At 36.9% G+C, this 288,358-nt stretch overlaps 2 protein-coding genes, 6 long non-coding RNA genes and 2 pseudogenes across 26 annotated transcripts in view; 3 read left to right on the top strand and 7 right to left on the bottom strand.

The window, feature by feature from the left end:
* LOC111098840 overlaps nt 1-3,451 on the top strand; it is a 4,021-nt gene extending 570 nt beyond the window's left edge. The window contains exons 2-4 of one of the 3 annotated variants that reach the window (XR_005369783.1): nt 292-474; nt 932-1,124; nt 1,933-3,451. This is a non-coding gene — a long non-coding RNA (uncharacterized LOC111098840). Of the gene's footprint in view, nt 1-291; nt 487-931; nt 1,125-1,932 lie in introns of all 3 variants that reach the window. The other 2 variants (XR_005369784.1, XR_005369782.1) reach the window with 2 other exon arrangements.
* FOXP2 (forkhead box P2) overlaps nt 1-52,972 on the bottom strand; it is a 555,335-nt gene extending 502,363 nt beyond the window's left edge. For 5 of the 10 annotated variants that reach the window (XM_038557405.1, XM_038557402.1, XM_038557409.1 and 2 more), the window contains exon 1: nt 52,837-52,964. The gene's annotated coding sequence lies outside the window, so the exon portion shown is untranslated. Of the gene's footprint in view, nt 1-51,576; nt 51,689-52,836 lie in introns of those variants that run through there. The other 5 variants (XM_038557404.1, XM_038557424.1, XM_038557425.1 and 2 more) reach the window with 5 other exon arrangements.
* Nucleotides 52,973-59,223: 6,251 nt separating this feature from the next.
* Nucleotides 59,224-62,150, bottom strand: LOC106559679. Its single transcript, XR_005369240.1, has 2 exons — nt 61,957-62,150; nt 59,224-59,865 (listed from the first exon to the last, which is right to left on the bottom strand). It is a non-coding gene; the product is annotated as an uncharacterized LOC106559679 (long non-coding RNA).
* Nucleotides 62,151-72,222: 10,072 nt separating this feature from the next.
* Nucleotides 72,223-133,174, bottom strand: LOC111098839. 3 transcript variants are annotated; one of them, XR_005369237.1, is made up of 9 exons: nt 133,050-133,174; nt 111,875-112,128; nt 100,214-100,335; nt 94,132-94,253; nt 82,745-82,833; nt 78,961-79,092; nt 76,613-76,786; nt 74,555-74,636; nt 72,223-72,458 (listed from the first exon to the last, which is right to left on the bottom strand). It is a non-coding gene; the product is annotated as an uncharacterized LOC111098839 (long non-coding RNA). The 3 variants fall into 3 exon arrangements; XR_005369239.1 differs by having other exon boundaries at nt 94,132-94,250; XR_005369238.1 differs by lacking the exon at nt 74,555-74,636.
* LOC119874533 lies at nt 119,125-119,354 on the bottom strand (annotated as a pseudogene).
* Nucleotides 133,175-140,696: 7,522 nt separating the features above from the next.
* On the bottom strand, nt 140,697-143,348 carry LOC119874497 (annotated as a pseudogene).
* Nucleotides 143,349-147,143: 3,795 nt separating this feature from the next.
* PPP1R3A (protein phosphatase 1 regulatory subunit 3A) lies at nt 147,144-194,110 on the top strand. Of its 4 annotated transcripts, none has more exons than XM_038557399.1 (6): nt 147,144-148,002; nt 179,440-179,498; nt 179,609-179,733; nt 181,655-183,809; nt 185,885-185,907; nt 192,547-194,110. In XM_038557399.1, the coding sequence occupies exons 1-6, from the start codon at nt 147,215-147,217 to the stop codon at nt 192,691-192,693; spliced, it is 3,297 nt and encodes a 1,098-aa protein (XP_038413327.1). In that variant the 5' UTR covers nt 147,144-147,214; the 3' UTR covers nt 192,694-194,110. The 4 variants fall into 4 exon arrangements, with proteins under 4 accessions (XP_038413327.1, XP_038413329.1, XP_038413328.1 ...); XM_038557400.1 differs by having other exon boundaries at nt 147,145-148,002; nt 181,655-183,915; nt 192,547-192,684; XM_038557401.1 differs by lacking the exon at nt 185,885-185,907 and having other exon boundaries at nt 181,655-183,915.
* Nucleotides 165,813-209,332, bottom strand: LOC111098838. 2 transcript variants are annotated; one of them, XR_005369748.1, is made up of 5 exons: nt 208,959-209,332; nt 206,539-206,691; nt 178,346-178,489; nt 168,441-168,548; nt 165,813-166,057 (listed from the first exon to the last, which is right to left on the bottom strand). It is a non-coding gene; the product is annotated as an uncharacterized LOC111098838 (long non-coding RNA). The 2 variants fall into 2 exon arrangements; XR_005369747.1 differs by having other exon boundaries at nt 206,539-206,686.
* Nucleotides 198,469-203,600, top strand: LOC100683151. Its single transcript, XR_005369749.1, has 3 exons — nt 198,469-198,893; nt 200,923-201,124; nt 202,821-203,600. It is a non-coding gene; the product is annotated as an uncharacterized LOC100683151 (long non-coding RNA).
* A 12,117-nt stretch (nt 209,333-221,449) lies between the features above and the next one.
* Nucleotides 221,450-256,064, bottom strand: LOC111098836. Of its 2 annotated transcripts, none has more exons than XR_005369746.1 (7): nt 253,256-256,064; nt 250,699-250,894; nt 239,164-239,294; nt 236,241-236,346; nt 230,823-230,944; nt 223,964-224,120; nt 221,450-221,506 (listed from the first exon to the last, which is right to left on the bottom strand). It is a non-coding gene; the product is annotated as an uncharacterized LOC111098836 (long non-coding RNA). The 2 variants fall into 2 exon arrangements; XR_005369745.1 differs by having other exon boundaries at nt 253,270-256,064.
* Between the last annotated feature and the right edge of the window lie 32,294 nt (nt 256,065-288,358).

Genomic DNA, 288,358 nt, shown 5'->3' with positions numbered 1-288,358 from the left:
TTTTTACGAGTAAGGGTAAAATCTCAAAGGAAACTAAATCTCAAGAGAATCTAATCATAGTGCTTTATAATATGACTCTGATAAATCATGTCTTTTAGAGTAATAATAGAAAGCATATTTTTAAATGACGGAAAGATTCTCCATTAGTTTGGGGATATTGTGGGACAAAGTTTGATTTCTCTATCCAAGTTGGAAGTGGGCTTTTAAAAACAGTATTTTAATTTTTCTTTCTGAATGTTTTGTCCCTGAAGATACCTCACAGTTATATTTAATTTTATCTTTCATTAACAGCAGTACTTGCCTAATATTTCATCCTACACATGATTCACTACTCAACACGGAGGAAGGAAAAGAAAGATATGCCATTTATTGAGACCCAACCATACACCAGAAAATAAAACGCCTTGAGTTAACATGGATATAACAGATGCCAACCAATTCCTTCTGAAAAGACTTTATCAGTCAACATAAATGGTCCAATGTCATGTAAAATTTTAAGTTCTCATTTTTCTAAACTTTCCTACCTGAAATGAGCCTTCCAGAAACTATTCTAAAGGTTTTTAGATACTTGAAATTTCATCCACACTCTGATTTGAAATTCATAACTTACACATTTTTACGTTCTATTTTTTTATCATTTTTTTATTTTTTTAAGTTGTAATATTCTTTGGAGTTGATTGTAACAGTAAGAGAAATGGTGTTTCTGTACAAATAATACTGTTTCTGAAATACGTGTGCTTCCTAACACTAAAACTACCCACTAAAAATAGAAAAAGAATCATTTTTTTAATGATTTTACAAAATGCATGTAAATGTCCTAAGTCATTAGCTAGAAAAATTTCAGTTTGCTGTATACTCTTGGGAATTAACGCCTTTCTTGAGAGGTTCTAGTAGGAACTCCTTATAAGGCTGTATTTCTCTGTTATTACAGTGTTCTACTTTTCACAGCCCTCCATAGTTAATGACGGCAAATCACTTAATGACATTGGTTGAAATGCTTCTTTCCCACTCGTGCTGTTTCTTGAGAGTTTGCAGAAAGCTCCCTTACAAACTTCTGTGAGCCTTGTGCTTCTCTCAGTGCCTTACTACCCTTGCCAGGGAAGGAAGAGTGAATCATCTATTTGGTAAATATGGGCCTCTCTTTTAGTTCCCATTTAATTCAGGGCCTAGGTGGAAAGAAGGGCCATATACGAGATACGCCCCGTGCAGCATAATTAAATTGTCCAATGGGAGTTCTGCACAGCAAGATTCAAATCAGTCTAAGAAAGTGTCATGTTATCTGTCTTCTACATAACCCAGGGTTCAGCATAACTATTTTTCTAAAAATCTTACACAACTTTGTGTGGAAACTATATACACTTGGGGAAGACACACCGTTGCATGTCACAGAACAAAGTGCTGAAGCACTGACGTGTCACAAACATGTTAGAGCTGTGCCAAGATGCTGATCCCTTCTGCCCTCAGGGTGGCTAAAAGAGCCTGGGGCAATCAGGGCCCTCAGGCCAATCACCACCAGTCACAGGTTAACCCAAGGTGCTCTCCGAATACCATCACTTTCTATGTGTGTCAGAGCATGAATAAAGTTGGGAGGCATTACCACAGAAGTAGTAGCTGAATGAAAAAGTTTAACTGCAACAGCTTAGTCACTTGCCATGGCATGTACACATCTCTGGTCAGGATGTAATGGACTGTGGGTATAACATGATAGACTACTGTGGATTAAATTATAGAATTTTAATACAATTCACAAACAAATACCCTCACACAATTTTTCTGTGTCCCCAAATAAATAAGTCTCACTAGGCCCTTACACTACTTACTATCTAGAAATCAAGAAACTGGGTGGTGGGGCACCCTAAAGATTCAAGCCATGGGCAAAACATTCACTTATATTGACAGAACTTTTTCTTTTTTTTTTTTTTTTCTGAACAGGTATTTGTCTCTGCCTATTAGCATCATCTCTACTTGGGTTGCAATTATGTAAACATAAAATGATTTTAATAAAAATAATAAAATTGAGCTTGTTGTCAGCGAGGCTCTAGAAAGCTAAGAACTGCTGGGAACTAACTTCACATTATTTCAATGTGGAAGAAAAGCACAACAGAAGTCTGCAAGATTACATGTTTGCAGCTTATCATACATAAACTTGTCATACAATCTTGATTTAGTGTTCTTAGGGCTCAGTTACTTTATCTGTTACTCGAGGATTAGAAAGCCAACAAAATCCAAATGCTGTTATATAAAAAGATGGATTTTGAAAAAGAGAGAGAAACCCTTTTAAATACCATAATACAACAGCGATGTTAAACAAGGCTCTTTTGCTGTACTGACAAAGAGTATTTGGTCACCAAAAAACTAGTGAACTGGGGACTCCAGGCAAAAGTAGAATAACTTTAGTATACCTGACATATAAACGGATAAGAAGTATCAAGAAGATACCATGAAATAATCACATGCCACGATCCAAGGAAATAAAATTTCTAGTTTTATCTAACATATATACATATAGGAAGTACTGTCATATTTTATATCCTACATACCTTGGCAGAAGTCAAACCTGGTGACAGAGGGGAATCGCTCCCTGCAACTTCCCCCTAAAACAAGCATTCTCAGCTCAGTAAAGCCTAATAGTTGAGAGAATCCAGAGCCTGGGTATCCATGCTTAATCTTGGACAAATTATTTAACCTTTCAATTTTTCAGTTCTAACATGAGAATAAAAATACCAAAGAGTTGCTTTAAAAAAAAAAATTAAGACATTCTAAAGCATGCCTATGCCTGGCCTACAGTAAGCTCTAAACAGTGTCAGATATTTTTATTATTCAACCCACCCCAACTCCCCATCATACCCAATTTAGCTGTGCTAAGCCTGCAGATGCTAGCATTAACTTTTTAAAACATTAACGAAAGTCCACATTTTGTTTATATTTCCTTAGTTTTTACCAAATGTCCTTTTCCTCTTCTGGGATCCTATCTAGGATACCACAGTACATTTTGTCATACTGTTTCCTTAGAATTGCTCCCCTTGACTGTAACAGATTCTCAGATTTTGTCTTTGATAACCTTGACAGTTTTGAGGAATACTGGTCAGGCATTTTGTACAATGTCCCTCAACTGGTATCTCTCTGGTGTTTTTCTCAATATTAGACTGAGGTTATGAATTTTGGGAGGGGAAGGCCATATAGATAAGTTGCCATTTTCATAACACCATATCAAGTATATGTACTATGATGTGGCCATGATATAACACTGCTGATGCTGACTTCGATGAGCTAGCCAAGGATGGGTTTATCAGGTTTCTCTAAATGCAAATTTACTCTTTTCCCCCTTTCCACACTGTACTCTTTGGGAGAAAGTCACCACCCATAGCCCGCAATTAAGGAGTGAGGAGTTATGGGATCTCTGGGTGGCTCAGTGGTTTAGCACCTGCCTTCAGCCCGGGACATGATCCTGGAGTCCCAGGATCAAATCCCACATAGGGCTCCCTGCATGGAGCCTGCTTCTCCCTCTGCTTCTCTCTCTCTCTCTCATCCTGTGTATGTGTGTGTGTGTGTGTGTGTCTCTCATGAATAAATAAATAAAATATTTGTTTTAAAAAAAAGGAGTGAGGAGTTATGCTTCACCTCCTTGAGGGTAAAATATCTACACACATTATTTGGAATTCTTCTATACAGGAAATGTCTATTCTCCCATTTACTTAATTCAATCGTTTATTTATATAAGTATGGTATAGACTCATGGTTATTTTATATGTCGTATTTTTATTTGAATATATTTGTATTTTCTGGCATTATAAGAACTCCAGGTTTATCCTGTATATTTCCTGCTGCAATCCAAGAGTAAGTCCCACTTCTCCAAGGATCCTTGGTTCTTTTATTAAAGAATGGTATTCTTAAAATATGGGTGCTAAGTATGCATTGCATGTCATTTTTAGGTCTGCTCAAGTAACAAAGAAAGGAAATATGTGTGTGTGTGTACTAACCAGTGTATATACATATAATTATAAATATTTCTATATGTAGCCATCTGTATCTACACTAAGTGCAAGTTTTTATTGAGATAAATTTTATGCTGATGTCTCCGACTCTAATCCATTACCATAGGTCATTCTAGCCTCCTTCCATTGCTTGTCTGTGAACTTTAAAATTTTGATCACCACCTTGTCCCATTAAAATATTTCATAAATAAGACATTTTTTTCACTAAACCTTCTTGAACTTCTCCACATTCAAGGGATGGCACAACAAATCTATGGGGGCTGCCAACATTTTGTAGGCGAAATAACACAGATTTTGCAGATAATCAATTTTTTTCAAAATCAGAGACAGATTTAAACCATCGCAGATTTCTCTTTGATCTAATATATAACACACTTGAGTCACTGAACTTACAGCTTTATATATTTTAAATTGTAAAGCTATTCTCATTTATATTTACCAACAAGCTATATATTACTAGATCATTAAATTTCTCTTATGTATTTTTCATCCAAGTGAGTATTTATTTCTCCTTCTTGAGACTTTACTTTTAGAAAACCAAAGTGTGAAAGAAGCCGAGCAAGAAGTGAATATGTATTCTAAAGCCTATACCGTTCATGATAACAAAGAAAAAAATCCATACCACACCTTGCATAGCCAACAGCAATGAAAAATAGGACCTTTGATTTGTTATTATGGTTCCACTCAGGTTTTCTTTGCCTTTTTTTTCTTTTTAATGTTGCCTTTACCTACAAAATAGGCTTTAGTCCTAACTTGAAAAAAGGGCACTGAAGATCAGAAGCACAAGATTAATATGCTTTCATCAGGAGTTAAACTTCTAGCTGGCCATCAAATTAGCAGCAAGAACCAAATAACAAGGATTCTAGTGAAAATCAGTAAAATATACACTGCTAGAGGGATTAGAAATTTGCGTAACTTTTCTGGAAAGAAATTTGTCAATGTTCTCCATGTTTTACTCCATAATTCTACCTCTAGAAATATACACTAATGAAATATTCCCAAATTGGGCAGAAATACATGCACAAACCCTGTTAGTAGCAGATTTATATATAATGGTGAAGAACCAAAAGCAGCCTAAGATTATGGAGAGAATCAGGTAGCTGGGGTGTATATTTATACATGCTATGTTATATTTGGTGTAATGACTATCTGATAGTCACTAAATATACTTAGAGATAACACAATCACAGAAAATATTTATATGTTAAGTTTTTTTAAAAAGGTATGGCATAGGAGATAAGTCTACAATCTTGGGGTAAGAAATTAGGGGAAACCTCTCACTAAGAGACATCTATTACACTGGTCAAAATTAGTAAAGACAAGTTATTCAGTCTCTGTTGAGTCATCAAAAGAGATGGAACAACACAGAAACTTACTCAAGAAAATCTATGAAAATTCAGTAAGAACAGTGGGAGTGTGTGGCTTTCCGGCCAGGCACTACACCCATCCTACACAGCTCTGTATTTCTATGAGATGGCAGCCAAGGAACAGTGCCCATCTCCCCCTTCTGTGTGGATTTAGACATCGGGGAATGTTGGTGATCTCATTTTCCACAGTTCTGTGTTACAGAAAGCCTACGCCAATCATGTGGTAGCAGCTGGCTGGCAGTGCCTGTTCACCCAACCCCAACTCCCTCTAGGTAGGGAAGATTTGGGAGGGGCAGTAGTAGAGTGCAGTTCCCCATCCCTACAGCTCTGTACTGTAGGAGAGCAGCTTCTTGGGGGCTCTGCAGCTGCCTGGCAGTTCACAAACAGTAGGGGGAAAAAAATCCTCATTTCTAAGGAACTAGAGATTCTTGTCTTAGGAGTGAAAAGAGAGATATGGCAAGAAAAGGGGTTGGACAGAGAGGCAAGAATAAAATAAAGAATTTTACAATTTCATACTAAATATATTTTGCTCCTTAAACGTTAGAAGCCACAGGAAAAGTCTAGTGGGGGAGAATGGTACTATTAGATTTACGTATGGAATGGTTATTCTGGAAATAGAGCAAAAATTGGTGGGTAGAGGTGAGGATAGAAGGTAAGAAATCTGATGGGAGGCCACCGGATTAATGAACTAGAGAAAAGGCATCAGATATAGGGAAGAGTAGATGTAAAAGATCTATATCGTGTGATCGTGTAATTTATTCTCCCAGAGGTTCCCTGTAGACAGAGAAGGGGGCATTCTTAGTTACTCTGGGACCAAGCATAAAGTGCGAGTGTTCTAGCATATGTGAAGTACTCACCCTGCCAGACCTTACATAAGAGAAGTCCTTGGACTGTTTCCTTTCTAGAGCTCTCTTTTGGTCTTACCCAGTCTCATTGTTTCCAATAACATCTATATGCTAACGCACACATGTTTACCTACAGCCCACATCTGCTGCAAACTCCAGGATCTGATAGCCAACTGTCTACTTAATATCTATATTCAAAAAAAAATATCTATATTCAGATGTCACATAGGGATCTCAAATATGGCCAAAATTGAATTTTTGATGTTCCTTCCCAAAAACCTGTTCCCTCTATGGTCTTCCCCACATCAGAAAAGGGAAACACCTTCCTGTCAGTTTTCAAAAGGTCGAAAACCCTGAGACAACCATAACTCTTCACTTTGTCCCAAACACCACATTCAATCTGTGAGGGAATCTAGTTAGCCCTTCAAAACCTATCCAGAATTTGGTCTCTTGTTCCCACCACGCCATGACTATTACTACTCTTTGTCAAGACACTACCGCCTCTTATTCGGATTCTCGCAGTAAATTCCTACCTGGTTTCCTCCTCGTTCCTTTCCCCGCTTTCATTCCTACCTTCCTGTGAGCTATTTTCAACACAGCAGACAGAATGGTTACGTTGAGGTAAATCATACTGTTACTCTTCTGTTCAATGGCCTAGCCTTGACTGGAAGGTATTCTTCAGTCCCAAAGAGTCCTACTCTTTGCCCTTGCTTGCTCCGTACCAGCTGCACTGGCCTGCTCACCATTTCTGAAACTTGACAAGGATACTTCAGCTTTGAGACAGTTGCCGTTGCTGATCCCTTCGCCTTCAGAAAACAACAGAGCTCTTGACTTCACCTATTTCAGATCTTTCACAGATGTCACCTTGTCAATAAAGTCTTGCTGGCTCCTATTTTAAATTGCAATCCCCACTTTCCATTTCTCTCTCTCTCTTTTACAAACACACACACACACACACACACACACACTTTTTTTTTTCTCTGTGGCACCTACCATCATTTCACATTATTTTTTACTAATTCATTTTATTGTTGGCTTCCTTTCACAAAAGGAGGGAATTTTGTGTATTTTGTTTTCTGCTATATTCTCAGTGCCTAGAGTACATGAAAAGAAAGAAGTTGAGTGAATGACTGAATGAAAGTAGACAGGGTATTTGTAAGCTTCACTTATGCAACTAAGTGGATGATGATGCCAAGACGAAGAAGAGAAAGAAGAAAAAAAAAAATCAAGATTATGTGTTTAAAATAAGATAAAACCATGTATTATTTTACAGAAATGTCAACTTTATTAATGCTAATACATTTTAATAGGTAATTTTAAGGAAAGCAAGGATAATTTTTGGTCATGGCAAGTTATGATTTAATATTAGTTTAATAAAACTGTTGGAAATTAAAGTTTCTTTTTCTTTTTAAATTTCTTTTTAATTATTTTTTTAAATTTCTTTTTCTGAGAACAAAGGTGATGAAGCCTAATATCTATATAGTCATACTTGCCAAGAAAACTGTCAAGCTTTATTTGTTAAAGTAATGAGTTTACTTTTCCATATATAAATAATATAACATATTTAACATGCCTTTTCCACTTAATCCCATCCTGCAGATTCTAGACAACACTGCCAGCTAATCACGGACACAGTTACAGAAGAAGACAAGTACAATGTCCCTCAATGAATGATACCTTCCCTCTCTTATGCAACTGACATAGTTCTGGAGAATTTTTACAATTCCAGTCCTCTTTCTAAGTATATGTATATACACACTTTTACCCTAGAATCTCAAAGTAGACACGTTTTTAATGTGCCTCTATTTAAGGGTAAAGAGGGGGAAAGTCCTCAGATCCCCAATCAGCTTGGCAATTCTGGTTTGAAACTACAAAATTACGCTTTCTCTTTTTGCATATTTTTGGTAGGAGATTCTGGTGATATAGTTACAATATTTTAGGGAAGGAGTTAAGAAAAATCACTAATGCTGTCCCAGTAACCTTTTCCAAAGAGGTCACTTGGATGTTGTTTGCAGAGCATGCGTGTGTGTCTGTGTATACGTGTGTGTCTGTGTGAGTGAGTGATTATATATGACTCTGCACACACACACACGTAGGAGCTTTTTTTTTGGGGGGGGAGGGTATTCATTAAGAAGTTAAAAGGAATTTCCATTTTTAGATGGTCAAACAAAATCAAGATCTTCCCAATTTTAGTCAGCATAATACTTGGTCTTAATAAAGTGTAATTTGTAGAGTACTGAGACAAATGGACTCTTCTATACTGATGGGGATAATTAGAGTATAAGAGCCTCACAGACTAGAAATTCTAATGCAGCCTTTTATCAAAAGCAGTCACTCTACCTCAGCCTGACAGTTAACAACATATGATCTGGTAAACAAATACTTTCACACAGAACAAAAGTGCCATTAAAGGCCAAAACTGTCAACACAAATTCCATTCTTACAAGAGAAAAAATACGTAAACTGTTGATCACCTCTGGTTGTCTTAACTAGCATGGAGGTTGTCATGGAAACATTTCTGCGAAGTTCACAGTGATGAAATACAAACACTTCCAGTTTAATTGCTATTAGGTTTAGCATACCAGAGTTTATTTATACTCAGTGTGCATTATGATAAAATGTAGTATAAATAAAGCTTATAATGATCTAGCATAACAATGCCAACATTTCCTTTTAAAAAATTAAATGAAAATGAAATTCAATGGCAGTTTAAATTTTTTCCCAGAAAAAAATAAACTCCTAATTTTCTCAAATACCTACTCTGATTTATTATTTTTCTACAGTATATGATTTATTAAAATATTTTTGTATTTTTACTTCTACCGCATGTGATTTATAAAAATACCTACTTCACACACTAAAAATCAACACATAAAATATGTTCACATATAAATCCCAGAATGGCAGAAATTTAAATATTTTAAGCTAATTTTTCCTACTAATGCAATTTTTCCTATCAATGCATTATTAGCATTTAACTAAGAATTTCATTTAATTTTGTGGTGGTAAAAATACTAAGAATGGCTTTCCCCTGAAACTTTGTTTTTCTTAATTCTGCTTTTTAAAAAATCTATGAAAATGCTGGGGGCAAAAAAATCACATTATAGACATGTATACAAAATCACATGTTCACAGAATCCAATTATATACATACCTAATTGTACAGAATTTTTAAGAGCTAATCTTTCTGATGTATTCTAGAGAGAAATTTTCTAAAAGTTTGAACAAAATTTTTCTCAAGAAAAGCACCTAGGTTTACTTTTGCTACATTTTAGTGACCTCCAAAGAATATAATTAAATCTAAAAACTATTTTTTTATGTTTTTACTAAATGCCTAATATTTTCCCAGAAGTAAGATAATTACTAGGAAGAATACAAGAGAAGAATAAGTTCCTGCCTTGGCAAAAATTAAATTCTAGTCAATGACAGAAAAGTAAAAGTATAGAAAGCAATTCTAGGAGAACACAAAGCAAAATACCCAGTAGGATTAAGTTAGGAGGGTTAGCCTCTTCTGTAGTGCTAATCGGTAGCAAAAGAGGATGGGACTGGCATCAATAGGATTCCAAGTTTTCATACATGTCAGATGACAGGACTTGTGGTTAGACATTGTCAAATTAAAGGATTCTTACTTGAAATACTCTAAAAACACATATGAGTAGAAAAGTTCAATTTTCTAAAAGCCTTTTTTTTTTTAGTCTGAGGTTACCTTACCAGTCAAAATATGGTCTGCAACATGGCCCTGGCTCAAAGTTGTCCAGTAGCTAACATACTGAGTACCTGCAGTATCACTTCAATACCCAATAGGCAGTATGTGTGATCATGGTAAAATGCACAAACAAGTTGATACCACATGCGTCTTCAGGTCTCAACAAACTGCAAGCAACACATACGAAATACTTAATACTATCCTGGTTCACTACCAATAAAATATGGAGCTTGCAGTTCAAACCTTTGAATTTTATTCTGGAGTTTTCCACTAATTATCTGTGCAAACCCTGACAAGTCACTTCTCTAAGGCTAACCTGTGTTATTCCTAAGGAACTTCTTACTCCGTAATTCTAACACATTATGTGCTCAGCTTCCTCCCCACCTTCCTGAATGGAAAGGACAAATGAGAGTGGAAGATGTGATATCTCCAACATAACCAAGTCAAGAGGAAAAGGTTCTGGCAGCCAGACATCCAAAGGATTTCAGACAACAGAAGCAGAAAGTGGTTGTTTATGCCCTAATAAGAAACAGAGAAGATGAAAACTGACCTACGTCAAAGTTGCTCTGAAGAAGGAAGCCATTTCAGAAGACTAGAGTCTCTAAAATAGTATGATTCTATATTTGGTTATTTAAGAATTCTGGATTTCCCCAGAGGACTTTTAACTGGGTTTTCATCATCAGAAAGCATTTATTGAATGCTTAATTTAATTGTATGAATTGCTACACCAAAAAGACTTATTACATAGTCATGGTCCTTGGATCTCTGGGGCTTTTAAAATCTGGGTCAAACAACACTAAAAGGGACATGTTCAAGAACATACAGATAGGAGACTAAATATATTTAACCAAAAGGTTTTTTAAATTCAATTTTTGGAATATTTCCATCCCAGACTACTAATTTGAAGAGAGAAAAAAAACCTTTCTGAACTAAATAGAAAATAATTTTTTTAAAAAATAAAATTTTACAAATAAATTCAATAATGAGGCACCTGGGTGGCACAGTGGGTTAAAAGAATCAGACTCTTGGCTTCAGCTCAAGTCATGATCTCAGGGTTGTAAGATCCAGTCCGTGTTGGGCCTGTGATCAGCAAGGAGTCTGCTTGAGATTCTCCCTCTCTCTCTCTGTCCCTCCTGCCCATCCTCTAAAATAAATCCTTAAGAAAATAATTTAATAATAGGATATCAACACTGAAAACATAAGAAAGGCCAAGTCTAAGAATCTGCCTCATAAACAAAAAGTGAATCACTGCAGGGGAAAAAATGAGCTTTACAAGGGTCTATTTAACAGGCGTTTGCATTCAGATTAGAGGTGGTGACCTGAAGCTGAATTCCCTGCTCTTCATGATGATATTTCTATCATTTCAGGGTAATACTAGATAATGGCCGACCACAGATGATTATGTTAACTGAAGACAATTATGTTATACATTGATGAAGAATTGGAGAAAATCTCTTAGATTTACCTGCATGTTAAAATCAAGGCCTTTTACTGCCTCTGATGGTAAAATAGTAATGCTTGTTAGAATATCCTTAAACTGTAAAAAATATTTTACAGTTTTATTTTATTTTGTTATTCTATTATTATTTATTTATCTATTTTATTTTATTTTATTTTATTTTTATTATTTTATTTTTTATAATTTATTTTATTTTATTATTTTATTTTATTATTTATTTATTTTATGCGAGAAAAACAAGCATAAGATAATTTACCACATGCAGTTCTCTGATCATCATCTAAACTAACTTAATCATTAATCCAGTGGCCCATCCCTAATATTCCAATATAAGGAGATAACTAGGCCATGCACCTATCAATTCTCATTGCCAAAAACAGCCACAAATACTATATCATTACTGTTTTGGTATCCATCAGATATTTAACAAAAATATGTTCAATCTATTTCTATATTTCTTTTACTTTTATTTTCTAGTACTGACTATAAATATATGCAGCTACTGTAATACATCAAATAAGGAATACTCCAGAAAGGAGTAAGAGAAAGGGAAAGTAGAAGAAACCATCTTAAATTCTTTTTAAATCCCAATAAAGTTATAATCACAAATAGTCAATTGACAAAACATCAATAAACACAACTTCCACTCATTTCTATGCAGTTGAGGAAAGCAAGGAATATTTCCAATAATATTCATAAACTCAAAAAAACACCTGTCCTTTTGGCAATCATTTCTTTCTAGTTTTTCAATTCAATGCCTTCTTTGTCTCTTTATAGTCTTTGGATATTAAAGAAAAAAGGAACAGATCTAACATCATTTGCAATTGTTCACTGACAAAATTAACTGTTGATGAGTTTCATACTTCTGAATTCTATCTCTTTTATTTATCATTATAAGCTAGGCCTATCCCACCCACAAGAAATTTTAGGTATTGTAGCAGACAGACTGTAAGGCCCTCAATGATCTCCACCTCCTGCTATTTATGATCTCATAAATTCCTTTCCTCTTACATGTGGGAAAGACCTGTGACTTGTTTTTAACTAAGTGGTCATGGTAAAAGTGATAGGATACCACTAACATGATTATGTTACATAAAACTGTAACTCCCATCATGCTAGCATACACTGAATCTTCTCCCTTGATGACTTTGATAATGAAGGTTTTCATGTGGAGATACCTACACAATAAACTGTGAGCAGCACCCACTCGACAGCCAACAAGGAACTGAGACGCTCAGTCCAACCACCCACAAAAAATTGGATCCTCCAAAAACCACATCAGATTGGGACTTGATCCTCAACCAGCTGAACCTTCAGATGAGACTACAGCCCTGATTGACACCATGACTGCAGTCTGTGAGTGACCATAAAGCAGACTAAGCCATGCTCAGGTTCCTGACCTAAAGAAACTGTGAGATAATAAATGTACTGCCTTAAACCATAAATTTGTGGTAATTTATTACACAACCAATACATACCACATACAGCATTAACAAAAAAGCAAAGAGATTTGGGGAGGTTATTTAGTGATTTTGGTTTAGGTTATTTTGATTTAAACATTTAAGGACAACATGAATAGGAATATATGATCTCCACACAGCTCCTTACTCATCCAGGCCAATCCAAGAGAAGTCAATTATTATCTGAAAACTATATAGCCACCATAGTGCTAGGCTTAGGAGTTTTCACTGCATAATTATATATGTTCCTTCATAACCAGGTTATTCTAAAAATCTGTCAATTACCTAATTGTACAGGTTACTACACTATTTAATAACTACCAATAATTTTAGTTGCTTACTAACATATAAGTCAGAATGATATTCTAGTCACATCAATTAAGAGTTATTTTATAAATAAACCTTTCTATATTTTCACATTTCATGGAAATGAAAGTATTTTAGAAGAGCACATACTAATGTTATTGTGATTATGCATTCACACACACATATACACAGATCTACACACACTACATGTATTACATTACACTGACCATATTTTTTATATATATATGTATATACATATAAATTTATAATGAGAATGTATGCTATTATATGTTTGAATATTTACATAAGTAAACCTATTAGGTATCTGTACATCATTTAAAATTCAGGTCAAATGTCATCTCCTTCATAATTTTTTTCTGAAACTCAGAATAGAACATTCCCACAGGCTGCTGTTTATCTATTTAATTCATCTTATCTTATGTTATACTTAGCTATTTACACTTGTATCTCCCCTACTATATTTTAAGTTTCTTGAGAGCAGTACTATGTCCTCTTCATCTTTAAATCCCCCAAAGACAGCATGCACTAAGTTTTTAAAGGAATTCATATGAAATCCAAATAAACTGTTCTTTGTTTTTATGTTTTGTTGTTTTTTTTTTTTTTTTTTTTTTAAGTAATGTGGGGCTTGAACTCACAACTCCGAGATCAAGAGCTGGATACTTAACTGATTAAGCTACCTAGGCAATCCAGCAACTGTTATTTCTTCACATTAATCTCACTAAAGAAAGGTAATATCCTTCTCTTGTTTTGTATGCACAACTACCACAGTACATTTTTTTTTAAGATTTTATTTATTTATTCATGAGAGACACAGAGAGAGAGAGAGAGAGACAGAGAGAGACAGAGATAGGCAGAGGGAAAAGCAGGCTCCATGCAGGAAGTCTGACATGGGACTCAATCCCAGGTCTCCAGGATCACGCCCCTGGGCTGAAAGCAGCACTAAACCACTGGGCCACCCGGGCTTCCTCACAGTATATATTAATTTGTGTTTTGTGAAATATGGATAACACTGATGGGCACATGCCAAAGATGGCATCTTATCAATGTGGAACCAAAAGAAGGAATCCCTCTCCTGGATAAACTGCTGTAAAATTGAGAAGTGGTTGGGTTTTGTGTAGAGGAAGAGGCTTGTGGAAAGGAAAGGTAGGAGTCTTGATTCATTGTACACCACCAGGGATCCAAGCTATGCTGAGACTTTGTAGTCTACAGCAACATCAGATAACCCAGAGAAGATTTCTGAAGAATTAAGCTTCTCAGGGGATTTTCAAGATCTCTGAATTCTCTACAGGCATCAGTTATTATTCTTTCTCCTGGAAACTTCTAGGCCTGGAAGTCCAGGCTCTTTTGCTGCTACTATGGACTCACATTTTAGATTAATGTAATACACATGCATTATAATCCAAATCCAGAAGAGAAGATTCACACTATACCAAAAGCACACAGTTATTTAAGAAGACAGAATAATATTGTCTAACTGTTAGCTTGCATTCATTCTGTATGTTGACGGAAAAACTATGCATTTCTCACTTGTTAAAATATTGAATTAGTTAAAAGATCTTTGACTACACCAATGGGCTATATAATAAAATGCAAATATGACAGTTATTCCTTCAGTCATCTACTCATTAAAACTTTTACTTAGTGTTAGATATGAGGCCATTTGATAAATGGTTTAAAAAATTAAATGCTGAGTTGTGCATGTTTGGTGACAGAAATCCACCAAACTAGCTGAAGGTGGACCTCTGATTAAATCCAGTAATGGTTATGAGCACAGAATTTAGGTATTAGACCTGGGTTTGAGTTCTGATTTCACTGTTTATTAGTTGTGCCCCATTGGGAAAGTTATTTTAATGTTTATATCCTTGTTTCTTCATCCATAAAATATATGCCTCATAGGGTTGTGATAAGGATTATGCTAATCATGATTTCCTGACCATAATCAACATAACAAGATAACAAAGATGATGACGATGATGATGATGATGATGATGATGGAGGAGGAGGAGGAGGAGATGATGACAGAGATAAAGAAGAAAGAGAAAAGGAAGAGGAGGAAGAGGAGGAAGAAGAGAATGTATCTTATTCTGAAGCTGCTTTTAACAACCACACCCTTAGCTCACTGCCTCTTTATGTACCACCTGGCCTTGGACAAAACCAAAAACCATAATGCCTGAACACGAAGACTTCAAAATCTACTGAGAAAAGTCTATAATGGTAAACTGTGCCATGTTATAATATAGATTAAAATCAGTGTCCTTTGGGAGCCTAGAAAAGACAACTGACCAGTGCAACCAAATAACCAATAAATCTCCAGATATTATAAGAAACCCCAGGAACCCTGAGCATCCAACCCTAAAAAAGAATCTGGATTTTAAAATTAAATTATAGGATGATTTTAATGAAATTACGATTAGAGTAAAAGTCAACTGCTTTTAACATGCTAGTTATTACATTGTCATTTCTCCAAATTGGCATGGATAGCATTTAGCATGACAATGGCCCTAGGTTTATTAAAGAACACAAGTTTGTAGCTAGTAAGGAAGAATAGACTATGTTCTTGGTATTCTCTTCTTCATAAACCTAGTTACTCTCTAGGGCCAAACGATCTCTAAATAACTACCAAAATCCCAGTGGTGTGTTTCAGCAAAATTAAAAAATAAAAAACACTCGGGATCCCCGGGTGGCGCAGCGGTTTGGCGCCTGCCTTTGGCCCAGGGCGCGATCTTGGAGACCCAGGATCGAATCCCACGTCGGGCTCTCAGTGCATGGAGCCTGCTTCTCCCTCTGCCTATGTCTCTGCTTCTCTCTCTCTCTCTGTGTGACTATCATAAATAAATAAAAATAAAAAAAAAAAAAAATAAATAAAAAAAAAATAAAAAACACTCTCCTAAAATTTCCATGGAATCACAAAAGACCTCAAAAAGACAAGGAAATCCCCAGAAAGAAGAACAAAGCAGAAGGTATCACACTTCCTGTTTTCAAGCTATATTAAAGCTAGAATTATCGAAACAGTATGGAATTGGCATAAAAACATACACACATAGACCAGTGGAACAGAATCAAGAGTCCAGAAATAAACCCAAGTGTATGCAGTCAACTGATACTTGACAAAGGACTAAAAAATACTCAACAGAGACAAGACAGAAGATATTTTCAATAAATGGTGCTAGGATAACTGAATATTCATATATTAAAAAATGAAACTGTATCTATATCTTTTACCACTCACAAAAGTTAACTCATCACAAGGATATTTTTTGCTTTTTTCCCTTTCTTTTCCTTTCATCATATTTATCTGAGAAAACAGAACCTACAGTGGTAATCACTGCATAATACCTGTGTATCAGACAATCATGCTATGTGCCTAGACTTCTAGAGTAATGTATATCAATTATTTCTCAATAAAACTGGGATTTTTAAAAAGTATCTACTTTGTGGTTAGGAGGTATGTTTACATTACACAGATTTTACAAATACATACACACACAAGACTGGATAAAAATGAAAGAGAAGCCCATAGAAGTAAAATCAGGTCAAAAATATTTTGATATGTCAGCTGCTAAGCATGTATGCTTATTTTGTGAATTCTCCCATAATTCCATGCAGAAGACTAATTTCATCTTCTTAAGAAGCTTTTCAATGCATGTATATTTCCCAGAAGCATGGATTCTGCTATAGATTAACATAATGTCAAAAATCTATTTAATAAGAAAATGCTTCCTATGGTAAAAAACTCAAATGCTTACAATGCTTTTAAAAACGTTCTACAAACATTTGTGTAATAAGGATAAACACAAGACCTTTACCAAACTTTTATGTTCTATATTGAATATCTTGTTTGTACACAAAGCTGAAAGAAGTAGCAAAGTTATCTAACATTTATAACGCATAAATATGTAACATGTAATAGTCACAGAGAACCAGACTATGTTCAAAAAGCTACTGACACATTAAAAAGCACAGTGCTATAAACCAATCTATTATGTATGATAAAAGATCTTCTTCTCATTAAAATATATTTTATTAAATAAATGATAAACATAATAATTGGCTTTTCCATATTCATACTTCCATTATATTTTTTAAAAAATTCAACATTTTGGTTACTGTGTAATATATGTAGTTGATGACACAAAAGGTGTCAAAACTTCAGAAATATCTGTTTATTATAAAAATTTTAGTGAGTTGTTAATTTCTTTATTGTAAATTGTACTTTACCTCAATTCAATACTAATTATCAGATGCAAAATAAAGCAGAATAAGATATAAATAAGCTTGTAAAAAATTCAAGAAACTTACAACATTAATGTTATAATGTTGTTACTTATGCTTACAGGAAAAATCATGAATAAACGAGTCATTTCTGTAACAAATTTATAACTGATGACTACCATACCAGTTCTTAAAAATTATGTGTATTCAAATGTTACCTATACTATGCCATGTTAAAAAGTCTTAGATCTGCTAAGCTTTCATGCTGATCCATCAGCTTAGAAAATGTTTGTAAAATTTTTTAAAATGCAGTGTAAACATTTCAGCCCTGAACCTTCTTTCTATGCCTTTGAACCTTCTCTTTCATGTGCAATACCTGACGGCCCACGGAGAATAGCTGCTGAAAGCCCCAAAGATGGGTAAAACAGAATTTCTGACTCAGGAAATAAAGATCAGCTGAACAGGATTCCCAGATGGCAATCCAGATCAATGGAAAAGCAAGACCAGAAATTTACAGTATCTATCCTACACAGTATAGCATGAAGGTTGTATTTCATTGCTAGTAACAAAACTCCCAGGGGCCAAGAAAAAAAGGAGATACAAAGATTATAAATCCAGTAATGAGAAACTACACTTTATTTTGACATTTTTCTCTAAGTGGAATTAGAAACTCCACTACCTTTATTTGGAATCACTGATATGGTCAATCATTTCTGCAACTAAACAACTGCATTCCACTAAAACAATTAGAGCAATCATGAGAGGTGGATTAATGTTTATGGAAAATTCCTTGCAAATTTCCAGCACCTATCATCAGGTTAGATGGAAATGGCTTCTGTGTTTTATGCCTAGAAAAATAATGATTTAGTTAAATTTCAAATTTTGTGAAGAAAAACTCAGAAAAGACCTATTAATAACAAAAATCAATATTTTATAAGCAAATTTTAAAACTTAAAACATTTCATTACAATGCTGCCAAGTCTGAGGGACTCAGTAATCCATGCCAAACAGGAATTACCTCTACCAATACCCCCATTTTTGGTGGCACTCAAGTTGATATTTTAGTATTTCCTAACTCATAAGGCTACCCTTTTCCATTTTGGGCATGTTTTTATTCTCAGCACGTGTACATCCAAATAACTTGTATCTACGTGGTCTTATTCTGACTAGTGAGGCTATATAAAATAAATTCCCATTCTACACAACTATTCTTTAAAACACTGTGCACTATTCAATCCTTCCTATCTCTTGAATTCTGCACTAAACAACCCAGCAGTTCCTTGTCCTAATTCTCTTATGTCATCGTTCCCCAATCCTTTGAAACCATGGTTATCTCCAGATAAACTTTAGTTTCAGTTAAATGTGACACTGTAAACTGAATATGGTACTACAGATATGAGTTATCCATTTCACAGCACCCTCCACATGCTAATCTAGACACCATGGGTTTTTTAGTTTGCATTGGATTTTTATAGTCAAGATCCATATATTCACTGCCTATTAGATGCCTTCACTTGGATTTCCTACAAACTCCTCAAAGTCAAAATGTCCAAAATTAAATTGATCCTCTTTCTCCTTCACTTCTCTACTTCATCACACTCCAAATATGCTTCCCCTCCTAATTTCCTGTATCAGTGCCTATACTAAAAATAGCCACAAACCTGCCAGCATCCTATATTCCTCCTTCATACTCATGTCTGTCATCCAAGTGACCATCACACCCCATCACACTGACCATGCAATTTAACAATCGGGCTCTATGCCAAACTGCTAAAGTCTAAATTCTTGCTCTCCCCTAACAAGCTGTGTGGCCTTGGACAAGTAACCTAGCCTTTCCATTACTTAGTTTCCTCATCTGTAAAATGAAAATGAAATGAAAATAATACAGACATACCTCAGAGCTACTGCAGGTTTGGTTCCAGACCACTTCAATAAAGTGAATTATCACAATAAATAAGTTAAATAGTTTTCACAGTGCATAAAAGTGTTATATTTATAGTATATTGTAGTGTACTAAGTGTTATATTTATAGTATTAAAGTGTTATATTTATAGTATTTTGTAGTGTACTAAGTGTGCAATAATAGCTTTAGAACCAAAAAAAGAAAAACCCAATGTACATAACTTAACTTAAAAATGCTTTATTGTTAAAAAATGCTAACCATCATCTGAGCTTTCAGGTCATCATCATCTTTTTGCTGGTAGAGGGTCTTGACTGGATGTTGATGGTTGTTTGACTGCTTGACTGATCAGGGTGGTGTTACTAAAGGTTGGGGTGGCTGTGGCAATTTTTTTTTTTAAGAGCAAGAGAGAGAGAGAGTGGGGAAGGGCCAAGGAAGAAGGGGAAAGAGAATCCTATTGCAGCTCTAGGAGCAGCACAGAGTACAATGCAGGGCTCGATCTCACCACTCTGAGATCATGACCTGAGCCCAAATCAAGAGTCGGATGTTAAACCTCCTGAACACCCAGGTGTGTCAATTTTTAAAAATAAGACAACAGTGAACTTTGCAACATAGACTCCTTTATGAACAGTTTCTCTGTAGGATGTGATGCTGTTTGATAGCCTTTTACCTACAGAGCTTCTTTCAAAATTGGGGTCAATCCTCTCAAATCCTACCACTACTTTATCAACTAAGTTTGTGTGATATTCTAAATCCCTTGTTACTTCAACAGTCTTTACAGCATCTTCCCCATGAGCAGATCCCTTCTGAGAAACCACTTTCTTTGCTCATCTAAGGAGCAACTCCTCATCCTTTAAAGTGTTATCATGAGACTGTAGCAATTCAGTCACAACTTCTGGTTCCACTTCTCATCCTAGCTCTCTTGACATTTCCACAACTTCTGCAGTTACTTCATTCCCTATCTCGAACCCCACAAAGTCTTCCAGGAGGGTTGGAGTCAACTTCTTCCAAATACCTTTTAATGTTGATATTTTGACCTCTTCCCAGAATCATGAATGTTCTCAGTGGCATCTAGAATGGTGAATCCTTTCCAAAGATCCTCAATTTACTTTGCTTGGATCCATAAGAGGAATCACTGTCTGGCAGCTACAGCCTTATGAAATATACTTATTAGAGAACAAGACTTGAAAGTAAAAGTTACTCCTTGATCCTTGGGCATAACAATGGATGTTATATGAGGAGGCATGGAAACATTAATCTCATACTATGTTTCCATCAGAGCTCTTGGGTGACCAGGTGCACTGTCAGTGAGTAAAAATATTTTGAAGATTTTTAAAAATTTATTCATGAGAGACAGAGAGAGAGAGAGAGGCAGAGACATAGGCAGAGGGAGAAGCAGGCATCCACAGGGAGCCTGATGTAGGACTAAATCCCAGGACCCTGGGATCACGACCTGAGCCAAAGGCAGATGCTCAACCACTGAGCCACCCAGGTGCCCCTTTTTAAAAATATTTTGAAAAGAATTTTTTTTTCTGAGTGGTAGGTATCAACAGTAGGCTTAAGACATTCATTAAACCTTGCTGTAGACAGGTGTGCTGTCATCTAGCCTTTGTTGTTCCATTTATAGACACAGGCTGGGTAGATTTAGCATCATTATTGAGGGCTTTAGGATTTTTCAGAATGGTGAATATGTATTGGCTTCAACTTAAAGTTTCCAGGTGCTTTAGCCTCTAACAAGAGTCAGCCTGTCCTTTGAAACTTTGAAGCAAGGAATTGACTTCTCCTCTCTAGCTATGGAAGTCCTAGCTGTCACCTTCTTCCAATATAAGGCTATTTTGGCTATACTGAAACTCTATTTTTTAGGGTAGCCCCCCTCATTACCTTAATTAGATCTTTTGGATAACTTGTTGCAACTTCTATCTTAGCACTTGCTGCTCCACCTTGCACGTATATGTTAGGAAGATGACTTCTTAAAACTCATGAACCAAACTGCTAACATCCAACTTTTTTTTTGCACCTTCCTCACCTCTGTCAGTCTTCATAGAATTGAAAAGTTAGGGACTTGCTTTGGCTTAGGCTTAGGCTTAAGGAATGTCATGGCTAGTTTGATCTTCAGGTATGGTTTGTGGCACACCCAAAACAATTACAATAGTAACATTAAAGATGATTGATCACAGATCAGGTCATCATAACAAATAATAATGAAAAAGTCTGTAATATTGCAAGAATTGCCAAAACGTGACACAGAGACACTAAGTGAGCAAATGTTATTGGAAAAATGGCACCGATAGACTTGCTTGATGTAGGACTGCCACAAACTTTCTATTTGTTTTTGTTTTTTTAAAGCAGTGTATGCAAAGTGCAAAAAACCCCACAAAGTATGCCTGTATTTTCCTCATATGGGTGCTATAAGCACTAAATTGATTTCTATTTGTTTATTGTTTAGAAGAGTGATCAGCAATAACCTACAGTGAGTGCATAATAAATGTTAGCTGTTGTGATAACCATTATTGTCACCTCCTGAGAATCTCTCAGCTCTGCTTATCATTCTCACCACTACTTACTCAGTTTAGGTCCTTTAGTTTAGTTTCGTCTACATTACTGTCACAGCTTCATAACGGTTGTCTCTGTTTCTCTTCTCACCAAATTCTTAATCTCATACCTTTGATCATGCCATCCCCTAGTTCTTTTTTTCCTAAAGGTTTATTTATTTCAGAGAGCGAGATCTCCACATGAGTAGGGGGAGGGGTAGAGGGAGAAGGAGGGAATCCTGGAGTAGACTCCTTGCTGAAGACAGAGTCCACCAAGGGGCTTCTTCATCCCAGGATCCTGAGATCATGACCTCAGTTGAGACCAAGAGTCCGATGTTTAACCAGGTGAGCCAACCAGGCACCCCACCTCTCCTAGTTCTAAATGCCTCTGTGGTTTACTACCATCCTCAGGCCAAGTGCAAATTATTGATCATAGTTTACAAAACCCTAGATGATCAGGTAAATTTCTCTGACCACATTGATCACCTCTGTTCTTCCAGCATGTGATGTTTGAGTCATATTGATGAACTTGAACTAGCTCAAAAACAGAGGCTCCCATTCTACTTTCTAAGTGAATTACTGAAGTTGGCCAAAACTGCCTGAGATTCTGCTGCCCACCCACCTACTCATCCCATTTATGTTTGCTTACCTTCCAGTTGAAAAAGACTAAATGATACGAGACGCCATTATACAGGAATATTTTCATGGGTTTCCTACACGTCCACTTTAGCAAGAATCCTTTCAGATCCATTCTTTTCAAAGGGTGGTTGGAAGATCAGTAGTATCAGCATCACCTGGGAGCTTGTTAGAAAAGTTAATTATCAGGCCCTGCAGCGATGTATTGAATCAGAATTTCTGGGGGTGGGCCCAGGAAACTGTTTTGGAACAAGCTCTTTTAGGGATTCTTATCCATGCCAATATTTAAGAAGCTCTGATGAAAATGATGCATGACTGAGTCTTCACTCTTACATGCAAGAACCAAAAATACTATTGATACAAATATGAATTACAAAATACATTAAGTAAAGGATACAATACTGAAAAAATTATGATGAACTTAAATCAATCCTTTATAATTCATAAGCAAAATAGCAGCATTTAATGATGACCAAGTTAAGACGTCCTAGCCTATATGCAGATAAGAAAACATTCTGTAAGAAAATATTGGTAATTCCAGACACCTGTTTTTAGAGCATGAGCAGTTGGAGCTACAACTTACCAAGTATTCCGTAACACTCTGACTTCTGATAGAATATTAGAATCCTTAGTAGACTCCCAGAGTGAGCTGGATTTTGTTATTGAAAGCTATATTCTAGTAAACCTTAATAACTTACTTAATAAGTTTTACTTATTATTTTACTTTATTTATTATTTTTACTTATTTTTATTTTACTTTACTTATTATTATTAATAAGGTTTACTACTTACTACTTACTAGTAAGTAAGTTATTAAGGTTATTAGTAAGTAGTCCTTAATTGTTCGCAGAAGTAAAAACCCATGCATTTTTTTTTCACTTCTAAGAAAGAAAAACAGAATGTATATTCGGGGATTAACTTAATTCTAAAACAGAGTCACCCTGTCCAACCACTTTGAGAATTGCTGCTCTAAAGAGCAGAGCAATCTTCACTGCTAACCTTTGTACATGAGTCAAACTGCCTACAACAATCCAGAGTTCCCCTCTGGGAAACCTCTCCTCTCCCCATTCCCCCATTCTGAGATAGCTGTCCCTTCACTGTCTTTCTCGACCACCCTGTGCAAACCTCGATAACTGTACTTATGGTGTAGTGAAATAATATGTTAACTTCTGTGTGTCAAGATCTTTTCAAAGCCTGATTCTGACTAAGAAAGGAGTAGTCAAAGGAATTCTAGGTTGATATATAACCAGTCATTTACTATATCTGTCTATTCTTAGCTTTATCACATCCTTTTTCTATCCTCAGTCATTTTGAAAACCATTAATTTTTCCCATTTTGAAAATCATGCTTTAATGATGACAAATTTCACAGAGAATAAGAAATTATGCATAAGGACAGTATGAGTGGCATAAATTCTCTATTAATTCATTCATAATCTGGAATGAGAGCACAGTTTCTATTAAGACTTCACATTCTTTTTTGCCATTCTCATTCATAAATGTTACAAAACATTCAACCACTGTGAAGTCAAGAAATCGTCAGTGGAAATATGGCAACAGACTCCAGTAGGAAGACAACTATACTGGGAATCAAAAGATCCAGGTTTTAATCTCAGCTTGACTAGTAAATACTGGTTAAAATATCTTAAATTATCAAGGCCTCAGATTCCCTAATCCTAAAATGGAGGTAAAGGATGCTTAAGATCCCTCTTAATGGGAATAATGAAAGTCCCATGGGTGGGACTAAGATCTAAATAAAGTAATGCATATACTGTACATTGTCAACAACATTCATACAGCATTCATAATCATAATTCTATGATAATAAACAAGGTACTACATGGGATCTGCTCCAAAGTAGAATCTACACTTGTTAAACCAAAGTTAAAATTTTTCCTTAAGACTATAAAATTATTTTCACCTGCCAGGTTTAGAGAAGCATTATTTGGATGCAGGCTTTTGCTGTATCTGCTGTGGTCTACTCTAAGTGCATATAATGTAAAAGCAAAATTGGGGGGGGGTCCCAACTTCCACAGGTATTCCTCAAAGGATCATCTTAGACTGGGAGTCTAGACTCAGAGAATGTGGAGAATGAAAGGGTGAGCCCCCTTGGAGAATTGGAGACAGAAGGCCCAAAGCTTTAAGAGAAGAGGACTCTGTGAAACAACCCTTTTCCAAACTTGCTCACATCATTGCCAATCGCTCCTTCCGAATTAATACTTAATCATAATTACCTTATGCATTTTAAAATTTTAATCTCATATACTTCACTATTATTTTTGCTCACTTTATACTATATTTCCTTATATCACTGTTTAGCTTCAATTGTTTAGGTGTCACATACTTATTCTTGGAATTTTTAACTCTTACCCTTATTTTTGGAAATGGAGTACTCATCTTTTCCCTACTGTTCCCATTTAAAGCTATCATTTTAGATGTCTTTATCGCTATCATTTTGAGTGTCTTAAATGTTTTCAATTTTTTTAGTTCAACTTCTAATTTTAATAATATTCTAGATCTTCCTTACCTTCTTTTCCTTTGGTCACTTTTATTATGTTTTGTAACTTGTCTTTATTATGGCCAGTAAAAAGCAAGTCCAGAAAAGGGCTAAAAGTAAAGAAAGTCATCATCAGCCAAAAAGATGGCAGTTTTCCTCCTTACAAAGGGAAAGCCACTCTGGTTCCGGATAGATTCTTTAGTTCAGTCCTGGATGGCTCTCCAAAGGAACTTACACACCCAGGGGACAGAGCTAACCCACAGACCAGTTCTCTCCCCCAAAGCTGTAAGGCTCTCTCTGCAAATGCCATCTGGATCTGCTCCAATGGTGCCATTTGTTAACTTTTCAAACTATCCACCGTGTGTATTTTAAAATCTGTAACTCTTGGGCATCCCTGGGTGGCTCAGTGGTTCAGCGCCTGCCTTTGGTCCAGGGTGTGATCCTGGAGTCCCGGGATCGAGTCCCGCGTCAGGCCCCGGGCATGGAGCCTGCTTCTCCCTCTGCCTCTCTCTCTCTCTCTCATGAATAAATAAATAAAATCTTAAAAAAAATAAAATCCGTAACTCCAAAATATGTAACCAATAGAGTTTGGGTCATTCTCCTAAGAGAAATGAGGAGGTATTATAACCAAAGGGATGATAGGAAAATACATATTTTATAAACATCATTCTGGCCACTATGCTAGAGAATCTGCTAGCAAAGTGTCCATGGACACAAAAGTGTCCATGAAGAACTAATTCAGCCATTCGACAAATATGTATTATGTAACTACCAAGTGCCTGCACTCTGATAAGCACCGATATAGTGGGAGGAAAAAAGATAAAGTAGGAAAAGCCACATACCAGAAATATGTATAGTTAATACATACTTTAGGAGACTTTTGCATTAGGACAAGCAAGAGCTGAAAGTGTCTTAGATTCTGACAGTGGTACTGGAGATAGGGAAAAAGTAGACTGACTCAGGTAATATTCCAAAAGAAAACTGAAGTATTTGATGATTCAAAATAAAATAACTGTGTAAGTCATGTTACTTTATGTTTCATACAAGATTTATAAATTTTCATTTGTTTAGAGAACTCAGTTCACTTTACTTTAGTTCTTTTTCCATGAGTTCAGTCTTTCTATTTGGTTACTGTTTCCAATCTCTAATTCTCTAATACAAGTTAAAAGTTCAGAATTCCATAACTCTAATATTTTCAGGCAAACAGACTCAGGTCCACCAACCATCACTACTGGGTTCATTCTGGGAGCTGAACATCAATAAGTATAAAGGCACTGTGGAGCTAGAAATAACACAACCTTCTGGAAATAAAGCATTATCTTACATTCCAACCAGGAAAAGAAAAGAAGAAAGAATATTTAGGAAGAGATGCACGGCTAGAAGCATTCACCTATAGTGCAAAGGGGAAGTTAGGGATTAATACCATAAATCTGTAGCTGTTTCAAAGGATTTAACTGAAATGGAAATAAAGTCTAATAGGTAACTGTACAACAATGAAATAGGAAGAGTACTATGTATCTTAGTCCCTCTCATAATCAAGCTCACAGGGTTGTGCTTTGATAATATATCTTTGGGCTTTATAGAAACAGACACAAGAGACCCTTCAGAAAGTCTGTTGTTGGAATGTTGGCGAGGATACAACTCTCTCTATTACTCATTACTCCCATGTAAGGCCTGACATGAGAAATCTCTTAGAATTTAGTCCATGGAATGGCATTCCCTTTACTGAAGAATGCTATTCTTCCTTCTTTTTTCAAAATGGATATTCTGTAACTAACTACATTCCACTTTAACTACCAGGAATCTCAAGGCAAAATAGGAGCTTAACTACACAGGTCTCTATGCCTGGTTTTGGTAGTCATCTTTCATTTTTTGACCTTCTGTACTGCATCATGTGTCTAGATAAGCTCCTGTAACCTTTAACAACTGCTCCATAACAAACAGCCCCCAACTTAGTGGCTTAAAACAACTATTTATTATTTTTCATAATTCAACGAGATAGCTGCGTCGTTCTTCTACTAATCTGGCATGGGTTCAGTCATGCAGCCGCATTCACCTGGTAGGTCAGCCAGGGGCAGAACTCACTTGAGCCTGCTGGGCCTTGAACAGGCCATATCTCCCCATGTGGTCTTTCATCTTCACTGGAGACTAGAGCAGGCTTCTTCACATATGACAGCAGCATTCCAAGAAGGCAAGCTCCAAGGTGCAAGCAGTTATCAACTCTCTACTTGCATCACATTTGCTTATGTCCCACTGGCCAAAGTCACATACACACAAACCAGAGCTACTGTGGAAGGATGCAAATAGTGGAAGGGGTGATTCATTGCAGGCAATTAATGTAACAATCTACGATAGCAGCTCCCTAATGGGGCTATTTCTTCTTCTAATCCTAATACTGGAAGCATGTGATTTTTAACAAAGTTTCCTTCCTATCTGCTCCATATCTTATATTTTAAGAGCTAAAATATCCTTTATGGGTGTTCTAAGCTCATACTAGTCCAACATATCAGTGAATGAATGCTTATGTAGGATTCAAAAGTATTTTAAAATTTAAAATGCACCATATGCCACAGCAAATGCTCACTCCTAAATTCCTCAAGTTCTCATGGAAGAAATAAAAATTCCCTTAAATTTAAGTGCAAAAGCCTTTAAAAACATTAGTGCCAATTAGTCCCCTCCCCCATGAGAAAATGCATCATTCCACTGTTGATGTCCCATACTCAAGTTATTGAGGTAGAGGTACTTTGTACCTCTAATTAATATTAAATGTATTATCACTCAAGGATCCAAAATGTGTAGAATCTTAAAGTTAGAAAAAGAACCATTATCTTCTGATTTCTACACAAAGTATACTCCAAAGAGCAAGACAAGAAGATGCTGAGAAAAAAATCTTAATCTAAAAAAATAATATAAACAATCAAAAAAATCAACAAAAAAGGGCAAAAATTAAAGAAATTCATTTAACTTGTTTCATCTTACAAGTTGTTACTATTTTTAAGATGTCCTATGATAAGGTAACTTAAAGACGAATTGAACAGGAAAAAAACTTCTAAAGACATGACTATACCTCTTATGATTAGTTTTGATATGAACTTTTTATACCATTGGCTTTTTTAAAAACACCAATTCAATTTCAACTCAAGACTGTAAGTTTTTGTGAAATGCAATGTGTTTTGGAAAAAGGTGTGCATGTGTGACCTGAGGGGTGGCTGAACAGGTAAGGTTGGTCTCTTTGCACTGACAAGATTTGCACTATGACTAGGGACAGCATGCATAACTATAAAAAAAAGTCAAAACAGCCCTTCTGGCTGCAATTATGATGCCAAACAAGATGTTGTTCTGTGAATAGGTGGCAAAATGCTTCAGAGATTTTTCCACCAGGGGAGACAAAATGTGGAACTTTACTTATGCACAGAAGACTTTTTTTTTTTTTTTTTTTGTTAAATTAGGCCAACAGCAGAGTTATTTTTAGATTACTTACTTCACTTTCTCTTCTTAATGGGCTGGTATACAAAATAGGACAGAAAATGCACCATATGTCACAGCAAATGCTCAAATCCTAAATTCTTAAAGCTCTCATGGAAATAAAAGAGATCTCTATCTTAAACTATGAAATTTTCATTCAGATGAAATTAAGCCTAAAACTATTCTTATGGATATTTAACAGTTAACAAATAAATTATATACACCTTGTTTAAAAAAACAGTATTTTGGAGAATTTTTCTTTTAATCAGTTTTAGTAAAAATAAACAAAATTGTAAGGGAAGAGCTAAAGTGTGAATAAATGTGTTGACTTACATTTATGATTAAAGGTTAACATTTAACATACAGCATTTTCAAATTCTATAGTGACTAACATAGCTCTTGATTTCCTAAAGTTACAAAATTTAGATGACTCATCTACTTGCTCTTTCATAAAATCAATATAAAGTCTGTTCAGTTTCAATTTTGTAGAAAGACAAACTTTCAAAACTTTCTCCTTGTATTTCAACACTATGCACTCTCATTTTATGATTGCAATCATGCTCCACGAAACTTATATTGTTATTTGCATTTACAGTATCACAAATTATGATGATGAGCTAGAATGCATGACATTAAAGGTATCTATGCACATAATATGTGATACTGTAATGAGAAATATAATTGATTAAAAAAGAAATTCTCCCCCATTTTTATCAATGACATATATAATTTAAACTATACTGAGAAATATTGGACTTACTTTAAAATAGATTAATAAAGTCAACAAATATCATCACTCAGCAAAACATTTACCATATTCTTTGAAATGTCCTGATTTTATTGAGCAAACAAAACTGAAGGACAATAAAAGATCTGGCCCCTCTGTGGTGTTTAAACCACTGGTCAGCTTTCAATTAGGATGAGGAATACAGAGTGCTTATTCCCTTAAAAACAATCAAGTAAAACCTCTGAAGTTTTGGTACTCTCTTATAGTTTTATTACATTACAAATTGTGAGTGTTTCATATGTTAAATGTGCAGGTCTATTTGTTTTCCTGACAAACAGGGCAGACAAATATTACTAGATATAGTTCATCACTGTTTATAACCTAATTTTAAGATTCAGTGTAGCAACTGAGACATCTTTAAATTAATAGATATTTTGATATATAGAAATTAATTTCTAAATAAACACTGATCTGCTCACAAATCTGTAACTTTTCAACAAAAACAATTTTAAAATATAACCTCAATAAATAAATTTATGATGCAAAACTAGGAAACTAAAGAATACTATGATCATTTAATGTTGCTAAATTAATAGCATTAATGAAATTCTGTGTATAAAGACTACTTTAACCATACATTTTAATTCCTATGTTTAAAAATATATTTGAATAATCTTCATTTTGATACAATCCTCCATGCCTTAATTCTAAAATATAAACTAGAAGAATAATCTGGTCTAATTATGGGAAGAAGAATGTAAGGCTGAATACAAAAACTAGTTCTTAAAACTTGAAAGAAATCATATCTTGCCAATAATAGTATTAACAAAAGCAAAAAACTGAAGCACGGAAATCATAAATGGCTGCTTTTAGAGGAAAGCAGACTCTACATGGAAAACAGACAAGTCGACCTGCATGCAGAACTTCACCACATTTTGTGCTAGACACTGGTCTTGGTCCTGAAATAAAATTTCATACCTAAGTTATAGTTAAGTAATACTTTATAAAGTCAGGTCCATTAAGTCTAAAGAGACCAACCCTAGAGTAACAAAAAAGAAACAAGGTCCCCAAAATAAATATTATAATGCTAAACTTTTATTGAACATTCAACCTGGTTTATACTTTTTTTTTCTGGATCAAAATAATAAGTGTGGTAAGTACATGGAAAAAACTTTAGCAAAATATCCTGACATTTTTATCAGGTGATGTGACTGTGTCTAAGTAGGTTTATTTTTATCTTTCTCTATTTGGTCAATTGACATTTAAATTACTTAACACTAATTTTGTCATATATTTACTTCAGAATTTTACTGATGATGACCTCAAAGTAAGTACAATGGACTCCCAAACTTCTATATTTGATGAATAAGTATTTCTAGGGCTGGATGAGATATTAAAAAATACCATTCAAAATCCATTCTTTGGTTTAAACTGATCCATTATTCCCACTCGAAATGAAGCCCCTCCCATGACACAATATTGTTTAAGAATAATTACTAGACACACATGCACACACAGTAACCACTTTTTGAGCATGTGCTTTCTATTAGAGGATCACTAACACATGCTCCCAACATGAACGAGCTAAAGAATATGTACCACTTGCCAAACCTTTCTTCCACTGAGCACATATCGCCTCAGTAAATAATTATTTCCAGACAAATGGGAAAGGGGATTGTGCTCTTTGACTAAATTATCCAATGTATTTCCCTGGTACTGAAGGAGAGGGAAGACACAGGAGTATGAAGGATCTTTGAAACACTCTTTCTCATGCTTCCTTAGTGCCTAAAACCTATAAAGTCCAATATTTCCAAACTGATTCCCTCAGTGTGCACATGTAAAATGAGAGTTGATAGAACATAGGGGCTAGTGTATTAGAGGGCCACAGCAGTACTCTATGAAGAGCTCAGATCATAGTATACACAATGGTCTGGGCCACTAGAAGCAAAGGAGAGGGATTCTGATTCCATTAAAAACTGGTAAGTAACTAGCTTTATCATAAAAGTAGAAAATTACTTCATGTCAGAACCAGGAAAATTGGCTTCTTCCTAGATTGAAAACATAGCCAAGCTTAGAGTAAAATTCCCAGCTTAGTGGTAGGGCCAGGAAGAGGTCCCATGAACAAAAGGGCAGCAACCCTGCAAAAAAAAAATTACCTAATATGCCAAATTTAATAATATGGAAATAATTCCAACCAAAGCCATTAGAGGAATGCAAGAAAAAAATACTAACAGTCAAAATAATACTTAGAAAGGAGAAATCTTTTAAATCATTATATAAGACTACTTACAAAACATATTTCTCCAAAAAATGAGACTCCATCATAATGATGAATCTATTAATATAAGCACATCATGCTTAAAGCCAATGAATAAGGTCTAAGGCTTTGATACATATAAAAAAGAAAACATTATAAAACTGAGACAATATTAAAGTGGACATCTACTTTTGCCACATCTAATGGCTTCAGAGAACTTCATGAATAAACAATTGTAACTTCACTTGCAAATACCACAAACAAAATTCAAAATTAATTCGTAAGTTTCAGGTTTCAAGCTTCTAAGAATATACTGATTCAGGCTGAGATAGTATTTGACTTCTGAGCACATCCACAAAGGCAGATTTTCCTCCAAAGAATATTCCTATATCAGCTGTTTCTAACTCCACTGCATGACCAAAGGGGGTACGAAAATGAAGAACATGATATATTTGCTTCTGGTAAACTCCATCTTTTCCTTTCTTCCAGTGCCTCAGAATTCACAGGCCCCAGTATGACAGATGTTTCTGGAGCAGAATGGGTTCCCCCAATCCTAAACGCTGGGACTGTTTTTTAAGATGAAAAACACGCAAACTATGGCTGACAACAAGATACTCCTGCAGAAAAAAAACAGTGGGGAGAGGAGCTAGGAAAAAAGTCATAAGATCGAGGGTCATCTTTTTTTTTTTTTTTAAGATTTTATTTATTCGTTCATGAGAGACACAGAGAGAGGCAGAGACACAGGCAGAGGGAGAAGCAGGCTCTGTCCAGGGAGCCTGATGCGGGACTGGATCCTGGGACCCCAGGGTCACGACCTGAGCCAAGACCTGAGCCAAAGGCTCAACCACTGAGCCACCCAGGTGCCCCTCCACAGTCATCAGTGAAGGGAGGGCATCTACTGTCTGTCAGTAACTATGTGGGGATCTTTACAAATATTATTTTTAACTCATACAAGTAACACCGTTAGATAGAATTTTCACCCATATTTTACAGATGAGAAATTTAAGTTCAGAGATCAAATAATTTGCCCAAGATCACACAGCCAGCATGTGGCTGAGCCTAGGATTTGCTCTCCATCTGCCTAATGCCAAGCCCTCCTCTTGCCATGGTGTCAAACCCACATCTCAGTTGACAAATATTCCTGCTGGGCCTCCACTGTGCGCACCCATGCTACAAAGAACCACAAAAGGAATAGAAGACATTGCTTTTGCCCTCCATGCAGTTAACATCTAACAGGCATTCTGAAGATTCAGATGCCCAATCTATGAGAAGTAGTGTGGAATACACAGAGGAAAGAGCACCTGTCTAGGGAAAGGAACAGGACTCACTCTGGGCTTCACCATTTAGTGGCTATATAACCTTGAATAAATAAGAATTGCTAGTGTTTTCTCATCTGCAGGGATCTTGTAATATAATATCTGCCTTAATTATCTTACAGAATTAGTTTAATGATCCAATTAGATAATATAAGAACCTTATTAGCTATAAAATGTTTTACAAATATTAAATGCTAATACTGCTATTCAAGTGTCCATAGTCGGGTCATTACAGAACTTTGGATAGATATCTAGATTCAGCAATAAAAAGATTAGCAGACCCACTTTGTTTCCCCATGTTTTTGTTTTGCTTTGTTCTTGCTTGTTAAGAGAGTTCATGCTCTAAAAGTGAGAGGATTAACCAACTGGTGTTTGCTCTCAATCCCTGCCCTGCCCAGGCAGTCCAGCTAGCTGTATTCTGAAGATGGCATCTATGACCACACCACTTTCCCTTGCTACAACTGCATGCCACACATGCTTACTGCTAGGCAAAAGGTAAGGTAGTCCTGTTTCCCTTTCCTTCTCCCTTTATCTCCTTTTCTATCATCTTCATCAGCCATCTTACACATCAAGAACACCACACTCAAGAGTCTAGCCCACCCTCAAACCCAAAGCTGTGCCTCAAATTACAAACTCTTGCTCTCTGTCAACTGTATGAGAAGACCCATTTCCTGAGGGAAACTGGGAAGTACTAGGTTCAGAAACCAGGTGATTAAGACATTCTCTGAGGAGGTAGAGAATTTGCAAAACAAACAAACAAAAAAAACAGCCTTTAGCTGGCTGGGAAGTTTCACGAACTAGTTAGGCTGTACCAACCACAAGCATTTAAAATAAATAAGCTAATTAATTCTCTATATTCAATACAGTATTAGAACACAATTTCCTATCAACTTTCCCATTGCAAATTAATCAATATTTAGAACATTTCTCTTTCTGCGGTAAGAATTATTCCCAAACCAAACAGCCAACTGACAAACTTTGGAAGGCTGATTACACTTCAAATACTTTTGATTAAAAAAGACTTACTGAGATACTTTAGAAAATCTTCATTTTATTTTCTGTAATTTTAAATCAACCACTATGATAATGCATAACTTGAGCTCAGTAAAGAGAAAAAACAAAAACTTTAACTGAAATGTCACAGAAACAACTTACACACAACTTGACAAACCAGTATCTCAGGCTTTAAACACACACAAAACCACCTCTGTCTATATTTTTCTCTCTCTCTTTCACCTTTCCCCATCACTTGTCTCTTATTTTGAAGGAAGCTAATAATATTCTCTCCTTTCTACAATTTGTTTTCTATATGCGATACTGAAGTTTTTTAGATTAATAACAAACTCAAAATGCTCACTGGGTCAATAAAAATACTGGAAGTAAAAATTTGTTAGGTTTTTTGAGATTATTAATTTATTCTCATAGGAGTTAAGTTATATATTTTATATTCTAAATCAACTGGATTTCTGATGACCAGTGAAATTTGGGTTTTATTTCAATTCCTTATTTTCCCTAAAAAATGCTTTAGAAATGCCATGTAATATTTTACTCTGGTGTTTCGAAAAGTGTGGTGTTCATATCACCTTATTAAATTTCATGTTTTCTGGGACGTGTGAGTGCCTCAGGGGTTGAGCATCTGCCTTTGGATCAGGATGTGATCCCAGGTCCTGGGATCAAGTCCCACATCAGGTTCCCTGTAAGGAGCTTGCTTCTCCCTCTGCCTGTGTCTCGGCTTCTCTCTCTATGTCTCTCATGAATACATAAAATCTTTTTTTTTAAAGATTATTTATTTATTTATTCATGAGAGACAGAGAGAGAGAGAGAGAGGCAGAGACACAGGCAGAGGGAGAAGCAGGTTCCATGCAGGGAGCCTGACGTGGTACTTGATCCCGGGTCTCCAGGATCACACCCTGGGCTGAAGGTGGCACTAAACCGCTGCGCCACCAGGGCTGCCCTAAAAAAAAAATTCATATTTTCTAAAACTGCAAACTCCTGGCCCGTCTCCAGAGCTACTAATGAATTAGAGCAATCCAGGTTAGGCCTGGAAATAAGCATTTTAATAGTTTTCCCCAAATAATTCTTATAACCAGCAAATTATCACAGATGAATTTTTCACCTATTTCTACTTAATATTTTCCCTCAACAGCATCATCTGTAACATTTTATAAACTATGTTAAAACATTAGATCTCTTTAAATAAATGTTTCTATCTTCTAGCAGTAAAGATAATTTCTTCAACTAATAATATATCTAGCTTGGTTTGTCGTGATTTTCATAGATATTTTCCAAAGGAGAATTCAACTGCCACATCAAAAAACTCTAAATTTACTTTGACTTCTACTACGACATATTGAAATTAAAATTAAGAACTAGTTAAAATGACTAAAAGTTCTTGTTGAAAATGCGATTAAAAGCAACAAATAACAGTAAGGCTCTTTATCTACAGAAATATGGGCTACAAATAGACATATTAATAGGTTTCAATTAAGTCTTTCTTCAATTTATATCACCTATGTCATCAAACAATAGCTTTTTTTTTTTTTTACCTCTAGTTGTATTTCCTCCTTCGTTATTAACATTTTCAAAAAAATAAAAAGAGCACTTGGCTCCCTGAGGAAGACCAGAGCAGTTCATTAGTGATGCATATCTCAGCAGCCCCCATACCTGACTGCATTAGGTCTTTTTGCACTTTCTGTTTTTTAGGTCACACAAATACTGTAAGTAATGTAATGAAACCACAGGCTTGTCTGTATTTTCTCATACAGCCAAACCCTGACTCATAAATATTTCATTTATTGTTGTCTTAACTCTAACAGAGATTGGCCTGTATTTTTCTTGCTTTATTTGAAACCTCTCTCTTCTGAAAGTGATTTTGATGATGACTTTGGTAAAGTAACACATACTACGATGTAAGGACTCTTGCTCAATACAATGGTAGCCACCTAGGCCAATGAACCAAAAATGTTTAATACTCAGATATATAAAATTCTTATAGTTCTAAACTAAAATATTTCACAAGAAAATTCAATATTATATGACAAGAGGTATGTTTTCTGAGGTTTAAAATGACAAGAAAAGAGTTCACCTAAGTACCCTGATGTCAAAAAAAAAAAGGAAAATTCAAGATGAGTTCACAGGGAAAAGTTAAGAGGAATGGGTATTGTAAGTTAGGTGGGCATCAAAAAAATCACAAATTGCTTATTCAAAACATTGAACAGTGGAAGCAAAAAAGGATTAAAAGTCCAAGGGGAAAAAAAAAACAAATGCTATTGTTCAAAATACAAATCTTTCATATGATAAGGTAACAAATGCTACCTCAAAACAGGCCTCCTGTCAAAAAGGGAGAGATATATTATGAAGAGGAAAAAAAAAAGAGTCTAGCTAGCTGAGTATTGTGGATTTGCCCACAGCAAGAAGAACGAACATCAAGGAAAAGAACTATTCCTCATTCTTAGTCTTTTCATCCATCTTCCCATCTCCTCCAGCTGAGACTATATAATCTACAAAGTTTACATTAAAAATAAGAACAGAAACATTCCCCAAGACAGACTTGGCAAGATTGGCTTCAGTTAACTTAAAAAATATAAATAAAGAAATACCAGAACACATAAACAGAAAAACCTAGCTACAGGGTCACCGTAAGTAAATACAGTAGGAAATCCTCTTGACGCAAAGGCGCCTGAGCAAACCTAGTTAAACAGCCATCGACTGCTGGAGAGCACTGATGTGACCAGTTTTCAAACTTCCCATCCCAGCCAGACACGTCCCTCATCTAATCGTACCGTGGGCCTCTGGTCTACCCATATCCTCACTCGCCAGCATGCATAAAAAGCTCTGAGTTGTGTCAAAGCTTTGACTCCTACTTAAAGTTGCCTCTGCTAGTTGTGATGCTTCATGACTCTTCCACCTGTCTGGGGACCTTCCTGACATCTTTGTTTTGCCGTGACCTCTGGAAAACTCACGTGAAAGACATTTTTGGTTCATTACCTAGACCTCTGATGACTTACCTGATCATTGCACTTTATTCTCCAGATTTATACTGTGATATTCGCAATGACAAAAGTTGTCAATTACTGGCAGGCAGATAATTTCTTCTCTCTGAAGGCTTAAGGAGCAATGAGGAGAATTACTACTTTGGCCTTAATAGCAGTAAAAAGGGCAGAACTCTCATGAAAGAATTTGTCACAGATTTCTTAGAAGTCCGTGCCATTTTTAAGCTCATAATTCCAAGCCAGTGAACAAATGTGGATTTTAGTAACAGAAGTAAAAAAGGTATGTCTATATTTATACGAATATTTGTATGTGTGTGTGTATGTGTGTGTGCTTGTGGCAAAATATATTCTGCGGGTTAAAAGCAGCTGACTGACTGATTTGGGATCATCTGTAAAGGAAGGATGGTTCTTATAGTTTTCAGTGGTTGAATAAAAATAAAAAAATAATATTTTGTGAATATGAAAATTATATGAAACACAAACTTTAGTGTCCATAAACACAGCTACCTTCATTCATTTAGGTCTTGTCCATAGCTGCTTCTAAGCTACGATGGCAGAGCTGAATAGCTGTGGTGGAGACCTATGGCCCACTGAACCGATATTTACTATCTAGCCCTTTACAGAAAACATGTGCCAACCCCTAATATATGATGGCTTGGCATGAAACTCCAAAATAAAAAATGGCCTGGGATAAATATCTATGAAATTATGAATAACTGAAAGCGAAATTATGATCCCGTGGCTAGCCTGAGAAGGCACTAAAAAGAAAAAAATTAGAAAGTAGCTTAAAAAAAAATCACAGAGTTACACGGGGATTATTTGACCTCAAAAGTAATATCACACGGCAAGGAATAGTATAGAAACATGACTCAAGGCTTTAATAAATACTTAAAATGGGATGAAACAATCTCCTCCTCCCCCCACAAAAATCTAAGAACACTTCAAGATCTCATTTAGGTGTGGGCAAAAATATTAAAGAAGACACGAGCCTACTGTTTGGTGACAATGGTATAACAGATAACTGAGATGAATCTTAGGTGGTTTTTACATTCTCCACCAAAAAAGAAAGTGTTGAAACTGAAATGGAAAATCAAATATAATTAATAAGAAAAATCAAAGCTCAGGAATTAATAACAGAACAATGAAACACTTTAAGTGCAAGTATGCATGACCAATGGATTACAGTCTCAGGGTATTAAAAGTAAATGTTATAACAGAAAGATAGCTGATAACCTGGAAGCGTTACAAACAACAGGAGGGCAGACATGATACATAAGAGGGGTAGATGCAGTTTTATTTTTTTAAGGTAAAGGATTCTAGAAAATGAAGATCAGTGATCTTGACATTATTCCTCAACAACATTCTAGAACAGGTTACTAAACAGATGGTTTGTGAGCACTTAAATTAAAAAAAAAAAAAAAAAAAAAAAACCTGCCATGGATTTGTTAAAAATAAGCCATGCCAAACCTTGTTTCCTTTTCTGACATGCTACTAGATGAGCGAATCAAAGAAATGCAATAGCTGTATAATAGCTGGACCAAGAAAAGTAGAGAGAAAAGTCTCTCATGGCCAACTTGGGGTATGGCCACATACTATTTGTGTAACTTTGGGGAAATTTCTTAACATCTGGGATGAGAGGCAAATTTCATGGGTCTCTCGTGTGTCTGCATGTTTTGTGAGCAAAGGCACTGGCAGCTTTTTCTCTAGACTGTCTTTCCACAAATGTTTGTACAGCAAATAGCCTTTGAAGACAGAAATAGTATCTCCCTATGGAACAAAGGGAAAGTTTACTTACAGCCCGCTATAAAAGATCTGGGTTCCTAAACTTGGCATTCCTTATCAGTGATACAACTCACTGAGTGTGCAGCAGGACTCTGAGCCACTCTATAGGACTCCTGTGGGTCTGGGGGACAGGGAGCAGGAAACCAAAAAGAAACAAGAAGCTCACACTTCTTGCTGCACCGGGGGCAATAAAGTCCAATGTCTCTGACCCCAGTCTTGTGTCTTCCACAAGCAACCACAAAGCAGTGGGGGCTACTACTTTGTTAGCTTGCAAGCAGGGTGAAATTTCAGACCCTTTGCAACTCAGCTTGCCATTTGCAAGTGGGGAAATAACAGTACCTCCTTATAAAGGTATTATGAAGGTTAAATGAATTAATGCACCAGATTGCTTAGAAAATTCCTATTTAAACCACCTACTCAATGAATGCAACTACCCATTATTAACTTCAAATGTTTACAGGTAGGTAAACAACTACATCCAAAGGATTAACGACAGGTGAAGAATCTACATTCACTAACTTCAGTAAAGCTCCGTTCTTAACTCTATTCTGCTCAATATATTTATAAATAACTGAATAGAGAGATAGAAATGTATTAATCAAATTATGGGTGACACAGTCGCTAACAGAGAATAGGATCAGGATTTTGTTTAGATCTTGACATGCTGAGTAAACTGTGAAAGAAGAATTTAAGAGACATACAAATTCCATTTTTAAAATAAACTATTCAAATTGTATATTCATAGCAACTCATATAAATTACAATTTGAGGGATCCCTGGGTGGCGCAGCGGTTTGGCGCCTGCCTTTGACCCAGGGCGCGATCCTGGAGACCCGGGATCGAATCCCACGTCAGGCTCCCGGTGCATGGAGCCTGCTTCTCCCTCTGCCTGTCTCTGCCTCTCTCTCTCTCTCTCTCTCTCTCTCTGTGTGTGTGTGTGTGACTATCATAAATAAAAAAAATAAAATAAAAAATAAAATAAATAAATTACAATTTGAGTAAAAATGTAACATGACTAAAAAATGAATTGCTATTAGGTTAGAGGGAAAAAAATGGAGATAAATTTTCAAGGTGTTCTGTGTGGATGAGGCCTCACTCTTGGTGTGGTATTTAGCCCTGGGTACATTTTATTTTTTTTAATTTTTTTTAAAGAAAGTTTATTTATTTATTTTTAATTTTACTTATTTATTCATGAGAGACATACACACAGGAAGAGAGAGAGAGAGAGAGAGAGAGAGAGGCAGAGACACAGGCAGAGGGAGAAGCCGGCTCCATGCAGGGAGCCCGACATGGGACTCAATCCCGGGTCTCCAGGATCAGGCCCTGGGCTGAAGGCAGGCGCTGAACTGCTGAGCCACCCGGGCTGCCCTCTAGGTACATTTTAAAGGGGAACTCTGGCACACAGAAGCAATCCAGAGGAGAGTTATCAAAACTGTGAAGAGTGAAATAAATCCATATAGTATATAAAGGAAAAAAAACCTCTGACTTCTTTAGCTTGAAAAGGAAAGATTTATTGGAAGTGAAAACTTTCAGACATCTACAAAGTTATCAATGTGAAATTCTCTTTGTAAACTCAAAGGGTAGAGCTAGAATAAGGCAGAACTTCCTCACAATTAAATTTTTTTCAAATGTTGGATGTTAAGATAACAAATTTTTCATTCATGCAAGTTTTTGAAAGCCACTAGCTAGGGTTATGGCCATGGTGATTACCTCCTTCACATTCGGATGTCTTTCGACTGCTCAATTCTTCTGTATTAAAAAGCCAACCCACTGGAAGTTTCTCCGGGCTTCTTGTCTGTTGTCACTCCTATCACTCTAACCAGGAGTACCTGGTTTCTGTTCCCTTTCAGTCCAGCCACCCGTTCAAACTGACAATTTGTTCTTAGCAGCTCACCTGACTCTGATTTACCTCTTTGATTATTGCCTTTCCATACACTGCAGCCCACAGGCAATCTGACAGAGGCTCCGGGATAAGAAACCCTAGCCCCATCTCCCGTGTGGCTTGGATGGGAGAATGGAAAATTAATTTCATGATCTCAAAGGCTCTTTTCATTTCTCAGGTTCTTCTCTTCTTCTTACCTCTTTTCCCATTTACAGAGATTGGTGAAAGGTAAGTGAGGAATAAACAAGTAAATGAATGCATAAATGAAAAATATTATTAAACAATTGATGATAAGCTTCTTTCTTCTTTAAGAACTGGCTACCTGAATGAGTCGTATATGCTCCAAACAAACAGATGACAAGGAGGAAAGAGACATGAACAGTAAATGAGCAGGAATGAGGGAAGAGAACTATGGTAAAGACCCCAAATTAATTTTTAGAAATGATTAACCAGTAAAGCCTCTTGTGTATAATTCATGCCAATTTATAAGGTGAAATAAAATTTGAGGCTATATGAAAATATATTTGAATGGAAAAATGAGAGAATTCCAAACTTCTAAGAAATTATGACAGGAACAAGCAACTGCATTATTGCAGAGAAAAAAAAATGATACGCCACAACAATATAAATGAATCTCAAAAGCATTATGCTCAGTGAAAGCAGCCTAAAACTCCGAAGGCTACGCACTGTATGATTCTATTTAAGAGAGACTTGATCGTGGTATATGTATACCATGGAATATTATTCAGCCATAGGAAGGGAAAATACCCTGCCGTTTACAGATGGATCTTGAGTGCATCATGCTAAGTGAGATAAGTCAGACAAAATCAATTACTGTATGATATCACTATGTGGAATCTAAAAAAGTCACACATAGAAAACAGCAAGTAAAATAGTGGTTACCAGGAGTAGGGGTTAGCAATTAAGACTGACTTAATTTAAGGGTGCAAACTTGAAACTTGCTTGTATATAAGTCAAAAAGGTCTAATATATAACGAATATAGACAATATGGTACCACAATTATGTAACATAATAAATATTGCTTCAATGGCAAACATGTTATCGTATATAAAAGTATCAAAGTAACACACTAAATGCCATAAATTTATAAAGCATAAAAACCTGCCTCCCCCAAAAAGAGAGAGAGAGAGAGACTTGAAAGGACAAAACTATAGGGCAAGAAAATAGATCAGCAGTTATCAGGGTCTGGAGGATTAGAGGAGGAGGTGACTAAAAACAACATGTAAACATTTTGTACCATGATGGGACTATTCTATATCTTAACTGTGGTGGTGATTACACAATTATATGTGCTTGTCAAGATTTACAGGACTTTACACTAAAAACGGGTGAATTTTAGCACATATAAATTATCTTTAATAAAAAAATGGAATGAAATTAAAGAGCTTAAAACAACTTTATAAAGAGGAACAATTAAAATATGGTTTGTGACATTAAATAGACACAATAAAAGAGGAAATTACCAGAATCATTCCTATAATATAAAAACCACTATATTACTTTTTTAAAAGATTTGTTTGAGACAGGGAGAGAGAGGGAGAGAGAGAGCACTTGCGAACAGTAGGGAGGGGCAGAGGGAGAGGGAAAGAATCCCAAGCAGACTCCCCGTGGGGCACAGAGCTGGCTGTGGTGCTCAATGTCACGACCCTGAGATCATGGCCTGAGCCGAAATCAAGAGTTAGAAGCTCAACCAACTGAACCACCTAGGTATCCCCCAACACATTGTTTTAAAACAAAATGTCAAACGTATAGCCAAATTACATTTTTAAAAAGAATCAAATATATTTTTACTATCTCGTGACTAGTTAACATGTAAAAATGAAACTATTCATTCCTATTCCACATCTTAAATATCTTCTCGTAAGAAACATAATCCTAGAAATAAGAAATGAACGTTAAATATTTTTCTTAGTTATGTCCCTCTGCCTATGTCTCTGCCTCTCTCTCTCTCTGTGACTGTCATAAATAAATTAAAAATTAAAAAAAATTTTTTTAAATATTTTTCTTAGTTATGTATTCATAGCTTGTTACCGTATATTCTCTTTCATTGTGCATCTGCACTTAAAATCTGATCTTACACAGTCAGAAAAATCTCAAGATGAAAACAAAACTTATAACAATGTTCCTTTAATACAGCAATATGACTCGGCATGTACTCAGTCATATTTTAGAAGCTGGCATTGTTAGAGCCCAGCGGAAATGATATATTTTCAGGATATAATTAAATGGATATCAAAGAGAACAAATTTGTAAAGTCAAAGACCAATTAGATGTAACAAATCACATTGCCTTTCTTCTGTTTGTGGAAGAGTATGAGTAATAGCCATGTAGGGTGAGGGACAGTTTGACATTTATGAAAATTACAAAAGAGCAAAGAATCAGAAGGATAACTTAAAAGTATACTTTTCTGGAAGTAAATATTATAAATTGATCGGAATTATGGATTCGACGTTATTTCATCTGGGACAACACGAAGTTAGGATGGCCAATGGATTCTATTCTTAGTTACGGGAATATACATACATCCTCTCTAACATATGACAAGGTAAGATGCATTGGAATGTGCATGTTTGCAAGCTTACAGCACTGCTAAAAACACCCACAACTCCCAATCTCTTACCTTCTGAGAAGAACTCTTGGCTGCTGATCTCCTTGTCTGTCTGCATAAAGACAAACCTTGATTGCCACAAGAAAAGCAGCCAGAGGAAAGAAAAAGACCAGACTTTTCATGATGGGACGGCACACTTCACAGGGTGTGTACACTTGGTATGACTGTATGTGCTGCACATCTGGGGGATGGGGCAGCAAAGCAGTGAAGGAATGATCTAGATGAGGCTCTAAAAAACTTTTTAGCAGTACCCAGGAGAAGAAGAAAGACGCCTCAAGAGATTTGGGGCAAAACTTCCTATGTGGCACACTGTATAAAACCGTGTCACTCCCTTTAAGCCAAACTACAGCAAAGATATGTAGTATTCCTATAGCTGGGAGTTGTTTTTCCTTTAATGCAGCACAATGCATAGGCTGGACCATGTGGCAGCCCAACATTTTATGTGGGTTCTAAAAATGTATGTCTGCGTGTGTGAAGTCCATCAAAAAAGGGGAGCTCTAATTTTAAAAGACAAAGTTTATCAAACAGCTTATCCAACTCCACATTTTATTTCTGGATTGGTGACACCTCGAGCTAAATATATGAATGAGCACAGGACCAAAGCAAAATTGGGAAGAAATTAATATTTTGGAAAGTTGATGATACGTACTTCAGGGGAGAGAATGCCAGGTGGTTATTCATTCTTCTTAACCCAAACGTGATCAACCCCAAACGTGCACTCTATCTTCTCTGCTTGCTTCAGTGTGCTGGTTAAACAAGGGGAGGCTCTATTCCTGACAGAGGAGAGGAGTGGTGTGAAAATACCCAGCAGGCTAAGATAATAGGAGAAAAATACTTTTGAATTTTAACTGAGTCCCCCTGAGCTGCATAAGCAGAGTTCTTTGTGGTAATTTTTGTTAGTTTTAATTGTTTCTGTTTTACGACAGTAAAACAAAAACAGTTTGTTTTCATTTTATGAACTATCTTTTTCTTCCATTCATTCATTTATGTGTGTGTTTATGGTGGTAATGAGAGGACACGTTCATAGCTTCCAATTTGGTTCTGGTATCTCAAAAAAGAGTTCAACTGAAAATAACATAAAACTAATCCAGGCTCTTTTTTAATTTTGGAGGAAATAACCTACTCAACATCACACAATAGTTACAGACAGACCGAGTACCAGAATGAAAGTCCCCTGACACTTAACACAGAACTCTGCATAATAAACCAAACTGGCTATTCTATTAGCTATAATAATAATTATACTTTCCAGAAGGATCCATCTTCATTCACATTCAAACACGAATTATTATTACCAAAGAAGTGCTTTAATACAAAATTTCCGACTCAGAACAAGGGAAGGAGAATACATTGGGATAGCCAGGTGGCCATATGGAGGGCACTGGGTGTCTAAGGAGTCAAGGAAGAGTAGCAGAAGATGTAAGTTAGTAATTTTTTAAAAAGGTAAAAGTGGGGTAATTATGTAATAAAAGCCCACTTTGCCTTGTTTCACAGTTTTCCAAGGGCTACACATTCACTGATGGTATGAGAATATCAGAGTGATTTTGAAAGATTTCATAATTCAGTCCAGAAGAGGGAAGAGGGAAAAAGAGAAATGAGAAGGGAGGCAAAGAAAAGATCCCTCCTCCCTTATTATCAATAGAAAAGATTACAGACTCCTTTCTTTATTCTCAAGGTATTTAAAATAAAATTACTGAGCAAGTTAGTGCATATTTCAAATATGGACATAATATGTGAGAGGGAGATCTACAGAGCATTAGGTTTATAAGAAAATAATCAATGGGGATTGAAGAGTGTACTTGTCGTCATGAGCACCAGGTGATGCATGGAAGTGTTGAATCACTATATCATACATCTGAAACTACTATTACACTGTTAGCTAAATGTAAATTAAATAAAAACTTAAAAAGAAAATAATCTATCTGCCTGATGTCTTATGGAGAGTTGTATCACTTAGTCATACCCTAGTTATAGGTATCCGAAAGCAATTTGAGCAAGCTCAAGAATGAGATTTTAAATTTGGAGAGATGGACCTTCCATCAAATGCCAAATCCTCCATCTGCTCTGTTTAAGGATAGATACTGAAAGAATGAGACACAAGGAAAGTTGTAAACTTATGGGGTATGTGCTAACACAAAGAAGGAAAGCCATCTAACTCTAAAGATTTTCAGAAGAGACTTTGGCTTAACCAATTCCCCCCCACCCATCTTCCCCAAAGACAATCCCAGAAATAATTGGTACGCCGATGTGGCATTCATAGTGTAGCCTTTAGAAATACCTGTGGACTCTACTTACGCTATTCAGATTAAGATATAATTATGAAATATATGATTGTTATTTTGACTGTAGTAAGCATTAATACATTGAAGCCCTCAACTACTGAGCATTTGTTCTTGTCCAGAACCATAAACATCCATTCACACCTTTCCAAAGTTAAGTGCAATACCGTGTCTCAGATCGGAATAAAAAAGAGATACAAAATATTGAACTTGAAGTATATCCACCTGAGAGCAGAGCCATATCTTGGTCAAAACAGGAGTGAACAGTTTTCCTAAATGTGAGATGGTATAAAGTGTCAGATGAAAAAGTAAGGTGAAAATAATGTCACCCCAAAAGTGAGGCAATGATATAGACAGAAATAATTTGTTGGACCTCCAACAACTCAACTCATTCATTCTCTCATTTAGTTTTAGAGCTTCTACCTAATACAAGGCACTATTCTAAGCACTGGGGTAGAACAATGAACAGAACCAAATCCCTGGCTCCATGGAATATACGTTCTCATCAGGACAACAGGTGATAAATAAATAAACAACTTTTTCAAATGTCAGTTGATGATGGGGCTGTGGGGGTGGGGTGGATTGTTACAAAGCAAGATGTGGGAGATTTTTTGTTTGTTTTTTTGTTTTTTTAAATACAGGACAGTGAGAGAAGTCTTCTCTAATAAGGACATGTTTGAGCAGAGGCATGAAAACCGTGAAGATACCCGAGGGTAGAGCATTTCAGATGGAGAACACAGAGGAGAAACTCTGAGCTGGGAATCCGCTTCTCTTGTTTTGAGAAATATCAAGGAAGCCAGCGTGGCCAGAGTTGACTGAAGAAGAGGAAAAGGTTAGGAAAGAACGTCGTATAGGTAACAGGGGTCAAATAACATGGACTTATGTAAGGTCTTTGTCTTTTATTCTCAGAGACATAGAAGCTGTTGGAAGGTTTATAGAGAAGAGTGACATAATCACTTATTTTTAAAAGATCGCTCTGCTGTGTCGAGAACAAACTGTGGAGCCCAGAGAGAGAAGAGGGGGGATAAATAGCTGCTGGAACAGCTCAAGGAGGAGATGATGGTCCATCTGATCAGACTGGTAGCAGTGGTGGTATTAACTAGATGTATAAAGCAAGATTCCGTGGGGGAGGGCGGGGGAAGGGGACACTTTGCTAAACTAAGGCAGACCAAGAGAGGGGAAAAAATTTGAAGACAAAAAAGAAAGTAAAGAGTGAGCTAGAGGCATACAGATATAGATCACCAAATCCTGGAACATAACTTTGGGTGAAGTAATGGTGAGGAATAGTTCTTAAGGATGTTGGGGAGCTTTTTTTTTAAATGAGATGATTTTATGACAGTCTACATATGCTAAGATGTTAAGCTATTTGGATTAGTGTACTATAAGTTTCTCCTCGCTATCTGCCAGTGAGAAATTTTATAAATGCTTTCTCTGAAATATGTCTACCACTGATTTTTTTCCTACCCCCTAAAATACACTTTAAGAAAGTTTGTTATTTTCCTAAATCGAGAAAAAGTTGCAAAATGATGGCTGTAGTTGTGTACACGTACCAAAATGATACAAAACTAAAATAATACAAAACACTTGCACAGAAGATGCCATTATAAAAGTTGAAAAGAAAGAAATGAATATCGCAAAAACTTTACACTATTTCTAGTAGCATGCCTTATTTGAGGAATTCAAAGTTAATTTCCTTAACTTCCTTAAAAAAAAAAAAAACGTGTAACACTCTCATGGTATGAATCTTTTAGGCTTATGGTAGATCTTTAAAAAGAAACACTAGAAACTTAAATAAATTTTAAATCAACATTATCTTCCACAGAGTATATTTTAAGCCTTCCAAGATAGAAATCAAGAGAAATTAAAGAACATTAATAAACTAAAAATGCTGAGAGCTTTTAAACCCCCGAGGATTCATCTGCTTCACAGCAATGTGCTTTTACTACATTTAAGTTTTATTTGCTTTTGCTAATAAAAATAATTTGCCATAGAGAAAGGAAAGAAGATGTATTTATCAATATAATGGGAAGGTATGTTCTAGAGATTCTTGGTCGATTGTAGGAAGAGGGGAGTATACAACTGAATGAGAAACTGAATTAAATTGGTAGAGTATAGGTCCAAGAACACGTGTCTTTTTTTTTTTAAGATTTTATTTATTTATTTGAGAGCGAGAGAGAGAGAGAGAGAGAGAGAGAGAGAGAGCGCGTGTGAGCACAAGCAGAGGGGAAGGGAGAGGAGGAGCAGAGGGAGAAGCAGATTCCCCTCTGAGCAGGGAGCCGGATGCGGGACTCGACCCCCCGGGGACCTGGGGATCATGACCTGAGCCAAAGGCAGACCCCAAGGACACATATTTCAAATATCAAGGAATTTAAAAGGTTGAACGTGGGCCTGCATAGATATTTTTATGGAGAAAATGCATTTTAAATAAAATTTTAGATAAAATTATATCAGTTGAGGTAATTTAGAATTTCAGTTGTTCATAGAAAGCAAGTTGGACAGGTAATGAAATACAAGAAAAATAAAGTTCGTAATTACAAAATGAAAAAATATTAGGATCCAAAGCTGCAAAACACTAAAATATAATGTAGCTCTGAAAATGAAATGGGGGTGGTAGCAGTATACTTCATTTTTGAGCCCTGATACTCTTAATTTGACTGCTTGGCAAAAAACCCATGTAGTTAAACACAAATTCCCAGGCACTTCAATTATAAATTGAGATTATGCTAAGAATTAGAACAATACTTAATAATACGTAATAACAGCAAATTACTACAGCACCTATATAGAGAAAAATGGTTTTAATATATCCGAAAATAAGTCACCACATACATACAGGTTTATTTTTTCACATTAACATTAATAGTGTTGGAACATAATGAATCTAAAATTTCTTTAGGGACCTCTCTTCAGCATCTCAAAGTTCTAACATTAACCTTTTAATTAGTCTTTACATTTCACCAAAGTTTCTCTCTTTTTGCTTCTTTTGTCTGGAAAATTGGGGGCGGGGTATGGATAAAAACACTGAGCAGAGCAAAAGAGTATGCACAAAAATATATCAGAGGTAACGACAAGGCAAAAGTAATTCGCAAATAGAAGTAAGCATACATTTATTTTAACTGGTAAGAATACACACAAGGAAAGAACATTCTACTATATGAGAATTTAGATAATTCAGTAACAATGAATCTTCATATGACCAATGCTGAGCTTAAGAAAAAAAAAAAAAAAGGAATGGTATTTTTAAACAACCCCCCAAATTATGCTTAGGTAGAGTGCTGAAAGAAATATTAATGGGGTCCACTTGCAGGTTCTGATAAACAAATGACGAAGCTAAAGTTCTGGAACAAATGCATAAAAAAGCAATGAAAAGGACTTAAGCCCCATGAAGGGGAAACAACAACATCAATAACAACAACACAACCACAACAACAACTCTAGGAACCTAAAGTATTTTACTTGATAAAGACTATGGAAGTGATATGACTGGAGGCCAAGTATATTAAGAGATACACAGTTGGATCTAAGAAAATATTTATGTCATCCGAAGAAGAACCGAACTAAAGCAAACTATGGCATATAACATTTGATTTAGGCATTCGATTCTCTGGGGATCCTAAGCCTTGGAATACGTTTAAGGAAAGTTGCAAGTACCTGGATCACTTTCTCAGACCCTTAAGAAAATGCAACAGTCAGTCTGGGCTGATTTAAGACACAGGTTTTCTTTATTCAAAGGGTGGTATGAATCTGGGCACTGGTAGGAACATTTGGGATCCATTCATCTATCACTAAAGGTACTTACTACCGTCTATCACAAAGTTAAAGAAAAAAAAAAAAAGAAAAGAAAATAGTCTGAGTGTGCCAAGAATTAGTATTCAGTAATTGTAACGAAATTGTTATTATTTCTGAATTCAACTGGCAATTTGCAATTTTGTCTAGCAACAATCATGTCAAGAGAACTTCTCAGTGACACTGTCTTCTTACAAGTCAATGGCTTCTTTCTGATTTAATTTAGAGAGGCAGAGAATACGTGACCACTTCCTCCATTCTGCTTTCTATCAGTATTATAACTGAGAGCTGATGTACCCTGAGACGATCAACACAGAAATAGACAAGGGTGATGAGGCACAGCCAGCTATAAATCCTTAAAAATACCACAAATAATATGCCCTTTATGTAATTGAGTTCCGTATGCCTCACATTTTCTCTTGAAATAAAAATGTCTGGTAAATTTGTCTGGCTATGTTCATTACACTGTTATATGCCCTATGAGTCTCAGTCAAACCATGAAGTTATTTTCACATATTTAAATATACTTTTCATAAAGTATAATTCTAATAGCTAGTTGGTCTGTGTTTTTAAATTCTTGCAGGTACGAAGGAATAGAACTTCTCATTACAGGCTATCTGTAAATTTGATGTTCACCTTTTTCCCCTATTTTTATGGTGTGGCATATACAACAATCCCCCCCCCCCCCCCCCCCGCCGCCACTTAGGTTTCTAGAATATTACAGGGATTTATTTTATTTGTAAAAGCACAACCACCGTATGATCATCAGTGCAAAGAAATAAAACTTCGGTGACAGCTTACTTAGACACAACCATTAATAAATCTATTCATGTCATAATGTAATTAAAGGTCTCCTTCCACCCAGACTATGAATTCTGTGAAAACAATATTCAATTCTAAAATTTCCATCACTCTGAATCCCAAAATATAAGTTGGGAAATTCTGAAAAACTGTTAAAAACAGTTCATAATTGCTATTTGTAGGTAATTCCCTTTGAGTTTTCTAGTATCCATTGTAGTGCGATGGTAACATACTAATAATCTATGCATAAAAAGAAAGCATGTATTGCACTGCTTAAACTGAATGATATCTTGAAAAAAAACTGAATGATAAAAAGTATCGTCTTGGAAATTCTTTTACTTAAGAGTGAACTTTATGATGATTCTTTAAAATTGAGAGTCCTCTCTCCCTTACCTACAGGGATGTACCATCAAGTTTCCAGTCTCCTCTTTAAAAGTTAGTAGCTTAATCACAATCAAATATTTCTTTCACTTGGTCTGGGGTAGCAATGAAATAGTGGGGTTCTGAAGCAAGTACTGAATTAAACGATCACTGAACATGGGTCTAGTTAAGTAATAAAAATTGAAGGAAGGAAGGGAGGGAGGAGAGAGAGGGAAGGGAAGGAGGGGAAGGAAGGGAAGGGAGGGATGGAGGGTGGAAGGAAGGAAGGAAAGAGACAGGACTTTAAAAAAAAAAAACCTTCAAAACTGAAATGAAATTTCACGACCCTCATGGTCACCGTGTATATAACTTTACACCCGCTTTATTAACGGCAGATACAGATAAATCAACGTTGTATATTAATTGCTCAACGCTGCTAAACAAACGCTACATTTTAGAATCCCAGCACCCTGAGCTCATACGTGTCCATAACTCACAGCGACAGAAAAGACAAACAGGCCCCTTGACAACTTGGGCCGTTCCCCGAGGTCCGCCACGCAGCGAGCCCCAGGGGCGAGCAAGCCTCTGCGAGCTCATCTTCGCCTGCGAGTTGACCTCCAGCACGACTCGCGGGTAAACCCGCCCCTCCCGTCTCCACCGCCGCTCGGCCAGACCGTCTGAGTTAGGAGAGCGCGCAAAGATGTGCCTTCCAGGCAAACTTTTGTTTCCTAAAAAGTTAATCTCTCCAAATACTTCCAGTTGGAAAACGTCCACTTCAGCTACTTGACACCAAGGGCGTCACTTTCTCCCCTCGGCTTACCTGCTCCTACTCAATCATCCTTCCAGGTCGGCTGTGGGCAGCTCGGGGAGGCGGCTCTGTGAGCGCTCCCGAATCCGCGAGCACCAGGTGGGGACGCATCCTACGCGCTCCCACGGGTCTCTCACTCCCTCTCCCTCCGGGGCCGTCCTCAGCAGCGCTCACCCGGGCCGCGGCCGGGACGCCTGCCCACCTGGGCGCAAACCGTCCTCGAGGAATGATCCTCCAGATCAAGGGGCTGAGTGGATTTCCACATGTGGCTGGAGCGAGTGGGGGCGGGGGGGGGGCTGCAGCGCTGCAGGGAGCAGCTGTCCGGCGAGTGCTCTAAGTCTGTTGGTTAAACACGCGGAATCAACAAGCACACAGATGGGTCCAGGTCCTTGGGGATCCCGGAGTCCGAGGAGCCCCCTAAGCAGTCGTCCCTACCGCCTGCAAAACTCGCACCGGTTGCGCCCTCGGAAGCCCCAGACTCGCACGCGTCTCTCCCCTCCCGTCCCTCCTCCTCGGTGTCTCCCCCACCCCGCGCCAGGTGCCCCGAGGCAGACTTACCCCAGGGGTCGCAGAGTCGGGAGAGGAGGGCAACTTTGGCTGCCCCCGCTCCGCACAGGCCCCAAGCCCTCGGCCAGCCGGGCTCCGAGGCGGCGCCCGCGCGCGGGTCGGGGTGTCTGGGCGCGTCCCGGCCTGCGGGGCGGGGAGAGGCGCGCGGGAGCCGCGCGGGAGGAGCGCGCGCCCGGCCACCCGGGGGGTCCCGCCGAGCCGCCGCCGCACCGGAGCCGCGGGGAGCGCGCAGGGCCGTCGGGACCCCAGCAGCCCCGTCTCCCGCCCGCAGGTACGGGCCCCCCGCGGGGCCCTCCCCCGCTCCGCCAGGTGCCCGCGCCCCTCCCACCCCCCCTCCCTCCCTCCCTCCAGGCCCGGGAGGCGCGAGTTCACCCCAAACCCACCCACAGAGTGAGGACACCTTCCCCCAGAGCCCAGGGCAAGTGAGACCCGGGCCAGCCCCGGGGGCGGCGGGGGCGACGCGCCGTGATCCCGGAGCATCCCCGGGGGCCGGGACTTTCCTCGCTCGAGAGACAGGAGTGTCCCCGGAACGCGTCTCGTTCCCAGAGAAGTACTTCTCCGAGGACCGCTCCGGCGCCCAACTTAGAGACGCAGGGGCGGGCGGCATGCACTTGCCCAACCGAGTAAATAAAGGTCAGCAGTTGGATCAATAAAGTGTGTGCTTCCAAGCGCCAGATGTTTTTACTGTTGCTTCCCTTCCCGGGCGGGGGGGGGGGGGATGGGAGAGGGAGGGAAGCGGTGGGGGGGGGGGGAGGGAGGGAGGGAGGCAAAGGAAGAGACAACAAACAATAAAAATAAAAGGAGTCAACAAACACACATCTGGTGTTTCGACACACCATTTCCTCCAGCCGCGGTCTCTCCGGACGAGGCGATATTTTGCATATTCAAAACTAAAAATCACCCGGGAGCCAACGGCAGTCTCCCCCTCGGTCGACTCTCCCTTCCTTCCCCCCCCCCTGCGCCCCCTCCCCGCCCCGCTCCCAATCACAATGCAAAAAAGAAAAAGAACAACAAGTGGTGATGCTGGGTCCGGAAGGCGACCCCGACGCGGAGCCGAAATCTGACACATGTCACGCCCGCCCCGCCGCGCCGAGCGCTGCTGCTGGGGCCAAACTTTGCCGCCGCCGCCGCCGCCGCGGGAGGAGCGCGCCCGCCGCGGAGTTAAAGTCGCCGCCCGGCCCGGCGCGGAGGTGGCCGGGACGGGGCGGGGTGCGGGGGCGCCGCGCGCCACAGTGAGGCCAAGAAACTTACCGCGACCTGGGACGCCTGGCCAGCGTCCCGGGAGGTGGCACCCGCCGCGCCGAGGCAGGAGCCCCCAAACCACACACACCCACGAGCGAGTCCCGGCAGCTGCTGCCGCGAGTGTGTGTGTGTGTGTGTGTGTGTGTGTGTGTGTGTGCGCGTGCAGGGGGGCGGTGGTGCGCGCCCCGGGGGAGGAGGGGGGGGCCCGGAGGAAGCCGCAGCCGGCGGACGCGGCCGCCGCATAAATACCCGGGCCGGGCGCTCGCGGGGCTGGAGCCGGGGCGCAGCGGCCGCCGCGGAGCTGCACGCGCCGGCGTGTCTCGCGCTTTCTCGGAGGCTCGCGCTGTCTCGCGCTGCCGCTCCCCCACCCCGCCCCCCCCACCCGGATCTGTGTGCGGGTCCGTATGTGTGTCTATGTGTGTGAGTGTGTGCGCCGGCGGGTGCGCGCTCCGGGCCGCGCGCGCGCGTGTTGTTGGCGCTGCGCACTGTACACACGCGGCGCGCGGGGCCGCCTCTCCCGCGAGGGGCGGGGGGAGGGGGCGCCGCCGAGGACTCCCGAAGTGCGGCTGGGCCACTTGTTTGTTTGGTTTCACTTTGCCTCGTTGGTGCCGGTGGTCGTCGTCGCTCCCCCAAAGTGCTTTTGGAAGCGGCCGGCCTGAATGCTGGCGCCCCCCCTCCCCTCCCTCGCTCCCCCCGGTGCCCCCAACTTCTCGACGCGAGGCGGGGCGGGGATGTCGCCGGGCTCCGCGGCGGAGCCTCCTGGCTGACGTCAGGTCCACCTGCTATGTAAACAAGTCGCCCGAGAACTTGTTTGTTCGGCGCCGGGCTCCCGCCACCCCCACCGTCCTCCCCACCTCCAGCTCCGCCTCCTCCCGCTCGGCCCAGACGGCGCGGCGAGGGAGGGGGTGGGGAGGGAGGAGAGAACAAAACCGTATGCTGTATTGGCAGCGCCGAGTTGTGTCTGCTGCTTCTTGGCAGTCCCCAAAGTACGTCCCTCTCAGCAGACGGAGCTGCTGGCAAATGAAACAGGGGATTCCACGTGAAGTGCAGAAAGCCTCGAAGGGATGCAAAGCCCTCGGTGGCAGGGAGTGAAAGTGCACGGCGGCCAGAGAGGGAGGCCCGCGCGGGCGTCCAGGCGCGCGTTGGCCTTTGCTCTCCCCGGGCTGCAGGGAGGCCGGGGCTCCGTCCGCCTCTCCTCATTGTTGTCGGGGCTCCTGCCTCCCTGGGGCCCGGGGGGCCCGGGGCTTGCGCGCCGCCGCTCGGCCCGGGTCACCGGCCGGGGCGGGGCTTGGGAGGACGGGGCCCGCCGAGCCGGGACTTGCAGGGCGCGAGGCTTTGCAGACGGGCCCCGCGAGCGCCCGAGGGTGGCAGCGGGGCCCGGAAGGAGGGCGGAGAAGGCCCTGCCCGCGTCCGCTCCGCGCGCGCTTCAAAGCCACCGGCGGCGCCGCCGAGGGATGCGCGGGCGCGGCCTCCGGGTCCCCAGCGCCTGCGGGTGGAGCGTGACCCCGCCAGCGGGCCCGCGCGGGACCCCGGGGGCGACGGAGGGACAGGCCGAGGGGGGACCGCCGCCCCCCGGGGAGCTGCCGCTCGCCTGCCGGGCGCCCAGCGAGGCGTTCCGTTCCGGAGGGCGCGGAAACTTTCTCCCCAACGGCCGCCGCCGAGAGGCCGTGGCGAACGGAGCGCGGCCGCCCGGACCGTCTCCGGCGGCGGGGGGCGGGGAGGGCGGCGGGGACCCGGGGACGGGCGAGCCGCGCCGACTTGTCCGCTGAGGGTCCCTTGGCTCCGAGAGCCGCGCGCCCTTTCGGTAAAGGGCAGCGGCGAGCTCACGCGCACGCTGGCACCAGCCCTTCCTCCAGCGCCCGCAGGCCTCCCGGGGAGGAGGCGGCCGGGCCCCCGCGTCCCTAAACGCAGCGTCCGCTCCTCTGGGGGAACCGAGGGAGTCTCTGAGGCCCCGGGGCCCCGGGGGACCAGGAGCCAGGGGGCGAGCTGGGCTCTGAACTGCGGGGCTCTCCCGTGGGCCTCCAGACCCCAGGTGGCCCCGCAGGGCCCTGTCGGTGACCTGCGTTCTCACTCTTTTTTCAAAAAAAAAAAAAAAAAAAAAATTGTCTTTTCCGAAAAGCAGGCTGCAGAGTGGACAAGTAACCCAGGTTTTTTTTTTTTTTTCCACCCTCCACCCCCGTCCCCCAAGATGGGAGCAGTCCCGAAAAAAAAAAGGAAAAAAAATCACAAACGCGAGACCCGAAGGGCCCTGCCTCGCCCTCCCGACACGTTGGGGATCATTTCAGGTGAAGTGACTTGCGTGTGGGCTTCGCGGACGAGGCCAAGGAAAAAGCGGACTCTCCGAATTAGCCCGCGACTGGTTTGGGACGAGAAAAGGGCGAACGGCGTCGCAGTCCCGGGAGGCCCGGGGCCGAGCCTTCCCGCCGGGTGTGCCCCCCGGGGGGCAGGCAGGTCCCGGAGCCCCGCTGCGCCCCGTCCTCCCGCGCGCCCGGGCCCAGCCCGTCGGCTCTGCGCTGTGTGTCCCCCGGGGTCCCTGGGACCCGAGCGCGCCGAGGCCCATCCCGGAGGCGGCGGGGCCGCTCGGAGGGGGGACAAGTTCAAGTCCCCAACGCGGGGCAGGAGGGTCAGGCTCTCCGGCCGCGGAGAGGCGCGGGTTTGGTTAGCCTCTCACTTTTCTGTACCCAGAGCCACGTTTTGGGGTGAGATTCGCAGCCTCTGACGTTTGTGTCTCGTGAGTACAAGTAGCCGGGAGCCAAGAGGTGCAGAAGCAGATGTCTGTCTGTCTGTCTGTCTGTCTGTCGGAGCGCCTCTTCCCACCTGGGCCGCGCGCCCTCGCCGGGCGTCCGGGCCGAGCGCGGCTGAGCCCGCGGCCCCCCCTGCTCCCCCGGGGTGGGGTGGGGGGGACCCCGCCTAACTTCGCCCCATTATCTCGTCTCCTGCTGCCATTTCCCGGGCCACCAACCCTCCTTCCCGCAGGGAAGACGCCCCGCGCCTTGAGAAAGCAGGTCCCGCCGGAGCCGCTGCCCCCCGCGGAGCCCGAGCCTGCAGCCAATGGGCTGGGCCCGGGTTCGAGAGGTGAAAGTTCAGGCCCGGGGCTCGCCGCTCCGGCCCGGGCGCGTCGCCTCCCCCCACCCCCGGCCCCCCCAGCCTCCCCCCCGCCCCCCGGCCCCCGCCCCAGGCCGCGCTGCAGACGCGGCCCGGCTACCAGGGGCTGCCACGGTGGCGCGTAGTTTGTTGATGGGTGGTCATAAAATATATTTATTTGCAGTTCCTTTACCTCGCCCGGCACCCCCGCCCCGCGCGGCCCCGAACACTGCGGGCTTTGTTCGCCGCCGCCGGAGCCCGAGCCCGAGCCCGAGCCCGAGCCCGAGCCCGAGCCGGCCGGGGGCTCCGCGCCCCGCGCGCACACACTCCAAAAAGTTGAAGCGTAATAATAGGAAAACCGGGTTTCCGCGGCCGAGGGAAACGCCGAGAGGGCGAGCAGCGAACGAATAGTTTTCTGTTGCACGAGCCACCGGGCGGCCCGCGGGGTCGTGGCCGCCCTGCAACGAAACCCAGGCTGCCCGAGCGGGGGGAGGCCGGGCCGCGACCCCGGGGCGCCGCGCAGGGTCGCAGCCGCAGCTCCCGCCTCCCGCGCAGCGCAGGCGGCGCCCCCGCCCCCCCCCAGGGCGGCTCCAGGGGCAGGTGGGACGGGGTCCTCCCCCCCCACCCCGGGCCGCGCACGACGCTCCCCCGCTGCACCTCGAAGTTCTCTCCCGAACGCGGAATCAATCGGTTTCAAGTTTATTTCCCGGGGAAACCGCAAATCAACAAATTCCGAGCCACTGCCCCCCTCGCGGTGCGGGCGAAAGATAAATTCGTTTGCGGGGGGTCTCCGCGGGCGCCTCGCGCGTGGAACACGCCTCCCACGTGGGAGCAGGCGAGGCCGGGGCCGCGGGGAGCCGCGTGCGCCCGTGGCACGTGCGGGAGGTGCCGGCTCCACGCGTCGCCCCGGTGGGCCGCTTAGGTTTGTGCTTCTTTGCTGCAAAAATACAATTATTCGCACACGGGCGGGGGTGGGGGGGGCTGTTTTCTCCAAAACTTTCAGTTAAACAATTGCATTTTTCCCCCCCCGCTTTACAGCCTTTGCACTGGTGTCATTGTGACCAAATTCCCCAATCAGGCTGATGGGAGACCAGCGCTGGGAGAAAGGGGTGGGGGCACGTTTGATTAAATTAAATTTTCCCCGTTAGCGATACCATCTCCAAAGTTGTACCACTCGCTTCAAATAGCTGGAAACAAAAGTCGCCTTTAAACGCAAGGTAGAATTTTTTTTTTTTTTTTCCTTTCACGCAACTGGAACGGGCAAGTATCCGATTCCTATTTCTGCCCGGTTCTCCACAGTTTTCTGAAGATGAGCAAATAAACAGACTCCTTTTAGGCATTCTCCTATCACCACTCTCCTCCCAGGCACATTTTAGGAAAAAGAGAAAATTCTAGTTTCACGGAAGTCAAATCAAGGGTAATCTGTGTTACAAAGTCAAATTGAATGGAGAGGTTGCAAAATTGGTGGAGTTACACCACCATCTGTCGTTAAGCTTCGGGACTACAAAATTTGGGACCTGTAATAAATCTTAATGAGCTTTCCCAACTTTCTTAAAAAAAAAAAAAAAAATCACGGGCTATGCTCTTCGTATTTTTGTAACATATACACTAAATTAACTTGAATCCTAGAGCAACATAGATGCGTTCGTGTATTCATGCTTCTACCGAGATTCTCTAGTCCTCTCATCTTCAGAAGAAGAAAAAATAAATACCCCACATCTGCCGGCCTCCAGAATAAAGGCTTTTCAAATCGGCTGTGGACTGCAGGTTTCCATCACCCCTTCCCATTCCCTTGCTTCTAGGAGGCTGCTGGTAGAAAAGATGGGGCCTCCAATACAGGCCCCTGCCCCCCATGTCCTGGAGCCAATAATAGACTTAATTCTCTCTTGAATTTAACCTAGTTCTTTGTTAGGATAGCTACTCTTGAAACGTAGAAAAACAGCCTGTCTCTGCTAAGAGGTTGGCTGTGAGCATCTTTGAAAATTGTGGAAAGACAGCGTCAGGTTCCAGTTCTGGTTAATATTGTTGCAAAGACAAAGATCAATTGCTCTGGGATAAAATCTTGCCAGGGAAGGCTTTATCCAAATGAATTTAGAAAAGGGACAACTACTGGAGAAAGAATTCTAATGCTGACCCCAAAGCCTCTATCAAGCAAGGAGGACTCTATCTTCTTCATGCGACACTGTGGTGGTACAGTTTATGTATATTAGACCTATTTTTTTAGGGATCTTAAAATATCTATCTATGTATAAGGTGGCATCCCTCTCCATGTTAGAGACTTGATTACCAAATTTCTATTTTCCAGAAAATAATTAATTAAAAAAATTTAAAGAATGTAACAGCTTGCTTATGTTGATAAGGCATTCCCTGGAAATAACCATACTAAAGTGAATCATACTAAACTATATCTGATCAACTTTGAGCCACACAAATAACAATTTCATATGGCTCAAATTAATAGGACCTGGAGTTTTTTGAGACGTGACGTATCTCTGTAAGGGTAAGTGTAGCCAAATTGTCAAATCCCTGATGTTTACTTCCCTACATATTGATTTAAATATGTTGAGTTGCTTGATGCGAGAACCTTTTGCTTGATGATGTTTCTACTATTAAATTAGTCTCAGGTTTGTATGTCTCTGAGTTACAGTGAAATTTGAGACTGGAAGGGAACTTCAAAATACTCTCGTCCAGTCCCTTCATTTTAAAAATCATAAAGCAAAGATTCAGAGATGACTGCAAGATTATGCGGCTCATTAGTAAAACTGATAATTATTATTGAACTATTTCATACGTCTAGACATACAATCATCCTCCTTCTTTGTACTCCACAAAAGGCATTTTTGTCACACACCTCCATCTCTTTACATTTTCTTCACATCCATCGAAACTGATACGGCTCAGTGATGGCAATACCTTTGGATGTCGGTACAGTATTAAAGATGGTTAACTGTCATGTCATGTCCACTGTAATACACAGGAGGGGAAAAAAAAAGTCTGATGACTTGTTTCTCTTGAAAGTCAATTAAAGTCTGCAAGATTTCTTCAATAGTGTAAAGAGGTTCATCACTGTTGATTGCAAGTGTTCATTATAGAAAAACTGATGGCAAGAGGTGCTAACACAAACCACGGTTTATGATGTTTTTCAGGGTTAATGATCTTCAGGGACTCCTAGGGGGCGAAACCCATAATCTCAGTAGCAGCTTGTCTTCACTACACTCAAGAAATAAAGGCTAACACGAGGCTGTGAGACAAAATATAACATTGATTTTTTTTAAAGCTATGAACAAAAATGAACTATATCAAGATCCTGCATCAGTGTAGATTTTTATTTTGATTTAATAACCATATGGCTCCAGTAGCCATAGTAGTTTACCCAAAGAACGTATTGAAGTGGTTAATTGTAACAAATCATATAAAAGTTCAGACATCTTCCCTCTTCCCCTTCCCTTCTGCTTCTCTTTTCTTCTCATTCTCCTTCTGTTTCTTTCTCCTCCCTTTGCCATCATCTACATCACCATCCTCACAATGAGAACTTCCAAAATTCCCCACAGATATTTATCTCCTAAGCTCCGGATGTGTTTAATCAATTGCTTATTGATGGCACAGTATGAATTGTGAAAGGGTACCAATTTGCCCTCTCTTTCCTTGGCCAGCTACTCCTCATGCACCTGGTTAACAGTTAATAGCTCCTCCATCCAACCGGTTACTGAAGCCAAGAAAACCCAAGTCACACGTGCTACCTCCTCCTGTGTCCTCACAATCTACGCATTAGGTTTCATTCATTGTCACCTCTTTCATAGCCCATGGTCCTCTTCCATCCGTTCCCATGGTGTTGCCTTACTTCAAGCCTTCACCACTTCTCACTTGGTCATTCTTGATAACTTCTTCATCGCCTTCCCTACTTTCAGTTTCTCTTCTTTTCAGTTCGGTTCCTCACTGCTTTCTAGAACACATCTGAAACACATCACTTAGAATTAGGCCAAGCTTCCCTGTAGCCGGTGGAGTTGAATCTTAAGTTCTATGGTCCTATATAGCAAATATGTCTAGCAAATATGAGATATTTAATCATCTTCCTTGGAATGAATGAATGAATGTCATGCCCCAGACAAATGCATTTTAGATGTTAAATATATTCTCTCGGAACATTGTCAGATATATTTTTAGCTGTGTATCATTTTCAGCAGATCTTTTCGTCTATTTTGTACCCAATCATCTGGCTAAAATAGTTATAACTGAAGATTTTCATTATTTTTTCATACGAAAGAACTGAGCAGATAGATATAAAAGTATATTCAGTCTGGCATTCCAATTCCCAACTGCATTATGTAATGACTCAACAAATATTTATATACTAAGCACTGTGGTAGGTATTCCAAGAATTAAAGATGTGTATGATTCGGTCCCTGCCCAGAACGTACACTCTAGTGAGAACTAAAAGATATATAAGTGGATTACTTCAATAAAACATGAATTTCATGCAGCATAAGATAGAAGTATATCCGGGATATGATGAGACCAGAGAAAATATTTCTTAAGGCTAACAGTTCTTGTTTATTTTTTTGTTTGTGACTATAGCTTAAAAAAAAGAATCTAAGAATACATCTTTTATTTTTTTTTAAGTTTCCATTTAAATTCCAGTTAGTTAACATACAGTGTAATATCAGTTTCAGGTATGCGATATACTGATGCAACACTCCCATCTGTCACCCTGTGCTCATCACAGCAAGTGTACACTCCTCAATCCCCTCAATCCCCTTTCACCAGTCCCCCCACCACCAACCTCCCCTCTGGTAACCATCAGTTTGTTCTCTATAGTTAGGAGTCTGTATCTTGGTTTACCTCTCTCTCTCTTTATACATCTTTTAATCCAAAAATCAAAATTTACCAAATAGAAGCCTCAGAAAACTTACAATCTTTGGGTAAAAGCATGAAGTTGTGGGGGGGAAAAAAAAGTTCGATCATGGGTTTAAGGACTGTGAGGAAGTATGAGGCAGTTCCCCGAATTATCTCATGTTACTCTTACATAGGAACACGCTTTTATAAAAAAATTACTTCTAATTTGTCCTGATTTCACCACAGGAAAATAACTTCATAATAGACAGGAACTGAAAAAAAAAAAAAAAGTAAGAGAACATAAATGTTCTCAGTTTAGGGAGAGAGTCACATGTCTTCCTCTCAGCAGCCCCTCTGACTCTCAGACGAGGAAAGCAGTTACCCTGGCCCATAGGGTCCCCTAGGGACAGTCATAGGATATTGCATTCTCCAATCTTTTTTTCCCATGCCAATCACCTTTTTTTCCCCTACCCCATTAAGGCATACTGGTTCTGTGCTATTTCTCCCTTGTATACACTATTCCCAATTCAGTAAATATAGCATTAGGCCATACTTTCTCAGTTACATTACCTCCACTCTAAATTCCTTCCTTTTTTCCCTTTTCTGATTCTTTTTCATTTAACTCCGGAAAAGGTTCCTCACTAATTCTGTTTCTCTTTCTCCCACTCTTCCCAGAAAACACACACACACACACACACACACACGCACACACACACACACAATCATGGTTGCTATGTTTCAGAGCAGAGCTAGTAATGTAAAAAGTCAAGAAATGGGGAAACTAACATGAAAATAGAAAAAAAAATTAAAAACTAGTCCTATTAGCTTCTAAAACCTCCAAGTCCCCAGATAAAGGAGCAGTAAAATACTCTTAAGCCCCTCTGTGAGTTAAATTGATACGATCCAATTGGAAAGCAATTTGGCAACTTGTGTTACAGCTTTTTAAATTAGTCCCTAAGCTAGATTGCAATCCAAAAGAAATTATCTGAAATGCAGATGGAAAAGCTTCATGCAAAAGCTGTAGCTGTTTATCATAGAATTATTTACAATAGTGCATATTTAGAAATGATTATAGTCAACAATATATAATATAGTCTAACCACTAAAATATTATCATGGGATGTTTTAATAACATGTAAAATGCTTTTGTTATATGGTGGAACAATAGTATATAAAAAACGTATAAAAAAAAAAGACCAGAAAGAAACGTACCACTGCGATACCCCTCAAACAGGCCCACAATCATCTCTACCTCTTGATGGTGACACACTTATGTAGTCCCCTTCCACATGGTTCCAGGGGCCATCTATATGGCACAGGTGATAGTATATCACTTCTGAGCTTGGGTTATAAAAGACTGTGTGACTTCTGTCTAGGGTTTTGGATCTGTCTCTTAGATCACTTGCTCGGGCAAGCTGCCATGTTGTGAGCAGCTCTGTGGAGAGGCCAACATGGTGAGGAAGTGCTGTCTCCGGGCAACAGCCAGGGAAGAACTGAGGCCTGCCAACAACCATGTGAGTGAACTTGGAAGCAAATCCTTTTTTCCCAATTGAGTCTCCTTATGATGACTGCACCCTGGTCATCAGCTTGATTCCAACATCATGAGAGAATCTGAGAATCACTCAGGCAAACCACTTCTTGATTTCTGACCTTCAGAAACTATGAACTAAAATATGTTTGGCAATTCAAAGCCTTTAAGTTTTGGGGGGGGGGGTAATTTGTTACACAGTGATAGATAACTGTACAAACATGATGAGAAAGGTTATATGTAAGTAGTGAAATTCCAGGTGATTTATTTTTTCCTTTCTGCTTTCATATTTTCAAATCCTCTGCAATAAAAACATGTTATAACTGGAAAAAATTAAATAATTTTAAATAACTGTTTCACATTTTATATTTGAAAAGACAGTGCCCTAGAGTGCTTTATGGAATTGCCACAAATTTAGTACCCCCGATCAATATCCTCTAATAAAACTGGATTTATCTCAAGTATAACTTAAAGATAAAATCACATTTCAACTTTACTTTTTAAAATTTACCCAGTAGAGTCACATTCTACATTTTGTTAATACAAATAAATATCACATAAAAATATGTACATTTCATGAACTAGCAGGGTATCTGAACACCATTTACAACATTGTTTCTGAAAAAAGACATTCCAGGATTAGACAAAGCTTTTACAACATAATGTATTTTAACCTGGCATCTTCCTATATATGCCAATCAAAAAATCATATAGGTAAAAGACCTTTTCTGTTTTGATGATATATAACAGGAAAACTGTTAAAGTATTTTTCAGTCTTGCTCCAGGTAAATGAATAAAAACAAACTATGAACTGATAAAGTAAAACTAGATTCTCACTTTATATTTAATCATAAGAAACAACCATTGTCTCTAGAGGTTTTCCTAATTAGGTTATAGCACAGTTACAGTAGTTGAGTAGAGGAGGTCAAATCAAGTTCTAAATTAGTTTAGCAAAAATTAGCAAGTCAATAAGTGTGTTTTTATTGAATTACAATAAACATGCTAAAACAAATGGATTTCCTAATCTGTTAATAATAATGCCTTCTGTCTTCATATTATAAAAACCCAAAATAACACTTTTTATGCTCAGCTGATTTCTTAAAAAAAAATTAAGTCATGGAAATCCATACAAAGCCATTTCTGGATCCTGATAGTATTTTATGTACAATCAATTTTTATAGTATCTAGATTGCCTTGTGAATTTAAAGTTGATAAAATAAAATAGGTATTTAAAATAGTTTTCATGACATAGGAATATATACTCAGTGTGTTAATTATTTAGTTTTTTGGGTTATATTCTCAAGTAACTTGAACACCAAGTGCATTGTTGAGTTTACTTCAAGAAACTGTTATATAGAATATTATCACTGGGTTCATGATCATAAATAAATATGGTTCCTCTCATAGGAATATATCGTATGTACTAGACAGATAAATTTCTGCTAAAGTAAGATTTCATTTCCCTATCCAAAGATTCTCACATTTTCTGACTTATTTTTTGAAGTTAAAAAATCTTTTCATTACTTCTATGATCCTTTGTCCATCGTGTTGTTGATTCATCTTCTATAACAATCCTCTTTTCCACCTCCTCACTAAATTCTGTGAATCAGGATCAAAGACAAAGATGTCTGAACTGGTGAAAGAAATGTATGATATTTTAACCAATTGAAGAAAACTCATTGATACCTTCCATGGTTTTTTCAAATAACTAGGTCATTAAGGATCATAAATCATAAAGTATCTTTGCTAGAAAAAAAATTGAGTATCTGTTAAGCAAAAATCCATGTTCATTAGTCCATAATCCTATATGCAATCAAGTTCAGGTAATTTATTTTTAGATAAGAGATACAAAAACTCTATGTTGGGACATAATAATATTGGAGAAAGGACACTCTAAAATAAACCATTGAAGGCAATTTGACCTCTAAAATATGGTATTAAGATGAGCTCTACCTCGCAGATTTTAGCAGGGAAATGTGGTGAACAAATGTAAAACTTTCAAAGGAGAGGAAGTTCATACAGCTGTTTGACTGTGGGAATTAGATAACCTGCCGTCATAAAATATAGACCCTTTTACTTCCTGAATTCAATTCAGTTCAATTCCAGCAAATATTTATTGAGTCCACATTGTTTGTCTGTCAATATTTAATATCTTAGAATCATAATCTTTGGGTTAGATGGGGGCTTCGGGGTCATCTAATCCAAGATTCTTCCTAAAGAATTTGGGTATGGATTTTTGTAAGAAGTGGTGTTTCTTGGAGTCTTTTCATTAAAAGTAGTCAGGAAATAGAGTCGAGAGGTGACAGGCTGCCCAACCTGTTTCCAAAAATTCTTGCATGTCAGAGTAAATGTCCTCAGTGCTTTTCTTGACTGCATATTGAGCAGTTTACATCCTGAAATTTGTAGCCAACACTGAAGCTAGCTATACTTATTTCTTGGAATATTGCCCTTCCTGCTCCCCCTGCCCTTCAGGCAAAAGTAGACTTCCACCTGTCAGCTTCCTCAACACTGACTTCTTCCTAAAAGTTTATAATAGAGCTAACTCTTGGTCCCTCCAGAAGAATCTTGGGTCAAACTTCCCTTAGGGGACCTTGCTCTTGCGTTGCCTCCTCATTATTGGCCTTGGATAGAGGATAACGTAGACCTTATGGTTATCTTGCTTAGCAACCATCCTTTATGCTGATTCTCCTGAGAACTCTAGTTCTGCTATAATCAGGTTCAGCATGGATTTGATGCCTCAGAAAAATTTTTCTAATGTCAAGAGCTAACTCAGCTGGAAGAGAAAACAAGTGCCATGCACACTTACTAGAACAAGCTTACTGGTCCCGTTCTCTTCCCCAGCGAAACCTCAGGAAGTGCTTCCTTGAGAATATCCTGGGCTGCAGGGGTGTTTCCTTACTTTGCTCATTCTGTGAGCAGTGCCTGTTTCTAGGGCACTCGTGGCAAGAGCAGATCTTGAGGTGAATAAATAAGACAATCAGGTACATTTGTTTCTCCACACATACCTTAGCCATGAAGCATAAAATGAGGTCTAAGAGGCTTGTAAGAAGAAAGCTGTGTGTGGAGATTTGGTGGAACAGGCTCAGTTAAAAGCATTTCAGGTGAATCCCGTCTTTACCATTCATAGGCATTGAACAGAATAGGTGTCACTATAATTTTGCCAACTAGGGACCTACATTTCTAAAATACAAACTGGAAAAAGCATGTAAGAAGAGACATAGTTGAACATATTCATTGTTTTTTTGATAATGATGATATAAACAAAAATAGTTTTACCATGAAAAATAGTTCACCTCAATTAGAGAGATTTGAGATTACCATATAATCACTACTAAAAGTGTACTGAAAAAAGTACTCATTAGTTGACTTGATGCTGCAATTTTTCAAACCACATAAGGAAAGTATGTTATTAATACATTTTAATTTTTCTTGTGTGTAGTATGACATTTTCTACAGTAAAAATAAATCTATTTTCAGTTTTTGATTACTGATTCTGGTTTTGGTAGTTTTCTAATTTTCAAAAAAAGGTAATAAACTTATAGGTGTTTAATTTATTAATAGGTAAATGATAACATGGTTAATTTGGGTAATACTTATTTAAAGTAACTTGGTTACTTATGAGATAAGTCCTTTTTAGGCTAGGTTTTGATGGTTTCATTTATTTACAAAGTAAATTGGAAAAGCATCCAGAAAAGGAAAGGTTATTACTTGGACAAAAGCACATGTATATACTAAACTGATAGCCTCGTATACTAAAAATCAGTTTGTAAATTGGACTTTATCAAAACTTTAAAAAAACTTTTGCTCTGTGAAAGAACCCGTTTAAGAAGGTTGAAGAGACAAGCTATGGACTAGGAAAAAATATTAGCAAGCCACATATGTGAAAAAAGGATTTGTGTCAGAACATATAAAGGACTCTCAAAACTCAAGAATAAAAAAAAAAAAGAGAGAGAACAGTTCAATTAGAAAATAGGCAAAAGACATGAGACATTAAAGACATTATTTGCCAAATGGCAAATAAGCGCATGAAAAGATGTTTAACATTTCTAGTTATCTCACACCTATTAGAGCGGATAAAATTAAAAATAAATAAATAAAGGAAATGTCAAGTGCTAGCAAGGATGTGGAGAGGAATGCCTGGGTGGCTCAGGGGTTTCGAGACTGCCTTTGGCCCAGGGATCTTCCTGGAGTCCCGGGATTGAGTCCTGCATCAGGCTCCCTGCATGGAGCCTGCTTCTCCCTCTGCCTGTGTCTCTGCCTCTCTCTTTCTCTCTCTCTCTCTCTGTGTCTTTCATGAATAAATAAATAAAATCTTTTTTAAAAAAAAGGGATGTGGAGAAACTGGCACTTTCATACATCGTTGGTGGGATTGTAAAATGGTACAGCCACTCTGGAAAAGAGTATGGCAGTTTCTTAAAAAAATGAAATATACACTAATACAACCAGCAATTGCATTCATTACTGTGCATTTATCCCAGAAATGAAATGAAAATTTAGGTCCACCAAAAACCTATACAAGAATTTTCATAGAAGTTTCATTTTTAATGTTCTAAAACTTGAAACAACCAAAATATCCATCAATGACTTGGTGATTAAAAACTGTTGTACATCTGTAACATGGATCGCATGAAACAAAAAGGAATGAGCAACTGATACATACAACAACTTGCTTGGATCAAGGGCATTTGGCTGAGTGCAAAAAACCAATCTCAAAGGTCGCCTGCTGTAGGACTCCACTTATATAACATTCTCAAAATAACCAAACTGTGGAGATAAGGAACAGATTAATGGATTCCAGGGGTTAAGACCCTGGAGTTGGTATGACTCCAGGGTTAGGGAGTTAGTATGACTACAAAGGAAAGATCATCACTGTGATGGAACCATTCTATGTCTTGTGTGGTGGATACACAAATACATGCATAACAACATGTCATAGAACTGTATACACACATTGTAACACAAACCAGTGTCAGCTTCCTGGTTTCAGTGTTAAAATATAGTTCTATAAGGTGTAACCATTGTGGGGGACTGGATGAAGAGTACATAGAACCTTTCTGTATTACTTTTTAATGTTCCTGTAGCAATATAATTCTTTTAAAATTAAAAGTTTAAAAAATGTGTATAACTGACACAGAAAGCCAAGGATTACAGGAGGAGATAATGGATTGTAATAAAGCCAGCAGAGAGAGCTGCTGGCACAGACTGCAACAATCTATTTAGGTCCCTGGATGGTATTCAAGAAAAAAAAAAAAAAAAAAAACACTTCTCTTTCCTTATTAAGGAAGTTATGCTTATTTCTTGATGTCTAAGCAAATTACAGATAAATTTTTCTTGTTCTAGAACTTCATGTGAATTGACTTATATGTCTTTTAGGTCTGGCTTCTTTCACTAGGATAATGATTTTATGTGCATCCACATTATATGTATCAATAGTTCATTCCTTTTTATTGCCAAGTGGTATTCTACTGAACAGATGTACTACAATGTCTTATTCACTTACCAATGACTATTTGGGTTGCTTCCAATTTTTGGAGGTTAGGGCTCTCCGAATTTTTCATTCTTCAAACAGTTGTGCTTATGTTACACTGTATAAAAAGCAAAACAAGGGCAGCCCGGGTGGCTCAGCGGTTTAGCGCCTGCCTTCAGCCCAGGGCGTGATCCTGGGGTCCCGGGATCGAGTCCCACGTTGGGCTCCCTGCATGGAGCTGCTTCTCCCTATGTCTCTCTCTCTCTTTCCTCTCTCTGTGTCTCTCATGAATAAATAAAATCTTAAAAACAAAAACGAAACGAAAGACCACCAGCAGCAACAACTGTAATAACAAAACTCAAAGCAAAAAGAGAACCCTTGTGTCATTCAGGAATTTGTTTGCTTTTAAGCAATAGCTTATTTGAACAACAGTGGTTTAAACCGTAAGGGCATTATTATGCCTTAAGAAATCTGAAGATGCATACTTCAGGGTTGGTCCAGGGATTTAAACATGTTATCAAGTGACCCAGATAAGTTTGTTTTTGTTTTTTTTCTATCAACATGGGTGTGTTAATTCTTCACTTTACATTTGCAACCTGACGCTTACAAAAAAACTCCAGGCCTTACATTCAAAGCAAGAAAAGGGGGGACAGGCCAGTTTCAGAATGTCCTCTCTCGTGCCTTTTTATAAGAAAGAAAGCTTTGCCAAAGCTCCCCAGCAGACATCCCCTCATGTCTCATTGCTCTGAACTATGCCACCATGAGCTCAAGAACAGCTGAGAAAGAGGCAAAATTTTAATGATTGGCTTCCCTGAAACAATCACATTTCATCACTTGGGGCTGAGTCCATTGCCAAGTGAGACAAATTAGGGTTCTGTTAGAAAATAGATTAGAAGGAATGGCTGATAGATATGGAACGAATACTGTTGGCCACAATACCTTCCCTTGAGCTTATTAATTTACATTTCTTTATCATTTGAGGTCTCTTTTGACTTCTATCTTCTCAGGTAGTTTTAAAGCAATGCACTTTTTCCAGTGGCACTGTGACAAGTATATGCCATGTTACCAGAACATGATGAATTTTTACTCATTTGTTTGGTTTTAAAACAGACTGTAGATGAAAAAAATGTCTACATTTGGGGCAAAATATAATTCTCTAAATATTTTTCCCTCTAATTGTGATGTCTTGTCCATATTGAAGAGATGCTCTAGAAATAGAAAGATTCCATCTCAACTTCACTCTATCCCAGGAAGAAATGTTCCCAGTCCTCTGTTCAACTTTTCCATACTTTTTAGACCAACCATTCTTGATATAACTCAAAATCTTATATTTAATGTATACCAGCTGTATAAGAGTAACCTTGAATTTAAGATATGATAGACTAAAAAGAAAAGCTTTTATCACAACTTCCTATGTACATTTTCATCAACTCATATGGTGCACATCTGGGCCTTTGATAGCTATGTGTTAAAAAAAACTGATAGACTCAAAATTAATTTTAAAATCCTGTGTTTTTCTCAATTCCAGTCATTTCAAAAGATAAATATTATTAACATAACCATAAAGCTACCTATGAAAGTAATTTGAAGATAGTGATAAAGGCACATTCTTAGAATCTAAATGTTCTATATTAAAAAAACATAATAACCTTATTGAAAAAGAAGACAGAAGGAAACTAACAATTATTGAACACTTAAGATATTCCAAGCAGTAAGCTTGGTGCTTTGTACACTGCCTTTGATTTAGTCCTTCCCAAATATCTGTGAACTAGATCTTATTTGCCATTTCCAAATGAGAAAACCAAGGCTCACAGAAGTTAAGTAATTTGTCTTAGGTCATGTTAAAAAAATAAATTCAGTCGTATGGATTTATCATCCAGGTTTTAAAAACTAATAAAGGATGGGCAACCAACCAACTAATCAAAAATCTCAGACAAGCCAAATCAATGCAAACATTGATAATATCAGAGAACTCTTTATTTATGTTGGACAAATGAAAAATAGAATTTAAGAAACCCAAGAAAACATAAAATCTGAATGTGAAAAATTCTCCCACTTCATCATCACTGCCATCGGTAGCAAGCAGTTTTTAGTGACCTAATCTCTACCAATGTTCATTTTTATTCCACTGAAGCACATGCCAGATGGATGTAGAAAGGGCTAATTGAAGAAGATTTGTTCAATAATCAGGCAATTAAAATGGGCAGGAAAAATACAGAGTACCAGAAAAGCAATGTGAAAAATTCACTAGACTTTGAATCCAGTGAAAATGTAAAACGTATCTAAAACAAAAATGTCATACAATTTGGGCAGAGGAAGCACTTGAAGAAGAATCATCAAAGGATTTAACCCCAGTGAATTTTATGAGACACTGTCAGGCAAAAAGGAACTGTGATAAAAGAAGAGACAATAAGAGTGAGAAAAAGGGTGAGGGGGAGTGAGAGTATATGTTGGAAAAAAAAAAAGAAGAAAGGGACTGGGCTGTGTGTATAATAATGGAAAAATGAAGCTTTTTCCTTACAGATGGTGATCAGCGGCCAGAGCCTTGAACACAAAGAAAGGAAGGGATGATGCAATTATAACAGAAAGTTATTGGATGGATGAGAAAGCCTCACTGTGGTCAGAGTAACAGGAGGGCAAAGTCACCTTGGCAGAGGCCTTTACCCCAGTGCACAGCCAAGGAGCAGGTCTCTGCTTTGCAAATTGAACAGCAAGTAACTCTGGACAGAAATCGGGGTGTGTCTGTGTGTGTCTGTGCGTGTGTCTGTGTGCGTTGGGGTGGGGGATAAGGGTATCTTAAGGCGTAAGAGAAATAGGACACATTTTCTTGAAAACTGAATTTTATCATCTGGTAAATAACTGAAATATTATTGCTAATCATCTCATGCTTTAGAATGTAAAATTCAATTCTTTTAAGGTGAATTATTTTTCCCAGCTTCACTGATAGATGATTGACATATAACATTGTATTAGTTTAAGGTGTATAGCAAATCAATTTGATACACTTATATGTTGCAATGATCACCACTGAGGGTTAGTTAAGATTTCTATCATCTCACATAATTATTTTATTATTTGTGGTGAGAACACTTAAAATTTACTCTCTTAGCAACTTTCAAATATGTAATAGAATATTATTAACTATAGCTTCCATGCTGTATGTTATGTCCCCATGACTTATAACTGGAATTTTGTACCTCTTGACCCATTTTTTCCACTGCCTACCTCACCTCTGGCAACCACCAATCTGTATCTGTATCTATTATCATCCATTGACACTTAGGATGTTTCCATATCTTGGTTATTTGCAAATAATGCTGCAATGAATGTGAGAGTGCGTGTATCTTTTCAAGTTAGTGTTTTTGTTTCCTTTGGACAGATATGCAGAAGTAGAATTGCTGGGTCATATGGTAGTTCCATTTTTAACTTTTGGAGGAACCTCCATACTGTTTTCCATATGGTTGCACTGATTTACATTCCCACCAACAGCACACAAAGATTCCTTTTTCTCCACATCCTTACCAACACTTGTTATTCCTTACATTATGGACATTTTCACAATATTAATTCTTCTGATCCATGAACACAGGATAGCTTTCCAGTTATTTGTGTCTTCAATTTCTTTTACCAAAGTCTTATGGTTTTTCATGTACAGATTAAATTTATTCCTAAGTTTTTTGTTTTTTTTTTAATTCTGTGGTGAATGGAGTTGCATAGTCAAAGAAATTAGCACTCTCTCCTATGGTAACGGAACAGGTTTGAGATCTGGAAAACATCCATCCATCCATCTGGCAATTCGTTTGTTCATTCATTCATTGGACACATACTTTTATGACTGAAAACAAATATGATCTCACACATAAGATATTGACTTATATGTATTAAAACTCAAATAGGTTGGGTAAGAATCACTACTGTGTTCAAAATTCTCCTATAGCTCTGCCTAGATGCAGGGTGAAATCTAAAATCTTCTCCTTAGCATAAAAATCCATTGAATCTGCTGCTTCCACCTCTGGTCGGGGTTTGCCCTTTCTATGCCTTGTCCCTTCTTCCTACCTTCATGCTCAGGCTTTTCCTCTTCACTATTACTGTCCTACAGTTGCACGTGGTGTCTCCGTTGCCTAGATTGCACTCTCTCCTGGCCAACCTGGGGGCAGGTTTGATTATTCCTCCCCAGCGCCCACTGCACTTTGTTTACATTCCATTAAGCAAAATATCTCCATGTCTTTCTCTGAATAGTTTTCTCTTCACTAGATTCTAAGCCTCGTTAGAGCAGGGATCAATTCCTGTTGTTTCTCCAGTGGCCTCATAGATTGTATATCCTATATGGACTGAACCTAATAAATATGTATTGAATAAATGCATTCTAATGAATGAATGAGACCATTTAATACTATATTTCAATATAGACATGGGATAAAATTTATTAAATGAAGCCTATTGCAGAAAAAAACCACAATTCATTGAAAACTTTGTACTGAAAGAAGAGTCATATGTACTGAAAGAAGATTCAGGTTAAAAAAAAAAAGTTACGTAAGTATTAATGATATGCCACATTTTGGCCCAGAATGTTTTGAAGAACATTTAAAAAATTTGAAGCAGCAGAACTTTTTCCTTCAAATCAAATCCCACTGAGAAGTGTAAACAAATGAGATCAAAGAATGCAAGCTTCTTCAAATGCGTGTAGATGTGGCTGTTTTAGGGATCCAGAGAGCTCTCCTATCGGGAAAAGCAAATGAGAGATGCACTGTCAAAGGTACAGAATATGAAGATCTTACTTTTACATGAACTTTCCAGTTGATAGAGTGCTTTGATACGTGTTACTTGAGCCTCAAAACAACATTGCTGAGGTTGCCAGGCAGAGTAGACATTACCCCAATTAACTTAATCAAAGAAGGTAAAGGAACTCTCCCAAATCTTGCCAAGAATTGCCCTTGCTGGTTATATATTGTAGCTACTCATTTAAACCAGACCCAAGGACTCCACGTAGGATGTATCCATTTGAACACACACATACACACACGCACACACACAAATGTCATTATAACCCTGGGAAGCTCCCAGTGAAGTCCCTCAAGTTGCGTATCCTCTGGACTTCCAGTTCCCTTTATTCTTTGCCTTGTTGGCATGAAGTATGCTCAAACTACTGTGAGAGGGACTGCTGTCTTGTTGACTCTAGGGCAACAGCATTTTTATGCAGGTGGGTTTTTTGTTGTTGTTGTTTTTTGTTTTTGTTTTTTTGGTAAGTTCTATACAAGCTCAGGCCATATGCTAAAATCTAGTGTGGCCACGCCCCATGCCAAACAAGGACACTTCTGTCAGTTATGACATTGATTACTTCCTAGACACTGAAAGCAAAGGCCAGACCTTCGGGCAATACCAAATTCTTTACCCCACGGGCCACAACCAGCCTTTGGCCAAGGCTCTCTTACAACAAAACAATTACGTTTGTCTGAAGGTCCACATTTGATATAGCGTTTATGGCAGACACAGCAATATTATCATCATAAATATGCCTAACATTTGGAGGAGACAGTGTGGGGGTAGGGATAGATTTTAAGAAAAAAATGAATCTGGGCAGCCCGGGTGGCTCAGCAGTTTAGCGCCGCCTTCAGCCCAGGGCGTGATCCTGGAGACCCGGGATCGAATCCCATGTCAGGCTCCCTGCATGGAGCCTGCTTCTCCCTCTGCCTGTGTCTCTGCCTCTCTCTCTCTCTCTCTCTCTCTCTCTCATGAATAAATAATAATAAAAAAATGAATCCATCCTCTAAAGCTATTACATAAATCTTCATATTTTTGTCCTTTGATCTATCACTATTTGTATGTTTTGATAAATTTGTGAGGAACCGTTTAGGGTAGTTAAGTAACTGTTGGTTAGCTAAATGCAGTTCTCTCTCAGGCGAATCATTTCCCACCAGTATTACATCTCAAGGAGGCTTTAGCTGGTCTTCCAATACACTTGACAGTCAATCTAAGTATTATAATCCTACCAACAATGCCAGTGTCACAGTTATACACTGAAAAAAGGTGTCAAGAGGTATTAGCACATTACTAGATTACTACTTAGTCATTAGCAATTAGTCCAGTCCCTCATTGTACTGTATGACCCAAATGTCTCCCGGAGAGGTGCTGCTCGGGTTTGCAGGCTTCCATTCAACCTTCTAAGATTCCCAAAGCAGAAGTGGCTTCAGCCTTTCAGATACTTGGCATAATTAAATTAAGAGATGATATCAACTCTTGCTATGAGCCTTTTGATGAGGCAATGCAATATAGGATTTTCCTCACTGAATAATCCATTTGTTCATTCTTCTACCCTTATATTCTTCCTTCTGTACATGTATATCTAAGTGGGTTATTTTTTAAAGACTTTATTTATTTATTTATTTATTATGAGAGACGCAGAGAGGGGCAGAGACACAGGCAGAGGGAGAAGCAGGCTCCCTGAGGGGAGCCTGATGCGGGACTCGATCCCAGGCCCCTGGGATCACGCCCTGAGCTGAAGGCAGACCCTCAACCACTGAGCTACCCAGAAGTCCCTATAACTAAGTGTTTTCGCCTTTGGAAGGGATGTTAGGTGCAGCCACTGTGCCAGTCCAGATTGCAGTAGCAATACTAGCCTGGCAAGTACCTCTTGCTCAGCCCGCTTCTGTTCACATAGAGTGAGCACAGAACTAGTGGACTATGGTGACCACTGGATGATGTAGCCGCCTTGACTGTCAACCCAGGTTTGCCAGGTGGGATAAAGGCACAATATACCTCATCAGGCCTTAGGAATTCTGACAGAAGCTTTAAAAGGTAGAGTTCCAGTTTCTTACTTAGGGATCATCCTTCGTCCCAGCACCCACAGTGACAGCCCTGTTACTACTGCATCTCGTTGGAAAAGGGAAAGTTGAGGTGCTGTGGGGGGAAATGAGAAAAGTATAGTCATCCCAATACCCTCCCCCCAGGGGAAGGATTGTACGGTCACACTAGTATCCTCCCCCACCTCCCCTTCCTCAGATCCTTTGGAACAGCTGTGGAATCTATCTCCCGGGGATCCTCTTCCAGCCCTCCCTCATAGTGAGTGTGAGCACACACTTGGGAATGTGTGTAAGCCTGCCCTTCATGTCTTTAGTTCCACTTCGGTTTGGGAACCTGCCATTAAAGAGGTCAAGCAAATAACAAATATTTCAGTTATCCTTTCTAATCCTCTATCAAACCATTACTTGAAGGATGACATTTTTTTAAGCCTGTCGTTGGACATTTATGGGCTGTAAAGTGTGCTGCTTGGTCTGAAGAAATGTGACTCAGTCCAAAATGGTGCAGTATTTTCTGTTCCAGTCCCTCTATATATTAATCTGATGATTTGCATCTACCACCAGGTAGCCCAGTTCAGAATAGGTGTCTGTTCCTGTCAGGGTCCATTTGTAGCCTCCAGGGACTATTGGCATTAGTCTGACTGGACGCTTAAGTGCTGGGCTCTCCCTGGAGCATCTGTACCATCATCATTTGTGGTCTCTGTCTTGCTGTGAGACAGAACAATTCTTATTGGCATTTTGTGCCTCAGCAGGTATCTAGATTCAGTCCATCTATGCATTGCTGAACGTCCCCAAAGTCCATCATTTTATAAACCCAGGTAAGTACCTCAAGGGAGCACACTGGAATATCTGCTTCCTGGTTCCCATCACCTGCCTATCTCAGAAGGCATTCTTCTGTTGGGCACCTCCACGGCCTACCTAAATGCATCCCTTACATTCCCAGTGTCAGAAAGAGTCTCATCCCACCAGAGGAAGGAGCTGAAAATAGATCAGCAGTTTTTTGGGAGACTTGATGTGTCCTGTGTCACACTCTTAAAGGTCCCCTAAGCAACACTTATAATGCACCTGTGATGATAAATTTTACTCTCTATGGATTACATAAAAGTGTAGCAAGGTGGTTCTCAAACTTCATCAAAATCATGTGCACAGATTCTGATTTAGTAGGTCTGCCATGCAAACAGAATCTGCAAGTCTAAGTTCCCAGGGGATGCTGATGATGCTGGGCTGTAGACCACTCTCTGAGAACCATTATAGCACATGGTTTTAGAAATCATCTATATATGTCTCTTTCCCTGCTGGAAGGCAAGATTTTCAATTGCAGGAACAGTTTTATTCATCAAGATGCTCCCATGAACTAACAGAGCATTTAAGAAGAAATAAATATTTGTTGATTTAATGAATGGTAATGTTTCTTGCATTATGCTACTTATATTTATACTGCTTCTATTGGTAAAATCACATGCATATTTGAGGATGGCAATATGACTTTATTTTTCATACATGAAGTGTTGGTCTCTTATTATTAGTATAAATATTAATAATAGGACATTATTTTATTATACTTTAATAATTTCAACATGATACATTGCTAATAGTCTTTGCAAAAACGTTTTTGCTAAATCACTAGATATATGTGTGTGTGTGTATGTGTGTGCTTGTGCTGGGATTAGAATACTATTTTTCTTTTATTATACGTGAATTGACGATATAAAATTGTTACATGAAATATTTGGCAGCTGTATACCTTGCAGGCAAAATTAATGAAAAAGAAAAATTTATAGAATCTAGGCTAATTTGAAAGTGTGATGAAACATGTCCTCACAAATTAAAGTTTGGAGAATGGTAGGAAGTACAAAAATGCATTGATAGTCTTTCTGAAGATTTCCCCCCATTCTCTCTTCTGCTCATTAATTGTTAAATTAATATTCATTTGGATTCTGGTTGGCCTCTTTAATGCCAGGTTCCCAAACTCAAGTGGAACTAAAGGCAAACTACCTTAATTTTCCCTCTTTTACATCACTCTTAAAGTTTTTAGACTAGCACTACTAATTCTAAGAAATTAGCAAACCAACTTACCCTGGGCCATGATTCAGTCCAATCTCATTAGCTAAGTGAGGCCCAACCTCAGTGTTGCTCATCTTACTTTGAATATGTAATTAAGACGGCCAGTGAAGGCAAAACTGTGGTTGAAGGTAAAGCAGAACTTCCGTGTGCAATAATCAGAAACTCCGGCAACCAGGATTATTTAACCTTACAAAACAGAACTTAAGTAAATAAAATCAAAATTTAATTAAATAAAAAATTGAATAAAATCATGAAAGGTGTAGCAAAAGCTGATAAGTCTCTCTCCACCCCCCTTTTTTCAGGAGACTCCAGGACTCATGACCCTGAGCTCAAGACCTGAGCCCAAGACATGAGCTGAGATCAAGAATCCGATGCCTAGCTGACTGAGCCACACAGGAGTCCCGGATTAGTCTCTCGTTTGAACCAATTCAGCAACATATTGCAAATAGTCACTGGAGGATATTAATGGTCCATACATTTAAAACCAATAAAAAGATACATATGTATCAATATAGCACAAAATCAAACTATGAAATTCTTAACCACTGAACATTTAGTGTTCAAGTCTATGGTTAGATTTTTAAAATTATTTTAAAAATTATTTTTAGTTTGAAGTAAAAACTCACAACAGATTGAAAACTAAGATTTAAAGGGTATGTGTTAAGTTTTGTCTACTCCAAAGAACTAGTTACTAAACTGAAGATATTACGACTTTTTGATAATTTTACCTAAGGTGGAAAAACCCATCATTACTGATAGATAAAAACAATGTGAAATGTGAAATATCCTGGGTATGTCCTATTTGAGGACAGGTTTACCAAAAAAGTCAAAACAAAAACCCTTGATATTACAAAATATTTTTTTTCATTCTTGCTGGGTCTCCAATATTTAGACCTGATGTCACTAGGTAATTACAACATTGGAAAATGAAAACCATACCAGAATTGGGAAGGTGTTTTGCAATCTGGTCCTAGTCAAAACTGTGAAGTAGGTGCAGTTTTTCTTTGGGGCTAGCCCACTTCCCTTTGGTGTCTAATACAGTAGTCTCATTCTGTTTCAGGGTTTCCCACTTATGGAACAGGCTTCCAAATCCTACAGGGACCAGATCTCTAATAGGTGATGATTTTCTAATCCTGTGAAGTAAACTGTGCTGATGTGTGCAGTTCCTACCAATTGGATAGGGTGCTGGAGACTATGCCCTCCTAACTCAGCTAGTGAAAACTGCAGTCTCCGAGGATTGTAGGAGCCCTTGGGGGCGACTTTCCACACGGTGCAGTGATCTCGCCCAAGTACCTCTTCAGTAATGGTTCAGCAATGGGAAGTCTCCTACTTCACCAGGTGGAGCATTTTCAGATGTTAAACAGTTCTGTTTTATATTAAGCCAAAACCAAGAAGGATTAGGGTGTCAGAGGAAAGAACATTAACTTCGGAGAAGGTCCAAGGCCAAATTCCAGCATCACCATTCACTATCTGTATGAATCTGAGTGTGTGTGTGTGTGTGTGTGTGTGTGTGTAACTTCTTGGAACTCAATGCTCTGATAAAAAGGAATAAAAGAAAAAATATAGAAAGAATCATAACAATATTAAGTATTTGTAAAACAGCATACAGTTCTGGGTAAATAGTGAAAATTCAATACATATTAATTTTATCTTTTCTCTTATTATTCCTTGTCTAGTTCTTCCTATGTGAAACATGGATTTGTTCTGTTCCTTTTATTTTGTGACAACTTTCCAAATATCTAAACCTACGTGTCATGCTTCTCCTTGGATCTTGTGGTGCAGTCCAGAAAGTCCTTTGCTATTCTTTATATGGCATCTTCCTCCAACCCTTCACTATCTTATTTCTTTTGTGTAAGTGCATTCTATTTTATAAACATCTTTATAGAATTATGATGCCTATAATTTGGGATGATTCTGTTAAAAGATGAGTTAAGTAGAATAATTTTTGAATTATTAACTTGTTTTCTGTTCACGACATCATCTTATCTTCTCAGTCCCTTTGCTGAGCTTTGTAGCACCTTATCATTATCAGAAATATTTTCAGGCAGCCTGAGTGGCTCAGCAGTTTAGCACCTGCCTTCAGCCCAGGGCGTGATGATCCTGGAGTCCTGGGATCGAGTTCCATATCGGGCTCCCTGCATGGAGCCTGCTCCTCCCTCTGCCTGTGTCTCTGTCTCTGTCTCTCTCTCTCTCTCTGTCTCCCAAGAATACATAAATAAATTCTTTTTTTTTAAAAAGGAAATATTTTCTTCATTAGTTAGCTAATTAATTAATTCAACAAATACATGTGTGCTTATTATTTCTCTCTCCTATTTGAATGTAAGTCTCATGATGGCAGGGCTCTAGTCTGCCTTCCTTACCCTTATCCACCATTGAGAGAATTCTTCTCCAACTGCCAGCTCTGATCAACAAACACAAGAGAAATTTCCCACATCCTCGAATGCCAGAGGAAAGTATAGCTATGGCCACGTGTTGTTTTTGTGAAATGGAGACTGAAAAACAAAACAGAACAAAAACATGTAGAAAAGTACTTTCTAATTTAATGAGGTCACTGTTCAAGGTATTAAGGGGATGATTGAGTATATAACAGTCTATGAGAATTTAAAATATCAGTTAAAATATTTTTGGTATTTGTTATTTTAAAATCAGGCTTAAAAATTGCAAAATGACTTAAAAATGACTTCAGTGAAAATCTATTCTTCTGTTACACATAGAAATAAAACTTCCCGATCAAATATTAGTCGTACATTAAAACAATGTGTAGAATAAAAAAAAAAAACCCAAAGAAGTGGCTCTAAAGTATTGATTAAAGAAAATATATTCTTGGCAGGAATCATCTGACCATGATTTCCATGTTTGCGAATGAAATGGGTTAATGGGGAAAGGAAATAAAAGGTGAACTTTTAATTTAAAAAATTACATCAAAGTTTTATAGGCTAAGGACTAGTTTAGTCCAGGGGTAGCCAAGTCAAATTGTCTAAAGGTTTTTGGAGGAAATGGAGTTGAGAAACTCAGCCCATCCCAGGGCAAATGGGGAGGGCACACTCCATGTAGGTGGCATAGGCACTGCTTGGTGTCAGGGTACTGTGCCAAGGAATATAGGCTTGATGTTGCCCGGTCTTCTGACTTTTAAAGAGAGGCTATAAATCCATATTTTTACCTTAACCTCTTAATACTTAAACACTGGCAAAATATATCAAATGTAAAATAAATCACTGTATTCTCCCCAGTGTTCAAAATATGGAAACTACAACAACAATGAACTATAATTATGCATCAGATTGGCAGGAAAAAACACCTAAAATTGGTAAATTTTAGAGTTTGAGAGCACAGAGAAAACTATGCAGTGTCATCACATTGTTGCTGAAAGTGCAAAGAATAAAAGTTTTCAGAAGCTGAGTGGTAGGTGTCAACATTTAGAAAACAAGTTTATATGCATATATAGTATGTACATGTACATATACTATGTCTACACATATACACAGAATGATGTATGTATATACGTATTACACCATATGTAGCACGCATATGTATGTGTGTATAGTATACACTCTTAGACTAAGATTCTAGGAATTTATTTCAGAGAAAGACGCGATTGTATGTATAGCAGTCATAGTACTAGAAGGTCACTTTCAGATTTACAATAGCAAAAGAAAAGTGACATTTGTTGAGTAGTTAAGGAATTCAGTAAATGTGTTGCATCTACATTATGAAATGTCGGACAACAGCTGAAAAAAAATGTGGAAGATTTATGAGCAAAGTGTAATATAATTATTAAAAAACAATATTGGAAGAATGGGTATAGTATAGTTATGAATACATGAAAATGATATTTCTGTGTGTGCACTTCAATGTATGTTCAATATATAAAGGGGTTAAAATAGAAGAGTGGGCATAGTACAATTGAGTTGTCAAAAAATATTTCTATGTGTATGTGTGTTAGTTCTTAGCAACGGGACTGGAAGGGCATACAACAAAATCTTAACATATGTTGTCCTTCAGATGGGAACTCAGAATGGGGAAGTGAGAGGTGACTTTGATCTTTTATATCTCTTGCTTAAATATTTTTCAGTGGGGATATATTCATGAATTGTTACATAAATAAAAGGAATAGATAAGATAAAACGAAATGAAGCCAGTAAAATGGAGTTTTTATAGTGATGAAAAACAAAGCATTACCTGTTGGTTAAAAATAATAATTACTGACATGAAAGCTATGCTATTAAATACAGAGCTCTATATTGGAATGATTATTTTTAAAGGTTTGTTTGTGTATTAATTTGAGAGAGAGGGAGAGAGAGCACTGGGGGAGGGCAGAGGGAAACCTAAGTGGACTCTGACTCGATCTCAGTCTGAGATCACAACCCAAACGGAAACCGACTTGGATGCTTAACCGACTCCATGACCCAGGTGCCCCTATATTGAAATGATTTAAAATACAGGCTCCCTTCTCTGTCTGGGCTCAAATCTAAGAGTTAGCTGTGTGACTTTGCCCAAGACTTGTGTATATAACAAATCCCTACTATAGCATCTTACAAATAGTAATAGGTAATGGAGGTAAGTAAGATGCTTAGTGTAGTTTCTGGTACACTGAGTAAATTTTCTGAAAGTATTAGCCATTATTCTTCTTATTCTTGGAAATTAAAATTGTGAAACCAAATTAAGAGGATTTGCTCTAGCCATGTCTAGACACATTTTTAATGATATATTTTTAATCAAAATTCATGTTATTTTGGGATCCCTGGGTGGCGCAGCAGTTTAGCGCCTGCCTTTGGCCCAGGGCGCGATCCTGGAGACCTGGGATCAAATCCCACGTCGGGCTCCCGGTGCATGGAGCCTGCTTCTCCCTCTGCCTGTGTCTCTGCCTCTCTCTCTTTCTCTCTCTCTCTCTCTGTGTGACTATCATAAATAAATAAAAATTAAAAAAAAACTTAAAAAAATTCATGTTATTTTGTAGCAGGTCAACAATGGTGCCAGCTCTATGGCTATGTGAAAATTATATATTCAAGATGATCTGTTTGTGGAATTCCCCCTTTTCCTTATAGCAGCTGTCTTAGTATTAGGTAGTTCTCTACATTACAGGCAAAATCTAGGAGTGAAGTGTATAGCCTGTTTTGGAGACTACTGACTTTGCAGCAGAAGAAATTTCATCAGTTGCTTCCATGCATTTTTATAGACATGCAACCTATTACCTCTAATAATGCAGCTCTAGAGAGAGGTCACTGGCCATTGAAACCAATACTCACTATTGGTTTTCTTGTCAGCTTTATGAGGGAAACAGATGACACCCAAACTGAAGCCTAAGGGTCCATCACCTGGGTATCCTAACAAACATTAGGTGGAAGAACTCAAGGATGTATTTTGTGGGTACAACATTTCCATCACTCCTGGAAAAGCAACTGCTGAAAGACCATTTTGGCTGAACATAATCAGAAAACCAAATATGAACCTATTTTTGATTCAGGAAAGAAAACCACAAGTGATGACAGATACTGGAAAAAGAGATCGGCAAAGCAAGTGAAACAGAAGGGACTCCAGAGAAGATCTAGAGCTCTTTGGCTGTACGGTAACTTAAAAGACTTAACAACCAAAATTTATTAAAATAAACATTGCTTTTGTTTACACAAAAATTTATTTCTGTCTTAACGTTCTAATATTGTAAAAGTCATTCTCACTGGCAGTTAAAAATACCTGTTTACTATCGCCACTCCTGATTAAAGAAAACATCATTCAGTTAGAATTAAAGGAAATGTGTCTGCATTCACATGTCATTTTTCTTACTGTGGTTTCCCTGGCCATTATTTTGTTTTTTTGGCCATTATTTTGAAACTTATTTTTTTTATTGGTAAATGTAGAGCCTTTTAATTAACTAATTAATTAACTAAGTTTGGAAGTAGGAAAGCACGAGTCTTTCTCAGATATGCTAGATTCTGATCCGGGGAATATACCCAAATTGACCTGATTTTCTTTTTTCAGGATGTTGAAGAAATTGGAAATGCATGCCTCTGGAAGAGGCACAAATAGAACACCTGCTAAGCCCTTGTTTTCTTCTAATCAGTAGTTTCTGATGGAGAAAATTACATACACACACAATATGTAGGTATTATGTATTGAAAGTATTCAAGATAATGTATTTTCACTTACCCGTATTGAATTTAGTTCTCGTATTTTTTAGTTGCTTGAAGTACAGGCAAGTTTATTACCTTGAGATAGTTTTGTCTTTCTTTTAGATTCTACAAAAGCAAAAACTTATTTGGAACAATACTGATGATTCCATTAAAAACCTTGCCATTCAATAGTATTGTTTTATATTTGTTACGATTATCCACTTAATAACTATTTATATAACTGCTGCAGTGTCTTGCAGTCTCTGATATAGTATCTTGATCACACTCAACATTCAATAAACGTTTGCTGAATGATAATCACAAGGGACTGTGGTACATAAAAACTGTGGTTTTGTGCTATGATGTCACTTTCATTTTTCTTTTTTTTTTAATTTAAAATATTTTATTTTTATTTTTTTTTTTTTTTAAGATTTTATTTATTTATTCATGACAGTCACACAGAGAGAGAGAGAGGAAGAGACATAGGCAGAGGGAGAAGCAGGCTCCATGCAGGGAGCCCGACGTGGGACTCGATCCCAGGTCTCCAGGATCGCGCCCTGGGCCAAAGGCAGGCGCCAAACCGCTGCGCCACCCAGGGATCCCTAATTTAAAATATTTTATTTGTTTATTCATGAGACACACACAGAGAGAGAGGCAGACATAGGCAGAGAGAGAAGCAGGCTCCATGCAGGGAGCCCGATGTGGGACTCGATCCCGGGTCTCCAGGATCACACCCTGGGCCGAAGGCAGGTGCTCAACTGCTGAGCCACCCAGGGATCCCTAATTTTCATTTTTCATGCGATTTTTGTAACAGACACCTATTGCTAGACTATCACTTCCCTCAGTCGACAAAACTGAAACGACCCTGTGTTCTGCTAGTCCCTGTCTACCTTCCTACACAAATAAACACTATTTGTCAGGTCTGAATTAAGGACCCACATTTTCAAGGAAATTCGGGGTCGTGAAGAATGACATAGGTGCTCTGGCAAGAGAGGCTTCTCCCCACCCACACCTGTAAATCTCCCCTGTAATACACTTCTTTTCAAGCCGGAAAATGAGATTGAATGGAAGAGCCTGGGACCTCGAACTTGGAGTTCATCATCCCGCCTAGGACAACCTGGTACATTCCTTAAGCTGCCAGGATAGGGAATGAGGCCGTCGTCGTATGACTTACTTCCAAATCCTGGGCCTCGGGGAGCTTTATAAATGAAAATGAACCCCTAGGATGCCTGTTGGAAGCCAGAGCTATGCACAGAGCATCCGTATAATGTGCTCTGTGTGGCTGGCATTGCTAAACAGACAAGCTGTCATATTCTGTACTAGCTGAACATTCCAGCGCTTTTCCTCTGTCAGCCAAGGTAGAGGACATGGCAGTAGTCAAACCTTGAGGTGACAAAACCTACAGCAGTGTGGTGAGCCCTGTATTACAGAGGGAGTTCACAGGCGTGGGTGGGGAGAAGCGCCTCCTGCCCCAGCACCTGTGTCATACTCCAGAAGCATCCTTGGACCCAGAACAGCACTACTGAAATAAAGGCACACTCTGTAATGACAGGGACTGACTCTCCGTAGAACCAGATCCTACATACACGCACACACAACTCTCTAGAAAGGGCTGTCTTAAATATTCCTAAATAATTTTTTTTAAAAAAATGAGTATTTCTAACACCGCCATCATTTAGTGGAAAAAACCGAGTAACATATTTTGAAATCCAACAAATAATGTTACCATGAGTTTATTAAACAGGCTACGTGAATACATTTGGACTTGCTAAAAAGGAATAGTAGGAAGTTTTATTTATTTAGAAAAAATATCGTAGTCTTCCGTGCTTAATTCTAGAAAGGGAGCAAATAATTTGTTTTTGATATTTGTAAGTTATAGGCAAAGAAAGAAAGAATGATAGGCCTTAGATGGCCTGTGGATGGGTTTAATGATACAATCTATGAATTATGACTATTTGGTGCCACCTAGTGGCAGAGGGCTTTTAAAATCCGTTTAAGTTAACCTCAGCTTTTAGAACATTTGTAACGAAAAATAATTTATGGATGGCTGGATTGTCATCGATGGGATATAAAAATTAAGACAAAATTTATTTGGCAATCCTAGACATTAACTAAGATCGCCTCTTGCTCTCAACACTGGAGAGACTTTGGTTTGACTGATAAAAAGTGCTTTATGAGTAAAAGATATCTAGGGTTGACAGTGTTTAACTCTATTTTTATTTTTATTTTTTGTTGGGTAGGCTTGTTGGTTTCAAAAGTCAAGGATATATAGCTAGGATTTGCATAAAATTAGAGATGCTAGACCATCTCAGAATTAATTATCATTAATTGTGATATTACCAACGTAATTTTAAAAGATATAATCATGCCATTTGTTTTTTTTTTTCTTTTTCTTTTTCTTTTTTTATTTTTTTTTAATCATGCCATTTTGTGGGCAAAGTGGAACCTTATAGCATACAGAAGGCTTGAAAGTGCCAGATAAATTTTTTTTTTCAGATTTCAGGAATGATGGAGATTTCGATTTTAGTGGTCATATCAACATAGCCTCCTGACCAAGCCACTTTTTTATGGAGAATCTATTCTACTCACAGCATCCAGAAGGAGTAGATGCAGATTCTTGGGGTCTAGTTGATTGGACCCGAATGGACACTGGGAACAAATTGAAATATTCTGATTCTCCCTTGTGATCATTCATTCTGGGAACACAGGGGAGCTTAATCAAATGAACAAAGGTAAGGCTTTAATCATGACAAGCCAAAGATGAGGCCAATACAGTGGAACATTAAAGCCATTTTCAAGTTACAGAATCCACATAGAAACAGAATAAGCCAGTCTTTAGAGAAAGCAGAATAGTAGGGCTACATGCAGGGAAAATCGATCATGAGGGACCGTATATATTAGAAGAGAAAAGAGGGATCTTAATTTTTGAGTTCAGTTCCAGCCTTCCTGTGCCCAAGCTTCCACCCTTTAAAAAAATTGTTTTTGGTCCTTTCTTGTCTCTGATAATACCTTCAAATAACTTCCTTCTTACTTGACCTAGGAGTTTTTGATCCTTTCAAGCAAATGATCCCACACTATAAAGTTTGGTGAAATGTACTTCATCAGATTGGGAATGACGTCTTTCCTAAAACGTCCATGAATATCAGATGCCACCAGGAAATTATAGAATATTTGAGTGAAATTCTAATTCTACACTGAATTTATACATCTTTAACTGTGGTTTTGATAATATTTTAAGACGTGTACTGTCCTCCTGTATTTTCTTTTTCCTTCCTACCATTCACCAAGTGCCTACCTTGTTGCCTCGTAGGAGAGGTATGGGGTGAATGTACCACTGTTGCTAGCTTGGGTTTCCAGAAGCCCTAGACTGGGATGTGTTTGTAAGGGGGTGTGGGGTTAGGATTTTAAGAAACATGACGTGTGAAAGACTTTTCTAATCTAGAAAAATGTTACTACTGAAAGTGGAGAAGAAAGAGGCTTGTAGGTCATCCCCTGAAGACAGAAGGGGCAGGCAGTTCAGTCCTGCTTTTTTGAAAGCTGTACTGTGGGAGGGGATGGGTCAGGGTGATAGGACTCCAGGAAGAAAGAGCTGTATGGTAATAGTCTAGGCAGAGGTGGCCACATGCAGCCAAGAAAGTCTTCCTGCCTCCATTATACCTCAAAAGAACCAGCAAAGGGCTCTGGGATGTGCAGAGCCATGTGGCCGAGCCAAAAGCCCTGTGCTGATGACAAGGGCCAAATGGACCCCTTCCTGGCCGCCTTGCTCCTGTGTAAGAACCTAGGACTGTTCTCCCACGCTGGATTGGTTCCAGGAAGGGCTGAGGTAATATCTTCAAGATTTAAGCAGAATGGGGGCTAGGAGCTAGAAATGAAGTCGTTCTGCAAAACAATAATTCTTGGATTCTTCGGTGCATGAGCCGAGATTCCACAAAACAATTCTAAAATACAAAGTTACTCTCTTCCTATTTCACATTGACCAACATCTACTTTAATTTTGCAAACATGTTAGGGGGTATCTCCAAACACTAGCTGCTTTAACACCAACCAAGTGTTGATTAAACACATACCAATTCCCGGATTGCATCCTAGATGTGCCACTTTCCCAGAGTCGGGGCTCAGGGGGAAATTGTTTAAAGGAAGTGCCCCAGACTTTGTGGATTCTAACCAGCCTGGGAACCAACAGTCTTGCTGAGTGTCGCCTTTCACTCCATGGTTAAGACAGTCTTTACTATTGAAGCCTCTTTTGGTTAAGTACAGTTCATTTGGAGCACTTTTCATACAAGAGAAGAAAAATTATTTTCAACGAATTTACTTTAAAATCACTGTGTAAACCATGCATTCATAATCCCAGTTATTACAGGTAACGGTTATATGGCTACATGGACTTCTTGACATAAAATACTTTCTGAACTAGAGAAAAACCATTTGAGACATGAAGCAGAGCAGATGTAGATTTCTCCTCAATGGTGAGCTTTTCCTTCCAGCCCATCACTGACCTTGTTCCAACCTTGAGATTTGAATGCCAGGAAAGAGCATTGGGTGTTATTTGTGGTTCCAGCACCTCCTACCGCTTACCTTTGAGTGTTGTGGGTAAGAATTGGACGGCACGGATGATTTGAGGGCTACTACAGGATCAAGCATATCTTTGATACATTTTTTATTTCCCCAGAAGGGCACGTTAGGAAAAGAAAGATGGAGAAAGGAGATAAACTAGCAAAACTATTGGCTCATGGAATATAAACTAAAAGTAGAACATGAGAACTCTTTTTAGGGCCAAGGGACTGGAGTGGGTGGGTCCTAATATGAGTCACCACCCTGGCAGGGTGGGTGGTTGCTGTTGGCAGTGATCTCAGAGTGCCCCCCTCACAGCCCAGGCACAACCAAGACTGACTTAATACAGAACACGGGTAGCAGATGGGGACAGAGTTCAGTCTTTCGAAGTTTTGCTTATAATCACAGGGTCTGGGTCTTCTCACTCTGTATTTATAATATCTATAAGGTATCCCATGAAAGTCTACTGAATGAAACGGAATATAGGAGCCCCCAGGAGAGCTCATTTTATTGAGAATCCAGTCGTTACTTAGACACTTGAGATACAGAGATGAAAAATCTAGTTTCTGTCCTCAAAACGAACATCACTCAAAGCCTCCCATCTAACTTTATGTATATCGTGCCAGAGTGATTGGCAAGGTACAACGAAAGACCACTAAGCCAACTTGAGGGTTTTGGGAAAGTCTTTGGATAAGGCGGCAAAGAGAAGTGAGTGTTGGCATTGATCTGGAAGAGAATGGGAGATGCACCTACACAAGGCATCTATAGGACATGGGTCCTATAGGCACAGTGTGGAATTCTGACCCTGACTGGGTGAGGGACACTCAAGCCAGTGCAGGTGACAAACGAGGGCTCAAAGCACGGGTAATAAAAATGCGAAGATGGATCTAAGAAGAATTGAGAAGGCAAAACTTGTAGACTTTAGTTGGTTGGGTATTGGGGGGAGGGAGGTCTCTTAGGATGTCTCCTGATTCTGCCTTAGAGAGACAGGAAGTACCTAAGGCAAGAGGGAGATTTCAGGCAAAGACAAGGAGGCATCTTAGATAAATTTCGTGCAAGGTGTCTAAGGGACATTTATTTGCCTACAAGAGCAAGGAACTGGATACAGAGGTCTAAAGTTCTAAGTAGATGTCGGCCTCAGACACATATTTGGAGATTTTAAGCATAGGTAAAAAACATGAGAGAGGATGGATTTGTTCAAAGAAGTTTAGAATGAGGACAGCAGTGGCTAAAGGGGCAATGCCTCAGTTTACAGCAAAGTAGTTGCAGGCTGAGAGGTCCCACACTTGCCTGCAAGGGTAACTCATGATTCTCTTGGGCGCTGTTGGGTGACATGGTCTTGGTCTGTACTTGGTCATGGTCTGCCTGCTTCTCCTGAACTCACTGGCCCCCCACGCACCCTCAGGTTTCCTGTACTGGTCTAGACTTTCTAGACTCCTAGACTGAGTCTTGGCTTGTTTGGCTCCATGGCACTAATTCTCTACCTGTCCAAACACTGGCTTCAGTCTGTTGACTTTCTAGAAGTGGTTGGAATTCCCACCCAGGCTTCCCTGACAAACACAGGGAAGGACACATGGTGGAATGTATTGTTTTGTAAACCTTTTTTTTTTTTTTTAATTAGTAGGGTCAGTGATTCAAATGAGCTCTAATAGGTGAGACATGAATCAGGGCTGTTGTTATTAAAGCCAAGCGAATGTCCCAGAATGATGCTTTCTTAGGTGCCCCCTTATCCCTGCAGCAGCATCTTAAGCATCTCCTCAGAACTGTTAGAGGGTAAACAGAAAGCACTTTCTGAAAACAAGGGTTTAAACTCTGATTCTGTAGCTCAAAGGTTATTTGTCTTTGGACAGATTGCTCAGTTTTTCTGAGCCTTATTCCTGGGCTATAAAATATAATTATTACGTGGGCTTGTTAGCATCAGATGAGATAATGTGTCAGTGCACAACTCAAAAGGGCATGGGAGTCTCAATAAATGTTCATTTTTCCTCCTTTCACCATATCTAGGCCCCAGTTGGACAATTTATAGAATCAAAATAAAATCATGGAGTCTTATAGTGGGAAAGGGTGGAGAGTTTTCTAGGCTAACCTCCCCGGGGAGCTCTGGCCAAAATGTCCACATCAGGTGGCCAGTTAGTAACTGCCCGAGGATTACAGAGACTGGGAGCGTTGTGCTCATGCGTGATGGATTCTGTTTTACCAATGTAGCCTCAGACTGAGGCCAATATCTGACCCGTTATCCTGAATTTCATTTTTCAGAACAATACATGTAATGACAGTTACTCAAAATTTAAAGCCAGATCACCAAGTGCTGTGTACATTGTAATACCATTTTGGTTAAAAGTCATAGAAGTAGGGACACCCAGTTGGCTAAGCATCTGCCATTGGCTCAGGGTTCTGGGCTTCCTGCTCAGAGAGGAGCCTGCCCTCTTCCTCTCCCCCCGGCCAAGCCCCGGCTCGTGCTCTCTGTCTCTCAAGTAAGTACATATAATCTTTTTTAAAAAGTTGTATAAACATGCTCCCATATGTATGAATGCATGTAGACAGACATCTGTAGGATTTCTATAAAAATTTACTAGTGGTTGTGCATTATAGAAACACTTGATAAAAAAAACTCTATATTAAATGCTTTCCCCCCTTTAATTAGCATGTGCTTCAAAGTTATGATCTTCTTACCTTTTTTTCTTCTTTTTTTTAGTGTCGAGCCTCATACCTATTTAAGGACAGATAAGGGAGATGTTCTCTGTATTCCGCACCAGCGTGTGCACGCGCGCACAGACACGCACACCTGGAATCTGGGGGATGAAATGATTTTCTAGGAGTGACTTTCTGAGTTTTATTAGGAACAGTGGAACAGGAATTAGCCTCAGATTTTCTCTTTTTCTTTTTCTTTTTTTTTTCATTGTCTTTGTCGGTGTTTAGTCTAAATGTTCCAGTTCCTTAGCTCTATCACTTTTGACATAATGCTCAGACTTCTTATCATTCAGGTCATTTTGCTCCAAATGCATTCCTGACTGTTAATTTACTAATTAAATTGAGGTATATACAAATAAAATAATAAAATAAAATAAAATAAAATAGGTATATAGAAGTGTGTGTAATATTCAGGTATAATCTTAAAAACACGTAATGGAATGTATTACCTTCCTTGATTAGAACATTATGCATTTATTAAACCAAGATATAATACTCTTATTAAATTCTCATGCATTTCAGCTAATTAGTATTTTATATTCCCATTATGACTGTAATATATGTTCCCTGTGAGACATTTGATAAGTATAGAAAGAATAATTTTTAAAAATTACTCGTATATCCCTCATAGTTTGTCTACCCAAAAATAACTTCTCTGAATCTTTTGTGCCTTTTCCTACCAAAAAGGAAGCTGTTTGGGCAGGATTTTCATTTGTTTAGTTCGGTTCTCATTTTACGCCTAGATTAGTACCTGGAATATATTAGGAGGCATTTAATTAAAATTTGTGGAAGGAGCAGATAATATATGTATATACATTTATATTTTTGAGTACATAAGAGAATCAGTAAAATTTTGTACCTTCCCTTGTTTTAGTTCATATTAAGTTATTTAAAGCATTTGCATTTTTATGTTATAACAGATACTTTCTAACTACCATCATGATTCATAAGGCTCATGGAGTGAATATGCTGACTTTTTTTGGACATTGCAGTACTTTTCACATTTTGTTGCAATGACAAATAATGCTTCTGCAAACATCTCTTTGCACATATTTTCATATTTTTTGAGAAATATCTTGTGTATATTTTTTCAAAGTGAAATTATTGATCCAAAGATGTGAATAGTTCAAAATAAACACTCTTCTTCCCTCCCTTCTCTGTTACTCAGATTTTGAGTACATGTTGAATGTGTGGTCATTTTTTTTTGTCATTGAACTTCCAGCTTTTGTTTTGTTTTGTTTTGTTTTCACTTCGAACTCTACATATTCACCAATTCATGCATGTTAGGTGTGTTGTTCAGGCAGGTACGAATGCCTGGGACTCCCCAGCCTATGACTACCTGTCTTCTCACTGCCCAGCAGCAACCACTTCTTTCTCTCTGGTCAGAATTAAGAGGCAGTTCCATTTTGCTTCTACTACCTTCTGAGAGATGAAATTGTCAGCAAGACAAGTCAAGATTTTGTCTGATGCTCAGCTTTTTAGTGTAATGAGGTTTCTAGCAGATGTCTTTATAGTGGAAGTGCCCCCATTACTGTTACATCTTTTCTCTGTGACAGATTTTTAATCTGTGTTAGGAAAGCAGTGCCCATGTCTTTTGTTGAACTGGGCAGTCAGTCATGGGCTCTTCTACTGTGATCCTTTAGTTTCTCTTTCTTCAGATGGCTTTCGTCTTTCCCTGTCTGTAGATGTCAGTATAGAAGCCATCCTTGTTAAAAAGAAAGCATAAACATTTTCCATAAAAACAAGAACACAATGCATAGTTAGGCCTGTCTTAGAGGTTATATACACCAACTATGGAAAGCCTAGAAAATGATGAAAAGTTTAAAGAAGAAACCACCAAATAACCCATAATCCCACAATCTAAAGATGGTACTTGTTAATATTTTGCCATAATTCTTCTAGGTTTTTTTTTCTGTATATGAGTATGTGTGTGTTAGATGTTACTGGAATGGGACTGTATGTTTAACTCTTATTCTGAGATTATATTTGACATTATATTATAAGCACTTTTTTGACTTTAAAACGTTTTTGGGGAAAAAAAAGGTTAGTCCAATGATTATGTAAATTTCATCTTGGAAATAGGTTACAGCTAATTTAATCATGTTTCTGCATTTTTTCCCATTTGTTTCAATTTGTCGCTAATAAGGACAACTCACCCACAAACATCTCAGTAAGTAAATCTTCGTCTACACAACTGCGGTGGTTTCCCACCGACAGATCCCTCCATGTGGATTTGCCTGGAGAATGTGCCAGCACTGCTTTAGGCTGTGTCCGTGGGATCCTGTATTCCTGCACCCTTGCCCACACTCAGCTTTTGTTATCTTTGTTCATTTTATAGATGAGATTCAAGTCTTATAGGTTTAAATCTTATTAGACTATTAATGAGGATACACTCCTCTTTCAGGCCATTTTTTTTCTTCCTTCATTGGAGATTTGTTACCCCACGTAGCAACTCGCTGTGTCTTTCTGCTGTTCAAATCTTTTTTTGAACAATTTGATAGTTTTTAAGTTGACTTTTATTTTACCACATCAATTCATGCATAGTTTAAGAAGTCAAGTTGAATTATAAGGTTTATCGCCACCAACAGCAGTCCTCAGCTCACTCCTACGTGTCATCAACTCCACTTGATCACGGCATCCACATTCATGTCTTTTAGCTGTGTCACCTTCTACTATCTTCCATATTTCCAAATCACTGAGACAGCTATTTCAAGTATTTACAATTCAGATATTATTGACTTGTTATTATGAAGTTAGCTATCTTATACACTCCCCACCAACAGCTACTTCCTCCCCACCCCACCTTTCAAATATAGTTATAACACTATTTTTGGCTAGAATCAGTAATTGAGGTTTTCACTCATATGGCTATACACATGTTGCTTAGAGTTGATCACGTTTCTTACAAGTTCCAATTTCCCATTTTGTTTTTGTTTAATTTCACATCGTTCATCGTTAACTTATTCTCAAGTCATCTGGAACTATAAGACTCTTGTCAATATGATCAAACACACCAGATAATTTTTTTCTTCCTTCTCTCGATGGCGTCCTTTGGGAGACCTTCTGGTCTCTTGCTCCCACTGAAATATTCTCTCTAATCCTGCTGCATGTTTTCACCCAAAGCTCCTTTTGTCTCCCCCTTGCCTTGGATTCCATGTTTCTTTTTTTGGCTGACTCTCTTCAGCAAGAGGAAAGTGTATAGGATATGCAATTTTTGTGATCTTCCATATTGCTTAATTTACTCTTATATTTGAGAATAGTTTGTTTTTTAATACAATGTTTATCAGAAATAATATCCGCCCCGAATTTTTTTTTTTTTTTTTTTTTTTTTAGAAAGGCCCCATTGTGCTCTAACTTCCAGGGTTGCTACTGAGAAGTCTGACATGTTTCTATTTCTGTCTTTCATATTCCACCTGTATTTTCTCTCTACCGGTAAGTTCTTAAATCTTCATTTTACTCCCAGTGTTCTGTTATTTCATCTTTTATTTTTGGTAGGGTAAATCAGCCACCCCATCAGCTGTTCCTGGTGTTCTGTGTCTTTAATGTCTCCAGAAAGTAAACCTCCTGTGTTCGTCTGGGTGGGGAAAGAGCAGTCACTTTCCTTGGAGGGGTTGCTGCAAGGAGAAGGAGTGTTTTCTTCTGAATTTTATTCATTAATTTGTTGATTCATTCACTTATTTGTTCATTCATTTTTGCATTCAACAAACACTTATTAAATACTGAAAATGTGGCAAGCATGGCACCTGGCAATACAGGGAGACATGTTTTTTCCTCTCAAGAAGGGTCTACTCTGGTTCCTTTAACCTTTTACTAGCATTCTGATTATGCGTTTTCAGTACTTTTACTTAAGTATTACATCCTAATATATCTCTATGCTTTGATGCTCATTTTGATTTTACTCCAACCACTTGGTGTATCTTATTTTTTCCATAATCTGATTTAACAAACACTTCTTAGTAGCACACTGTGCACTTTCAGTGCTTGGGGTCAGGGATACATAGCAGAAGAAGGATGAAATCTCTGCCTATACATTGCTCTCTGGCTCGCTCTATTTGCCTCTCCATGCTTCAGAATCTGAGAAAACTCTGAAAGAGATTTCCTTTCCTCTAGGGCCACTGAAAGTGAGCCGAGAACAAATCTCTTCTTTTTCTAGATTCATAATGTTGGATGGGGTTTTGTTACCTCAGACCTCTCCAATTCCAGGACTCCATCTCAGGGGGTCCTTTATTCCTCCTCCTTCCCTGATCAGATCTATATGGAGTGTGCTCGTGGTGCTCAGAAGGTGGAATTAATGATGGGTGCTACTGAAATAAAAAACAAAAACAAAAATTTCCTTAGATGATGTTGATGAAACTTGAAAAGGCAAAAATTTGACAACTTAGCTCTCTATTCCCCCTTGAGATAATGAAAGTCAGGTTCAGTCATGACAATGGGCCGTGTCCCAGGGCAAAAAAGAGGGAAAAGCACATGGATCAATGAAACTCCATTTTTCTCTCTCAGTCACTCTCTCCTCTCCTCGGGCAGCAGAATTAAAAAACGCCTTGCCAATGACTTGGCCTGCTCTGACCTTTGCAACACTACCAAAATGTCCCTGATTCTTGCATTTTCATTCTTTCTTACATGGGCATAAATTTGGGGGATTCTTGAATTCTTCTACTTGTCTACCAAAATTTAGAATGTTTTCTCAGAGAATTCTTTTGTGTATGTGTGTCCAAGGAACATTTGAGTTAGGATGATCTCATATCACAATCTGTGATCATCTCTAAACCAAAGAATCAGGACGGAATATATTCATTTTCATCACAATTCATACAATAGACATTTAAAATAATTTATTTATATCTGCCAACATTTTTATTTCTTCTAGCTTATTTCTTTTTAATAGGGTTAACTGTTCAGGTAATTTATAATTTCATATTTCTCTGTAAATGAATTACATGATTTATTAAATCATACTTAACACCAACACTCATACTTTCAATATCATTTTCGACTTTAGTCTTTTAAAATCCCCTTTTCATCATGGATCTATGATGAGTTCTTTAGAAAATAACACAAAAATGCAAAAGAGGACACAAGTAAATACCACTTCACAGTTGTGAACACTGATACATATTTTGCATGCTATGCTCTTGCCAATTTTTGATGGGAAAAGTTCTATAGATTTTGTAAGTTTTTAAACAAAAGAAATGCTCTTTGAAATTTTGAACTTAAGACATGTTTTTAAAAAATGGACTTTATATGATAGTTAAAGAATTTTATGTAAGGTGAAATAGGAGGGATGAGACAACTTCAAAAATTCTTTACAAATTTAGATATGACTTCTGATTTTTACTTAATATTTTAAAAGTACCTAATTATACAGTATGATAGTAATGGTTCTGTATTCCATAAAATGTTAAATATCTAAAATGTTAGCAGATATGTGATGATAGTACAAACATAGGGAAATGACTTTTGTTTTGTTTTTGTATTACCTAAAACTTCAGCCAGATAATCTTATCAGCTGCATTAGGCAGTAGTGTTTGCCCAGAGATTCTCAAACATCAGTGCTTTCATTGCAACTTAACATGGTTATATGACTAAGTTTAGAATCTATTTTTAAACAGTAAACGTCTGTTATAGTCCTTCTGTATAGCTCCATACATTCTCCCCACACTTTCTTTGCTTAGAAAGTCCTAGATACTTAGCCACTGCTTCTTTGTTGGATTACTATTTATTCATTTACTCCAGTCATTTTAGAGAAGTAAATGTTCTCCAATGAATGAGACCTATTTATTTCACACTTCCTTCTATTATATGTTTAATAACAAATGTTACTTTAGTAACCAGAAACATTGATGAATGTGATCTTAAATGTGGCCAATATTGAGTCACTAATATTGTTTCCCATGTTTTCTGGAATCCATGATGCTAAAGATCATGATCTACTTCATTACCAATTCTTTCCTATGTGATTAAGCTACCACTTTCAATTGTTTTGCCTGTTTCTACAAGCCTTTCCAATGTCCAAAACCTTCATTTTTTTATTTAGAATTATTTAGAAATATAAGAAATATTTAAATAATCATACTCTACTGATCATTTTATGCCTTTGTCAACCTTTCTCAAACTGTTTCCTCAGATGGATGGTGACTTTTAAAATTCTGTTTGGTACCTGTATTCATGTGTTCCATTTGGTGTTTCATTGACACATTATAATTTTGAAAATGTTTTCTGGTTGATTATCTTTGGGAAATACCATTACATTTTAGTACCATAGTATGTATACTGGTTAGGATTCTGTGGTTGAAAGTTAGCAGAAAACAGCTTGATTCAGTTTAAGCAAAACAAAGCAATTTATTAAGTAGAGGTATGATTTTCTCAAAGACTCCAAGGATAGGAAGGGGCTAAAACTTGGAACTGGAATATTGTTAAGAACTTGGTTCTCTTGGCTTTGCTTTTCCCCTTTTTATGACTCTTTCCTTCTCCTTTTTCTAGCCTCGCCTCTTCTCCATCCTCCCGACCCCCACAACACCTTCTCCTCTTTCTTTTTCTCTGTTGGCTTCTTCTATTTCTTTATTCACAGGGAAGAATTTTGCCAAGCCGTATCTCCTGAGTATTTGAGTTCCAATTGCATTCATACACAGGACTGTTCCCTGGTTCTCAATTCTGGCTTCAAATTACCAGAAGTATCTGACTTGTCCAACTTGGATGAGGTGACACTTCTGATCCAATTATCGATAGCCAGGAAGGCCCAGGGTACAAATGTACAAATATGGCTGTCAAGGGCTCACTTTATAAAATGGTGATCAGGTCCAAGAAAAAGAATGGGGCATTTTGGGTTGAAAACCTGAAGGGTTATGGTAATATACTGCAATATAGCAATTTCTGAATTGCTATATTTTAATTTAAATTAAGTTAATTTTAATTTTTTCCACCATATCCAAATGTCACCATTATTTCTTTGAGTCTCCAGAAAACATTTAGGTTATGGTGATAGGTCAAGTTAAAATCAACCCTAATTTTCATTAGTTCGTAGGAAAGTTACTCACTTCTTAATTTAAAAGTAAATAGTTACCATGAGTTAATAATATATGTTAAGCATTTAGAATAATGCCTGGCACACGGTAAGCACCCTTTAAGTGTTTGCTTTTATTCTTATATCCTAATGTTTATTTATTCATTCTGTGTTTCTTATATGCCAGAAATTATACTAAAAGTTGGGGATATAATGTTGCATAAGACTCTGGGTTTTTTTTTTCTACCTTCAAGGAGTTCAGTTTAAAATATATCTAGAAATATGACAATTAAGCTTTTGCCCTAAGGGATTTAAGTAAAATACATCAGACTTTATAATTGGTGATAGATATGTTATTTGCAGTGTAAGATGTGACTAAACCTTGTAAATGAAGCAAGATTTACCTTTGATGCCTCTCACATCATCTTTCTGCATGCTGCTTTCTCTTCAGATCTTCCTGACTCTCAGTACTAATTATTTGTGACTCCAAAGTTGCACACACAGGACTTGTTTTCTGCCTACCCCTTTAGGAGCTGAACCTTTACAGAAAGCTTCTCTCTTTCCTGTAGATGTTGTCTCATTTTCTAATTGCCTGGATAAATCACTGACTAAAAATGGTTGGAAAAGGCATTTTGAATTTTAAAGCATTGGGGTTCATTGCCCACTCTTCTACATATTGGATCTGGTAGGATATGGGGGAGAAGAAGGTGGAAGAGTCTATTTGAGAAAAATGATGTCAGAGAATTGAGCCAGAAGCTCAAGTGGTGAACTTGAGAGAAGAAAAACAGATGTACGTCAAATCACGTGCTGGATCCAGGTGTCAAATTGATGAGCTTTACAGAGGAGAGCCCTGGAGCAGGAGTTAGATTTCCTAAACAAGTCGAGCCGAGGTGAACACTGGTTTAGGTGGGAGAGTATGATGAGCACAAGGAGGACTGAATATATGCCTGCTCAAGACTGAATCGAAAACCTCTCAATGATCTTCTGTGTCCTTTTAGAAGTTAAAGGCACTTTGCTAGACAAGTGGCTATGTTACCTGAATTTAGACACTTTCAAAAGGATAAGAAGAGGCCTACATTGCAAAACTTTGGTTAAGAGTGGATGTGATAGTTTACAAGTGGGCCTCCACTCTGGGAAGGGCAAACATTTGTTGACAAGGCAGCTAGAGTTCCTTGCTTCATGATACATTATGCGTTTTCTACCTTCTAATCCATGGTTATTCTCTCTGTGACCCTGTCTCCTGATCTAATTCTTCTCTACTTTGTTGTTCATAAATGCTTGTCTTCTGCGTGTTTCCCTAACTCGATACGCTTCCATTAGAAGCTTCTCGTGATTTACATACCTCCATGAAGTGATGATGCCTGTATACATACATCCCTCACTGACCCAGTTTGTTTCAGAGTCCTGCATCGGTGTGACGTGCACTTCAAATAGATATTCCACATGCACTTCAGATAGAAAATGTATAAAAGTGAATGTGTACGCGCCTTTCCGACCTTCCATATTAAGCTAAATCTCAGTCAACTAACCAAAAAAAAAAAAAAAAACAAAAAAAAAAAAACAGAAAAACAAAACAAAAACCAAAATTCTTCAAGTTATATAATTTTAATGAACACTAACACTGGCTATCCAAATCCAACATTAGCAATTTTGTATTTCTCCTTCTTCCTCACTACTTATGTATGATAAATATCCCACTCAAGAAATATCCCCTAGATATTTTCTCAGATCTGTATCTTATCTCCATTCCTGCTTCCCTGTTACAGTTTCCTTAGATAAGGCCCTAATAACTTATTACCTTAAATTTATGTAATGTTTAATATATATGAATATATAGCATCCATGTAAGTTACAAAATCTAATAATAAATCAACAACCACAAACCTATGCACAACGTAAGAATTATATCACTACCAACATTTTTGAAGTTATCTGTGTTTTTATCCCTAACCCCATCCATATACCTCTCTACCTTCATAGAGAGTATCTATTACCCTGAATTTTGTGCTGATCATTTCCAATTTTTAATAGTTTAAAAAATCACATATGCAGTCATAAATGATGTGTTGTTTACTTTTGCTTGTTTTGAACTTTAAAGCACTTTGCTCTATGTATCTAGTCTTCTACTACTTGGTTTTTCACTCAAAATTATCCTTTTATGACTTATTCATGTGTGTGGAGATCTGGTTCCTTCTTTTTCACTGCTATATAATATTTTATTATGGAATATGTGACAATGCGTTTATCATATTCCTAAGAACATTAGAATTGTTTCTAGATTTCTGCTATTACAAAAACCATTGCTATGAATCTTCTTATACATTTTATTTAAGGCTCACACCCAAAAATTTCTTCAGATTATATGGCTTAGGAGTGAAATGGCTTCATTTAAATGATAGTGCCTATTATTTTCCAAAATAGTTGTATCAACTTACCACTATATCTTTCCCAAACCTCATATTACTCAACATATTAATTTTGTAAGTCCAGTGCTCTAAATGCTATGTAATTTTAAAAATTTGCATATTACATATATTTTAATGATGTTGACTACCTTTTCATATGATGGGCTTTTACTGCTCCTTTTTATGAAATATCATTTTTTCAGTTGCTACTTATCCATTGGGTTGCTGGTCCTTTTTCTTATTATGTAGTTGTCTTTTTACTTTCTTTGTGATGTCTTTTGGTGACCAGTTATTTTTTATTTTAATGTGGTGAAGTTCAACAATAATTCTTATTAGGGAGGCATGTTTTATGTTTTTGTTAGGATATCCTTGACCACGTTAATTTTACAAAGACATTGTCCTATTTTTTATTTTAGAAATTGTAAAAATTTGGCTATCACATTTTTTTCAGGAATTACCTTTTCTTGGGGTGCCTAGGTGGCTCAGTTGTCTAAGTGGCTGCCTTCAGCTCAGGTCATGATCTTGGGGTCCTGCGATCGAGCCTCATGTTGGGCTCCCTGTTTGTCCTTCTCCCTTTGCCCCACCCCCTACTCTTGCTCTAGTTCTCTCTGTGTGTTAAATCAATAAAGTCTTAAAAAAAAAAAAGAATTACCTTTTCTTTATAAGGTGAAGTAGGGATAGTTTCATCATATAGATAACCATATGGATAACCCAACAGTGTTTTTAAAAGTAATACATATTTCCCTAGTGATCTGCAATGGCCCTCTCCCATATATTAAATCTCCTTATGTGTCTGAATCTATTTTTGGGCTTTTTCTTCTGTTTCATTAAGTTGTATATCCTGGTATCTTTTACTTACCATGTCTTAGTAATAAGCCCTAATATCTGGTATCTTCCTCTTCTTCTTAAAAAATGCCTTGGTTATTCTTGCGTTCTTTGATGTTCATTTTAGAATTGCCATGTCAAGTTCTACAAAATACCCTGGAATTGAAAATGAAATTGCATAGGTTATACAGGTCAATTGCAGTGGTGACAGGTACCATTAGGTTATCAATTCCTCCTATTCATTAACATGATAGAGCTTTCATTAAGCCTGCTTTATCCTGTTCCAATAAAGTTTTATAATTTTCTCCATACAAATCTTGCATATATTTTGAGCCTCTATAGGTTATTGTCTATCCTATTTTAATAGCTTCCTAAATAGTTTCCTATTTTAATTCCTTAAATCCATCCTTTCTACTGCCTTTTATGATATATTTATAAAATTTAAATCTGTTATATTTATAGGCACAGAAGAACGTGTGATGTTTCAAGTTAAGAACCATGTTACCAAAGGCTATCTACACAACAATCCCTTTTTGGGCAAATTGCATATTTTAATATATATTCATGCAGGAAAATGTCTAGAACGAGGAACACAAAATCAGAAATGTTAAGAGTAATGATTTCTGGGCATGGGGATTCAGGATGCTTGTTTATCTATTTGTTTAGTTAGTTTTAAGATTATTCATTTTTGATAGAGAGAATAGGAGCAGGGGGAGGAGCAGAGGGAGAAGCAGACTTCCCACTGAGCAGGGAGCCTGACCTGGGGTTTGATTCCGGGACTCCAAGATTATGACCTGAGCCAAAGGCAGACACTTAACTGACTGAACCATCCAGGTGCCCCTTCAGGGAGCTTGTTTAAAAATATTATTTTGTAAGAACACACTACAGGCTTAAGCACCACACACATACACACCGTATGTATAAATTACATGTAATAATACATCATGGTCTTCATCTTGCTTATTATTCCTCTTCACTAAGAAAGACCAAAACCTTCAATTAGGACAATGTCTATCCTGATCCTGTTCTGATTTTCTTCTGCTCCCCTGTCACTGTTGAGTGTCTCTCAGTGTGACATTTGCCTTGCTGGCTGCTGCTTCTTAGCTTCTGTCCCCAATTGCCTAAACCTCACACATTAATCATGGAGTCTTTTTTTATGTACCATATTCCACTTAACCAACTCCCTTTCTGCATTCAAAAATAAATGAAGTGTGCAAGAGTTCATATATACAGAATGGTGAAATACGTAACATAAAATTGCATGTGTACCCTCCATTAAGCTAAGAAATAAAACATTGCAAATACAGTTATAAATTCTGTGTGTATTCTTCTCTGATCACGCCCCCTCACTCACCCCCTAGATCTCCTTGTTACCAATATACTGAATATGATGCTGATTTGCACAGTTATTTATATCATAGCTAGATTGTACGGGTCCCCAAATGAAAATACAATATTTAGCTTCATTGATAACTGATATCATATGGTATCTAATTCTCTGCAATTTGCTTTTTTCCACCTCAACACTTTGCTTGTTAGATTATTTCCTGCTGGTACTTAAAGTAAGAGTGCACTTAGGATATAGCAAAATACTATTCACTTTTGCATAATATTTAACTATCTCACATTTAATCAGTTCTCCCCTCGATGGGCTTTTAAGTTGCTTCTAATTTTTTACTTTTATAAATAATAGTATTGAAACATTCTTGTACCTGTCTCCTTGTGTTCACTTAATAAGAGTTTCTTTAGAGTACAGGTCTAGGAATGGAATTTCTGGGTTGTAGGGTATGTGTACCTTAGACTTCACCCATTTTTGTCAAATTTCTCTCCAAAGTTTTATACCTAATTACATTCTCACTGATGGCATGGGATAGTTCCCATTGCTCCATGCCCTTTCTAGCTCTTCTTATCAGATTGTTTCCTTATCTGATGAATGTGAAATGGTGTTTCACTGAGGTTTAGTTCTGCATTTTCTTCAAACTGAGCTTCTTTTCAGATATTTATTGGCTATTTGGGTTTCTGCTTATGTCTATTTTCTTATTTTTGTACTATCAATACATATTACATTCTTTTTTTTAAAGATTTTATATTTATTCATTACAGACATACAGAGAGAGAGAGAGAGAGAGAGAGAGAGGCAGAGTCACAGGCAGAGGGAGAAGCAGGCTCCATGCAGGGAGCCCGACATGGGACTCAATCCCAGGTCTCCAGGATCACGCCCTGGGCTGAAGGTGGCGCTAAACCGCTGGGCCACTGGGGCTGCCCACATTCTTAGTAAAAATAACAGTGAAGGAAAAATGCAAGTAGAATCATGTTAACTTTCTCTACCATCCCCAGACTTCCTCCCTGCCACCCCCAAGTCCATGAGCCTGATCAAACCATCACACCTTCCCTGACCTGTGCTCTGCCTCCTTTCATTTGGTCCTCTGTTTATGCATTTCCCTCTGCTTGACTGAGCCTCCAAAAACTCTTTCAAAATGCCCCTTCTTGGTGTTTCTGTAGATCTGCTCTTTTAACGTATGAGGCACATTACATTAAAATGACTTATTTTCAGAATTATCCCATTCTTGGCTTTCCCACCTTCCTGCAGTGGACTTTAATCTCCAGGCATCAGGGGTCAAATGTAACCAGCTTTTGCATTCCCAGAGCTCATCACAGCGCTGGACATGCATTGAATTTACCTCTATGGAGAGGTGACTAGGATCCTAGGAAAAAAGCGTGCCAGCCGCACAGTTGCTCCTTCGTGACACAGCAAGGAATCTGTGAGCAGATGCCATTTAGTGACGCTACTGAAAAGGGTAATGCTGAGTAGTTATACTATTCATAGAACTAAGATTGGTCTAGGGCAGTGGTTCTCAGGCCCGGCTACACATTAAAATCACCTGGGAACTTTTAAAAATACTAACATCTGAGTTCTACCTCTGGAGATTCACATTTAATTGGTCACGGGTACACCCTTAGAATTGGGAGTTTGAAAAGATTCCCAGGTGATTCTAATGTGACCACAGTTTTCTGTTTTTTGTTTTTTGTTTTTTGTTTTTTTTTAAAACAGCTGTTGTTCTCAGGGCACATGATTAGAGTTGGCTACAAGGGCGGCTATTGGTAGCTGTCAAAAGCAAGGAAGGGCCACCGTGGCAGGCAAGGGAAAGGCCCAGAGGGGCTGCAGCTGGGACCACCATCCAGCGAGGCAGAGGAATTGGGCCAGAAATCCACGGCTACCAAAGGGACCTGCTGCCACCAGGTGGTCAGACCTCATTCACATGGCATCGTCTCTAGACTGGGGGGACCAAGGCATCAAGGTTTCTCCTCCTCTTTTCCATTCTAAGGAATAACACACAGCAATGAGGCAGATGAGAAAATCACATGCCTTCTCTGGTGGCAGTTTATCCTGAGACTCAGAGACGATCTGGAGGGTTATTTGAAACAATAAAAAAGAATTTATATCCTAAGTCAACCTTCAGCTGTCCAAAGAGAATGGATGAATTTGAGGAAAGTGAAGTACATTGAATGCAGGTTGAGTTGAATGTTTAACACATTCTTTTTTTTTATATATATATATAGTAGTCAAGATTTTTTTAAATAATAAATTTATTTTTTATTGGTGTTCAATTTGCCAACATACAGAAATGTTTAACACATTCTTCAATAAATGTCATCTAGTCATGAAATATTCTCTTCTCCGCCATCTCTAGATCTGTGTCCTTACCTAACAGATGGAGGGGGACAGGGGTGTGCTTTATTGTAAGGAAGGTGGCAGTCACTTTGTTGTTCTCATATATTGCTGAGTAATCACCCCAGAAATGGAAAGTCTTAATAACGGCAGTTTGTTATTCTCTCTCATGGTTCTGCGGGTTGATGAGCTCACCTGGGTGGTTCTCAATTGGACTCTCCTGGGGGGATACCTGGGCTTCAGGCAGCTGGAAGCGAGGGCTGGCATCTCTGAAAGGCCTACTGGGCTGGATATTCAGATGGCTCCCTCACCTGCTCGCTGCTGGCTGTCAGGAGGGAGCTCAGAGGGGGCTGCTGATAGAAATGCCAACCATGGCCTCTCCAGGGGACCTCGTCGTCTGACAGCATGGCGGCTGAGTTCTGAGAGGGAGAGTCCTAAGACTGCGTGGACAAGAGGTGGGGACCCGAAGCTGCCACTGCTGTTTGGACTTGCCTTTGGAGTTCTCAGAAGGTCACTTTTGCCTCATTCTATTGGTCAAAACAGTTACAGTGTCCCCTCAGCCTCAAGAGTAAAGAAATATCCCCCCACTGATGGCAGATTTGCAAGGTCATGTTGCAAGTGAGCAGAGAAACGCACAAGAGCTCTGTTTGTAAATGTTTATCTCAGTTAAAACTTTGATCAAATAAATGCCAAAGCATTATGGGAGTGTTCAATATGAAGGGCTGAACCCACTAAGTGATTAAGACAGTATGTGAATTGCAATGCGATGAGTTGCCTTCACCTTGTTGTGAAATCTGGAATAATAACTCTTAAGCTTAGGAATTAGATCTTGGGATCAATTTTTATAAGTGAATCTCAAACAGATATTTCATTTATTTAATTGACTAACTTAGAAATTAATTTCTTTGCAGTAACATTATTTAAAAAAGTTATACTTATTATTAGCCTTTAAATGTTCAGTATATTATCTGGCACATTATGATGGCTGCATTATCTTTTTATGTGGGAATTGGGAAATCTGAAATGTTTGGTGGGGAATTTACTGCAAATATACTATTTTTTTAAAAGATGAACTAGGAATTGTAAACTGATTTATCCTCATGTCTTTAGACTCAAAGTTAAGCTATGGGATGGCCTCAAATATATCTTTTTTTTTTTGGATGAATTATACACACACACATATATATATATTTTGGAGATATGTCTTCTTGGTATGTAAGAACAAATTTGTTGGATTTATTAGGCCAATAATTGCTCCAGTAGTCAACTGACTAGTGTTCTGGTATTTTATAATTGATGGGAAGCTACAAAATTCCCACATAACTTTATGTTGTGATAAGATTGCAAAATGAAATACGTAATTGTTCAATGGACATTCCTACTTGTCATATTTTTCTGTCAAAAGAAAAAAAATAATGTAACTAAACTATATACTCCTTTTCCCACACCCTCTCTATTTTGTTAATCCTGATGAGTTAAAGACATTTTTGTCAGTATGAGGGGATGGGAATAGTATTTTGGCTATGAATATGTCAAATTAATGTGGTTAAGAAATGGCTGTTTATGAGACAAGTGGTTATTCTCCAAGGTATTTGGAATAATGTGAGAATTGGGAGCAGATAGGTTAAGAAATCTTTTCATATATGGCAAAAGCAGAGAAGTTTAAAAATAAATTTATTTGTAAGGTCTAGGTGGGCACTGCAGGAAGTAGGAGGCCAACCATAAAAACAATGAAATAGGAAATACCTTGGCTTTCACACCCTGTTTTACTCAACTGATTTCCCATTTCTTTCTCTAGCAGAAATAAGCTTCAAACCTTAATGAAGAGCTCTCACTGTCATCCCATGCATTGAGTATTCCTATGTGGGGCACCTTTGGGAATATCTAGAAGCTAGATGCCATATAGATGTACATTCAAAGGTGTCATTACTCCTTCCTATTTTCAGAAAAGAGAAGCAAATATATTAGCATCAGGCAATATCTGAAGAGCTAATAAGAAAAAATAATCAACTTAAATAAAAGTTTGATAAGTTGGGTCAAATTAGTTAGAAAAATATTTATAGCTTTTAAATATCTCTAACTTTTTTTTTTTTTACATTTCTAACTTTTTGAGGAGAATATTAAAGTGAAATTTGTTCTTTAGGGTATTCAAATGGTTTGTAAATACATTTTAAAATTTAAATTATTATTGGTTTTAATAATAGCAGGATTGAGATATAGGTCATATACCATAAAGTTCACCTATTTAAAATTTACAATTAAATGCTTTTTTGAAGTATTCACAAAGTTGTGCAATCTTCATTACCATCAATTTTAAAACATTTTCACCATCCTTCCTCCCAAAACTCATACCCATTAGAAGTTACTCCCTTCCCCTGATCTCTTCTCCCAGCCAGAGGCCACCAGTGATCTACTTTCTGTCTTCATAGATTTGTCTATTATGGACATTTCCTATAACTAGTGTCATACCATACAGTCTTTTGAGACTGCTTTCTTTCCTCCTGCATACATACTATTTGCAAGGTTCACTGATGTTGAAGGATATGTCAGAACTTCATTCCTCTTTATTGTCAAATAAGATTCCATTATATAGATATAGCACATTGTATTTATCTATTCAAGTTAATGTACATTGTGGCTCTTCCTAGTTTTTGGCCATTATGAATAATGCTGCTATGAACATTCATGGACAAACTTTTTTAATGAACATATGTTTTCACTTCTCCTAGGTATGTTCCTAGGAGTGGAATTGCTGGGCCATATGATAATTACATCAAATCCTATGTTATTGCTGTTGTAGGTAGTTATATGGCAGAAAAAAAGTCTGAAGTTGGGAAACTGTAGAAGGCTAGTGGAAAGTGAGTACTGCTAGTGTCAGTGATGCCTGGAGAGGCACAAATTAGTTACACACAGTAATATATAGAATAAGAGAGAGAGAGAGAGAGCGCCCATGATATATGAAGGAAAATTCTGGAGCTCAAATTATTTCTGCTGGCTAAATCTTAATTTCATGCATCAGTAGGCAGATTCTTGGTTTTGTTTTGTTTAGTTTTTCTCCTTTGGGAGCATGAGAAAAGTATGAGGATTATATGTCCACACAAGTATAGGGTGCATATCAAAGCTCATTTGAAAAAGCAATTAAGTTTGTTCATTTATTCATTCATTCACTCATCTCTATATTCATGAACACTTATTATATGGGCAAATCATTTCTAGGTGATTGAGATACATCACTGAGCAAAACAGGCCAGTATGCCTGACCTCACGGAGCTTATTTACATACTCACAGGGAATGGAGCTATGTGTTATGTATGCATTCCCCCAAAATGGTCGGTTGGAAAAAACAATATAGTTTAGGCAAATTGGTGAAAAAAAAAAAAAAGACAAAAAACCCTTCTAATTAAGTACTCAGTTGTGTATTAAAATAAAATTAAAAGTACCCCATTCATCCGATGTTCCCCCACCATTCTACTCTGTTCCTCAGCAATGTTTGCTTCTTCACATTGTATATGCTTTTTAAAAGTATGAACCATTGATTCCTTGGTTCTAAGAGGTCACCGATGATAAAAATACACTATTCAAATATTAATTATTTTAGCAAAAATATATCAATAAAAGAGACATTACCAGAGTAAATGTCCACACTGATTATAAGACACATTTCAGGGGGGGAAATGCACTTATATTTTAATAAATATAACCTAAAGACGCTCACATTCCTCACCTTTATTGTACGTAGTGTAGGGAAAGCCCATTCCCTTGCTGGAGTCACTCCAAACTTTCTCTGTATTTTACTGTTGATCACCTCAAGCACTCTCAGTCTACCTGTTAGTAAAGATGTACTTTAAGCTTATTGGTCACTTCCTACGAGAAACTATGGCTTTCCAAACAGTCACTGTAGACTGCATCTAGGACCTACTGACTTCCTCTAGAAAGCTCTTTTTTTTAATCTCCTTGCTTTTCTCGGGCTCAGTGTCCCAATCTGCTATCTCTTTAAAGTCTACTGGGAAAATGACTACTTTGTAATGTCATTTAAGATCCTGCTTTGAAAAAATAAAAAGAAGATCCTCCTTTGATTCAAGTTCATTATATTGGGGCCTAGAAAGAGAAGTCCAAACTGTAGTTAGCTTTTAAAATATGAATTTTCCTAACTTCCATGTATGAAGTTTTCTATTTATTTTAAAAACCAGAAAATGGAATCATGTAACTTATTCTGCTGTATATTTTGTATAGCAAGATATTATGAGAAATTACCTTATTTATTTTATTTGGTTGTATAGCATTTTATTGTACAAATATCTAGAACACTAATTAATAGCTACTTAGGTTGTTTCCACTTTATTATAATATTGCTACAATGAATATCTTTTATACAAGCACATATGTAAATACGTGTGTGTGTGTGTGTGTGTGTGTGTGTGTGTGTCTTTGGATGCTAATGTGAGTGTATTGGTGTATTGGTGAGTGTATTGAATTAACCAATTCATTAATACACAAAATGAATTTATTTGTTGAATACATTCCTACAGGTGGATCTGTTTGGTCAATAAATACAGATATTCAAAATTTTGATATTTTTGGCTAAACTATTCCCCATTTAACTCTGATAGCAACTCCAAAGTCCTTGGGTAGAATTCATAGCTGACATTGCCTCTTGCTTTGAAATATTTGTCAGGGACACTGCATTAGGTGAAAAAGTATTTAAATGTCCTTTCTTGGAATAGTAGTATGTTGGTGAAAAAATCATGGACAATGGGGTAACTTTGGTTTAGTGATTTGGAACATCAAAAATAAAGGTATTCTATTGGAATTGTTTTCTACTTTAGTTTCTAAGACTAAAGAAATGTTACTGTCATGGAAAAGTATTTGATAAATATGGATAGCATCTAAGTGATTTGGGGCATGCTGGGTAACAATCATGAGCAAAGATTCAGAGGCCACATTTTAGCCCTATCCCACTTATGGAACCTATTCTTATTGTATTTGTTGTGATTGTATACTAACACAAAACTTATTGATTCCATCTTTTTCTATTTTCAGGTAACCCTCTAAACATGCAGATAATGGCAGAAAACCAGCTTGACACAGGTATCTATGCTTTTGCAGTGCAGCATACTCATCAAGCTGACTGCTGAATTATTTCATGATAAGATAATTTTCCTTCAAGTCTTAATACCATAGAGGTCACGTGGTCTGGTGAAATTCATGAGGGAACTGTCACTTTCAGGCTCCTAATATCAGTCACTCTTCGATCTATATTTGGTTTATGGATTCAAGAAAGTCTGATAGCAGTTATTAGCTGCTCTTGGAAAGTTCTCTTGAAAGAGAGATTTATTTCCTGATTAATGATGGAAATGATCCAGTATTAATTTCAGTTTTTGGTATCAACAATTTTATGTTAACATCATTCTTGCTACGTTCACCTTTCAAATTACTATGATCATTCTAATGATTAAAAAGCTATTATTTGATTTAGATTCACTCTGCAATTACCAGCTGCAGCATTTCTGACATTTCTTACTAAATTTGGGTACTTGAGGTTGTACCTCAACTAACAAAAAATTTTCCTAATAGAAGCTTTTTCTTTTTTTAATGTGCATTCAGGTAAATTAAAGCATAGAAAACTAGGGAATTAGTATTATTCATAAATGTTATTCTATTGGAATATTATTTTTGATAGGTGCAGTGGAGCTTGTTTTATTATTTTTTACCTTTGAAATTAGAATACCTTATTCAATCTTTTGTTTGAATTTATAGTTTTCTTGACATTTGTTTTACAATAGCAATTTGTCTTTTCCATTACTCTGTTTTCTGAGGTGCAGTCTTAGGCCATTTGACTTTTATTTTCCTTGTTATTCATTATGATTAACCAGCGTTAGATATTTTAATTACAGCATAAGAAAAATATTCTCAACTAGTGCCCAAAGAATGTAATAATCACCTTAAGAGTTCTTCCTTTTGGACATGTCCTGATAAAGTAAATCAATGAAAGCAGGAAATAATTTAAAAACTAGAAAGTACCATACAAGACTTCAAATTCCCTTTTGCTTAGTAAATTCTGTAAATGTAAATGACAATATTTGTGAAAACTCTTGAAGTATATTTTTACTTACTGCACTTCATGTTTATATTCTATTGCAAGTCCCTTCCCCCCCTTTTTTCGGTAATACCTTAAAATCTCCTCCAACAAAGTATCTCTTTTCTATTGGTCATTTTATAAGGGTGAAGTCAAATTAAAAATGTTTCTTTTGTTCTGGCAATCTGAGGACTGCAAATAATGCTTTTGAATATCCTCAGGTCATTTGCACTTTACCACGATTTTAATATTGCCCTTGTTTCTTTTGAATTTTCATACTCTGCTTTAATTTTATTAAATAGATCATCTACAGTGAATCTTCACTATGGGACCATCTGGACTAAATCTGATGGCTACTTTTCTTTACCTATTGGATTATCATTGAATTGAGAATTCGAAGGTAACTCAATCAAGTTCCTTTGAGGTCAGTCTGAGTGTTGTGGTTAGATGCCCTTAAAGAAGGAAGGAACTAGATAAAGAATTATAACATCATTGTGATTAGGAGTAGAAAGTATTTTTGGGGAAGTTTGTTCTCTAATAGTATTTCTGTCCAACAGCAAATGAGCATGCCATCAATGATTATCCTTGGTTTTACTCAATAAGATCAGTGACACTGGTTGTTAACCCCTGAAATGTTCTCTGAATATTACTGTGAGAAATCATTACTTGATAAAAACTGGTCTCCATGCTAGATCAAAAAAGCTTTACTTAAAACAAAACAAAACCTGTTATGTCAAAGAGAATTTTCCATCCACAAACAGTAAAGGAAAGGCCAAACTTACACTCTGTCTTATTTGAGTATACTCTTCATCCCCTTGTAGATTTGAAAAGAAAGTGAAAATAGCAATTTAGATCACACCATAGAGGACAATTTAGCAAAGAATGCTTATTTAGTAAAGATATTTTTAATATTCAGAACTCTCTTTAGAGTTGATTGATTTCTGGAGTCCAGATCCAGAGGACATTATCCATCCTCTTACATTACACTCAGTTTATTGACTCAAAAGAATGGAATTGGAAATGATTGCAAAAGGTTCATAAACTTTAATAGATGACAAGCTGGGTTAGCTACTTACTGTTAGAGGCAACCCTGAGAATCCGTTTCCAGCTTCTTAGCCAAGTGTTCTATTACAAATGCTGCTTTGACTCTTTCTAATCTTTTCCTCACAAAACCTCCCTGGTTTGTTTCACACAATCCCCTGAATCTCCCTTTGCTTTTGTTTTTTTTAGACATAATCATCTATCATTAGAAAGTACATTTAATGTTAAATTCCTCATGATGCTACTAAGTTCATTCTTTTTCCTTTTTAAAAAAACTTTACAAAAAAAAACCTTTACAAATACTGGCAACATAAACTCAAATATCTTCTCTTCTTCCTTTGATCTAAGTGATATTTTATGATCCCGAACTTGCTCTACGTTGCTTTTTCTTTTAGGGATCTTGAAATAACTATAGGAATGTTATTTAATAATTTTGAATATAAAATATTTCATTCTTTTCCTTTTCTTTGTAAAATATGTATAGTAGTGTTAATAAACAGCACCACATGTATGTTTATGGTAAAAAAAGACTGTTACATATAATATATTTTTATTTCATCTCTAGACTAAACTCTGGTTTATAGACTTTCTTCCAAATTTTGCTGTTCTCCATTGACAACAGTATGTCACAGATTTTTCTTTTAAATAAATGGCATTTCCTTCCACCAACATTTTCACTTAGTCCATACTCTGTGCTCCTTCAGAGAAGCACTCCACCTAGAAAACATTCCTTCTACTTTATAGGAATCCAGGTTTCTTGTCAATTGCTGCATTATGCTTTATAGAAAACATACAACCGTGGACTCCTCTGGTGACTCTAGCTTCTGCTCAGCCTTCTGTCGGAATCTATGTGCTCACCTTATACTGTGTTAACTGGTGCAGCTGGTAATGTTGCTTTATACACATACCTTTTCTTTAGGTTGATACGAGCACCTCATGTGGAGTCCATCTCTTTGACCAGATTGTAAACTTTAAGCTGAAGAGTCACATCGTTATATGAGTTGCTATACTTTTTCTCCATATCCACCCTTCTGCTCCTTGTTTCATTACTCAAAGACGTTTGGCTTCAGTTCACTGAAATGTAACTAGGATTTTCTCATTGTAGATCATTGCAGTTTGTCATTGCAGCAGAGAAGGCCAGTTCCACATGTGGGATAAATGGCTAAGACGAGAAAGAAACCATAAAGACGAACTGAGGAATTACACAAAATATCAATAGATAAGTATATAGAAACTCTATAATCGGTTTCCTTCATATTCAATAAGATACTATGGGTTATTATTTTTTAAGAAAATATGTTACAGAAGCAGTTTATCTTAGTTTTAAATGTATGGTGCTATTTCATTATACATATCCAGCATCACTAGGAGTATTACTGCTGAAATTAAAAAAAAAAAAAAAAAAAGGCAGTTTGCAGGGCTGGCTCATCTGAGCACAGAGAATTTCAACCACAGCACTTGGTCTCCCTCTTGGACGTTTTGTGCAGGGGAGGCTGCGAGAAGGTGCCTGGCCCTGTGTGCAGGTGCGGCTGGACCAAGTGCCCTCCTCTTTAACACGTTCAGTTTCATCAGCCTCTCACCAACCTCAAAAAAGTTGCCCGCTCATTAAAAGAAAAGTTACAGTTGTCACAAGGCAAGTTTTAAATATTTTATATTTTATTACATTTTACCACATTGATTTGCTCTTAAAGGCAGTAGTGAATATTCCTAGGTACTGTTAAGTCAGTTGTGGTCTATTAAACAGCTTGTGGGTACAATTGGCCCAGGTTTGAGATTCATTTTTACTGACATCACCAACTGAATGGCAAGATAATAATGAAGAAAGATTTTAAAATTTTACCTAACTTACCATCTAATGGCATAACCACCCTGTTTACTACATATTTATTTATAAATAATTTTTATGCATTTTATTAAACAATTAACAGCACATGTTCTATGTAGGAGGATCTATTTGCTTGTGTGTGCTTGGAAAGCATTAATATTTAAAATTTAGTATTAATGCTCCTAAGGCATGCATTAAATTGGACCCTTGTTAATTCCATAAATAACGGCATAGAAGATATTGAGGATAATTAAAAACTAAGTGTAGAATCAAGAAAATTATCTTTATATTTTTATTTTGTGTTATCTGACAAATAAAAAAGACAAGTAAAAATATTTATGAGGAATAAATCCTTATGGTTATTGATTCTTATTTAATTAGAAGGAAATCATTTTAGTTAAAACTATTTAAATGCATTGTACTCTACAGTAAGGTTTCCATCTATCTAGCTCATTTATAACAAATGTTCCAAAGAGCTGTATACTGTTTGTATCTTAAAAGATATATATCTATACGCAAGGAGAAAGAAAAGGAATACAATTAAGATAAGATATAAAAATTATAGTTGCCTATATGATTAAATTTCCTATTAATTATGGCACAAAAAGGTTAGTATGAGGTTGTATAGTTAATAAAACCTTCACAGCAAAAACTTAAGTAGTTTTTCTTAGTCTTCATAGCTCAGTGCTAATGATGATAACTTTGTTCCAGATAAAATATAGTTGTTTTTACATTTGAAATATGTATTTTAAAATATTGTAATCTAATGCACTATTAAAATAAGTTACTTTCCACATAGGATCCAGGAATTAGGAGTGTACTTGGTGAAATATATCCTAGCATATCTAGAGCAAGATTTCCCTAGAGAACCAAATAAATTTTCTGAAAAGATGTCACACTCCCATGTTGTCTCCACGTTCTTGATTTTCTCTGTTGTCTAAAAATCCTTATAGAGAAAGTCATCAATGTGGCTGAATAGATACTCCAGTACTTCCTCTTCCCATCTTCACCTCCTCCCACATTGATAAAGCAGACATGCAGGGAGATGTTGTGCCTCCCGTATCTCTGTCCCTGGTTCTGGTTCTGGTGGAAGGGAAAGTAGTCCTTAATGTATGTAAATAGAAGCTAAACTCCCTTTATTTGCAAATCATGTGAAAATGGCTTTTGAATGAAGGCCAAAATGAGATAGAGATGACTTTCTGACAGAACTTCTTCATTTGCACTGTTTGAAAAACATTGCTTTGCAAAAAATTCAGAAGTGACACCAATAAATGAGACTTCAGAAGCCACCTGAAACTCCTCTTTCTCATGAACACTGACTGCCTTTTGATCATTTAGAAGTACATCTTCAGTTATATGATACAAATTATCTGATTATACTGGTTTTTCTAACAGTATAAAATAAATTTCTCAGTCAATAGACTGAATCTAAAATATTGTAGAAGTCAATTTTGAATACTAGTGATCTGCTTGAGCAGTAGGTCATCCTCTCTTTATAACAGTGTTAGGTCAATGTACTAAATAGTTAGAACTGCTAATGTTAAAAAAAAAAAAAAACACTAACCAGAACTAAAAAATTATAATACAGTAAGAATGAAGATACACAGGTTTTTAATTTTTTTTAGGTTTTTAATTTTTTAAAAAAGATTTTATTCATGTATTTGAAAGACAGAGAGAGAGAGAGAACAAACAGGGGGAGGGTAGAGGGAGAAAGACTCCCTGCTGAGTGCAGAGCCCAATGTGGAGCCCAATGTGGGGCTCAACCCCAGGACCCCGAGATCATGACCTGCACCCAAATCACGTCTGATGTTTAACTGATTGAGCCACTCAGGGACCCCTGAAGATAAACAGTTTATAATGTTAGTCTTTCACATTTTTTTTTATCTTGGAAAGAACACTTCAGAATTCTCCACTGGGCTGCTTGTGTGGCTCAGTGGCTGAGGGTCTGCCTTTGGCTCAAGTCGTGATCCCAAAGTCCTGGGATCAAGTCTCGCATCGGGGTCCCCGCAGGGAGCCTGGTTCTCCCTCTGCCTATGTCTTGCCTCTCTCTGTGTGTCTCTCATGAATAAATAAATAAAATCTAAAAAAAAAAGAATCCTCCATTAAAATCTCATTATTAATTACAAAAGGATTGTAGATGGATAACATAGCAAAAGGATCATATCTTTCACAGACATGTAGAACAAATGAAAACCATGGTTTCCATTTCTGTATTCTTCACTACATAAACATGCAGAAAAATCCACATTTGTTTTACTTAGTTAAAAAAAAAAGTCACAAGAAAAAAAATTCTGTGAAAGTCTATAATAAGTGTTGATTAAACATAAAGGAATAATTGATGTTATTCCCATTTCTTGTAGGTACAACCAGCTTAGTGCCAAAGACATTATCTACAAAGTGACCGGCAGTATTGTGGTATGTATCAAAAATTTCTTGGAGAAATCGAGAAACAACTACTGCAAACCTTATATACTGAAGTGGTATTTGGTTTTGGAGTTCTAACATTTCAGGACACGAATGTGAGGAGCAGGAGAAAGAGAGACAGATGGACAGAGAGAGGGAGAGAAACAGAGTGAGAGACAGAGAGGGGGTGGGAGCTTGGAGAGAGAAAGAGAGAGAAAGAGAGAGATGAGAGGTCCAGGAGGTTAATTTCATTTTTCCTTTTTTTTTTTTTTTTTTTTACGATAGTCACACAGGGAGAGAGAGAGAGGCAGAGACACAGGCAGAGGGAGGAGCAGGCTCCATGCACCGGAAGCCCGATGTGGGATTCGATCCCGGGTCTCCAGGATCGCGCCCTGGGCCAAAGACAGGCGCTAAACCGCTGCGCCACCCAGGGATCCCTAATTTCATTTTTCAATCTTGAGGAATTAATGCCATCATTTCTCTCAACAGTGTCTATTTTGACCACAGTTAAACATGGAAGTGACTCATATGCTCTGTTTGCCCCCACAGTCTTATCACCACTCTATGCTGTGCCTTTCTTTTAAAAATCTCATATTTTCCTGGCTTTCTCTTTTATTCTATCCTAAAATTGCCCAGTTCTTCCTAAGCTCCACTCAACTTCTATTCCGGTTTCTCTCAGCGTGCTTTGAAACATTCAATAAGCCCCTAAAGACTCTTGGTTGTTTTTTCGCGTGTGTTTGTTTGTTTTTAGTCTTTTTTTTTTTTTTTTTTTTTTACATTTCACAGTATGGCTATTTCAGATCTCACATAAGAAGCAGTAAGAGAGAGTTTGTTGCTTTCCTCCTAATCCTTGATCCACATTTCTGCTTACAGTAATACTTCTGAGATGCAAAATTACTTTATCCCGACCAATATTGGGATAAATTCTAAACTTCTTAGGATGACTTTGGAGACTTTGAAATGACCTTGAAGTCATTCACTCAACCAGTACTTTTTAAGCACCTACTACGCCTAGTTGCTGTTCCTAGTACTTGAGAAACATCAGTGAACAAAACAGGGAAGGGTCCCTGCCCTCATGAAGATGACATTCTGGTGGTAGGAGAGAGATAATAAATGATAAATATAATATGTAAGTGACTTACCCAACATATTAGAAGAATATAGATGCTATAGGAAAAAAAGTAGATCAGAAATTCTGGGAGTGGCTGAGGCAGGTTACGTACCCATGGCATGGTCAAGGTCAGCCTTACGAGATTTGAGTGTGTGTCACCACCACATAAACTCTAACTTCCCACCATACTTTACTCTCTTCCTTTTCACAAGTAGCCCTTGTTCTTTCACTTGTTAGTACTTTGGTTTAACACAAAATATCCAATTTTTATGGGAGCCCTTTCTTTGCTCAGCCCATTTCTACTTCTGATTCCACATTCTGCTACAGCATCATTCCCTCCCCCAGTCTATCCCTGACGACCCCTCTACTCCCAGATAAGAGTTGATTATCCCTCTTCTTTATTCATCTTTATCACACACTTTTATATTTGTGATTGTTATTATTATCTGCTAGGTTATGCCGCAGCAACAAAATTCCCTAAGTTTTAGTGGTCTATTTCTCATGCATCACATGTTGGTTGCAGTAACTGTAGGAAAAACTGAGGCTCTGATTCATGAATTCCCTCTGTTCCAGGGGTAATCTACTTCTGGGCCATGTCTTTTTCATGGCAGAAAGGAAAAAGCATAGTCGAACCAGGCAATGCTTCTTCAAACTTTTTAGGGATGGCACATATCACGTATGCTCACATTCTCAAAGTCGATGGGGTGGAAAAGATTCCTAGAGAGAGTCTCTGCAGGTCATGTGACAATGGTTGGGTCCTAGGGTCCTTTTTATAGAAGCAGTAATTGTGAGCTATACTGTCTACCCCACTTGTGTATCTCACACAGTGGGGCTCTGTGTACCCTGTGTTCAAGTTCCGTGGCTTTTATCACCAATATATTTTCTAGCACACCAACGCAACTTGGCAAAATTTCTTGAGAAATGAAATCAGGAAAAAAAAAAAAAAAAAGAAAAAAAGGACAGGAGAGAACAGTTAGTGTCATTGTACCAGGCACCGCCACACTTTATTACTTTGTGTTATAGACTAGGCAAATGAGACTCCCAAGTAAAATAATTTGTGCATAGCAACAGTTCTGAAATGAGAAATACAGCCCGTGTGACTCTACAGCTGCTTCCTGCTTCACCACCCTGCGCTTGTAGACGTCTATAAGCTACAGCTCTTATACAGTGATTTCTTAATATGAACATAAAGAAAAGAGACAGATATGATAGTGCTATGAATGGTGATTCTATTTCTGCACCATATCTTGCAGTTTCACCTATTCTTATCATACCTCCCACCATTTTTCTATTTCAGGCATTTGTTACATCCCATTTAGAGTTCCATAATAACCTCTTAATTATTCTCCTCTCTCTAGGTTCCATTCTACACCCAAATACTGTTCCCAAAGCATATCTTGTATCATGTCACTCTTCTCTTTAAAACTGTTTCACGGTTTCTAATGATCTGTACTACAAACTTGAGTTTGTGCTCTTAATCTACACTGTCTCACTGTTCTTCTGCAAATCCCTCTGCTGAACTGGTGACATGTTTAATCTTCACTTTTACAAATATAAACTTTGCTTTCTCAGCTCACTCCACCTGGAATAACCCTCCTTTTGCCTTCATTTATAGAAATGTTTTTCAACTTGAAGGCAAATGCCGTTCATTCAATTAATATTGCTCAGGTCCTCACTGGAAAGAGATCTTTCCTTCCTGTATCCACGGTGCTTTGTAGCTGTAAGACAACTGGAGTTATTAAGAATGTTGAGAGTGGATGTTGATATGAAAACTATCTTCAGATATTTGAAGGATGGTCAACTGGAAGATGGATAAGCTTACTCTCTGAAGCTCTAAAGGGAAGAACACAGACACGCAGATACATGATGGGGAATAGGTTGTATCATCTTCAGTATCAGCCTCAAGAAAGAGTAAATTCTTTTTTTTTTTTTGAAACTAAATGTTACAATTTATTCCGTCTTCATGATTACAGACATTGCAGGGGAGGGAGGGTACACAAGGCAAATAAAACAGACTCTTGTCCCATTTAACCAGATGCAGCGTTTTGGCAGTTTTATGATAATATAGGTAGACCTAATTGACTTGGGCTGAAAGCTGGGAACAGCAAATCTCTGCAATTTAGGATCTTATTCCATTGTTACTCCAAAGATCTTAATTCCTAAACTATACTATGAGCTCTGAAATGGTGTGTGCTGCAACATTCTTCAAGCTTTCACACCTTACTCAGAAATCTGACACCTTTTAAGGCAAGGCACCCTTAAGGCTGTCTTCCTCTTGGCTAACCCAGTCCACCAGCAATCTTAAAAATTGTTATATAAAAATAAAACCGTACCCCAAGCATTGATTAAAACCGTTGTGCTGGAATCCCTTTTCAGAGCCTTAGCTCCCTGAGAGAAGAGAGATCCTAACCAGTTGCTTCCATGAATAATAATAACCCTAGTACAATCTACCTAATGCCCTTTGAAGCAAACTCAAAAGGCCAGGCAACCCTGATCATCCTGACAAGATTATCAGTATTTACACACAAAGGATATTTAAAGCTGATCCTAGACCAAGTATTGGAACCATAATCCCAAGAAATCATTCAGTTTTAGCAGGTGAGGTTCCCGCAAGGTGCCATAGCACAAGTGAGAAGTCGTCTCAAAGCAAAGAGTGATGGTTCATCATCTTTTACAAGTGAGAGGAAATCAAGGAGGAAAGAAAATTCCCTCCTAAACTCCTCATCAAATCGATGGCTATTTTCACAGCCTTAATTGATGAAATCCAGTGTCCTCAATTTCCTGATTGGAGGAGTCCATTTTCAAGGCGACTGTCAAGTTCAAGAAGAGCTTTCAGGCTTTTCTTTGCCATGGGCCATGAATTCCAGTCCTTCAATGGGAATCTCCTTTTCCTTTATTGCTTTCTGAATACACTGCTGATAGCATTTGAAGAGGTCAGGTGCAGGGGTTTCCAGAGCCATCCCCCTCAAGGAGCTTCTTGGCAAACCAGCTATTGAAGCACTGGTTGGTTGCGCTTCGTGTCAGTGCAGGCCTCCCCTACGCTATTCATGCCCTAATTCTTTTCTCAAAGGAAGCGTTGAAGCAAAATCTGGATGTTCCTTGATTGTGGATATTATAGGATTTATGACTCAAGCATCATCGTTTATCTTATATTAGTTTCTGCCCATGGCGTTTTTTTCTACCAGACTTGTTTGGTCTTATTTATATTTGTGCCTCTCGTCATATTTTTTTGGATTGGCTTTGTTATGCAAAAGGGGTATGGTTACACATACCACATGGTATAGCTATAAAAATATTTTTTTAAAAAAAGAAAAACTTTCGAGCAAAAAAAGGAGAGTGCCTATCATCCTCCAAATTTTCGCAATCCCAATAGAGGTAGGTTTTAGATTGGGCCTAGCTTGGCTGCATGGACCCAGCTAAAGGGGCCTTGGGGATAGAAGTGTTCAAGTGTAAATTCCCTGCTAGAGGAATTGGCCTCACTAGGAAAAGGAGGAGCCTCTGGATCTTAGCCTCCAATATCAACCTACTCACTGAACGAATTCCTTGCTAAGTTATCAAAAGGGAGGGACAGATGAACATAGGGGAAGGGAAGGAAAAATAAAATAAGATGAAAATAGAGAGGGGGGCAAGCCATAAGAGACTGACTATAGGGAACAAACTGAGGATTGTTGGGGGCGGGGGGGAACTGGGTGATGGGCATTAAGGAGGGCATGTAATGTAATGAGCACTGGGGGTTATATACAACTGATGAATCACTGAATTCTACCTCTGAAACTAATAATAGAGTATATGTTAATTAAATTGAATTTAAATAAACATTTTTTTTTAAAAGGGAGGGAATGAATCACCAAGACACTCAGTTCTATTTCTTCTTATGCTCATAATGCCTTTGGCATGAAGACAAGTACTCCCTAAAAGTGGTAATAAAAGAGAAAGAAGGTAAATGGATCTCTACCATATTCATATATTTATTTGGCACAAGAAGAGAGTAGAAAATGGAAAGAAATCTTTGAACTTTTGTATCCAGTTAGAAACTAATAATTCATGTGCCCGGTGGAAAGTGTGCCAATTCATCATCCATTGTAGGAAATGCAAACATATGCAAGTGCCTGCGTGGCTCATTCAGTTAAGCATCTGACTTTTGGTTTTGGCTCAGGTCATGATCTCAGGGTTGTAAGACCAGTCCCAGCACAGGGCTTAGCACTGGGCATGGAGTCTGCTTAAGATTCTCTCTCCCCCTCTCCCTCTGCTCCTCTCCTTCTCTCTCTCTCTCAAAACCAAACCAAAACCAAACCAAACCAAACCAAACCAACCAAACAAACAAACAAACAGAAAACAAAATGCAAACCAATGACTACCTCACCACTGGGAAAAAGGAAATGTGAAAGACTGGGAAGAAGGGCATGACCCACATATCTGGGATGACTGAGGACTGGGCAAGTCAGATGCCAAAAACCCAGCAGGAACAGAGGAATAGAAACAGAAAGCTAGGAGAGGGTTGGGGGCAAGAACAGGCTGGTCAGCACTGATCAAGGCTACATCAGGGATGGAGCCTGAACATATTTTGCCAACTGAAAGAAGTCATACACAAAAGGCCACAGATTGCGTGATTCCATACATGTGACATACCCACCATATGTAAATCCATTGAGGCAAAAAAGCAGACCAGTGGTTGCCAGGGGCTGGGGCGAAGAGAGAGTGGGCAGTAACTGCCTAAATGGGTATGGATATGTCAAACACCTTAAATGCGATGAATATGTCTTGGAACAAGATAGAGGGGACAGTTGTACAACATTGTGAATGTACTAAATAGCAATGGGTTGTACACTTTAAAAAATGGCTAATGGTTAACTTTATGTGACCCTTGTAAGATTTTACCTCGATTACAGAAAAGAACAGACTAGTTGAGACCACTCTGGGAGGAATGGAATTTTAATTGTTCTTTCTTTCTTTATTTTTTTTCCTTCACTTGTCCAAGATTACAGCTTCTTATTTCGGCCAAATTTAGGTCATATACCTTCCTTCTCATTGTATGGAGGCAATGTAAGAAAGTATCCTCCCCTGAGGCTTCCTAGTGGGAGGCAGGCCCAGGAATTTCATGGACCACCAAGATTACAGAAGAGGAGGAAGATGTAATTTTCCGAAAGTAATAGCGATGCTGTTAGGAAGGGGCAGCGGATATTGGGCATATACAATACCCTAAAAACTCTCTATTGGAAGCCAAAAAAAAAAAAAATCTGTAATCAAGCATAAAACAACCTCTGTAAGGAAAACTAGTAAGATGTCTTGAAGAATTAGAATCCTCAGATATATTTACTACTATTTTTAGAATTCAACCTTTTAAAATACATGTGGTTGCTTTGTATGTAAAACAAATGCTTTGGAATATACAAATAGTTAAAATAAAACTCTTTTCCCTTTGAGGGCATATTGTGCAGAATTCGGAGGATAAATAGAACTGGCATACAGGCCCTTTGAAGTCCACTGGAATGCAACACATATTTTGAAAACAGTATGGGAGAAGACACAGCACAACTAGTTCTCCGCTTTTCATTAATCAGAGTTCTTAGGATTCTTTGTGGGATTGCGTTTTTGTTAAAACTTGGGAATTTAGATGAATTTCCTTGAAGTGTTTGAAGAGGAATTCTTGAAACACAATAATAAATTGACACTTGATTTTTAGAACGCAAGGGACATAAGGAATGTACTTGCAGTTCATGGCTGGGTCTGTTCCTCTATCCAGTACGTACAGTGTGCAGTGTGATACTTGTTCTCTGGGGCAACTGAGAAGAGTTGCGCTGGAGGAAGCATTTAAACATTGTGCAAAATTGAACATGATCAGACCAACATGGTTGTCTGATGTATTAAGGAAAAAGCTTAGTCAAAATTCCTCTTTGTGATGGTTTTTATCGCAATGGGAATTTACCTGAAACACAGATGACCTGAATGGTACATTTTTTACCCTAATAAAATACCAGGCAAATATTCATTCAAACAGGGAAGGAATGAACTTCAATACAATTTCTGCTCTCTTTCTTTTTCTTTCTTTTTTTTCTTCTTTCTTTCTTTCTTTCTTTCTTTCTTTCTTTCTTTCTTTTTCTTTCTTTCTTTTCTTTCTTCTTTCTTTTACTGGCATACAGGTCAGAAAATGTATAGGCTTGGATATAATATAACAAAAGAGAAAGATCACTGGGTACGGATTCCAAAGACTTGGATTTAAATTCTGGGTACCACTCTCTTTGTGAGGCCGGGCAGGCCATTTGAATTCTCTTTAACTTAGTTTCCTGCCTTACAGTGATGTTGTGGAGGGTATCAAACAAATGTCATCTATGATATATTTTCTTCTTTTATTTGATGGAATCTTTCTCAAGAGACAGCTACATTTTCTCACAATACTGCTCATGGTTTTAATGCTATTTGAGATAAAACAAAGGACTACAGAAGCTGGTTAATGCCCCAAGTTACCAATTCTAAGAATAGTCTTATCTGTAAAAACCTGTCTTCCCATTGGCAAGTCACATATTTGTTTCCGTGGTGGGGGAGTAGGCAAATCAGACTGAGGATGCCTCTTCCTGCCGATCTTCAGCTCTCATATTCTCCTCACCATACACTTTAGTCACAGTGAGTTTATTTAACATTGGGTCTTAATTCTAGCCAAGCCATCCTCAGTTACCCAGTCTCTGATATGAAAATAAATAAAAACCAGGACAGAGAAGCAGCATGAAATCTGTAGGTCACAGAGTACAATAGTAGGACAGTGGATATGGAATTGGTTGATATTAAATACTAACAGATGGAAGGTGGTGAGCATTCACTTATTCTATGGGATGGTGAGAAATGGGGTGGGAAATAGCAGGTGTGTGTGCAGTGGAGGGAAGGAAAGAACGATGAAGGAGAACAGAGAGTCTGGCTGAAGGTGAGGAATGGGAGGACAAACAGTATCTGTATCTAAGCACAATTGGGTGTACTTAGATTCTATTTTAGATTATGTCAAATAACACTTTTCCCCATGTAGCTGTTGGGAACTGACATTTAATTAGTGAATGACAAGCGTGAAATAGCAAGGTGACATGGAACCACTTAAGAATAAAGCGATCATGATTTCTCTTGCAGTTTATACCTGCAAAAGTATTGTACTGTCCTTTATTAAACCTTCACAATATTACTGTGAGAAAGATAAATAACAAGAACTAGCTGTTCACTCTTCCTTGTGGACTAAACAAAAGGAATTTGGTTTAAATTGTAGTCAAGTAAAAACGTCTTGGCTAAAAAGCCCATATCTGTGCTAAAAAGGTATTTCTTAAATGAGCTACCCATTTTAGTCAATAGCTATGGAATTTACTAAGTTTCACTTTTATGACACTTGAAGCCAGGGTAATTACATTGGAAGACATACACATAGAAGGCAAAGTCAGCTTTCTACATGGGATCCTTAATACTCCTGTGCCCTCAAATTTTCTCCCAAAGGGCTGTCACATTTCCTGAAATTTTCACATTACTGGCTCTTTGAGAGGAGTCGCTGAGGACCTCTGCAATGGCAAAGAGTATATGCATTGCACCATACATTAATTTTAACCATTTACATTCACTTAGATAATTTTCTCAAAAATAATTCCCAATTCTCTGGAAAAACTCCAAGAAGATGGAAAATGGGACATAATTTTCAACAGACTAGGAAGGTGACTCAAGAATCATTTAAGACAATAGTTACTGGCAGCAATTCCCTGGTGGTGGCTTGTGAACATGCAGATCCCTTAGTGAAGGAGGCCAGCCATTGTGACAACACAAGCCCCATCTAAAAATTGATTATTCATTCAACAAACATTTATGGAACCCATATAATAATGCAACAGGCACTGTTCTTGGTACTGGGGCTAGAGAGTTAATAAACAGACAAAAATCCCTGTCCTCAAGGACCTTAAATTCTAATGGGAAACACAGACAATATACAGTGAGAAGTGAAAAGGATGTGTAGCGTGTTAAATGTTGATATGTGCTCAGGAGGAAGCTGGGGAATGAGCCATCAGATACCTGGGCAGAAGATCCTTCAAACAGAAGAAATAGCCAAAGGCACTGGACAAGCTCATGGGGATAAAAGGAAGGAAACATTCCAGAAGGAAAGATAAAACACTGACATTGCTTCCTCAATTGTTTTGTTTAATGTCAGTCTTGCCTCTTCGAATGAGCACGCAGACATCAGTCCCTGTGCCGTCTGTCTTCCCACTCACTTATCACCCAGCCCTTCCATGCTTTACTCAAAGTATCGTTCCCTACTGGCAATCTTCTAGAAATCTCGTTTCTTCTCAGCCCACATCTTCATCTCCCTCTATCACCATTGACTCTTCATTTCTCTATCTCGGGAGGTTGATTCCTCCATCAACTCTTGTGACTCTACTATTGTTTCTCCAGCATCCTTGGTTTCCAGATCCCTTACTCTTCCAGCAGAATCAGTCTCTACCTGCCAGCTTCGTGATTAGCCCTGTCACCTTCTCCTTAGATGAGGTCTTCATCTATCACCTGGTTTATGGTAAATAGTTTCCTAAATACCGACTCATACTTCCATTCTCTCTACAGCCGGTCCTAGCCCTCCTCCCCATGTACCCACGCTGGGCACTGGATGCATATGCTCGTATGTGTGTGGGGTGGAGGACCAGGTCAGGACCCCAGAACTGCTTCCTGTTGCCACATGGTGCTGCGCTCAGGCCTGGCCCTCCTCTGGCCAAGTAACGTTTCTTTCCAGCACAGTATCCTCCAAGCTGCTCCAGATCTTGGACTCAGTGACTTACAGGGAAGGAAATCTCATTTTCTTCTGGAAGTTTAGAACTCTGTTCTCAGCTTTGTCGGCATTTCCAGCATGCTGGCTGACCTCAGGAATGTCGAGTTAGGGTCAGTGCCAGAATCTGATACCTACCTGGGTACAAACCCCTCAGAGGAAAGTAGGTAAAACTTTTCTAAATATTTGAGGGTTTTAGAAAAAAAACTTTTCTAAATATTTGAGAGTTTTAGAAAAAAAAAAACCTCTAAAAGTTTTTTCTAAAACTCTCAAATATTTTTCTCTAGATAGTGGGTTTGTTTGCCTGCTTTACCAAGGGAGAATGCCCTTAGGGATTCCATGGTAATTTGTCTTCCCAGGCGAAGTCTAGGTAGGCGGACTTGTTCAAGGATGCAAAGGGCATTCTGTGGCAAAGCTCTCAGTTGAGAAAGTGAGAGAAGCATCCTCTCTTCTCCCACTCAAACATGCAAATTTCATGTCTCATAGTGTGTCCAGCCTCACAAGAATAAAAATAAGAATTGTCCTAAGTTCTTAAGGAGTTTACAATCTAGTTGAGAAGTCTAGGGTTAACTTACCATAAGGGGGAGGATATCTGGGATCCATGGTGGCTCAGCAGTTGAGCGCCTGCCTTTGGTCAGGGGCATGGTCCTGGAGTCCCGGGATCGAGTCCCACATCGGGCTTTCTGCATGGGGCCTCCTTCTCCTTCTGCTTGTGTCTCTACCTTTCTCTCTCTCTCTCTCATGAATAAATAAAGAAAATATTTTTTTTTTAAAAGGGGGAGGATATCTCTTTGGAGTCTTTAGCCAACACTCCCAGGTATTGCTGAGGTTATGGCTGTACAGCAACTAAAAGAAGATGACGTATTAAGTTTCAGAGTTATAAACTATGTGACAGTCCATTCAAGTGGAAACATTCAAATAAATAGTAAAGATAAGTGAGGCATGGGTGATTTCTTTGGATTTGAAATGCAGATTAGGGTGTTATCTCTACAGTGATGAGAGAAAAGTAGAAGGAATGTCCTGAAGGAAATTAGTTCTAGGTAAAGATTATACTGCATGAAGATTTGATGTGTAAAAATAGTAATAATAAAAATTAATACTAATAAAAAATAATAAAAATATTTACTCCCCTGAAGTTATTTAAACCTCTCAACAATCTCATGGGGTAGATGGTATTATAATCTTTATTTTACAAATGAAATTCACAGTACAAGTGTTACTCTTCCAACATCATGTAGTCGAGATCAAATTGGAACCTAGAAATTTGAACTTCAGAGATTATGCATTGAAGAAGAGGAAAAATTGGTTGCTTCTGCAATTTTGTATATTGTTGTATATTGTGAATTTGTTTTACGTATGTATCTGTGAATGTGAATATATACATATATACGTATATACGCATATATACTTGTTTAGTTCTGCTTCAGATCCTTTAACTAATCTTGTCCCTACTCGGGGGAAATTTTAGGATCCTAGGCTCACAGCACAGGGTCTCACGTTGTTGTCTATTCTTGATTCATTCAAGTGTTATACCTAATTTTAGGGACTGAGCTTTGGCCTTGTGATTCACTCCCAGGACCTTTTTATCCAGCTGTATTTCCACTTTGGTCACATGGATAGCATTCCCCTTCTGAATGCTATTCTGTCTTCCAAATGCTATTCTGCTATGAAATTAAATATTCAAGCTGTGTGAACTTGAATAGTTGAATCTTCCAAGTATTTGAATTCACATATGGCTCAGCTTGATTTACCTCTCTCCCACCTGAAAGCCGAAGTTCAAGACACTTTTCAGATGGTAATATCTACTGGCCCTGGTAATTGATTGCACCAGGGGTGAGGAAGTACTATCTACATTGCTACTATCATTTTCTCTCTAGCTAGATAGATGGGGTATTGGACATGAGCCTGCTGTACATTTCTGGCCTGAATCATTGAAAGAACGCTGATGCCTCCATATGGGATATGGAAGGAATTAATAATTGAAGATGAGGCCATGAAAATAATTAAGAATGAACCCAGTCTGATGGTTAGCTGGCTGCTGGTGCCATCGACTAAAATAGAAAATCTGGGAGAGAAAAATGTTTGAGGAAAGCGTAGTAAGTTATAAACATAACATAGATTTGGACACAGAAAGCTTAATATGCCTTTGAGATTGAAGGTAAATATACAACTTTTGAGTCTAGAAGAGCGTTAGCATTAGAAAGATACAGGAGTTATCCAAATACGATTTCACGTGTCTACAGTGGCAGAGCCACTGAATGGCTTGGGGAGAGAAAAGTGTTAATTCTTAACCATATTTTAAATTCTATCTTAAATAAAAAAAAAAAGATCATTTTTCATGTGAAAGGTCCATACTTTCTTACATTTATATGAAGGCCAAATAACGTTTTATAAAATATTGATATTTTATAAAATTGATATTTTATTAACTATTTTATAGTCCATAAAATACAGAGCAGTGTATTTGCTCTGGATAGTCAATAAAATAGAGAGCAGTGTATTTGCTTTGTAAATGTAGCTTCAACACAAGAGCCCTGGCTTAACTAGATTTCTGCCCTAAGCCCCCACATATGTAGAATTTTGAAGCCACCATTGTATGTCTAATGTATACATTTCTGGACTCTACCTTCATTAATATATTCAAGACTTTGCTGGATACAAATTCAGTACGTTTTAAGAGGAAAAATCTAAATTTTTTTTTTTTTTAGATTTTATTTATTTATTCCCGAGAGACACAGTGAGAGAGGCAAAGACATAGATAGGCAGGGGGAGAAGCAGGCTCCCTGTGGGAAGCCTGATGCGAGACTTGATCCCAACCTTGAGGTCATGACCTGAGCCAAAGGTGGACTCTCAACCACTGAGCCACCCAGGTGTCCTGAGGAAGTTCTACTTTTATTTACTGTTGGACTATGTATATGATAACTAATTTTGCCCTAAAATCACAGGGTCAATAGAACAGAAGGGAAGTAAAACATTATGTGTTTCTGAAACTCAATCTTATGTCCACCATTTGCAGTAATGTTAGAATTTATAAAATGTCAATTTAAAAATATCTACAGATGATAATTTTAATACTTTATTTACCAGTTAATCAAATACAATTTATGTATTTAGTCATGACATGCTTACTAAGTAAGGTAGTTTTACTATCTGCCTCATTTCCATTTATATCGCATTATTTTGTATTCAATAAGGTGACTTTCAAATAAAAATTAGACCAGGGGTTAAGAGAAAGGAGACTCTTTATGAGTGGAGAATGATTATATATTAAATTTTCAGAATAGTATTTTGTAAAATTCTCCTAAAATGCTATGAAATTAAGGAATAATTAGTATGTAACTTCTTTCTTAGAAACTTCAAAATATCTATTGAACATTCAATTAAGTCTCAGTGATCACTGAAAGCGTAATTTCAATAATAAGCATTGTGCCAAAATATCCTTTTCTACCTATAATCTTTCAACTAACTTTCCTGTACATATATTTGGTCATAATCTTCAGCAACTTTCTTCTTATGGAATGCTGCCAATGGGACCCTTTACACAGCCGGATAGGTGGGACACTAGTATAAGGATTAGTCCTGATTTTACTATGAAATGTTTGACTTCCATCATTTGGAAAATTATTTTTACACTACTTAGTGGTTATAACTCTTCTTCTAAGATGTATTTGCCCTTATACATCTTTTTTTCAATAATATGTTTGTGTGTTGCTTGCCTGAAGGGAGTTCATCTTTTCATTTTTGGTAACACCTGGTACAATTCTTAGCGTGTAACAGGAGCTTTATTTTAAGTGTGAACTAGTGGAAGAGGTTTTTTTTTCCATATTTATTGAGTATGATTCATGATTCTCAAGTTATCTTGTTGCCGTTGTTCTGTATTCTCTGGTGTTACAAAAACGTACCCACTTTAGAAAAGAACCACTGGCTATGCATTTTTAAACTGAGCCACCCCTAAGAATATTTTAACGAATATTCCTTTTTTCCTTTTAGATTCAGCTCAAATGTTATCTCTTCTGGGAAGCATAATTTTTAAGTCAGAATCAATCATTCACCTTTAGCTACTAGGCAAATGTGTAATGGGATCTATATGTTGAATATTATTAATGTGGCTTATCCTTTTTGCCTTTGTGAGTTCTAGTCCATTGAAGAGATCTTTCTGCTTCGATGTAGGTTAAGATTTCTTCCAAAAGGAATGAAAAGAAAAAGACAGAAGTAATAATTAGTATTCAAGAGTAGACGTACATCAAGGCACTAGCCTTGATTTCAGTGATTGAGAATTGGACTTTCCAAATTCCATTATGTCTATTGTTAGCACAGTCTTAGGGACCTAGTCCATAGATTTTTACATACATTTTCTAGATAGGAAGAGGACGCAGAAAAAAAGTCCCTTTCTAATCCTAAGGAAATGTAACAAGAAAAGAGAGAATGGGAGAATATGATGAACAGATATATCCCTTCTATGAGTAAAGATATCACTATGTCGAGCAAGACTGCCTGATTGAGACTCTGGGTAGAGGGCCTCTCATACTTTTTCTTGTACCATCCTGCCTGGGGCTCAGCCATAATAGAGTAATTTTGAAGGCATTGCCTGAAATTTTATTTTTCCAATTCACTCTTACCCTTTCCTGTGTATTATAGGCCCCCTGGGTAGCTAAGAATCTGATTGGCAACTTGCCAACACTTGGCAGTGTGATGTATTTCTATGAGTGGACCACCTAGGCTGGTACTGAATGGGATACTCAGTTTAGTGTTTATAGCAGCAATATGAGCAAAAGTGAGGCTGAACCTGCTAGGGGAGCAATCTGCACATTGGAGAAGTCAAAAGAATGATTCACCAGTTTCTTGCTCAGATTTCAGCATGGGGGGACCATAGAGTATCCAGAAACTAGGAAATTAAGGAGCACCACTAGGAGCTGGGGAAGTCAGGCAACCATACCAAAGGAATGCCCCACCCCTGCCACCCCTGCTCTATACACAGACATCATGTTGGAGAAGAACCTGGGAGGTGGTACAGAGAGTAAGAAATCTGAGAGACTAAAACGTTTCCCAGGCTTGCTGAATATTACCCAAACACATTATTTCAATTGCCATTTTGGCCTAAGTATTAAAATGGATTGGACAATTACTGAATGCTTCTCCCAATAAACCACAGATGGGGCCTCTTGAAAACCAGATCAGCTATAGACAAAAATAAAGAAACTGTATATTCTATAGGAATTAAATTTTGTGACCCATCTTCATATCTTTATTAAAGTAAAAATTTATTCCTCCCATATATTTGTGCACTATTAGTTCTTTTCAATTCTTTTATAGACAATGATATATGTACCTGTCTCTGAATTAGTCTGCTAGAACTGCCCTAAAAGGATACTATAGACTGGGTGGCTTAAATAATAGAAATTTATTTTTGCACAGTTATGGAGGCTGGAAGTCCAAGATCAAGGTGTCAGCAGGGTCGGTGTCTACCGAGACCCCTCTTTTTGGTTTTTAGATGGCTGTTTCTCACTGTATTTTCATAGGATCTTTTCTCTCTGCATGTGCATTCTGAGTGCCCTTTGCTCTTCTTATAAGGACACCAATATTACTGGATTAGGACCACTCTTGTGACCTCAACTAATCTTAATTGCCTCCTTAAAGACTCTATCTCCAAACACAGTCACATTGAGCATTAGGGCTTCAACATATAAATTTGTAGGGGGCATAATTCAGTCCCTGGTGTCTCTATCACGGTATCAGTTATCCGAAAACAGATACCTTGTCATTATATCCCTAATCCCTAGCAAGATGACTGACAAATAGTCAGTGCTTAATAAATGATGAGTAGTAGATGCAAAGGAAAGTGATACGTGCACAATGTAGTATAATGTGGTGAATAAAGGCAGACTTTTGAGACTTGTGTTCAAGTTCCAGCTATACCTCTTATCCAGACCCAGTTTCTAAATCTGTAAAATAGGCATAATAGTACCTCTCTTTGTTAATTATTAGAAGATTAAATGCATGTCTAGTAAATTATACGTGTTCCATAAATGTCAATTATGATTGTTGACATTTAACTGCTTCGTTTGATCAACCTGCTTGCACTTGCATATCAGCTAAAGCCAACACCTCCCCTGTCTGACTAGCAGGGTCAGAGCACCCCGGGTTACCATCAAGGGCTGCAGGCATGGCAGGAAAGTGAGCATGTCACAGAGACATCATCCCAGGCACTTGTTCTCTAGGGATTGTTTCTGTCTGCTTGGGGGTGATATTTTGGCCCTCGGGATGGGTAATATTCTTAGTGTTTTCAGGCAAACTTAGGCTGAATTAATTTTAGAACTGACCCACTTACATATTTTTAAACTTTAGACTACGGCAGCTGAACAGCTAAGTTGGACAATTTACAAACTGTATTATGGCTTATATGGGGCAGGCTACTCTCGAAATAGGACCAAGAGGCTCAAGAGTCCAAGTGAGTGGTTCTTGACAGATTCAAAATATCAATTGAATCCTTAACCCTTTGTCATCTGATGGAAGTCTAGCAGTTTAGAGGGAGGAGGAAGAAAACATGGTTGAGGAATCAAAAACAAAAAATGAAAAATCAAATCTAGACTATCATAGAATAGTTAAATAAATGGAAGTTTGGGCAATTTTCCATTACACTGAACTATAATTATTTGCCAAATTTTTATTTTATTTTAATACCTGGATTAATTTGGTAAACTTGCAGGCCTTTTGAATGCCCAGGAAATGGTATAAGATTTATTCTTAATGGGACAACATTTGTGGAATTCCTCCATGAATCTTAAAATAATCCTTTGAACTACAATTCTCTCCCCTAAACTCCTGATTAGAACTTTGTCTGTATTCCTCAGGTTACTTTTATCATTCAGCGCATTTGGTTTGTTTTACCTCTTCTTCCTCCCTCACCCGGCTGCCTTTCTTGAGATCAAAGGTGGTAACTGCCGTATCTCTATATCTCCTGCAGTGATGTCAGAGTCCTACACATAGTAGGTGCTGAATAAATATTAATGAAATCCAGCGTAACCAGCATGTATTCAGAGTTTACTCCCTGCTTCTTGCTCTCATTCAAGATTCTACTGTAACATTTTCCTACGGAGTTGAACTTGGACTTACAATTTTTTTTCAACACAGTGCTCCAGAGAGCTCCTATCTGCCAGATATGTTTGGTATGAGAACGAAACATCTTTGCTATTTTGGCTCTTCAGTTTCCAGCCAAGATTTTGCCTTGAATTGTAGTCATTCATCTAGGCCCTTATTAAGGATAAATGAAGTGAGGTGTTCTAAAATGAGGTCAAAGCTATCATTGGTGGTTAAAAAATAACTCCTATATTCTATGTGTACTGATAAGAGGTCAGGAACACTATTTTAACATGGGAAAAACAACCAGTTCCTATCAATAGTTGTGACTAAGAAGTGTGAAATAATTACTATCAAGTATTCTGAGTCACCTTAAGTCAAATCAATTGTTTTGATAGTGAAACGTAGGAATAGCCTTGTTTTTGATGGTTTTTATTCAGTTCAGTGTGATAGAATTCCAAGATATTGCCCTACCACTCCCACTGGAAAAATTAGTTTATTGACCACTGTTTTAAAGATAATGGTGTTTTCCTTTAGTCTTTATTTAGTTTAAATTATTTTAAAAGGGGGCACGTGGGTGGCACAGTGGGTTAAGCATACAACTCTTGGTTTGGGCGTAGGCCATGATTTCAGGGTCGTAACACTGAGCCCCATGTCAGGCTCCATGCTCAACCTGGAGTCTGCTTGAGATTCTCTCACTCCCTCTCTCTGTACCCCTCCCCCTCCATGCATATGTGCACTCTGTCTCAAATAAATCTTTATAAAAAGATAAAAATAATTTTGGAATCATTTGACACTATTATACGGTTTCTAAGAGTAGCTACAGACCTTTGCTTCAAAATAAATTATTTCACACTTTTAAAAATTTGGACAATATTTATCTTGTTAACTTACTTTTATGTGCGTGGAGATCTATTTCTCTTATTGCTTCCTGGGGGAAACAGTTGTGATCATGTGTGCATGGTGAGGGGAGTTAAGAACACTTGGCCACACTCAAGGACATACAGTGGAGGCAGCTCTTTGTGACTAGATTCTACATTCTCTTTTGATCAGAGTTAAGAAGACTACTCTTGTTAAAATTCTAGTCAGGAGAGTCTGTTTGGGGTTAAGTGGAGAAGGCTGCGTAAAAGATCAGCTACTTTCCGCATTCTGTGATGCCTTTATACATGTCGACCCTAATGCTACCATTGCTTTGATATAAGAAAGAAAGAAAGACAAAAGATTACCCGGTCAAGAAAGAATAATGAAATCAGAATAAATAAATGTTCATAATCAAATCTGAAAGTAGTAGTATATCTTCAAAGAGCTGCAACTTACATAGAAAGTTCTATCCTTTTTTCTTAGAAGATACATTACACAGTGGAACTATATTAACTACATATCTAATATCACAAAGAACTACTGTATTTAGAAGGAAACTTAAAGATATTAGAATTTCGTCTCAGCAACTAAAGAATAAATTAACTTCATACTAGGATTTATTTATTGGCAAATAGTTTCTTCCTGTCAAAATTCTATCAGGATCTGATTTTCTAAGCTTATTAAAAGTAATAGGTAAATCAATAATAATTTAGTGAACTTCTTTCCACTGCAACCTCCTTCACATAAAATGAATGAAAACATTCCATGTAACCACTTATTGAAAGAGAAAGTCATAATTTATTGACAGAATCAATGTCTCTTGTTTTGCCTGAGTCCTGCTTTTTTTAATCTAAAACAAGGAGATATTATCATGTGGAAATATTTTTATTTAAGTACCTGTATTTTAAAATTAATTGTAAGGCTTTCTATTCAACTAGAGGTAAGTCATAAAAGGGACACTTTATGGCTGCCAACATTTTGTTAATAGTGAATACTGTGGTCAAAAAACCTGAAGTCATACAAATGTTCCTCAGTGTTTATCAATAGTATTGAATTTATATCTGATTATGGGTTACATTTTGATAGCATGTTACTAGTAACAGATCTATATAGTTCTAATACCAAGAAAATGCTTCAAGGATGTGTTCGTAATTACGATGACTTACTATTTATTATCTATCTTGTGTGAGAAACATTTCCAAAATATTTATCAATATGGATTAAAACCATTACTCACTAATGATTGATGGAGAAAATTGCCTAAAACTTTACACTTAACAATGACAAAACAAAACTTGTGTAATTAAAAAATGGAAGCATAAATTCCATTCAAAATGGAAATTTCTAAAAAAAACTTATACAGACCCTTTTCCAAGTGCAGGCTGTTTTTGTTCCTAATGGAGAAATCATGGGATAATAATTCATTTCATTAAAGTATCAGTATCCCACGTCTTTAATCTCCCTTAGAAAAATAACTGAAAACTAAAATCGCAGCTTTTCCCAACTTTGTGTTTCTGTAACTGTTGAGAAGAAAAAGGAAAGTACTGCATTGCTTGTAAGCCTAATGAGACATTGGGAGTTTTAATGTGTACTAGTTGTAAAGTTCTATTTGATGATTATGCATGATATTTTTATAATTCTTTAGGTAGGTGAATGAAATGTATAAAAGACCGAAGGACACCAAACGACTTTTGCACATCAACATCCCACTCCCCTATGCCTGACACCCTGCTTTGCTTTAAGTCCCAATTCTATTTTCGGTTCTGTCTTTGTTCTTATGACATATTTCGAACTCCATATGAAGACCTTACAGGGAGTCCATGCGTGGAGCATGCCTGCCACATGCTGGGCAAATAGAACTCACTGTAATTATCTCTATTTTATAAGGGATGAAACTGAGATGCAGAAAGGTTAAGCCATTTGTGAGAAACCACATATAAGTAAGCATTCTTTGAGATGGAGATAGAAACCTTTAATCAAGAAGAGGTTAAAATGTCACGATTCCAAATCTGAAATAGATGGTCTGAAATGGCAGATTCTTAAGAGAGAATAATTAAAGGAGTTGATGCCTCATTGTCTTTAACGATATTCCTTGCTGTTCCATCAAACCATTGAATAGATAAGAGGTGAGCAATAAGTTTCAAGCTGATCTTTTGTATAGCCAGATAATTTAGACAAAAGCTTATAGGGATGGTGTGGAAAGTAAATTCACCTACCTGGCCTCCTAACTCTAACTTTCAGTAGAGGGTGAATGAGTGACACCAGGACACATGGAGCAGAGTAAAATTACTCTGTATATTCTGGTTTCTTTTCTGAAATTTGCAGTGTCAGGCCACAGACCATGTATGCTATGATAATTGTAATAATTTAGGCCTTGGAAACAGATTGCTATGCTACTCCTGAATTTTAGACTGGACAGATGAACTTTGTTCATATTCTATTTTCACCTCACCTATGCTCAGAAGATTTAACCTATAATTATATAAGATGGTTAATCCTAATTCTTTACTACGGTGGCCATAATTTTCAGTGTTTAAAGGGCAAAAGAAAATATCACCTTCCAAATAGGCTAACACATATCTTTTGACCCCTCTCTCCATGTCGGGAATGTTCTGGATAGGAAACCTTATGAGGCACTTCCCCACTCCAATTTAAATTCTGATGACTCTTGTGGGAAAATGAAATAGGCCATTCCTAAATTTAAAATTTTTGCAACCAGGGGGAAGTAGTGACAGTATGTATTTATCACATCTCCTCTAATGGTTCTAATTCCCTGATATCGGTTTTTAATGGATCATTTCCCTCACATCTTTATATTTTATGTGAAACTATACTTGAATATGATCTAATATTAGTCTACTTGTTCATGGATTCATAACTCTCTTTTCTTTTGTGCTCTACTGTTCTTTAAGGGTTTTTTTTTCAAGTGAGTCTGTATAACGCATGATACAAATTTATCCTATAGGGCTTCTTATATAAATGAATATTAGCAACTTCAATTATATGAGAACTTTTATGGTGACTGTTAATATATTAAAGCCTGTTTAGTTGTTCTTTTAAAGAGGTTATTCAGAAAGATACAAAACACTCTTTTTTAGACACCATATAGGTGGTGGAGAAATCACCTCCAAGTGAGAATAAGCAGAGGGATGATGATATATCACTGATGTGGGACTCCTTTGTCAATTGAGGAATCACCTTTGGACTTTCTCATTGCCATGGAGTAATAAAGATCCCAGTGTGATTGCTTGGATAAAGAGGATAGATACCAATTCCTTTTAGGGGACTTGACTGATCCTCTGAGTTAAATTCTACATACTATCCCAGTCTTAAGTATGGATGCAATAAAAAAAATTAGAAAAGAAGGGTTCAGCCACTTATGTTCAGGAGGAGTGGCACAGGGACACATTTTATGCACTTCTTTTAATTAGCAAACAAGATCTACTTAAAGAGTTTGAGGAGGAAGATCACTGAATTGTGAGCCAGCTGACTGTTAGCTTTGCCCATGCTGCTAGCGCTCTAATAAGAGGAGGGGGAAACATTGCCTTCTTCCTTGTAGAGGTTCTACAGACTTTCTACAATCCCTTCCAGCTTGTATATGCTCTAGTATGCAAACATCTTCTGGTAAGCCTGTGCTCTTATAGCTGTGGGAGACACAAAACCATATAAATTCTTTCCCAGCCCTTCAATAGCTAGCTCTCCTGTACTTCATCTGATGAAAATAGTATAGAAAGTTAAGCTGGAATGTTTGGCCAATCCTGCAATAGTATGCAAGTAATGGAAGGACTCAATACTGCTGTCTGATCTGAATTTGGTGAGGACTATGATACTCCATCTTCATGGTCTGTTTCTTTTCTTTTCTTTTTTTTTTAAGATTTATTTATTTATTCATGAGACACACACACACAGAGGGAGAGAGAGAAAGAGAGAGAGAGAGAGAGAGGCAGAGACACAGGCGAAGGAGAAAGAGGCTCCATGCAGGGAGCCTAACGTGGGACTCGATCCCCGGTCTCCAGGATCATGCCCTGGGCCAAAGGCGACGCTAAACTGCTGAGCCACCCGGGGATCATGGTCTGTTTCTTGGGCACACAGATTGCCTGTTAAGAGTGAAATGCCATTCACCACAGCAGTCTGGTGTGGTTCAGCCAGATGGATGTGTGATGTACACAAATTACCTAAATAATGTGTGGGAAGCTATCCAATAAAAGTTTTACAAGTAAAAGACACAGGCTGATAAACTTTTAAGAAAGTAAAAGGATGAACACTCCTCCTTATCTATAAAAATCTTTGTCTAATTCACAATGGAGAAGTTACACTTTCTGTGATAAATTGTGGTCCCCTTGAAGGCAAGGGCACCATCTTACCCACCCTGGCACAGGGTAAAGGTATTAATAAATATTTACTGAAGTGAACCTTATCCAATGGAAGTTTGGGGAGTCAATCGATAGTGCCTGTCCCAACACACACATTTACTCACATGATGAACAAACAGGCACAATTCAACACACAAGTTTAAGCACATTACAATAAACTTCATGGGGCATAAGAGTCAGAATTAGAAAATTAAAAAGAGACCTTGGGGATCATCTAATTGTTTTATGATATTGAGCTTTTATTTTAATGAGAGAACATGACTAGAAATCACATTCTCATTCTTTGGGAGCTAGGGATGTGAAAGAATTTATATTTAACCTTTCTGAGGGAATTACCAAATTAAAGTAAGTTTATATTCCAAAAATGTGGAAAGGATAGTATCAGATCCTTCCTATCCCTGCCTGCTTACCCTCTGGGCCTCTAGGAACATCTTGAGTGCTGTTGAGTGCTGCTGGGTTAGTTTGGTATGGTTTGGGGGGTATAGGTGAGTGTTTTTCAGATGGGTCGATGGGATTTGGGGGTGAGAGACAGAAATACCGGGAGTTGCCATTTTCAACAGAAAAAGACACAGCAGTTACAACTCCTCTTTCTCTTCTGTGGTTATTCAAATACAAAGTAAACACTGTAAGCTACTGTCTTGAAAAGGAAGTTATACAAGCAGAAAGAGAGCATTTATTATAAAAGCAATAAAACCTAAAGAACTTGTGCTTTGAAAAATGTGATACTTTACACAAGTTTAAAGTGATACATTACCGTATTTTTCATTTCAGTGTATGTTATTGTGAACCGAACAACAAACTGCTGTTTGCTAGGCACTGTGCTTGACCTTTAAAAAAGATATCATCTCATTTAATATTCATAATGTTACTGTTATTATTTGTGCTGCACATGTATATAAAGAAAATGAAGATCCTTTAGAAAAGTCAAATACTTACCCAAGGTCACATGACTGACAATGTATGAACCATATTTTAAGTAGAATTTTCTGGACTCAATTGCTCTTTTCATATGTGCTGCTTTCTCCCCAGTGGATGTTATTGAATTGAGCTTGTAGTAAAGTGGTGAGGAGATGAAGGGTACTAGCTTTGGGACTATTCCATCCTCTACTAACTAGATGTGATGAAAGAATTTGGTTCCATTTAAGTTAAGCTCAAAAATGAAAAAACTAATCAGTGGTGTGAGAAATCGCAATAATGGTTAGAGAAGTAACTATTGGGAATGGATATGAGATGGATTTCTGGCTGGGGCACTGGTAATCTTATTTTTTGGATTAGTTGGTGGTTAAATGACTAAGTTCACTTTTGGAAAAATTTAATGAGCTGTACACTAATGATTTGTGAACTTTTCTACATGGATGCAATACTTTAAAAGTTTTGCTTCAGTTGACATAATTCTTATGAAAATTTTGATTAGCACGGTACATTTTTATAAGAACATCCAATGCTGCTTCCAAAATAAAAATAAAACTAAAACACAAAGACTAATATAAATTCGATTGTAGCACAAAAGCCTCTGACTTTTTATTAATTTTTTTTTCAAAAGTAGAATATGCTACCTTATGAAGCAGTGAGTTTGCTATCACTAAATCTATCTAAGGTAAAGATAGCAACATTCCTATTAATAAATCTTAACAGGGAGTCATTACAGGGTGGAGGTGGACAGAATGATTTCCAGGGAACTTTCCTACTCTAGGAGATATAATTTTCACCTTACAATGAATAAACATAAGCTCCCAAATGTGTTCTAACAGATAATTTTCCAAACACTGTTCATCAGTGAGCAAATAATTTATACTTTCGAGCTGATTCCACCTGAAAGAACATATATTTCTCACTTCCTTATATATTAGATAACTCTTTGTTATATGATTTAAAAATATAGATGACTAAGCTACTAGGCTAAGCAAGAGATTATGCCTAGACTTCTTTTTCATTCTTAAGAAAAATCTAAAAAAAATCCAGAACAGTTGACTACATTACTGGTAAAAGATGATTTGCCATAAGAAAATTTTAAATGATGCTAAACATATTCATTCACTGTACCAGGAATGCCTTATGAAAAATTAAATTCTATTTATTTCTCACCTAAATAGTCAGATCAGATATGCATAATATAAGTATGTGTTCATATAACCATCATCATGTATATTTCATATTACATAGCAAAGGAATCTTTAGAATGGATACTGATTCAATTTGTGCTGAATTTGAGGTTCATGAAAGGGACGGAGTCTACTTTTAAGTCACAGGACTGTCTTCTCCTGATTGTCAAATCATTTGCAGATAGCAATCATTCTTAAAAATTTGGTTCAGAAACCTGAGAGGTAAATTTCGTACACTCAACACAATTAAATATAGCCATGCACAAATTTAACATATAATTTTAGAGAATTTTCGGGTCCTTTTCCACCCACTTACCCTGCAAGGTCAACATACGGCAGATTCCAAGCTCCCAGCCCAGTAAACTACTATGTACAGTTGAGACAACTGCAACTAAGTAATGCTGACAGTCTTGCTGGCTTTGTTATGATATTAAACACTATTAGTCACCATGCCCTGCAAGGCAAATTCAGCTTGAGATTCTTTAAGTTGTAACCGGGGCATTAAGTATTCATCTTCACCTAAAATTGTGCCAAGCATTGCATAAAGCAAATACATATCTCTGGAACTTTGGGAGAAATCCATAGTTAATGCTAGATTTTTGCCTATGCTAAGTAATCCAAATGGCAGAGGACCCAGAAAGGTCAATTAAAAATTTACTATTATTAGGTTATACCTGTCTTTGAGAAGCTTACTTTTTCCTTCTAGGGCTAATGCTGGATTCATGCACACCCCAAGGTAAGAATCTAATTGACCACTTAGATATCAGTGTTCTATATGAAGGATGAGAGGTTAGCCTTGATGCTTGCTTAACAACCTTCAAACTCTAGATTTCTTTAACCCTCTTTTTTTTTTTTTTTCAAGTTCACAAAAGAACTCTTTATTTGAGGCAAGAAGTCTGGATGAAAGGGTTACCGTTCCCGGCAGCCAAAATCCAGGTGATAGTGGCACTATTTCAACTTTGTAGATTCAACTTAGTCAGAAAAGGGTGCTGGGGTCCTACATTCCCCAGCTGGACAAGAAGAAGGCCAAAACTGGAAGAGGCTCTAACCTACTGAGACTGCTCTTGAGACCCAACAGCTCGTGGGCCGAGCCCTCATGGGCCGTCAGCAGGTCACCGACCCATCACCGAGGGGCAGAGGCCACACTAGGCTACATAGGAGAGGAGGGATGTGGGGCACCTGGGGGGACAGGCACCCACACAGCTTCAGAACTCCCCGGTGAAGGGATAGTCCTTGTGGGAGGCATAGACCCTCCAGTTCCCATTGTAGTTGAGTAAGGTGGTCATGTCCATGCTGCTCAGCTCGAAGTCAAAGACCTGAAAGTTCTCTGCAATGTGCTCGGGTGTCATGGACTTGGGAATCATGACCAAATTCCCCTGCATGGGGAACTGGATCAGAACCTGGGCTGTGGTTTTATTGTGCTTGGCTGCACAATGGCTGCACAATCAATGGCTTTTATTCTGGGGATCCTCTAACAGGGAAGGGTCCTCAGGCTTGGCCCAGGGCCTGTCGGGGGGCCGAGGGGACTGTAGGCGGTCACCAGGATGACTTTGGCCTGGCAGTACTGGATTAACTTCTCCTGGGGGAGGGTGGGTGGCACTCCATCTGGTTGACAGCAGGCTTATATTTTAAGCCAAGTTAGTTAAGATCTTCTCAATTTGGAGATGGTTGAGGTTGGGGACTCCAATGGCTTTCACCAGCCCTTCATCCACCTCCCCAGTGTCCACAAAACTGGTGTTACTGGGAATGACATTGCCTTCCCCATCCAGTGGGAAGTATTCCTTCCCGGCCTTGAAGCCCGTGGAGCAGTGAATGAGGTAGAGGTCCAGGGGGTTGAGCACCAGGTCACCCAGCATCTTCTGCAGGCCCCCTTCACCATGTCTTCTCATGGTGCGTGTGCTGCAACTCACTGAGGATGGAGAGGTCCTCACGCTTCACCCCCTGCCCCTTGAGCTTCTCCTGGACGGCCAAGCCCACTTCACGCTTGTTCTGCAACTTGTGAGTGCAGTCGATGTGGCAGTACCCAAGGTCCATCACGACCTTCACAGCCTCGGTCACTTTGCTGGGAGGGGACTTCCAGGTGGCCAGGCCCATGATGGGCACCTTGATACCATTGCCCAGCACGAGGTGGCTGGCCAGGACCGCTGAGCTCCGCAGACCTGTGCCCGGAGACCACCTAAATCTGTAATTATATGTTTTTATTTCAATCAAAGGAGTTTAAAGCACATTATTTAATCCATAGAAATTAAGCACTTGGTGCTTAAATATTATACTAGTTTTTCTATTGTGAATTAAGCTAAAGAATGAGGACGCTACCTTTGGTGACAAAGTCTTCTGCTGTAACATGATCAATTACCTACACTGAATCAATCATTCATCTCTCCATGAGATAAATGACACATACCTTTAAAAATTTATCTTCATCTGGCAAGGTTTCCACTTTCTTCTGATTTATCTGTGCATCCTCTATTGGTAGATGTGCACATTCGCAAAACATTTTTTTCAGTAATTGGCATCTGATGAGCCAATCTGTGTCTCAAATTATGTTTGAAGTACTGTCCTTTAACTAATAGTCCTTTAAAATACTAAGTATCAATATTAGTACTAAAAATATCATATAATTCATTTTTATAACTTAATAATTCCCAAATAAGAGTATAGCAGAATCTCGGAGGGAGAGAGAGGACAGTGTAAGATATTATATTTACCAAAGGCAGCAAAGGTTAAAAAAGGTTGAGCGAGTCTGTCATAAAGAAAAATTATCTGGACACTCTGGAGATCTTCCATCAAATGGAGAAAAGAAAGTTCACAAAAGTTAATTGATTTAAAAAAATAAACTGGATCTAGAACAAATGAATTTTAATGACTATTTTTTAAAAATGATTACTTTGTTCATTTCTAATTCTAAAGCTAAAAGTTGGTGAATGGGTGGGATAATATGGAGAACACTGGACTGAAAGCAAGAGAGGTCTGAGCTCAAGTCCCAGCTCAGTTACTAAATGATGGGGCCTTCATTGTTTCAGATTTCAGTTTTCTTTTTTTTTTTTTAATTTATTTTTTTATTGGTGTTCAATTTACTAACATACAGAATAACACCCAGTGCCCGTCACCCATTCACTCCCACCCCCCGCCCTCCTCCCCTTCTACCACCCCTAGTTCGTTTCCCAGAGTTAGCAGTCTTTACGTTCTGTCTCCCTTTCTGATATTTCCCACACATTTCTTCTCCCTTCCCTTATTTTCCCTTTCACTATTATTTATATTCCCCAAATGAATGAGAACATATAATGTTTGTCCTTCTCCGACTGACTTACTTCACTCAGCATAATACCCTCCAGTTCCATCCACGTTGAAGCAAATGGTGGGTATTTGTCATTTCTAATAGCTGAGTAATATTCCATTGTATACATAAACCAGATTTCAGTTTTCTTATGTGAAAGTGAAGGGACCAGCCTAAATGATCACTAAGTACCTTAAAGTTCTACTAGTCTATGACTTTACTAAATTTTTATATCATTTTTTTAAAGAAGTATTTTATAGACTCTGTACAAGAAAAACCCGGGGGTGCCTGCGTGGCTCAGTTGGTTAAGCGTCTGATTCTTGATTGTGGCTCAGGTCATGATCTCAGGGTCATGAGACGGAGCCCCACATCAGCTCAATGTGGAGCCTGCTTAAGATTTTCTCTCTCCCTCTCCCCGTGCCCCTCCCCGTCACTTGTGCATGTGCTCTCCCTCTCTTTCTCTCTCTCTCCTTAAAAAAAAGCACATAATAATTGAGGGATGATAACTATGATTCTTTCTAACTAGACATAAGTTCCTGACTCCCTGACCCTATAGCCAACAGACTCACAGATCATGCATCTTCACCAATCTTTACCAGAATCACTTGTGCAGTATCATTAATCTGGAATCTCTATTCAGTAGATCTGATGGTGCACCTGAGCCTGTGTAGTTAGAGCACCTCTCAGTGATTTTGATATGTGTCCTTGGTTGAAAAATCACTCTTCCAGGCTCTCTTTTGACAAAATGTTTCTTGGCTTTAGATTGCAAAGACTTATGCCAACAAGGGAAACAAATGTGAAGTTATAATTAAGCTCAAAAAAGTTTATTTCTTTCTTAGCCATCTGAAGATAAACTCAATATTTCTTTTTTTTTTTAAACACAATATTTCTGATTCATGACTTCCACTGGATTGGAGTTTATAAATGCTAGATATTTTAATTTTTTTCTGTGACAGTATCAGGTAATAGGAACTCAGTTGGCATCGAGATAGAATATGTGTTAAGCAAGAGGAACACATATGGATATTTTAAGCTATATGTTTAAAAATAATCTATAAGCACATAACAATATCCAAATAATGAACTTTTAACCTCTGGTATCTTTCTTTGCTCCTCGAAATTCACTTGCCATTTTTTTCACCCTTTTCCATCCTGCTGTCTGTGTTAGGAGACTGAATCGTAATGGCCCCTGTAGCCTCTGGCCAACATGTAGCCCTTCTAAGTCATCACAGGAAAGGAGAAGAATACAAATAAGTTCAGTGTATTTTTGTTCCTGGATCTCTCCTGGCAAAAGTCTTATTTGGTTGGCTGTGTCCCTTGATCAAAGATCACTGTAGGGAATTCATGGCACTCTTTGCTTTCAGGTTTGGATGATTGTCCTTTCCTCATCCCTTGGAGGATGATAACAAGGATGATGCAACTGGCCCCCAGCCTACTGCACTAGCCCTTGTGGCTTCTCTGCATTTATACTTTACAAACAGACCCTTGTGAATAAGCCCTTCTGGAAGGAATTATCTTATTTTGAGCTTGACATCAATCAATTTTCCAGTTTCTGGACTGATATAGCCCTTTATGTTAAAGGTACATTTGAGAATCTTTGATTAATACAAAGAAAGTAGAATATGTGAAAACTTGAGCATTGTTAAGAAAAAAGCCCTAGTTCTGTTTAAAAAAAAAAGTACGCCTAAGCAATTGAAGAAGAGTATTATGGTAAAAGTCCTGTTAACACTGAGGTAGTGGTGAATATGAGAAAATGGGGTGTTGATCTGATCTATGATACAGAAAAGAACAAGGTGATGTGAATTTTAACTGAATACAAACACCAAGTCACAAGGCTGAAACCAGTAGTGTTTCTTTACATGCTCCAGAGACACTTGATTTGTGATATTGCATTCATCTGGGGGCAGCTTATTAACAGAATAATATAGGTAAACTGGAAGGAGTTCATGAGGAGTAACCAAATGATAAAAAGCGCTGGAGGACCGACATGTGAGAAGAGATTAAAAAGATGAAATCACTGGGCTTTAGCTAAATGGTGACTAAGGGGGAACATTCAAGTGTCTACAATTATGTAAAGGTTATAAACTTCAAAAGAGAGGCAGCGATTACCACAAATCAAGGCAGCGCTCTGTGTAAGGAGACAAATTAGGAAGGGAAAAGCTCAGTTCAAATAACAGGACCATTTTCTAATGTAGAGCTATTTTGCGTCTTATAAAGTTAAGTGTTACATGCTAGAGTCTTTGAAAAAATTCAAATTACAAATTATTACTTTAATATATATTTGGACTCTCCATAGTTTATTATCTATTGATGCAGCTTAGAAATCAGCCGTTTGCAAGCATATTTAGAAATAAAAATAATGCCTCTTACTATAAGTTTTGTGCTAGACATTTAACATGCAGCTCATTTAATTGTTAACATTGCATTTTAACAATTAAAGAAAATGAGGGTAAAAAATTTTGAGCAAAATTCATAACATCAACTAGCTAGTAAGTGGCAAAGACAGAATGCAACCCCAGGGGGTCTTTATCTCTCTGCCTCCGCTTATAACACTGGAATAGTTAGATTACTTTGGTACATCGTTGTATCTATAAATTTTCATTCTTCTATTATTTACATAACTATATGGATTATTGACTAATCCTGTGAAGTATTTTGTTACTGATTTCCTTGAATACCTAGTGATTTATTTTAGGTACCTTGGAATATGGCTACACAAGGTTCATGGTCATTAATTTTGCAAGGGATAGCCATTTTCCATTCTTGAAAAATCCATAAGGTCGCCACTCATTCTTGCTACATGGATGAGGAAAATCCCAAATAATCTCATTTCCTTATTCTTGACACCACTCGTTTTTAATTTTAAAAAAGAATTTCCTGAGCCACTATTTTATGTGATTAAAATTGTCCAGTAAGTTATAATGTAATTACAAAGCTGTAATTTTAAAGAAAGGCTGTTAGGCAGTTCTCTTTTTCTTAAAAAGATCATCACCTCTCCATTTAACTTAATTAATTGAAGAATAGGAGTCTCCTTTCCCCTATGACCCTCAACTTCTATGATCAGAGATAACTGCTAACCATTTCTTCCGTGTCTCTCCAGGAATTTTCTATATACATATCTGTGCACACTTTCTTTTCTCACTTAGCTGTTTATCTTGGTTATCTTTCTGTATCAATATATAAAGTGTTACTATAGCCTTTTTAATGGCTATAAAGCATTTTATTGCATGGGTGTCCCATTATTTACCCAGTTTTCTGTGGATGGATATTTGGATAGTTTCTAGAGTATTTAAAATAATTCTGTTATGAACATATAGATATATTTATCGTTGTGTACTTATACTGATAGAATAAATTTTTGGCTAGAACATTTCAGGGTCAAAGCACATGTATGTTTACATGTTTTAATAGGAATTTATCTGATTGTCATCTCTACAGTGGGTTTTACATTAACACAAAAATATGGTGGCCTAAACAGGCTACTCACCCTTTAAAACTCACATCAAATTCCCAGGATATCATGGTATTAACTTCTGCTTTGTGGGCATAAAAATGGCAATTTGCCAAAGATGAACATTTTATTCTACATAAATATTTCACTCCTCAGCCAGACTTACCATTGCCCATTTATATTCTCAAGTCAATAACACATTACTTATGTATATTTTTCCATAGCTTAATTAAAAGAAACTTGCTAATGTTTCAAATAACGGATTTGACTAATTATTTGTTCTAGGCCTTGGCTCAGGCCATTTCTTCCACCTGGAAAATCCACCTCACTCCAGCCCTGCATGTCTATATCCTACCTACCCTTCATGGTTTATTTCAAGTGATACCTTCTTCATCTAAATCATGTTTTCTCAGGACTCCCAGCACCTCTATTTAACCCCTTAATAGCTCACATTTTACACTGTAAATCCCTGTTAAATAGTAGCTATCATTATTAGGCAAGAGATTTTTCTAGCTCTAGAAATGTTTTTTTTTCTCTCATGTCCACCCTTGTCTGCTTCAATGGATTGATTTACCTCAAACTACATGTCAGTACTGTGATACTACTTTCATTTTCTTTTAAAATAAGTGATCCATGTTTTTATTTTTAAGATCAACTGGTTAAAACATTTTTTTTTAATTCTGAAGTCTCAGATTTTTCAACATAGCAAAAAAAAAAAAGATTTAAAGTGTCTTTTTGGAACTCAGCTCATAAACACATGCAACTTTAAAAACTGAGAGTTAAATCTGAAACATACTGGTGAGAGTAACATGGATACTATATTAAAGGCCTTTGGAGGCAAGCTAGCATAGTTTACACGCCATTGAACCTATTTATAGAGCTGACTTCTTTCTGCAATGTCAACTGTAACATAATACTTATTTTAAGCTTCAGTATCTCAAATATCAGCCTCTACTAGTTGTACAGTCCTCCTTTATTTGATATCAGAGAGCCCAATGGAGCCTTCAGAAGAACCTAGTCAGATTAGCAAAGATAACTTTTTAGAAGTTCCCAATTTATCTGATTCTCTTTCTGAAGATGAAGAAGTTAAAGCTACTTTCAAACCTGGCTTCTCCCCTCAGCCTAGTAGACGAGGTTCTGATTCTTCTGAAGATCTATACCTGGAGACTTCATCTTCAGGTACAAGAAGAGTTTCATTTGCTGACACCTTTGGATTCAATCTTGTGTCTGTCAAAGAATTTGATTGCTGGGATTTACCAAGTTCTTCAACCAGTTTTGACTTAACGAAGGACATTTTTCACACAGAAGAATATATTTTATCTCCACTATTTGATTTGCCTTCTTCAAAAGAAGATCTTATGCAGCAACTTCAAGTACAGAAAGCAGTACTGGAGTCAACTGAGTATCCTCCTGGGTCTACAAGTATGAAGGGCATTATTCGAGTTTTGAATATTTCTTTTGAGAAGTTAGTATATGTGAGAATGTCCTTGGATGACTGGCAGACACATTATGACATTTTAGCAGAATATGTCCCAAATTCATGTGATGGTGAAACTGACCAGTTCTCCTTTAAAATTTTATTGGTTCCCCCTTATCAAAAAGATGGCAGTAAAGTTGAGTTTTGTATACGTTATGAAACTTCTGTTGGTACATTTTGGTCAAATAATAATGGCACAAATTATATATTGATTTGTCAAAAGAAAGAACAAGAGCCGGAACCTGTAAAACCACGGGAAGAAGTTCCTAATAGACAAATTAAAGGCTGTTTAAAGGTAAAATCAAGGTGAGGATATATCTTACATTCTTTACTCTTCATAATCCTAAAGTCTTTTTATGTCATTCTTTTTTTCATGTGTTGTAAGAAATAGCCATGCTGTTTAAAAATATGCTGCTCATTATATATAAGACAATGGTGCTAGGCTATAACAAGGTCAGTGCTATTCAAATAATAGCACCACGTTATCTCTCCACCAAATGCAAGGAAAAATATGGGTATAATGTAGTAGATGGAGGAGCAGGGGAGCACAATGTGCATACTGCTTGCCTAATGACTTACAAATTGTTAAGTTCAAGCCGTGGAATCTAGATTCTTAACATGTAAAATTTCATCTTGACATTTATAGTATATTTATTTTCAGTGGGCTTTAAATGACTTTGCTGTACTTCAAAACATTTCTGATGAACATAAAACTGTGCTTCAAAATGCTCTTAGTGCTCAGAAGTCGGTAGGCATTCCCCCAGACTTCTTAATGATTGAGTCATATAAAGGTGTCTGGAGTCCATGTTAAGGTAAATCATAAGAGCTAGGACTTTAATGACAAACTAAGAGAAAGACAAAAGTACATGAGTAATGTATAAATTATGCATAAAATGTTATAATTACAACCAAATGTAACATTATAGAACACAAAGTAGTATAAATTAGTGAAAGCAAATGGAGCAGAATTTTTAAAATGACCCAAATAGAAGTAAGTATATTCAGCTTTATAGATTAGAGATTTGGGATATGATTCCTCATTAGTAACCCTGCTCTCTTGTTAATATAAAAAAAATAAACTACATTCCGCTCTCTCTATTGTAAAGTTGGCTAATTTCCATAACACTAGGTTAGCAGATAAAACATCCAGGAGGAGATAAATCCCTTCTGCTCCTCAAAGTGTCTCAGTGGGAAAGTTCACATTATTCCACAAGTGGGATTGGGATTGCCCTCTGGGTGGTCCATCCTAACTATTAGTGGACCTAAAGATTCTAGCAACTGTACCAGAAGTGGTGTAATAGGATGAAGAGGGAACTGGATTAGGAATCAAGACACTGAGATTCTAAGTGGAATTTAATAAAAAATGTAAGGAATGACACTGGGAAAATGTTAGCCTCTTTATGTTTTAATGCTTAGATCTGTTATATGAAAGTAAATAGTAACTACTAAGTGCATTAGTCTAATGCATTAATGAACTAAATATAACATAGGTGGAAGCAATTCAGTCATACAAAACATTTCTATTTTCATTATCCTTTAAAGTCTTTTGAAAGATTGGCTCACTCGCCCTTGTGAATTTTGCCAACTTTCTTAGTTCAAATAAAACTTTCTCAGATTCTAACTGATGCTATTAAGGGAATAATATAACCATAATCTCTACATGTGCTAAAATAATAACTTAGACGGTTATGAAATTACTCAGCAACATGTTAGCTATATAGACAAGCTCAGTGCTATTTAACAAACTAATTTATATACACAAACATACACGTCAAATACTTTACAAAAGAGATCATCATCAGTGAATATCTATTATATGAGCTGCAACTTGCAACTTGCTCTGTTAGAGAAAGGCAAAATTCAGAAAAGTCACAGCCTTACTGTTAAAGACCTAACAGAAGAAGGAGTATTTAACTAGGAGGATTTGTCTGAAGTTAAAGATGCAGCTTTAAAATTACAAGCAATACATTCCGAACTATGGTAAAGTTAGGAGATTCCTTTGATAGGCCAAACCTGACTGGATACCAAGAACAAAAACAGGCAACTGATAGGCCTAATCTTCTACCCCACTCATGATATTATTGGAACTTCTCCTAGTCTAAGATATGTATAACTATATATATCCATACACACATTTGTATTCAGAATAGTAATCATTGGATTCATAGCGGACACCATTCAAGTTTTAATATTGCTTTGGGGAAAAACCTGAGAAGAACTAAACCACAAAATGGTCTAAAGGCCTGTAAAGTTTCCTAATGAGTTATAAAAATGGAAAAAATCTCTCTCCTTCAAAACCACAAATACATTTTCTGCACTTCTATAACTTAAAAATGACCAACATAATTCAAACCACATTTTGAAAAAAGCATTTGCCTCTGGAGGAGGCCTTTTGTGCTGAGTTTCAGTCCAACATGAATTTTTACATCTGATTTATATACCACTCAAAATGGAGTGTATAAAGGAAATCCTGACAGATCCTTAGAACAGCATGTGCCGTAATAGAATATTTATACAGCTTTTCCATGATATAATTTATATGCAATGGGGTTTCAAATATTCCTAAAACTCACACAAGAGAGCATTATCAAATTTCTAAATGAATATTGCAGTTGGATTTCATTGTGAAGAATTTAGTTAGGGAAAAATAGCACACCTTATTAGTTTTATTTTACAAAACGTGTAGTTGGCTAAAATAAAAGTGAACTAATACTTATTTGATCAAAAAATTATAGTTTCTAAAATATCCTCCTCCCTCCAAAGACTTACAGAATTTAAATGGGTCTTTTTTGAGTATTTCCACACTTCCTCCGTGGCTTAATTTGGAGGTCACTTCTTCCAACAGATAAATGCAGAAGAGAAATTTATGTGGATTTTTGCTTCATACATGCAAGCAATTAACAATAGTCTGTTACATAACTCAGAGTTAAAGTGGAAATAAACGGTCCAAAAGTAGACGGTAACATTTACCTTGATTTCGTCTTAATACCAAAGCTAACTTGCTATCAGGGTTCTGGAGATTTTATCTTCTGAAAGTGTCAATAATCCCTTCTAATAAGTACAGGACAGACTGTGGGAACACATTTAGTGAGGTAGAATTTCTGTTACGCGGATCACTCTAGGCACCATGATTTTTCTATGGAGATCTTTTTTCAGGTCAGAGTTTGTAAATCTCTACATTGATGTGGTTGTCTATTTTCTTTGATGTTTGTTAATCTATCCACTTTGACAGAAAGAAATGTCTAAAGGGAAAGGAAAGCAGAGTCTGTTACTTGCAGGCGTGTGACTGAGAATGACCCAGAGGTATTTAATTGCACGGAAAGGCATGCATCATGAGATACTTGATAAGTGTCACTGCATACAAGGCACAGGTGTATGTGCTAGCAAACAAGCTAAGCAGATTTCTGATCTACATCCCATGGGCTTTATTACAAAATAAATGACCAAAAGAGATAAATGACATTGATATAAATGACATTAAATGTACATAGATAAATAAGCAAAAAATAGCATGCAGAAACAGTTACAATTATGGGCTTCAGAATTCAACATGTCTGGCTTTGAGTCCAAGCTCCACCATGCTAGCTGTGTGACTGTGGGCAAGTTGGGCCTGGTTTCTTCATCTGTTAATTGGGAATAACAATAGGACTACCTAATAGGGTTATTTGGAGATTTCTGTGAAATAATACATATAAACTTTTGGCACAGTGTCTGGAACATAGTCAGTTATCAGTAAATGTTAACCAGTGTAAAAAAGGCACAATTAATTAAAATTAATTTAGATGGATATCAAAATCTCTAGAAAAGCTCAACCTGCTCAAAGTCTATTTCCTTATTCCTTTCAAGGTTCCTAAGTTTTCATCTTTGGAGAGCCATTTTTTGGCCTCTTACAGAACTTTAATCAACAAGCAAAACTAATTACATTGTAAATTTTCTTGAAATCTATGTCATCTTATATCTGAAACATCTTAAAACTGGGTTATCTTAATGACTATTAAAATTTCCACATTTACTAAGTGAAAAAATGGAGGACCAGATGGGAAGGGGTAAAAAAGGGCATAAATTTTGGCACTGAACAGACATGCATATTAATCCCAGTAAAATAGATACTTAATAGCTATGGGACTGTGGACATATTACTTTACTTCTTAGTGCCTCAGTTTATTCATCTGTAAAATAGGGGTGATGATGCCTGCTATTATGATGATTCAATTAACACAAAATTAGATATTTTTTAAAGCTTTAGTAAAGTGTTGGGCACATATAAAGTAGTCCTCAAAAGCCAACTATAATTGCTTTCATCATTATCAAACCTTGTTTAATGTTTACTAATTTCCGATTCATGGACTTCCATGATTTCTCCAGATATTATAGTCTACCTTGCTCAGTCAAGGTTCCAAAACTCATTCAACAAGTGATTATTAAGGACATGTGTGTTGTGAGGCACCAGTACCCATGAGAAACATGGCTGGAAACATGACCCTGTGAAGACAAGGAGAGGTCCAAAGGAAAAAGGCCTGACAGGGACTGAAAGCAGAGAAAGGGACAGAGAAAGAACATCAACTTCAATTATTTTATACCATGGAAACCATGAATAAAACAATAAGAACCATTTACATTATGTTTCAGGTTTTCTAGAATATGCGATCTATAACTTGTGCACGGGCTAGGGGAGTGGCCTTTTTTCTCTCTCACCAGCTGCTAAATGTATGTTCCCAACCATTGGGTACACAGACTGACTTCATCTGGTTTTGTATTTTATTAAGTGAAACCAATTTATTATTTTAAGTAAAGAAATGGCATGATATAGGTGTTGGATGGTATTTATAACTTGGCCAGGTGAATGCAAATAAATTCCTGAAAGACTTCAATGCTAAAGGAGAAAATTGATCGGTCTTCAATTTTTGTACCTGAGGAATAGAACCCAGGCACATTCAAGAAGGGAAAAGAGAGAAATACTTTCTAAAGCATGATTTTAAGATTACAGAGAGTTTACCTTTCAGGGTGGTACAAAATTGTTAAAACGAGGCCAAGAAAAGCACTGGAAAATGGAGCATAAGATATGGTAATGTTGCATGTTCCAGTCAGAGCCATTGGATCGTGAGACTTCCTTAATTTACACTTACAGTATAATCTGGGATCCTGGAAATAGTCCAAAGAGGTGTAAATAGCCCCATGAGGCCTTTAGGACTTAATGTATTCCATAACTAACTTGTTGTAAGTCCGTACTAATTGTGGAAGCCAGGTCTGCTTAAGGGGGGGGACCTCTGGCAAGGCCATATGGAAACATAAAACGCAGCTGCACAGGACCTGTCAAGAGGACCGTTTGGAAGCTGCCAGCTGGTTGACAGCAAGGAGCCAAGTAGCTTAGTTTCCTTGGAGATCTACCAGGGCTTTGTGGCTTCCTGGTTTTCTATAAATCCATACCCCTAGAAGCCTAAACTCCATGGAGTAGTTTTGTAATCTTGTCTAAGAGAGGGGAAACGAGGGTCTCATCATTCAGGGCATTTCTCAAGCTCTAGCTGAAAGGAATCACTATGGATGCCATTTCTTCATGGATCCTCTGGATCTCCATAAGCTTTAACTTCCCAGCTGAAGCCCATCTGCAAGCCCATAAAAATTCTCATAGGGTCCAAGCACTCTGAGCCAATAAGGCTCTAGGCAAAGAAAAAAAAAAGATTATGAATTGGGATACTTATTTTTTCAACTTCTTGCAACTTTGCTGACTTGACTGTCCTAAGTTTTTACCCCAACACCCCAACAGGAACAACGCAGGAGAAATAACCTCCAAAGAAGACACCCCAGGTGGGCCTGACTGCTTAGTGACCTGGCAAACTTAAGGGATCTTCTATGCTCTGACACTTTGAAACCATGACCGTAATTTTTATATATATGCACACACATATACACTTCCCTTCCTTAAATGCAGACACATCTAGGATGGCAGGAGCTATCCTTATTTTATACTCAAATAAGGTTGTTGCACACAGGGGCTTTAAATTTGGATTGATCCGATGGAAATGGCTAATTTTAGAGCAGAGAGCACTATGGGATACAAGTCAGGTTTGAGTACAAAGTTGTAGTAAAGGCTCCAAAGAAGCATGAGGATTTTGGGGGCCTGGAGTGTGTGTGTGTGTGTGTGTATTTAGAGGAAAAGGTGGATTCCATAAACAGTGAGGCATAACGGAAACAGCATACCCTTTGAATTTTACTTACCCTTTTTGAAATCTGCAGTAGTAAAAAAGACAAAATATTCCCCAAATTTATATTTGTAAAGTATGCCAAATAGTCGATCCTTTTCTTAATTATGTGAAACAGATTTTATAGCCCATTTAACACTGATGATATTCTGATTTGTTTTACAGATTTAAGCCATGACACAAATCAAATAGATTCTAACTCTATAAGAAAAACTCCAAGCTTATTTCCATTCTTAAAAATTACGGTGGATGTCTTCACACAATTGTGAATCACATAGAATTGTGCAGGTAAATTTCAGCTTCATAAGCCATAAAATGAAATGAAGCTGGGAAAAATACTTACATTTTACTAATATCTCCTTCGGAGGATAAATACTTACAGATAATTTTATAATGTACTGTTGTAACTTAAATCATCTGGGTATTTACCAATAAAAAATTACACATTTTTTTAGAAGCCACATTCAGGTGCAGAAAAAAAATGTAATCTTCACATATATTCTAGTAGGTGTATAAGACTTGTGTTTGGTGTAAATAAAAGTTCAATCATTGTTTCCAATGTTAATAGAACGCTTGATTTCTGAATAATCTTCAATAAATCATATTGTTGCAGAAAAGATCATTTAATTCTATTTTTTGCTTTGAGGCAGAACTATTTCAAAAAGTACCAGAGCCAAATGGTTATGTATTCTCTTCTGAATCATCTTCTGGGAAGATGGTGTTCTTCAGCAATGTATTCTATAAGGAATAATATGTCTTTTATGTAGCCATTCATACTGTTCTGTGTCTTTAATCTTGTCACTTATTTACTCTGATTCTCAGTTGAATTAAATGTTGGAGTCCCTATTCTTACAAAGTTAAGCAGAGTCATATTGTTTCTGTGATTGATTTCTATTTTTTATGTCAACTAACCTAATAATTTTAGAATTGTGCCTGAGGTCCTAACTAGCAAACCAATAAACTAGTTTGTAGTATTTTAATGCAAAAGTAAGAGAAGAAAAAAAACTCACTGCCAACTAGATTATCTGAGGGGGTGGATGGCTGATATCACTGTTACAAGGACTGTGCACTGCAGGCACTAACATTCCGGGGCTGCAGGGAACAGCAGGCTAGCTAACAAGCTCTCCCAATCCTGCCATCGTTAGCTTGGAGTTCTGAGTACTGGAGGGATTGTTATGATTACTGTACTTCCTATGGGGGCCCGGGAAGTTACAATACCAAAAATAATTCAGAAGATTACTTAGTTTATTTCTCAAGTCTACCTAAAAAAGATAGCTGTTAGAATTTTTGAAGGCCTCTTAGACCAATAATGAATAATTTACCATAGCTGTATATACATATTTTCTAGATATCTGATTTCTTAAATACAGTTTCACTCAAGAATGTAACTATATAAGACACTGAAAAGAAATTTTGAATAGGTTTGTGAAAATCAAATGTAATATAGAACAGCTCAAAGTTACACTGGTTGTTAAGTATATTATTTTGTAGAATGGTTAATACAGTATCTACAAGCAGATTCGCTGAATCTGTTAAATTTCTTGAATCTGTGTGTGTGTGTGTGTGTGTGTGTGTACAGTTTTAACAAAAAGCTATTTGTTCTAATCAATGAGTATGTGCAGAGATCTGGGACAGCCAATCCAGTTCATAATTTATTTAGTGAATTGGACACAGGGAGCAGTTAAGTAATACAGCCCATCTACACTTGAATTATTCTTAATGCATTGCCTTTTTGTGTGGAAAAAGTACACACACACACACACATCTGTATATGTGAGCCTTTTACTTATACCTTATCTTGTGTGTGTGTCTGTGTGTATGTGTGTAATACATATAATAAAGGCATTCTTCAGATAGTTCATTTGTTTTCTAACATTTTATATTTTCTGTCTCAGTAGTATCTCATCTAAAGCTAATTTTGGCAAACCAAGTTAAGTTTTTAGGCAATGCTAGTTATATGGACATCCAAGATATTTGTTTACAAATCTCGTTAAACTCATATAGTTCAACAGGACTCCTAGTCCTATTCCTGATTTATCCATATTATGGGATTGCTTTTGCTCTTCTTTACGTTGTTATTCTTCCTTTAAATTATAATATTTCTGGTAGTATTTTTTTCATGGAGTAGTTACTTTAAGGATACAAAAGGAACAGCTTTCTTTAAATGAAAGGGTTGCTGTTTTTCATGTTTGCATCTGATGCAATTTATTTATAGGCAAGAAATTAACATTTAATAAAAGATTTACTGCTTATCAGATATCTTCCTTCCGGAGATGTCTGGAAGGAAGAAGACTTCCATCATATGGCCCTCTATACCTGTTTAGTCAAAATGTTTACAAAGGTGGCATTTATAGTGGGGGCCTTTTCCTGCACTTTTAAAAAACCTATGTATGTGTCTTCTTCCCAACTGGACTGCAAGTTCCTTGAGGCCAGGAATGATGTGTTTGTCTAAGCATTATTCCCCACTAGAACTAATAAAATGATTTGCATATAAAAAGCTCTTAAAAATTAATATTAAAGGCAACTGGTTTCCTCTTCAACAACCCTGAGGCCTAGTAAAAACTAAAAGCACCTTCTGAATAATTGAAGAATGAATTATACTTGCTACAGTTTTAATGATGAGTGCTTTTATTGTTTTCACAAGCTTTAAAAATCAGATGCCTTCTGGACATCTCCATCTGGATATCCAGGTGGCAAATTAATTCCCTTAATGTCTCACACCAAAGTTACATTTCTCCTCACAACCTAACTGTTCTTCCTTTATTCTTTCTATATTTTGCTTAAAATCCTAGTCATCATCCCTGCGATGCAAATAAAAAAACTTCAATATAATAACTGATTTCTCTTTTGTTGGTTCTTACTTATTCTATACCCATATTATATTCTATGGCCATGAGGTAATGATTGTTCATTTGATCAAAAATAAAAATTATTTTAAAAATTAAAAATAGGATAAAATATAGAAAGACTATATCTATATACCATAAAAACAGATAAAAAATGAAATTTGCTCTGCAATAACCACACTATTTATTGTCTAAATTGACTCAAAATTAAATATAGAAATGAACACATGAACCATTATAACATCTTACAGTCTAAATTTAGATGGTTACTTTCAGTTATCAAGGTATCAACAAAAGATCAATTAAGAAATAAATTAATATAGCCTACATGGGAATACTCTCATTATTGTCTTTCCTTCTATACTAAGTCTTCTAAAGAGCTGATTCATAGAGTCACCATAATATTACTTTGAAGTAAAGTCAAGTAATCATAACATCTCAAATAAAATAAATATTCACTGGTTAGCCTTTGGCTTTCTTCCTACCACAGTCCAGACCAGAGGGACCAGAACCAGAAAAACCCAACAAGCTGAATAATGAAAGACCAAAGGCAGATATTATGCATCTACTGGTCAGAACAGAGTCATTCATTCTTTCTTTTTGCTAGGGCCAGGGGCAGGGCCCCCTTATTCATAGAGTGCTACTGCTGCTCATATGGTGCTCCCTGATTCTGATACATATGGATTCTGGGCCTGCCTGCTAGCCTATCTGCTTTTCTTTACCTTAATATCTTCCCTTGACTGAGCCTTTTGCCCTTACCAGATTCCTCCCTGTGTATCTAAACTTAAACTTTACTGAGACATACAGAACTGTCAGCTCTGTCTTGAGATTGTGTTCCTTCCCCTACAGGAAACCAAAAACCAAAAATATTTAAGAGGAGTAATGCATTGCATCTAAATGTTTAACCTTAAACCTACAAAAAGATAGTGTGATGGATCTGCTACTCTATTAAAGACTATCTACAATTTTGGGGGGATATGATTTTAGATTTAAAGAAAAGTTGCAGGAAGAAGATGAAGACTTCCCACATTCCTATATATATATATGTTTTAAAACTACATAACAGATGAGTCCAGTTGCATTGATTCTTATAGGCGAGAGCTTTAACTTTTGTTGGCAAATTGAATTTAAATCAAATATAAAAAAATAACTTTTGAAAATATTAAGCAATGGTAATTTTCTAGTTTGTAGCTAATTGCTGATTTTGCAGATTCTAAAATACATTTAAAATATCTTGTGAAAATAAAAGGGATCCCTGGGTGGCCCAGCAGATTAGCGCCTGCCTTTGGCCCAGGGCATGATCCTGGAGTCCCAGGATCCAATCCCACATCAGGCTCTCTGCATGGAGCCTGCCTCTCCACCCCCCGCCCCCCTCTCTCTCTCTCTCTCTCGCTCTCTCTCTCGGTGTCTCTCATGAATAAATAAATAAAATCTTAAAAAAATATCTTGTGAAAATGTTAACGAACTCAAACTGAAATAGTAGCCATCATCAGACAGACATTATAATGTTTTAATTTTTTTAAAAATTTAAAATTATATTCGTTTTATTTTCATGACAAGAAGAATTGGGAAACAAACATATATTTTAGGAAATTAGCATAACTTATCATATCTTTATGGCAAAAAATATGTTCCCCTATACTGATAATAGCAATCAGTTCTACATTACCACCCTCAACTAACATCTCATAGTTTCATTACGAGTTTTACTATAATTTTCCTAATATCCTAAAGAACTTTATTGTGTAAAACCTAAAGTCGCAACCCAAAGTAAAAATGTATTGTTGAGGTAGGCAACACATAACTTGTAAATAGCTATCATTTTTCTTTCAAAGAAGTTTTTAAATGCAGTTGGCTGGAAATTAAAGTTTTATCCGTTAAATTTGTTGTTTTCCACTTTCAATACATAAGTGGAGATGGGTTTCCCCTGAAAATGTTATTTGTGAGACTGAATTAAACATTTCTAGGTAAGCCTTAGCTGTTGAGAAATTGGGGGGAGTTATTACCTTTTTAGTACAATAGAATATACTTACAATTCTATGATGAATTGTAACCTCTAAGGAAATTAATTTTTTGGAAACCCTTTTCAAAATTATGTTGACATGATTGTAAAGGTCACTTGTGTGTGTGTGTGTGTGTGTGTGTGTGTATGTGTACTTGTCCAATTCCCAGAGAATTCTTTGGCTACTTATAACATTGTAACATTGTTTAGAATTTAGCTACAAAACTGGGTGGGACTTTCATGTCATGTATATAAACTATACCTGATCGATAACATTAATTCTATGATATATACGACTTTAATAGTTTACCTTGTTCTTTTATTTAGAAATGTCTAATTATATAAGCTTAAGGAATACATGTTTTAAATCTATCATTTCTTAAGTGATATAAACCATTAGATCACTTTTATACATCATAGTAAGCAACACTAGCCCCATTTCACATAAGAAGAAATTTAGGCAAAAGGGATTTCTTTGATCAAGTCCAGAAAATACTTAAGAGGAGAAACTGGGCTTGTGATTTAAATTTTCTAATCTCCTATGGCTCTGAGCCATAATGCCTCACTAAGGCACTTATTGATAAAGAAATAATAGAGTTCTTATTTTATGTAGAACACTTCTAGGTAGCTTCTATCTTCGAGCATTAATTTGGTCAATGGATAATATTTATATACATGAAAAGTTAACTATCAACATGATATGTGCCAAATGAATGACATATATTCAGAGCAAATCATAAGAAATACAAAGCAATAGGCATTTAAGAAAGAACTATTATGAAGGAAGAGCATCACAGAGGAGTTGAACTTGACCTTGAAATGGTCAAACTTGAGTAGGTGGTAAAGAAGCAAGAAAGTATTTACAGAGAGTAAAAAATATGTGTGGAAATGGCAGCGCAAAGGACAACTTGGTGATTTTGTTAGTCAATCAGACTGCCTTGGATGGACAGAGTTGTGAAAGTCAAACTTGAAAAACAAAGTTGAAAAAGAATTGTATACTATTGCTAGGCTGAAAATTTGAACTTTAGTCACCCCATTTGAGGATAAAATAGCATTTTAGTTGTACTAATTCAGGAAGTATTCAGAATAAATTAATGAAAGCTATGAACTAGATTGCTAACTACAAGAAATGATATTGATGTGATTGTAAATGTTGTGAGACTAATTTCCCCAATGTTTTTCTCTTAACATGCTTTCCACTAATCATTTTCTATGAAAGATTCTTTACTGCCTTGAAAAACTGCTTATGGCACTTATGAACACCATCATACTTCTGCTTGTGTTTTGGGAGTCTCATGGTTTAAAAATCTTTTCTATGTTTTTAACCTTTTTTTTTTTTTTTACTGTCACTTTCTATATTTGCAATGGTTAACTACAGGTTTTATTCTTTTCTCATTATCAAAATTGGTTATTTAATATTGGTTTATAGATCATCTTTAATATAAGAAACAGATATGTAAGATGCCACACATTTTTAGATATTCCTGTATCTATTTCATGGGTGACTCATTTTACTACTGTGGTCATGCTCAGGGAAAATTTCTTTTTGTAATCAATTGATCCAAATTCTTTCTTTAAAAAATCTAAGGTTTATGTTTTCACTTAGTGAAAGATTAGTCCAGGCATCTCACTGTTTATTTTCATGGATGGGTATATGGGAAGTACACTAGTATGATTCCGTCTATAATATCAGTGACCTCAAGATTGAAAGAGTATGGGTCTTGGTTAACTTAAAAGAAAAAAAAATCATAAAAATATTAGTAGCAAAGTTCTTACTGTGCTCTTCACCTTGTGCACTGATAGAGAATAAACAAACACCACCAATGATGGGAGAAAGGAATAAAGGATCTTCATGCTTTCAACAAGTGTTATTGAGCACATACTATGTATAACATACTGTTCTAAACACTGGGGATACATTAGTGAAAAAATGACAATGTCTTTCCTCGGTTAGCTTATATTATAACGGGAGGGAAAACTAATAAGATAAAGAGTAACCAAGCTTGTTAGAAAATGGCAAATGAGAGTATAAAATGCAAAACCACATAAGGGGACGAATAAAGATTGCACATCACTGAGAAAATCACAGCTGATCAGAGACTTGAAAACGGTCAGTCATGAAGAAATCTGGGTTCCACGCTGAACAAAGCCACAAGGCCAATACTTGAAGCAATTTCAAGTGATGGGCCTTTCCCTTCTGTTTGCATGAGGTTCTCATGCTCCTTATGCCTCCTATAGACTCTTGGGCATATTTTCCACAGGACCCAGTCACTACCAGCCACAGGGTCTCATGCCAGAAAGACATGAAAACAGATTCTCTTTGACACCAAAGCTTTTCAGTATCCCTTTCTCCCTTCTCTGGCTACTCTCTGGCTGCCCAGACTCTCATTTCCTAGCTTTCTAGGTCTATCTTTTCCACTGACACATCGAGTTGCAGTTTTATTTTAGTGAAGATGGAGATGTGCTATAGTTAATTAATCAAAGAGGGAATTCAACATTTGAGTTACTTGAGTTAAAAAAGCACTAAATAATTATACCTATCAAAATTTTTATTTTAAGTTATTTAGTTATCCTGACTATAGACTACTAGTATTAAGGATATGGAATAAGATTATGTAAATTGAGACATGCAAAAAAGATTTTTTTTCATAAAATCAACACCATATACATATAAATGAAGCAATCCACTGTAAAATGCTGATCTTCAAAGATAGCAAGTGCAATCCTGCAATCACCCTCATGTACCAGGTCAGAAAAAAAGACCAGAATATAGGTGGTTGTGGTATTTTTATATGAAACATTCTCTCACACGTGAAAAACTTCAAACACATTATCAGCATTATCCACAAACTTATGTTTAAACTATTACATGGCAAATTCTGCCTTTTTCAAAACCTCATTTCTATTATTTTTACTTCAAGACTATTTCTTGTATAGGATCCAAGCTACTAGTGTCCTTTGCAATACACTTTATGGTGCTTGCATTTGTAATAATTGTTTGGATAATATGCTGCAGTACAACTGGAAAACGTTTTACTAGTCCGGGACTAAATACTAAATCTTTACAGACAGTATCAGTTTTATAATGAGAAATATAGCTGTTAAAGTACTAATGATGAATGTCTCTTACCCTAAACAGCATATAGGTTTCTTTGTAGTTAAAAAAAAAAAAAAGTAAATTTAAATGCACTGAAGTATGGGTAATCCCCATGATGAATAAAAATTGTTTTATTAACCTAACAGTAGCAGAAGTACAATCTGTGTAAAATTTACATTGATACTAGCCTGGTTTGCTTATGTATACCTTCTTTTCTCCCCACCCCGCAGAAACTCTTAATAGCAGAGTATTTTTACTGAAGGGCTTAATTTCACACTAACCATACCTTCATGGAGTAAAAGCCAGTGTAGAATTGTAGTGTAAACCGGTGTTTCTCCAGCTTGACAGCACATAGGAAAGGGAACAATAAGCCACCCAGATGCAAGCCCCACTAGAGAGACTGAATTGGGTTAGGGCAGGGCTCAGGCACAGGTATTTTTAAAAATGCTCCCCAGGTGATTTTGATGTGCCCCAGGATTGAGAATAACTGGTATAAACAAAAGACAAAAACAAAGGTGTTCTGAATTAATTTTTTTTTAATTGGAAATCACTTACTCTCAGTAAGTACCAAAAGAGTAATACTATTAAAACGAAAAGAAAATTAGTAAACCTAAACGAAATAACACTTTTGCAGGAACGACATGTTAGGTTTGAGCAAGAGTAGCAACATTAAGGACAAAGTGAATTGCTATTTAGAATGAGGTACACTTTTAAGAGTTTTAAAAGTTTTTCTTCCTGAAAAATGTATTTTATGATTCAGAAAATCAAGCTTTTAAATATGATCTGCAATCAGATCACAGGATCTGGTCTCCTTCCAGCCTGATCTCTCTTTATAAGCTCATCTATGTGCACAGCTGCTACTGCCTTCCCAGCTTCCCTGCCTTTCTTGAGTTTGGGATAGTGCTCCTATTTTTTTTTTTTTTCTGTAGGACCCCATGCTTCCCCAGTCATGAATGGTACAATTGTGATTTTTAAACTGCTGGTTTGTATTTGTCTTTCTGTAGACTGTAAACTTTATGAAGGCAGAGTTTGTTTCATCTTAGTTTGTATTTGTGGTTCAACTTCTAGTATAATGCCTACAAATATTAAATATTTGTTGAATGAATACACACTGAGTTTTGTCTAACATCATTCTGAATTAGCATGATGTCCAATAGAAGGTCTGAGTCCGTTAAGCCCGCCTGATAAAAGGATTCTTCAGTGTTGACTGCAAAGTCTGCTGTCGCCTTGTTGAGAGTATGCAGAGGTCCTTGTCTTGGGCAACGCAGCCGCGTCTCAGCAGAATTTGGCTCTTGTACCAGACTCCTTCTGCAATCCCAGTCTGTGACCCAACGTCTTCAGTTCCTACTCCTTGCCTTTTGGTTCATATCTGGTTCTCAGCTAGTCTTTCCCAAGTACCATATTGCTCTTGGACTGATCTCCAAACATAGTCTTATCTCATTGAGCTCTTCTTGCTTCATCTTCTTAGGATTTCCTGTTAATAAACTTTGTTCTATTTAATCAGGGATCTAAAGTCATCTTGGCATTGATGAGTTCCTCCCTGCTTACCTTATCTCTTCCAGCTTAGGCTCCAGAAAAAATAGCATAATGTTTGTACTGTCAGCTTCCTAAATCAGTTGGACTTCTTTCCTCGAATCTACATGGTCATTTGCAGCATTTCTGAATCTGCTTACATCTACTTCAGTCTAGAACCTAGGTAGGACCCATAACTGTTGGATGTTTTCTAGCATTTAGTACTGAAATTAACGTTAGCAAGAATATGAAGTATAATTAGCTGCTTGTGGTAATTACATTAATAAGGATTATTTATGTTAAAAATGATATTGTCTCCTATTTAAAGAGATTTAATCAAATAAAGTCTATGTAGGAAGTACCTAGGTGGCTTAGTTGGTTAAGCATCTGACTTTGGCTCAGGTCATGATCTCAGGGTCCTGGGATCAGCAGGAAGTCTACTTTTCCCTCTCCCTCTGCCCCTCCCCTTTCTCATGCTCTATCTCTCTGTGTCTCTGTCTCTCTCTCTCTCTCAAAAAAAAAAAAAAAAAAGTCCATGTAGGATCTCTCCAAGACCTTAAAGCTAGTAAAAGAATTACATTTCTAGGACATCATCCAAATTAAAAACTTTTGCACTTCAAATGACACAGTTAAGAAAATGAAAATACAACCCACCCTGGTGGCTTAGTCTGACTTCGGCTCAGCTCATGATCTCAGGTCCTGGGATCAAGCCCTGTGGTGGGCTTCCTGCTCACCCTCTCCCTGCTTCTCCCTCTCCCTATGCCCCTCTGGCCCCCAGTCATTCATGTCCCCCCCCTTCTCAAATAAATAAATAGAATCTTTTTTTTCAAAAAAGACAACTCACGTAACAGGAGAAAATATTTACAAATTGTCTATCTAGTAAGTGATTTATATACAGAAGAATTCTTACAAATGAATAATAAAAAGACAACTCAATTTTAAAATAAGCTAAAGATCTGAATAGATGTTTCTCTAAAGAAGCTATTTTAATGACCTATAAGCACATAAAACAGGGCTCAACATCATCAGTCATTAGGAACATGCAAATCAAAACCACAGTGAGGTATCACTTCACACCCACTAGAATGATTATGATCAATAAGAGGTAATTTCCCTTCTTGTTGGCAAGGAAATGAAGAAATTAAAAACCTCATGTACTAATGGTGGGATTATAAAACGGTACAGCTACTTTTTAGGAAAATAGTATGACAGTTTCTCAATATGTGAAATATGGAATCACCATACCCCAGCAATTTTACACCTAGGTTTCTACCCAAGGGAAATGAAAACATATGTCCACACAAATGTAAGTGTTTATAGAAGTACTACATGTAAGAACCAAAAGGTGGAACAATCCAAATGCCCAACAACTGGTGAATGGACAAAGTGTGGTATATCTATGTAATGGAATATTACTGAAAGATATAAAGAAAATACAAATACATGCTACAACATTGATGAACCTCAAAACATTATGCTCTGTGAAAGAAGCCAGACATGAAAGAACACATATTACATAATTCCATTTGTATGAAATGCCCAGATTAGGCAAATATATGGAGACAGATTAGTGTCACTAGGGCTGGGGGTGAGAAATGAAGAGTGATCCTAAGGGACATGAGGTTTCTTTTCCAGGTACTGGAAATGTTTAAGATTAGATTTTGGTGATGGCTGCACAATTCTGAAAATATACTAAATATACTAAAAATTATTGAGTTGAACACTTAAAGCGGGTGAATTTTATGGTATATGTACGTGGATAAAAAGTTGTTAGCTTCAAAAAAACATTACCGATTTTGTATGGAGAAATGATTTAATGATAAATAAATCTGTAGGCCTATTGCAGAATTAGGGTATATGGAATTTAGAAATAGAAATAGAAATTCTCCTGAAATTTAGTAGAGAAGATGTTGTGTTTTACACAAGGTTAGAACAATAGAGTGGCAAGAAAATGAATATAGGTAGTATATAAAGTTCTACATGAAAGGGTATATTATAGCATAGTTTTTATACATAAAATGTGGATTAGGTTCAAAGGATACTTGAATGCCTTAGGTAATTCTGCTGTAGGAATAAAGAAAGTTTGATCCCCTCTTTATGGTATGTTAATTTAAAGACGGAACAACTTTCACTCAATTACATTTTTCTTATTGTTTCAATAGGAAATATGGATGTAAACTTCATCTTTTTGCAGAGTGCAAAATGCCAACATAATAATAACAGCTAATACTTATGGATTGCTTGCTGTATGCCAGACATTGAGTGGTTTAAATTCATTTCTTCATTTAATGTATTAAATTGGTATGAATACTCACTCTTCTTACTTGGTTTAATTAAGCTTTTTTTTTTTTTTTTTTTTTTTTTTTTTTTTTTCCTGGTGTCTTCTCTCGTGGGCTTTTCTTGGCTCTCTTTTTCTCTGTCCCCTCCCACCTTCAGTATAAATGATACTATTCATGTTTCAGAGTCTCATTTCTTAAAAACAACCACTTTGTTCACGTTGTCCTGCCTTTAGCCAAAAACCAATTTGACATTGGAGAAATACATCAAATCAGATTTTATGCTGAGTTTTTACTGATTTATTCAAAATGCTCAAGTGGTTTGTATATGTAAACCTGCTTTAAATCCAAGCAACGTGGGCTGAAGGGAAGGAGGTCTTTGTGAAACGGTAGATTCCACAGGAGTACAGAATCTTTTGTGAAGAAATCTGCAACAGAGGACGCAAGAAAGAAAACAGTTCACAAAAGGTGTGGGTGAAGGGTGGCAAAGAAAACATGTAACACAAAACGTGGACATTTGTGAGGGATGCCTCAGTGCATTGCATTAATAATTTGCATATTAAGAAGTCATGAGTCTTCACGTTAATGAATCCCTAACTAGTCTCTGACACAATAGACTGAACCGTCCCTGGAGGAGTCATTATGGCCTATCATGTCAATGAGCCGCATATTAATGACTCTCTTACATGCTCATCAACAGGTAGCCTAATAGGCTCCCATTGAGTTCTTTTTCATTTGCTTTTTAAATGTATCCTCTCCTCCCTTCCTTTTGTAACACTATTGTGAAGAATTGACAAAAAGGTGCATTAAGATGATTTTAGTGTGTGACGTAAGTTCACAAAAGCATTAAATTTAGAAATAATGCTTTAAGTCTTACTCCTCTGCCTAGAAAACTTTTCAAATGCAGTTAAATACAAATCCAGTTGGATAATAGGGCTCTTATTTGGATTTTAACATAAACCATCCAACCCAATTTACCATATTTCTCTTCTCTGATATATCAATTTATGCTGTGATTAGCATAAGTAGAATAGCTAGTTTGGAAATATGTTTGTGAAACTGAATTGCTTGAAAATGGAAATGAATTATAACAGATTTCAGATCATAAACACTCATTAAATCTAAAAAGCAGTAGCTGATAGTATAAAAAATTAAAAATATAGAGGAAATAGCAGCCTTATATTAATTTCATAGTTATAAAGAAATGAGCTAAAAAATGACTTTATAACTTTTAAATTGAACACTTCAAGGTAGTCACAGGAAGCGCAGAGTATTTTAACTTTTCTAACTTGCTTTGAAATGACTTGACTTTTGTTGGTCCCAATAATTATATTTAAGATATCTGGTGGTTTTTTACGAACATAAAATCTACGATCTTCTATAAAAAAAACAAACAAACAAACAAACAAAAAAAACAACACTGAAGAATTGTTCTTCCAGTATTTCTACTGAATTAAATCCGATCTCTCCTGATTTACTCCAGATGAAGGAAAGAGTATTGACACATACTTGAAATTCTTTATCAGGAGATAGGAATGGGCAGAGGCTAGGGAAACAGTTGCAGAAGTTTCTTAGAATTTTGTTCCCCCAAAAAACACAAACAACCACTTGTAAACATTGCTATCTTGAGAAACAACGGAAGGTAAAGATGCTCAGGCGAGCAGCTTCAGGTTGGTGCTCTGACCTCATATTTGTCTCCCTCAGTTTAGCAATAATTCCTTCTGAGACGTGCTATTTTTTGAATGATGTTTTCAAAGTCTGGAAGTCTCATGGTCCTTTGTATTGACCCCATCTCCTAACCCTTCCAAACATACACTGGATATATCAATTTACATTTCAAATTACTTTTTTCTTAAAACTGTTTCAAAACAATATATAACACAAATGCTTTAGAGCTTGGATGTCAAAGCTCAGTATTTAACAGACCAAATAGGTTAGGCAATCTACTTACATGTAGATTCTACAAAGAAAATCAGAGTTTCTGTGATTGCAATTATGTGGCTCACTAGTCATGACTCTGTGAGAGTGACTTTTTACACACCCACAGATAAATCAACATCATTATGAAAAAAAGAATGCCTGCAGCTTAGTATCCTTAGGAAAAAAATACACATGGCAATACTTTGATAATTTTTGGAAAATGGAGATGGTATAAAACTCTTAGCAATTACTTTGCAGGAGAACTCTGGAGAATAAGGATGCCAGACTTCTGAAGCAGCAGGACTCTCAGCTGAACAATCACTAGTTTCTTGTCATCTACATACTCCATGGGTGACAATTACTTCCTTTAAGAACTCAAGTAAAATAAGGTCTTTGGGCCAATAAGTTTAAGAACTTTTTCTGATATCTCTCAGATGTGTATTCTTTAGTTTTCATAGTACTCATCGCTTAAAAACATTCACATTTCTCTTTCAATAGAATGTAACTGGCAGGTTGTGGCAGTCATCTTTTGAGCCAGGTTCACCTATTAGTCCTCTTCACTTAAAATTCATGGATTCTGCTTATATCTCGTCCCAAAGCAACCTACAAATTTTGGTTCACACTTAGACCTCCAAGAGTCTAAATTCTTCACTAGAAGCTCACAATGTAGTACCTCTTTAGAAAATACTCATTGCCACAAAATGGCACCTGCTGCCCAGATTCAATCACAGAATTAAATCTAAATTGTCTTTTTTGTCCTGATACCTGTAAGGTGAGGTGAGCAAGAAAAAATAGCACCCAGCAGTTTGACATGGCAAGGCAGATTTGAACGGGCAATCCTTAGTAGAAAACCAAGTTATGAAATGAAGAAACTTTGGAAAAGAAACTTACCAAAGGATTCCTCAACGAAAGTATGTTTTCCAGTGATTGAAATTTCTGTATCAAGGAGGCATAATATCATTGTTTTCAAGATCAAGCACTGAGGCAATGGGCAATGCTCTAATTGAGAAACAGAAAGAGGAAAAATTTTTAGGAATGTAGTAATTCGGCTTTATGGAAAACAGGAAAATGACTCAATAAAACCATCTGGCCCCTAATGTCATGGCATGTGCTTAGTTTCTTGAATGCTTGAGCTGTTCACTAGTGTTTACTCAAGGGGTTTCTGGTGTGCCATGGTTTCTGATTACATTTTATAAGTAATAAATGAGCTTATATGATAGGTATTATCCAATATATTTGTTTATCCCAACCAGTTGTGATACAAGTAATGTTCCATTATTTGAATAGTTTTACTTGGATATAAGTAAAATAATGTAGAAATGAATGATTCTGTAATCTTTATTACAAATAATATAAGATTAGCTTACAAATTGTGCAGATAGGATTTCTATCAATTTGAATCGATAATGCTGACCATTAGAATTTACCAAGAGCTTATTTTTTTACTATATTGCAGTTTTAAGTTAGTAGCTATTTCTATGGATTCTATTAGCATTTTTATTTTAAAAATATTTTAAGAAATTTCCAAATTAAACATTTCAAAATTATATTCATAGATACTCCTATTAGTTATATAAATATATAACTCCAAAACTGGAAGGCATATTATTTAATAGCAAAGCTGAGGAGGGCAAGTTCATTCCAATTTGAGCAATAGAAAGGTTGATGGGTGGTGGCCTCCAGGCTGTGTGGAAAAGGTTCATAGAGTTGAATCTGGTCTCAGCAAGCAAATCCCTTGATCTGTTATCAGTGCTTGCCATGGGTGCTAGAGAGAGAGGCCAGCATGAGGGTATTATATTTGATATCCCTCATCTAATCCAGAGCTTTTGCTTTAAAGATCAGGAATGTGATGCCCATAGAAACCATGATCCTCACCATATTAGTTATTAGTCTCAGATTCAGCATTGAAGGGAATATAAAGCCATTTAAATGTTTTGATGTTTTTTCTTTTTAAAAAGTATTTTACTTATTTATTTCAGAAAGAGAGGATGTGACAGAGAGAGAGAGAGAGAGAGAGAATGAGTAGAGGATGAGTAGAGGGAGGGTAGAGGGAGCACAGACTACGCACTGAGCAGGGAGCCTGATGTGGGCTTGATCCCAGCACCCTGGGATCATGACCTGAGCCAAAGGGAGCTTAACGACTGAGCCACCCAGGCGGCCCTGAGGTTTTTTTCTCTGAGATTACTTCTTGTTTCTTTCAACTCCTGTTAATAATGCAGAGTTGTCTTCATTTTATTGTCCTTTCTTTATTATCAAGGAACTGAATGTTATTTGTCTCTTCAATCTAAATTCCTTCTTTTTTATAAAATATTTTATTTATTTATTCATGAGAAACACAGAGAGAGGGCAGAGACACAGGCAGAGGGAGAAGCAGACTCCACTCAGGGAGCCCGATGTGGGACTCGATCCCAGGACTTTGGGATCACGCCCTGAGTCAAAGGCAGATGCCCAACCGCTGAGCCCCTCAGGTGTCCCAATCTAAATTCCTTCTGCATCATGCCTTTAGTTTTTTTTTCCTTAGATACTTCTGTTCACAATTAGAAATTTATCTCTTTAATTTGTTCTCTTTTGATCAAATATTTTGCTTCCGTTTTTGGTTTTACTCCTGATCAAGAGAAGACTACTGTCATTGTAACACCAAAGGAATAGATATTAAGCTCTAGTAGTTAATGTATTATGAACATTACCTCTCATTAAGTACAAGCTTTTGCTTTCCTTCGTCCTCTAATTCAGAAGTGGCTAAAAAAAAAATAGAGTTCTAGAAAGTAAATTTTCAGGAAAATATCACCATGAAAATATGAAAATAAATAGTACACAATATGCAATTATTATCCGAGGAAAGCCTTTTCAGTATTTCTAGAGGTAACCATTTATCAGTGCCAATGCCAATGCTAGCACTCTTTTTAAGTGTCTTAAAAAAATCTCAAATGAGGTGATTTTTTTTTTTTATTTAAAAGCTCTACATTCATTTATTTTCCTGTCTTTCTTTAAGGCAGGAGGATAGAGGAAACAAAATGAGACCACAAGCTTTGAACGAAGAGAATAGGCTGAACTTCTTGAAGAGTTCAACATTTATTTAGTTTTTAGCTATTTATCTCAGAGTGAAAGGTGATCTCCAAGAATTTCAAGTTTGGTTCTCTTTGAGCAATGCTGAGCACTTTGAAGCAGTGTTAAAGAGACACAAATACAAGTCATGACTCACTTTGGCAATGATCCCTTCGTATGCCAACTTTTTTATTCCTCTTGGAACAGAGTCATACTTTTGCTGCCGACAACCTAATCCTGACATTTACCCTGAGCGGTTGGGTAATGCCATCACATCAGACTCAGGTTGTGTGGAACAGGTCTCTGAGAGGTTTCACTCATATTTTAAGAGACATATCAGCTTTTAGCACAATGGTATTACAGGACCTTGGGAAAACCATATTATTACTTATACAAACACGACTACATTTTGACGGTGTTAAAATTAACTCCAAAAGCAGAAGTGCCATGTACCCAGAAACTGCAGTAGTACAGTAGTATTAACACGGCGCCTAAATCCTGACACTGAATAAATAAAAGAAAGTATGGATTAACATTCCCATACACACTGTATTTGGAGAAGACACTTTTATTTTTTTATTTTTATTTTTATTTTTTTGGAGAAGACACTTTTAAATAAAATGTTATATTCACTAGAGATCTAGTGACTTTTCTTTGGAGGATGGTCCTCTGAAAAGGGCATCGGAAAAACAACCAAGCAAGTATGCTATCATGGGCTACAAACCTGACTCTTGAAATTAGGTCGTGAATTAAATATATGAGAGAATATAACGTAAACATTAAAAACTACATGGGACTTGGGTATCATGGTAGTATAGAATGTGTTTACCACATGTCACTAGTAAGAATGATAATAACAGTTGTGATAATAATAAACTTATTAAACACTTCCACATATTGAGAACTACGCTAAATAATTGCCTTATATTGGAAGGAGGCAATATTTTAGAGAAAATTGAGGCATAGAAAGGTTGAGTATCATCTGAGGTTACATGGCTAGTAAGTGCCTTAGTAAGAGGTAAATAACAGAAAGAATGAGATTTGCATCCAGGTCTTTCTACTCTTTTTCATTCTGGATTGACCCTCTGAGAGGACATTGACCTGGTGACCAAAAACTTGAATATAGTTCCAGTTTAGCTACTAGGTAGTGTGTGTGACTTCTGCCCCATAGTTTAACTGGGCTTTGGTTTCTCTCTCTGTAAAAAAATGGCACAGGACTACCCAAGTATGAGGCCTCTTATGGATCCGAGATCCTATGAACTGGAGGAATGTGGCACACAAAGTGAGAGAAACTCTCTAAAGTTACGTGAGGCTCAGAGCTAGAGTCTATAGAACTGACTCAAGTCTTGAGTGATAAACTGCTAACTCAGAAACACACATCATGGCTTTCCTGTTAATTTATTAGATAGATAAATTCAATTGAATTGAATTGAATTTCAATTCCTACCTTGTCAAGGTTTCAATTCCTACCTTGTCAAGGTTTCATCATTTTATTCTCTAAAGCACGTAGACTGGACTGTTCTTCCATGTATTTATTTTTTAAGTATATGCGATACACAGACAATTATTTTCTTTTGTGCATGGAGCTGCAGCCATTCTTACATAATTGGATGTGAGTTTCTGAAAAGTCAGAGACATTAAGGTGGCACTTCCGGATTCACTTTCCTGGATTCTTAGAGTGTCTTCCTGTAGCCCCGATATGAGCAGTTAGATCAGATGTTTTCAAACACTGGAGCATCTCTGAAGTTCTACTAAAAATGCAGATTCCTACTTTCCCCAGCAGACATGCTGATTCAGATCTGGTTTTGGGTCTCCAAAGCAGCATTTGTAATTTTCATTTAGGAGGTCATTTTTCTTTATTGGAGTTCAATTTGCCAACATATAGCATAACACCCAGTGCTCATCCCATCAAGTGCCCCCCTCAGTGCCCATCACCCAGTCACCCCCACCCCCTGCCCACCTCCCTTTCTACCACCCCTTGTTCGTTTCCCAGAGTTAGGAGTCTCTCATGTTCTGTCTCCCTTTCTGATATTTCCCACTCATTTTTTCTAGGAGGTCATTTTAAGAAGCAGTTAGGATTTAAGTTTGTGCCTCTTCAGCGGGCTGACACCAATCGATACCTTGAATTTTAATCTTTCATTCTTTAAAAATTGTACCTTAAATTTCTTGACATATTCAGAATGACTTTTTTTACTGATAAGGCATTTGTACATGATGCCTTAAGCTTAGAATTGCTGCTCCTCTCTTCCCTAACTAGTGTTGCTTCTTGTTGAGGTTTCAAGTTAGAGGCCAGATCCTCCTGGGAACTTTCCCTATCCCATCCTACATCCCACTGAGCACTTACTACACTTGGGGTTATTGCTTTATTTAGTTGTCTGCCTTCTCCACTAGTTTGTGAGCCCTTTGAGGGCAAGGGCTCTTTCTTATTCGTTGTGATGATCTAGCACAATATTTGGAAATTTGTAAGTGCTCAAATATTTGTTAAATGATGATTGATTGAGTTAATTAATATGGATTGCTATATATTTTAAGTTACTATTATATTTCATAAGGTTCATTATCAATTAGAAACCATTAATTTCCTCATATATTCAAAAACACATTATGATCTACTTGAGGCCACCACATAAAATTTCAATGTTATGTCCCATTTCTTTGAAGAGGGGGAATATTTAAATTGTAAAGATGATGCAAGCTTTTGTGCAATAATATTATGAGAGAAAAGAAAACAATAAAACCCGGGCATTTTTCATTCAATAAGCACTAATTTTCACTTCCCATTTGATCGAAAGTCCAAAGGCCTTCTAAGCCTAACACAGTTCCTTCAGGGAAACTCATTGCTCGACTTCACCCTTGCTTCTCCTCCTAAATTCTCTATTTCAGGTGATGCTACTTCCATCTTTTTAAATTCTCAAACTAGAACCTTCTGCATTAGCTCTTATTTCTCTCCACTCAAAAATGTTTTCTAACATTTCCTACTATGTAGTAGGAAAGCATGTTATGAAGTTACAGCAAACTAACAAGGAGTAGGGGGCCTGAGTTTGGGGCCAGAAGGGCCAACTAAAGCAGAAGAATAACTCTCCTCCCACTGTCTATCATTGAGGGAAGGGGCAATCTGCATACCTAGACCCAATGGACTCTGCACTGAGATGCATCACGTCTACATCGGGATTTGCAAATCTGGCCTCACAACAAAATCATCTTTGGAAATTCCCAGATCTACTATTCTCCATTCCCTTCCCACTCCCATGTGCAGATCTATTAATTTTAAACGTGCAGAGATAGGACCTGGTGCTTCTGGTATGAAAGGTGATTTGGGGAACTGTTGTTATATCGAGAACATAGAATTCATGTGATAAGGGAGGAACAAAGTAGCAGGGCACCTGAACAACTGAGATGCTTGAAGTTCCTTTATGAGCTTGATCTCTAGTTCCTTAGAAAATCATCTAGATAAAATTTCCAAATCTAGCAAAACCAGTAGGCTACTACCTTCAGACTGGCTAATAACTACTTAGAATGTTATGACATGAACAGTGTGGATGGGAAGGCATTTTATTTTTCTCCAGTGAAGATTAGAAGGAAACCCAGGAATCTAAGCATAACTTGTGGATCGATCCCCTGTCCAAGCATGTGAGATCAGGGAGGAAGGTGCTTCTCGTGAGTACCTCAGAAGCAGATCATCCAGCCCATAAAAGATCAGAAACCATGCGGCAGACTAATTCAACACCTTACTGACTTGTAGTGCAGGGGACCCAGTTAACTGTCAGATTTAGCTCTTTCTTTCTTAGGTCTTCAGAAGGAAAATAGTAGATTTCTAAATCTCATGAATGCAATCAAGGTCAGGCAGAGAAAGTCATTTGTAAAATTTATCTACAGGGAATTGGTGAATAAATTATATTGTTGCTGCATTAAAAGTTGTAACTCAGATTTGATTTGATCTCTTCTGTCTTCATTGCTTCATTATTTAGTGCCTGAAATACTGCAGTCATCTCATGGCTAGTGTGCCGGCCCTACCTGGCTCATCCTACCCAGGTTCTCCTTAGAGAAGTCCCTAAATGTACCTCCAGAGACTGGTTCTGAAGTAGCTATCTGACCATATCTCTCTTCTATTGAACTCCCTTTCTTTACCACCCTCCACAGTGGTCAAAAAGTGCATCAAGAATTCAGCCCCATTTTCCCTGGCATGCTAAGCCCTTTAAAACCTACTCAAAACCAAACCGATGGTTTCTAACAGGGAGGTTGGCTGGCAAATGGGTTAAATAGGTGATGGGGATTAAGGAGGGCACCTCTTGTGATGAGCACTGGGTATTGTATGTAAATGTTCAATCACCAAAATTGTATACCTTAAATTAGTATTACACTGTATGTTAATTAACTGGAATTTAAATAAAAACTTATTTTAAAAAAACTACTCAAACTCCAGTTCTGTTCCTTGGCATTCTTTCCTCCCAATACAATCCAAACCATCTGAACATCTCATTTCTGAATGGCTCTTTCTTTTGTGCTTTCTTACCCTCAAATCTTTTACCAACCGTTATTGCCTCTATCTGGAATGACCTTGGCATTCTTCTCTAATTGCCAAACTCCTACTTTCCTCAATAACTCAGTAGCTCAAAATGTTACTTCCTCTGTAAAAAATACCCTGATTCTCCTACAGAGTAACCTCCTTGTTTCTGTTCTCCTTTCTTTTTTCTTAAAGAATATGTATCATATTCCATAATTTATTATAATACTTATCACTTATAATGATAATAATTGCCTATTGACATGTCTATTTCCATCATTATATTTTAGCTTCCTAAAAGAAAGGCATTATTATGTGATTTAAAATGCACTGTAAATAAACTTTCTCCACAAAATACATATCTTTTTTATTTTTTAATTTCTAAGTTTATAAGATTTTAAAATGCTTAATTATTTGAAGTCATAATTGAAAACACGGCCCTGAGCTTTGGAAGGGGTGAAATTTTAAGCATTATGAGACAAAGAGAAGGGAAAAGTAGAAAGGATGCTGTGCATTTATTCAACAGCATTTTTTAGACCACTAGTATGGGTCAGGCACTGTGTTAGCCACTGGGAATACAATAAATAAGAAACTTCCTTGCTTAAAAAGGGATCAAGTAACATAAAAGGGAGAAGGGAGAGGGGAAACATTCAATAATGCTTTTTATTTCTATGATAATTGTGTATAGTTCTTGGCCTATCATCATCAACCATCAAGTGCTTTGTCTTTTTCCTCAATCTTTCTAAAGTTGTTTCAACTATACTCTTTAGATGTAATTGGTCATATATGACTGGCATTTTGAATTTCAGAGTGAGATTTTATCTAAAGACATCCTCTAATCTGAGCCAGAGAACAACTCATTTGTCTTAATAAATTATCTTACGGATTTAACTAGATATTTTAAATAATGTAATATGCATCTGCAAAACTACCATTGAAAACAACAACCAACTTCTAACCACTTCCTTTCCTCATCCCTTACCCCAACTTGCCCCACCTGATGTAACCATATCTTGAAAATCAAACTTTCTTGTTTATATAGCTTTTCAGTATATTCTCTTTTCCTTGTGTATATGTGTGTGTATGTATACACATGCAGTATATTGTATATATAAAATATATACATATATGTATATAAATACAAATCATTTTAGTAGTTTTAAAAACTTTTAATAAAAGTTCTTTTAATAAAAAGAACATCCTCTGATATAATGTTTTGGGACTATTCATTTAATATTATGTTACTAAGATTTATCCATATTGTGATATCCATATGTATGTATGTCTCTGTGGTGTATTAATTTTGAGTGCTATGTAATATTCCTTTTTGTGATATGCCATGGTTTTGTGTCTACTCTTCTGTTGATGGGCACTTGAGTTGTTTCAACTTTCTATACTTGATAGTAATTTTTATCAATTAAATAGATATTAAAATAATATCATCTTGTAATCTCAATTCACATTTTTCTGTCCTCTAACAATACTGTCTGTCCCTTTATGTGCTTACTGGTAGGCTAGATGAAACTTCTCTTCTATGAAATGTCTGCCCCTCTGATTCTACAAAAATGTTTGTGCTTTTTTATTGATTTCTAGGAGTTCTTTATATATTCTTTATTTTTTTGTGTTGATTTTGTGTAACACATGCATTTTCTCCTAGTTCGTAATTTATATTTTTCTCTTATAAATCTGTCTTTAAATGAACAAATTTTAAATTTCAATATAGTTAAACGGACAATTTTTTTCTTATTATTTAAGAAAAAATTTCCTACTTTGAAGTCTGTAAGATATTTATACACATTTTCCATTCAAGGTTTTGGGGTGCCTGGGTGTCACAGTTGGTTGAGTATATGACTCTTGGTTTTGGCTCAGATCATGATCTCAGGGTTGTGAGACACAGCCCACTGGGCTCCTTGCTTAGCCTAGAGCCTGTTTGAGGATATCTTTCCCTTACCCACTGCCCCTCCTTCCACTTGTGCACTCTCTCTCTCTCTCTCTAAAATAAATAAATAAATCTTAAAAAAAAATAATTTCATGGTTTTTGATATTTCAGATCTTAATCCATCTGGAGTTGATTTCTGAATATATGTTGTGCTAATTTCATCTTTTCTCATTGAATCAACTGTTTTCTCTATCTCCATTTATTGAACAATCCCTTATTATTTGCTATGTGACATACTACATTTGCCATATACCCAAGTTCTAGATATGTACAAATCTATTACTCAGCTCTGTCTCTGTACCAATATAACTATCTTTCATAACTAAAACTTCATAAGGTATCTTGATATCAGGCACATCAGATTTCTCCTCACAGCTACTTCTCAGAAATATTTCATCTATCTTTAGTCCTTTAGTCTTCCCTTTAAGATCATATTTTCAAATTTTGTAAAAAAAAAAAAAACTTGTGGAATTTTGATTAGAATTGGGATGAATCTGTAGATCAATTTGGGAGAGAATGCTTTCATATATCTTCTTCCTGTCTATGAACATGGTATGTATCTCAATTTTTCTACATTTTTAGTATTTCATGATACAATTTTATTCTGTTCTTATAGGAGCCTTACACATCTTCTGTTAGTTTTCTTCATAGATACTTAGTATAATATTTAAATTTCAAGTATTTCAGCTTCTCCTTCTGGTATTTATCCCTGAATCTAAGATTTTCCTCCTATATTTCTGTATTTACATGTTTTATAAGACACCAACATAATAATACACAGTTTAGTACCTAATTATTTGTCCCTCAAATTAGTTAAAAGCAAGTTTATTTCCTTTTGGTGCAATATTTTTTTTAAAAAATTGAAGTACCTTACAGAATTAGATAGAATAGAAAAATGATTGACAGTATTTTGGCTAGTCAAAAACAGAAGGCTTTAAATGGCTATGATTTTCCCTCTATAAATGAGATTTTTAACACTGTTATGGGGATAAAGAGGAAGCAGGAACAGCTAAATGATATTTAATGGTTTATATCTGTTTAAACTCCTTTATATCATGTATGTGGAAAAGAAAAAAGAAACATCAACTTGCAGTTGGATTCCTCAAAAATAAATCTTTGCATAGTTATTGGCATTAAACAATACAGATTTATAGATTAAGTCAGTATCAATTATGTAAATACTATATTTCCCCAATGATATTATGTTTAGGTAGAAACATTATTTTCTTTCATGAACCCACTGATTAATACCAAATATTTATGGTAAAATTAAAATTAAGCATATAAATATATACAAAACTGAATTACCTTCTTTTATAATCCAGAGGAAAGAATTTGCAGTTTTCTCATGACTTGTTGAAAAAGATTGGCTCTCCTGGGATTCGGATCAACATTATCCATGCAACAAAGAGTAGACTCTATTACACAACTGTATCAGCTATCGCCAACTCTCTAGATGCATTTTAATGAGGAAAAGTAGTCATTGAGAAAAGTCACTATAAGAAAATTCAGCTGAGACAATACAAGAAAATGTGGACACTGGGCCAATCATTTCTGATAGATTGATTTATGACATAACTATACACAAAGTGAACTTTTTCACTAACATTTTTCTTGCTGAGTGTCATGGACAAATTTAGTCTAATGATTCCACAAATAAACCTACAAATAGTACATTTGAAAGAAAAATATGCTTAACTTTCTTAATCACTATGCAGAAAATTATCATAAAGGAATTATAACCCAAATCATTTTAAAGAAAGAAAATATATGCTTTCATATGAGCAATCTGAAGTCTTGGTTGTAAAATTAGCCTGTGGCAATACACACATAAAGTCTTTGAACTGAGTATAAATTTAGCTGCCTTTCAGTTTTTAGTAAGTTTGTTTTTTTCTCCTTTCCTGAAGAGAGAGAGTTAATGTTATATTCATCCAACTGAAAGAATTCTGAGTAAAATGGAACACAAAAAAATTAATAATTGGAACGTTAAAAAGCAATTTCTATGACCACAAATGGACTGTCAGTTCATAAAACTTTATCATTTAAACCAAGAGAAAAATATTCTCACTTGCAAAGATTAAATTCATGAATGATGGAATAATAGGCATTTACATATATTTTTACTTTGGTTGTGTAAGTTTTAAATATAGGCAACATAATCTTATTTAGAAATGTGGCATTGTGGAAAGTATTTTTAAATTTTTCTGCTACTAATATTTACCATTGAATTATTCTAAGAGATAAAATTTTATTTAAAAACCATACAAAGTAATACAAGAAAATACTAAAGGTTAAATAGTATTTATTTGGCTTGTTATTCATTTGAATTTTCCTCTGTACAAAAATATTTCGATGAGGTAGTCTCAGAACACATTTACAACATTTTGTTTTAAATTTCACAGTAAGGAAGAATCATTAGCAGCATCAGAGGAGAATAAATTTGAGAATTCAAGGATTACAGGTAATATTTTTTTCATTTTTTTCAATTTAATTTTTATCAAAATCTGTGTCTTTTGTTAAAGCCCACAATGATAACAATCTTACAAAGATACAATTGTATTAACTTTGCAGACACCTATATCCCAACAATTGTTTGTTCTCATGAAGACAAGGAGGACTTGGAAACCAGTAATCAAAATGTAAAAGATGTAAACAGGGAACATGATGAACATAATGAAAAAGAATTAGAGTTGATGGTAAGTGTTCTGGTTGCCACGGCATTACAGACGATGAATCCATTTATGCTTCAAAGATGCTGCTATGCCTGCCTTTCAATAGTTTCAACTAATATAATTTGCAAATGTGAAAGCACAGCCTATTCTGTCCTTGCATCTCTAGCTTGATCAACAAGGCACTTTGATTTCGGTATGTTGCTTCTGGTCTCTGCAGTGGTAAATTAATGACATTCATTTCTTATCACTTTACCAGCGGCTCTGAGTAATAGTTTGTAGGAATTATAGAAGAGGTAGCACTACCCTGATGTGCATTTCTAATCTTTGTGACAAGTGTACACTTAGCATAAACTCATCTGTAAAATGAGAGGGCTGGACTAGATGATTGTTAGAGTCTGTCCAGCTCTTCAAGTCTGATTCTTGCATTTAGCAGCATTTTTTTTAACGTACTTCCATCTTTGTGAGAATCTCACAGTTCTATATCATTGGAAAGTATTAAATTACCAAATGAGGAGAAAAGACAGCCTGTGCTATATTTTTTAAACAGGAAACAAATTCAGTACTGTACAATTTAGTATTAAATTTGTTATCATAAATTTCACACTTGGTGAACATTCAATCTATTTGGAATTTTTGGGGGGATGGTTTAGATAGCATTTTTATCACAAAGGAAGAAATGGGAGTAAATGAGTCACATAATGCAATTTATCCTCTACTGTATTTGGTTGGAGCTCATATCATTAGGATACATGGATTCATAATCATCCAAGATTAAAATGACATTTGCCTCTTCAAGTGTCAGTGCTGAAACAGAAAAGAAATAGAGCTCATCTTTTCCCCCACATTTTCCACCTTTTCTATAGTGATATGGAAGCTGCATCACTAAAGTATGCAATTTACTTTGCTCCAACTTTAAGAAACTACAAAGTTGTCACCCATTGTGAGAATTCTCACCAGCTGAAAGTTAACATCGCCATTTTTTTTCAAACCACAGAATATAATGAAAGGGGCCTGAAAAATCACATACTTCACCAATACACCTCATTACAATGAGCAGGCTCAAATATAAAAGTTTGTTTAGAAGTTACTGAGATTGTACATCCAATAAATGAACAGGGAGCTGTAATTTAGATGCTAATTTGCTCCATGCTGACGTTAATGCATAAAACAATGAAGCTCTATAATAGATGGAAATACAACCAAATCTGTGGAACCCACAGGCATTGGCTTACAAGACAGCTGTGCAGTTGACAAGTAACATGAGCCTTATGTGAGAAGAAGGGGAAAACGTAAGATTTGCATATAATTATTGAGATCATGCAAATGTCAGTTATGAGGAGAAAAAAAAAACACAGGCATCTCACTGTTAAATCCTGACAGTTGGCATCACTGAAGAGCTCAAATACATTTGAGTACCAGTTGGCAGAGGGTCATTAAAACAGAATTTGCAGAGACATTAACTCCCTCACTTTTCTTTGAGTGACGTTTTGCTATTAATAGTTTGCAGAGGCTTTGCAGAAAACATATTAATAAGAGAAACTGTAATAGGGGCACCTACAGCAAGTGTAAATGCAGCAAGGGGCACCCAGGAAGCTGCTCTCTAATTGATTAGCATGGAGCTATCAATGTGTATATCCTAAGTGAGGAGAAAGTGCAATGACAAGCAAGAATAGTTGAATAATACAATGTGATATTTGGAAGCTAGGAAGGAGAGTGATTAATTTTGGTCCCTTTTCTTATTAATCCCATTCCCAAGTCATAGCCTACAAGGATCCCCCCAAAACATCCGGCTTCCAGAATTTATATAGAATCCACAAATGAAGTGAATCAAGAAAATCTACCAGTTAATTGCTAGCCCTGTTAGCGAAATCTATCTAATTCGTTTTGTATATTTACAATCATTTGAGCATTATCTGTTTTGTTTTGTTTTTTTTTATCCCTTAAGATAAATCAATGCTTAATAAGAAGTACTGCCTCCAGAGATGAAAAGAATACATTTGCAATAGATCCGGTCAATTTTCCAAATAAAGCTGAGGGGTTAGAGAAGAAGCAAATCCGTGGTGAAGTACACTCTGACTTGTTTAAAAGGCCTTTGTCTCCAAGTTCATCAGCAGAAAGCTTCTTAAAGGGAGATTTTTACTGCAATGAAAAATATTCCTCAGAAAATAAGTGTAGTCATCAACCTTCAGAGGAAATTACTTCAGATACAGGAGAAATCAAGCCACCATTGGGAGATACTAGTAGTGACAAATTAGTGCAATTACATATTGGCAGCAAACAAGTACTGGATGATAATGCTAATCCAGCCCAAAGGAGAGGCAGAGTACAAATATCTTGTCCCTCCTCAGATGAACTAGTCTCAGACAACCTTAATAAAAAAAGTGAAAGAAGAGCTAAGAAAATGGAAACAAAAGGCTTGGAAGGTTTAAGAAGAGATTTCCGTTTGGATTTCCATTCAGAAGAACCAATGGAAAAAGGATCTTCTAAGAAAGATTATGGCAGTGGTAAGGCTGAGGAGGAGGAGGAGCAAAGAATACATTTAGGTGTTAATGAAAAACAAAGCAAAGATTTTCATTCAATCTTAGACGACCAAGAAAGGAAGATGGGCCACTCTGAAATCAGTATGGAAGAGACAGGAACTAGTCACAGAGACGTAACTGTTCTGCTGAATTGTAAAGATTCCGCAATTCGCAACCAGGCAATCACAGCAGATACGTTTCATTCACCAAGGATAAGTCTAAGTTGGGAAGGGACTGTGTTAACTACTCCCGAGCGTGATCGCTTGACTAGTGAAGGCACTGCATCAGGAGGGATGCCTGGTCAAGTTTGTTCACCAAGAAATGGAAATGTTTTGAGGAATGATTGTCTTTTCCAAGTTAAAGAAGAGAAATCAGATTGGATTAATCCTGGAGATCAGAATAAGAACGCACAACAGAAACAAAGTTGGAATGTTCTAGAAAGTCAGAGAAAAGCAAGAGAGAGTAAGACAAACAGAACAGAACAGATCAAGGAACAAGCAGATTGTGAGGACGTGTGGGGGAAAAGAGATAACACAAGGAGTTTGAAAGCTACTCCTAAGGAAGAATTGTTTACCTGCCAAGAAACAGTGAGCTGTGAACTGTCTTCTCTAGCTGATCACGGTGTTACTGAGAAAGCAGAAGCAGGTACAGCTTATATAATTAAGACAACATCAGAAAGTGCTCTAGAAAGCATGTCTGCTAGAGAAAAAGCAATAATTGCTAAGCTACCTCAAGAGACAGCACGAAGTGACAGGCCCATCGAGGTAAAGGAAACAGCGTTTGATCCACATGAAGGGGGAAATGATGATTCACATTACACCCTTTGTCAACGAGATGCAGGAGGTGTAATCTATGACAATGATTTTGAAAAGGAATCACGTTTAGGTATTTGTAATGTACATGTAGATGAAATGGAGAGAGAAGAAACCATATCTATGTACAATCCCGGGAAGACACATGACAGGAAGAAACGTGGCATTGGAAATATCACATCTGTAGAAGAATCCTTACAGGTCATTACAGGCAATCAAAGAGCAGCCTCAGAACTGGATTTACACTTGGGAGTGTTACCAACAGACAAAAAGGCATTTCCAGAAAATAGAGATCATAAACAGGTCCAAGAATCATCAAAGAAAATGGATAGAGATGCTATTATTCATTCTGCTTCAAACTCAGACACCCACAGAGCTTCTCAGAATGACTCTCACGTTTCCAATCACCATGCTAAAGCCTCAGTGCCATCTCATGAACAGGCAATTGCTGTAGAGAATATAATTACTACCATGACTCTCCAATCTATTTCTACTAAATCAGAATATAATTGTAATCCAACAAGCGAAATCCAGGGTATTGAGAAGCACCCTCATCTTGGGTCTGTACCTGAAGAAGTTGCCAAAAGTTTGGGGATACAGACTTCAGGTAGTAGCAGAGAAAGATTTACAAGCCAGATTTCTCAACAAGAACTCGGTGTGGAAAAATCTCTACGGCCAAAGATTTTCGTCAGTGAAGCTGCTGAGAACGTGGAAGAGGCAAGGCGTGAAAATGAAGGATTAACCTCTGGACAATCACTGTGCTCTTCAGGTGACAAGGAATCTGAGAGCTCTGCTTCTGCTAGTGTCCCGGCCCAGGAAGGTCAAACTGAAAGCAGTGAATCTCTGCTTTCGAAATACACCAACTCTAAAGTACCGTATGTCCTTTTGTTTCTGATATTTCTTGTAACCATCTACCAGTATGACTTAATGATTGGCCTGGCATTCTACCTTTTGTCATTGTACTGGCTATCCTGGGAAGGGGGGAGACAAAAAGAGTCTGTCAAAAAGAAGTAACCTCACCACTATTATTATTTTCTCATAAAAGATAAGCTTTTTAGCCCCCAAACATTTGGATTGGTGAAAGAGGCTATTCATTGTTCAAAGAGCCAGTGCAGTTTTTCTCTTGAAGGATCATTTAAAAAGGAATGCGTATGAAGTTTGCTCCTTCATATAAGTAATTATTCTATATAGGACCATTATGTTTGGATCATTAAATACCTATATGAATATGAGATCTGAAGCACGTCAAGTTGAAATTAGGTACAGCTGTTGCTCCTTAGCAGGCTATGAAGTTGCAATGCTTCATGTCTCTTCACTACTTAAAGTGCCATTTCTTGCATTCATTTCTTTTGCAGTAAAGCTTCATTTTTTTTTCCCTGAGAGTATTTTTCCTTCTATGGTCTTTTAAAAAATAGATAGAACACGAACAATGGCAGAGGACTTTTTTTTGGGGTGGTGGGGGGTGTCTTTTGGTATTGACCATGAAACTTGCATTTATAACCTACCAGCACATTTTGCTAGATCAAATCTTTCAACTTTGATTTCATATTTTTAGCAATATCCATTATATTGAAATGCATAAACTTAAAGACCTTGTTTGCTTGAATAATAGTTTACACACAGATATCTTTTACCTGCTTTATGCCAACAAAGTCAGAGCACTCGCAAGCCAAATCTGACAAAGACTGAAACAATTGGGAGATATTCTTTCAATCTACAAAATTTTGGAGGTGGCCTTCTGTAAACAATGTTCTTCTTTTATAAGAAGAGAAAGTATAAAATAGCTAAACAATTTTAATGTCAACTATTCAGTTGAAAATTTAAGTTAAACGCTCCACAAGCATTGCTTCAGAATGATTTGTACCTATAAAGCATCAAGTATTAAATAATGATAATAATTTAAAAATTTTTCCAAACTATTTTACTTGGTAGTATTTTTTATCTTGCAACAAATTTTTAATCTTTTTTGTTATAAGATAATGAATTATTTCCCAAGATGCCTATACAGATGAAGGAATCATTAGTGATTGTTATATAATCATCAGGTAGTTAGATGATAACTGAAGTTTTTAGTGGGGAAATAAGTAGATATGGAAAAATGAATTTCCAGTATAGCAGTGACTTTGGCTGCTTCTATCATCTATGGCTAAGTATGTAAAATAATGCAACTAATCATTTTGGTCACATAGGGGGAAATACAAAGATTTTTATACAAGACTTCAACAACCATTTGTTAAATGACTGCTAGATGCAAAAATCATGTGCTCTGGTCTATGGCCCAGCACTTCCTTTGATACCCCGAATGGCAAGTTTTCAGGGAGGAGGCATAGGTATGTGGTTCGATACTTTTGACTTGGCCAGGAATATGGAAGAGAGTAACACTGAGGGAGTCCATTTGGGTGATTTCTTTTTTGTAGGTTCCTTCATGGAGCATGTAACATTGATCTTTAGAGAAAAAAGATAATCTATTTACCTGTAAAGGTAAATTCAATGAGTCAGACTTGCATATATCATCCCATACTTCTAAGAAACATGCATTTATAGAAAGAAAAAATGAGAATGAACCATTTAAACTGACTTTCATGTGGTAAATGATTTCCCTAATTTTCATTAGGTACACAACTATTTCTAAATTTCTAATTGTATGCTTGTCTCAAGTCCCATTGAAATTGAATGCTTGAGTTTAACTTTTTAGTTGAACAAACACAAACATCCTGAAGTAGAACTTAGGGCAAATATTTGATTGCTTAAGAAAGCACATTTTCATTAAATACAAGTGGAATACTATAGGCCATACCTAGAATACTATCTCTAAAATTGCTATCCTGATAATTTTGTTGACAGGTCTAAATTACACCGGAGTTAAGGTTAGTATTTCTTCAGATCTTAATGGCTTGGTTTTTGCATTCTACCTTTAAGAGTTTCGGTCAATATGCCATATCTTATTAATGCAAAGAACACTACATTACCTTATTAACACAGGTGCCCGAAATATAATTATTCCCTTATACATAAAAGAATGTAATTTCTTTTACCTCTTTTACTTGATTTTTGGTAACATTAACTTACTAAACCTTCTCCTTGTGTATTTGTAATATGACAAGAGACGTTTCAAAGAATTTAAAATATTTAATTGCGTACTTCTCTGCATGCAATGAAGAAATAATTGGTGATTTAACTGACTTCCCAAACATTTCTTATGAAGAATTTGAAATAAAGTCATAAAAACTTAGGAAACTATTGCTAGGTGGAGAGGTAGATTTTTGCAACCCATTTTGATCACAGCAGTATGATGAGCAAGAGAAATGGATCTCAGAAAGAACTGTGAGCCTTTGGCTAATAAAGGTTCAGCTGTGAATCATCATGACAAGGTAATCTTTATAAGCATAGTTGCCTTCAGCGTGTCCCCCCAAGTATTGGTTAAGGGCCAAAAGAGGCTGTGGCATGAAAATAAGCAAAGAGAACTGCATTGCACATCTGCCTCCTATAGTGGCTAAGAAATGTGATATAACTATTATTTTATTTTGCTGGGCTTCTGACCATTAGAAACAAAATTCTGAAAATTAATTGGCAAGTACAGGTAGTAAAATCAACTATCTTTAAAAAAATAACATCTGTCTAAGTCATCAATATCCCAATAGACTTTCCATGTAAAAGGAAATGAGTCAGTGAAATGACTCACCCTGCAGCATTTGAGAACTTTGGGTTAATGCAGTTGTATTTCCCTGCTGAGTTCTAAGATTTTGATAATGTAATAGTGATTGTCACCATTTTGTGAGACAAACAGGGTCATCTTTTACTTACTATCTTAAACCAGTCTGCTGGGTAATTGGAAAACTTAAAAATATCCAGACCAAATTTAGGGGAATAAACTACTTTATTTTTCCCAAATAGCATTCATGGCACTTTCTTAGTAATTTTTTTCAGTCACGAATATTATTTCATACCACCAGGCTTGTTGCCTTTTGTATTAGGCTGACTTTCGCATATAAGTAAATCAAAAAGCATACAAACCGAAACAACAAAAAATTAGCAGGAGAACTAGTAAAAATGCAGGCAGGAGGACTGACATCCCCAGGGCCAGTTCATCCACTGATTTCTGTGATCAAGATCTCTGACCTTTCTTTCAGATTTTCACTGAGTGAATACAGAAATTGAACTATGCAATATGCACTGTCTTTTATTTGAGTCCTGTCTCAGCCAGTTCTTGTGGAACTGAGGAATAGGGTCAAATTAGATTCTACAACAAGGTATGAAAGAAAAATGGGGGGGCCATGCTCTTCCAGTGTCTTCACAGTTGTACACATGTATGAAGAGAACAGCTAAGAAGGTTATATTTATTTAATTAAATTAATTTGCCTATTTTTCTATTTTCAGAAATAGCTCAATAAAAATCATAGCAATATAATCTACTTTTCATCTTTTAAAAATAGATTTGGTCATTAATCTATTTCCATAACTTTATCCAAACCTCTTTAAGCAGCAAATTAAATTTTCACTAGCCTAGCTTTGGACAATCATATGTTTTCAAGAAATGTCATCATTGTAGTATGCTAAAAACTTATTAAACAAACAACTCTTTAAAAAGTTCAGCATTTTTGTTTTGTGTCATTTCTATATTTATTAAATGCATATATATTACCTTCATTTTTTTTAACTTAAGTAGGCTCCACGCCCAGCATGGAGCCCAATGTGGAGGCTCAAACTCATGACCCTGAGATCAAGACTTGAACTGAAATCAAGAGTTGGACACTCAACTGACTGAGCCACCCAGGCTCTACACCTTCATTTTTTCAACGTGAAACAATATATTACGTGAAATTTTAAGGAAGAGTTCCCTAAGTTTTTTCCTAATATTCAATTCTCTATATTCAAGATAATAAAGAGTGGTATGGGTAAATCAATAATGGATTACAGAGAACTCATTTTTATTTGGCTGAGATGCCTCCACAATCTGATTTTGCAGCACATTTCATTCAATGTCTAATCAAGTTATTAGCCGTAAGTCCTCTGTCAGCCAAGCAAGTCATATCATCCCTAGAACATGCCATGCACATCTGTTCCTCTGTGGCTGCTCATGTACACCCTTTTGTCTAGGTCATTTCAGGTACCTTTACTCTTCCTATCCAATTCTGCATACTTTTTCTACGTACACTTTAAGCTCCTATTCTTTTGAAGTATCCTCCTAGTTCAGTTTGTGGGATCTCTGTTTTCAGATCTCTTTTGACACTAACCTTCCTGCATGCAGTGGGCATTTGACTAATTATCCTAACTGGACTGCCTGCTTGTTCAGGACAGGGACCATGGTTTCTTCTTGCCTCATCAACTCACAAGGTCTAGTTTGTAGGAATCTTTAGTACCCGTGGATAGAATTTAATTGCAGTGATGTCACCTTCCTATCCTACTTCTAAAATGTAGACAAGATAGTCTGAGGTCTGATTTTAAAATGAGTGAACCTAATCAAAAAGTTAGGATGGTTTCATTAACTGCCAAAGACCACATAGAAAGGGATAAAGAGAATGACAAAATGGTGTAATGCAGTGGGTTTGGGATGTGGGAAGACGGAAATATCCTTTCTCTCCATTTCTCTTACTAATTAAATTGATTTTCTATATTTATGCATTCTTCTTAGTGAGATAACATTCCCTTCATTCTGTTTCATGGGAAATAATATACATATTTTACACTAAAAGAATAGTAATGCACACCTTAATTCCCTAACGTAAAAATTGATAGAACAAGACCTGCTTTCAGATAAAGTAATGCAGGAGCTTAAAAATCAACAAACATCACAAGGTATAAAGTGTAAGAAACTCAATCTTCTCAACTGCTGCCATGCCCTTTGAAAATGGCTGATCTGTCAATTTCACACCTGTTCTGCATGTCAACTTTTCCAGTTGAGCAAATAGCACAACCAGCAAAAATAGTTACTGGATTTTTTTTAAAAAAGGAAACATTTACCTTATTAACATATAAAAGAGTATATATATACACATATATATATTCACAAATATACTCACACAAGCATGCAGGCACATGCACACACACATACATGGTATTCCAACATCTGAAAATGACAGTAAGCAGTGAACTTAGACTACTAATACAATGTATAGTGACTCAGGTGATATAACACGTAAGAGGTTTATCCTTTCCTTGAAGACACTCATTTTATCACATTAGATATGAAATTAAAATGGTAACAACAATATGCCTATTTTTTTGGCAGAGTCTAAAGGAAAGCAGCATATCCCTTACCTAGAAATGTACTATCGTGTCATATAACAGCTTGAGACCATTAGCAATTAGTCTCTTAAGACTTAAAGTAAAGTAAGATACACATCTTCTGTATTATAGAATTCATCAGTGTCATGTATTGTTTGATTTGGTTCTGAGTGGAAACATTTAAAATTTCCTAAAGATGCATTCTATAAAACATAATATCAAACAGCAGAGAGGTAGTGCTTAAAAGTTACCATTATATGGTTTCATTCATCCCAGGAATATAAAAAGTAGTGAAAGGGATTAAAGGGGAAAGGAGAGAAAATGGGTAGGAAATACCAGAAAGGGAGACAGAGCATGAGAGACTCCTAACTCTGGGAAACGAACAAGAGGTGGTGGAAGGCGGAGGTGGGCAGGGGGATGGGGTGACTGGGTGATGTGCACTGAGGGAGGCACTGGATGGGATGAGCACTGGGTGTTAGACTGTATGTTGGCAAATCGAACTCCAATAAAAAAATATACAAAAAAACAGTTACCATAAGAGGTTAGACATTCACTTTGTAAACACTTAAATAAACAATAATCTCCTTTTAATAATTTTATGTGGAGGCTTTTATTTTTTTTTAAGATTTTATTTATTTATTCATGAGAGACAGAGAGAGAGAGGCAGAGACCTAGGCAGAGGGAGAAGCAGGCTCCCTGCAGGGAGCCCTATGTGGGACTGGGACTTGATCCCAGGACCCCAGGATCACACCCTGAGCCGAAGGCAGACGCTCAACCACCAAGCCACCCAGGCGTCCCAATGTGGGAGGCTTTTAATGTTCATTTTATAAAATACTTTTAGCATGGAGCATTTGTGAAAATATCACAGATTTAAATAATGTTTATACATATACTCTAAAACATATTAATATCATGTCTTCTACACATCAAATGCCTTTTCCCAATCAACCCACAAATTTTTTTGAAGTTTAATTATCATTTTCATTATGTATGTAAAATCCCCATGTTCAAGTGAAAAAGTTCTGAGTCCTACATAAGGAAGGGAATAAAGGTTAAGGAAAAGGTAATTTATTTCCTACTTTCACAGATATAAGTGGAAATATTTTAAATACATTTCTATTCTTTGAAAGTTGAAAAGGGAAATAGGAAGTGAAGGTAAGAGATTATAAATGTCCTTCATATTTATTTCATAGTCTTTAATATTTGGTGTAAATCCTATAGATTTCAATTTAATAAGTTATCTTCTCCCATGTGAATTATTTGGCTTACCTGGACTTATTCCCATTCTTAATTTAAGTGCAACTTGTTGATTTTTCATTACATGAATGAAAAATCATTCTTGCTAGGTACCTAGTTAGTCTGGATATTTGAGAATAATATCTACATCTGTATCTCTATTGTGTGCATGTGAGGTTCATTCTCTAATAATAATAGTAGTAATATTTATTATTATAATTATTATAACAAGTGTCACAATTATTATAACAATTATTATCAATAGCCAACTCTTAAGCATTTACAATAATTGGGAACTGTTTTAAGTCCTTTATGCGCAACAACTCATTTATATTTACAACTCCATGAGGCAAGTACATACTATTACCTTCCCATTTTACAGAGAGAAATGGATGCACAGAGAATCTAGCTTTTCCAGGGACACACAGCTAGTAAGTGGCCAAGTCCAAATTCAGACTCCAGTTGACTTTCTCCAGAGTTGACTCTCTTAACCATTGTACTGTGTTGCTCCTTCAATTCAGATATACCAAGTTATCTTATGAATCACAGTTGTACACTAGCTACATGGTGTTATACTAGTATATAAAAACATTACATGTAACATACCATCCGCAGACAATCCAATCTTTACTAGTGCTCTTAAAAAAGAAAGCTCCTATAACTATTCTGTTCTTTTCAATTTATTCAGATCTCAATTAAAAAAAATATACATTGATTCCTGTCCAGGCCACAAGAAATGTGCCAGTCCCAGGTCTTACCTAGCTTGAGTGTAGCAAAGGAGATGGAGACATAAACCAGCAATTGCAATATCTTGTGAACAGTTCAATAATAGAGGTAAGATTCAGGAAGAGAAGTGGCACAAAGGAAGGACTGTTTGATCCTGTAGATACTTCATTTCTTAGATTTCAGAGATGTACCATCTTTTTAACACTACAGTTTTAGGCAGCAAGGAAACCACAATAAGACCCTCCAAATACCTCATTATAATTAAGTTTTACAAACATAATAACTACAATGAAGATACACCTTGATGTGGCTGGCAGAGTGCTTATTTTTGCCTGATGTCCCATTCTAATTATTAATAGTACTCTTTTCACTTTCAAAAGTTACATGATTTGAATGAAAAATGGTAAGGTCAGCCTAAAAATCCAATAAGATATCTTCGCCAGTAGGTATAAATCACTCTGTGTCACATGAATAAAAAGGGGAAGCTTCTAATGTGGATACCTCTATAACCTACAGACAAAATTCTTGTCCTTAGGGTTGTCAAATATAATTCAGATATACCCGTCACTGGTCAACCTAGGTAAAGAACTGCAACCTTTTTTGCAGATTCAGTAATGCTGAGGGCAATGATTAAAAAACAAATGCAGGGACTTATTTAAAGAATGCATTGGTCAAAAACCATTGGAAAGAAGTCATTTACATTACTGACAAAGACAATTATAACACTGTGCAACCAGATACTATAACCTATACCCTATCCAGAGGGCTTAAGATGTGCTAACTCTATTATACAGGATAGCCAAAGTGGAACTATCCAGATAAAAGAAACTTTTGCAAAAGCTGTGGTGACCACTGCATGTTACTCAAAATTACACGAGTCTATGTTGCTGGAAGCTATATTATGAGTATACATTCTGCTCATTATCTGTAAGAGGAACAAACATTTTTTGGAAAGAAATTAGATCATATTACTGGCATTTAACAAACATGAGGTAAGCCAATAACATTATAATAGTAAAAATAAATTAAAATATAAACAAATGACCTAAATTATTCAGTGAGAGACATACATTTTTCTTGCAAGTAAGCGAGAGGGAGAATGAGCAGAGGGAGAAGCAGACTCCCCGTTGAGCAGGGAGGCTGATGTTGGGCTCAATCCCAGGACCCTGGGATCATGACTTTAGCTGAAGGCAGATGCTTAACTGACTGAGCCACCCACTCAGGGCCCTGAGAGTCAAAGACTTTTTAAGATAGAACCAGTGTCCCTCCACCTAGTTTCGGCCTTTGCAATAACCTTAACGTTTGACCTCAATTCACAGGTGTGCTGTGCTAAGACTGTGAATGGCAATGGATTCAAATGGAAGAATTTCCTGCACTTCTGCTTAAGAAAAGTGTGTTGGCAATATTACCCAAAGAACTACTGTCATAATTTAAGATCACAAAATATGTTTCTACTGAATGAATGACAAAAGGCTAGCGCAGTTGCCTTAAAAGCCTTTAGCTGTGACTTTACTGACTTCAACCCAACCTTACCCACATAAGACATAGAGGAGCAATTTTTGAATACTGATTTTTCTATGTATGCTCTTTCCTCATTCGTAAAATATCACTGGGGTCAATTTTATGTATCGATAAAGCTGTTCTATCACTGAAGGTGTAGAGATCCCAGTATTTTATAAAGTTGACATCCCCGTTTTAATTGTTAAGGCCAATGGAAACTTGATAATAAATCTCATTCACTCAAAGTGGTTTGTCTGGAAATAACCAAAACCCCTCAAAGTATTTTAAGGGAAAAAAAGAACTACATATCATAAGGAAATAAGACAAGAACTCTAGGGCTAGAGTCAAAAAAGGCATCAATAGGAACATGAAAAGCCATCAGAAATCAAGTTTCTCTTGGCTTTTACGTTTTCCCATCTTTTTGTGTATGTGTGTGTGTCCACTTTAGTTTTCTGTTTTGGTTAGTGAGTTTTCTCTTTTGACTTACTCTTCTAGATGTATGGTTCCTAAAATAGAATTCTCCAACAGCAGTATTATATCCTGATTATAAATGTCTAAAAGTTAAGTGGTTGAGAGTTTTCTGGATATCGGTTCTAAACTCCTAGAAGAGTGAAATTAATTTGGTTCCATCTGAATAAGATGTTCATTCCAGATGGAATCCATTGTATCCCAGTAACTGGAGGCAGAGAGTGATGAGGACTTGCTGTATAGGAAATGTTTCCAAGTTCTCAAGGGCAGGTAGGTATTTGTAATGTGTATCTGTAATACACCAATTCTCATATTTTTGTGGATATGTTTCTGCCTTTTTCCTTTTGTAGATCCATAGAACCCTAATTTCCTTTTGTAGATCCATAGAACCCTAATTTCTTTTTTTCTAAGTTTTTATTTAAATTCCAGTTAGTTAACATACGGTGTAATATTAGTTTCAGGTGTAGAATTTAGTGATTCATCACTTAGACACACACCCAGTGTTCATCACAAGTACTCTCCTATGAGGTCTTAATTTCTATAGCTTTACAGTAGGTCTTGATATCAGGTAGGGCAAAGGAAATCTTTATGTCAGTGGGATAAGGTTACTGTACTTTGTCCTATACTGTGTTCTTTAAAATTCTACAACTCTTGACCCTTTGCTCATCCATCTGAATTATAGAATCAGCTTATCAAATTTCATGGAAAACTTGTGTTAATGGAATTTTACTGAATGTGTACATTAGAGAAGAATTGACATTTAAAAAATATTGAGTCCATCTATAAGAATAGTGTATTTTTGTTTTCAGCTATGATTTATAATAATATCCATGAATACATTGCATATTTACTATTAGATTTATTCCTATTAAATAAAATACTAAAAAAAATAAAGATTTATTCCTATGTACTTCATGGTTTTGGTGCTTCTGTGAATGAATTATTTTTTTCCTATTATATTTCTTTTGGAAATTAATATATTGTAAGACTTATTCTTACGTGCCACTTATCCAATTACTTTGCCAAACTCTATCACTAGTTCTACTAGCTATTAGTTTGATATTTTGGTAGTTATGCCAGAGGTGTACAAGAACACTATTGATTTTTACATGTTCTTTTTACACATTTTGCAGAAACTAATTAGTACAACCAGTTTGTATTATTTTTAACCCTTTTTTTGTGGTGAATGTATACCTCATTTATTTTTAATCCTTATTCTTTAAAAAAGTTCATATAATACTATAAAATAAAGCTAGCATTTTTAACTGCATTGAACTGGTTTTGAGATGATTATATCTCAAAACATATATATATATATATATAAATATATATATTAAAATTTTCCATTCACTTTCTAATCATTTCCTGTTTCTCATAATTACCACTGTAATTTAACACATGAATATGTTATTTTTTTAAGATTTTTTTATTTATTCATCCATGAGAGACACAGAGAGAGAGGCATAGACATAGGCAGAGGCAGAAGCAGACTCCTTGCAGGGAGCCCAATGTGGGACTTGATCCCGGGATTCCAGGATCATGCCCTGGGCCAAAGGCAGATGCTCGACCGCAGAGCCACCCAGGTGCCCCACATGAATGTCTTATTTAACAAAACATTTAATTTCTGTATGATCTCTGATTATTGGTGTCAAATTATATTAGGCTATTATCATAGAATATGATTCACTGCCAATTATTTGAACTATGATAACACTTCCTTTGTGATCTACTACATTATCGATTTAATTATTATTCTATGTATGCATTCATTTTTGGGGTACAGAATTCTGTATATATTTATTAGGTTGAGCTTCCTAAGTTTGCTGTTCAAAACCATATTCTAACTAATAGTTAATCTGCTTCAACTAGCATTCCTTGAAATCTTATACTAATATTATGGAGGTATCTTCTTTTTGTAATTGTGCCTGTTCTGCTGTAAATATTTCAAGTCTCTTAATTCTAAGTTGCAAATAAGCTCAATATTGTTAACATTTCTTAAGTGAGTTTTCCCTTTTGTCTTGTACATGGTATCCTTATTAATATTTTGCCTTAAATTCTATGCCATCTTATATTAATATTGCTGTGCTAGTTTTCTTATGGTTAGTATTCATATAATATAGCATTCCTCATCACTCTTACTAGCAACTTATAGCTATATTTTAAAAAATCCAATCTGTAATCTGTCCTCTAATAGGTGAGTTCAAGCCATTAACAGTATTTTAAGAACTAATATATTTGAATTTATTTGTACCATGCTATTTTGAGTTTATATTATATAGTTTCTAGCTCTTTGTTCTCTATACTGCATTCTTAATGAATTCCTTAAATTATTCTTCCAGTTTACTGGTTTTCTCTTTTATTCTAATGTGGAAATTACTTTTCAAATTTTAATAACTATGATTTTTATTTAAACATATAGAATTTGTTCTCTTTCATGCCTCGCCATTCTAAATTCTCTTCTTTTTTACAAATAATTCCTTGACATTTAAAAAACAGAAGTATTCTTTATCAATTTGAGAACCATAATTGCAGTATTCAAAGTCTTTATTGGAATACTTCATAAAATTAATTTAGGTTGGTATGAATGTGCCAATTCTTGATTAGGTTACCTGCATTTGGTGTTTGGTTTCTTTGTGTGCTTTAGAATTTTTGTTTGTCAACTCATTGTCACTTTTTTTCTCTGAGTTTATTTCTCCCTGTCTCGATCCTAATTTGTAGTTGTTTTCACTTGGCTTGTTGATCCTCACATGCAGAACAACCTAATCATATCATTAGATTTGGAGGCTCCTGCACCATGGGGATAATAGAAACATTGCAGAGTCTGTCAATTCCAAAGTCAGTTGGTTGTTTTTGTGCTACTGTCAGCAGGGAGTCTATATCTTTATTCTTCTTAGACTTACAGCTTGTTAAAGTTGCATTCTAGGTTTTAGTCTGTGTTTTCTCTTGAGAAGGGAGACCCACCTCCAATTGTTGGATTCAAATTGTGAACGTCATCAAATGTTGTTTGTATGTGTCACATCCCAGGAAATGGCAGGAGTGGGAACTGGAGGGAGAAAAATTCAGTCCAGCATATTAGCACGAAAGAGTATTAAAGAGGAAGGAAAAATATGCGTACTGCCTATCTCTGTTTTAATGATGTCCACTTAGGATTATCTCACAGTCATTTATTTTATTTATTTAAAAAAATTTTTTTTAATTTATTTATGATAGTCACACAGAGAGAGAGAGAGAGGCAGAGACATAGGCAGAGGGAGAAGCAGGCTCCATGCACCGGGAGCCCGACATGGGATTCGATCCCGGGTCTCCAGGATCACACCCTGGGCCAAAGGCAGGCACTAAACCACTGCGCCACCCAGGGATCCCCCTCACAGTCATTTAATGAAATAGTTTACTCCTCAGAAAAGCTTTGTTTAGAAGGCTTGATCGATCAATGCCAGTTTGAACAATAGCAACAGATATTGGTTGGGATGCTGTATTTTATTTTCTTCGGTAGATGCTAAAAATTTAATTATGAATTTAGAATTTTATGTTTGTACTGAAATTAAAATAAAAAAATAAAATTAAAAAATGTTTAAAAAGAAGCTATGGGGATCATTGGGTGGCTCAGCATTTTAGCACCTGCCTTTGGCCCAGGGTGTGATCCTGGAGTCCCAGGATCGAGTTCTGCATCAGGCTCCCTGCATGAAGCCTGCTTCTCCCTCTGCCTGTGTCTCTGCCTCTCTCTCTCTCTCTCTGTCTCTCATGAATAAATAAATAAAGTCTTTTTTTAAAAAAAAGCTAGAGTTAGATCAGAGATGCTGTGAAATTGATTTTTCAAATATTTATGATTTATCCATAAATTATACTGCCACATATCTTTTTATGGAATTCAAAATATGTAGAGCTTATATTTGAACGTGATTATGCTAAAGAGAAAGAAATGATTTGTAAATAGACGTTCCTAGACATTTGCTAAAATGCTTGTTTCATTGTAATCCAAGGATTCCCTGGGGCTTGAAAGGTCTATGTCCAAATTCCTGATGGAATCAACCTTCTTTGTTATGAAATCCAGGTACATATACTTGAAGTAGTTGATATTTTCTCATATTCCTCACTCTTGTAGCAGAAAAACTGAAAGTGGCCTGAATAAGAGATCACAATCTCACTGAGAAACCTGAAACTCAGCTTTTGGATTTCTAGGCTTTTTCTTTTCCACTTCATTTTATATCACACTCTTTCTTCCTTCCTAACCTTTGCCACTATGATAATAATCTTTGCTGTTTTGAGATGATCTCAGATACTTATATATACATACATAGACATTTATATCATCTTGCAAGATTTCAAGATTGAGTCAAGGCAGGTTAGTGTTTGCCATGATCCCACTAAACTATGATGCTACAAAATATAAAATATACCTAATACTAAAATATAAAATGGTACCTAATATTGTATAGATTATTCTCATTAAATAACTAGAGAAAAGAAATAAAGTTATTTTAGTGCTGAAAACCAATTAGCCAGTGACTGACTTGGACTACTGTCATATTTCAGTTCCAAAAGGCATGACCAAAACACAGCAACATCAAAATACATTGGGACCACTCTGGTTATTTGTGTCACTCTCCTGAACCACATCGTGGCATGTGGCTGACCTAACAAGCTATCAAGTCTTGACAAGTGTAAAACCTCTTTTATCTTATTCAGGGAAAATGCCTACTATATATTTACTTTTCATTATAGGAAATACATCTTTATGTATTACCTCATCAAAAACATGCTTTAATATAACCTAGAAAATTGAGTATGGTTCCTCAGATACCAAAACAATTCTTGTATGGAGAAAGACTGAATTAAATTGGGATTTTACTAGCATATTGAGTAAACACTTCATCTTTGATATGTTAACGCTACCTGGGGACCTTGAGAGGTTTTTGCCTTCCAATTTATAAATTAGAATTCTGCTGGAGTTGTGACCAAGTATAGAGTTTTTGTTTTAAATATTCCTGCTCAGGACTTTCAAAGTATTTTGTCTACTATAAGAATAGTTTTTACATGTTTAGGTGAGTCAGTGGAAAGATGAGATTCAAAACACATAAGGTTAGGCGATCATTTTCCTATTATCATGAGAAAAAGTTGGTAACTCCATAGCTATTTCTGATATTGTTGCCAACCATAGCTGACTGTAACTATTTCCTGAAGCTAACAGATGTTATAGTTAGATGCTATAGAAAATTCGGAGTGTAACACACTGTGAAAGATTACCCTGATGACATCGGGAATGCCTTCCTGAGGAGCTGGCTCTTGGGCAGGTCCTTAAAGCCAGAACAGAATTTTGATAGGAGGTGAGAAAGTAAGAAGCATTTTTAGCCAAGATAGTTAATTTAACTCATTAAATACTTAGAACAAACTGTAGTAAGTAGAGTTAACTACTAATCAGCACTGCTAGGTGTTAGGCACTACCCTAAATATTTAACACAAATTATCTAAATTAATCTATTTGAAAACTTGAGGTAGATACTCTTACTATTTTCATTTTAAAGACGAAGCTCTGAGACACAGAGAGATCACTCAGCTAGTTAGTGGTAGAATCAGGATTCAATCCAGAGCAGCTGCTGACTCCAGGACCTACACGGCTGAAAACAAGGATCCTGGAGTCAACTGGCTGGCTTCAAATTCTGATTCCATCTACAGCACTTAGGTTACTGCCTGCCACCGGGTAAGTGCCTAATAAATGTTATTTATTTTAATTATGCTTATTGTTATTACTAATAAATTGCTATGTCATTGCTATTTCTCTGTGGCTATGTGCAAGTTATTCAGTGTACTGCAGATGATACAAATATGATAGATTGAAGGTCTCAGTCCTCAATGAACTTTCAGTTTTTTAGGAGCAATAGATATATGCCCCAGAGGTATAATATGCTTAGTATGGGAGAGATTAATTCCAACTGCAAGAGATTAAGGAAGGCCCCAGAGGTGGTTTTTGAGTAGAACATAGGATGGATAAGCTTGCAGTTGAAGAGATAAGAGGGAAGGCATCACAGGGTGAAAGGACAGGAAGCACAAAAGGCGGAACGTTTTAAAAACGTTCAGAGTGTTCTTGGAGAATAGCTTGGTTTGCACTTAGTTTGCACAAAGTGAGGGAAAGGCAGTGAGAAAAAAAAAAAGGCAAGAAAGCAGCCTTAAGTTTAGATTTCATGGAGCTCTGAAGAGGTCTTTAAACAAGTCAGTGATAGATCAAAGGCATTTTTGGAAGATTATTTTGGGAGCAGGGCATTAAGTGGAGGGCAGGAGGGCAGAGTTATTACTACAGGCATGAAAACCAATTCAGGCTTGTTGCCATAGTTCATTGTACCTTCATAATTCTAGTGGCACACTCCATCATTAATTTTTGTGTGTGCCTCTGGACAAGTCCCTTACTATTGTGATCCTCTGTTTCCTCATCTAAAAAATTCCTTAGGGATATGATCACCTGCTTTTAGAAGTCATGGATTCGCTGTGCTTGACTCTGTATTTAAAATTCTCACAAATAATTTTTGTTCATGATGATGATTGACAGATATGAATATCTTTCCTTTCTTAGCAAATTATTTTTAAAATTTCCATTCATTTGACACACTACTTACTACATTTTGATCATTATTTTTACCTTATTTGCAGTTCTTCTTGACTAATGGCCACATTTTATACTTCTATATCTAAACAAAAATTAGTATATCTTATAGGCTCAAAAATACTTATTTAGTTCATAATGACAATATGAAGTTCTATGCTTTTATGATTCTTTTCTGGTGAGTTTTAAAACTTATCACATTCAGTTTTTAGACAAATTTGATATATAAAATTAAAATGATTTGCTTTCTTATCACTGCTATTTAAACTAAAAAAAATTTATTATGTGTATTTTCATATTGTATCTTCAAAATCAGAATATATATTACACAAAAGAGTAGAAGAGGATTTTTTTCTCAAAATAAATATACAAACCCATACAGTATAGGGCAGTTCTATAAAGATGATTTTTAAGACTATGAAAAGTCTAAATATATATCCCAGGTCAAGACAGCTGACTTTAAGTTAAATGGCTTCTATTTGGGAACTTTTGTTGTGACTTTCACATATATTTTCACATAGATTTTTGGCTAGAGTAAAACATAGATCCCTTGATATTTGAAGACTGAATGTCCCCTAGATATCTTAAGATGCTACAGCAAACAAAGTCCTATTGGTCTGAGAAGCCACTAGAAGTAAATCTTAAAACTAATTATGGCTCTCATGCTGAGAGTTTCTTTAAGAGCCACTTTCCAATTTCTGTCAAACATTTGCAGTTCTAGTACAAATACATTTATTTTTCTTCAGAATTCACTTGCATTTCAACTTCAAGATAGTGTTTGCCTTTCATTGTGAAATAGGGGAAGGTTATGAAGAAGTTTACAAGGAATTAAAAAATTAACTCTTAAAATCCTATTTTAATTTTGCAAAAATCTGATGGATCCAGTTCTAACAATCATAGAGTTACACAACTATCTTACGGATTTGGAATGGTGTCATTGCCAATTTTGGCTTTGAATTTAAAAAAAATCAGTTTCTTAAAAATAAACTCTTGAAAGTGATTTTATTGCCAATATAAACCTTAGTGGAAAATTACCAAACTTCCTTGATTTTTTTGGTTACAGTAGTTTATTCCCCACAAAAAACAAACACAGCAGCAATGAATTCCCTATACTGTTCTCTGACCAACACAGCAGACGTATGATTGCCTGTGGATGATACACTTTCCCCAGTCAGGAGTTGCATGGAGATTTTTTACACTTAAGGTGTCTCCCTGGCTGACATCATGAAAGAAAAGGAAAAGGAAATCAGAAAAGGAAATGGTGTGGATTTAGTCCAATTTGTCTCTCAACTGCATATCTTCACATTTGTTCAAGGAGAAGAATCAGATCAATGGTAAGTCTGATGGGGCTATTTTTACCAATTAAAAAACTTGCTATTTAAGGATTATTTTAGAGTTAGGAAAATACCATATATAAAATAATTAGTTATAAGAATACAAAAATTGAATTTGCATTAGATTATCAAATACTAAGGTTCATTGTCACCATCTTAACTATATAATTCATGCAAAGCATCTCTTATAATCTCTATCATATTAACAACCTTAATGGAATGAAGGCTACAATTTAGAATTTACTAACATACCTAATAAAATGTGTAAGGTTAGTTTCATTAACTAGGTTTACATAATGCATTTTTCTTATGACAATCATACCTCTTACGATATTCAAGGATATATCCATTTAATACATTTTAAATGAATGACTCACTTTTTTTCTTGGTTCATTGTCACTTGACTGAACCCCATAGTTATATCCAATAAGAAGTAAGTTAAAAATGAAGTTTCTGTCAACTATTTTCCACTAGCAAACATAGTGACTCACCTTCCAAATAAAAGCATATCAACATGAAAGTTTCCCAAGGGTATATTCTAGGTCATAATCTTTATGTTAATGAATTCCTTACTGAATAGTAAATCGTAAGAATATATTACCTTATTCCTATAATACATTACCTGTCAGCAGGTAATTACCCATCAAAACCTAAACAGAGAGGAAGATTGCCCTGTGACACCAGTGACCCCTACAGGTAAAATTAGAAAAGAAGTACATTGCAATTGGACTAAAAGATACCCACTGCATATTAGAATGTAGCTAACTAATGCTAAAGCGTAGCACATATCAGTAACTCCCAATTACACTTGTTATTATTTTCTAATTGGCATCGGAAATTTTGCAATACGTAAAATAAATCAAGCATATATTTTCATATTTTAGCTATTATTGAACAAATTTACCTTATGCATATTACCCAGAGTTTCTAGAAAACTCTGTCCAGATAGGGCCTTTTAAAAGATATTTGAAGTTATTTGATTAAGGAGCTAGAATAGATCACAAATGGCCATCTGTTTTATAGCCTGCCTGATAGTTTCAATAACCAGCTAACTGGGTGCTTAAGACGTACAAAGTATTACACATGGTGTCTCAGGAACTCCCAGTGAGATAAGTAACATTATAGAAAAAGATAGTTGAGTGGCAATAAGTGGTAAAGTTGGGAAACATACTCCTAAACCCCTGCTCCTGGACACTATACCACAGGATGTAGGTAATGTTTAGGAAAGTTGACAAAATGGATACATGTACTTCAATCTCAATTTAATGGCATATATTTAATGCCTACTCATTTGTTTCATATGTATGGAGTGCTTATTTAATATATCATTACGGGCTGGGTCCTGAAGAGATATGAAAAATAGCCAACAATTAGCGTGGGGAATTTTTTAAAAGAACAATGTATCACATTAACGGTTTAAACAAATGCAGTTTTAACACTCTAATGGTAATAAAGAGAGTAGCCACCAATTCAACCATTTCATATATATAATTGAGTCATTATTTATAGTGCTTATATCAACATTACAATTCCCCAGAAACCTATGAGAGGTACGAATAATTTTTTATAGCTAAACATTTTTCATGATCTCCTATGTTGGATAGGGAGTTAGATTCTTTTAAATTTGGGCTTTGGAATTCGGTATTAAATTTATCTTCACCTTTTTAAAAAAGATTTTATTTATTCATTTTGAAAGAAAGGGCAAGCAGAGGAAGGGGCAGAAGGAGAAAGAAAATCTCAACCAGACTCCACGCTAAGTGCAGAGCCCGATGTGGGGCTTGATTCCACGACCCTGAGATCATGACCTGAGCAGAAATCAAGAGTTGGACAGTTAACAGACTGAGCCACCCAGGTGCTCCTATCTTTGCCTTTTATGTTCCCAATTAACCTATGTAAAATGTGAGGTACAAATAGGAGAATGATGGTTTTTGTTACTCTTGGAGGTATAATATGGTCAAATACTGTCTTTTTTGTTGTTTTTTTTCCCTAGAGAGTGCGTGTGTGCATGAGCAGGGGAAGGGCAGAGGGAGAGGGAGAGAGAATCTTAAGCAAGCTTCATGCCTAGCACTGAACCTGACTCAGAGCTCAGTCTCATGACCCTGAGATCCTGACCTAAGCCGAAATCAAGAGTCAGATACCTAACCGATTGAGCCACCGAGGCACCCCAAAATATTTTCTTTAAAAGGGCTTTCAGTTGGCAATAAAACTTCTAAAGTCTTAACTTTGTCACTCAAACATATAACAAAAAGCAAAAATAAAAACATAATATCCCATAGTTTGTATTATTTTGATTTACTCCATATAATAGTATGCAGATTGCCAAAACCAAGCACAATAAAAATGTACTAAGACTTCACAGGGAAACCAAGTATTTAATGACTATTCATTTTTTCCATAAACATTTAATGAACACCTAATATGTGCCAGGCTGAGACAGAAATTGGGTATATGGTGGTCAACAAAACAGCCATATTCTGCATTTACATAGCTTAACTGTCTAGAGGAAGACCTAGCATTTTCAGGTAAACAAATAAAGAAGGGTTTCAAGTGCTTCTAAGGAAATAAACAGAGCAGAAGGTGACATGAAGGAGAATGACATCGGGGAATCTAATAGTGTAAGCAAGGCAGGCAGCCATGAAGGAAAGTTCCAAATATAAACTGAGGCCTGAATAAATAGGAGGAACATCCATGGAAAAGCAGAGGGAACAGCATGAATGGAGGATCCTGGGAAGGAAAGAATCAGCTCGTGTTGAGAAACTAATCCCAAGCAAGCTAGGGTGATTGGGGTGTGGAGTATAATGAGCAGCAGCACAAAGGGACTAAGTTCAGAGCAGGATGCATCTTATGAACCATGATGGAGTCTGAGTCTCATTTAATGTGTCATAGGCCTCAGGTAGGGAGTAACAGAATCTTCTTTTGCTGCTATGTAGTGATAAATCACAGAGAGAGATGATCAGAATGAGAAGTCAAGAAAGGATATTTTAGTGGATAAAAGCTAGTCTCACCATTAGAACAGTCAATTATCTCCTCACATTCCTATAGATTGACAAGGACTTCCATTGTCTTAAAATATCAGTTGCCATATTAATGCTAAAATAAACAATTTCTGTAGATTACACTGAATTCAATATTGGTTATACCAGGTAAACACATGTATAGTCATACTGATAATGGCTACAAATGCTGAGTCTGTGCTCTACAATTAACTAAAATAAAATTATGTCCCTTTTAATTTAAAAAAAAAAAAAAAGGCAGAAAAAAATTTACCAGTCTTCAAAAAGATTAGTGGAGAAAAAAATCTTTCATGAGGTAAATTCAGGGTGATCCTCCCTGCCCTGTAATAAGCACAGGCCAAAATAAAATAGCAACAAGACAGTCTGTACATAATGCCAAACAACCAGTCAAGTCAGTGAGGAAAAATTACGTAAGCCAGTTATGTGGCTACAGGAGAATTCAGAAGCATGGGTTTTCTGCATTTAACACTTTATAAGAAGTAACTGACCTCACATAACTATAGTTACTCTGTTCATTTATATGTAAAATGGATAGAATAATGCAAGCAATGGGATTTAAGGGGAGTTGTATAAAAAGTGTCCTGCCCAGAGCCTGGCACATGGTAAGCGTTTGGTTTATAACCAGAGTTGGGGACCTAGCTGACGAGAATCAGCATCATAGGCAGATAGGTTAAGAGGTTTATGGGAGCTTGGCTGACTCATTAGCAGTTAGTTGATAAAAGAGAATAATTAATTTCAACTTATTTAAAAACCTTCATGAGGCAAATCATAAACTAGGAAACTCCATTCTTCAGTCTATAACTTTTAAAGTCTAACGAAATGAGAAGAATGCAGTAATTAGACTGAGAAGGTAAGAGAGTCAATGAAATTCAAACATGACCTTAAGTACTCCAAGCAATTTTGTTACTTACTGGAATGTGCTTCTCACCCTCTCTTCCATGTAAATATATCATCTGAAACATAGAAGGTTTAGGGAGAAAACAATAGAAAATTGTAAAGTTTGAACTGAAGTTTTCTCCTCTAGTTCATCAGACTGTGACCTCGTTTGGGAGGGTCTTTGCAGAAGTCATTATTAAAATGCAATCATACTGGAGCACGGTGGGCTCTCAATACAGTATGACTGGTGTCCTTGTAAGAAGAGGGGAATCCAGAGGCAGACACTCAGGTCAAAGGCGGTGACGTGACAGCAGAGGCAGAGGTGGGAGTGAGGGGCCTACACGCCAAGGCCTGCGAGCGAATGGCAGCTGCTGGAAGAGGCAAGGAAGGATTTCCCCCACAGATTTCAGAGGAAGAATGGCCAGGCCGGCACGCAAGTTTCCAACTTTTAGCCTCCAGAACCAGGAGACAATAAATTTGGGTTATTTTAAGCCACCCAGGTTGTAGTACTTTGTTACAACTGGAACAAGAAGCTAATACAAGAGTGTGGCGGCACGGAGGCCCAGCTGACTGTAGTCTTCACTCTAATTTTTACTCCATCGACACAAGAGAAGCTAAAGACCACGTGGCACGAGAGGCTACCAACAGCCCTGCATTCCCAACCTTAATTTTGATCTGGCCAACAGCTATGCCTTATCAAAAACCAAACAAAATCCAACAAAAAAAAACAAACAACCCCCCCACCCCCAAACACATTAATTATATCTTCTCTTCTGAGTCATTTGTGCCTTATTAAGTGACAGACAAATGTTTATCCCTGCCAGACCTCCAGAGCCTCCAGAGCCATGGAGAAATAAGGTCTATTCCCTTGACTTCATGCATCTTTAACAAGGGTGCCGTTGGGGTTGAACACCAGAAATCTCTTTTATTGGTGATGATGTACGTCACTAAAAGAACACAATCTGACTTTTTTTTTTTTCAGACCCAGGTACATGAAATCGAGCTTACAGTGCTGCAAGTTAGGAAAACCTTGTTTTTAAGGCTGTAAACTGCATATAACTTTGTGAATGTATTCATACGCATGGTATTAAAATAGCTTCTATGTGCCTAAAATCCTAGATTATAAAAATAGCACCCGGCTAAAAACTGGATTTTTTTTTTTTTTTTAGTTGCTGCTCTCCCTCTCTGTGACCATTATCATTTTCTGTGTCCTGTCTTTCCTGCACAGTCCTATTTGCCATCAGTCTTAATTCATTTTCACAAACAAATTAAGGCAGAGAGCCAGGTGAGGTAGGCAACTCTACTCGCTATCATTCACTTCCCTGTGCCTCTGTCAGAATCAATAAACACTCATTCAAAGGAGGGGGGTGGGGGGCTAAGCAACTCATTAATCCTCCCGCTCACTGCTTCCAAAATATGGGTGGCTTGTTAGGTGCCCTCTGAAATCCACAGTGCAACGTGTGGCTCTTGAGCACTGTTAAAGACCCAGCAATACAGCTGTAGAGCATGAGAAGAGGGACTTACCAGGCATAATTACACTGGAGTACGTGTGTTCCGTGGTGCATCAACTCACAGCTTTTTCCAAACATTTTTTCTTCATAGAGGATATAGTTGTAGGTTGTCTTTGTTCTCAGAGACTCTTCTAAGCCTGATGCCTCCCCATTGTTTAAACCTGTCCTTGAACACAAGCAACACTCTGGAAATTCCCAATTTTACACAGCACTTTTCCAAACACATAAAAAGAAAGTTTTCAAACTCAAAAGAGTGAATATTGGTTGCTGACTTATTTCGACTGAATACTGAAGGAGATGGTGTGCAGAAACTCCTTCCGCGATTCATGTGAGGAATGTGGACCTCAACACCATAGAAATTCACATGTAATACTGGGGGTTACAGACAAATACGGACTCTGAATGGATCTGTATGCTTAGGTTTCTCACTCTCCATGACCTTAAAGCTAGACGTGTGATATCTTGGGCTTACTCTTTGAAATCTTTCATTGCCTCCAGTTTGGGAGATTTTATTGTTATTCTTCATGGATTTTCTAACTCTAAGAGAAGTGATGTGAAAAATGACATCAGCCTGACCTCAGTAACCTCTACTTTATTTTATTTTATTTTTTTAGTTTGACTTGCCTAAAAGCCATTATAGCTGCTGTTTATTATTTCAAAACACCATTAATAATATGTGATTCATTTCCATGTAAATTTTTCTTGTAGAGAGCTTTGATTTAGAGCAATGTATGCATTAGGAGGAAAACATCGTATAATTATTTACTCAAAAAACAAGAGAGTGGAGGGTTGAAGAGAGCATATCCCATGAGATTTAAGACTGACAGATTCATAGCAAAAAACCTTTTGTCTGGAAAGTAAGAAAATGATCTTAAGAACTAAGCACAATATACCTCTCATCTTGTCAAAACCAAAGAAGATGCTTTACATGTGCAAAATGTCCAATTGTCTATTCTCATACACAACTAACTTGGAAATATATCTGACTTGGAACATAACCATATTGAAAGTAAAACCTGTAATCATAAACATGACACTTTTATAGATAAAAACGTAAAACCATTAGGTTTTTCAGAAGTAGGATTTTGCTGCTTCATACTTTCAAACATTTATTCTAGTGTTTTTTAACTTATTGATAAAGTACAACAAGGTGATAGTTTATCAGAGAGTACAGAGCATCAAAATCTTAGGGATAATAAAGATAAGAGCTACTGCCTTCTAAAGACTTCTAATACTCCAAGCATAGTACTAAGCTCTTTATTTAAATTGTTCCCTCTCAACATCACAATGAACCTATGGAGTTCACAGTATTATTTTCATTTAAAAAAATGAAGTATCTGAGAATCATCAAAGTTAACTAACTTGTCCAAGATGACATAATTGAAAAATGGCAGAGTTGCAGGTCACCTGCAGGTTTGTCTACCCTAAAGTAAGTGGGCTGTCTGCTGTGCCAAGTAGCTGTGCTGACCAGATATGAGGGATGACAAGTCTCTCACCAACTCATTGATCTCCCCAAATCAAAATTATTCCTCTCCCTTCTAATCCCTCTCTCCCTTTTCTCTTCCCTCCCTCTCTCCCTCTGTGTTCTCTCTTCTCTCTCTTTTCCTTTATTTCCATTCTACTCCAAAAAAAATGATTTGAAGGGGCATATAATGAAATATATATATATATATATAAATTTGAATATATAAAAATATATATAATGAAATATATATATAATAAAACCACTACAAGCCCCCCAAGATATCATATGTCTGCAACTTTCTGTTATATATAGGATTAAGAGTTACAACAGAAATCCTTTCGAAACACAATATTAACAAACAGTTCCAACACTTTATCCATTAATTTAGTGTTCACTCATTCAACATAATGCATTGAGCCTCTCTTATGTTCTAGGGATTGTGACAAGTCCAGGAATGGGAAGATGAGTGTATTACAGGTCTTTCCTTTGTGACAAATACTATATTACAGACAATACCCAGAGACTAATGGGTCATAGAGAATAAGGAAAGATTTTTTTAGGAAACAGAGGAGAAAGAGGTATTGGTATTCCTGTAAAAGGATGAGAAAAGGCTTGACGAGCTCTGGAACTAAAACACGTGATTATTCTAGGGAAGTGGTGAAATATAATATTCAAAATTGGAAGGTTTGTGAATAAAATACATGAGGTAAAATAAATAAACAATCTGAATGTGTACTAAGCCTTGTGTTATTTTTAAAAATATAATTTGGAACAATCTCCCACTTACAAAAAAGCACAAGTATGCAACAACAACAAAAAAACACATTTTTCCCTAAACCACTTGAGAGTACACTGCTAATATGACACCCCTTGTGAATTCTTTACTGTGTGTCTCCTACAAATAAAAACATTTTCGAACATAACCATAATACAATCTCAAAATTTAAAAATCGACATTGATACATTACTGTCATGTAAGTTTCAAACTCCATTCAAGTTTTCTCATGGTCTTGATAAAACTCTTTACAGAAAACACAACCAGTTCAGAAAACCACATGTTGCCATCTAGTCTTTTTGGTGCTCTTCATTCAGGAATGGTTCTTCTTGACTTTGACACTATAAAAAAATTATAGACCAGTTATTTTGTTAACTGTTCCTCAATTTGAGCGTCCGATGAATTCTCATTATTTGATTCAAGTTACTCATTTTCTGCAGGAATATCACAGAAGAGGGGCTGTACTTCCTCACTGCATCTTACCAGGCATGCAATTTCAATTTGTCCCTTTAATGATGATGACTTCGTTCACTCAGTTAAAATAGTGTATGTCAGACTTCATCACTGTTATATGCCTTCTTTTCTTTTTTAAAAATCTTATTATTATTTTTTTGAGAGAAAGAGAGCACACCAGGGGGAAGGAGCAGAGGAGAGGGAGAAGCAGACTCCCTGCTGAACAGAGAGAGCCCAATGCAGGGTTCAATCCCAGAATTTTAGGATTATGACCCTTTTAAAGTTATGACACTCTACAGATTAAAAACCCACTAGGGTTAATAGGAATTACTTTTAAAAACATGAACATTTCTGGGGTGCCTGGGTAGCTTAGTCGGTAAAGTGACTCGTGATTTTTGGCTCAGGTCATGATCTCACAGGTCATGAGATCAAGCCCCCCTAAGCTTAAGATTCTCTCTCCTTCTTTCTCTGCCCCTCCCCCAATCACTCTCTCTATCTCTCTTTTAAAAAAGAAAAGAAAATTTCTTGGAGAGTTTAGTTAAAGTGTTATCAGTGTGTGACTGCCACACTTTAAAGATAACTATCTCCACTTTCACCCCCTTCATGTTTGTTTCTCTAACATCTAGCTAGGATTATCGGCGTTGGGTCAGAGAAAATAAAGATCATTTCAGTGAATGGTAGAACAGGCTCTGGGCAGTTCCAAGGCATCCAAAGTGTGCAGCAAGTTAATGTGGCTCTGGTGTCAGTATCAAAAGGTGAAATTTGTCAGGAAACAGAAGAGATCCTAAGAGGGCGAATGACAGTTGAGGCAGCTGCTTCATCACCATAAGATAACAGACAGTGGCTAGAGGTAAACAGGAGGTAAACTGGCTGTGGTAAGATTGGGACATTTCCACACACTCCAGTGGCCTCCCACAGCAGTTAAAATAAATCCAAACTCTTTACCAGGACCTATAAAGCTCGACAGGATCCGGCATTTGTTGATTTCTTCAGCCGCATCTCATACCACCACTTTCTTCTCAGCTCACTAAATTTCAGCCACATGGGCATTCTAGCTATTTCTTGAACAGGCTAAACTTATTCTTGCCTTAGGCCTTTGCACTTGGTGTTCCCTCTGCTAAGAACGCCCAGCCCCAGATCACCTGGTGTCTTTTCACATCATTCATGGCCCAGCTCAGATATCACCTCTCCAGAAAGGTCTTCCAATTTAAAATAGACACTCCCCACTTCCACCAGCCCCTCCTTCCCCACATTCTCTACCTCTTCACTTTGTTTATCCTCCCTAGCACTTATCACTTTCTGAAATTATCTTGTTTATTTATGTCCTGTTGCCTGCCTTTGACCTGAGTCTCTAAGTGCTTGAGAGCAGAGACTTTGTCTTGTTAACTGTGTCCTCAGTTCCTAAAACCATGCCTGGCTTGTAGTAGGTATTCAATAAATGTATGTTGAATGAATAACTAAGCAAATGAGCTGCAGTGGTGGTGGAATAGGAATTAAGACAGAATGTCAGCTTGTTGGTCCGAGAGGGTGGAAGGCCTAGAAGTAGGGAAAAGCTATGATGTAGTAGATAATGTGTTCAGGATGGAATAAAAGCTTAAATTTGCCATTCTGTGACATGGGAAAGTTACTTACCCTTGCCGAATGTCGCTTTCCTCGGTTGTGAAATGAAGATAACTATTGTATTATGTTGAATTTAAAGATTCAGTTAGGTGAAATAATGAATATATAAATATATACATAAAGAGTACGGTGCAGAGAAGATGCCCAATAAATAGCAGACATTATTACCATCAATATTGAGCCAAATAAATTTCTGCATGCTTAGTATGTTGACATTGAGGATGGGAAAGCTTAAAAACTTCCTATCCAATTTACTTATTTTCCTAAAATATGCCTTTTTATACGATTTATTATATGTTTATAAAGGTAACAGTAACTTTAGTGTATTTTGCATATCAAATAAAATATTCATATAGACTTGGTTTTCAGATGCAGCCAAATAATAAATTGGACCATAAAGTATGAATACTGTACCTAGCGATGAAATAGTAGTATACATGAATAGAAGAGACATAATGGTTGGTCATAAAATATGATTAACCTAGTTGAAACAAAAGGCCTTAGTACCTCACAAGTGGTGAACTCATTAGTGGGTTATAGGAGTTCCACATGAGTGAAGAAATCATGTATAATGGTTGCTCATTACATACCCTATTTATTCGTAGGGTGCCTTTTTTGAAGCTTATTTTTTCAATTAAGTTTAAGCAAGAAGAGAGAGAAGTATGATTTAAGAATATACCAACTATACTCAAAAACAGTATTATTATTGGAACTTGGTCTATATTAATCAAAAGAAACTTAGCCCTTAATGATAAAGTGTGTTTGGTCTGTATTCCATGTATGACCAAGCCATTCAACACTGCTTTCAAATCAAGACTTTTATGAAGCAGAACCTTTTGATGGGCTATTTCTGTTCCCTCTCTCCTTTATATAATTACTATTACTGCTTCTGTAGCCTGATTCGCCACCACTGCTGTGACTTTGGGTAGTATAATTAACCTTGCTGGGCCTCAGTTTCCACATTTGTAATCTGATAACTAGGACACCAGTGCTGTTTACTGTACCTCATAACTCAAAACACGATAATACTTGTGAATGTTGGAAGGACTTTAAAATGCCATATGCAAAAAAAAAATGCCATATGCATGCAGTTTGTTATTATAGAGCATTTAGTACCTTTTATATAATGGGTGGTCAGTGATATTAACCGAATGAACAGAACCATTGTAATAACTGGCTCCGCCTTGTTATACAGAGATTGGAGGGGTAGGAGTCTGACTTACCACCCTTACATGTATTTTATATCTGTAAGTGCCAGGTGATAAGCATGGGAAACACACCAATCTTGTCTCATATTTCTCTCCTATTAAGATAATCTGAGAATTAAAATTTGACAATATTTCACCAATGCTAAGGCCTTTTTGTATACAGTAGCAAATGTTTTAAATATTTCTTCATTTGAAAATTTTGTATCTTTTAAACTGATTTTCTTTTTTTTTCCAAGTTTTTATTTAAATTCAAGTTAGTTAACATACAGTGTAATAATAGTTTCAGGTATAGAATTTAGTGATTCATCACTTACATACAACACCTAGGGCTCATCACAATAAGTAAACGGGTTTCAATAGGAATTAGTAATTTAATAGATTTTTAAATGTAATATTTTTAAGAAACTGAAATATCTGATAAAAATGTTCATATTTGAATAAAATTCTGTGCTTGCAGGGTTAGAGAACATTAGTTGTCACCAAAATGCTGTGTACTCAAATTTCAAATTCAATTTTTGGGCCCTGTTAAAATAATCACAGGAATAATCTCTGATAGTTTATGACTAAAGGGCACAAATGATAAACCAAACTAATTAAATCAGTAATCATCTTTTTTTTACCCAATGAAATAGACTAATACGGGCTATTCCTTTGATAATGCTGGCCAAAATATCTTATTGTTTCCCAAGAATGAAATTTCAGTCTGAAGCATCCAGTTAACCTAACCTTTCCTTTAATTTGCAAATTACCTGTATCAGTCACTCTTTTATTTATCTCTTCAACAGTTTTGAGTGTGTGGGTAATACATCAGGCTCAGGAGAGTAGAAATAGTTAAGAGTGGTCCTTATGCTGGAAAAGATCATAGCCTCATAAGCAGTACTAACAGGAAGAAAAAGTATACCCTCTTAATAAGGCAAAAAAGACTTTACAGATTAATTTTCAAGGTAACTAACCAAATTTAAAATAACTTCTTTGGGTTGGGTTGCTAGCCTAACTCTCTAAACTGATGTTTTAAATGGCTTCGTTTCCTGTAGGTGTTTAGTAAAGGTAATATAGGGTAAGGTTTGGGAGCATGGAACCTGGAGCCAGACATGTGGGTTTGAATCCCAGGTCTAATCCTTATGAACAGTGTGACCTTGATCTTATCACTTAACCTCGTTGGGTCTCCATTTCTTCACCTGCAAAATGTAGATAATAAGAGTACCTCACCTCACAGGCAGCAGGAGGGTTTCACAGCAAAGCACTCAGAAAAGTGCCTGACACAGTATAAATTATAGAAGTGTTAACTATACCAGGATAAATAAACCATTCAAATAAACCATAATTGTAATTATAATGTGATACATGGTAATTATATATATATATATATTATATAGATATCTACATGCATAGATGTAGAGATAACACGGGTGACAAATGAATTAGTGTCATAGTACTAGTAAACTGAAAGTTATGTCATAGATGAGGCTCATACTGCTTGTACTGAGATTGAAGCAAAAACAAGACTTCCTCCTTTGTCTTCTCACCAAAAATTACAACTTTACCTTTTTATAATGGCTATGGGTTGAAGCAAAGCTGTGTTGACTTGGACTGGCATATTTTAGTAATCACTGTGGTACTCCATAAATACTGAGGATACAGGAAGGAAAGATGTAAATCAAATAGAATAATTCCTAGCCACAGACATTTAGATTTTTAATTAACTAGATTCCATAGGAATTATTATCTAGCACTACAACACTTAGATCTATTTATAGAGCTTAAAAAATAAGTTCTACCACTCTGAATCTAATTTAGGGCATATGAAAATTCTTGATGTCTTAAAAAAAAACCTCAGAGAAATAGAGCAGCCTCCCTTATTAAAATAAATACTAAGTCTCCCATGATTTCAGTCAGGTAATGTTTTACTATTAACAAAATTGACTTTTGTCTCAATGGGACGAAATAAACAGAGTGGCTAGTTCCTAACTCCTGCTATATACAAAAATATTTAATACATGGTTAGGCCTTAAGAGTTCAGGAAGGCAGGCATTCCTAGCAGCCAGTGGTGTTGATAACTGAGCAACTCCAAGTAGGAAACCATAAAAGCAAAAGGAAAAGCTCAAAAGGAAAGCAGTCTAGGACTCCTCTCAGTGAAGAATCTCCATCTTGGTTTTTAATTGCTAAATTATTAGCAAGTGTTGTTTAAATTCTTATCATGTGCTGTTTTAATAAGATAGACTTTCCTCAGGAACTTATTTATTTTTAACTACATAAAATTCATAAAAGCATTATTTATTTTATTTGCATACCTTCTTGTAATAATACATATTCTCTATTACTCTAGCTATAATTTTTCCTTTTATATAATATTCCATTGGAAGAATATATCACAATTTTATCACTTTGTGGGTAGACATTTGGTTTTTTTTTTAAAGATTTTATTTATTCATTCATGAGAGACACAGAGAGAGAGAGAGGCAGGAACACAGGCAGAGGGAGAAGCAGGCTCCTTGCAGGGAGCCCGATGTGGGACTGGATAGACACTCACCACTGAGCCACCCAGGTGCCCCCATTTGGGTTGTTTCTAGTTTTATTTGTTTGTTTGTTTGTTTTTATACACAATTTTTCTATAATTATGATGAAAGCATAATACTGAAGGGATAAAATCAAGGGGCATCAGGCTATATGATACCACTTGCATAAAGTTCACAAACAAGGAAAATTTTGTGATATTCTGTTTGGAGGTATATGCATATATAAAGAAAATTATTTTTTGAGTAACAAAATGTTAAACATAAAATGAATGAAAGTGATTACTGCTAGAGATAAGATGGAGGGAAGCACACTGACTTTTCAGTATTTGTAATATTCTTTTAAAAATATGTTTATGGTGAGTTCAGGAAGATCCCTTTCTATTTTTATTAATTTATGATAGTCACACACAGAGAGACAGAGAGAGAGGCAGAGACACAGGCAGAGGGAGAAGCAGGCTCCATGCACCGGGAGCCCGACGTGGGATTCGATCCCGGGTCTCCAGGATCGCGCCCTGGGCCAAAGGCAGGCGCCAAACTGCTGCGCCACCCAGGGATCCCCAGGAAGATCCCTTTTTAAAATATGCTTTATAACTTTTGTAATATTTTTGAGTTCAAGAAGGTGCCTGTTTAAAATATGCCTTATATCTTATGTAATATTTTATATAAAGTGTAAATCTTTTCAAAATTAGAAAATATATTATTATATTTGTTCTTCAAACCAACTCTGTGAGGCAGGCTGAATAGATTACAACTGCCCATGTTTTACAAAGGAAGGAAATGATATTTGAGTAATTTACCCAAGGTCTAATTGATGGTAAATTTTGGAGAAGGACTAGAAACTTCTCTTCATTAATCAATCAATCAATCAATTAATTCAATACACATTTCCTTCATTACTCCTCCTCTCTGGGAAAGGCACTACCATCCATCTAATGCCTCAGCTATTACCTAAGAACCATTCATAATGCTCCCATCTCTCTAGTTCTACAACTAGTTACCAACTCCTACTAATATTATCTCCTTAATAGACTTAAGTCAGTTCCTTTCTCAGGAACTATTCCCTATTCCCTATTCCCAGGGGCATGACCTTATAGGTCAATCTATCTTCATTTACCCTCAGATTGAGACAACCACCTTCTTACCTTGTCTCCAGTCAATTACTACAGTCTTATCTCAATCAAATCCATTGTCAGAGGGAAAACCAGAGTGCCTGTTTTCACATGTGACTCTGGCTTCCATTCCTAATATTTTTTTAATGGCTCCATATTCCCTCCAGGATGAATTTGATGCTTCTCATTATGGCACTACAAAGCCCTCCACAGCCTGGCTCCTGCTGATGCCTCTAGATTGGTTTCTTACTATTCATTCCATCAGCTCATGCAATACACTCCAGCTACTTGCTGGTTTCCAGGACACAGACTCTTATTTTTTTTTATTTTTTTTTTAATTTTTATTTATTTATGATATTCACAGAGAGAGAGAGAGAGAGGCAGAGACACAGGCAGAGGGAGAAGCAGGCTCCATGCACCAGGAGCCTGACGTGGGATTCGATCCCGGGTCTCCAGGATCGCGCCCTGGGCCAAAGGCAGGCGCCAAACCGCTGCGCCACCCAGGGATCCCCACACAGACTCTTTTAAAGACAACTCACAGGCCCTGGAAATAATTCCTTTTGGAAATCTACATTTTAAGTTATTTTAAGTTCTGAAATACTTCAGTCAACAAAATAGATAAGTTCCTACTTTTGTAGAGTGTGTATTCTATTTTTTAACTATATTTTCCAATAATTAATTCATGATTGATTTAATTTAAAATTTCTCCCTTTTTATATTACAGAACCAAAGAAAAAAAAAGTTATTTTAGGTCTCAGACATTTTTGCCACCCTTTGAAACCTCACAGTGCTGGGTAAAGTAGCCCAGTTAAGATACTATCATCACTCCTTATCCCCAAACTACTTTACACATGCTGCTCCTTGTGCAGTTTTCTATACCATTCCCTACTCCTTAAAACCCAGTTGAATTTATTTACCTAGCTAACTCTTATGTGTCTTTCCAGAGGAAACTCAGACTCTTCTATTGCCAGACATCTTTCCCTATCTAATGCACCAGCCCTATCCCCAAGTCCAGAATAAATCCTTTAAATAAAATGGTATCATATTGATTTCCTGTTTGAAATCTATTGGCATTCTATCATGCTTAGAACAAAATCCAGAGTCCTTACCATTATTTTTACAAGATTTTATATGATTTGGCCACTGGCTAGCTTTCTTAGTTCATTTCCTTCTAGTCTTCTTATTCCTCCCTCTGTTCCGGTTACACTGGCCCTCTCAATGTTTTGACACATGCCAAATATGCTCCTGTCGCAGGACCTTTGCATTTGCTATTGTCTCAGCTTGAAATGCTCTTCTTCACATATTAGCATGACTTGTTTCCTTACTTCATTCTAAAATCTGCTCAAAGGACTTTCCTGTTACTCTTTCTTCTGTCCAGACTTAAAAAAAGAAAAAAGATTTCCCACTAGCCCACTCCAGTGCCTGATAATGCTCCCCTCTAGTTCCCCCTAAACTGAGTCCTATTTCGCTACTTTATTGCAAGAGTCATGATCCCTGTCAATAGGGATCCCTTACAATACCTTATAATAGCCTTAAATACAACCTTCTTAGCTTAACTTTTTCTAGTGCAATTTTCCTTTGATAGTTCTTGTCCTGTGCCTTTGTTCTCATTCAGTTTCTGTTGTCCTTTAACATAATAGGAACCAATGTGTTCATTTCCTTTACAAAGGCAAGTATCAAACTTGTATCATGGTAAGAAAATAAACTTCTTGCAGACCTCCAAACCTATGGAAACATCTTTTTATTTAAAATGTATACACAAAAAAGAAGTTTATAACTGGTAATTTTTGATAACAAAAGATTGTCATCAAGATAAAAACACAAACTTGAAATATTATTGTGGAAATTTCGACTTTGAGATTGTCTGTCCTATCTCCTTTTAAGTTTTCCAGAGATCCTGGGGAAACGGTTTGAGAAACTACTTAGAGTCAGGATCAACTCTCTTCCTGGTGAGATAACTATTTTTATGCAAAATAGGTGATAATAGCTCACTTGAATCTTATTTTATTTTTATTTTTTTAAAGATTGTATTTATTAAAAAAAAAAAAAAGATTGTATTTATTTATTTATTTTTAAAGATTTTATTTATTTATTCATGAGAGGCACAGAGACATAAGCCAAGGGAGAAGCAGGCTCCCTGTGAGGAGCCTGACGCCGGACTCGATCCCAGGATCCTGGGATCAGAACCTGAGCCAAAGGCAGATGCTCAACCACTGAATGACCCAGGGGCCCCTTATTTATTTATTTTAGAGAGAGAGAGAGAGCTTTTTAGAGCATGAGAAGGAGGAGGGGCAGAAGGAGAAGCAGATTCCCCCCTGAGCTGGAAGCCTGATGGGATGCTGGGCTCCATGCCCAGGACCCCAGGATCATGACCTGAGCAGAAGGCAGGCACTTAACTGACTGAGCCACCCATGTGCCTCTCACCTTGAATTTTAACCTTCTATTTTGAATTATGTTTTAATTTTCTATTTTAAAGAAACAGTGCTTTAAGAGCCAAAAAAAAAAAAAAAATGTACCAGAGAATCACTGACCCACAGAGAAAGTTTCTGTTAAAGAATCCTAACTTTTAACATGTAAAGCTAAAATTTAGGATTTCATTTATTTATTTATTTATTCTCTGATGCACATATGTAAAGCTCTATAATTTTGCCCTCTAAGTGTGTGAACTTGGCCATTGATGCAAACTTTAATCAGCCTCTCTGCTCTCCTTTTAGAAAGGACTGACTGTCTATATCAAATGGCCTTGATGTGTAATGACTGGCAGATGACTGTCTGGGATTACTGCATACTACTTACACAAATGATTTGCCCATATAGACCCAGCGATTCATGGTTTTAAGATAGAAATACGTCCTTGAATACTAGGAAAAAAACTACTAAAAGTTTGATTTTGCTTATAATGAATATTTTTATTTATTTATTATTTTTAAAAGATTTTATTTATTTATTCATGAGAGACACAGAGAGAGGCAGAGACACAGGCAGAGGGACAAGCAAGCTCCCTGCAGGGAGCCCGATGTGGGACTGGATTCCAGGATCAAGCCCTGGGCTGAAGGGAGGTGCTCAACCACTGAGCCACCCAGGTGTCCCCAATATAATGAATATTTTTCAAAGCTGCTTCTTCAAAGAGAAGTTCCACCTGTGTCTTAATTAGTATAACTTTTATCAATATAGCATTTGTTTTTCTTTTTTTTTTTTGTGGCTCTTCCGTGTATAACATACAAATAATATATCTGAAAATTTACTAGGATGAACTATATAACATATCATAGGAATACATAAAACAAATGGTCAAATTCCTAATAGAACTTTTCTCTCTCAGATTCACGTTCATTCTTTTACAAATCAATTACTCAGGTTCTGAACAAAACAATAGAGATAGCTGTTTAATACTTTCTAGCTATTATTAATAATTTATAATTTAAAAGAAGCATAATGCATATATTATTTACAGAAATCTGGACATAATGTGGGGGGATTTGCAGAAGTGTATCCAGAACCTAGGACTTTTTGTCAGAGAAGTAGCAGAAGCTGTGAGAGGCATGCAGGTGGGGCAGGAGGAGAATGTGACCACAGGAAAGAGCAAAGGCAACTAAAATTTATATTCTGTTCAGGATTGTGAAAGCCAAAAATGCACAGCTAAGGAATTCCTGAGATACCAACTCCTGAAAGATTTGTGGATTTCAGGTTGTTGATATTAAATCTAAATACACTGGGATGAAATAGTTGGTGGATTTTTTCCCCCTTATGTAATTTTTTTTTGCATGTTCCTGCTCCATGTATATAGTATGTGATCCATAAATGTGGATTAACTAAAACACGAGAATCTTCTGTACCTAATTCTGTTAAAAAGTACACATGTGTTAGCTTTTCTACTCTGAAGAGAAAGGTAAAATCAGTGTCGTTTAAGGCAGCAGTGGCTTTAATGAGGGTGAGTCATAGCACTCAGGGAGGCAAACCTATTTATTTTTATTACACAACATGTTTAACTGGGACCATTTTAAAAAGGCCAAATGACAGACAGGGGCCAAGATTAGATGCATCCTCAGTAGACAGCTGGCATGCCCTGCCAGAACAAGGATTTAGAGGAGTGTAGCTGGTAAGAAATAGCCAACAACTGGGGGAAGGGGAAAGTGGAGAAAAATAAACTCCCTGAAGAAAGTGAAAAAAAAAAAAACAGGTCACAGTAATTTCCCTCAGGACTAAAATGTGTGACATAGCTTTTGCATTAAATCAGAAATTTCAGAGTAAGAGGAACTAGGAAAGAACCTAAACCATGGGGGAATAATGTCGCTATTGTCTTTGGGAGGGCTCAAATAAAAAGTTACGGAGTCTTTTCCAAACCAACTAGCTTAATGGTGTGCTATTTCTCAAAAAGAACTTGCTTCTAGGAAAAAGGAATTAGGTTTGTTTTCCCATTTCACATTTCAATTACACTAGTGAATTTGATAACTAATCAGCTAAGGTGCATATGATGAAACTTCTTGTACTGCAGCAAAAATGTATCCCAACACTTATCAGGTGACCTAATATTGGACACATGACATCATGGAAGCAAATGCATTGTTGGCCATTCCTAAAAGTTAGGATGCTGTTTCTAGCCTCTTCTAAAAATGGCTGTCCTGTCTACAGTTAGCCTTTCCGAGGATGCCACTTGCCTGCATTTAGACCAAGCAATAGTTTAATGTATACATTTGCATTTGGGCCTCAGGATCTTCCCTTAAACACATTTTACTTTTGTTTCCAGAAGCAATATCAAAAAAAAAAAAAAAAAAAAAAGTTGCCCAAGTCTAAAACAAGTGAATAGCTCCCCAGAAATATATGCTATACTTCTGAGATGCATGAATTCTAAAAGAGTAAAAGGTTTCATGCGCTAAATAAACATAGAAAAGAATCAACGGCACCTTCTTGATCTGAACTATAGAAGCTGCAGGGGAAGTGGGAGTTGCAGTAGCTAAACACCCTGGGAGAGAGATGGGACTCTGGTGGAGATACTCAGGGAAAGGGGGAAAGAACTGATGCCTCTTTACTGTCAGGAACTAACACATTGCCTGGAACTCCATAAATTTCTGTTGAAATAATAAGGATGACTTTTGATATGGCAGTTATGAATAATTCTGCACAGTCCCAAAATTGCTACAGATAATTAAAGTTAACTTTAAAATCATACAAGAGTTTTCTAGTAAGTTGAAACTTGTGTAGTTATCTCAATACATTACATTTTGGAAGAAGAGGAAATAAAATTGGGAGAATAATATAAAGTGAGTTTTTAAAAATTAAAGCATAGAAGATAAGTTTATTACATGTTATGTGATGACTTTATAATTCATAACTACTTAAAGATAATTGCTTGATGACATACATCAAGTATACATCAAATATATAATATATATTTAAATATATATATATTTAATATATAATACATATTTTTCAGTAATAATATAATACATATTTTAACAGTAAACAAAATGAGTCTTTATAAATTAAAAAATCTAAATAACAACAATATAATTCATTCCTAACAAACTGATACTCTGAAATACGAGTGCTATAGGTCAATTACTATATCAAAATACCAAGATTTTGAGAATATACATTTAATACATACAGCAATACAGTTATAGCGCAGAGTGTGATGTAAATGTGGGGAAAGATTTCCTTTGAAGAAATAATTTCAGGGATCCCTGGGTGGCACCGCGGTTTAGCGCCTGCCTTTGGCCCAGGGCGCAATCCTGGAGTCCTGGGATCGAATCCCACGTCGGGCTCCCGGTGCATGGAGCCTGCTTCTCCCTCCGCCTGTGTCTCTGCCTCTCTCTCTCTCCTCTCTCTGTGTGACTATCATAAATAAAAAATTAAAAAAAATTTTTTTTAAAAATAAAGAAATAATTTCACAGTCACTCCGTGTAGATAAAGATGATTATCACAGCAGTCCCTCAATTAATAAGGAGAGAAAAAGAGAGAGAATTTAACTATTGTGCATTAACAACTTTTTAGTTTCCTAGGATGCTTCCAGAGAGAAGAGGTAGGAGAAGGGCCCAGAGTAAGGTAAACAGAGTAAGGAAGGAGAAGCACTCAGTATACAAGAAGAGAGGACCTAGGGAGAGCATCTCAATGAAGGAAAATGGCTAGGGGACGTGAAACACAAGGAATTTCATCTTGAACTAGAAGCTGTCTGGTATGCAATCCTGAATAAAGAAACCTTGTCTTTGTGCTCAGAATTTCAGAGTTTGATAGAGACGTCGTCATTTTTTAATCACAATTAAAAATATTTTGATATGTCCTTTAATCAAATGAGTTTCAGAGGAACAACTATATTTTTAACATATATTGCTTTGACACTCTGAAAACTTTTTATCATGGAAAATTTCAATAACATGAAAAGGTAGATATTGATAGAATTATCACCTGACTTAAATAACAATCAACTCATAGTTGATTTTGGTTTATAAACTCCACTGCCTGCCTGCCCTGGCCTATTTTGAAGCAAATGCCAAATATAATTTTATTCATAAATGTTTCAGTGTATTTCTTTAAAATATAAGGACTTAAGAAAGAAAATCTCACCACAGCATTATCACAAAAAAATTTTAACAATAATTTATTTTATTTTATTATTACATTATTAAATTACTGGCATAATTATCTACCTAGTGTTCAAATTTTCCTAATTGTATCAAATATTTTTATTTTTTTTTTATTTATGATAGTCACACACACACACACACACACAGAGAGAGAGAGAGAGAGAGACATAGGCAGAGGGAGAAGCAGGCTCCATGCACTGGGAGCCCGACGTGGGATTCGATCCCGGGTCTCCAGGATCGCGCCCTGGGCCAAAGGCAGGCGCCAAACCACTGCGCCACCCAGGGATCCCTCAAATATTTTTAATGTCTTTCAAACTTTTACTCCGAAGCTTTCCTTTCCATCTCTCTTTTTTCCTGTAAATTTAAATGTTTATGAAAATAGGCTTTATGTCCATTGGAATCTGGATTTTGAATCACTAGAAAATAATAACAAAATTTTGAATTTTACCAATCTATTAGATGTGAAACTGTATCTCAGTGGATTTTAACTTATTATGTGTGATATTGAGCACCTTTTCATATATTTGAGAGCCACACGCCTTGATTTCTTTTTTTGTGATCTTACTATTCATATCTCTTGTCTACTTTTCCAGTGTGTTGTTGATTATTTTCTTCTTTATTTTCAGAAGGCTTTTGTATATTAAGGATATTCTTTGTGACATAAATCACAAATAATTTTTGTCCTAGTTTGTCACTTGTCTTTTTATTTTGCTGTCAAGGTTGTGTGTATATGTCTATTTATGTGTGTCTTGATACACCAAATGAAAAATTATTTTTATGTAGTCCACTATGTTGGAGCCTACATAGTATAAAGAGCCTGACTCAAATCTCTCTTGTCTTACAGCCAAGTTGATTATTATCTCTGAGGTTTTTCTTCCTTTCTTTTTAAAATCTCAGCTTCATTGAGGTATAGTGAATAAATAAAATTGTAAAATATTTAAGGTGTGCATCATGCTGATCTGATATACATATACAATGTGAAAGGATTCCCCTCTACCATTTGGTTAATGAACACGTCCATCATCTCACACAGTTCTCTCTTTTTGTGTATGAGAACAGTTAAGGTCTATTCTCATAGCAAGTTTCATTATACAATAGTGTGTTATCAGCCATATATGTTTACTTATTGAATGAATTTGGTAGGTTGACCCTCTTTACCTTGTAGAATTTTTGTGAGAATGAAATAAGTCTACCTGTGTACAACTCCATCATTTGCTGGCTATTATAGCTCTTGAACAGTTAAAACAACTGTTCAATAAATACTAGTTCTCTCTTCCCAACACCTTTTTTTGTACTATCTGTACACAACCTAATGGTACAGAATGAATCATAAATTTGCCTTGAGATTCTAGGAAGAATAGCTTTTCCTCAGGTAAGGTCAGTGTATGTCAAATACTGTCCCAGGAACCTGAGCTGCATCTCTTAACCTTTTCCAGATTATAAAAAATCTCCTTGGATTGCCAAAATGAACTGGGATATTTACTGGCTCTTATGAAGCATGACTTACCAGGTTAATTTAAGAGCTCAAGTGTTTCAGAGGACGTTTGTCAGTTGGATTAGAAACATCTCTACTAACCAACAGAACTTATCATAGCATTACCTGTCTCTATAAATAGAGATTACTAGGAGTAATGGAGAGAAATTAATAAGGTAACGATAAAAATAATGATGAAGATTGCTCTTCTGATGGATGCAAAAATTGATGTACCTTTCAAGGCTGCAAGAAGCTGTCGCTGATTTTGTGTGACAATGTCTGCTTGTAAGGAGACATAATATAAATGCCCACCATCCACTGTGTGCTCAAAAACCATTAATGAGTTAAGAAAATTGGATCCAGGCTGATCTGAAGATTTCTTGGAAATTATCTATAAGGAAAAATTCTTTTTCAAAAAACAAATTAAGAAGGAAGGTATATATATATATTATAGATATTAAATATAGATATATATTTAACTTCAGAAAATATTTATTTAGAGACAGTTATTAACACATATTAAAGAATGATGGAGCTAATCACATATGAATCCCTTCTCATTAAATTAGGTTTTGAAGGACCTTTACTTGAAATCCTCTTGTTAACAGTTAAACAGTAGTCTTCATTTTAGCCATTTCATTGATCACCATGGAATTAACCCCTCAAATTAGTCTGGATCAGTGTGGATTTACATTATAAACTACAAAAGTTGGTCTCTAGACATGACAGACATGGCAAAAGAAATTAACACTTCAAAACACTACCAATTTAGTGACCTACTTTTAAGGAAGATTAACCTATAGTGAGGATGTGAAACTAAATTAAATTCCAGTTAAATACAAATATTTTTCTTCACATACTGAGTCATCTGATTCAGACCCTGCAGGGTGCAGTGTTACCTTGCTTGGTGAACTGCATAATTATTTATAGAGTTTCTCAGCATTAAGCTTACCCCTTATCTAGCTTTACACAGGCAGTCTAGTTAGTGACTCTCATAGAGATATCCTGCTGCATAATATGGTCCCACATGGTAGGTCAGGGCCCAGATGCCCCTTTTTCCATTCTTTGTTGATGGTTTGAAAATATCAGGACAATGACTGCATGCCACATTGGTTTTATAATTCCTAATCTAATGTCTCTGCAGGGGGCTCTAATTCCATATAATGTGTATAAAACACAGAGATAAATGTTACTTATTATTGAGAATGGAGGTTCAAGGACCTATTGTGAAGCTTTGTACTTACTGATGGAATTCTAAAACTAGGTTATAAAAAAAAGGTCCTTTCTTGATGAAGCATTAATGATAAATAACAAGCCTTCAGGAGGCTAAAATACTTAACACTCAAAGACATTTCCATTTGAAGCATTTTAAGAATATGAACTAATGGAATGCAAATTGTATTTCTCATAGGGTACAATATTAGTTCTACGATGAAACTGATCCAGTGTTAATTGAGTGAAATCTTTTAAATTCTTAAAAGTAACAATTTGTGTGTGTTTTAAAGAGAATGACTTTTTGACTTAGATAATGTATATGGTTGACATTAGGCCAATTAGACATGTTTCTTTTGCTTAAGAATAGAGGAAGAAAAAACTTCATAGAAGTATAATGGTGGGAACATTTTCTTACTGCTCAAAGTAGAAATGAATAGGGAAAAAACAGAAAGTGATAATGGTGTCATCTAAGGGGAATCCTCCTAGAGCCAGACAGAACTGGATAAAGTCCAAATTAAGTTGTCTATTTTCTCTGAAGGTCAAATATTATCCTAAAGATAGACTTAAGAGAATTCTTTAGGCTAACTAGGATGCATAAAAGTTTGAGGGACTGATACCAGGCTGTCGAAGTACTAATTTTCAATTAGAAGAGGTACTATCATATGGTACTAGACTGTATTCTAGTATTGTGTTCTCTTTCTATAGTCAAGCTCTGTAGGTAAAACTAAATCAATCAGGAAGATGCTACTTCAGAGTAGAATCTGAATGAAAGGAGTTAAGTGAATCAAATATGGAATCGCCGCATTCTAAGGTGGCTTAACACACCCCTCTCAAAAAGTAAGGGGTCTGCCAATGGCACCAGAAATCAATAAAGTCCATCAGCTATCATCACCTCCATTCATCTCCACTGGGGGAACAGCCTTGACATTCGGATTGGAAATACCCGATGGCTAAGATGTGAGTTTTCTCTACCATACAGAATGTTTAACAGCAGCCTATATGGCTTTCCATTTCTACACTGATCAATTGCTTTCCTGATAGTCATAGTTCCTTTGAATGTGTGTGTGCGTGCAATGTGTTTGTGTGTATAACTGGACTGGAGTTAAGCCTGATTGTGTGGCCTGTCAGTCATCCTGTCTCTTTCCAGTGACTGCTTATCTCTTTACTAATTCATTTCTTGTTGCTTTTACTATTTGCTTTTCCATGGACAAGTTCACTTATTTCCAAGATCTTTGAGGGATATCTATCTGTGTGTAGCCTCATACCAATTAATTGTTATTATACATTTTCTCTTATATAAAAAAAGAATAAATGATGTGGCAAAAAAAATGATGTGGCATAGAAAAATTCTAACAATTGATAAAACTGTTCTACTTCTTCAACAAATGAAGTCTTTTTAGTAGTGTTAAACAAATTTCCATTTGCTGGTGCAATGATTTATTATAATGAATAATTTGAATTATCTCTGGTTGCAACTATCTGTTGAATGACTACAACATCTGAGCACCACCCACATAAATCCTATATAAACATCATATGAGCTGACATATGACATCAGGGAAAGAATTTGAGATTTTTTCCCAAGCTTAGGCTCCATATTATCTCAACTTAGTCCTTTGTCCTTGTTTGTTTTAAATACTATGCTGTAAGCTTTATAACATTATTATGAAAACAAAAAAAAAATGCTATCTTCTTATTTCATATAAAAGAAAAAAAAGTTTAGTTTTAACCAGTAAAAACAAGCTATCCCATCTAATTTTTTCACAAACTGTGCTTCTGGGATTTGTTTGAAAGCATCAACTGGATGATGCTAAATAATGCTGCGTGAGTGAGGGCTTGGGTGTAGTACTTTGAATTACCTAATGATGTTTGCTTTAAGAAGAGTAACTCTGCTTTCTGAATTCTATTAAAAAATCAATTTGGTTGCTAAAATCAGGACTCTAATTTAAAATTTTTTCAAGACATTAGTCAATTCCTTTGCGAATAACTGATTCTTTATGGGCAATATAAGCACTTTAGAAGTTACCTTATTGAAACCACAATGATGGCTGGCAATGGAGTGCTTTCTTGCATCACCTCCAGTGTAGTAGACAGAATGCTGGACTAGGAGTTAACAGATCTAGATTTTAATCCTGACTAACCCTACGATTTCAAACAAATTATTTACTCCTTGTCTGTTGGTCTCTGTCATGGATTGAACTGTATCCCCTCAAAATTCTTATATTGAAGTCCTAAACCCTAATACCTCAGAATATGACCTTCATAGAGATAGAGTCTTTACAGAGATAATCAAGTTAAAATGAGGTCTTTAGGGTAGACCCTAATCAAATACGATGGATGATTTTAGGAGGGAAAACTCAAATATAGACATACAGAAAACTATGTGAACATAAAAACAGGACAGAGGCCTGGATCAGATCTTTCCCTCATTACCCTAAAAAGGAACTGGCCCTGAGAACAATTTGATTTCAGACTTCTAGTCTTCAGAACTTTGAGACAATAAATTTCTGTTGTTTAAGCCACTCAGTTTGTGGTACTCTCTTACAGCAGCTCCAGCAAACTAATACAGCTTCTTCAATGCCAAAAGGCAATAATGAAATTATTCTATAACTGCCCTCCAGACCTTTATCTCTTTGTTTGTGAAATTATTCTCCTATCTCTATGCTGTTGCAATCATATTTCTGAAATGCAGATCTGGTCTTATCAATGTCTTGCTTAAAGTCCTTCACTGAAACACCTACAGAGTAAAGTCAGATTCACACCTCTGCATATGACAGACAGGGTCTTTTCATTGTCTGATCCAAAGTCACCTTTTTGGGTAGTTCTCGACCCCTAAGTACCATTGTAACCACTTTCTTCCTGGAGAAAAGTCCTGGAGAGTCCTGCCCTTTCCTTTAGTTTGGGAGATGGTGACCAAGTGCAAAGGAATTGTGGGAAGAGGAGCCTAGATGGCTTTGGAAAAGATTAAAAAGGAGAGGAGATGAAAAATGGGAGTAAGACACAAAAAATAGTAAAATCACATTGCCTCTGTGTAAAACTTCATTGATTAATGTTTTAGTCCAAACAAAATGAATTTGAAGGTATATATTTCAGATTTTTTCTGTTGTCTGGTGTTGCCAAAAATTTTTCAAACTACTAGTAGCATGAATGGCTGCTTTGTAAAACATTTTTAAAGTTAAAATTGAAGTATTTCATATATGAAAGCAGATACCTTAATAAAGCCTTTCTATATGCCCAGTCAAGACTAGTAAACTTTGCTCAATGTTGACACAGTACACTGTCTAAACCTCTTCTCCATCGTGCATTACAGGAGGCAAATATAGTCCTCTACCTCATAAGACTGTCAGCTAGCTATTTGAAGTCAAGGACCACATTTTAATTATTTCTTTCAATTTACTATACATAGCAAAATAAACCATGTTAACATAGTTTTTTTTAAGAAATTAAAGTATAAAACACTTTTTTAGAAAATAAAGTTATAGTATTATCATATACCAGCTGTTCATATACCACTTCAAAATATCTTGAAGGATCAAAAACTATCTTTAAATATAAAAGTCTCTGTTACTGCTCACCTATGGGAATGTCCACAAGAGAAGCAACCCAGTTGCAAGTCAGCCCCTGTTTCTTGGGGTTCACCTTTGAAATCAATGTTGTTTTCTTTTTTGCATAGCAGCCCTAAGGGCCCTGCTTTCAACTGTCACCGTGGATGACTGCCTTCTCTCTGAGATGCTCTTTATCACTACCACTGGCCATAATACTCCATGATGAATTTTGTTTGTACTATCCCAAACACACCTTCCAAATCCATCCAAATCCATTCTCCTGTGATCCAATAACCAATACAGACAGAAACTTGATTTTAGAGATAAAGGCGATAACCTGAGTGTACTTAGGGAGACAAATAGCTTAGTTCACAGCCTGTCAAGTCCTTTATATTTAGTATTGTGTGGCAATGCCTTTAGAATTTTAGGAGACTCAGTTATTATGTAATTATATCAAAAGGGAAAAATTATCAACAGCAAAAAAGAATGTAGGGAATAGGCCAAAGGATAGGGTTGGGAAGAGGTAAAGTGTGGAGGCTGTAAATGGAAAAAAAAAAAAAAAAAGACAAGCCTCATAATTTGTCCAGGTCCTGTGTATATTTCTTGACTGCTCAAATGAAAATTAAATATTGGGGGGAGGATTATATTGAAGCAAAAACCCTCTGAATTTTAGCAGCTTAATTGGTAGCTTTTTAAAAACTGTAAAAGGTTTTAAAATTACAATTCCAAATTCTATGAAATAGAGCCATTTTAGTGCTTCTAGACCCTATTATTTTAAGTTTTAACTTTTTTTTCCTGAACTAAGTGTGGAAGATTAAGGTAACATAATTTGGCTCCTGGGTCAGCCTTGGCATTCTTCACCTTGCCCAGATGTATATGATTACATTTTCTATTATGTGAACCATGGGGACATATGGTATTTTCATCAAGAAGCGATGAAAGAAAACATCTTTAAGGAAGTTGAAAATATTGCCTAACTTAGGAAACAAGTTTCTGAGACTGGGTTTTTTTTTCTGCTTGGCTACCTGGAAGTCTAAGTGTAGCACGTGTGTGTGGAGTGTTGAGGGATATGGTATGGCTGGAGAATGGGCATGCAAACAAATCAACCAAAAATATATAACTCACAAGACTTGGTTGAATTCTAGATTGTTTATGACTTTCACAAAAAGAATATGGAAAGAAATGAGTGATACATGCAAAAACCAGCAAGTTTTATTTCTGAAAAACTCTGGCAAACAGTAAAGATACTTGTTAAAAAGTAAGACTGCTCAGTCATTTTCCAGTGTTTCTGGACTTAACTCTTGATGAACTGGAAAGCAGGCTGAAGACTGCAGCTGTTCTTGCCTCTGCACTTTGAGCAAAAGTTAGGCTTAAATTCTCCCCTCTGCTTAATGAATCAGGAATACAAATTGATAGAGATTAGCAGTCGCTTCCCACAGTGAAGTTTGAGTTCAGCCTTGACTATCCCATAGTTTTTCTAAACTGAGGACCCCGTGTGTGAATTTTGGTTGGATGAAGAATCACTATGTTCTTATAAAATGTTTGCTTTCCTTTTGGTGATCTTAGTGTATATGCTGGATTCAATATCCATACCCACATTCTAAGAAAAACAAAGTATAGGGTTTCAAAAATCAAAACACCTAAATAATTAAATGAGTGAGAGGGCAGTATTAAGAATATTTTAACCACGTATATATATATATTTTTTTTTGGTCTCTCTACAGCCAGGAGTAATTTTCCCCCTGAAAGTAAAATGCAACTAAAAGTTGTATCAACATTGTATCCATTTAACAAAATTGTCCAGGACCAAAGAGATGATGATCTCAGGTTCTAGGAAATAGTTTTCTTTAAGAATACATTTTAAAGAACTGATCCGTTAGATTAGACCTAAAGCGGGTCTACAAGGTAAAGTTAGTGTTAAGACATTAAATAGGAAATTTATTGTGATTTGACAGAAAAATCTAGAATTTTTTCTTTGAAAAGAAATTTTTACTCTTTGAAATCAAGTATTTTTCTATGAAGGAGAGAGAGTCATTAAGTACAACAAGAATATGGCTGAAGAAGTGTTTATCTTGGCAATCATAATTATGCTCTTATGTTAGCTACAAACACCAAGCACATTATCATTTGCATTTATTTATTTAAATAATCTAATCACAAATCTATTTCTAGTACTTTAATATGCAGGAGCCTTTTCTAAATAGAGCACTGGGTCTTCCAAATGGAAATACTTTTTTCATGTGCAGACCACTCTGTTACATTGCTCCTGAAATGATAGAGTAATTAGAAATCCAGCCCAATACAAATATTAGAACGTACATCAAAGTACTTACTTCAGATGGACGTATTCTCTGTGTTTTCTGGAATAGAAATCTGTCTTTTCTGGAATAAAAATCTCTTGAATATTATCTGTCTTTTCCTTCAAATATATTTTTCTTTCCTAAGAAGCAAAATGCTAGAAAATAAATAACATTGGGTAGAAGATTTATAAATAATGTGCCAAGAAATATAGAAAGGATTGAAAATCTTTTGGAAAAAAACCCAAATTTAAAGATAATAACCAAATAATTTTAAAAAAAGGAGGAAAATAATTTTCAAGAGTAAATATAAGAGGCATATGGAATTTAGTAGGAATAAAATTATACTGAAAAAAAAAAAAAAAAACCCAGTAGGCATTCTCTGTGTTCAACATGCATTTGTCCTTACTGTATTCAATTTTAGTGACAGTTCCTTCTTTAGTACTTTTTAAAATGCCCATGCTTTTGTGTTCTGAATCTATGCCTGAGTTAATTTCTTGTTGATAGCAAGTGATGCTTATAAGCAAACATGGATAGGTCCTCTGCCCTGGTCTCATTAATTAATGCATACAAAGAGTGCATCCATTTTGATCTACTCACAATCTTGAAACCATTAGCTCATGAATAAGGCTCAGTTGTCTATTCAAATGCCCCCCCCCCCTTTTAGCAATACACTCCTCAGTGACATTCTTTTGAATAACTTTGTTCAAGGCACAAAATATGAACTAGTACAAAATGTGGAAGTTTATAGTAAGATTCATTCTTTATATGAAAGTGGTTTGTTTTAAGAAGGAATAGTTAAGGACTTGATAGTAACATTAAAGGAATATATTACAAACTACAGTGATTTTCTCAGCATAAAGTGAAGTGGAAATCTGGTATTTTTCTGGTAAATGTGACAAGGCAGAGATATCTGCAAATCTTGCTCTGTAAAATGTGCACTCAGTATAGTTTCAGAATGTATTTAAAATTATTCTTTTCTCACTCTACTCACTGAAATATTATTTTGAAGACAATTTCACAAGAAGTGTCTTCAAAATATAAATTCTTATAATAGAGACACTTGATTATTTTCTTGAGGAATATTCTGCATTTCACTGGAAAGGCAAAACTTCAGAGATATATTTTTTAAATATTTATAAAATTTAATTTATAAAATTAAATATGTATGTTATGTTATATGTAATTTAAAATATATTGAATACTTTATTCAGTAAATATAAAAATATTAAAATAGTAATACTACTAGAGTAATATAGATCCAACTATATATCTTTCCAAAGAAAATAGATCATTAATAAACCCAAAAGCCATTTTTTAATGCTTATTATTTTCATCTCTTTATAGTGTTTGCTTTAATTTAGCAGCTCCTCCTATGTGAAATGCTGGCTTCCATGTCATTAGAACCCTTGCATTTTTTTGTCACTGTTCATCCTACATCTTTTGGGAAACACACATGCAAGTTCAAATCCTCTTTTTCACTGACAGCTCTGTTCATTTTTGTCTCCATTATCTTGGCAGCTTCTTTTCCTCCTCCTTCTTGACTTGTTTGTGTCCTAAGGGGTGCTTTCCTTGCACACAACTCACTCCTTAGTATTCTCATCACTCCTATTACCAGACCTAACCTGTGGCTACCAACCTATCTTTTATCTAGAGTTGAGAACAGCAACCTTTTTCTGAAAGGGCCAAATAGTAGATAATTTAGGCTTTTCAGTCTGCAGACCATATGGTCTCTGCCACAACTATCGAACTTTGTGGCTGTAGCACAAATGCAGCCATAGATAAAACAGGAACAAATGAGCATGGCCGTGTTCCAATAAAACACTGGAATCTGAATTTTATGCAACTTCCCCATGTGTTTGATCACATGTTAGGAGGCCGAACTGTGTCCCCCCCCCCAAAAAAAAAATTCATATGTTGAAGTCCTAACTCCTAGTACCTCAGAATGCAGCTGTATTTTGAAATGGAGTCTTTAAAAGAGGTAATTAAATGAAAATGAGGTAATTATGGTGAGCCCTAATCCATTATGATTGGTACTCTTCTAAAAAAAAGGAAATTGGGACAGAGAAATACAGAAGGAAGACCACGTGAAGACACGGGGAGAAGACAGCCATCTGAGAGGCCTCAGAGAAAACCAACCCTGCCAATGCCTTGTAGACATGTCAGACTTCTAGCCTCTGGATCTATAAGAAAATAAATTTCTGTTATTTAAACCACCTAGTCTGTGGTACTTTTTAATGGCAGCTCCAAACTGACACAACCTTTTATTCTTCCTTTGATTTTTCAACCATTTAAATATGGCAAAACTATTCTTAGCTCACAGGATGTACAAAAATGGGTAATAGGCCACACTGGGCTTCCTGGGCATAGTTTGCTAACCCCTGAGCTAAAGGTTTTTCTCAAGCTTCATTTTACAAAGTCGACTACTGCATTACTTCCTCAGATTCCTCAATTTCAACCTGTCTCAAGTAATTTGGTCATAATTTGGCTAATGCTTTCCCTGCCTTTGTGTTTCTTGCCTTGTTGAATAGAACCATCTCTGTTTAGTCACTTGCACCATAAACCTGGTAGTTATCCTAGATGCCCTCCCTTTCCTTCATTTCCCACATCTCATAAAGGACCATTCTTACTGATTTTACTTTGTATTATTTCCTCGTCTATGTGACATCTTCTATCGCTTAATCTGTTGTAATACTGTGCAAATCTGTCCTGATCTTTAGCCTTACTGACCAGGCTACTGCCAGAGAGACTAAGATCTAAATCTAATTATATTGCTCCTCTCCTTAAAATCTTTTAAAGCTTCTCTGATATCTAAAACCTAAGCTTCTGAACATGGTATACATTGTATTTCATGAGCTCTTACTTCATCAAATTCAGTCCTTGATGGACTCCTCTTTCAACAACAGTTCAAATGAAATACCATTTCCAGGAAGGGGCATGAGGTTACCCACCTCTCTGCCTTTATTTATTGCTTTTCTCATTGCAATACTTCCCCTCTCCCTCTTCACTCCTTGATCATGGGAACTAATTTTCTTCATTAGCTTTTGCACATGTGTGCAAATATATATATATATATATATATATATATATATATATATATATACACACACACACATAATCACACAGCTCTTTTGATCACTGTTGATTAATTAATATTTTTTTTAATTAATATTATTTATGAAGAGCTTGCCTTTTGCTAAGCCTTGTGTGTGTTTATGTGTATAAATTTATGCACACAATATCTCTGCCTCTGGCCCAGCCAGCAGTGGTATTGCAGGTGTGGCAACTTTTAGAGCTGAGTTGAAGGACAACTGGATTCCAAAGAGTCTGGATCCAGGACTCCATCAGTTCAGGATGCATCCTAAAGCATCAGAGAAAGAGTCACTGTCTGTTTCTGCTTATTCCTTGCTCTGTAGCTTTTTTTAGGCCGTCATCACAAACCAGGTATGCACTGTCTTCTGTTTCCAATTATTTAAGCCCTATGTGCCTTCCAAGGCTCCTCAGAGCTGTATTCCTCCAAGGATCCAAAAGCATGTTGCCCTATTCCCGGATTTACTGACTATTCCCTTCTCTCCTGTAACATTTAACATCCCTATATTTAGCACTAACTTTAAAATTTTGTTCGGATTCTGAAGACCATCTTCCTTTTCCTCGTAAAATGCGCAGCTAATGATCACCTCAGCACATTGCCCAGGCCGAAGCACCATGTAGGCAATTGAAGGACCAGGCTCAGGAAGAGTCCTGTTTGGATCCCTCTTACAGCCCTGAGAGTATACGCTGCACTGCACACATACATTTAATATTTTTAGGGTCATTGAACTTTCTAAGAATTTAGAAGATAGTATCTCTCTTCTGAGAAAAAAAATGTGCACACACACACATGCCACCAACACACACAATTTTACATGTGATTTTAAAGATATATCAACCCCCACTTATCAGACTGTAAATTTCTTTGCCTACAGAAAATGTGTTCTATTTTTCAATACTTAGCATAGTACCTAGGTGCTCAATAAATCTTGTCTGAGATAAACAGAACTGAACTTAAGCCTTTGCTAGACTTCACATTTCCAATATTTGTATTCCATGCAGTACTTAGCACAGTGTCTTGGCTATAATAGTAATTTAATAAATATTTGTTGAATCAAATTGAATTGTGCTTTCTTTGTATCTCAGAGAAACACCAATTAGAGTGGTATAGGTAGATGGGGCTAGATAAATATTTAGAATGTCTCTTTCAACACTTAATCTTATTGTTTTAACATTCTACAGACTTGAATCCACTAAATTAAGTATATTAGTGTTAATAGATACACTTTTAATCTTTTTTCATGAAGTGTTTAAATTTTGAAGTATTTAGGTGTGAAGAAACAAAGTAGAATTCATTCTTCCTTTTATAAATGTCACTACATTCTATTTTGAGAATAATGTGAATAAGGACCAGGTCTCAGAATTCTAAAAAGAAGCATTTCTACCAGTGAAGGGAGAGTATGAGGCACCTTTTTCTTCCACAATCAACCCAAATGTCTCACCACTTAAAACAGATTCTCTTCTGCTTGGGTAGCAATCCTGTTCTTAGCAGTTTTTGGAATAATGAACAACCCTCTTCATAATGACAGAAGTTTGAGCCTTAAAAATAAAATAAATAATTAAAAAGGAGAAGGGAGAGCTGACTGATTGGAACGACACCAAATTTTTATTTTCAATGGCATTTGTAGCTGCTGGAAGTGACACAATTTGTGTCAGTCTAGGAACTCGAGGTAACCAAACATAAATTGTAATTGACCAAATTAAAGTCAGAAGAATTGTAATTAGTTCATTAAATAAATGATGTGGAGAATTTCCCAACTTAGCGATGAGATACAAAACAACAGACCATCTATTCAACAGAAAATAAGATGAAAAGAGGTAAAACGAGAATAAAAACCTAACTTTCTCTTCAAAAGGAAGCAAAGAAAAGACAATGGAAAGAAACATTAAAAAAAGGAAGATTCAATTAGCAAGGAAGGAGAACAGGAGAGAAATCCAAGTGGGATTCTCCGGAGGGAAAAGAACGTGATGAGAGTTTAGATCATAATCTATAAATAGCCTTTTATTTTATAAATCCTTCATGTGATGCATAGATTATACAGTGAGCCTCCCTTGTCCTTAATATGTACAGTCTCCCGGCACATACCTTTTAAGGCAATCTGCAATAGTAAGCACAAAGAACTAGCTCTGGAAAATGACTTGGGCTTCTCTCTTTCAAAAACCAAGAAGAAAATTGATGAGGAGAGAATCTGGGAACATTGCACAAATTGTCAGGAGGGCACAGGAGGGATCAGTCTTAGTAGACTATGAAATAATTCAGAGAAATAGCATGCCCCGCTTATTCTAACTTACTGGTGTGAGGGATAATTTTAATTACCATCCTACAATGAACCTTCTTCCAAATAACACAGGCAACCCCTTTACCTGTCATTCTTCACAAGCATGTCAGGTCTTATGTTCTTGTTGGTCTCTTCTCACCCCTTTGTTCTGATTTACAGTTCTATAAGATGCTAGTGGTGGTGGAAGGGGGCTGAGGATGGAAAAGCAGAAAGTATGAGAGGGCAGATATTTTGTAATTAATTCTTTGATGTTGTATTGTTTCAAGAATTCCTTTCCACAGTGTTTCCAAATACTTGAATTGAAGAAGCAGTCTTTGTAATCTTACACCAATTTTAATACTCTCTTCCAGTTTCTTAGTGGGGCGAAGAATTGGCAAAAGTAACCATCATGATAGTTGCCACTTCTCTAGAATATTCGTTGTTACTGGCCATTACTATTTTTAAAGGAAAAATCCCTTATTTTTAAAGGGGAAATAAAATAGATCTTGAGACCCCACTCCCAGCCCCAGACATAGGAATGGGTTATATACATCTGCAGTCCTAGCCTTCTCTTCCCAGCTGGCTGGGAGAACCAGAGTCACTGAGGAAAAAGCATTCATCTGTGGTTTGATGGGCACAGTCAGTGGATTTCCCCTCCTGTCAGACAAGTTTCAAGACATTTAAAAATCGATGCCATCATTTTTTAGGAAGATAAATGTATCACATCTTCCTTCAGTCACTTATCTTGAATATCACTGTCTCCTATACATTTCTTCTAGCCAAAAAGATTACATAGAGTTTTGTTTTGCTATTTTTATTACAAAAGAAATGTGTTGTATTTTGAGAATTAAAAACATATATAATTTATACTTCTCATTGACAATTTTTCACCAGAAGTCTCTTTGTATTCTCATTGAGCTCTTCAAAATGTCCATGGAAACAATGATTTAATATTAATTACAAAGTAATGAGTGCCAATGAGAGAGGCTGCATTAAAAAAAAAAAAAAAAAAGAGGCTGCATTTCTTTAAGGAATATCTTCCCTGTTCTTCAGAGTAAAATATATCCACTCTAGGAGTCACTTTCTAGATTCAAAACCCCTGCTTTCATGGTCTAAATTTCTCTCATTGACCACAAAAAATGTTGTTTTGCACACTGCCGTCTTTGGCACTTTTGTCATATTTCATATGTTCTCTCTGAGGAATATCATTCTGTATCATAATTTAAAATGTTTTCTTTGTGGGGCACCTGGGTGACACAGTCTCTTAAGTGTCCAACTGTTCATTTCGGCTCAGGTCGTGATCTCAGGGTCATGACATCAGGATAGTGAGATGGAGCCCCAGGTCAGGCTCTGCTCTCAGTGTGGAGTCTGCTTAAGATTTTCTTTCCCTCTCCCTCTCTCCGTCCTCTGTCTGCCCTGACCCTGCACTCTCTCTAAAATAAATGAATAAATCTTTAAAAAATACAATACTTTCTTTGTATCAACAGCTCCCAAATGTATACCTCCAGCCCAGAACTCACTCTTCAGCTTTAATACTAGAGGATACATCCACCTGTTTATTCAACATGTTCCTAAGAAGTCTATTATTCCCTGGTACTGAATCTAGACCAGCTCACTCTCCCAGATTTCATCTCTCAGGATATCACAATTGACCTGCGTGTCACTTTTAACACATTCCATTCTTTCACTGCCTCATGTAGCAGCACCCAATGATTCATCAAATCCTATGAATTTTCCCTCTCATATGTCTTTTGGACTCATCCCAATCATTGCTATTATCACTGGTAGGTGCTATTACGAGGTCTTACCACCTCTTGCCTAAACTGTTGTAAGGATATCCCAAATGATCTGTCATTCCAATGTAATCTGTATAAACTTTCATACTTTTTACGAAAGTCCCTTCAATTAAGTTTTCTGATACATCCTTTTAAAATTCCTTCTAAATCTGACCTCTGCCTGCCTATGCAGCCTCATCTCATACCACTTAGTGCATCACTTAACTATTCTGGGCATAGTTCCTTATCAAATAAAATACCTGCATATTTTAACAGCTCATATTAATAGCTACCAAGTTTGCATTGTGTATATGAACCACAATATACTTTAGTAGTTTTCTATTGATTACATCTATAATCTTGACTACTATAAACAATGGTGAAAAGACCATCCTTGTGCATACAGCTCTTCATATTTTCATACTACGTGATTATCTCCATAAGATAAATTCTGAGCCCCAAGTCCACAGGATAACTGCCAAGAGGTGCAGATAACACCTGAGCATGTAAAGCATTGCATGGGAGGAAAGAAACCCTGAGATTCTTGAATCTGGAAATTTTATTTTATTTATTTTATTTTATTTTATTATTTTATTTTTTTTTGAATCTGGATATTTTAAAATGGATGAGAAATATGCCTGCTTTTTACCCCGAATATGCCTGCTTTTTACCCCGGAGGGAGATGTTATACTGGGGAGCAAGGATGCTGGTCCTTTGTTCTGAAGACACTATCTTCCAAGACTGTAAGCAAGCTTGCTCTTTGTTCCAGATGGAGACATTATCTCTATCTTTCAAAGCTGTTCACTAGACAAACATTCTCTTTTTAAAATTTTATTTTATTTAAATTCAATTTGCCAACAAATAATAAACACCCAGTGCTCATCTCATAGTAGACAAATATTTTTGAAATGATAGTTTGGAGAAAAAAGACAGTCAATGGCTCACTTTTCAAGACAAACAGAAATGTGAGAGACCCATGGAAAACTGTCTCCCTACAATCCATTCCTTCTAAACCATCTTGGCTTCTGCCAAATGTTCCCAGGAGTACATGACTGCATCAGCCACTGTGATCTGACCAACAGAGGCTGGGGCCAGATTCTTTCAATTTTTCTCACACAGAACTTAGTTAAGGTTGATATCAGCAAGACTTCAAGCAGCAGGATGAGGCTAACTTGCAGGGCTGACATCAACCATGGCCTCCTAAATCCCATGCCCAACCAGCTGAGTAAGTCCCATAAAAGTGTCATGACCTACCTTCAGAAAGCCAGGTTGCTTTCTCCTTAAGTCTCTATTTTGACCTTCCCACAAATTGGAGGCATTAATCCAGGTATCTGGTTGCATGGAGAAAATCTAGATCATCTGAAAATCTGTCATCTGTAACAACACTGACCAGTGGTGTCATTAATCATTTCAGCTGATGCCAGGGACAAATTTCATGCTGCTTTTCCTAATTAGATGACAACTGTTATAGAAATCTCCAGTCTTCACTATTAATAGTGAAGCAGGAATTCCTCCAGAAGCTTCCCCAAGTAATCAAGGATGGTTAATTTTGGAGAGATCTTCACAGTTGTCTAAAAGCAAAATGATCTATTGAGGGTGTTTCTTCAAACACTGGAAGGTCTTCTTATGACCACCCCTCAGGCACAAGTCACCATATTTTAGAGACGGAGGCAAGGTAATGTCTGGCTTCAACAAAGAGTATAGTCCTAGGAGATGTGTGTGGTGCTTGGAGAAATAACATGCTATCTCCAATTGTCAGTCTCCTTCAGTAGGACTTAATCAGTTAGGAGCATAGTCTGACAATAATCAAATATGGCCTCCCGCTGGCTGGTAACCCTCATGATTACCAGTTGTGTTTGAGTTTCTGAATCTAATTCTCAGATTAGATTTGAGAATTTGTCTCATAGTAGACAAATATTTTTGAAATAGTTCTTCCAACCCACCCTATTTGTCCACAGCACCAGCCAGGCGGCACTTATTTGCCCCATAGAATGACTGACAGCTATAGCAATGAAGAAAGGCAAGTATACCCAAAGTGCTGACAGAGGTTTTGTGTGGTTGGTAGATGGGCTGGGACCATATCTGCTCTTTCCCATAGATTTTTTAGCTAGGTTCCAGGAAAGAGCAATCAAATCATGGTCAGGCCCATATGACAGGGCATGACAGATCTAATAGTTCTGTTCAAGGTGTCTGCAACAGCTTAGGAGAGCCACATCAGGACATTTTCCTTCATGAATAAAATGGCAGGGGTGATTATGAAAGACATAATTCATTAATGCTCACACTCACTCACTCATACCTTGTGGGTTGATTACCTGATGTATTCCTTCCCCAGAGAGCAGGGATGTTGCTGTCCCTCAACCACCAAAAAAAATTGTGAATAGCTATATCCTCACCTGTTTTTCTAATCATCTCCTACTCATACCCGGACCTTTCATACAGAAGGATCTGGTGAAAGAAGGTCATTGGTATTTTTATAAAACTTATCCAAACCCTATGTCCCCCACTTTTACATGTGTTGGCCATTGTAGGAGGATACTCCAAGCAGTGTACCTAAGTAGTTATTATATTTAAAAAAAGATTTTATTTATTTATTCATAAGAGAGAGAGAGAGAGAGGCAGAGACACACAGGCAGAGGGGGAAGCAGGCTCCATGCAGGGAGCCTGATGTGGGACTCGATCCCGGGACTCCAGGATCACACCCTGGGCCAAAGGCAGATGCTCAACTGCTGAGCCACCAAGGTGTCCCAGATAGTATCTTTATGTTCTAAGACCATGTCAATTTAATAAGATAAGCCAAGTTGCTGACCAAAATTAAGTTAGAATTCATTAGGTCCTTTTTTTTGCTGGGCTGCCACCAAGAGACTTACCAACCAGGCTATCCTGAGTTGCTATTAGGGACAAGAAAAATTCATTATGCCTAGGAATAGCTCAGAAATATGAATTTTCAAAATAGGTTTATGTAACCCCCCCTTTTGTCCTGATTGTTATGACAATTATCCAGAAGTGGCCAAGGAAAGATGATCTATTTAGTAGAAAGACATATTCAGTGACCAAACTGTCTTTTTAAACTGTGTGGACCAAGGTGAGGTGAGGGAGTGAAAGTCAGAGAGTTTTTTTTTTTAAGTCAATATTTTATGAGGCTATTCTAAAAATCAACAAGATCAGATGATTGTTAATGGTCAAGTGCATGGAAGATCAGCAAAACCTTGCTATCAAGCCTCTCCACTGGCTTCTGTGGCAAGAGCTACATGATTGTCAAACTGCAAATGAACTGGAAAGCTGAAAACATGACCCCTATTAGTGGCCAGAGTTGGCTGATTGAACTGGAAAGGCAGCAGCATAATCTTAAAAGTGTCAATAGTGGTAAGGTACCATTAGTAACCCTGAGAGGGGGTCAAGGGCCAGTTGTAGCCAATCTGCTGAAAAGATTTCTACAATCTGCTAGATTATAGTTTTCCAAGTAGCAGAGCAAACATCTAGGCAACAGTCCAAGAATCATTCAATCTATAACTAGGTTCATCAAGAGCAGTAATGGCTATAGTTATGAGAACTGTCTTATGTTCTGCCCACAAAGAGGAACGACCGTAGTCGTTTTTGGTTCTTTATGGCTGGCACTGAGGTTGAGGCACCAGAGGTGCTTAGTAGACACTGCTGGGTTTCTGCTCATCTGAATCATCAATGAACTAGGCCCAGATATTTAAGGAAAGCTCTGTGAATTCAAGGCACTCAGGACACATAGCGAGTAACCGTATTTTAGGCTGCAGAGATGACAGAGAGAAATGATAGAAAGTATATTATGTGTCTCAGTAGCACTTTTCCAGATGTGGTTCTTACTGATCAGAAAAGTCCCCCAGGACTTGATGAACATTCACAGTACAAGCATGTGAAACATTAATATCAATTATACATTCAGCAAAGGAAGCCACAACAACAGTACATTGAATTAACCCAAAGGGTCCTGCCTACAAGTTGACTTTAACTTCCTTTCCCTACTGCAAACCTTCAATTTGGGCATCTGTTTCCCACTATGGGGTTGTATAGACAATATAACTCTAGCTGTATCCAACAGAGCTGTAAACATTTGAGTGCTTACCTTCGCTAAAATTCTGCAGGTTATAGGATAATAGGTATGGACTTCAGCCCCCCTTGGGGACAAGGAAACTTAAGCTTTTTTCCTAATTATCTTTCTTTGTAAAGCAGATAAGATCAGGCCAGAGAGGAAGGGAGGGAAAGGAAATGTGGAAGATGAGAGTATTGTTGCGCTATTAAGCAAGGCACATTTACTTTAGGTTTCCAGTGACATGGTGGCTGTTTATGGCTCAGCCAAACAAAATTCTATTGATAGTGGTCCAACGAAGGCCTTTATCAACCAAGTTCATTATCCCGCACATGAATATTTCAGCTTTGGGGACACTCTTGATTTAGTAGCCATAGACACACTGCTTTGAGTTTGTTGCTGTCAGGTCTGTACACTTTGATTCACTTGGGATTGACTTGCACAGTAGTCATCTTTTTAAATGGAATCCATCTTAATCTACATCATTTGCTATTCCATTGCCAAAATAGTATAGCCGAAGTTCATATCTAGTTTCAATATAAGGGCTAAGGGAGTTTCCTGTGGTGTCAGGGCTGACTCAATAATTTATCTAAAATTCTTTGCATCAGTTTTTCATTCTCCAGTGAGTGAATTCCACTGGTATTGTTAGCCCAACCAGGGCAAAATCTAGTCAATGTCTCATCTGTGGTTTCTCAAGGGAATTTATCTGTCTAGGAAATCTCCCTGAGGGGTTCTACAGCAAAATAAATTTAAAAAAAAAAGAAAAAGAAAAGAAAACTTGCGACCTTTTCCTGTCATCTCCAAATAGATCTAAGTTACTCATGCTAGACTATAGAGAGACTGAGCCACAAAACTGCTCAGTCGTTGCCATTTCTTCTGAATAAGCAGTAAATGACCAACTTCTCATCCCTTCATCTCTCTAGTAAACCAGATAACGTTCTAAAATTTACTTAGGCCCTGCCCATGCTATTCATTGATTTTCTTTCTTTCAGCCCAGGGTAGTGTACATTTTTTAGTTATTCCCTGAAACGGGTTGGAACATCATATTTACTCAGGACGACTCATAGTATTAGTTGCTAGCTATTACAGTAGGGCAGACCTAAGACTGACTACCATATTGTCAAGGAATCCTCCCCCTCCACCCTAGAGGAGGAGTGAGCAACAATTAGGCCACAATTCATACATCTGCCTATGAGCGTACTTCCTGGTACTTGGTGCTATTCCTGGTACTTAGGCGATAAACAACTCCCTAACACTTCTTCATTAATAGATTAGAAAATAAAGGATCATTTACTGCCAGGCTGGTCATATAATTTGGTTGCTATGTTTACTATTGATTCCTATGACTTTCCCTCAAATACCATTAATTGCCCTAAGAGGCCCTAACTTTTCCTCTTCTAGAAAGTGTGTCTTTGTTGGTATCCTACCAACAAACTGTCGAGAACTGTGAAGGTCTGAAATTTTGCTCTACTTGGGAGCTAACAGGTTAGCCTGCCACAGTTTTATGGGTGCTCATAACAGATGTCAGACATCTTTTTCCAAGTCAAAGAACTTTATTACTCATGGCCCAGCAACCAGCAGGAAAATAAACATATTGTGCTGAGGCACTGAGACCAAGTTCTCACAGAGCAAACCAAAGAGGGCTAGAAGATAACTGCACATGTAATGGGTTGTGCTCCAGGAGATGAACTCTTAACTTGGGAACCCAAATCTCTTATAATGGGCAGTAAGCATGACTGACTATGCCCCGGAGGGAGACATTATCTTTATTATACTGGACTGCAAGCAAATCTGCCTCTTCCTCTGGATGGAGATGCCGTTTCTATCTTTCAAGTTTGTTTCCATACAAACATCCTTAAAGATTTAGTTTAAAACAGAAGGCTGTGCTCCCAAGACACAGCAAAACATGAAAGACTCATGGGAATTTTTTCTTATCTCTTTCCTCTCTACACATTCCACCACAGCTCAGGAACCAGGCACCTAATTCCAGGACTCAGAATGCTTAGATCTATCTCATCTCACCATAGTTAATATATCACTTAGATCATAAACATTTCCTTTCAGAATGCCTGTTCCATTAGGACAGATGCCAGTTTAAAAATCAAGGCATTTAAAGCAAAGTATGTTGTACGACATGAATCCATATTCACTTTTCTAGTTTTCCTACTTCCTTGCACTCCTCTTCTTATACTTTTCATGAAACCGTTTTTCACTTTATAGATTATATTCCTAAAATTACTGTTTTAATAAAGTAGATTTTATTTTATTAAATATTATAATCAGTATGTTTAGAACATGACTAGCAAAAAAAATCTGCTTTATTCAGGACAGCAATTTAAAAACATAGAAAAACATAGACTGTACTCAAATTAAATAAAGATGGAGCCAATATTGTTAAGGTTATGAGAAAGGAAGATTTACACTGTGCACAGTGCATAGGATTTAGTATTTGTGATTTCCCCTCAAATATGAGAATTGCATTATAGGATGAAGTTGAGGAGTGAGCAATCTGCCTCATATTTCATTTAGTTGATTAAGTTTTATAGAGGAGATAGGATTTCAGTTTAATAACTGTAAGGTATGTTGTTTCAACCTCTTACCTTAATAGCTTTAATCAGGTTCCATGTAAGATGCTTACACAAAAAGATGATGGAAAACCAGAGTTTTGGTATAAGGTCAGAGTAAATGCTAGTATATCTACAGCAGAATGTACTAATGGTTCAAATTAATTCATTCCAATGGCATACACCTAAACTACATCTAGCTCAGTCACCCGAAAACATTAGAGATCTGGAATATATGAATATATCCAGCAATGCATGATCACACACACACAAAAAAATTCCTTATAAAATGAGTTGAGGGTAAGTTTCGCCTCATCATCCTAAAGTACATTGTTTTTTTTTTTTCTAAAAGTATATCACGTTGTAATTTAGAGAATTAAAAAAAAATCCTAACTAGTTATTATCAACCAGTTGTCTTTTGTCAAACAACCCATGAATAGGATCCCCATTTACAGAATAACAAGGCTCTAGAATAATCTTTTTGCAGTTTTTTTTGTAATGAAGTATTACCATTTCTAAGACGCATATATGACTTTAGGAATACTTCCTATTTCTTTAACGATGAGAAATCTCAGCATTTACTGACAGTGAGGTGGAAGGAATTACATTTTACACCACAGAAGTTGCTTTCTTTTCTAGAATGCAAGTGATATGAAAGGTGAGGCCTCTGACATGTCCTTTAAAGATGCAAGGACAGAAAGTCATGCCATTTCCCTCTAATTTTAATTGTTCTAGTCAGCAACAATTTTCCAGCTCCCTGTCAAGGAAGGGAAAAATGGTAAATTAAGTTCTTATGTACAAACCTGTCCCAAGACCAGAATTCTCCTGCCTTCACATAGAAGCCACTGGATCATCATCAGGGTTTACCTGAGTCCCATAGAGAAAACTATTCAAACTCATGCCTGAATTGCAGAGGTGATCCCATCTGTCAGTCTTTTGAGACCCTTTCTGCGCTCTCTGGCCTTAATTGTTCTTTATTTTCTCTATTTTTCTCTTCTGGCAAGAGAGCAGTAGTCAAGGCAAGCTGGGAACCAGAGTGTTATCAACTTGTTTGTGATGCTTTATTACCTGGCTTTCTGCAAAGCTCTAATAACAGGGAAAGGTGGTATTGGCCTGTTAATAATTAATAGCACCCAGTGCAAATGAAGTACTTCTGTCATAGGGCTTCATCAGTAAGGTCACGGTACAATAGGGGTTGCAGGTTCTGTAAGCATGAGTGGTATTTGCATATGTCAGAACAGACCGTGCATGCTAACAGTACAAACACTTCACATCTGCTTCTGTTTACTCCCATGCTAACACCCCAAAGTACAGGAGTCCTGTGTTAATTGCTCAGTTACATACTGACTGTTGATGTGTTCTCCACAGAGCTTTTCATAAGTGCACTGTTGCAAATAAACTGCTAATGACTTTGCTTATTCCAGCCAACCTTTTAAGGAAATCTACAACATACACGCAGATTGATTCCTCTATTTAGCAGTGTGTCTTGTGACTAGGTTTGCATAGAGGCAGTATCAATTAAGTAGCAATTATCTGCAAAGTGGAAAAAAAGGGGGAAGATATAAATAAGTAATGAGTGCGATGCTAAAAATCTCTGAGAACAACTAGAATTGAACTCTGAGGCAAGGGCACCGACTAGTGAACATTTTTTCCCCATCTTTTCTTACGCCTAAAACCCCAGAGTCCCCATGAAAACTAGGATGAGAACAGACACTTCGGTTCTTAAGTAATTTTTTTATATTTGATTTTCGAGACACAACCACTATTTTGAAACAGCAAAGAAACAAGAAAATAGGGCTGAACCTAAACGTCATTAATGAGATAGTTTATTAAAAAATAAAATTAAAAGTTGGCCCTAAAAATGTTTATTTTGTGAAAGGATCTGATTAAAACATATCAGATTTTCTATGTATCTTATCAACAGAGGTCAGCACAGCACCCAATTTATCCCTCTCTTATTCTTGTCAAGCAATGGCCTTTATCAGTACCTCATCAGACTTATCTGGAAAATTCCACATTATCTGGCTATGAAGAAAAAGACCAACCTGTGTTCTGAGGCTATGTAACCAAGATCTATATTGGTTAGTAACAAACTTTATAAAGTCTACTTTTGTTTACTAATCTTGGTTTGTAACAACCAAAAGTAGATTCTTTCAGTTCAGGTTCTTGTCAGGAGATACACAGGCAGAGACCACAGTGTCCAAGCGGGATGAAGGATGGGGCCATTTGGCTGTGGTCATTATTAACCGAGAAGGTATTGACCTCTCTCTTCCCTCAATAGCAATGGACCCGGCAGCATGTGAATTAGATCAGAGAGCCAAATGTCTTAAGGTTTCTCCAAATGACCAAGAGCCCAACGGTTCCTCTGATAGCTTTTTTCCTCATGGCTGACTACGACAGGCCAAAAAAGGAAAAAAAAAAAATTACCTATAATGATCATATTTTCTAAATCCTAAATGAAGACAAATAGTCTGGCAAATATATATGGGGAAAGACAATTAGAAATGTGAATTGTATTGGTTGGAGTATGGTTAGACGCTGGGATAAAAAGACCCAATAAAACAAGTTTATTGGACAGCAAAGTATATTTTGCTGCAATATTCCAATCCTAAGTAAAGCTCCCAGCTGCTGGGCTGCTTTGCTCCGAGTAGTAAGTCAGGAATTATGGAGGCCACTGAGGTATACCACTCAGATTTTCTTCAAGAACACCTGCTGTGATACTAGCTGTTGAACCTTCAGATTTGACTAGACATTCTTGTTGAGGCCAGGCTAGTGCCCAGGCTACTCCCAGTCAATGAATAAGCATGGCAGGGGCACCACAACCAGGACATTTCTGCCCAATACAAGAATCCTCTAGTGGGAAATTTTGTTCAGGGACTCCACATTGCCTTTACTGAGACTTCTCCGAGATCCTCTGCAGTCTGGAGCACACCCCACCCCTCTTCCTCCTCCTTCTTCCTATTCTCTGCTCAAAAGTATCAGAACTACACTGCAGCCCAAAGACTCTCCTCATGTCTCCTTCTCCCCTTGATGTTTCACAAATGTTCCCTTTAATACTTGCTGGAAGTTCGGGATGCCTGAGTGGGTCAGTGGCTGAGCCTCTGGCTTCAGCTCTGGGCATGATCCTGGAGTCCCGGGATCGAGTCCCTTATTGGGCTCCCGGCATGGAGCCTGCTTCTCCCTCTGCCTATGTCTCTGTCCCTCTCTGTCTCTCATGAATAAATAAATAAAATCTTTTTAAAAAAAATGCTGTACGTTCAGGATCATATTGGTGGCATTATTTTCTTGTAATTGAAAAGTGTTTGAATAACTGGAGGTACCCATTCCCTTATCTGAAACTCTTTGGGCCAAATGTGTTTCTGAATTCAGAATATGATGCATCCTGGGTAGCTTAGTTGCCTTAGTGCTTAGTAGCTTAGTGCCTGGGTAGTTTAGTTGGGGTAAGTGTCCAGCTCTCGATTTCAGCTTAGGTCATGATCCCAGGGTTGTGAGATCGAGTGCGGAGCCTGCTTAACATTTTCTTTCTCCTTCTCCCTGTGTCCCTCCCTGGCTCTCCAGCTGGCAAGCCAGTGTGTTCTCTCTTTCTCTCTACATGCATGCAAAGTAGGCTAAATAGAGGCTACATGATCTCACAAATATAGGTCAATTTATGCCAAAAATATATCTAGATCATGCCAGGGATTATCTCTAAATATATTACAAAACAAAAGAAAAATAAAGCAAAGGCTTTTGGTTTTCAGATTTCAGAATTGTGAACTATTTATTTATCTTTCATACTCTTACTAATGGTTTCCTTTACTATCAGATTCATAATTTCCCCTTCTTTATGTTATTCATCTATTAGATCCTAATCTAATGGTTCTCAAGCTTCAACATCAATAAGGATTTCCTGGGGGGTAGATTTCAGCTCTCAAATTTTTATTCTGTAGGTCTAGTGTAAGGCCTAGAAATCTGCATTTTAACAAGCTGGTCAACCCCATCCTCACCTGTGATCCTGGTACAGAAAGTTTTGAGATTCAAACTGAAAATATTGTTATAGACTTTGAATTCACTTTTCACTATGGTAAACTACTAATATCACTAGTCCCTGGCTTTATCTCATGGATTTTGAGGCTTATTGTTTTTTAAACATAGAACCAGCTAGACTCTAGCTCTGCTTTTGCAGCCAGGTCATCTAGCCATTCACTTCCTAGTGTGTTAGCCACCAATAATTCTTCAGGGATGTTTATCTTTCTATGATAGGAATTAGCTTTTTTTGAACTGAAATAGAGCTGAATAATTTCTACTTATCTTTGAATATCTGTCTCACCAGAGTATCAGCTTTGAGCTTATAGAGTTGTGCAGGGAATCCCCCATTCCCATGATAGTTGGAGTTATAGGTAGAAAAACTATAGATAACTCTGACAGGTAAATAAATCCACAATAGGAGTAGCAGGGCAACTGGGATGAAATGTATTTGTCTCTCAACTCAGTACTACTTTTAGCTTGGTTCTCTTGTGGGACCAATTTTCTTTTGAACCAATAAAAAAGTTATATTTCTAAGGTTCCTTTCCCTTTCCAAAGATATTCTTATTTCTATTTTAAGTTGAGTGCTTCTGGAAACTGGACGCTAATGAAAGACTGTAATGCGATATGTTAAGAGGAGAAGTTAAGGAAAAAAAACAATGTCTGTAAAAGGGTCCAGGTATTTATTTGGGTAATATGTTTACTATCAACAAATATTTGCTCATCTCTGATTTGAAATTTACAGTCTTCTGCTGAAGAAGGCTTGAATGGTCATTAATAATAATATTAATAAGGGGAAGCACAAGATACCCTAAGGCTGAAAGCATCCTTTAGCATTACATGAGTACCATTAATTTTTTTTAAAGATTTTATTTATTTATTCATGAGAGACACAGAGAGGGAAGCAGAGACATAGGCAGAGGGAGAAGGAGGCTCCCTGCGGGGGAGCCTGATGCAGGACTCAATCCCAGGACCCCTGGATCTCGACCTGAGCCGAAGGCAGACACTCAACTACTGAGCCACCCAGACGTCCCGAGTACCATTAATTTCTACAGATTTCATGATTATCAAACTAGGGAATATGACGTTGTGCTAGAATTTAACTGGAATTAGGGGTTAAATGTGGTGTATATCCCTAGTGAAACAATTTTAAGAAAATGTTAGAAGAAACTAATAGTTTTTATGCTAAAATAAGCAGAGTCATTATGGTCTAGAATACAAAGTTTGTGCACTTTAATTAGTAAAACACACACATATTAAGAAACACCATAAATAAAAATGCCTCTCTAGACTAAGACCTCATAACCTACGGAGGTCTGTCTTCTTTCAGTGATTCAGGGTAAGCTGGCAGTCAAGTTTAGAAAACAGTACAGTTGATTGTGACATGTGTGGTCAGGTATTTCCTGGAAAGCACATAAACGTGCCTACTGTATTATTCTAGTGCCTGCCCCTGGATTCTCCGTCTCAGCTTGCAGTATATGGAGTTGAAAGCTGTATGAAAATCATGTGTTTTAGTTGTGCTACCAAGGATATGCAACAGGATGTTAAAATTGAACTATTTCTGACTCTGTTTTGGCTAAAGCCCCAAGACAATATTTGCCAACTATTCCACATTCTAAAGTTAGACCACCTATGTAGGACTTGCAAAGAAACACAGGAAATAGACAAGGAACCCACAAGGCCCTTTCCTCCCTTCAGGTAACAACCCAAAGCAGGCCAGCTGGGGCTGAGGAGAAGCTCTAACTTAGATGAAGTCTGATCTTACACAGACTGGACATTTTAATTGCTGAAACGAGACTTTCCTTTTGTGACAAGAGGTGATCAGAGGACTTTTTATTACCTAAGAGTGACCAAAAAGTCACAGGATTTCCTCTCAATTTTGTCTGAGTAGCAGAGCAAATAACCATACAGAGTGGGTCTGAATGGGCAGTGGAAGGAAAATAAAGGTTTTTTTTTTTTTTTTTCTTTTTACTATATACCTGTGACTGGGACATGAATCAGGAAGAAAGAAGCAGTATAAGAAAATATTGAGAAAGTTCTATCGATTCTTTTCTTTTTTGTTTGTGCGCTTTAAGGGGCTATAATGCTTGCTTTATAAACCTTTATCTTTTACCAGAATAGGACTTTTCTTTTCCACTTTACAACACATTCTCTGCTTACCTCTGTTACATGTCCTGAACTCATTCTCCATTCAATGCTGTTCTTGGTGTTCATTTTATCCACATTTCACTTGCCATAAAATATTGGAATGATATTGCGTATCATCTTTCATAGGCTCCATCTATATTTTCCCATTTGATGATACTGGGATGGCTTTCTGATTTCATGAGAAGTGTCTCCCATTTTCCAGAAATACCTTAAGCAGGAAACAGCAGAGAAAATTACATTGTAAAGAACAGACAAATAAATACTGGTTATAACTTCCCTCAAAAAGTGTGTATCATTTGGTCTACAAACTTCTGATCTGTTTGCCAGTTTACCTAACCAAGAGAAGTAGACTGGAATCCAGGATATATAAATCAATCCAGTCCCCTTATTACAAGAATTCCAGCTTCCAGATCATAGGACATTTTTCCTGAGTAAAGATAATTCATTTTACCATCAAGGGAAATATTTTTTCTAAGGAAGTCTTAATTATATGAGAATTATCTTACTCTCTAAAACTAGAGACAGAGAATCACACTGAGATACTTGCTAAGGGCTAAATTTCAAATACTGAGAGATGGTGAAAAAAATGGATCTTGAGAAAATGTTAATGATAGATGCAGATATCTGTTGAGCAGCTGTGAAGTGTTAGGCCCTGTGCTGGGTTCTGGCCACACACTGGTAACAAATATGGTTCCTGATCTCTAGTTGCTCAAAGGGTAAAAAAGAAAATGTACATAAGTAAATTAATATTTAGGATTATACATATGATAAGAATATACATAAATTAATACTTAGGATTATACATATCACATAAATGATAAAACGAGGTATGACCACAGGAAAGAGGGTTATCTCTGTAAGGAAGTCCAGGGGCCTCCTGGTCAAAGGTCAAGTCAGCCCTGGCTTTTGAAGAATAGCCCAGGAGATGTGAATCTCATAGAAAAACAGAAATTGCAGACACCCACATGCAAAGCAGTGTGGTGCGTTCAGGAATCCCACTAGCTGCAACATGAAGTGCACGTGGACAGGAGTGATTAAGGCCAGTAAAGGAGGCTAACGTGGTGGGAAAGGGTCGGTGATAAAAGAACTTTGCTAAGGAACTTCATCTTGAAGGCAATAGGAAGTCAGTCAAGGATTTTATGTGAGTGAGAGAGAGGTGAGGAGATCAGTGATTTAAAAGAATTCATGTAGTTAAAAATAAGACATGAAGGAGAGGGTAGGGAAGCTTACACATAAAAAGAAACCAGATGCCTAGGGGCAGAAGAACTAGAGGAGAGGAAGAAAAAGAGAGCGATTTTAGAGGAAGAGAGGGAGGGAAGGAAAGAGAGAATAAAGGAGAGAGTGAGCTGCAAACAAGAAGAAAGATGGGAAATCGTAATTCGAAATTATTAAAGAAATAATTTGCTTGACATTTTGAAACCTAGGTGTATTAGTCAGAATAATGCCTCCCTCCCCTGCCCCAAGAGGTTCCATCCTAATCGCTGGAACCCGTAAATACGTTACTTTATTTGGCAAAAGGGACTTTGATTAAATCAAGGATTTTCAAATGGGGAGATTGTCTTGGATTAGCAGGGCAGCCCCACTGTATCACAATTTAGTCACTTCAAAGTTTTTCCCTGCGAGTTCTCACATCTGAGTCTATTGACTTCTTAATGTCTTGGAAATGTTTCATATTTTCCTGCTTTGGAGGGTATCACTTCTTAAAATTGAATCCCAGACTAGTTATGTATAAAAGAACATAGTAGAAACCAAGGTAAAGAACCTTTATGTTCAGAAACCGTTCATTCTGTCCTTTCATCAGGCGGTTAACGTGGGCTTGATTCAATGTGGGTTTTGTTGCACAGGCTTCAGATTATTCCAATGGTAGACATCTATGTCCTGTGTTTAGTGTAGGGGCTGTGGCTGCCCAAAAGTTTAGCTGTGTTCCTGCTCTATAGTCGGATTTTCCTGCACACCTGTGCCACCTGTGTGTCTCCGTGCTCTTGCCCTCCAAAGATAGAGACTGTTGTTGCTTGCTACTCAAGCACTCGTGTATGGCTCCAGGGAGGAAGGGGTGGTTTCGACTTGTCCTCCACTGTCAGTGTTACACAGGACTGTCCCGAGGAGCCTCAAGGGTGGAGCTACTTTAGTGTTCTAGTTCCTCATCCCGTGTCAGGCAACTCCACTCTTCTTAGTCAGCTATAACAGAATGCTATAGGGGTGACTTACAAAAAAACAAATGTTTCTCTCTCACAGTTCAGGGGCTAGGAAGCCCAAGACCAAGGTGCTGGCAGATTCAGTGTCTGGTCAGGAATTGCTTCCTGATTCGCAGATGGCTGTCTTTCCACTGTGTCCTCATCCAGGGGTGTAGGCGAGGGAGCCCTCTGGGGTCTCATCTATGTGGGTGCTAGTTCCATTCATGACGGCGCTACTGTCATGATCTAACCATTTCCCATAGGCCCCACCTCCAAATTCTCTCACCCTGGGGATGAGGATTTCAGCATAGGAATTTTGAGGAGACACAAACATTCAGGCGATAGCATCCTCCACATGGCATAGGTTCTAGATACCAGGCAGATTTCCTTCTTACCTGTGACAGCCTACCTGTATTCCATCAGGAGGGCATTGAACAGCATAAATTTCCCAGCAGCCTTAGATTTCTTCTTTGTATTGGTGCAGGATCACGGTCATAAATTTATTTCCTGCTTCCCGACCAGCAAAAGGTGGTTTTTCCTAGGATCAGTGGAGGGTGGCTGGAGAGGATTCAGATTTTCTACCTTCTTCACACTCAGCTGCGGTTGAATTTTTCCTGGAACAGGGAGTGAAGAGATTTTCCTGCCCCCGCCCAGCAGTAACCACTGCGTTTTTATCTATAATTGACTTTTGAGCAATGGAGGGGTCAGGGGCACTGATCCCCATGCAGCCAAAAATCCACATAGAACTTTTGACTCCCCCAAAACTTAACTACTAATTGACCAGAATCCTTGTAAATAATAATAAATCCTTGACTAACATGCATTTTGTACATTATATATATCATATACTATATCCTTATAATAAAGAAAGCTAAAGAAAAGGCTATTTAATAAATCATAAGGAAAATAGATTACAGTACTGTACATATCGTTATTGAAAAAAATCCATGTGTAAGTAGAACCTCAGATTTCAAACCCATAGCTGTTCAAGGGTCACCTGTAGTGTTTACTACTTCTGCCTATATTCCACTGGCCTGAACCCCACCAGTCACATCTACTTGGAAAGGGGAAAGCTGGGAAATGTAGTTTCCTGTGTGTACAAGAGGAAAAGGAAACGGTGTAGTAACCATGTAAACACTGTCTCAGTCTTACCATGATAATGGGAAAGGGACTAAATTGAGGACTCCCCACAGTTTTCAATCTCCTTAGCTTTGTAACCATGACTCTGGGTAGTCTGGCATCTGTCTACATCTCCAGCTTTATTTTCTCTCACATCCCACACATATCCTGTGGTGCAGGATAACTGTTTTCACTTATCTAAAATACTGTGCTCTCTTGAGCTCTCACTTTGCATTTTTGCTCTTCCCCCTTTCTTTATTGAGTTTCCCTGTCTACACCATCACTCCAGGGAATATTCTCCAGCCTTTCTTCTGTGACGCTATAAGTCTCTGCATTTTTCTATTCTAGCAGTTAGCATGTGCAGTATAATTGGTTATAAGTCCTTTGCAGATATGACGGGAAAACGCAGAGACATGAGGGTGGGTAGCAGATTTCCTTTTCATTCAGGATGCTATGGGTCTAGTGGTCTGAGAGCAATCTGTACACCCAGCACTCACTACAGTATTTACCAACTTTGTTTCTCCTGTTCGCTCATTCTCCTTCTTTCATATACACTGGTACTCATTAAGTGATCTTTATTAAAACTCATTTTTTTTACAAAGAAATATTTGAATGATATATGAAAGAGGAGCAGAATATACCACCCCAAAATATGTCTCTTTGGCATAAGGATTATTTTGAGCTGGTTATTTTTTAAAAACAGCAGTCCCTAGAGAAGCTTAGAAAACCATCAGAAGCTACTCTTTTGTAAGACATTTACATTGATAAGGGAAATATCCATCTGTAAAGATGTCTCTCTCTCTGGATTAAGAAGAGAAGCATGACCAAATCTCTAGAAATTCTTCTCAGTGGGAAGGCAAGAATTTAAATCTACATAACTTTACCCTTGTTTACTGTGCCTATTCTGGTAATTTCCCATAACTGGCCTTCCTCTCTCATCCCCAGGATCTTTTGTCTTTAGCTTAAGGTGGTAGGTCGGACCATTTGGGAGATACCCATTCTCTTGGTATCTTCCACGTACACAGGAGGTATAAGGTTATTAAACTTCTATTTTTTTTTCCTGTTATTCCATCCTTTATTACAGGGGCATCTCAGCCAAGAACCTAGGATAGAAGGAAAATTGTTTTTCCTTCTTTGTAACATAATATCTAATACTTATTGATAATCATTATTCTAAGTATTTTACATGTATCAGTTCATTTAATTCTCACAACTTCATGAAGGTGCTATTATTATCCTATTAAAATAAATTAAGAAAAGGACAGAGAGCTTAAGTAACGTGCTCAATCTGACACAGCTAGCAAGGGTTATACTTCGGATATGGAGACAGGCAATCTGGCTTTGTAGCCTGAGTTCTTGGGACCACTATTCGTCCTCTGGCCAGTTAGCTGTCACAATAATGGTGGCATTATTTGTGACTATATCAGTCAGTATCCATGTGGAAAAACAAATTATTTAGCATAGTTCATTTAACAAAGAAATATTAATGTAGAATGTTGGCTAATCAGGATTGGAGGATGGAAAATACAGAAGGGAGATATGGTTGAGTTATCAGACATACAGAGGTTGAGTTATTAGAATCATAAAACTCAGGGAAGGGACCCCAAAGAGCTGGGACTCAAAATGCTGAGGAGATATTGCCTGGCTGGATTGGTAGCTCAGGAGCTTGGAGGAAGTACCCTGCAGAGGTAGAAGCAGGACTTTTGAGCAGGGTGGGTTACTTAACTGGTGATGGTTCCTCAGCAACATGGAAGAAAGATCCTACAGAGCTAAAACTCAGACCTCTAAAGAGGGAGGGTCATCTAGCTGGTGCTGGTATCTTAAGATCGTAAAAGAAGTTGCCCAAGGAATTGGAATTCAGACTTCTAAGGAAGGGTGCCTGCCAACTGATGCTAGTATTTCAGCGGGATTACATGAGTCTATTTCAGGGAATGTGAGAGAGATGAGAACCAGCAGCCACTAGCAGGGTGAAGAACTCTTGTTGTGGAGATGTGGACTCCTAGGAATAAGCAAACAGGAATAAGGAAATGTCTTCTCTTGTCATTCTGGTTTCTAGTTTCTCTGAAGTAGCCTCTGCTGAAAGAACCTAACAGGGAACCAGCTGGCAAAGAAGAAATGTGGTTTTTCAAACAAAATGAAATGAGACTAGGTTTACTGATCTAAAAACTTGGAGGAAGGGACTTGCAGAGCAGGGAACCAAAATACTAGTGCTGAGGAGATATTGCCTGGGGGGATTGGTAGCTCAGGAGCTTGGAGGAAGTACCCTGCAGAGACAGGAGCAGGACTCCTGGTGCTGATACCAACCCTGATGCAGAAAAAAAGAAGAGGAAAAGAGCAGAGAAAGGCAGAAAAGCAGAGTGTTCTTGAGTGTCAAAGGGTATATTTGAGGCTGAGGAAAAAACACTTTGATAACACATTGACTTACATGTGCAGAGCCTATTGGAAGGTGTCCCTTCGTTTGGGGCTGATCTTATCAAGATTCTCAGAAGGAGCTGGTATAGCAACAGAAACTTGCATTGTTTGTCTGAAACACTTCTGAGCAATTTAACATCTTAATTTTTTCTCCTTAAAACAACGAATGGATTTTAATTTACTCATTCTTTAAACATTTTCTGGATATCTTCTATGATTCCTATACCGTACCTACTTCTGTTAGGCCAGAGATGGAACGGACTCCACAAATGAAACATGGTATAGGTATAAAGTAGGTTCACTGGTGAAATTTATAGGCAGAGGGACAATAATAAATACATGTAGTCTCCCTAAGTCTCACCGCCACCTAACAAAAAGTTGTCCTTGGGTGGGTGTATAGTTGAGGCACTCCTGAATATGCTATGCCCCTGGCCATTTCTGCTTCTACCTTAAATATACTCACCTCTACATTTTCTGGAGAAATTGGGAGAAGGCAAAAAAGGATAATCTGACTCATAGAGTAATTATGGTATACCAGTCAGACTCCAGTCAGGCAACAGAAACTCTACCAGTTATCTGAACAGAGAAATTTAATATAAAGAATTGCTAACTCAGTAGAAACTCATTAACTAGATAATCTATAAGCTAATAGAGAACTCTAGGGGGTCATTGAGTTAGCAACTGCAGGATGAGTTGCTAAAGGAGAAGAAGGGAAGTGGTTTCAATCGTTAAAATTTAGAAGAAGGGTTCCACAGAGCTGAGACTCAGACTACAAAAGAGCATCCCCATGATCCTGAAATCCAAAGTCTGAAAAAGAGGTATCATACTGCTGCTATTGTTTTTCATGGTGGAGGAGAGGGGCCATGATGAATCTGGTTTTGCAAGTATGTGAAAATGTACAAAGCAGATTCAGCTGCTTCTACAGGAAGGAATCCCTGCTGTTCAGAAAGATAACTGCTAGGATGACAGTCAGAGGAATAAGAAGCAAAACAGAAGACAGCAAGGCTCTTTTTCCTGAAATAACCTAGCAGAATCCCCTCCGTGTCCCCTAAAGGCAGAGCCCAGGAGCTTTCACCATGGTGGGGAAATGTAGAAATGTTCTTTGTGGAGTCTGAGCACTTGCATCACAAAGCCCAGCATAGAATAGTGGGTTTAGAGCCAAGAGACAATAGTTTGATAAGCAGCACAATTGGAAATAGGAAGGTCTTGGGCTCTGTGTTTGGAGGAAGGGGCTTTCTAAAGAGAGAAACTTTCGAATTTCAACTGTCAGAGACTTGAGGAGTTTGCCCACTAGCCTACATTTTAATTGGTCAGTGAGCAGTCCATCCTGATGAGCCAGCTGGTCTGGAGGATAGTTGTGGAGCGCCATTTAGCAGATGGAGAAGTCCATCTTTTTAACACTTTTGTAAATTTCCCCCCAAAAAAAAAAGGTAAGGGTGGGATAGTAAGAAATGCACTCTCTCAATGCCAGTGGGTGTTTAATCATATCTACTACTTTAAAAAAACCTTGGAGTCCAATTTCTTGGTTTCTTCAAGTCCTCTTTTCTTAGCAACTGGTAGAAGAACTCTTGATTAAAGTAGTCCATTGGAAAGATTAATCTAACATGTTGAATGAAAAGGAGGAGAGAGAATCTAGAGATAGGAAGGCGAATTAGACAATTAAGCCCATGATCTGGCCTACGATTGTGACAGAGGAACTGGAAAGACAGAAACATAAACATCACACAAGAGGGAAAAGAAGAGCAGACAAGATTATAACAAATGAAACTTATCACACTGTTTTATAGCCAGTTGTTAATACGTCCATCTCCTTTGCTAGATTCTGAGCAATGTGCTTAAAAAAGATGTTTTCTCATTTCTCATTGTTATGGGAAGTAGAGAAAGGGAGACTCTAAGAGGACTATAACATTGTTTAAAAACCAGGAGAGCTAGACTTTTCTGAAAGCAGTTTAGTGAGAACACTGGTGGAGACGTGGAGGAGATCTGCCAAAATAAATGTGAGTGGTGTTGGCAACAGCTCGATGGTAACCTGAGTGCCGCTGGCAGGCTCCAACTGTGGCAGTTGGCAAAGTCATGAGGCCCAGTGTCGTCAGCAACTGTCATGCAATAATAGCTGAGTCCCTGAGGCTGTCAAGCAGACAGAGAGGAGCACACCTTTTTGCAGAATGCTTTTAATGGCTGCCTAGAAGAAGATATCTAAACACTCCATAATCCTGTTATTGGAAGGATCACCTTGGGGGTAGGGCAGTTAGTGATGATGATGGTGATAATGTAGCATCTAAACTTATAAAGCCCCTTCTATGAGCCAGGAACCTTGCTAAATGTTACATATACATTATTATTTTCTTAATCCTTATAGAGTGACTCCAAAGTAGGTACTATTATCAATATGTCCACTCCACAAATTACAGAACCCTGGCTTACCAAATTAAAGTTTTGGTCAAGATCATATGGATACAAATGGAAGACCCAGATTTACTGTCTCAAAAGACTGATATGAACTACGAGGTTTCGTAAAGAAGCTCAGGACCAGTATTTACTCCTGCCATTGCTCATTGTTACCTCCCAGGCTTAGACGGGCAGGAAGTTGGAGATTTTACCTAATGGCTTGTAAAAACGATGGACCAGGCTTAATAAAACCCAAATTCCTAAATATATTTGGAACTATAGTGAAAAATAATGTTTATGATTGGTCAGAAATGGTATCAGAAGTATTTTAGAACCCCATAAAACATTAGACAAAATGGAAACGGGGTATCTTTGTTTGGTTTTACATGCAGATATGTTACATACAAGTTATGAAGTGCAAATATGAAAAGAATGACACTTGTGTCTTACAAAGACAAAGAATTGGACTTAAGTTAGAAAATAGCTTTGGCCTCTTACTTCTGACCCTCATAATCATCTGTGACCCTGGAGTGGCACCAAGCTGTCAAATATAAACTGATTTTTCTCTGGTGTCTGATTGCAAGCCATAGGCCTTCATTATGAATATGGTGTTGAATACATCATTTCTTATCATCATTTGTCAAAGAGAAAAGGCAAAGTAAGAATTAAAGGGATCCTTAATGGATAGGCTTAACATTGATGATGTTTTAACTGCCTCAGATTTTCTGTGTATGACATTATACATCTTGGAAAGGTGTTGGCCGTAAGAATACGTGTGGCAGAACTGGGAAAAATTCTGAGCAGTGATAGGGAACTTATTGCTGAATGTAAAGAAATGGCACTTAAAGCTGAGAACCAATGAACCACTTTAGCTGTCACCTGGCAAAGATCAGAGTATCTTTTTTATTTTATTTTTATTTTTTTAAAGATTTTATTTATTTATTCATAAGAGGCACAGAGAGAGAGAGAAAGAGAGATAGAGAGATAAAGGCAGAGGCACAGGCAGAGGGAGAAGCAGGCTCCATGCAGGGAGCCTGATGTGGGACTTGATCCTGGGTCTCCAGGGTCACACCCTGGGCTGAAGGCGGCGCTAAACCACTGAGCCACCCGGGCTGCCCTGGGCAGTTTTTTTTAAACTGGAAATCACAACCTCTCCCTCAGGTAAGACTCAGCTAAGTTAAGAATCACAGAAATGGTTCCCATACAGTTGCAGAAACTTGGTCTGGGATGGTTTAGAAAGGAGATCAACTGGTGTTCTCTACTACATTTCTTTTCTTTCTTCTCTCTCCCTCTTTTTTTAATCCCAACACTTGCTCCCGGTGAGAGACTATGTGACCTTGGACAAATTATTTACTCTTGGTTTTAATTTTCTCACTAAAGCTAAGATAGCTGGATTTGTTCTTCATATCTATTACTTCTTCTACTATCCTCATAATTTCCCCTCTTCGTTTCCTAATCTGCAAAGCTGAAGTTGTCTTAAAAAGGAAAAAGCAGTGAAGTAATAAAAGAGAGAAAATCGATTAAGTACAGCTGCTTTTGAGTTCAGGAAAATATTTGTTATTTTCTGGCAATATTTGCTTAAAATATAAAATATTTTACATAAAATATACATACAAAAGTTTTTGCTTCTAATTTGTTTTTTAAAATATCAAGTAGTTTCTCTTTATGTGCTCCTTTTTTATATTATAATAATCTGAGAATAGTATTTTACTTATTTAAAAATTCTGTTTTAGTTATTCTATTAATTCTGTTTCTTCAGGTGTAAATTCAGGTTGTTGGCTTTATTGCCCCATCCTTCATGGCACTGATGCTTCACATATTTGTGATTTGTGATTCCTGATCATGAACTTAATTGTGAAACTAATATTTCCCACTAGATTGTTCACTGCCAACTTCAATTTGCCATGCATTTCGGGGATAAACCTCATTGGAATACATTATCATTTTTAGATATTGCTGGATTTTATGTGCTAATATTTTGTTGAGGACTCTAAATCTATTTGCACAAGGGATAGTGGCTATAATTTTATCCTTCTTACAAAGTTTTTTTTTGTTTTGTTTTGTTTTTTTTTTTTCAATTTTAGAATCTGGAAAATGCCACAACTGTAGAATACTTTGGGAAGTGTTATGTTCTCTTCAATGTTCTAGATGGATTTATTTAGAATTGGCAACATTTTTTCCTCAAATATTTGTTAGACTTCATGGGTAAAACCATCTGAAGCAGGAGTTTTCTCTATGTAAAGTATTTTAACTACAACTTAAGTTTCTTTAATAGATATAAGGCTATTCTAGTTTTATATTTCCTCTTGAATGAGTTTTGGTAGTTGTGTCCTTTAAGGAATTGGTTGGTTTACTTCAAGTTGTCTAATAAGTTGGCATAAATATATTCATAATAATTTATTTTCACCATTTAAATATCTACAGATTCTTTAGTAATGTCATCTCTCTCATTCCCGTTATCAGTAATTTGTGATATCTCTGTTTTGTCACTGATCAATTTGGATAAAAGTTTACCAGTTTTACTGATCTGTCAGAAGGCTATCTTTTGTTTACAGTGATTTTCTCTACTATTTTCCTACTTTATATTCTATTGATTTCTGCTCTGTTATTTATCTTTTTTTTTCTTTTGCTTCCTTTGGTTTTAATTTCATCGTTTCTTAAGCTGGAAGCGAAGTTATTACTTTGAGACCTTTCTTCTTTTCTAGCCTTTGTTGTTTAGTGCTATAAACAAACATTAGTGCTATAAATTACTGCTTTAGCAGAATCTCACAAATTCTGGCCTGTTGTGTTTTATATTTAATTCAAAATACTCTCAATTTCCTTTTTGCTTTCTTCTTTGTTATTTAGAAGTAACATACTAGTTTCTATGTCTTTAGGGATTTTAAAAAGATCTTTCTGCTAACAATTGTCTCTGACCATTGTAACTAGAAAATATACTGTGTATGAATAAAATCCTTTTAAATTTATTGAAATTTGTTTTATGATCCTTATTATGGTTTATTTTGGTAAATGTCTCGTGTACTTGAAAAAAAAAGTGTGTTTTCTGCTATTGTTGGATATAATGTTCTACAAATGTCAAACGGGTCAAATCAGTTGATGGAGTTGTTCAAGTCTTCTAAATCCAGACTGATTTTTTGTCTAGTTGTTCTATCAATTATGGAAACCATAGCATTTAAATCTCTGTCCTTAATTATGGATTTATCTATGTCTTCTTGCAGTTCTACTGGTTTTCCCATGCCCCCAGGAATCTTGGAGCTCTGTATTAAATGCATAAATGTTTAGGATTGTTTTGTGTTCTTGATGAACTGCCATTTTGTCATTATGGAATAACAATCCTCATTACCAGTTTTTACTCTGAAATCTACTTTGTTTGATATTAGAGTAATTCTACCTTTTTTAAACTAATGTTAACGTGGTATAATTTTTCTCATGCTTTTATTTTTAATCTATTTATGTCTTTATATTTAAAGTAAATTTCTCATAGGCAGCATATTGGTGGGTCTTCCTTTTTAATCACTCTAACAGCTTCTGTTACTGAATTGAGGTGAGCAGGTTATTTCCATTTTATCTGAATATTGATATGATCAGATTTAAGTCTATTATCTTGCTATTTGCTTTCCTTGTCCCATCTATTGTTCATTTCTCTTTTCTTCTTTTTCTGCTCTCTTTTATATTATAGAGTGTTTTTTATGCTTGTGTTCTTGGTGGTCTTTGCTTTGTTTGGTTATTGTATTAGAATTTACAGTAAACATCTTTAATCAAAGAGTAACTTCAAGTGATACTATACCTCTTAATATATAGTATATGAGCGTCATAATTATGTACTTCCTCCTGGTCTTGTGCTTTTGCCATGCATTTCATTTTTACACATGTTCTAAACCTCCACACAATATTGTTGTAATTTTGTAAACAGTCCATTATCTTGTAAGGAGATTCTCTTGGATAATAAGAGAACAGTGCACTTTTAAACTGTTAGCCTTATTATTTCCCTTTGAGATTGGGAGTCTAAAACCTATGGACAGCCTCCCTAGAAAGAATACACACAGGCACAAAATATACCCTAAATACTGCTGATAATTACAGGGGATTTTCTGAAACCTGAAGCCCATTCATAGACTCCTGCTTTACAAAACAGAGTGTCATGTAAGCAGTGGGGGGTTCATAAATACTGGAACTGGAGGCATTAGTCTTAATATGATTTCATTTACTATAATATTTGTGAGTCTTGTGGAAATTCTCATTATAATATATTCATACAGTGTTACATTATATGGCCATTAAGTAATAGTTTTGAGGAGAATGTATCAACTTAAAAAATGATAATGAAATATTATGCAACAAAAAGAAGATACAAAATTTTATACATACTGTGATCATAGTTGCACAGATAAATGTTTTTTGGCAAGTGGGTAACAGAATAACCGAATGAAAGTGGTATAAACTCAGTGCTTCCTTTTTCTCAGCTCAGGAAGTACGTACTTCATTAGAGGTGTACTGTCTCAGTGTTGGCGCAACAATGTCAGTGCTCTGTCATTTTTCTCTTGGCCATCATCTTGTGATCATAAGACAGTGGAACATTTCTCATCTCAAATCTTCACGTATCTCTATTTTAACAAGAATTAACATACTTCCCAGAAGACATAACTGCATTTCCTTAATCAGACTACTCCTCAGCCCTCATTGGGCAGGACTGGGTCACATAGCCTTGCTGCAAGGAAGTCTGGGAAAAGAAACTGTTGGTATTTTTTGGCCTCTGTTGTGGAAAGCGGTTTCTTCTTGTAAGAAAGTAAGTTTGGGAGACAACTTAGAGTCTCTGGCACAATTAGCAAGAGAAAATAATCTGAAGTTAAGTTCATAAAGGCAATAATGCATTGCAAGTTATGAGTGATTTGAAAGATTTCTTCTACATATTCCAAATTTCAGAACTATGATCATAACACTTTCATGAATAATCTATTTAATTGAAAAATAATTATCTTAGATTGATCTACACATAATAATCTAGAGCAACTCAAATTCTTTTTTGTCTTACTTAAGATAATGAGGTCATACTGGTTGTCTCAATTTCAATTATTAACACTTCAATTATTAACTGGCTAAAACATTGATTTCTTACATTAGAACATTCAAACAAACTAGCCATTAATTCCTCCTACCTTCCTTTCCCTTTCCTAGTTTCATTATTGATGGTAATAATGTCTGTTTTATGACGTAAGTATGAAATCATTAGTGTAAATAAATGTTTCCCTTTGAGTGAAATTATGATTTTATTTGTACTTCTCATATATTTTTTATGAGCACCCAGCACATATAAATTCATTGATTTTTAAATCCCTACTTTAGTGTTGTTAAATTAAAATAAATAAATAGGGACATCTGGGTGGCTCAGTTGGTTAAGTGTATGCCTTTGACTCAGGTCACGATCCCAGGGTCCTAAGTCAGGCTCTCTGCTCAGCAGGGAGTCTGCTTCTCCCTCTGCCCATAGCTCCCTCTGCTTTTGCTCTCTCTCTCTCTGTCAAATAAATAAATAAAACTTTTAAAAATAAATAAATGAAGTTACAGTGTCATTAGGTTGAACTGAAAGAAGGTACATATTTTATTATATAACTCAAAAAAAATGAATCCTTGTTAGAAATTTATCTGATGAAAAAAGTGAATGGAAAGTTCTCATTCTCAAATCATTAATGGATTTTTTCACCCCACTCAGATGCCTTAGAGTCATTTTGTGGAATCTTAATGAAGGGTGAAGAGAAATATAGTTGCTCTCCTTAGGGTATTCACTTTATTTTTTGTTTTATATATATATATATATATATATATATATATATATATATATATATAATATATTGTTATATTGTTATTTGTTATATATATGTATACCACTATATATAAAATATACCACTATATATAGTATTATATATATAATACTATATATATATAATAATACTGTATTTCCATTGGACATTCTTTCCTGCTTTGCCATAGATTAGCTGACCATAGAGTTGAAGGTCCATTCCTGGGTTCTCTATTCTGTTCCATCAATCTGTGTGTCTGTTTTTGTGCCAGTATCATACTGTCTTGAAGATTACAGCTTTAAAATAGAGCTTGAAGTCCAGAATTGTGATGCCACCAGCTTTAGTTTCAGTTTTCAACTTTCCTTTGTAATTTGGGGTCTTTTCTGGTTCCATATGAATTTTAGGATTATTTTCTCCAGCTCTGTGAAAAATGTTGATGGTATTTTGATAGGGATTGCACTGAGTGTATAGCTTGTTCTGAGATGCATAGACATTTTAACAATATTTGTTCCTCCAACCCATGAGCATGGAATGCTTTTCCATTTCTTTGTGTCTTCTTAATTTCTCTCATGAATGTTTTAGTTTTCAGAGTACAAATCCTTTATCTCTTTGGTTACGTTTATTCCTTGGTATCTCATGATTTTTGGTGCAATTGTAAATGGGATTGACTCCCTAATTTCACTTTCTTCTGTCTTATTGCTAGTATATAGAAATGCAACTGATTTTTGTGCATTGATTTTGACATGCCACCAAACTTTTCTTATTCACTTAGTATCCTAGTCTGTATTAGGGATTATGCCAGGCATTTGATATTCAAAATTAAGTAAAATGCAGTTCCCAGTCTCACAGATCTTAGTATCTGGAATACAGACAGACATGCAAATAATCCATTCATATTTTTCTAGTACCTGGTTCAGAACCCGGATACAGAAGGCACATTTAAAAAAGAAAAAGATTGATTGATTGATTGATTTTTAGAGAGAGAGAGAGAGTGAGCAAGGGAAGGGGCAGAAGGAGTGAGAGAATCTCAAGCAGATTCTACATTGAGCATGGGGCCCCATGCAGGGCTCCATCCTGCGATCAAGACTGAAACAGGTGCCTCGAGAAGGCAATTTAATAGTAACAGAAGTAGCATCACTACTACTAGTATTAGTACAATTATTATTAATGCCTGACTTTTATTAAATACTTAGTATATACCAGGCACTTTCACAAGCAACTTATTCATTTTATTGCTCTTAAAAATGCAATAATGTAAATGCATTATTTTCTCACATTATTGAGGACAAAACTAAAACTCAGATATCCACTGAATCAACATATTGACTTGGCATCATGGCCAGTTCTATCTGGTGATTACAGGGGAAACATCACAGGTGTGCTAAACCCTGAATAAAGAACATAAGTTCACCAGGAAAAGAATCAAAGCAGTGGAGTGCAAAGGGAACATTCAATGTAAAAAGGCAGGAGGAATAAAAAGGAGAGCAACTATGAAAATTTCAGTCAATCGCAAGTTTAGGGGCAAGATAGAGAGTAAAGATGAGTACTGAGGGGCAGATAGATGGCCAAAAAAGGAAAGAAATGTTACTTGCAATACTAAGTTTGAATGGGATAAAGGGAAGGAATTAGATGTAGGAGATATTTAAAAGATAAGGGTCACAGAACTTAGTGATATATGAGGCGGGGGTGGGGGCAAAGTAGAAATCTGAGGAATTCTGGGTTTTTGGCTTGGGTTTACAGGTGGATCATTCAAAAGCACCAATGGGTTCTATGGGATAATGAAAATTTCAGTTTTAGATATGGTGATTTTGAGCTGTCTATCAAATACCCAGGTGATATGATCAACAAATTTATATTCTAGAGCTCAAGAGAGAAAGCTGTATAGGAGGAACAGAGAAATACTATTGGTGCCTATCTCTTAGCAAAAGCCATGGAACTAGATTAGAGCACCTTGTGGGAACACAGGATAAGAGAAGAGAATTTAGCGAATGATAAGAAGATGGCAAAGGAAATAAGCCAGCAAAATAGAGTGATAAGAAAAGGTAAAAAAATGTAAAATAAAAAATGAAGAAGCAAGAGAAAATGGTGTTTTTGAAGTCAAGAGAACATTTCTCTTCCATTGGCCATATCACAACTAAATTGTCCCTCAGTATGAAAATATGCAACCATGCTTCCATTTATGGAATGAATAAATCACTGAAATAAAAGGCATAGCATAGGAATACTATCAACTGCATTGTAATAATGGTATATCAGGATAGATGGTAGCTATACTTGTGGTGAACATAGCATAATGCATAGAGAAGTTGGGTCACTATGCTGTATACCTGCAAATAATGTAACATTGTGTGTCAACTATACTAAAAAAATTAAAACCAAAAAAACCCACAAAACAACAAACCTCCCCCAAACAACAAACAACAAAAAAGAAAACATACAACCACGTGAAAAAAGGATAACATCTCAGTAGTAACAGTTAACAGTTAAAAACAAACAAAAAACCCTGTGTTCTTGTTTTACCCTAAAAATAATTTATTTTAATTAAAAACGTGCTATTCTAGATTCAGTGATGCAAGCTACAGTCCTTTGAACGTTGCCGTTCTCTTAGGTAAGCTACAGGCATTTGATAGGCATTTAAATGCCTGGTTTTTAATTTTTATTTCTTATTTCACAATTAAGTGTTCTGGAAAGATAAACATTAGTACATTCAGATGCTATTATGCATAGCACATGGTTTTGTCATAGATATTATTAAAAATGTTTTTTTAAATGAATAAATGAATTAACACAGGAGTCTATTATCCTAAATCCTTTAAGGGTCACAATTGACTTAATTTTAGAATATCAATCTTAAATGATAACTCTATTTGGCCTTGTAAAAATAAAATGAATGCCTAAAGAATGAAGCATATTTAGAGCAATATGGCCCCAATCCCTACTTTAGAATGATATAAATCAAGTACCTTATTTAAGAAAATGTAAATCTCACAATTCCTTTAGAAGTTAGAACACCTGGGAACAATAACAAGGTATTATATATTTTCGCGTATGACTAGAAAATCACATGCATTTTAAATTTAGATATCTGACAAGGAAGTGTTGCATGTCCATGGCTGGATTAATTTTTGCTCTGTCAGAACTGACCTGGTGCTATAGTTATTTTAAGCTCTAGAAATAAAGGAGTGTTATGGTTGCCAAATACTAGGTGCCATCTAGCGGCCATTGAGAGTTAAGACAAATGTTAAGAAGCACTCCAAAATATTCTGATTATTTCCCTTTTTTTCATGATGAGTTTTATTCATCACTTTCTGAATGACATAATCCATTTCAATCAAGTTTTGAATCCTTTAAGTTTATATTCCTACAAGTGAATCTTGTAGGAATCTGGTTAGAATCTTGGCTGGTTTAACATATCAACTGTGTCAAGAGGTTTTACTTTATTTTAGTGTAAAGGATATTACCCCCAGTACATTCTAATTAAAATAAATCTTAGAGATTATATTGTTTTCCAAAGGTCTCAAATTTGTGTTTCCCTTTTCCTTCCAAAATTAAAGTTGAGTATACATTGGGGATGCCCTACAAAGCTAGGCTAAGGGTCAAACAGAAGGATTTGACTGATATTGATAATTCTCCTATTTAGTACATCTTGACAGTCAAAAATCAATATCTTTGGATTTATACAGAATATAGGTACAAATTATCATGGAATTCCTTACAATTTTAGAATTTCCAAATTTAAAACTCAAGAGAAATGTACACAAAATATAGTTCTGGTGAATGTTAAGAATTCTATTTCCAAGAACTTGTTGGAAATGAAAGATTAATAAATTATAGTATATCCAATGTTATGTCCTTGATAAACATAATAGTGTGGTGATGTACTACTTGATACTGATGCTTATTCAGATCATAACTAATATCTATAAAGATATAGTAAATGAGATTATAGCTCATTTTACCAGATAAAGGTGAAAATTGAGGAAAATTGACATTATCATCATCTTGACATCTGGGATTTATATACATATACTATATAGTTTTTTTTTCATATACTATATAGTTTTGATCTAACACATTCATTTTATTTTGGCAATAGTTATCACTCATTTTTACTGAGCAGTCATTTCCAACTTGGGAAATTCTACATTAAGAACACGATAAAGCAAAGATTTATTAAGGTTCTCTGATCTGGCCTGGAAGGACATCATTTCTGTGTAGCAATCCTGGTGAGCTAATGAGAAATGAAATACTTAGAACCTCTGAAGTGTCATTTGCTTAGTAGAAATTACATATAAAATGTATGGGCAAAGGTCACATTCAACCAGCAAATATTTATTGAATATAAGCAAAGAGCTAGGAATATATCTATGAACAATGTAGATAATGTTAAGGGAAAAATGATTAGGAGTAATATTTAGAAGAGATATTTGATAGACAAATAAAAAATAAATATAACAAAATTTTGGAGAGTAAAAAATAAACTCAAGATGGGTTGGAGAACAGGAGACTAGATGCAAAATAGAAAAATAATTAAGGGTGTATTTAATAATTTATTTTATAATTTGAAAAGGTTGGAATCTACTTACCTAGGCACTTCTGTAAGCAGTTAGAGATTTATATTCAGTGGTAGTTTGGTGTAATATCCTTTTAGATCACAACTCATGCCATTATAATGAGTAAACAGCTTTCTCTGAGTTTTAAAAATCAAATACTAATGAATACAGTAACCCATCACTATAACTGTGCCTCACTATCTAAAGCACTGAAGAAATCTGTGTAACTAGGATGTTGAAATATTTAACTCAGTAGGACATAACATGAAATTATTTTACTTTTTTTCACCAGTCACTGCCCGAACCACAACTAAGTTAAATCTTATTTTCTAGGATCCCTGTGTGGCTCAGTGGTTTGGTGCCTGCCTTGGGCCTGGGGTGTGATCCTGAAGTCCCAGGATCGAGTCCCGCATCAGGCTCCCTGCATGGAGCCTGCTTCTCCCTCTGCCTGTGTGTCTACCTCTCTTTCCCTCTGTGTCTCTCATGAATGAATAAGTAAAAAAATTTTTTAAAAATCTTATTTCCCTGATGGGTAGCACATCTCCTAAGAATATCTGAGCAGACCCATAGTTTTCCAGTCATTTACAATTATTAAAAATCTCAGTCACTCTCACTTCAGTTTATCTTCTTTCCAACCTGAGTCAGGAAAAGGGGAAGAATATGGTTTTGCTAGTTTACCCTTTATTCTGCCTCTGATTCTAGCTTCTTAAATTTGGAGTCAGGGAGAAAGGATTATGGAGAAAGGGCAAAAATACTTTTCCTTAACTGGGCATGTGGTTAAAGTGCTCTGCTGGGTGATGCTGCTTCCCGGAGAATCACTGGTTAACACTATTTGGGAAGTGACCAATGCTCATCTTCCTCTCGGGAATGTCTTACTTAGTCTTGCAGCTGCTCCGACTTAGCCTTGTCCTACTTCCAGTAGTTCCAGAAGCTCACTCTCAACTTCTTGTTGCTGGGTCCTAACAATATAATTCAAGTTCATGTTTCGTTAGCTGTGTCCACTTAATCACTAGGATTAGTGATGCACTCTTGCCATGCCAAACAGTGGGAGCAGCAGTTTTGTTGATTTGGAGGATGTGGGACACAACAAATGCTAAATTTAGAGAGTGCAATGGAGGTGACTTGAATACTAATGATTCCAAAACTAAAGAGAGAATATTGGTAGTTGGGTATTGTAATGGAGATTAATAAGTGTGACACATGAAATCATTGCCCACCTATGATCAAAGTGATCTTTGACTCCCTAATATATTAGGCCTTTTCAATGCCCATCATAGCCCAGAAAACACAATGGGCAATAAATAGTGCCATTTTAATTTTTTAAGTTAAAGAACCACCAATTGTTTTCCAGGTTCAAGACACAAGATAAGCCATCTAGGAGGTATAAATATTCCTAAATAATGTATTTATATAGATATGTTTAATTTATCAATATTATACAGTGCCAATTTAATTTCCCAGGATATGACTAGTTAATCATTAACTCTTTTAAACTCTTCTACACTGGAGTACCTGGATAGCACAGTCAGTTAAGCATCTGATTCTTGGTTTTTGCTCAGGTCACAATCTCAGGGTCATGAGAGTGTGTCCTGTGTCAGACTCTATGCTTAAGATTCTCTGTGTGTCTCCCTCTGCCTCTCTCTCTCTCTCTCTCTCTCTCATAAAAAAATAAACTACTGTACACCTCCCTTCCTCCCCCCTTCTGCTCTCTCCTTGCTTTCAGTATATTTGGTTAAACAATAGTCAGTGTTAATATTGTTAAGACTATGTAACTCTTCTCCATGCCAAGCTTACCAAAATAATGAACTACATTATCTTTTTCACAAAGAACATTTAATGTTTTTCATTTGCTTATATAGCTACTTATTAATTTTAATGATGAGTGATGTAGTTATCACTAACTTTTTTACCCCACCTTTCAATATATCTATCAAATACCTAACAATATTTTTTCAAATGTTCAAATTCATCTTAGGTCCATTTGCTTTTCTGGGAAAGGCCTTCCCCTTCTATCTTCATCCCTGTCAAGTTTGGACTGATTCTGTCTAGGCTTAGAATAGAACTGCCATCCTTGGACTTTCCTTTACCAATTTTCTATGTTGGATCACCCATTACCTAAATCCTAGGTTTTACCTATTTTAAGTTTATTTTTGTATTTTGCCAATATTTACTCTTTATTAGGTTCTTAAGAGAAGATATATTGGGAATATATTCTTTTGTCCATGCCCATCAGAAAGTTTTGTTGGGTATTGATAGTTTGACTGATTATATTTGTCAAATATTAAACTACTTGCCTGAAGAGATTTGAAAATATTGCTTATTATTTTCTAATTTCTAGCATTATTTTTGAGAGAATTTGTTTTTTTTTTTTTAATTTTTTTATTTATTTATGATAGTTACAGAGAGAGAGAGAGAGGCAGAGACACAGGCAGAGGGAGAAGCAGGCTCCATGCACCAGGAGCCTGATGTGGGATTCGATCCCGGGTCTCCAGGATCGCGCCCTGGGTCAAAGGCAGGCGCCAAACCGCTGCGCCACCCAGGGATCCCTATTTTTGAGAGAATTTGAACTGCATTCTGGCTTTCAGTTATTACTTGTGACTCGTCTTGTGTCCATCACTCTTTGGATCCTCTCTTTATTCCTTTATTCAGAAAATCTTTATGGTTTTCTGAAATGTCTTAATTATGTACCTTGTCCTGGATCTGCTTTCATTCACCATATTAGGAGGAGTGTGACCTCTATGGATAAGGAAGGATAACAGAGAACCTCATAAGAAAAATTAGGAGCCACATGGACCTAGTTGCTCTGAATAAGACCACCATCTCCAGCAGCCTGGGTGGCTTAGCGGTTTAGCACCACCTTCAGTCCAGGGTGTGATCCTGGAGACCCGGGATCAAGTCCCACGTTGGGCTCCCTGCATGGAGTCCTGCTTCTCCCTCTGCCTGTGTCTCTGCCTCTCTCTCTGTCCATGCCTCTCATGAATAAATAAATAAAATCTTAAAAAAAAAAAAAAGACCACCATCTCATTTCAAGGTCACAGCTCATGCTTCTAATCACCATGTTTTTCATGGGGCTCTTGGGGCAATTGTCTTACTATTTTTGCTTTCTCTCTTTTTTGCTTTACCTTATGACTGCCTCAATTCTACCTTAAGTTAGTTACTAATATTCCTTCTGATACCTAGCTTTCAAAGTTATATTGAAAGCTTTCATTCATTTTCACCTCTTCCCCTACTTTTATTTTTCCTTTTTGTCTAACACTTTATTATTTCTTTAATTTTAGTGGAGTTTAAGTAGGTAGAGGAGATAAACATGAGAATCCAGTCTATTATGCTTAAGCAGATGTTGTAATTTAATTTTTAAAAGGGGGGAGCCAACGTACTTAAATCTTCCTAATGCTAGCCTTAAAATACACTTTCTATCTGGTCCCCAAATATAAAGAGGAGGGTAGAGCGCAATACTATGGAAGCTTTTATTTTTTAAAAAAATTTATTTATTTATTCATGATAGACATAGAGAGGCAGAGAGAGAAGCAGGCTCCATGCCAGGAGCCTGAAGCAGGACTTGATCCTGGGACTCCAGGATCACACCCTGGGCCAAAGGCAGGCACCAAACCCCTGAGCCACCCAGGGGTCCCCCAATGGAAACTTTTAAAAGACGTCTTTCTTCAAAACTTCCTGCCTTTCTTCCACTACCATTCCTGTGCTCCATGGCATTTCCCTTCTTTTCCTAGGAGATATTTCCATTATTTATGTTGCTTTTGTTTTAAACAATTTTATTGTACCTCTTTTTTACTTCCCAGAATGTGTTTTCTCTTTCTAATAACTACCTAAAGTAATCTTACTTTATATTGCTTTGTCTCAAGAAAAAGTTATTGTACTTATCTAATTTTAAGAATATCGGAATGTGTATAATCCACTTCAGGAGGATTTACACCAAAGAGACAAAGTTAGTAATATTTCATAGCATACTTGTAGATATTTAAGTGAGTTCCTCATTTCTTTATTCTCAAATGAGACAAGACATCTCAGAGAAAAGGGACCAATGTGTTTCCTCACTTGGCCAGATAGTATAGCAATGATGAGAATAGAAATTTAAATAATTGACCAGAAAAATCTCCATAATCATGCACAGCCAACCTTTTATTCCTTTGGTCCCAACATAAAAAAAGACAAACATGATGATAAATAAGTAGAGCCAACATTTCTCACAGCAGTAAAACTGTATTAAATTTATACTGGCATTAATCAGGTGTGATCTAGAGTGCTAAATACATTATTCACACAGATATTTGTGGGCTCTGATTCAGTAGAGCATTATTCCCACAATGATACCTTATGTTATCATGAAGACAATTGAGCTAAAAATAAATTAATAAAGTGCCATGCAAATATAACTGAACCACTTGGGCTTTTTATTATCTAACACCTACCGTATAATAATAATAAACCTTTGTATTTATAAATTGGCTTTCTCCAAGAAACTAAAAAACTTTCTAGACATAGTTTTAATATGCATGTTTTGCAATTACAATAAGACATCAAAAAATATGGTGTCAAATAGCAATTTTACTTGTTTATCACCTCTTTAATAAGTAAATTGTATTTTTGCAACAAAGACATTAGGTATTGTAGAAATGATTTAAAATGGTTTAGAATGTTACTTAAAGCAACATCTATATAACCAGTTGTGTTTTTAAGTAATGAGCTACTAGTGCTAGTGACAGACTTTAATGGGTTGTTTAACTTAGATCAACCATCTCCCTTTTCTCATCTCCTACCTCTGGGTAGAAAACTGACATATTTGTAAATATAAACAATTTAGTCATTGTTGAATTATTAGCTCTGTGTATGCACCCCTTTGATCAAAATGCTCAGTGCAACTACAATGACTGATTTGAGCATCTCTCTTTGGAAGTTATTTCAACCACAAATTCAATGGAATGTTATTTGTATGTATTGAAACTTTCTAGTTTAAGCATCATACATACCCACATAAAGCAAATAAGCAGATACCCAGAATGGCAAAGTACTAGGCAATATGCTCAATAATGTCATTGGGATTCTCTTCCTATGCCTGGGAGAGTTTCACCAAGTAGAGCTAGTCTATTTTGGGATACATAACTTTTTCTGAAAAATGCAATCACTTTAGTAGAAAATTTCTTGATTGCCTTCTGGGATTTTTATCTATGCTTATTATTACTGGAGAAAACAAACCAGTTAGTGTGAAAGAAGAGTGGTAATGTTTAAAGATATATTACTCCCCAGACTTTCTAAGAATTTGTCAAAGTCTACAATCTTGAAAATCTTATATAACTCTGATCTATTCAGTGTTTTCTGAGCATATATGGACAAAAGCCTCTGCTAGGAACTAGGCTTAAGATATGCTTTATGGTCATTGAAGAAATACATTCCAAACACACTAGCTTGAAGAAAAACCTCATTAAAATATTAAGGCAATATAAATAATGTTTGAAATGATAGACTAAGGATGGTCTTTTTGTTCCAGAGAGGCTAATGAATTAATTTTTGTTAAAATAATTAAACAAGGAGACCATTAGACTGAGGTGGCTCTAATGCCATAGCAACCTATTAAGCAAACCAAACTCTAAGCCTGTAAATAAATGCCTCAAGGTTATGAAATAAAAACCCAAGAATAATAAATTATAAACAGACAACTAGGTTTTATGCTACAGCCAGTTTCCTTTCTTTGCTTCCACCTTTTCTTTATAAAAATCTTTCCCCAAGTTCCTGCGGATGGAGTGCTACTAACATTTGTTTGGCACTGCCAGATTAGAATCAATTTTTGCTCAAATAAACTCTTAAATGTTTAATATGCCTCAGTGTATGTTTTAACATTTCCAATGTATTTGTTTGATCAATTTTAATTTGAAATTTAAATAATTTGGAAAATAGTTCTTTGAAACTTTGAAAAAATAGTTACATTAGCTACATCAATCTATGCAAAAAGGAAGACTAGCTCAAAAACTATATTCAATAGCTAACATTACTGTCCTGTTACAATTCAGAAGAAAGCTTGATGTCATATTTTTGCATCACTATTCTAGTAATAGATCTACTTGCTCCTAAAAGTATTTATTAATTTGTTTGTTCATAAAACAGTATTTTTTTCTTTTTGCATATAAAGCAAATAGCTAACCAGTGGAAAAACAATCCCGAATATTGTATAAGAGAACATAAGGCATAGGTTGATTCAGGAGGATTCAGAAGGGTTATTCCCAGAACAACCCTGGAAGTAATTTATTGAACTATCTTATTGAGTGGATGCATTATTATAGAGGAGCAAAACATAGGAGTAAATAATCCATGAATAATCAAAGAAATGTGGTAAGGCTTAAAAATTTTTGTCATCTTGACAGTTGACTCAAAACATTGCCCTCAGAAATGTGTTTTACCTGGTTATTGAGTAGTTTCTCTTAAGTATGTCAAAATGTTAGATTTTTAATTTAGTGTTACTTCTTTTTAAATAAGAGCCCACACAGAGCTGATGTAGGTTGTCACTTTCTGGAGCATTGTGTTAATTTCATAATTACATAGTCTTGTATGACTGTATTTCAGAGGATGTCAGATTATTTTATTTTTTGTATTTCTAGTCACTTAGAATTTTTGCTGCTTATATGAAAGGCCTTAATGGCTATAGCCAACTTCCAATAGAAAGGTGTTGCATTCCACCAGTAGTTGTACCTCAAACTGTGAAATATCTTTGTCTCAGTGACCAGAGTCTCTTGTTTCAAGAGACTACACTAGTAGCTCTAACATGCCTGCTTTATTTAAACCCAGGTGTCCCTGACATCATCTAAATCACTCTAAGAATCTCATTGGTGGAAGGGGTCTTGGAGGCTACCTAATGCAATTTCTATCAGACAGAAATCTCCTCTATCCAAGACTGAAGTGCATGGAAGAGAAATGTGAATGCCCCTAATAGGAAGGGGTATTTGTTCATCCATTCCTCAATTCCTTTAGTCACTCATTCGTTTATTTAAGTGTTCCGTCTTACAGTGTCTAATACCTCTTTAGAATTTTAAATTTAAGGGTAATTAAAAATAATCATTATCTCACAAGTGGTCCTGTTCACAAACCATCCTGGATGATAGGATCATGGTATGTATATTTTAAGGTCGAATACAAATTAAAAATTAAAATTTTCCCTGTTAAAATTAAGGGAAAATATGCCTTCCTACCCATTTCTTAGGGCATTTTTATAAACTTGTAATTGTAAATTCTTTCTCTGCCCCTTCCAATGTATGTAAATATTAAAAAGCCTCTTTCCAGTTTTACAATCCAGGAATGTCTTCCTCAAGGACCTGAAAGCCATCCCTTTGGAATCTAAATACCAAGAGCGACAGTGCACCATCTCCTCATTTCGGTGGGAGGTAGGGGTCCAGCTCCAAGGTGCAAAACTAATTGCCTGTCATAAAAATGTGAGGAAGATTTTTTTCCTTTGTATAAACCCAATTATCAGGTGAATTTAGGATAAACTGTATGACAAATGGTGCTGTCAAGTTCTCTTACTTGGGGACTAACTTTTACTTATATTGAAAACATATGTAATGAGTTGTAGCTGCATGGCTATATAAAATGGCCAGGTTTCTTTCTGTCTTTGCACCTCTTAGTGGATTTCCTGTGATGTGCATCACATTCTGGTTTAATGCTTATTTGATAATAAAATTATTTTCTTTCTTTTCTACCACTGTGGAGAAGTTTTTTCAATTGGGAAGATTTTGCTTTCAATTATATTATTTCCCCTACAATATTCCACTGTTTCCCAAATAGAGCTGTGCATATGACTCATCTGAGGGACTTAAAAACATATTCCTTCCACAGATCTGCTGAGTTAGAATTTCTCAGGGAAAAAAAAAAAAGAATTTCTCAGGGCATAAGAATTTATGTTTAAAAATAAATGCTTCCTGATGATTTTAATGGATGGGTATTAGAATCTTGAACCAATTTGATTATTTGTATGGACATATAAATAAGTTCAGGCATATGAGACAGTTTGTGTAGAACAAAAAAGATAAATTCTTTGAGAGCAAGGGATCTACCTTATTTGAATTTTGACTCCTATATACAATCAGGTGTTAATGGTGCTTGGCAGATACTGGTGACTCAATAAATCTTGCTTTGTTTGTTGGCATTTTGACAATGCCAGGAGGAAAAAAAAATTATAATCTCCCTCATAATTCTAATTTCTCTCTTCTATCCATCTTTAGACTAATCTTAGATTCCTGATGTTCCCCTTAAAGCTCCATCATCCTTTATTAGTGTACTACTTAGCATATCACATTATAAACTTATTAAGCTTCCAAAACTTAAACCTTATCCTGAATTATTATTATTCAGGCCCATGTAGTTCATTTGTATTTAATTACATAAGAAACCAAATAAAGCAAAATTAAACTTTTGAATCATTTTTCTTACTTTTCTGGTAGCTGTGAAAAGTGATAGTGCTATAAAATATTTCCACTTATATGGCATCTTTTATTTAAAAAGTTCACTCATTTATTAATGTAATGCCATGATCTGTGAGATTCACAGACATCATACTCATGTTATGACTGGGTAAATTTATTTTTTACAGTAACCTGTGCTGGGAATATAAATAAGAAAGAAATAATATTTTTCTTTAAATATTTAATTAAAACACTTGAACTTGCCAAATAACTGTCAATATTCAAATTTATTTCTAAGTTTTTCTCCATCACCCTAACATAAGTCTTATTATGACAAACTTTTCCAAATTACCCTATATATTTATGCCTGGGTTTATTATTAGCAATATCTGTTTATAATTCTGCCCCAATTCTTCATTAAACAATGGGCAACTGAATCCTATAAAAAGGATCGAAGTGTCACAACCATTTATTGGTTGTAAATAAACTACATTATGTAATTTTAGCCGTTTCTCTAAAAGATTTCCTGGGTTGAACTCATCAGAATTACTCATTGTTAAAGTAGCACCTCAGGGTTTTTAGTTCTTGGACTCTATTTTATAAATATACAAAATATATGTATGTATATAAATACATATATATATATATTTAAAACTTGGGTTTATTTGGAATAAATGATAATTATCCAATTTTTTTGCTGATATGTGTGTGCATGTATGCATATGTTTTATAAATTGTGCTTGTTTATGCAACTTCCAAAAGAATCTTCAAATGCACTCTGACCAGGTGGAAAATTACCTAATTAACCAACAAGGTCTGACAGACTGGGAGGTTATCAGGAGATAATCACAGCCCTGGGGTGCTGTGAGGACTGGGTGCAGCAAACGTGCCTCTAATTCCCCAAGGGTGTGATTAGCTCATGATAACAATGCTCCCTTGAGTTGTTTTATTGCTTTTATAAAAAGCCTTTGTTGTGGAGAAAATGTTTATTTTTATGCAGGAGGAGGATGAAGTTGACAGTCTAGACTATTGAGTAAATAGCAGCTACTTCTGACTTGTGGTACACACCTTGACAAATCTGCTCATTTAAAATGCTTCCCAGCCAGTCCAGATTGACTACCTCAGTAATTCTGCAGTGAAGCCTAAAGCCCAACTTCCAGATAGGACAAATGTAAAATCCTGTTTTCAAGGTAATTGTACGGGTCTTCTAAAACTAAAAAGTCACCAATTTTATAGACAGAATAACTGCATATGAAAAACTAACCAATCATTTTTTTTTGCAGAAAATCAGAAAAATGTTTGGGGTATTCAAATGAATAGTCTCAAACTCCATGATCTGAGATCAGCTGATTTGGGAAATACAAATGAATTCAGGTGAAATTATGAGACAGACATCAGAAAGATTTACTTTCCTTTGACGTCTCTCTGTTTTCTCCCAGAAATCCAACCCCTGTGGCTTTCCAGTTCAAATAGAATAAAATCCGAACTTTTCATTATGACCTGCACATGGGCTAGCCCCAGTGACTTCTCAGGCTTCTCTTCCCTCCTTCATGATGTTCTGGCTTTGCCTCTCTTTTCTTTGACTTGAAAGGGCCAAGCTTGTCTTGGGGAATCTGAACTTGCTTTTCTCTCTGAAATGGAACATTCTTTCCACAGGTCTTCATTTGCTTGCCTCTTTTGATTATTCAGTCTTAACTAAACCATCTCAGAGAGGCCACCTACCTAAAATGATCATCTCTCATTGCCCTGCTTCAGTTTTTTCATTGCACATCTATTAAAATTGTATTAATTTGATTGTTTGTATTTGCCAATGAATATAAGCTCATGAGGCCAGAAACTTTCTCTTCCTCACACTAATAAATAGAAATATGTACATATATTCAATTTTTTACCATAATATGCATTTTTAATTGCCTATTTATCATCTATACTCTTTCCTTCTTCCTAACAGTACTTATAGGTTTCATCTTTTGTTTTCTGTCTTTCAGCTGACCTGTGTCAGGACAAGCTGGTTCAATGCTCTAGGCAACGCATCCCCTTGAGCAGAGAGCAAGGAAAGGGCATGTGATCCAATTTGAACCAATGAGACTTGATGAGGGATTTGGGAGAGACTTCTTTGAAAACCCTTTTCCACCTTCTACAAGAGCTTCAAAAACAGCTTTATGTTTGTTCCTCCGATCACCGTCAGTAAGAGTCCTAGTATTCACACGAGTGACAAGAAAGTCCTCCATTTTATGAAAAGGTGTTTATATCATATACTGGATATAATTTCATCACAGTGAAGATTGTGAAACTGAATTTTCATGGGAGTATACATTTGTTGTAGAGTTATTTCATTTCAGCCTCTAGGATCCTTTGATTCAGAAAAGCAAAGAGTGATGTTACCTAGAAGGTCATCCTATGAGCACAAACAAAACCAGGCAAATAAGATCATAAAGAAATCATTACACAATCGCTATTTATTTATGTAAACAGTGCTTCACGTTCTATTCTGCAAACTCTTAGTGAGTTTATTACATTTTGATTTCCTATCTTTATTAGCAGTGTAGATTACTAAATCAACTATTTAAGAGTACTAAATAAGCAGTTTTAACTGCTGTGGCATACCAGAAATAAATAAAAAACTCTCCAGATATTTAGGCCAACTTTTGAATCAAAAAGTCAATATTAACAGGGAAAGTTTAGATATCAAGATGCCTGATATCTGAAAACTAAACATGTGAATGTTGGTAAAATAAATGAGAACTGAAAGAAAGATGTATTTGGAAAAATAAATATGAACTCAGTCTTAAGTAAGGAACTAATCATTTAATTTTAGAAATAGAGAAATATATATAATAGATGATATAAACAAAAAGGCTAAGCAAGCTATGTAAGAGTACTCTTATTTGCATAATGCTCCTCTCCCCTTAAAAAGTTCTATGCCTTATTTGTCCACACTAAAAGGTGATATATAAAATATTTACTAATAAAGTCTTGTAGCTTTGAATAATAATGATAGTAGGTTAATGTTTATTGAATATTTACTGTGTGCCAGGTATTGTTGTTTACTCAAATTATGGAGCAAGGGACAGTGACTTGCAAGTACAAGGGAAGGGCCAAGATTATGAACTCAAGGAATCTGGCTCCAAAGTACTCCTGTGTAATTAAATTGTGTGCAGCCAATGAAGAATACAATGTGTCTTTGGACATGATCCTAACCATCTATCCAACCTCACCAAATGTTGAATTAATCATTAACTTTTTCTGATGCAAGGGCCATAAAATGACTCTGGCTTTCTTAAGAACAATTTTCATAATTTCTTAGATCCTGTTAATATTCTCTTTGATCCACAAAATTGTCTTGACTCCTTCCAACTTTTTCTGTTATTCATATCAGGCAAAGAAACATTATTGTTTGCTTGCATACCTAGCGAATTGCACCACACAAATACCCTTCCCATGGAAACCAAATTAAAGTAAATCTTAAAAGGAGGAGTTGGCATCATAAGATTGAATGAGAAGGGCGCATCTGTGTTATTCTTCCCACCAGCCCCAATACCTTAATATAATCATGAGAAAATGTCAGACAAATCCAAATTGAGAGACATTCTATAAATACTAGACAATTACTCCTTAACAGGAGATTAAGAAGGTATTACACTAAGTACAGTTTGGTATTGTACCTGAACAGATTCGGCAACAGAAAAATGCACTAGTGGAAAACTGGGAGAAATCAATCTGAAGTCTGTAGTTGAGCTAATAGTTTTATATCAATGATAACTTCGTAGTTTGATAAATGAAAGATGGTTATAAGAATGTAAAAAATAGGGGAGATGAGTCTGCATTGGCTCTCTTAGATATTGGGATCAGGTTTATTACCTAGCTTACCCTGGAGATACGCAGGCACAGTTAGAATGTAAAGTTCACCACATGATTCTAACAAACAGCCTATTTGTTCAGGACCTACGCACATGTGCAATTGCATATGACTCAGGAAAAACAAGTTGCTCTGAGAAACAAAGTTAGAGAATGCTTTTTATTTGCTCTTCATATTATGTACTTCATCTAAATGACTATGATTTTTTTTCCTTGTTCCTAAGGATCTAAAAATAACACTACTCCTGGATCTTCCATAAAGTAGCTATAAAATCAGATTTGTTCATTCATATAGTTCATTACATGTTGGTAATATTGAAATATAGGCCTTTATTCTTCCTTCAACAACATCTCACCGTCTAAACTGCATACATCTGCTAAATTTACCTTACCTTCCCCTCCCTCTGTCTCACTTCATACCTATGTTCTTTCTGTAAGAAATCATCTAGTCAAAGTAAACTAAGAATACAATTTTTACCTTAGGTTTTTATTTTATTATCCATTTTCTTTATATTTATTTTCTTCTTGTAATACGTAAGAATATATAAAAATATCACTAATCACTTAAGAACTAAAACTCATCAAAAAAATATAATGCTAAACATTTATCATCAGGTAATAATGTTTCCATTTCAAATCCTATCAAGTTCTCATTTCTGAAATGCTGTTGCTGACTCTTTCCTGCATTATTGTTAAGTGACCCTGTTTGCTTCATGATTAGTCACAATTTACATCTTTTCTGAAAATGGCATAAAATAATGTGCAAATTCTCTAATGCATTTGCAAGAAAAATATTTTCTTTTAATGACTCCTAATGAACCCCTGTTTTATGCAGGGTGTGAAAAGTTGCCAAGATGTGTAAAACAATTAGGATGACAAAAAGCATGAGTTTTAAAAGCCATTTTGCTTGTGCAATGTGTGTGAAAATCCAGAATAAGTCCTAAGGGAAAATTAATTTTAATAATCTTTTCTTCTTGCCTGAAGATTGTGTAAAACTAAGGCACAAAGAACTGTGTGTTAATGGATCAGGAATAATATGAGAGTTTGATCTTGTAGAATAAATCTATTTTATCATCAACCTGTTACTTTACACTTGAACTGTAAGGACATTTGGTTATTTACTAGAGTAACCATATGATATGTGTCCTACTAGGTAAAAAGTAAAAAATAGGTGAAATCTTAAATAATTTTTCTTCAAGTGAATTTATTTACTATTATGGAACATTGTTTATGTGATAAACTCATTGATAATTGAAACCTAATCTTTGAAGCTCCTCACCTTCACAGATTAAAAGATAGTTAGATGTTAAAAGTATTTTGATGGGGCACCTGGTGGCCCAGCTGGTTAAGTGTCTGCCTTCAGCTCAGGTCATGATCCCTGTGTCCTGAGATCATGCCCCCGCATCAGATTCCTTGCTCATTGGGGAGTCTGCTTCTCCTTCTCCTTCTCCTTCTCTCTCTCTCTCACAAATGAATAAATAAAAAACTTGAAAAGTACTTTGATTTTATACCTTTAAATATAAAGTATCCCATGAAGACTTAATGATCTAATTCCAGATAACCTTTATTAATTACAAAGCTTGAAAATATTCCAGAAGCTACAATACATGACTTTCTCATGAGATAGTTATTCCTGAAGCCAAACACTATATTTAGCAGGAAGCTTTTATATGATCTTAAGAGTTAAAAAACAATGATGTAGTATATCATCTAAGGTAGAAGTCTTCAAGAAAACTTCCAGGATATTTGATTTCTCTAACAGCTTTCTTCTTTATCTTTGGTTCTACATTTAAATTCCAAAAGAACCAAATGATGGAAGCAATTTTCACTGTAGGTCACCAGATATTAAACAATTGAGGCACAATAGAGGACAGAGTTTGAATAATATCACAGACAGTATTGGTAGCTGTGTGAGAATGTGAGAATAAATTTCTGGTTAAGAATTTACACCTAGAATCATTAATTTGCACTCTAATCCCAACTTTACCCAACTGAGACTTTGGCCAACTAATATATCCTCAGTTTCCTCAACAATAAATGTGGAATAATTATAAATAGTCCCTATTTGATTGGGTCATTTTGTGATTACATAGCATACTTGCAACTTAGTTAAAACTGTGTCTTCATAGTGGCTATGAAATGGTTAAGTCTTAGGATTTTTGACAGACTGGAGGGTGGGAATTTTAATGCTGCTATGTAATAGGAAAAGCATCATAGCATTCATAAAATGAGAAAATCTTACGGTGGATTTCAAATAAGATGTTCTTTTTCTACCAAAAGTCATGGCAGATAGGTCTTGCCAGTGTTATGAAGCTTCATAATGACTGTAGAGTAGGACTGCCCTTGGAACAGATAGGGGCATGCCTGAAAAGGAGCTCTCCTAATGGTCTGCTTCTTGATCTTGATGATAGTTATATAAATGTGTTCACATTGTGAAAATCTATTAAGCTGTGCACTTATAATTGGTGCACTTTTTGAATTTATGCTATACTCAGGTCAAAGTTTATAGTTTGTACCTCCCAACTATCCTCCTTATATACTTATTTTCCCATTCTTATCCCCATTTATTTACCATTTTTTCTTTTCCCCGGCAAGCAAATCCTATGAAATTCTTGGATTTTCTTGTCTCTGTTGTCTGTTTTGTTTCTAATCAGATTCTGTGTCCAACCACTTAGGTAGCAGGGCAAGACTTAGACTAGAAAACCAAATATTGAGTCAAGTGATTTTTCAGACTCTTTAATACAGCTGAACCTCTTATTTCATCACTAATCACCAGGCCCAAAATTTCCATGTTGCTTATATGTGTTCTATAATTGAAAATTCTTACGGATGTAGCCTGCCAAAGCATGGACCTAGGGAAGAGGATCACAAGAGACAGCATAAAGAACTGGCGATTAAGCATAGAATATGTCAAGATATCAAGAGCATAATACGGTCCAATTTACACAGAAGAGGATGGACATATAAGAAAATGAACACCTTCTCACTAAGCTGAATGTCATGAATTTCTTTACTTTGGCTCGATTTTTTGGGGGGGGGAAATTACTGGGGAACTTCCTTACTAATTAGCATTAATATTTAAATGTTATATAGTAATCAAAACAAATTTATTAAGAGCACAAATTAAAATCAGAATATTTTACTAATAAATTTGAAAAGATAATGTCACTATCAGTGTAATTATTCATTACACTCTAAAATAGTGATGGGGTATAGGACTTGCTACTCCAAATTATGGCACCTTTGCATATTGAATAAACTAAGCTGATGGAGATTGAGAACATGGCAGAAGTAAAAAAGTCACTCTGACCTACCTATACTGTCTTCTTCCCTGAAACAGGCCATAAAATCCTCCCATGATAGGTGCCCTTGTATATATAAAGGAAAGGAGCATTTTTTTCTCCAAAGACAAAGGGACACCAAGAAGAATCTAAATGATAAGGCTTGCTAAATTTTACTACAACGACTTCATACTTCCTTACCTATCATATTCCTACCCAACTCCACTCCCCATCAAACCTAGTATAAAAATACAGGTCTGTGTCTTTGGGGCTTCGTTTCCTTATGAAGGCTCCTGCATCATATAATGATATGTACATGCTTTTTTCCTTGTAATCGGTCTTTGTCAGTTTAATTTTTAAACCTAACCAGGAACCCCAAGAGGGTTGAGGAAAACTCTTTCCTTGCTGCAACAGCTAAAATTGAGCATGTATCAAGCACCCCTTAAAAGCCAGAAGCTGGGTTAATTGCTTATTTGTTTAATTTTATTTCAGCTTCATTGCAAAATTGTAGGATATATCTATCATATCTACTTGAGAGGATGAAAATAAGACCCATATGGTATTAATGAACAGTCCCATTCTCAAGCTGCCTAATTGTAATCTTACCTTTCTTTAAAATACTGTTCCAAAAGGAGTAACAATACACAATAATTCAAAACAATATTCTAGACCTTCAGTGTGGCCTGGAGTCAATTTTTTTTTTCTTGAACTCAGGAAAATACAAGAGCACAAATTAAAAGTTAAGAATTTGCAGATATGTAGAAGATTAAAATCAGGATATTTCTTTGTACCTTCTTATGCTAATAACTTCAAAAATGTCAATGAAATAGATGATTTGGGGGAAACTATACATTGTATAAGTACATATATTTTTACTTCATATATCCCAGATCTAGAGGTGAATTAGCAGACAACCTGGAATTGCAAAGGATGCAGACCAAAATAGCCCCAAGGAAAGTCTGCTCTCTCTGGCGAATGACCAGGGAAGGGACAGCCTGGCAAGATGGAAAGCTTTTAGAAAATAGCTGCTCTACTCCAGCTAAGCACCACTTATAAAATGGTAGCTCCATTTCCATTGACACTAGCATAGACCATGTGGGAGCTGAGAATTCCACCCATGCCAAGCCTTAATGAAGTGTTCCAACCCCTCCCCAACTGGTATCAGTTGAAGGCCAGGAAGGGAGCCAAGAATTTGACTGCTGTCAGGGATGAGGCCAATCCCTGTGGAGTTAGTGGAGACTCCACCAGCATAACTAGGTGCCCCCTCCATCCTTCCTGGGGTGTATCAAAGGAAGCCTCGTGGAGAGTCAGGCTTTTCACCATTGCCCAGCAGTAATGAGGTCCCTCCTTTCCCTCATGTCGTCAATAGAGGTCATTGGGAGCTATAGGGAGGCACTCCTACCCCTCTCTGGTAGAGAGATATTGATGAGGCTGTGGCAGTTCCATTTCTCATGAACTGGTGATGGGGTAGACCCAGAGATAGAAAAATAATGTTTGAGACTATGTCTATTTGTCAGATGTCAGAGACTGAAAGAGAATGCTAGGGATCAGAAGCTTCTGAGCTCTCCTGTCGCAGCTGCTACAAGAGGGAGCCATACCTTACAAGGCTGTGCCAGTATTTGGGAACACTTCAACAACAACAACAACAATGACAACGACAACAACAACAAACCAGAACTTAGGGTCAGGAGTATGTAATAATTTTTCTTAACAGTGACTTTATCTGGATCATCTGCTTTTCCTAACTATTAAAAACAATCTAATGATATATCTTGTTTGGTGCTAAAAAGACACAGCCTGGGAGAAAGTAGCTTTAGAGCAGTGGTTCTCAGGCAGGAATGATACTTGCCTCCCAAGGGAAATCTGGTGACATCTGGTGACAATTTTTGGTCGTCACAAATTGGTGAGGGGGGAATGAGTAGTGATATCTATTGGAGAGAGGTCAGAGATACTACTAAACATCTTGCGATATACAGAGAAATCCCTCCTAAAAGTAATTATCTGTTGCTGATATTGAAAAAACCCTGTTCAGAGGGAGAAACTGCAATATTGTTGAAGGCTCCATAGGTGTATATGATTTGTACATTTACATGTATACAAACCTTCTCTGTGAATCAATATCCCTGCGTTTTGTGTCTCAAAACACACACACACACACACACACACACACACACGAATCTTGGTCTCTTCTTAACATGTGGCCATTGGTAAAGAAAAGTCCTTTAAAAGGAGGTTTTTGTTTGTTTGTTTTTGCTATTCACGTTATAAAGCAATACTTGGTTTTAAAGAGACAGGAGAAGTTCACAAATGTATAAACAATAATAGCCTTAAACAGTGGGAATCCAGATATTTTTGTTTATTTATACATTATTTATTGAATTTTCCCAATTAGAAATTATACTGATTAATCAGTCACCTTTTTGCCATATCATTATCTTTCAAACTATGATTTTTATGGCTATATAATATTCCATTACAGAGGTCCTCAAAATTTATTTAATAGATGTCATATTTTGAAGATTTCTGTTGTTTTAACTTACCCCCACCTCCATAGGAATAATGTTGTATCTATATCTTTATGTATCCCTCCTAATATTTCTTGAAAACAAAGTCTTAGATGTTGAGTTTATGGGAAAGATTATGAAAAAATTGGAAAGCCTCTTGTTGCTTATTACCAATTTACTTGGTACAAAGTACAAAGACTGTACTAATTAAAACTGCCATTGAAATATAAGAAAATGGCAGTTTTCTAAACTAGTAGATAATAATATTACTGTAAAACACTCCTGAGCTGGTGAGATAGATCAAGGAGTAGGAGATGACAAAAAAAGGTATTAGGATTTTGCTTTCATCTCAGGCTGCATTTATTGGTAGTGAGCACTATTTTGAAATAAAGCAGATAATGGCTAGGCTCAGAAGTCACCAACTTAAACTTGTTAGGAGTCAGACAGGCAATTTAGGTGTTGAGGAGGCCTTAGGCAGATTGAGTGCATCTGGCGCCTCTGGAGGGGCCAAAGGTGATATTGAGAATGGAAATTTACTGAAATTTACTTTTTCCTGAATTCCTCAATTCTTTTTCCTGAATTCTCTCAATTCAGAAACAATTCTGTTTAGAATTTTCTAAACACAGAACTTTTGGAAAGCAGGAAATTTTAGATAACTTAATCTAACTACTTCATGTTACAAAGAAAATGAAATACAGGAAATTTCAGGGATTATCAAAATTCACCATTAGGTAATGGTAGAATTAAAACTGCACTTCAGGTTGGCTGACTCACAGCTCTGAGCCTGTTTTACTGGACAATGTTTTAATTTGGCACTTGATCTGAATTGCAAAAATATTCAGTCACCCACAAACCCAGAACATAAAAGGATTCAGAGAAGCCCTAAAGGTAATCAAGTTGTTTACTTCAATAAATGATTTCTAGTAGTCGTTTATATGGTTTCCTCAAAAATATACTTGCATGAATTTATCCTCTTGAAGTGATGGAAGAGCCAAGATAGAGAGAAATTGAAGATAATGGTGAGAGGTGACTTCATAAATGGGTTAAAGCAATGGCCATACTGTTTAAAATAAAGGCAATATATATTCCTAACTCATCAGACATATAGATTCATTATACAAGATCAAGTTGGAGGGCATCATTCCTTTGACCAATATCAACTTTAGCCAAGAGACAATTTATG

This window comes from Canis lupus, chromosome 14 (genome assembly GCF_011100685.1).
Source record: "Canis lupus familiaris isolate Mischka breed German Shepherd chromosome 14, alternate assembly UU_Cfam_GSD_1.0, whole genome shotgun sequence".
Classification (NCBI taxonomy): domain Eukaryota; kingdom Metazoa; phylum Chordata; class Mammalia; order Carnivora; family Canidae; genus Canis; species Canis lupus.
Note: the sequence above shows the minus strand (reverse complement) of the source record. Positions and strands in the feature narration are given on the sequence as shown.

Excerpts from the sequence above, each read along its gene's own strand:
- PPP1R3A (XM_038557398.1), top strand. The coding sequence starts at position 147,215 with ATGGAGCCTTCAGAAGAACCTAGTCAGATTAGCAAAGATAACTTTTTA. Across the intron at positions 179,499-179,608 it reads TGAGAATTCAAGGATTACAG|ACACCTATATCCCAACAATT; the intron begins GTAATATTTTTT and ends TTAACTTTGCAG. Across the intron at positions 179,734-181,654 it reads AAAAAGAATTAGAGTTGATG|ATAAATCAATGCTTAATAAG; the intron begins GTAAGTGTTCTG and ends TTATCCCTTAAG.